General features: G+C 41.3%; 2 protein-coding genes across 4 annotated transcripts; one reads left to right on the top strand and one right to left on the bottom strand.

Moving 5' to 3' along the window:
- Nucleotides 1-140290: 140290 nt before the first annotated feature.
- LOC117497573 (cadherin-6-like) lies at nucleotides 140291-191923 on the top strand. 3 transcript variants are annotated; one of them, XM_034149546.1, is made up of 12 exons: nucleotides 140291-140633; nucleotides 158670-159049; nucleotides 167028-167322; nucleotides 169995-170114; nucleotides 172996-173163; nucleotides 176037-176224; nucleotides 180670-180923; nucleotides 184893-185029; nucleotides 186685-186806; nucleotides 187290-187410; nucleotides 187618-187869; nucleotides 188794-191923. In XM_034149546.1, exons 2-12 carry the CDS (start codon nucleotides 158813-158815, stop codon nucleotides 189294-189296), a joined length of 2397 nt encoding a protein of 798 aa, XP_034005437.1. In that variant the 5' UTR covers nucleotides 140291-140633; nucleotides 158670-158812; the 3' UTR covers nucleotides 189297-191923. The 3 variants fall into 3 exon arrangements, with proteins under 3 accessions (XP_034005437.1, XP_034005441.1, XP_034005450.1); XM_034149550.1 differs by lacking the exon at nucleotides 140291-140633 and adding an exon at nucleotides 145820-145868; XM_034149559.1 differs by lacking the exons at nucleotides 140291-140633; nucleotides 158670-159049; nucleotides 167028-167322 and adding an exon at nucleotides 168818-168862.
- A 1108-nt stretch (nucleotides 191924-193031) lies between these two features.
- On the bottom strand, nucleotides 193032-273750 carry drosha (drosha ribonuclease III). Its single transcript, XM_034148106.1, has 32 exons — nucleotides 273596-273750; nucleotides 271961-272798; nucleotides 271810-271878; nucleotides 270822-271134; nucleotides 267153-267315; nucleotides 265526-265686; nucleotides 264031-264111; nucleotides 262206-262292; nucleotides 261857-261943; nucleotides 260490-260561; nucleotides 260084-260165; nucleotides 258973-259041; nucleotides 257668-257837; nucleotides 255948-256072; nucleotides 252746-252845; nucleotides 248555-248662; nucleotides 244563-244670; nucleotides 238920-239058; nucleotides 238754-238814; nucleotides 238407-238466; nucleotides 235450-235549; nucleotides 233446-233548; nucleotides 227363-227433; nucleotides 220316-220360; nucleotides 216690-216847; nucleotides 210761-210866; nucleotides 209117-209258; nucleotides 206890-206972; nucleotides 204111-204214; nucleotides 201091-201183; nucleotides 200134-200180; nucleotides 193032-193662 (listed from the first exon to the last, which is right to left on the bottom strand). The coding sequence occupies exons 2-32, from the start codon at nucleotides 272794-272796 to the stop codon at nucleotides 193520-193522; spliced, it is 4086 nt and encodes a 1361-aa protein (XP_034003997.1). The 5' UTR covers nucleotides 272797-272798; nucleotides 273596-273750; the 3' UTR covers nucleotides 193032-193519.
- Nucleotides 273751-288358: the final 14608 nt, after the last annotated feature.

Genomic DNA, 288358 nt, shown 5'->3' with positions numbered 1-288358 from the left:
AAATACTTAAGTGTGTCGTTTCCTTAAATGGGAAACCATCTGTTCCAGGCAGCCTGAAGCCTCCCCGATCTAATTGTCCCGTCTGTGGTGTTTGATATGCATAATTAGACTTTTAATAATCTTTGCTATGCAGGTGATGTTTGCCGTGGTATCTCAGAGATGTGTGTGTTCCCATTGGTTGTAAAAGGTGTTATGAGTCTCCCATTGCCTGTACCCTACTCAATCATCGATGCAGCATATAGACCATTTGCCGTAAATTCAAATTAGCCATGACCAATGAGCGTTTTGTGTGCTTTCTTGTTGAATCAAATGATAAAAAACTGTACAGGTGATTAGTCTCTTTGAAAGCCTTGGCAGAAGAACGTTTTATCCAATAAAAACAGTTGATTTAATCTTTAAATGTGCTACTTAAGTGGAAACCATAACTTTTTATAGTATGGAGGTTTGTTAAATGTGCAGGAATCAATATTTTTATATTAGCCATGGTTAAAAAGACTATGTGTAATATGGAAGGGGTTGGCCTCCACTATATGGGGTTCATGAATACAAGCAACCCCTTAGATATTGCAGATAGTCTTTTGAACTATTGCTTATATAATAATCAATAGATTTATATTAGCAATGGTGTAATGTCTAATATGAATATTTGTAATATGAAAGGGGTCCCTCCAAGTAATGAACCCCATGGAATGATCACCAAACTCTGCAGTTTCCTAAGTCTCTACGGAGCTTTTAGCATCTTTTATTCATTTTTGTGTTTTTATTGCGTTTTTATTGTTTTGAATAACTCTCATCAAGCTCATTTACCGCAGCAGAGAAAAAAGAGCTTGTAAACCCATCGGACTTGGCTACCCAGCTATGAATGTTTGATGAAGAAAATAGGCGACAGTCAAGTACTAAACAACTCAATATAAGTCTCGTAAAAGGACAATGTCTTGTAAAACATACTTCTTTAGTGTGACTTTGTTCAAATAAAGATAACAACTTGATAAAAATGTCTTAAATGTATTATTTAGCAGTTAGTCAAAATGATCTATCACAATGTTAAAAAATGTATAACCATATTTTATAAAGCATACATACAAAAAGTGCATATTTTGTTTGACTTTACTTTAAGATGATACACATAGCATATTTAAAAAGGTGGAACATTTCAAATGTGGAACTTCCTGTATGAAAGATGCAATGTTATGTCCCAGTTACCAATGGATGTGTGCCGTATTTACAAATGCAAGGGTTTCCAGCAATGATGTAGGCATTCATATCAACATCTACTCATTGTAAAATGTTGACAGCTATTGAAAGCTACAGCTTGTCCTTTGGGGCAGCTGTCTATAAAAAAAAAGTGCAAGGCAGAGGCTATAAATGCATTACAAGCACCAAACTGCCGAATTTCAAAACTCCTTGTCGGACTAGGCGGTATTCTGCACATGTCCAACATTATTTAAGATGATTTAAGCACAGTGAGGCATTAAAGGAATGCAGTGTGATGGCTTGGCTTCATGTTTCTGTACACTCTCGTTGAGTTTTATCGGCTGAGAGGCCCGAGCACAATAGTAGTGTTGTGGCATCGCTGCTGCTGATGCCCCCTGAATGCCCACAGTGGCAGTGGAGGTTTAAAGAGTGCACTCAAAGGACCCGCTGATCAAAGGAGCGTTTCATCTGTGAATTCTGCTGCGGCGTCGACTGCCAGAGACGTGTTATAACAGAGATCTGATGCTCAGAGAGTGACAGCAAAGTCTCTGATGACCCCTCTGCACAACGCAAGAGAGAACAAACAGGGAAATAAATCGAAGTAACAAATACAGTACAGAGTACAGTGCATCCATCACAAGGAGAATCAAAATTATATTACAGTGAAAAACGAGGCACGTGTTAAAGTGTGTAGTGATCTATACAGGACCATAAGCCTTTACAGTAAATACTCTTAGTTTTGTATCGTGTATTGTGGATTCTACTTATTGCTAACTAATCAAAGTGTTAATTAGGTTTTAATATTTAAATTACCATAATGTCACAGTGAGTGCTGTACATGTTAACCTGCAGGAACCCTGTATATTTTATAAGTTGTATACACTCTTTATACTGTATACATACATCAGTCGATACACTAATACAATATATACTTGTATCCTTAATCCTCATCCCTTTATTTACTAGTACATAGATATATTTAAGCTCTTCAAATGATGAACTTTTGTTACAAATATACTTCAAATAATTGTTTTTAATTTAATTGTAATTGTATTTATAAGTGTATTTATTTAGCACATGTCAAATGAAAGGCATGAACGCATGTGCTTAAAATATAACATACAATAGAAAAAAGATAGGCATATATCAAACATCATGATTAATAGTGGACAACACCATATTTATAAACATTTTCTTTTTAAATATAGTCCTCAACTGAATGGGACCTGTTTATCTCAATAGACCTACATTTCTTTCCAGTTGTGTCTCATCACTTAAGAAAAAGGGTGATAATTGCAGTGCTATAATTGAGAAGTGTGAAGCAATGGCAACTTACGAATAGGGAACTATTGAATTATTTATGAGCAAGACATCACTTTAGAACAGGAAACATATTGGGAGAGGCTTTCATTTAGTTTATTCTGCCACCAATGTTAGTTGTAGATGTGTCCTAAGGGAGAATGTTTTTGCTTGTGTACAAATCCACTGCATCGATAATGTAGATTTAAAATCCTAAAGCCCAACTACATTCCTGTGGCAGTAAAGAGCAGCAGAGGAACTCAGGACACATCACCAACAAGTCATCCATCATTGACCCCGAGCTGGAGAGTTAATAGTTCAGCCACAGTTAACCTTATTGGCTTCAATTGTTCCCAGGTGCAATCAACCTCAGTCAGATTCCCCTGAGGGCGACGGCCAACACATTTCGGGGTCACGCTACGCCTACTTCACTTCCTGTCCTGGCGCATTACGGAGACACAAAGTCAATTGCAGAGTTAGAGAAAGGTTCAAATATGTCTCCAGTAGAAGTTTTTCTCATCAGCTATGTAAACACATTTGGGTTGAGAGAGCATTTCACGTCATCAATCACAATAAGTACATACCATTCTCGAGTTGTAACATAGAACTGAAGCTTGGCAAGTTTAACCACCACTTCTGGTAAGCTCTACTTGTTTTATTTTATGCATACAGTTATTTTTAAAAGACAAACTGTCAGGTATTTTGAAACAAAGTGCGTTGGAATATATGTCAAAACATAGTCACTTTAATTAAAAGCCAAAGTCAAAGAACATGGAAAAACACAAATTGCAGTTTGATTAATCCGATTTTGAAGTTTGCTTTCAGTTATTTATGGCTCTTGTGTCGATGGAGTTATTTTTGTTATTTCCACGTTCAAACCTGTTTCTTATCAAATCACCTCAAATTGCATTTCTCAGCTTTTCAATTCCCCAACCTTTCCATCACTCTAATTTTATCTGTCAGTTTTTGTTACTCCCTCCCCTCATGGCGGCCAGGAGTGGATAATGCTATGATGTATAATGAATAAAGTTTGCAAGTTTCCGTGAATGCATCTCAGATTTTGGCAGCTCTCTGACAAACTTCATATATCAGCAGCATTCTGACGTCGTCCTTTCTATAACCTATAACCTCAACCCTGAAACTATGACGTGTGTGTACAGGCTGTGGGCAGTGGAGTGTGGCAAGTGACAGTACTGGTTTTTTTGTTGGTTAACTGCCCATGAAACAGCATTGTTAATCTTTGCTGCTTTCATGGGTTTGTTTTTTACTCCAGATCAGTGGACACTGAAAAACAAATTACATTTATTCAGCTCATGTCCAAGCTTATGAACAACAAATGCTCCCTTCTAAATATGCACCTACATTTTATTACCAAAACATTAATATGGATTTAAGGGTCAGAATTTGACCCTTAAATGCATTTCATTGCAGCCCATTAAAACGGTAGGCAGCAATGTCTTCTTCTGTTTAGGAAGAGCAATGCACTTTTCGATAGTATAGAGATATAATATACCTTTTTGATGCTTCTACCTCTCTCTCTTGTCCACTTCTACTTCAGTTAGTTATTTCCACCACCGCAGAAGGAGGATATCTGCTGTTTCTGTGTAGGTAGAGAGACCTGTAGTGCAGCGGGGAAAAAAAAGCCAATGTTTTTCCAGGAGAGAACAGAAGAGAGAGAAAATGGTTACCCGTCTGTAAATGATAGGAAAAATGATTTTAAAGATGATACTCTGCGTCACATGTGAACACACATCTCAGAACATGGTGTTTGCAGGATTTGATATAATAATTTGCACCTCAGACGTCACATCTTGTTATCTGACAAATGCTTATTGTCTATTGATAGGGACATCATGCTTGTTGTTTCTGAGCATGGAACACATAAGCAGTTGTCTCTGTGTAAACACAAGTGATCATGCTCATGTCACTAGTGTTCATATGAACGCCGTACATCGTTTTTATTCCAGCTCACAAACATTTCCGGAATCAATTCTGTTCTGCCAATAAAGTCTCTTGAGAAAAGCGTTCATTTCCCTCCTCTCATCCAGCTTCGACTATTGCAGGGCCTCATTTGGGTTTCTTTTAAACACTTTATGAACGTTTAAAAGTAAAGCTACACCACCGAGGGCTTGCCATAGAACACACATTACTCCCATGCTCCCTAACCATTGGCTCCCAATTAAATAGATAATCAAATAAAAAAATGATTGTCTTTACCTGCAAAGTATAGGTAGCCTCCTGGAGGAAAATAAATATTAAATACAAATAAATACTTTTTCAGGGGGATTTAAAAACCTGCAAAAACGTATTTTAAAAGGTATGGAATATGAATCAAGATAGATTGTCTATACTTTAGATTAAAATGACACATGATCAAATTAAAACAAGCATTATATTCCTCGATGACTGACATGTAGAATCATGCATGGCCCCTTATTATTTATCAAAGTAAACAATTAGTAAACAATAACCTGATTAAAGATTCAATCAAATCAAATTGCAGACAAATTGGCTTATACTTAACTCCACAGGCATCAGTCCAGGCGGCAGAACAGACCTGCAGGGCTGGACCGCTGGTGGAAAGAAAATCTGTCACAATGACGGATACCGGCTTAGTCTCCACATTGATGTGATAGATGTGTTTGCAGTGCCAAAATAAGGACCCATTCAGGACTCTACTGCAAACACTAACAGGCCTGGCTCAATGCTGCATCACTTATTGATGACATGTCCACCGACAACAGCCAGGTCCTCTTACTGAGCTCTGTTCCATTACTGTAAACTCTACTAACTTGAGGTGACCGAAGTTTCATTTGTCATTTCATATATATGTATCCTTTGCTTGTATACATTTCACTGTGGTTCACACACTAGCAGTGTTACACTATGGATGGGAATGTAATGCTATGTGTGTTGGTCAAGTGAAGACTTTAGTAATATGCCTGTACCGTAACAACAGCAGGTCAAAGTGTTTACTAATTCATCAATATATCTTATCATCTACTTGATGCATTAGCTCACAATTTAATGGAGACATTTATTGTCCTCTGGGGATGATCCCTTCTGATCCCTTTATTTGAGGTTGACAGTGGTACATCAACACAAATAAAACACTTTCTTGTAGCCTTTGTAGTTGGATATCTATTTGTCCTTTAAATGATCATACCAGGCCAGCAGTGCTGAACTCAATACATGCTGGGAAATGGTGGAAATGTTCTATATATCCAGTTGTCACACAACTCAATTGCCTTGGAATGTGTATGTCTGCAGTGTCTAAAAATGGATCCTCGAACATTCAGTGACTGTCAGTTCAATCCATGATGATTTGTCTCCATATGTAGAGCCCGAGCACTTTGGTCCGCTTATTGGATGATTCATATTCCTCTGGATGACAAGGGTAAACAGAATGAACTTGTCTGTGATGGCAGTTCACAGCCTTAGGACAGTCAGACACGGATAACGGCGCTGACAAAATACCCTTAATCCTCATCCCCTAAGATTAGGGAAACAATGTTTACAACAGGAAAGGGCAAAACATATATATTATGACTGCTGACCTGACCGAGCCAACGTGAAAATTGCTTTTAAAGTTCATATATGCATCCACATATATTATTGACCTCAGATTATAGGTCTGCTTTCATTTGTTTGTTAAATCCAACTATGGCAGAAGAAGAAAAAAGGTCAAATTAATGTATACATTTAGTATATTCAGCTGACATTTCTATATTAAGTCCAGTGGATTTCACTCAAGGGCACAGTTGAAAATAACTCGACGTAGAGCAAGGCCATTATGCCATTAAGCTGTGTTTGAAATATTGCTTTTTTTTGCACCCATAATGAGTATGTATTTCTAAGGCCCGGTACAAAAGGTTTTTCATGAGACAAAAATTAGCAGTTACCGATACCTCATGATACAGTTCAAGCCTTAAAGCGGATTTAGTCTTAGTTTAAAGGTCCCATTTCATGCTGTTCTGGTTATTACCCGTCCCCTTGTGTGTTATGTAGCTTTTTCTGCATGTAAACGGTCTGCAGAGTCACAAACCCTCAAAGTACACCCTGTAGCGAGTAAAACTCTAACACAGAAAAGACCCGTCTATGCTGCCCCAGAACGCCTCGTTGGAGATTTCTCTTTTTCAATTTGTTTCTTCCTGGTACCAAGTGACGTAACGACGATCCAAATGGACCAATCCGTGGAGCTCCTCACACACACACACACTCACTGAGCCGTATCTTTTCTCAGCCGCGATACTCCACGGAGTTTCGCCGGCACACTCAACCTTATATTTTCTCAGCCGCAGCTGCGTGTATCTCCACTCACAGTTCGCCACACACTCACGTGTGTGTGCTCAGGCTGAGTTCAGGCTGAGTTTCGCCGTGTCTCGCAGACCCCACGCAGCAACCAGGAAACGACACCAGTAATCCAGCTCACACTGTCGGCTCCTCGAGTCTCAAAGGGCGCAGCAGCAAGCCCCGCAACGTCCCGGCAACACGGCACCCAGACCCCACGCAGCGTTCTCATATGTTTGTCATTACTGGTGTCATTGTCTGCTTGCTATCTAACGCCATTGTAACGTATAAACACACATCAGAGCACAGTGGGCTCATGGGGGCAGGAGCTCCAACAAGGCGTGTAGGACATTGAACAATTTAAATATATTCTAGTAGACCTCAACAATGGAATTATGATCAGTAGAAATGGCCATGACATGGGACCTTTAAAGGGGACCTACCTATTGGTTTTTGTTTTCCTTTTCTGTAGTGTTTTATATAGGTTTTTGTGCTCTGCAAAATATTGAACGTCATAGGGGCGGGACACTCTTAGCGGTTGACCAATCACAACAGAGCGGGCCAGCTAACCAATCAGAACAGACTGGGCTCTGGTTTTATACAGAGGGTGAAAAGAGGTGCTGCAGCACAGGCCGTTTGTAAACAATAAAGCACTTTTTAAACATTAAATCATGTATAAATGTCACAGTCGAGGCACATAATACAATTATTTAAACAAAACATTTGCATAAGTTCCTTTCTCCTTGTATAAGAGTGAATATATCCAGCCTACCAGCCTTACCACCTTGTTTTAATCTTTAATAATACTCTTTAATCACATTTAATGAATTACACTCAAAAATATTTAACCTCTCTTTATAAATAACATTAATCAGCATGGTTGTAGTCAATATTGGGCCATTTTTTTACTTTTCTTTCTGCATTTTAGTGTATTTTAGGAGCGAGTGCACAACAACTGAATGGTAAACAGCATATTATTGTTGTTTCGGGAAAACAACAAGCATAGGGCCTCATAGAAAGTAAGGGCACATAAAAGAACATTGGCACCCAAGAAGAGCGTACTTCATTGTAATGCTAAATAGGTAGCAGGAGAAATTCTGCCTGCACTTATCTGTCAGGCCAAAGTTATCACACCCGGTTACTTCAGCTTAGAGCCATTCATAGCGTGCATCTTCAAGTGCCACTGATCTAGACCCGCACCAAAGGTTACTCAGATCCGCAAAACCTACTTGTAAAATGCAAATGCTGAATATGAAATTAAAGGCAAGACTGTGGCGGATAGATAAGGCGCCACTCGTCAGATTCTGCACGTTCGACTGAAATGCTGTATTATATCATTAAGGCTTTTGTGTGAAACGCTGGGGTTGAAAAACTCTTCTTTGAATGCACAAAGCTCCAAACACAATAAGCCATTTGATACAGTTGTTCCAGCGGATTTTACCTACAGGAACAACAACATGCTTGTCTGCTTGGTCAAGGACAAACACCATGTTATTCTTCATAAACAATTGGTTGTTTTTCTGAATATGAAAAGTGCAGAACCACAGTTGTCTATATACCATTGAGTTTAGGGAGAACAAGATGAGACCCGGGGATGTGAGGGATTATTGAGGAGAAGATGTAATTGAAAATAGGAAGATCATGTTTCCCCATAGATCTATTTCAGGAAAATCTGGACTACATGTATTTAAATAATGCATTTCTAATCTTCCCGACAAAAAATGCTATTTGGTTTATTTTGAGGTCAACAGTTCACCCATATCCATTTGTGTATGTGAAGCTGCATGCGGGAGATTACTGTGAATGTGTGTTGTGTTTGCTGTCATTTGTTATCTTTTAATCCTAGATCAAATCAGTTCATCTCAATAGATTTCTGGTGAGATCAACACTAATGCCTCTATCCCTTTATATGTTGTCTAGCAAGACACATACAAAACAAAATAGCAAAACATCTTAATAATAGATGAGCCTATTTGGGGCAGTGTCCAGTCCAACCACAGCCGTTTGTCTCCTAATATTTCAAACAACCCAGTGCAGCGCTTGCACATGTTGACTGTCACCAATGATGTCATCCTTTAAAACTCACACTCCCTCCTCTGCACAGCAGGTAAACTTCATATTCCTGGAAGGAAAAGTTTCTGAGTGTACAGACACATTTAGTGGAGGCTCAGAATAGAAACAAAGGACTTCCAGGTGTTTATAGACTTGCTTCTTAGAGGTTGATTGAATGCTTAGAAGATAAGCTCTGCGACATTAGATATCCCAGTAGGCAGAGGATGGGAGGTTAATCTCATTCACTACGATGATGTATCCGAAGTGACTCTTTTTTGCCGGTGGTATCTTTTCTGAACACTCCTTGGGTTCCAAGGGCAAGGAAAGTGTCCATCGGAGCTGGTGCATTGATTGCTTCAAGATTTGATTAAACTCTCGGCTATACTCCAAATGTAAGACAATAGCATTGAGATAATCTCACCTTGTCTCCTCAGGTCAGACGTAATGCGGTTTAACGGTTTGGCTGTGCACTCTTCTAACGTAATACCTCACATAGGACATTTCTAGTTTGCTGTAGGCTTTGTTGAAGTGTCGAAAATGATGTTTAACACACGGAAAAAACACCTTAAGAAGGCTTGTGTGTCCCATCTTTGCTTTTAATCACTTCCAAAAGCGTGAAGCCAAAGGTGTTGCTAGTTTAATTAACATCCAAAATAGCCACTTTGATAATTAAGATCTAATATTTACAAAGGGATGTCAAGGTAAACACTCAACGCTGCAGGGTTGGAGGGGTCATCCCTTCCCAAAGGGCAGCTCCTGTGACTCTTAAATAGGACACCAGTCCATCCACTGCAGCCCATGGCTAACATCTTTATTAGGCCTCATTAGCAGCCTTCCTATACAAATTTATTCACTGCAGATTACAAAACCAGGCTCTGGGGTGGGAAACCACAGCCCGGTAAATCATTAATTGATGATCCTGCAATTCCAGTCCTGCTACAGTTTTTCTCCAAGCTGAATGAGAGCAGACTCAAACTAACAATCTCACACATTTATTTTGCCTGAAACATTCTCTACACCATAAGATGTTTTCACTAATATAAGACTGAAGATTAAAAAAGGCACAGTATTTGCTTGCAAGGTTCTTTCAATGACCTCGTCTCAGGCCATTCCCCCCTAAAGTGCAACATATTTAGTTTGCTATGTAGTCTCAAAGTAGGAAGTGTCCGCTAAGGAAAGGAGGACTATTGGATAATATTAAGGGCCTTACATGACTTTGGATTAGACTGTCAGGAACTGTGTTACAGTAAGTAGGGTAGGGGGCCTGAAAGACACTGAACTAATACATCCTCTTCGAATACGAAAGTAATTTCCTTGACATGATGGGTTCTCCAAAAAGGCGTGGGTTTTCTAAGTCTGGGGAAAGAGATGATATTCAGACACAGGCAAATCAGAAATCCTGCTGAGGTGAGATGGTTGTTCTCTGCTGAATCTTTTTTTCTTTTTGACTCCCCATATTTAGAATGTTCAGCCCATTCTGTGTGCTCAGCTCACTCCATTAATGTATCTGATGCTCCACTGAATCCTCCTGTAATGACGACAGTCAACCTGGAATCACACTCATATTAAAGTCTGCAATTGGTGCATATCAGCCAGCTACGAATGCTAATTGACTTGATTGTTATTCATTTTGACATTACGTTCCAATTAAAGATAGCAAAACATTGATTTCATTTTCTTTTCATTTTATGGTTGGAGATTAAGAGGGCATTGATCACACCTGAATGGCTCAGTGTGTGTATAGCTAATTAAAGACTGAGATTGCAATTAAGATAATGAGTCCGTCTAAGTTTTCAGATGGAGCACACAAACAATTTTTTAACCATGTCACTCAGGAACATTAGACCATTTAACCACTTAGAATAGTGTGTAATTTACAGTCTTAGGACATACTGTGGGATGAGCGTGATAACAAATTCATGGTGAACCCATTTCCAATGTTATCAAGCCATGTAATGACTGTTTTCAGTTGGTTACTCTACCTCTCTACTGACCATCGTAAACATGTATTGTGTTTTATCTGTTTGATCCTGTAAAGCACTTTGAATTGCATCACTGTATGAATTGTGCTATACAAATAAATTGCCTTGCCTTGCCTTGCCTTGCCTTGCCTTGCCTTGCCTTGCCTTGCCTTGCCTCGCCTCGCCTCGCCTCGCCTCGCCTCGCCTCGCCTCGCCTCTAATGCTTCAGAAAATACAAATACCAAGGGGGAGAAGGTGCACAACCAACCATCAAGATAATTTGTTATAAAACAAATATTCCTACCAGTTGTCTAACTTTGCTTACGTAAGCTATGCAATTTAAAATAACTCATGGCTGACTTCTTGCTTTCAAAATGGACACAAACAACCCTATTAATAGAGGGTGATCTGAACCCATTTGTAAGTGTAGCAGTTCCAATCCAACCTATATCTATAACGCTGATAACCCCAGCGTGTAATGGTCTTAAATGCACTGTGAAAGCAGCATCATGCTTCTTAAAGCTGCAGGCTGGTTGACGTACAGTATATGATTGTAAAACCATGCGGTTGTTTCTGTGTTGGTTAGTGATTTGTATTTGCGATAATTGAAGAGAGCAAACCAGAGTCATCTAATAAAGATGGACATTTTATTTCAGTGGAGATCTTATTAAAACAAGGCAGTATTTTCTGACAAACGTTAACAATCAGCAAATGGTTATATGTCTCCTAAACATCAATGAAGAGTACATTTACTTTGACCTTGTTTATTAAGGGCTGTGAGTCCTGGAAAAGCTGGTCGTATTTTCTTTGAAGTGTTTTAAATTCCTAAGGATTAACTCTGAGTATGCAAAACTAATTGTTAAGGTGACACCTACTATTCACACTGATACACCTGAAATGTAAGCCTTGGTAATTTCCAGTGAACATGTTATTTGTTGAGAATATTGTTAATATTGAGAACAGTACCTGAAGGTCATGCAGGAAACTCTGCTATAACTAGGTTTTATATGTCCAAAGCCAAAGTGCTTTCTACACATTGTTACTACAGTGTGTTTAAAGATAGGACAATATGATGGTGAATAAACTGATCAGAGTATGAGCATGGTTAAGCGACTAAACCCATTTATAAACAAACATATATTGCACGTCTGTAATGAGACTTGAACTCTGGTAACCTGCGTTTAAGTTGGACCCGATGCACATCCATTGACCTTCACACTGCTTCTTTAAGCCTAGCTAGTTCTACTGTATCATGATTATCTTAAATTACACAGATCGAATCAGCTTGTGTCTTCTTGCTCCCTGGCTGCCTAATTTACCGACTTGTAATGGCAACTTGCCAAGTCCGATAAACACGGTATCTGTGACTCTGTGTCCCTTTGGTGCGGTCACCTGGTTGCTTGTAATTAGGCAATGTGAACTTTTATCAACCGAAAACTGATGCAGCAAAGGAAGTGTGTTTGTTCTCATGAAAGAGAGAATCATTGGTGTGATTGCACCATTACAGCCTGGTCAGATAGGATACGTCGATATGTTTTGATGCACTGCGAACAGTGTTACTTTAGACTCCAGAGATCCGTTTGGAGTGTTTTTTTTACATTTCCTATGTCGACACAACAGCAATTTACTGAGTTCTAAAAAGAGGGCCGTTGAACACCTCCTGCAATCTTAAGGATAACACTGTAAGCTAGAGAAATATAGACTTTAAAGTTGCAAAGTTGTTAAAAATAAAGACATATCCAACATGTCTAGCACTCAGCTAGACTGATCATGATTTCAACCAATGAAATAGTTCCTTGTGCATTCACTACAATAATATCAAAGGATACAGGGACACCCCAACTGTTCTTCTACATACTGTACTTGTCAAAGTCTGCATCTGCTCTGAGGATATAATTGTTCTAAGACTTCTTGTCTTGAAATAGCTCATTAAAAACAATGCTCCTATGCATGTGTGTAATTACATATTTTGCTACGGATTTCCTCCAGATGCAAAGGCTGACCTGATTTTCTTAATGACTAAAACCTCGAGTCCATGCTGGTCCCAGAGACATTTCTGCACAGTAACGTCACGGCGGAGTTGAAAGGGATCTGGCCTAATTAAATGAAATATCCCGATGCAATGGGGCATCCTGAGGAGAGTGCGGTGGGGTGCTCGTTTGATTAGAGTGGCAGTCTATTTATTATTGGATAGAGCAAGGTCTACCTTTGTAAGTGTCACCACTGATGCACTGTTTCCCTACCTAATGCAGTTATTATAACTCAATATCCATTATTCATACATTTTCCTTTTTCATTTCCTCACATTAACAGGAAGTGTACTTATATTAAAGATCCAGGCTGGAGAATGTTTCCGTAAGTTTCCTTCATCTGTTTTACTGAAATTGAGTTAGCCTAGTTGTTGTCCATAGTTACGTAAGATAGTTTATAGCAAAAAAGATTAGTAGCATCACTAAATAGAGGAGACGGAGATCTGTAATGTTGTTTACTATATACTGAATAATGCCATTAGGGAAGATTCATGCCTCACTGATACAGCATAGCACATAACTGTGACCAACATGCTGTAATTATGGGTTTGTTGCATATTTAGCCTTATTCCTAAAGACATTAGATTTGTTTAATACATCTTGAGCAAAGAAATCCTGTTTTCTACCCCCTGGCTTATATTCATGAAGATGCACCTGTTAAGTGTTATTTATAACCCATTCAATAACATCATAGTGATTACTAAAATAAGTCTCATTTGGATTAATGTGGGTGGCTACAAAGAAACAGAGGCATGGCAGTAAAAAATGTATCTGCCGTTGGATTTTGGTTAATAATTTATTTGTCTCTCCTTTTCACATATTAACAGGGAGAAATGAGCGAATTTCACAATTGGTGTCCTGTGGCCATATACCGAACTTAGAAGAAGTTGTTGCATTTTTATAGTCTGTATTTGACTCATTCGAAAAAAGTTGACAAAGCAGCATTTTCCATCATCGCCTTCGGAGGAATCTAATTGATCAGCCACTGTCAGAGGTGTAAGAGTAATTGGGGTGATTTCATGGTGGGAAGACTGGTTGCAAACTGATTACACTTTTACTATTACTGGATTTATTAAAAATACATTATCCCACTCATCATTAACAATGTCTGCTGTCCAAAATTATGTTCTCACACTTGTGGTTTTATATGGATTTGAGCTCCACAAGAGAAGAGAGCCTCTTTGGAAGACATAAAAGTCGGAAGTAAAAATAATACAGTATGTGCTCTTAATTGTATGAATACAATAATTCCCCATAGGCACACATCATTACATTTCCTTATATCTGGTAAGAAAGGCCCCCATGGTATTTTCTCTTCTTCTTATTTGATACTTTTCCTTTTTTCAGAAGCTTACAAAATGCCTCATCAAAAAAGAGTGAAAATAATTATCACAACTCTAAAAAAAGAAGAGGTAATTAGCACCACTGAATAAATCAGAGATAGGAAAATTGCAATTATACTTGTTCTTATTAAGTTACATTATTTTCTGGACCACCGTGAAATAATTTCTCTTGTATTGCAATCCCTGGTAAGACTCATTAATAACAATGGTGTATTATTATAAGTTGTAAAGAGGCACGGATACAATAAAAGTTAATCCATTTGCCACGTGGCTAACACAAAACCCTTTGCTTCCCAAGGAATAACTAATTCACCCGGGTGCAAATACACACTCCGAATAAGTTACCATTTTAAGTATTATGCACCGTTTTTTCAGTGGTCAAAAATGACATTATTAATAGTTTTATAAAAAATATATGTTAGGAAAACGTTGAAATAAATTGAACTCACCACAATATATGTTTGTGTGTTTTGCTTAACCTCATATATTTGTCTGCACTGTATGCATTGAGTTGTACGTCTATTTACATCGCTTCATTTTCACATGCCTCCAACTGCCAGCCCTGCCAATGGATATGGATGGTCCTTATTCAACTAATTACTCAAAAGCAAATGTGTTTTTTATTGCTTTAGTAATAATACAAGTTGTAGCTTAAAACAAATTCCCTGTTAATGTCAGCTTGTATGAACCATGTACAACAAAAATAGACGTACAAATCTGTCCTTAAGTGAGGTCAGAAGGATAATGATTTAATAGTGTGCAGCCACTCAAACCTCTCTCTGAAAATTGATTTAGCCAGTTCCTCAGAAGCCATTTGAGCAATTTGGGAGAGCTGGTCATGTTGTGTAGATTAATTTAGTGTTCTCAAGCTGTGCGGACCACATGCCAGGTCATTGCCCATGTCTCCTTCTGAAAGCTGCACTTTCCATTACAGACCAAGGCTAAAACTTCAGTTAGAAGGACTTGATGTTAGATAAAGTGAATTCTGATTAATATGAAGTGTTTCAGCCCAAAAAAAACATTTTTGATAATTAACATTAGAGTACATGAAAAAGGGTCCATTGCACAGTGTTTCATGCAAATTACTCAAGCAGTAAAAGGCAGCGTATAGTTATGTTCTCAAAATGGTGTTATCAAAGATGTTTTAAATTGAATACGTTTTACTTCTGTGGAGTTTTTGGGCTCAGATATATATAGAATATCAAAAAAGAGTGTTACATTATGCAGTAGGGGTTGGGATATAATTAAATAATCTGATAGCAATCAGTCTTCAGTTAGTAACATGTATGTTACTTAGATAATTACTTTACCATTGACCATTTGTATACTATATTAATAAAATAAAAACCGTTACTCCTGCAAGTAAGCATGCAGTGATAAGGGGCTATATTTTCATTTTTTTGTCATTTGTATGTAAAAACATTAGTAACAGTCATTCATGCAATACTGCTGTAGTGAAATGTCAGTTGTACATGTATGCTAATAGAAAAGTTTGTTTTACTTTATCACATTGAGCTTGTCTGTGTATCCCATCACTAACACACATACTGCATATGTACACAGACAGCCAATTACACTTGCATTCATCCCTGTAAACACACTTTAGAGTCCCTACAAGAAGACGCCAACTCAACACAGAAAGACATCAGTAAATAGCCATTTTCTTTTGCCGTGTCACATTTAACTGTGCCATGTTTTTCCCCATTGAATTCCTCCAATTAATAAGTCAAAAGTAGCCACTTCGACAAACTGCGGCACATTTCCAACTGTCACAACCACACCATTAAACATAAACATAAAAGCCCCTTTATGTTCAAATCAAAACCCTTTTAACGCATCCTAGTATAAAAACACTATGACTATTATCCATGTCTTTTTTCACTGACATGTGTAAACACAACCTATAATCACCTGTGTTGAGCATATGCACGTTGTTTCTTGTGAAGTCCTTAGAGATATGCAGATTTAGTTTGGAGCTATACTACTGTACATCCGTAAATTTGAGGGTGACTTTGATCTATAATGTGGTGTCATTTCTTGCAGGGACTGCTGATGAGATATTCCGCTTCATTTGGCTGAGGTCTGGAAATTATTTTTCGTCTAAAGGGAAAAGGCACATAGCTAATAAACCCTGGGACTAAGTCATCAGTGAAAGTCTCCGCTGAGCATGATAATGCAATGTAGCCACTAAAGTGTCACTGGGAAATGTTGCTGTGAGTAGAACAGTGCATTGCACTGCAGGGATATGGGACATCCAAAAGTATGATTGTATTACTGCTAGAGGGCCATTAAGAATTGCATGTGGATATTCCTCTAGTTATTTGGTTACAGCAGTAGAGACCGTAACAAAGTAACATTTGGTAGTGTTTCATTATTTCAGAAACAGCGAGATGAGTGAATGATAATTCATCTTGTCAATGTGCTGCTTGAGACGGTTATTGTGAATTCAAGACAGGGTCTATGTCATCTTAATGTCAACCTTTTAAGAGAGTTTGGACCCCTCAGATATGTCTATATTCCTATCCTAAGATAAGACGTTCTCATGAATGGTATCAGGAAAAGTGTTTTTGTAATATCAAAAGTCCTAATTGTCCTAACATGGGATAAGATTGTTTTTTCTAATGAGGCCCCTACTCAGCAAGTACTCATTAGCCATTTATGAAAAATATTTGTATTATGTTTTTTCTTTAAGATATTCAAGAAAAAACTAAAATACCCAACTTTTCATACACTTCACAGTAACACTGAAAACCTTCAAATGGATGTAACCAACCCATAGCTTGAAGCATTATATGACCAAATGAATGAAACCTTTAGTTTAGACCAATAAAAGTAATTTATTGAGAGCAATATAAGAGGACATGAAAAGAAAGGATAAGGACATGTACCTTTTACAGAAAATAATGTGTCCACATCATTATTATAATGACCGAGATGTCTCATTTGGCAAATATATGTTATTATTCTGCATCTACACATTGTGCATAAAGGGGAGGATGAAATGAGCGAGGACAAAATACACCCACGCAAAACAAAGATGCACAATGTGTGTGTTGAGAGGAACTGAATGAGAGGTCCACATGTTGAAAACCTTCTATAACACAGTGGCAGCTAAAGTTGTGGCAGCTGCGGCTGTCACTCTATGGATGGATTAATGTCTAGTAATCATACTTAATTATTATACCCACCTGCTTGTGGACCGTATGAGACTGTGGGACCTTGTAAAACGCAGAGCTGAGAGCCAAGCAAGCCTCTCTGGGGAACTGGTTGAATGTCACCAGGCGAGTCTGCCCAGCCAAGGAACATTCAAGGCTGTCAGGTTGGCCCACGGCTTTTGGAGACCATCGAAAAACCTAAAGGTCACCGGTTCAATGCCAGCAGCTGCCAATATGCTCACTGGCAGCTCCCAAGTGTCCTTCAGTGTGTTACTTTTCAAGAAGATTGTTGTTTTATTTCTCGAGAAGGAACATCTGCTCAGTGGAAAGGAATAGATTTAGAAAGTTGCAAAAATCAGCAAAACTCCAATATTGTTTGTGTCTTCTTGCAGTATGTGTCATTGTTGTTCTTATTCCTAATGTTTGTCATTCTCTACTTACTTTAGTTTACAGAAACACAATCTAAAGCTGCTGTAAGAATATAAAACCCCACATGGTTTGATCTTGGAATAAGTATATGTGAGTGTTTCCTGTGGAACGGGGACAATGACTCTAATTATATGGTATACTAGGAAACCATTTGCAGATACATAATTGCATCGATATAACTGTACTTAATGTACACGACAGGGCAAACCTTTTTAACAGGGCTTTGATTGCTATTAAACATATGTAAAAGGCTCTTTCTTTATAATAGATGTGACCACACTGGCCTGTTATTCAAGAGCAATTTAAGTACGGCTTTCTGACTGAGGACAATAGCAAAATGCTAGGGGCTTAGCCACCAACTGTTGGACTAATGGCCAATCCACTCTTGTGCTTTAGTCACTCCATTATGCTCTATCTGCTCTTACTGGGGAGCATGTTACCAACTGTGAACACAATAATGTTCAATCAGTCATGTTCTAATCACATTTGCTCTTAACAACAATTGTTTTACACTTTGAGAAATCTGAGGGAATCATTGTAGGTTATACCGTAAATAAGTCAAGTAAGATCTGAATGCAGGACTTCCACTTGTAACTACAATAAAAGTACATATAATAAAATTAAAATAAATCATGATTTGAAATGTAGACTGTAGTTCTGACCTAGGTAAAGTTTGTACCATGCTCCATTTCAAACGTATATTTATACTGTATATATTCAGGATGAGTCAGACGTAGTAATCCAATTACTGCAGTTACTGTGCAGAGATAATTAGCTTCACAGCACGGCGAATCACTCCAGACTTGGGATTTGCAGATGCAATTGTGCATCCGTTTCCAGTGATCAAAGGTATATGCGTTTTTCGTCTGCTTTCTTATGAATGTACGCCGTATCTCACCATAAGTTGTTTTGTTTATCTGTTACAGTAACTTAATTGCTGCCTGTGGAAACAGATGTCTCCACACCTTTCATTATGAGGGGGCAGGCTGCGAGATCCAACAATCCGGCTCCACAGGCTACCGCAACAGCACGAGCATTTCAATACACAGAAGACGGGGAACGCGGTTTGATTAGATTAGAAACAAAACAGTGGGAAATAAAGTGAAAGATAAATAGAATCCGTATTTAGTTGTACAGCTTGGTCAACAATTGAACATGTTTCGACTAGGGAGCTTTGAAAGAATAGTTTTTTAGTGTGCTCCTTTTAATAAATGAAAGCAACATAAGTCTCTGGGAAGATTCCATCTAAAAAGGAGTTTTCTTATCATATGTAAAAGGCTTCAAAAGAAGTGTCTGGTTCAATGCTGGACAAGGCTGTTTGGTGTTGCACCGAGTTCATGTGTGTGGACAGAATATGTTCTTCAGTGATACTGAAGCAGGAGGACTTGTTCTAACAGCATTCAGAGCGGGGTAATGAAGCGTGTCCAAGGTTATGTCTTTGCACATAACTTCAGTACTTTGTAGCAAGCTACAGCACCTTTGCTGCATGACATCAAAATAAACACAACCGTTTATTTGGAAGGAAATTAAATAATGAAAAAGAAACCCTTTCCTCCTTGTTTACTTCCAGTGTGATTTAGGTTTTAATGAAGATCCGCTTTACTCGGGGAGAGCCTAATGCAAAAGGGATCACAGCAATTCAGCATTTCCCAGTTCGCCATTACATTTCCTTTAGTTGAAAGACTACAGTCGTAAATGACTCGCAAACTTTACTTGGAGGATAATTTAATCCATCACTAAGGCTGATAATGAACTAAGCCAGCACTTTATGCTGTTTCTCTATTAATTTCACGTAATTACTGTTTGATCCAAGCTGTCGATTCATTAAAACAATGTTACAAATAGGTCAAAAAACAGCCCAACACATAAATGGTGTCATATTGTGTTTGTAGCTGCACACAAACAAAGTCGCATCATTTTATGGTCGGTCAGAACACAGCGACAAACTAACTAAAGTGTGAAAGCACATTAACACGGGCGGCTGGCTGTCTAATTTACCTCAAGTCATTAAGGAAGTTTCATCTTATTCCATTCCCACTGGACGGCCCACTGCTAAGCCCTGTGTTACCCATTTAACTGCTGCTGTTTATCCTTCAGCGTGACACTTTGTCTCTCTGGCTTCTTAATCCTGGGGAAGAGCCATCCACTTACCTTTTGTAATGGGAAAGATTTGCAACTTATTAACATTTACAACTGCTCATTGGATGGATTAATACCCTTTTATCTATGACTTAGTCTTACAGTACTTAGAACTACAGATTTGATGACTGAGGAACCCGTTATTTTATATCAATTGGTTACCAACTGCAAAATTGTCAAAAAATGAAATTTAAATAATATGCATAAGCCAACACTTTGTTTTGTACACTACTGGCAACCCAAATGTTGTTCCTTTTTGTCTTTTAAAGATGAAATGTTAGTGACCCCGTTACAGATTATAATCACTCAGTTATTAAAGGGACGCTTTTATGCACATTTTCATGATTCATAATTGCATGTTGTGTGCCTCTACTGTGACATGTTTCTATGCTTCAATGATTACACAGTGCTTAATTTGTTCTCATACTGCCTGTGCTGCAGCACGTCTTTTCACCCTCTGTCTGAAACCAGAGCCCAGTCTGCTCTGATTGGTTAGCTGGTCGGCTCTGTTGTGATTGGTCAACCGCTTATGGCGCATTTCCATTGCAGCGCGTAGCTCGCTTTAAGCGTGCCGTGTCGTGCCGTCCCCTTTTTTGGTTGTGCTTCCACTAGGCCTCGTTCCGGCGCGGCACGGCGCGGGGCCACTTTTTCCCCTCTTTTCTGGCCCTAGAAAATTGTGGTTCTATCGGGGCCAACAAACAGGGCTGAGTCGGGCTGAGTATGCTAAACTAGAGAGAGGAGCGCTGGCAAGAGGGCTAGAACTACAACAAGATGGACATATTTGACCGTGATTTAATTGTAATACACGTTTCAAAATGATGCCGAAGTAACAACATACTGATACCGGTTAGTAAAAACCATGAATTAATGCTTTGTCAAGTCTGCAGACAGACGGCAGGCGAAAAACCTTTTAAAATTCGTGTTTTTCTAGATGGAGATTGGCTAAGCTAACGCAGTATATGCCCCGACCGTCCACACTCACAACAACGGCCTATACAGACATAAATTAAGCAGCGACTGTATTCACCATGACACAGGCAGTCTGTGGTGTGTACTTGTTTAACTTTTGTCGAGTTTCTGAACATATATAAGGAGCTGTGAGCTCTGAGTGCTCACAGCTAACGGCTGTGTTGTGTTTCTGGATTTCTCATTGAAGATGACGTCACGGCTCCGCCTACACTGCGTTACTACCCAGTTCCTAAACTGTAATGGAAGCGCAGCATGAAGTGAGTCGGCCCTGTTAAGGCCCAACGCGGCCAAGCCGTACCGAGCCGTACCGAGTGTGGCCAAGGCCGACCGTGTAGTGGAAATGCGCCATTAGAGATATCACTCCCCTAAGCCTACAGCTTACAATGTTCTGGAGCACTAGCTAATATAAACATGAGTGTTAAAAAGCATAATGGGGGCCTTTGAAGAACATATGAAGCATTTTACTATAGTGGTACCGAACACTTGAAAAACTGTACCTGTCACCAGTGTAGGTAGATGATATATACAACTTTTGCTCACATACAGTAAAGTATAAGTGCTCATAGCTGTGTGTCCCGCTCTGTATCTATTATTTACACACAACAGACAGGCAGATCTTTATTGTGAAGGGACACATTTTGATGCTGCAGGCTTTTCAACTCGGTACACTGTAAATAAAGGAATGCCTAGTGGTGGTTATTCTTATCCCCTGGTGAATGAACTTTTCCTGCACTTATATAAAACAATATATACATTTTGTAAAACCTTTGTCATTCTTTCTGCACTGTAATACCCTGACTTTTACAGTACTTATTTTGCATATTACACTTTTTGGATCATCGTTGTCGATTCCTGATTAGGTACGTTTCCCTCTTTTGCATAATGCTGTGAGCACACTTCCCCCCTCCTTTGCTGGTTTACTGTCAAAACAAGTCATCTGGGTTACCCCTTTATCAGCTCCCCACTCAGCACTGCTACAGATAAATCCGTCTTACTCTTTCACCATGTGCTTATCACTAACTGTGCCATGATGTGGTCACAGCAAATACAGCAAAAAGAAGATGAATCTGCTTGTCTGCGGAAGTCACTGCAGCAGATATGCCTGCATTTTAAATGTACCTCTGAAGTAAGCTTATTTAAGCCTGCTAGCAATTAAAGTTGCCAAAGTGGATAGTTGCCATTTTCCCTCTTAACAGATTTTTGAGTTTACATCTTAATGATATGGGGCATCAAGGAAAAAAAAGGACTGCTTTTTCTGGAAGTTTCCAATCTGTTTTCGCTAGGAATTTTCTTCCATTTTGAAAAGTGAAATATATATTTAAAGAGCTCATTGTGTATGCTTCAATGTTTTATTAGCATGCATGCATACCCATACTTCGTATTGCATGTACTCTTTTCACAGTTAAGCAATGTTGTGATCCTTGGGCCTTTGTAATGTTTGTATTAACTCTTACAGACAAAATAACAAGATTTAAATGCCTTCATGAGCAATAATGGTAATTTGTTGAAGCAAATGCTCGTCATATCAAAGCTAAACATCAGTTTGTGACCATATAGCTGCATTTCCATCAGCTTCAGATGTACTATGCTTTTGATGCTGATAAGGAAATATCACCGGCTTTTATGAAGTGTGGACGTATTTAGCTGAGAAGCATTACATGTAAACAAGGCAAGCAGGGACTCCTACTATGACATGTCTCCATGCTTTAATGTTCCTAAAAGCTCTTTATTTTTGCTGCAGCACCTCTTTTCACCCTATGTCTGAAACCAGAGACCTGATTGGTTAGCTGGCTGACTCTGTTGTGATTGGTGAACCACTTAGAGATGTCCTGCTTATCACGTATGTGTTGAAGCACTAGCCAATGGATCAAGGCGTTTCAGGCAAGGGGGGAGTGCGTGAAAGAGAAACTCCCCGTGGTGGGAACTTTGGAATTGTAGCCTTTGCAGACCATTGACATGCACACAAACCTATTTAACACACTATAGAAAATAGGAAAGCCGAAAAAGCACAATAGGGCTACTTTAAAGTCATCTACCAAGTTACACAAGTCTTACCTTGAGTCCATTTTATAATAAATGTATTTCCTTGTACAATGTAATGCTTTACAAAATAGAGCTGTATCTGATAGATTGGTAATGTTTAAACATGCTCTGACCTCCTCAGATGGAGCAGGATCTGGAAACATTAGTCTTGACCTACTTACCATTTATCTAACCTTCCCAGAGAAACTTTGCTTCCTTCTTACATATATTTATATCTGGGAGACATTTGGATTGAAATTGCCCTTTTTGCTCTGAATGCGTGAAAACTGCATCTCACATGCTTCAGAGACTTTATGTGTCATTTGTGTGAGCTATCTAACCTTGTGACAATCACGTTGCCACCCATGTGTATAATAGCTGTTTGGACATCATTTCAGAAAATGGATGTTAACGTACCCAAACATCATACCCTATCTGTATTCCTGATACAAGGTGAGACTGTATATCAGTGTGTGACACATCGGTAGGGGAGAGAACATGGAATAATCATTCAGTTTAACAACCCTATATGCAGTATAGTTTTATAAAACATTGTACCAAACATCCTTATTAAATCTGGCAAACATAACAGATAAAACCCCTTTAACAGTTGTTCTACTTCTATATTATTATTGACTATGTATACAGCGCGAAGCCAGAAAGTATAGCTTATAAAGAAAATAGCCCTCCCATGACTCCCCAAATTGTAATATTTTTGGTCAAAGACCTCGAAAATAATGGCATAGTTACTAAAAACTTCATAAAATGTTTCAGAATGTATAGGGATACAAATAATAACAAAGACACATTCAATTTTCATGGTCAGAGAAGGAATTTTAAAAAGTCAATTACAGTGCCGACATGTTTTTATTAATACAATACCAGAAAATGAAAATAATAAATAAATGTTAAAGATTACATATACAGATCACAATATAATTTACTATAACATAATTTCTTAAAAACATTTAAAAAAATAAAGCAAAACTCTTGAAAGTATTTTTTATTTTATTCCAGGGAATACACATTTTTGTTCAACTGAATTAATTTGAATCAGTGATTAACATTAGTGTAGTCTGTTAATATTTTCCTAAACTTTCTTTTGATTTGCTGATGTGAAATAACGCTTGGCTTCACTGCTCTGCGGACAGTGCCCAATAACCTGCATTGGGGTGTGTGTCCTGAACAGAGCGCTACAATATGTTTGGAGGATTTAAGGGCATGAGGCATAAACGTGTGTTATAAATGTAGCCGGTGTCTTGGCCTTCCTTCTCCTCCTCGTCCCCCCGGCGACCAAGGCCAGGTCCCTGCTGATGGAGAGAGGGGGGTCAACTCTGGCAGCAGGAACAAAGTGGACTTGACAAGTGTGAAAGATTTACTGCTGGGCATTTAGAGTGATCATCTTTTCCCCTTTGTCAGCAGGTAGAGAAATTCATCCGCCCTTACTGTGTCCTTGGTTCAGGTCTGATGGCACAGGGGGAAATCCTTTTCTCATACCCTCTGCTGTGATGCGGAGGCCGGTCGGGTACATTGCCCTGTTAATGACTGTTATTGCTCAAAGTGGGATGATTATGATTACCTCAAAGCCTGAGTTCTGACTTCCTGTCTGCCTGAACTGCTTTTTACTGATTTATATATTATCCCGGGTCCATAGGGATGGTTCGACTTTAATCTGCGGATGGTTATCAATCTAAAAACTATTTCTACCCTCTTGAAGGGAATTACCATGCTTTTGTTGTGAATTTATCTCTCAACCCTTTTCTTCTTTTCCTTCATTTCCTCAACTCCCCTCTGTATTATATGGCTTCATTTTCCTGAAGAGCAGCAAATGTTACAGTTCAGTAGGATTTTGAGGCCTCTTAAATCCTAGAGACTGAGCTTGATAGATTTCGGTAAACTATGAAATTAAATGTGGAACCTCCTGTGTGAATTGGATTTAAATATCCCTATTACTCGGGCAAATGAATAAAAAAAAAAGTAAGATTAACTTTTAAATGATGGTGAGAATCCTCCAGTGCTACTGCTTCATAATTAGGTCATTAGTGCAAGTATGATGCTTCATAATCCTTCCCAGTGGAAAGCATGATACCACAGATACTGTAGATATCACCCTCTTATCAACACACCAGAGATGTTGCTTTTCTTCTGGATCTCTCCTGGACATTTCGAACAAACAATAATAAGCCATAAAGCCGCTTCAGTTACGTGCCAAGTGCCTTGATGTGATGGGTTTAGATGAGGCACGTTCAGGTGAGTGTTGTCTTCATTGTGGAGGTGCTTGGCTGATCCCCAGAGCCCAGAGGCTTTATTTTTCACCCAATTACCACTTTAATTCCCCCTCATCTTCTTGAAACTACTTTTTCTGATTCCCATTTTGATTCTGGAAAGTGTATATATTTAAAATATCAACGCATTATTTATTTTTTGTGCAAAGTATTTCCCTTTTCTCTAATATTAATATTACCCCACTTAGAAGAAGAGGGAATATATTGATAAACTTCATTATTTTCCCTTCTTTCAATGACTAGTTTCAAGAGTTTGGTAGAAATATGCTTCATCAAAATCATCTGCCAAATATCTCTTTTTCATGCCTTTCTCAAAACAGTTTTTCACTGATGTGTTTTCAGACGGTTTTCTTCCTTAAAAAAGTGGTTTGAATTGAAACAGTGCTTATGGTAGACTCAATCTGTTAGTATACAAAAAATGGTTGTATCTGCTGTGCCGAGGTTGAAACGTGTTACGGTACACTAGTTGGCGTTCGGGGATTATAAAGTTGGCCAACTGTCACTGTTTGCAGAGGTAGTCTGTTTCCTAATTGTAAATGTTTTGTCAGTATATTTGAAATGTCTATGTTAGCTACAATGGATCGCTATCTTAAGGCAGATATGCAATACTATCGTAAGGAATCATGCAATCACATAGTTAAAATAAGCCAATTAGACTTACATCTTAAACACCATCAACACCCGGGTGTGCATCACTTTTTAGTTTCACCGTTTCCGTTGGGTTTTGAGCTTCTTGAAGGGCTTCCTGCAGCGCTTTAATATGCAGCACTTTATTGAAATGCTGCATTGTTTCGTTAAGTTGGTTAGGCTTTTTCTTCATTTGCACATGTTTTGGCACATTTGTAATTTCAGTGCGTTTCTCCGACTGGAAATGTTGTGGGCGGTTGTAATGCGTTTGCACCTGTGGGCTACCGTACAAACAGTATCTGATCCTGAACTTGATACCATATCTTTAACGTATAATTCAAATTAGTGGAGGGAATAATACTCCATCAAGAAAAACAATGGAGGGAGAATAATATGTAAACGATATGTTTCCTCACAAATTGAAAACCCCTCCGGCGTCAATAAAGAGCAATAGTTAAATGGTAGCAAAGGCTACATTTCATTTGCTATTTCGAACATTTCATATCTTGAAATCAATTGATAACAATGATTATTTTGTATAGCGAAGTTGATTAAGTTGTACGCCATGCACACTTAACACAAAGGCACCAATCAAGTCTGACATTTTACACGCATTACTCCATTTCTGGAATGTCACAGCTATAAAATATAAGACATATATGTGTTATTGTGATTGCACTGCTGAATGTTCTTCCTGGCTTCAGTTGCTGTGCTGGTACAAAGGTTAATAGTCAAACTGTGTTGGTCCCCTGGGAAAACAGCTGTGTAACAAAACTTCTCCAATTAAGCTGCTCTGTGGCGACTGGTTGTGCTGGTTATGAGAGTATAACTGCAAGAAGGAGATAATGGAAGGACCTTTTACCTGATACTATGTCAGATTGTGGAAAGGTAAAGGTAAAAATCTATAATATAATCATAATACAGCTTCTTTAACTCTAGAATTTTCCCAATTACGTACAGTACTTGAAACAGAAATATGGATATTTTAATACTCAAAATTCTTTGGAGACGTAGTGGAACATTTTATTTGCTTAGATAGCTGAAGATGAGAGAGCTTCTCTAATGACCCTTTCCAGCTCTTGGGTTTAACGAAGAGAGTATTACAGACAAGTTTTGGTTCATGTAGTTGTTAAAATAAACATCTCCGCTTCAAGGGAAATATTTGGAAGTCAATGAAAGAAGTAAACTTCTCGAAAAACGAATTACGATAAATTGTTGTGCATGTAGGCTCATTGTTAGTACTCAGAAAACATTAGTTGAGATGTGTGCTGTCTACAGTTGATTTGACAAGTCCAAATTGAAGATGCTATAGTATGAATAGAGCCATGAAATGCTGTATTTCCACAGACAACCACTACTTCAAACTGCATTTGAAATATGGGTTTAAAACAGGGGGAAAGAAATATCATTATAAATATGGGGAAACGCTATAAACCATCATCAAAAGGAATTTTGATGAGCCTGGGATTTCTAATAAAAATCTATTTCAGATTCAAAAATAAGGGTGCTCTTTGTGAGCTGCTGGGGAGCTATTCAGCAGTCCACTTTGAATTCCTATACTGGAGCATTGTCTTTGAAAACATGCTTCATGTTTCAAACAGACGGGCCATGAAATGAAAGAGTAAGCATCGGATAAAAGAGTCTCAGTGTTGATGATGGTTAGAAAGCCAAGACAGCAGGAAGCAGCCAGCTATGTCTCATTTGGGCCTCGTTCAAACCAAATAGACAATGGGCCATTAAATTTTGGCATGTTTACAGCTTCATGTCGCGTATGACTGATGTACAGTATAATGTTTCAAGGCACATGACAACTGCAGCACTGTAATATGGCAAGAACACGCAGATTCAGCAGGACACAACAACTATGACAAGTGGATAAGGACTTTGGCAAATGGCTCCATAAGTCTCTCATGTCACTTACATGTATGCTCTCCCATGTGATCCATCATGGCAATGATTGGAATCGGTATGAAGCCCAGGTCAGTCCGGCAGCTGGCCCCTTTAAGGGAGAGCAGGGAGAGGAAGACTTGGCATGGCTGGCCTGTTTAAAGGTGATGTAAACAGGCCCTGATGGATGAAGGACTCACGTCTATCCATCATCCTTCCATCCTGAAGGGCCTTAATCTTCTGCAAACACAATCCTGCCACCGCGCCCCTCATCTCTCCCGCCTTGTCTCTCAAGACCCTGTTATCCCTTCGTTCGGGGACCTTGTTCTTGCAGTAACGCTCACTGGACAGGACGAAATTACACTGTCTAGAGGTTGAAAGCCCCAGAAAACGTGCACGAAAACCCTCCAGAGCTATGCATCACTCACTGCATGCACTAATTGTTGGCATGTCATTAATTGTTAGCAGACCATACTGTTATTCTGTACGAGGCAGTTTTCCTGATCATCCAGCCTGATGTTTTGTATGCAAATATTTACTTGTTTTTCTTGCTTCAGATAACTACAGTCTGAGTAGGAATTGGACCAAAGATAAATAGGACAGTGAAGAACATAGGAACTGACTTGCCAGTGATTTTAAAATAGTAAATGTGCACAGCCCACTTTATTTAAACACGTTTTTTTTATGGTAGTGTATATCCCTTTGACTTTCAATTGATTTGAGGCATGTTTGGCTTTCTGTCAGTTGTCCTTGTCCTTTCTGTCGACGCTGGTGCAGCCAAGCTGCTGTCTCAGCTAAATGATGTAAGACTGCAGGGCCTGATGGGAAGTTTTATAAATCGTTGCCAGGCTGGCCACTTGACAACATCACATTTTGGTTGCCAGATTGATAGAATGGTGGCCTTTTTTGATAATTTACGATACGGCTGGTAATGGTTCTGTGTGGTTACATCCCATATTTCAGTTAAGACAAAGTGACTATCCTTCATTGTTTGAGCAACGTCCTTTATTTCGAATTCAGGGTAATCTCTACTCTTCATCAGAATAATGTAAAGTATATAAATGACCCCAATGTTTGTATTTGTTTGTGGTAAATAGTGTGAAAAGTTTGTTTCATATGTATATGATATAGAGTCGTAAGGTGTTTTTTGTATTTTCATTATGTACACAAGATATAGGGTTTCCAAGTCCATTTACCTTTATGCTCAACGTGTTTCAGTTTGAATGCTGACATAGGACAGAACATTTGAACATCACATCTTGCACCGGATATTCAAAACACACAATCATCACATACATTCAGCATTCACAGTTTAAACCATGTGTGTTGTACAGGGTTGCCAGTCAGTGATGTACCTGAAACTTGGTGGCCAGTCTTTTGAGTGTATAATTATATATTTGTTGGAGTTGCATTCAGCCATCACTCACCGTGTGTATCCCTGCCATGGACCCCAGGCTGTAACCATCAATTGAGTGGGAAGCTTAGTGCAGAAGCAACCCATTATTGTGAGAATAACACACATCAAATTAAATGGATGCCTCAAATACTTCTGAGCATCTTTGTGTGTTTGGTAGGTCAATAACAGAGTAATCGCCTTCTTCACAGTCTTCATGTTGCACGCTGGCATTATGCTGACATTTCTGAGAAGGAAACAAAAGGCAGATACAACGCTGGTTCGGTTAAATAACATTTTGAACACAGCTTTTAAGACTCTAAAACCCCTTTTATGCATGCATTGAAACCCTGAAATTATCTAGACATGCAAGGAGGAACTGTTTGTGAGATGGCAAATGTATCGGTTGAACCGGACAATAATATATCCTGCCGAAGTAATCTGTGTAATTTACGATTCATGAGTAACATAGTGACCTCGCTTGTCTCTGATTTAAAATAAACTGGTGAATATATGTTTTGTCAATTAAGCAGCCAATAATTATTGGTACAACTTAAATCCCTAATCTACTTCAATTTAAATTGTGATTATTGTCTATACATCAATGTGCATACACATTCACCATGACTTGACTTTGCTTGAGCCCAAATGCTACACTATGTTGGCCAATATGTTCTGTGTTGGCACATCCAGCATAACATACTCACTTGAAGAAGAGACTGCCTGTGGAGCTTCAGTGTGAGAGCTTTATTTGGCAGAAGATATGTTCAGTGAGAAGGAGATTGTTAGCACTTTCCAGAAATATTTATTGAGACGTCCACATTTTAGGGCTGAGATTCAGTGGATATGCTTAGAAACTGTGATTCACATTGACTGATTGACTCTTTTTTTTGCTACTCTGCTTGACTTCAGTGTGTGTGAGATAAAAGAAACCGCATACAATCTGTCATTCTCTAGTAGGGATATTAACTGTGGAAATGCGAGAGAAAATGAAATATGATAAGTATGGAGAGAAAACAATCAATATGAAGAGAGTTTTTCTTCATTTTGTCTGGAAACCCTTGTACTGGTGAGGGTTATCGATGGAAGAGTTCTCTTATGTCTTAACCACAGTGGGAAACTTTACTGTGTGTTTCTTGAGAAGCTACACAAGCCAACACTTCAACGGGCAAACTTCCAGCTTTGCTGCAGGCAACAAAAATGTACAAATGCAGGAACACAATACAAGCGGCAGCAGTCATGTGAAGTTAACATGTGGAGAATTATTCCAACTCTTCTTCATCACAGGGCGAGTGTCCTCTCAGACTAATCAGAACAAATCTTCAGCTGCTGCACACTGCGGCCAGAAAGAGAGGGCTGTTTGGGGCCTCAGTGCCTGAGAGCCACCTGGTCCTCTCCATCCTTTAACCCATCCTACATGCCCCAGCAAACAGTCAGATCCCTCACTGTGGACAGCCATTAATCATCCATTAATCTTCATTTCTATTTAGTCCCACATGATTTACTGATATCCGGGCTAAAACACACTCTGTGCTCTTTCATATTTGTCTGTTCTCCTCATGTGGTCTCTTGCCAGCGCGATTTATATCGTAATTATCGAGGCGATCCCTCATGGGTTTGTTGTCCTTTGAGGGAGAAATGATAGGTACGAAACCGTCTCGCAGCCCTTTGATAGATGTGTTGTTTTATCTTGCTGTTAGCTGTACAGCCAAGCGAAGTGTAAAATCACAGAAAATGTTGCTGCGCAGAAGCTTCCCCGAGGCTCCGAGTCAGCAACAGGTCCCGGGTATCCATGCAAAGCAAATACTAATAATAAACATAGAGCTCGGTGTGGCACACAGCTTGTGTTTTACTTGTCAGTAAAATATGTTTTTTTGTAGCCTTTAGAACATTTAATGACACCGTAAAGTGTTAGTGAAGTGTCTTCAAAGTGTGACACAAATATACCCCCACACACAGATGGAGAAGATAATCGTGAAGAAGACAGCTCAATCATCTTGAATAAAAACTGTTAGTCTTAAACAGAGGGTGAATAATTACTTACTTGAGTAAAGTTATACTGCAGTGTATACATACTCTGGTACAAACACAAATCCTGTATTAATTCCTACTTGTGCAAAAGTATTTGCATCAAAATAAACTCAAAGTACCAACATCAAAAGTCTTATTAAACGTAATGGTTCATAACATCCTTTTAGTTTTTCAGCTGGTAAAGGTGGAGCCCACTTAACTTACTTTCTATCCTTCCTGGTATCAATGAATCAATCAAATTATATGTACACAGCCCAATAGTACACATGCAAATAACATACAAGTAATACACATTTGCACTTAAGTAAAAGACTTGAGTAGCAGTATATCCAACACTGATCTTAAAGAAATCCTCCTATGTTCCCTGTCTCAGAGGACTTTGTTGGAGTCTTGACTTTTCATAGTCTGAGCAGAGAGGAGGATTTAACTCTCTCTGTTGGCGCGGCTGACATCTCCACAACGGAGGTCATCATAACTCACTCACAAAGTAAATACTGCTGCGTTGTCAAAACAGGAGCCATCTTGTCTAGCATTCACCTGTCCTGTAGAGACTCTCACTTCTCCACTTGGACTGGGCAGTGGCAATCCTTCTGTCCCAGCACTCGGCCTCTCCAGATGGCAGCAACATTACCTGGGAAGGTCAGATGCCCATCACTCTAGATGATAGAATTACTCATGTAATCCAAGACTATGCCTGTGCAAATGTGTCACATGTCTCTCCCTGTGCAGTACAAGAGATGAAAATGATCTTGCTCACATAGCCCTATTTGTTAAACAAATATACACTTCATGCGTAGGGCTTTAATATGTCATGTTTATTTTTACAGCTTGAGATTCAGCCTGTTACATCTAATGTATTTTATGTAGGTAGGTAATTCAGATAGATGTCATGTAATTTCGTTTTTATATCAGCATAGGTGTGACAATCTGACTGTCATTGCCAAATAAAGAGAAGAAGTGGGCGTTTAAGTGCTTGAAAGGGGCCTTTTGAGGTAAAACCATGTTGAATAATAACGCATTCAAAACTACGCAGAGAATCATTTATGAAAATACCATAGAAACAATCAATAATAGACCCCTAAAAGTAGTTCCCCGGACATGTTTCCCTAACAAGTGCCTTCTTGCAGTTGTGCAAATAATGACTGTAATATGTCAGTCGCAAAGGCAGGGTTAGCATGACAGATTTACACTGCTCTGAAATGTCTGAAGGAGAAAGGCATAGTGGATTGTTGGCTGTGCACAGCATGTAACACGAGGGTCTCAGAAAACACGAGTTGTTTTTAGATGTGCCAAATGGGTTGTTTTGAAAGGCACTAAGAAACTAGACTTTTTTGACATTTTAGGCATGAAGTTTTCTTGCAAACTTTGGCAACAAAATCAGAATGAAGCCAGAAATATAAACTCTTACTCTGATAACTATTTGGTACAACTGGCAACTTTTGATAAAGTACTAGCAGAAATTATAAGGAACCACTTACAGTAAACTCTAAAACGCTTTCAATTCAGAGACTACATACAAAGTGCAAATAAACAACATTTGTACCTCTTCCATGATGAATTGAAAATCCAACTCAATGCTAAAGCGTTGTAAAAGAGTTGTAGGTGCCATCTTTTTCATTTCCCTCACCTTCCCCTCCTGAGTGGATATTTCAGATTTATTCCTCACTCGCCTGAGGGATAGCAGAGGAACTCGGCAAAAGCTGCACCTACTCGTGGCACAGCTGTACCCAAGAGTTAATAAATAACAGGCACACGTAATGTGGAATTGTAATGGAATATGAAATAGCAATAATAACATGGCACTGCACTTTGAAATACCCAGTAGTTTCCCCCAAAACATATTTGGACTTTTCACTGGTATTGAACATCTTATTGCATGGCTTACCTCAGCTGGAATGTGCATACAGTGAAGTATAGAATACGCTTTAAATGCACAAGGAGCCAGAAAACACTCACAGACTCACTAGGTGAAAACAAAATCAGCGTGGATGTCATGCCAATAAGCTTTCACATTGTCTTCAATCTTTATTAAATGTAATGTCTAACTTTCCCCTTTCAGCCCTAGTTATATGTCACTTAAACAACAGTTATATCCACAGTGATTTGATTTAAGCAGGAATGACATTTCTGCCTCCAGAGCAGTTTTACCTTTGGAAGACGTCTATAGAAGTGAAAATCCTATCTACTCGGCTTTAAGCCTCCCTGAAATCAGTCCCACCTTCACTCTGCTACAGTAGTGGAGCATGTGGGTTCACAGTGTTGCTCGAGGACACTTTTACACCAAATGACACATTGGATGTTGCAACCCATGACCCTGCAGTCACAGCCTTCTCTTTCTGTGCAGCCCTGCTATTCAATGTCCCCGGCACAAGGCCACACAAATCATAATGCACTATTTCCTGATGGGATGAAAGTAGTTATTGACACAGGAAGTTAGAGAATAAAGGAGTATTCTCGAGAGTATGAAGGAGTGTGAAGAATGACTCACAGTTTGCTTGTTCTACTCTGTTGGCAACAACAATCTGTCAGACAGCTCACTGAGATTCACTCAGTGTCTTATTTGAATATACACCAGGCCGAGGAAGAACACCTTATCAAGGAGATGAGAGCAGCTGTGATACATTTGCTGTATCCAGCTGCATTGAGCTGATAAGCACCCAAATTATATTCTCTCTACATGCCTGCTCTAATTAAAAAAAAAGTCTTGCAGGTTCGGCAAGTCAACATTTGCTGTGTTTAATCTTTGTTTAAAATGATGCAAAAAGTGCACACAGTTTTGCGATCAGAGTGATAAATAAATACATAATATTGCATGCCCTCCTTTTTCCTGACCACCTGCTGCTTCAACACAGTCTCTGACATCATCAGTATTCAGCCCGCCTCTTCCCCTCCTGTCGCTTCTCACAAAGGAGCCCTCGGGGCATTAGTGGTGAACCCCTACCCACATGGGACCTGTTGGTCCCCCTGACACCTGTCTCCCTCAGGTTGACCCCAGTCACGCTATGGATCACGCTACAATGCCTCCAGGTCTGAATCTGCCGCCATAGTCAGACATTGACAGGCAGCTACCACGGGCCGACATGCAGTGGGCTTTTGAAAACAAAGGAAAGAGAATGAATTAAAAGTATCACCAGTAAGATCATATTTATTCCAACAAGTCTGGTCACTTTCACGGTCTGGTTAAGTATTGATTCTCGAGCCCTTCAGCTGAGAGATACACTTAATGGAATTAAAAAGTTTCCCGGGATTGACTTGGAAAAGGCCAGGGTTGTAACCATGGAAAAGAGTAATACAAGACTGCGAGGAGAAATCAATAGCTATCACCACCAATAGTATATGCTGTGAAATCTTTGTGAGTGGAAGCATGTTATGTCGTTTTCTGTAATATTCCACTATCGAGACCTTAAAGAAGGTCACCAGAAAAACTCAAGAATTCATTCCCTATCTATGTTTTCAGTAAGACAAGATACTGAACCAGTAGAGATGGGAAAACTCAATAGATTACAGACATTTTACTACATAAATCCATCTGCAAAGAGACGGAATATTGGCTCAGTGGTCCATGTTTGTTGAATGTGGGATTCGTGTTTCTGGGAACATGTTGGAGGGAACACAATAGCCGTATCGTATGGATCCAGTTCGCTCAATACTGATAACGTTCCTACTCATTACTCATTCATGTTGGCTTCTGTCAACACTGTTTACATATTGCTTACATTATTTTATTAAAACATGTTTTTTCGATCTTATACTTCCACTCTGTGCTGCATCCACATACATAAATTGAAGAGTTTTTAGTTATAAAAGAAAGTTGGATTTGGTTATGTCAATCGACTTTAATTAACATTTGCATCATAAGGCTTTTATCTTTCACCACCCTTTACCTTACGTTACCTGCAGCACACTGCGCTGTCGACAGCCACACGTACTGACTCTGCAAAGTTACTCCAGCTGGAACTTTCCTGCTGATGAAGCAAACCGTTCACTTGTTCCACGATAGTGAGCCATGAAAGTGACTCTGTGTTTTACATCCTAACTGCACACAGTCATTTACCCTGCAGCAGCTGTGCAGACCACACAGCAACTGAGAGTTACAAGCCTTCTCTCATTTTGACAGCAAAATTATAAAAATTCAGGTAATAGTTATTGAAGTTTCACCTTAGTGGATAAGTCATTTGGCACTGGTGAAAAAATAAATCTCTTATAAGAGCAAAATGGCATAAAACTTGAATGGTAATAACGATTAATCAAGATAATTGACATGATTATGGACGCTATAGTTGACCTTATTAGTTAAAGGATTGTATGGATTTGAACTGCAGTTGATTAAATAGCATTAGATTACAGGAAGTCAAGGTTAATTTACCCCCAATTTGTAATCTGATCCAGGGCCTTGTTGTTCCAGATGTGTGGATCAGAATCACCTCTTTATATTCATCCATAGAGATTATCTATATCTCCTGAGCGGCACCTCATGCTATAACAAATCTGCAATGGATAATAAAGCAATGTTACAACGACTTAATGTGTTGGAGACAAGAATAGGTTTTCATTCTGCCGCTCTGTGCTTTTTTGTGTCTTGTCTTTGTATTCCATTTTCCTTTTCTTAATCATATTACCTGTTTTTGCCGATACACTCCTAACTAGTTGCACGACTTAGATAAATTACACTTTCAACAGCAGCAATTCAAGGCTAATCAGTAGTCGAGATATTTATGAGCGATATTGACGTGAATGCAAAGGTGGGAAGTAGTGGAGTACAAATACTTTGTTACTGTATTTTTCTGGTATCAGTACTTTACTCCACTACTTATTTTTCTGACGACTTTTTACTTTGACTTCTTACATTTTTAACACAAATACCTGTACTTTCTACTTCTTACATGTTGAACACAAATACCTGTACTTTCTACTTCTTACATTTCCCAAACAGGCTGGTTCCTTTAGTTTGAATGTGTGTTTGGTGGCGTGATCATTATTATTTAGAGTCATTGCGTGCCTATTGATTTGAACACGATCCGTGTATCCATCATTTCCTGGTCTTCTCTAAAGAAGAGGGACCAATGAAAACTTTGTAATTTTTCCGTTGTTCAGCATGGAAACATTCATTAGCTAACAATGACATTATTGTTCTATTAATATAAAGGGAGGTCAGTTACTCTTTAAAACAGCTGGTAGTTATGGGTACTTTTTACTTAAGTACATTTTGAAGCCCATACTTCTTTACTTTTACTTAGTTTAGTCAGTACTTCTACTTTTACCAGAGTATTTTTAAACATGAGTATATGTACTTCTACTTGAGTAAAGGATGTGTGTACTTGTGCCATCCCTGCGTGTATGTGGCGCTTCAGCCTGCGCACAGTTCCAGTAATTAGCAGGAAATTAAGTTCTGTTTTGACTTCACCGTCTCCCTATCTGCTGCAATGTCACCAAGTTCCAGATAATGATGTGCTCTGCATTTTTGCAAAGGGAAACATTACCCTGGTCATTTATCAACGTCCTCTCCTCTGTGTTCGGTCTGTCATGTCACGCTCGGCTCCGCAGCCGGGGATGTGAGGCGTTCGAGGACTCTGGTGTAAGGCCAGAGCGCCGCTTGTCTCGTGGCGCTGAGTCTCCCGGTGAGAAATGACACTCTATTTGTTTCCCATCATGCTACCTGGGCAGTCATGTATGATTAACGTACCCCCGTGAAGTGACCCGTGACGTGTTTTTCTCCCATTTAGACTGGGCCTGCTTGGGCAGTCACATCACAGGTGGCCCCCTGACTCATTGAGTGTATGGTAAACTCAGAGTGTTTAACCTCACACTTTCTTCTCCTGCTGCCCTCACATCTGGCAGAGTGTGTAGGTCTTTCAACATGTAACATCATTTGGAAAAACGCCTCCAAAACTGTTGGCAAGGCTTATAAGTGTACAGGATTTGCTTTATTTGCAATTCAGCCCACTGGAGAAAACCTTTCTGACACCATTAGTCGGTGAACACCCTGATGTACTTTCATACTTGCAAGTGCAGCAGCTGAGAAATACAGCGTCATGCAGAAACGAGCCAGGTGACTTCTTTACACCGACTGGAGGAGTGATAAGGAGAAAAGGAAATTTAAACCCCCGTGTGTTGTAAAGGAAAATGGAACGATGCTTCATGTAATGTGGCTGCATGCATACACAGTACGGCGACTCTGCTTTTGATAGATAAAACACATGAAAGGGAGATGTTAAAGATGGCCAGTGTAAATTAAGAGTATGGACGCCGAGGCAGGGGAGAAATGAGCTGGGTCTCTCTCAGATGTGTGAAATGTGTTCTGGTTGGCCTTTAGGGAGGAAATTGGAAAGACTAGACAGTTTGGGGAGGCACAGCGGGAAAGAGGAGATCTGTCTTCCACAGAGACCTTGTCTGTGAAAAGAAGATATGGAAGGGACATGCTTATAGATCCATGGACTAAACATTGCACGCGTATGAACACACACAAACACGCACACCCACACCCAAACTTCCCAAAATACAACTCTCCTCACTTGAAAGAACTTCAGAGCTGAAAGAGGGTGAGAAGAAATCTTGATAGAGTGAACAGCATGAAGTTTCAAATGTGTGCTTGGGGAGAAGAGAAAATAACTGTCTGTCACATGCTAAACTAAACACCTTTTTTTATATGTGCAGTGCTAAAATAAATCCATCAAAAAGGTTTGTCAAGTGAACTTTTTAGAAGTTTTCTCTTTGAAATTGTGGATGTCGGAACTTGTGATGCCTAGTTTTGACATTATAACTGTTATCTTTGTGCTAACAATCATCCACTTCACCAATACACAGCTCTGGAGTGCCTTAATATTCCAACACTGTTAATTTTGTGTTTTTGTGTTGCATTGAAAAGAAGGGCTCATTTTCTGAATATATTTTAGACTGGAGCGCAGAATTAGTCTATTTCATTTGTGTAAGTGTTGTATCAGTGTATTTGAAATGACTAGGTTAGCAACGTCAGCAAGCTAGCTTACAGCAAAACTGCAATAATATTGGAAGGAATCATTTGATCACATTGTAAAAATAAGCCAATAAAAGTTATATTTTAGGTTTCAGGTGACAGTGATTGCTGGCCAAATGTATAATCCCTAAATGCTGCACACATGTTGATAAAGATATTTTGCAATTTGTAGTAGGGCTGCTCGATTATGGCAAAAATCATAATCACGATTGTTTTGGTCAATAATTGATATCACGATTATTAAATACGATTATTCATTGACTTTGAAAACATCAATTTATTGAACTTTAAAACAAATACAAATAATAATTTGAACTGTATAATTTGAACTGTTGATTACCCTGAACGTATAATTCAACTGAAAAACCAATACAAAAATAAATCTAGATTTAAATAAATAATATCAAAATAATAAATACCAATAAACAAGATTAACAAATATTTTGGAGCGCACTTCCACAAGCTACTAAACATATATAAATATGATAAATACAAATAAATTAGATCAAATATGTTACAGTGCACTGTCACAACCTAGCAAAGCAAAATAATAGGTTTTTTCGATTATGTTGTTTTCGTAATTGTGGCAGGCCAAAATCGTAATTGCGATTAAAATCCGATTAATTGCACAGCCCTAATTTGTAGGTGTTTTGGCAATGTTTTGTTTATTTAGCTACATTGTTTTTTTTTAAGTGCAGCACATTTCTCCTAATGAAAGTGTTATAGTGCATTTGCCCCTGTCAGCCACCATAAGGCAAGCCCTGAAAACAAACCTGTGTGCATGACCTCTATCAGCAGTCTGTGAGTAACTGCTGGGCAAAGGAAAAAACAAGAAGAAAAGTTAGCGAAGCTCAAAGGGTTCAAAGGGCTTAGATTAGAGTTACGTAAGAAGATTGGAAAGAGAAAACAAACAGTAGGTAGCGCCGGAGTACATTTTCTGAACTAGAAACTGTACCTCCTTGAAGAGGGAGGGAGGAATATACTGTGCGAGAAATGAGAGACTAAGCTGAACCTAATTTAAATTGTCCTTTATTTTAGAGGTACAATGGAAAAAGACCACAGAGGATTCACTCATCAAACAACCCAGGAAACGTCTCGATGGGTAGGGGGAGAAAAAAGGAATAATAATTGTGTATACTCTGAAGGTCTAAGATTTGTCATTATAGAATGGGAGAACAGAGGGAGAAATAATAAGCAAGGGATTTCTAACGTTATTTAAAGAAGTTCTAATCATTAGTCGCTGCGCAGCGCGGTCAGAGAAGCCACCAAGGCCTCCTACTGCGGAGAGAACATGATCAAAGAGGATGACGGTTAAATAAGTTTACTGGGGAGTGAGACAAGGAAGCTTACAGCTCAATTTATCTCAAAAAGAAGAAATGTTATTTGTAAAAAGGCATACAGAAATACAATGTATTAAATAACATGGATTTTGAGGCTGCACACAAAACAAACATGGTTCGATTTAATTTCACAGAAGCAATATGGCCCGAAACAGCTAAACTGCTGAAAATCTATCCAGATCTCACCATGTGGTGTGAGGTGAAAATCAACTGTCGGTCAGCTGCTACGCTCCAGATGTCCTTGTGTTTGCCAAGAAGCATCTCACCTCCTTTTTCTCACACAGTCTGTGCCCCTTTTGCACCACATCTCTTGTGATTTATTGCGGTTAATGAACACTTACTTCAAAACCAATTTCAACACATCCTTAAATACTCATATTGCACTAAATGTCCTGTAAACAAAGAACGCTGCTTTGAAAAGCCTGGCTGTTATTGCAGTCTGTATTTGCACCCACTCAGTATTGAAATTAAAGTCTGAATAACGTGCTTTCTCTCCTTACATGTATGGTGTTCCCATTTGGAATAAGCTTAACACTGCCTGATTGTCATTGCGAGTAGAAATGATCGTATAAGCCATGGGTGATATAACTTTATCTGCCAGCTCCTGGCTGTTAATATAAAACAATACTAGACACAACATTTGTATGAGCACTTTAAATATGATATTGATTCTGCAATATATCCAAGTGCTTCCTTTTTATTGGTTCTCGTGCGGTAGGTTTTGAAAAATGCCACAGACCTCTTATCACACAGATTAGAATGGATTGCTTTTAATATTACCTCCAATAACGAGTTTCTGTTCCAAATGGCCATTTCCTTTCATTGCATGAAAAGTCAACTTCCATTTGAGAAGGCATTTAATATGGCTTATGTGGCACACACTGGGCATAAAGTTTCAAATTGAACTTCGGGGGACATTTAAAGATATTTGTGGGTGTCCTCTCCGAAATGGGAATTTCTGGATCATTACATGCACTTTTTTTTCTCTTCCTGTACATCAATAGGCAGAATGTTACATTTCCCTCTCTGCCATTAGTCAAAGTGGTCTAATTTAAAGTAGGGACACTATTGGGTTTTGTATGACAAACGACCCATGTTAGAGCGACCCACAGTGGGTAATGGAGGGAAAGGGTTCAGTTACAAGCAGTTAGAATACAAATATCCTGTTTTTAGTTCAGCGTTGACACTGGATATGAGAACTAATACTCTTTTTGTACAGTCAATTATTTGCAAATACCGTAATATGCAAATCTAAAAACGTAACCCTTTTTACAGCAGTCATTTTGTGATTCATCTTTTTCTTTTACATCATTATAAATAAATGTATATTATTAAGGAAACATGTGGGTCATACAAAGATTTATAGTTGCTAGGAAAGGGGATGCAAAGTCACATGCTTTGTTGACCTAACCAACACATATGCCCTACATTCTGAGAGGCTTTGTGGTGCTAATAATGTGATGAATATTATTTGTATTCCAACAACGCTTCTGCAAATAAATCATCATTGTCCACATGGGCACAAAAGGTATTGTTTAAACATACCAAATGTAAGCTAAGTCCATTTCAAAACTAATGTAAAAAACGTTTTTTGGGCGATTGTCCTAGCATGTATATGTTGGGTTTGTTTTTTTAGAGGTGAATCTAATAACTAAGGATGAATACAATTTGCGGTAAAGAACTACACGAATGCCCTGTATTCAATAATTCCCAGTCCAGTAATTGTCACCTGATGACAGCCATCAGAACCATTTCCAAACACCTGCTCTGTAAATACCAATTCAATATAATAACACCTACCAGCCAAATTATGATGTGCTTGGCTCGTGTTAATCTTCCGTTGCCAACACTTGGTGTTCATAGATCCCGGTCCAAGGCGAGTATGTTTTCGCCCAGATATCAACATTCCTACTGTGTTGAACTCTCAGTCTGCTTCGTAAGTTGTTTTCTTTCACCGATGTGTTTCTCAAAGAGAGTATTTTTGTAGCCAAGTCTCCTTCTGAGCCTAATCTGTACGGTGGTAAAGGTGAGTCACCACAGTGGGGGTTGGCTGCTACACCGAGGTAAATTAACTCCAGGGAGTTTTCTGTTGGCCTCGGAAACGCAAACAATATTTGTGTCATGATCTCCCATGATCCCCTGAAAGAAAACTCAAATAAAACAACAGCACCGCATTTATTAAGCTATTTTCCTCCAGCACACTGCCAAACAACTCAGTAGTTGCAAATAATAATTAATCCGAAGTTACAAAGCGCTGTTATGGTATAAATGCCCTTCAGATATCCTTGGTGTTAAGGTAAAGTTCGGATTGGTGCCCTCTTGCACGACATATTTTCATAACTTCCAAAGCAAAATGCTATTTCACTGGGAAGGCTGGTTTTCTTTCAAGCACAGAATTAATACATGTCATAATAGCTGTTGCGAAACATCAATAAACTGTCAAGCAATAAAGAAAAGGCAGGCTTTAACTGAGAATGAAAAGAATTGGCAGAGACCAATAGAAGCAACAAAAATGTCATCTGTCTGGGAAGATTTGGAGTGCTCCCATGAAGTGGCTCGCAATTATATTGCACATGTCACCACAGACGATAAACAACACTCTTTCAATGTGTAATGAATTAGCCACAGACATTGATTGGAACGAGTGTTTCATAAATGTAATTGCCTCTCTGATTCTGATCATTGATCTGGATCTGAACGATTGTCTATGAAATGTAAAAAAAAAAATCAAATGGAAGTACCAGTGTCTGAAAATGTATTTCATTACGCTTGATTTCCATATCAGTGTAAAATATCACAGCGCTGATTGATTTTGATAGTTCAACGCATTCAAAGGAGAGGAAGTTATACCTGCAGGGAGGTTTGTATTGGAACAAGCAAAGCACACTGTCTGATTTATTTTTCGGTTAATTTACACAATGGAATGGAATGAAACTGTAATTTCATAGCTTTCAATGTGACTTAAAAAGTCATTAGAGAAAGAGAATGAGGGTTGGGAGGGGTAGTCGACCTCTGTGACATGTCCTACATTTCCTATACTCTGTCTGGAGGCAGCCAGTCGACAAATACATCACCAAGCAGTCTGAGAAGACATTAGCTCACAATGATATTTGTAATGTGAACTTTTGGAAGACGTATTTCTCATTAAGTGAGCGAGGGAGGACGGATATGATAAACAGTGGCTCCTGAGGATAATTTGACCCCAGAAAAGCAATGCCATTTATTTTCCTCAGCTTAATGATATAAATACGGTTGTATTTCATACAACCACTGCCGTTCAGTGGGGCATCTGTGTGGATACTATTCTGAAGCAGAATTAGGGGCACATGGGGAAAGAGTCCATAGCCAAACAACTTCAAATGTTAGCTTTACATCGAGAGGCAGGACTTCCAATCTAAACTTCTTAGCAAGATAAATACAAGCTGTCATTTATTGAGCTGCTTTTGGCAGAAAGTAGGAGCACAATAGACTCCATTGTAAGGTTTATAATGGATGTCATTTTTAATTTAAATCAGTATTAAAATTGATGTTTTGGAGAATGGAACATTTCAAAGATATCCAGCAATATGAATTCACAGAGGAGTGATGTAGAAATACATTACATACATGTTTTGATCCGTTTCTTATTTCTATGCCATTAGAAGGTCAAATCTCGACAACTTTGGATTTAGAGGAAGCTTAGCACTTTTTGTGTGCTCAGCTCATTTATGTTAGCTCCCACAACCCATGATAGTATCCACCCCTCATTGGTTCAATTCCAAGCCCTGCCTTTACCCTGTTTAAATGTATATTTAAAAATGAATTTCACCTATACATTACCTCTAAGCTTCTTGAGCCTCCTAAGTACAATCCAAATCCTGCATGGAAATCTCATTTCCTCTTAAGTTTTCTGTTAGATTGACAGCGATGGCATCACAGGTTTTTGATAGCTAAACTTAAGTTTCAAAGCCAGGATGGGGTCCAGTTGGAATCCAAAGTTAAGCATACCATCACTGCAGGTAAACACACGGAAGGATGGTGATTATTATGATAATTGGGGGTTCACTGAACTCATAATGGATTCTTTAGAAACCTCATCACGATGTTCTTTGAAGAACAGCACAGCCTGAGGGCTTTCTCTGCAGTAGGAAGACCTCATAAAGGATTTGTTGTTTCTTTGTTACATGTGAGAGTGCACCTTTACACTGACTCAGCTGTTTCAGAAAGCCCAATTACTCAAGATGCACCAGATTAACTTTGGAGTTCTGTCATCTATCAAACCCGATTTTGACACAAGCCATCTTTGCCGACGAGCAAAGCGACTTAGCACATGTATCTCCCATGTGACAACCACTTGGATATGTGCCCAAAAAGCTAATCATTTCGCAAACACAACATCTTCAAATAAAGAGGAAAAGCCTTTCATTTGTTTCCTGCCCAGAGACTGTTATTAATCAAGCACAATGTGAATTTGATTCTTTGTATATGTGTTTGTATAATCCTAACGAGTTATGCAAATAAAATAAAGTTTGAATTCATTTTAATGAGTGCGTAACAAAAGGGCCACAGCTAATTAGCTAAATTCCTTCTCTTTGAAAAATGGGTAACACTGACCCCCCGTTGAATATAAAACAAAGCCGAGTACATTAGAATATTCATTATAAATCATCTTTATGTAACACTGTGAGGTTTGTGTGACCATTTGTCCCGTGGGAAGAGGAGGCAGATTTGAAGGTGGAAATATAAAGTTTAAGCTTCAAAGCACAATAAGGTATATTGTATTAATGCATGCTGCTGCCTGCAGGGACCAGAGGAAGCGTAGAGGCATTGTGTGCTTATAGTTTCTCCATCGCTGCCTCTCTTTCTGTCCCCTGTAATTTCCATTTTGAAGTGTATTTGCTGCTGTAAAAACGTTCCCTATGCAACAGACAAAAATCGACAAACATAAAGGAATACATTTAGTTAGGCCAGGAATTTGTATCACTATAAAGTGCTCTTGTTTTTGAGCACAATTAAACTGCAGAATGTAGACACCTTAAGAAGATGTATGGCACTACCGGAGTTTCAAACCATTAAGGAATACAACAGGAAAGTGCTTCTAATAATGAATGCAAGGACACGAACAAGAGGAAACCATTAACACTGTGACGAAGAATCTTATAAGAAAGGTGAGACCAGTGTCATGTTGTTAATAGCCACAATTATCCATCAACGAGCAAATGAGCCATCAACATTTACTGCTCGCTCTCAATCTCACAAATCAGCCCTGATTGCTGAGCGGCTGTGGAGCGAGCTCCCTGCCACGTCTACATCGCCTATAATGCCAGGTACCATTTATTTAATGCCCCTGTCTGCCATTTGCACATTAACCATCACGGTTGCATCACATCTCAACTAGCCTACAACCTCCGGCACTTTCAGTGTCCATTTTAGAAATGGCTTTGGCAACATTAATGTCAACACATACAGCAACCAGACGAAGAATAATTGAGAAAATAAGATTGTTTTGGTGTGGACTGCATATTGTTTCATGGAAGTGTTACAACTGATAATTGAAAAAGCAATGTACACATAGAGTTGGATAAAATTACAATAAATGCATTGTTGGTTGGTAATTACCAGCTATTGTAACATTCAACTCACGTTAGGTTACAATACCACCCACCTAACAAGCTTACACTACCAATATATGACATTAAATAAACTCTAAATTTAAACTGTTTATTCGAAAATGTATATATATATATATATGTATTTCAGCTAATTTATTAACTTAAACTCCTTTCTGGAGTGGTTAATACTCCAAAAAAGCAAAAATACATTTTGGATTATCCAGCCCTATTTTCTTTCAAACATCAGCACTATCAACAAAGCTGTGTCAACATTGTACATTTAAAAAATAATTTGACATAAAGTGATGCAAAAGGTTACATTTCAGTGAGACAAATAAAAAAATATTATTCGACTGATAAATTGAGCTATACACAGGGGTGCACATAACTGGTACGCAGGTACGCATGCGCGGCAACAATCTGAAATGCGTACCGTCACTTGTGTCACAAAGCGCATTTGCGTACCGACGTAAATGTGAAGCTTTTCCAGAAGGCGGTTAGTTCACCGGACGACAGAGTCGGTCTCCGTGTGCACAGACAGGGCTGCTGTTAACGTCGGTCTGTACAGCAGCCCTGCGCTAAAACAGCTGATCACAACGTTCACACGCGCCGCGGTCACAAAGCTCTGTACTCTACTGACGCCACCCCCCCGTTGACAATCGCGAAGCGGTGTACTCCACTGACGCCACCCCCCCCCCCGTTAACAATCGTGAAGCGCTGTACTCCACTGACGCCCCCCCGCCCCCCCCCCGTTAACAATGGTCAGAAGTTGGAGTACCAAACACTGACTCCAGGTACTCATCTGAGGACCTCACTGAGAAAGTCGTGTGCACCCCTGGCTATACATTATGATATGATGTGGCTAATGTGCGGCCAGTTCAAAATAGAAAGCTCTAAAGATGGACAAAATGGTGTCCACTTATTACCACAATTATTATATTAATATAGTTGTCAGTATAATATAATACATCCATTGTTGGTTTTACTTTAGAGCTAGAAAATCACTTAATAGCCCTCACAGCCCATTGCAGCTGAAGTGCCTTGGACCTCAAATATGGCAAACACGGAGGGAATTAAATAACCTGAAGCCCTCATACAGTTTCTGTGTTACAGACTCATTTTGACATGTTGGTCCTCTGGCATACCCCCAAGCAAACCAGCTTACACGTGTACGGTTTATTCAAAAAGCTACTGGAAAATCCCTTATTATTACCTAACATTGCATCTCAATAAAGTTGGCTACTGCTAATTAATCAAAGAAAAACAACAAATGCCCGATATGTTCTCTTCAATTAAGACCTTCCGATCTCATTACCCCTCACCCCTCATGTTCTTGATATGGAGATCGTTCTCACCTTATTAGTATGCACAGACATTTGCTACCTGCTGTGTTGTTGAATATATTCCCGAACCGTCCAACAGATTATATAAAAAAAACCTGTATTAATGTATAAAATTATACATTCATGACACAGAGTCCATTCTCTTACATACGATTATAACTCATCCAACAGGGATTTTTTTTCTGTAAAATGTTAATAGAGATATCATACATTAAAAATCTGAACAATTCTGCAGCATACTGTAGATGTTAATGCATTCAACATGCAATAACTAATGGGCTTTACAAGAGAGAGATGATTGGCTTTTGACATGTAGTATTTGGTGAGCTTTGTTTACCCTTTCAATACGCCAAGGAGCTTTCTGATCCCAATACTTCCCACGCCATCTGTCTGTCCTCTGATTCTTTGGAAAAGCAGAGATGTTCTCCACAGTGGAGCAGTGGAGCAGTTCAAGTCCCTGTAGTCGGAGATTTCCATTTGCATTTCATATCAAAGTATGATCCCTCGCTTGTTTATGAGCTAGTGTTTTACATCAAAACAACAGCATGGTCTTCTGGGTATACTGTATTGAATGTACAGCTTTTAAATTCATAATGATGATTCGAGAAACCGTACATGCTTTTCTATAATATTTAACTGATAGAATCGCCAGAGTAATTGCATACTGGGCAGCTTCCAGGTTATTTGTTTTATTAAAGTTGTGCCTAATTAATGGAATACATTTTTTGTTTTAAAACTGATCTCAGGAGCAAAACAAATGCATATTGTTTTTGCTCACCATATTTATATTCTGTAGTAAATTACATTTCCATATGACATTTTAGCAATTATTATTATATTTGTCTTTATCAATGACAAAGCGTGTGACAAACAAGGTCCACACATAGTCATTTTCCGAGTTAAAACCATAACATCAATAATGCTACTTATAATGAATTCAAAATTAACATTATTTACACATTGGAAGTTTGAAACATCAGTTAACATGATGATAATTGGAATGTTATATAATAAAGTAATACTATATGATCAGATAACATAATGTCAAATTAAATAGACCTTTATTTATCCCTGTGTGAAGTGTAGGACAAACTAAATACAGGCAATACAAGGTTGTTTTATAAAAATAAATACAAATAGGTATGCCGTTTATAATGACTACATTTAATGTTGTCGCCTTTTTGGAATCCGTACCCTATTTAATGTAACATTTGGAAACTAATCTATACTTATGTCTACCCATTACGTCTAAATATGTCTTTACATAATGTTTCACTCCCCTTAATCAAAGGGCTTTTGTTACTTAACCACATAATGAGGATGTGATTTTTGGTCTAATGTTATATCAAAAGATGTATGCAGATGTGGGCTACAAAAACCAGGTACCTCATTGGCTGGAGATGATGTCGCCTATGAACACAATACAGGCTGAAATTACATTTATAATGAAGACATAACTGGGGAAAAAAATTATTATAAAAATGTAATTGGAGTCAGGGTTGCTATGGTACTTCCACTTACTTGATAAACATGTTTTGCAGCATTACATATTTTCTCATCCCCTTTTCATTTTCTGTAGAGCAGTGCCATACATCTGTGTTATACAACTGATGAATAGAGCACATTAAAGTCTTGTCTCTAGCTCTTAGACAGACAGGCAAAATGGCGGCATTACATATCACTTTCACAATGGCTCAAATTGCGTTGTGCAAAAGTAAAAAGCTTTTGAACAGGATGACGGTAAGACATAGTGTGCATAATGCTCTTGGCCTATCTTGTGGATTTGACTCTCTGTGCAATCACATAATCGCTCAATGTCCCAAAGCCTGTCTGCACATCCCATCCCCATAATACTCCATATTGTTTTTCAGACCATTTGTACACGTTACCTTAAAATCTCTTCACAAAACCTGCTCTGAAGACTTTCAGTAAAATGTAGCTGTTATGTTTCTAAGTAACGATTTTACTTTAGTGTGCACCACAATCACTCCATTGCACAGACCTTCTCTGGCTTCCAGCGTTTCACAGACTCACCTTAAAGGCACCGCATGCCTCTACTCCTGACTAAATCTCAGAACTCATCTCTCACAGCTGCCCCTCTCGCTCTCTATTTCTGAGACATTCCCGGAGCACGGCTTTTTGCCTCCACGCTTCCTCCCACAGTCAGAGCCACAAGCAATATTGATAGTCTTTGGTTTGTGAAGTCTTGCATTTTTGCCGAAGGAATTCTGATTGAATTGTTTACGTGCCGATGTCTTGCATTTTCAGCAGTATTTGTTATGTGTTATTGATGAAGTGCTATAGAGAAGCCCTATAGAGTTGTGAGGTATTGAGAACATGCTAAATAAATGCATTGCAATATATATAGATGCATGTTTGATCATTGAAATGCCCATATGTCTGAAATTAGTTATTCCATATTCAGCTAAAAATGATACACTTCTGAACCTGGTCAGTGGCAGCCTTAAGAATATATGTTCCTAGTGAAGTTGTAAATATGTTTTATAAATAAATACAAAAGTCACAAATATAGATAAGATTATAGATTTCATATGACAATTTTGACAAAAGTAATATCACAAATATCTCATTTGAGTTGTAGATCAGAGAGGCCCTCCTAACATGCCTCGATTGGACTCATGTGTTTACTTCCTGAACATAATGACATCACTATATAGCACTTGCACGTCTATTGGGTAGCTCTCCAACACATTGTACGCCATATCCTAAGGGGCGCAACATATATAAGCTGTTGACCAATCACAACAGCGCCAGCCAGCTAACCAATCAGAGCAGATTGGACTCTGGTTTCAGACAGAGGGTGAAAAGAGGTGCTGCAGCACAGGCAGTATGAGAAAGATAAAGAGCTTTTTGAACATTAAAGCATGGAGACATGTCAAAGGAGAGACACAAAATACAAATATGAACCTGAAATGAGCAGAATAGGGCCCCTTTAAGTCCACAAACCTTGATCAATTAGGACATAGTAACTGATGGTAAAAATCACTTTAACTTGTTGTTTAAGGCCTTCTGTTATAATCATGACTTGCTGTGAGATTTAAATGGTCACCTCAATGTGCGTACGACAATGTTGAAACAGCGTTTGCTAATTATTGTTGTGGTCTGATCTATTGCAGTACTGTAAGACTACAAGCCTTTGGTGGAGTTGCACCAATATTCCTTGAATTTTGTAAAGAGAAAAGATAAGGAAGCTCAATGCTGTCCTCACTCTGTCATATCTGATGGATCTGTGGCTGTGTGGAAAGTTTTGCCCTAGTTTTGAAGTGAGAAGGTCCGGGGGTGAGGAGGAAAGGTTTGCCTCAGGCGCCTGCAGCTGTGTGATGGGCTGTTACTGGGAGTTTTCCCCAACCCACTGGGACACAAACAACTCTCTGGTCAGTCTCATCTCTGACCTAACTGAATTGGAAAAGCTGCTCACAACCTTTTTTTCTGTGTCGTGTATACTATATATCTGAAATATCTCATTCCAGGAAACATTCATGCTCAATTGCTTTGTTCCTTGTTTTTATGTCCAGCAGACTTACAATTAATATTTGTTGCTCTCCAGCATGACTCACGGATGATATTTATTGGAAGATCGATGCTTGTTTTCTTCAGTATTGTTCCAATTTCCTTTTGAGTCACGGAGGTACTCAAACTGATACAGGCAGGCATTCAACCTGTTACCCTGGCCCATTATTTAAAAAATAAAACAGCAGACCTTGTGTTTTGAATGAGTACTGTTTCCAAAGCTCTGTTAAATGATAACACCTATTCATGGCGGGGTGATTACCTTGACACATACTGTATTTGGTAATGGTGTTGTGCCAGATGGATTTTTATTCACAATTGGTCTTAGAAAGTTTGGATCTCTCTAGCAGTTTCCTTTTCTTTCTTTGTACGCGGTAATACAAGGAATCTTTGCTGCCTCTTTACTGCCTGGCTTTGACTCTCAATGCACCAACACATATTACATTTGCTTTCTGTGAAACCATTCCTCGGAACGATAATCGTATTTGCTTGAGTTTTATTTATGTTTCCACTCACAACAGAGATTATAGGTTAGCCCAGCCGTGAAACTTTTGGAGGGTTTTAGGAGCATTTCCTGTTTTGAATCACCACATTGTCGTAAACACTTGTTAAGGAGAAATGTACCAATCACACATCTCCATTATTGATGCAAATACAATGTTGTGCATTTCTAAGTGTTCCCATGTGGACAATTTATTATTTGAAACTGAACATCCACTTAACCTGGAGTATCCAGTGTTTAAGGCTACATTTAAGTGCTCTACTTGAGAACTCTCTAAAGCAGGTAGTAGGTGTTTCATTTAAATGCAAAACAACAACGGTTAATATGTATAACCTTAAATAACTGTACACTTACCAGTACATATCCAGTATTCCTCTACTATTCAATGTTATGTTTTCCTCCATAAAATCCACCAGAGACACATTTCTTAGGGACTCATTAATAATGCATTATCACTCAGCAGACGATGGGGAAATGTAATGTACCTTGACCATTGTTAAAGCCCATTTAATTGTTAAATATTTAAGATGCATGTCCTGCTAACATAAGGTTGTGTCACTGTACTGCCATTCATCTTGTTTAAAGCTTATTGCCCTTGTGAGGCACTGCTGGTTGGACAGTGCTGTTGCAGTGACTGTAACATCTGCCAGCGTATTTGATGGCACATCAAAGGATGCAGTAAACATTGACAGAAACATCTATCTTCCCCGGCAACCTGTGTTTATAGATTTATCCCAGTTTAGATGCTAGCTGTCATAAAGATCACAGTGCAGTGACCATTGTGTCAGGTGAGCATGCAGAAGAAGAACTGTGGTACATTTTCTATTCTGATTGTCCACTCCAGGAAAATAGGGCCCATTAGTTGAAATTAACTCCCACTCTGATTATGATGACAACGCAGCAATAGATTATCAATATAAATACTTGAAACACAATTAGCAGAAGCCTTTTCAATTGTTACTCAATAAGTTGACCTCTATGTCAACTGTGCAGTAATTATAACTGATTCATCTAACCTTTAGACGGTCCTACAGTGATATCCATCTACTCCAACTTAGTCTGAGCAGCTCTGTCATTTTAATTCAACTTAAACTAAAGAATGATAGCACAGTTTGAAAAAGAATTATATATTTATACAATTAGCTGCTTAGCATACTGACTGGGGCCCATTAGACTTTTTGGGGTTAATGTCTATAGGTTTTAGTGCATGTAAATGGTCTGCAAAAGCTAAAATCCCAAAGTTCCCTAAGGAATTTATCTCTGACACCCCCCCCCCCCTGCCTGAAACGCCTTGGTTAGACTCCTTTGTGTACTTTTTTAACACATTGTACGTGAGAACCTTTCAGAATGGAGTTATTGCATAAATACTAGTCTTACATTAATTTTGAGATAACAAGCCATTCAGCTTTTATGTAGTCTTTATGTTCTTACTTTGTGATAACATTGTCCTCATATATCTTTCTGTGGCCTACTCCTTTGTAAAGTGCTTTTTATAACATGCACCAGTTATGTCACTTCACTCTTTGCTTGAACTGAAGCTACATTTCAAATGATTGTGCAATCCTAATGCTTTCAGCCTTGTATCATTTCACTATCTTCCCTTCTTTTGATGGATGGCGTGGATTCATGGCACATGTGGAACTACAGTCCCGAATCTCAAAAAGCCAAAGATCAAGGATATAGAGAATTTTTTTAATAACAAACTACAATATGTATTAGGAGATTAAATCCACTCAGTCTAAAGGTTTTAAAGTCAAACTGAGAGCCCACCCACATGCTGGTGCACAGTATGTGTCAGTGTGCACACACAAGGCTTAAACACCCTAATGGACCAGCCACCCCGAGGCTGTATGTGGGTCTGCATATGTGTAGTCCGTTTGTGTGTGAATTTACAGTATGTGTGTGTGTCAGTTAGCAGGAACTAAATGGATTTTGCCTCCATTGGCCCACATCTGTGACTTTAACAAAGCATGTTGTCTTTTCCTAAGGGGTATTACATACCACAATGACATCAGGGATAGACACCAGAGAGTGCTCGGTGTTTATTGAGTGAACTGACTTGGTTACCAATATCAGGCCGAGGTGAATTTTCTATTAAATATACAGTGTCTTGGTTGGCAATGATAACTCTTCCTAAAAAAAACAGCACTTAAAAGTCAGAATTGTCTTCAAAGAATAAATAATAGTATCCCTGCCACTCTTAAAAACACATTGTTTCAATCAGCAACACTTTCCCTCGGAGGCATGCAGTCGCATTTAGGATCAATTCCTCACACACACACACTCACATATTGATACAATAAACATGCACACACACACATAAATGCATAAACACACAGAATACTCCATGTAAGGGGTTTCTGCCTCAGTTGATTCAGGTCAAAGGGTTATCTGGCACTTCTGGGAAACTGCATTATTTTACATTCTAATATTGTCATAACTGTTTTCAAAGTCTACTGACTGGAAAAACAGAAGACTCAGTGAATATGTGCCTTAAGATCTATGATTGAAGATACACCCCTTTAGCAATACTAACCCTAAGGTTATTTCAGTGAACCCTTCACATAAGTACATATGTCTTACATAAGAATGGTACATCTATTGTTAAACCCATCACTGCAAATGTTTGTCTTCTCTAATTGTTGTCCATCTCTGACGTCTTTCTGCATCTTTGTCAGTCAGATGCTTAGTCATTCAGTTCATATAACTGAACGTTATTTTAACAATCTTCACAAGACTGGGCCAAATTAAATAAGCACACACTGAAACTTACATGTAGGTGGACCAATTGTATCACAACACGTTGATGTCCTTTTATTGTTGTATACAATTGTTTACAATCAGCCATCAATGAGACCAAATGGAACACTTAAAGTGAGATGCGGTGCCTGGTGTATTGTTTTCTCTGTGTACTGATAATGTAGGTCTTCACATTCCCTTATGTATCGTTCTCCTAAAGTATTTCTTCAGGGTTTTGCTCAGCTGTCACATTGTATTAAGTAGCCATTATGCCCTTTGATACCTTCATTTGTCCAGTCTCTGTTTGCTCATGTTATTAAAGCAAGCAACCATTGTTAATATAAACCAATTATTACTTTGATTTATTTTTTAAATGTATTTCGAAAAAGTATTTGTCTGTGATGCTGCTTTTTTCGCTTATATTCTTTTTTCATTAATAACATAACATTTAACATGTGTATTCTTTGTTTTAAGCAAAAGTGGACAACATGGACCCTCTATAGATAAGTGAAATCCAATGAACAACCAGATTCCCTTAAATTAATGCTATACAGACAGTTTATTCATATAATCCTGCTTTATGATTTCACAATTGCACTTTTAAGTTTAATAAATCATATTTAACTGGAAAAAAAATGATGTGCTCAGCTCAACTGCTTTTGCCTTATTATCAGATAACAGACAAAAGAGGAGAGGAACATTTTAGTTTTTGTTCAATTGATTAATAACACTTGCAGCCCAATTTGTATTGCAACCAAAAAGGCTTTCGGAGAGCACAGAGACTCACCAAGGTTGTATGAATAACTCAAAAGTGATGTGCAGATAAGCTCCAAAGTGTAATGGGTTCCTCCTTGGCCCATGCTTCAACCTTTGACCGAGTTTTATGAACATTTGGATATATTTTGTAAGCCTTCCCGACAAGCAGACCAACAAATCAACAACCCTAACCAACAACATAACCTCCTTGAACATATCAACCTTGCCTGAAAAAGTTCATTTATACAAGCAGACTCAATGTTTTGGTCTCCTTTTCAGAGGTAAACAGTGATACAGTTTAAAAAATGTGAAGGTAAAAAGGTAACTCATGTTCATTTGCAAGCTGCCATGTGACGCAACTATGTCATTAGTTGTGGAGTCTTATTATTTTTGTAAGCCTAGTGTATCTACTTGCTTCTAAGAACCCAGTATGTTTACCTGAAAAGCAGGAAAAAGAAGGCACGCCATATAAAATAGACCCTATTTATCCAATTATATATGTTAGTAGTAGCATTATGCTGTTAGGTAACATGTGTGAACTAATTCATAATGGTTTACAATGATCAGAAAAGCCTTGATCCTGAAAAGCACTGCCTTTCCTTTCTCTGTCCCAATGTCTCTTTTTGTGCTGTGATTATTCCCCTTCTACCATCTTCATAATGTAATCTAGGGCAAACAATAGGAGGCAGATGTACGACATTGCAACCTTGATCTCTTACCCCGGATCGCACCTCCAACACCCGATTGTATAACATGTGCGAGTCCTTTAGCCCTTCTGGTGGGTTTGGCTCTTGAAACGGGGGCTTTGAGCGGGGAAGGAGATGGAGCAGAGCACACCAGAGGGTTGGCCTGTCAGAACACCAACCCCATCCATGAATCAGACAGGGTGGTGGGAAAGGGGTGAATGAGAGAAAGGAGAAGTGGGAGGTAATTGATGGTGTAAAATCGAACGATGGGGTGAGCATAAAACGGGGCTGCCGCGGATCACAGGTGGAGGAAATGAAGTCGTAACACTGCCAGATACACCCATTTCCATGCATCCTCGTTGAAAAACTCAGTCTGATGCGCTACATTGCTGTTGTCCACCAAAAACCTTGTCAAACTTTATATTTACATTTCAGCAAATGTCATGCTTCTCTTGGGAATGAGATCAAATGTGTTTTATTCAGTATCATACACCCATTCAAAATCCATTGGATGAACTCAAAAACCCATGATTGTCAGGCTGATATCAAGGCAAATGTTTCTTAGATATTTTTCAGTGCCAAACAGCAAAATGCAATACGTTTTGAGCCAATTCTGTGCACTCTAGACTCACCAGTGTCTCTTAGGATGTTATGATTCTGGCAGGAAGTTCTAATTTATTTGTTCTAAAACAATATTACTTTGGCAATTTTCAATTACGATGACTGACATCATTGTTGCTGAGATGAATGTAAGCAACAAGCACGAGGGCAAAAATGACCCTCCTGTGGTTACCTCGGTGTTGTGTGTTTCTATCAGACTCTACAAAATCAGATCTAAGAGGGAGTCGCATGCAATGATGCCACTGTATTGATTTTAATTGTCCCATTACTGAGCCTGGAGGTCTTATAAAAACAGATAAGCTAAAGACCTCCAACTAATTACATACGGAGCGGCATCATGCATTTATTTTGCCGTTGATTGAAGTTGCTTCGATTTATGTTAAATAACAGTGTGATTCAAATGCAAAATATATTGGCTTTGACTGAGAGCCAATATATATTTGAGTGAGAGGGTAAGGGAGGGAGCTTCAGAGAGTGAGGAAGATATGGGTACGTATACATTGAGGCAGATTCATTTGACAATATTTGTACGTTTTGAAACCAGTCGCACAGTGTTAGTTTAAAAAATGTGACTCTGTGACCATTCTATTTAATGTTTTATAACAGAAAGACTTGGTCAAATGTCCTCCGTCAAGAAAACTGTGGTTACTAAAGGTGCCGTTTAATCAAAAAACACAAATATTTGTTGTAATAAGCGGCTGGATATTTGTGTTTTGGCCCTCTTTCCAGATCGAAAATAGCCCTGTGTCGATTGGGGCATGTTGCTAACACTGAATATCATTCAGGAAGAACCATATGTCATTTCAATTATCTATAAAACCATCACAGAGCAACCCTGTATTCATTTTTTTATTTTTGTGACAGGATTTCTGTGCGAACACAACCTCTAAATGTCATTTTTTTACACAATAACAGCATTTATCAGTTATGGCCAGCTGAGTGTGGACATAGCCTCAGAAAAGATGCAGGGATGATAGGAGAAAATATGGAGGAAGAAAGGCTGTTTGAGAGAGGGGAAGAAATAGGAAGTAGCAGAGTGGAAAGGTGAGGGGTGTAAAGCTTGAATGCTTCAGCACCATTGCCACCACAAACAGTGCTGACCCGGAAAGCCTCTGTGTGGAGGAAATCAGCTTTAAGAAACCCTTTTAGAGACCTCCTCAGGGGATTAATACTGTTTGGGGTCTCTCTCTCACTCTCTCGCTCTGTTTGTGTGTGTGTGTGTGTGTGTGTGTCCTTAGTATGTGTTGAGAAGCCAATGTGAAAGCGATAAAGAGCATACAGTGGATTGGTGTGTATGTGTGTGGGAGAGAGGGGAACAGGAAGGGTGTCAGGGAGCGAGAGGAAAGGCTGATTGGCATTTGAGTATTATGTAGAGGCAGAGATGCAAGGGAGGCGGAAATCATTTCATTGGTTGAATTAAACCTCAATGGGCAGGGTGCGTGATCCACAGTTTGTCCAAGTTAACTAAAAATCAACAGCAAAAAGGGAGCTCTTGTCTAAACATAAATAAAAAATGTCATGGCGGAAACATGTTTTTCATTCCCTTTGTGATTTCCCCCCCCCCCCCTCGGCGCTGGACCATTGGAGCAGTCAGAGGTTATAATTGCAATCTACCAGTTGAGAATTTCCAATTTATGACTTTGAGTTGAATGCAGCCTTAGCCAGAAAAACGGTTCTGCTTGGCTGGGAGAAATATTGATTTGATGGATAATTAGTTCTCGTTTATTATAGCTTGGATCTTCTTTTTTTTTGTACGTTTGGACACGATTTATTTCAGTTTTGATAACATTGTACTCACCAAAGTAATTGCTGGGAGCAGTGAAGATGCTATAAAGACATTAAACAGAGCAGGAAACATGAGCAATCAGACCATTACACAGCTCAACAATAGTAAGACAAGAGAAAATAGACGTTAACAGCTAAACCATTACCCAAACTGTCCATTCAGAACATCCCTTGCAATTTCCTTACTTCCTGTTTCCAATTTGAACCCTTTTTTCTCTAAAATAAGGTGTTTTTGCAAACATGTCACTCTGCAAACTACTGTTTTGACATCCAAATAATTAAGAAATTAGCTAAACTTGATTGTCTGAACAATCTGGTTTCTTGCCCCTTTGGACTTTGTGCAGCATTGTGTTCCCAAACCTCAGTAATTAATTTTGATGCGGGGGATGTTATCATATCTGATGAAAAACGTTGGCCAAAGCTATGAAAATAAGATCCAAGTTGTAATAAACCATAATTAATTATTGTTCTAATAAAATCTGTGAGCGAAGGAGACAGCGAGATAAAGGGAGAAAACTCCTTTGGCTTTCTTTCACAGTTCTTCTTATCAGCGCTTTCCCTAATCACGGGACACGAAATGGACATGGTCTAGTGAAGAGCTAATTATCACTGACAACAAACGTCACATCAAACAGGTATTGTGGGAGATGCAAGAAGGCCTGCCACACTCGGCGGATCTAAACCAACTCTTTTCACCACTCTGGAAGCTAGATTACTTTTGACAGAAAACATACAAATAAAACATTACCAGGGCTTACAGGGAGAGCTCGCAGAGATACCCACCGAGTAAATTATTCATACATTGACTTACTGATGGAATGAAAGCTTCTGTCTTCCCTCTAATCCCAGGAAAAGCTTTTGGTAATAGTGCAGCGCACAAGAGTTTCCTCTCACAGGGCTCTATTCATCAAACTTTCCAATGTATGAAATCAGTGTTTGACAGGCTTCTGAAATCCTGTGGCTCCTGCGTTATTATAGCGTTTAGCTTCAAACAGGCTCTCAATCTAATGACTTCACTGCGATGGTGATTGCTTTGATTTTAATGGGGATGTTCTAGGGGCGCTGCTGCTTCCAATCCAGCTGTCTCCCACCAGTTAGACAAGGGTTGCTCACGGTGAGCTTTTATTCCCGCTCTGGAACCCATCACAGGGTAGCATGGTCGCCCTGTTGAGTTTAGTAATGGGGGAGAGGAGGAAGGAGGGGTGCCTTATGTCACAGAGGGGTGCCTTGTATTTCTCAGTGAAGTCATGGGTAATTGAGAGATGAAATATAGAACCCAACGTTGTGGGGAAAGTCTCCATTGGACAATGTCCTTGGTCTGTGGAGACCAGGTTATGGTACAGTAAAGTACCATTTAACTTGTCCATCCTTGAAAGACTAAGCCATGACCCCTCTGGGGAAAAAATAAAGACCTGGAAGGACTTACCTGGTGCATATCCGTCTCTGCACACAACTGAAGGATGATATCTGTGGTCAGGTCCACTCTTAAACAATAACTAGACTTCCCAATTATTCTCAACAGTTTCATATCATTGTTCTTTTGTAGTTGACGGTTGTTGGGACCTTACTCCTTCCATCTGTCCACTTTTTATTATATTTTTCTTTTTATTTCGATGTGACTTAAACTCGGAAAATAAAGAAATTATGTTAGCCATATTGTGGTTCCAAACAGAGACAATTAAAAAAGCTGCATGTATTGCAAATCAGAGACTAGATCCTTCGCACAATGCAGCCAACAAAAGGTGTCCTTCAAAATGTAGAATGAACCTCCATTGACTTTTTTGTCATTGTCTCTTTACAGGAACTTTGAATGATGAGATCTGAATAAATTATACTAAACAAAGAACGGTTATAACTCAAAAATTAGAACTTCTGCAGATTGTGTTCTTCAATTTAAATTGTATTTTGTGACTGAAGGGAGGCAGCTGTACATGTATATACCTGAACAGTAACTGTGGGAGTTTGAATTTGTACTTGGTAAGGACATAAAGCTTGAATTCACTGTAATTTGCCAAAATCCAAGTAAGGGTAAAAAAAGACCTAATGCATGACTAATTTGAGACATAGTTATATGACTTTGTCAGTGCGTACACTAAAAATGGATTCAGGGTGCCGTTGAGTCTGCCCCTGAAATTAGCTCTAGCTGCAGGTAACAGCTGCCACTGTGACTCATTCTCTGCTCAGTGTGACTTACCACACTAAAGACTACTGATGGATGATAGAAATGATGGATACTCAGAGACACATATGAATGATGGTGGTCTCTGTCAATTGATGTCTACCATTTTTGTCTCATGACCCCCAAAAAAGCAAAAGGCACGGCTAACCAACACATCTTTTTCATGTTTGACACTAAATGGTGATTTGTATTTTCCCTTTATAGACATGACTTCACTTGACTAATTATTAAAATAAATCCCTAGAGGCTGCAGGTATTCATTATACTATAAGAGCAGGACATTCATCACAAAGATTTTAAAGTTGATAAGAAATTCATGTTGGAATTGTATTTTTAAGATGCTATCAGTCATCATGTCACACTCCGCAAAAATTATGTATTCATTGTTTTACATTCCCCTGCTAGAATCAACATGTTTTTTGACTTCCCGTAAGTTAAATCAGTATGTATTAATGGGCTAAACTTTAAAATACATTTATATACAGCTAGATAGATGGATTTATGTAAAGAGATGAAAGATAAAAGTAGCCAAGAAGACATCATTTTTTTTGGAGCCTTTACTCCGATAAAACTCAGGATACCGATGGCTATCAATTCAATGAAAAGCGTGCACACACTCACAAACACACCACTCTTTTTGATGATATGTTCCCTTGTGCACTTTTTCTGTTGAATCACTCCTGATTTCTGGCTTTGTGAATATTTCTCCTCTGAACCTCTCAGTACATTTTCGACGGGGGCCTTTTTCTATCTGAACCGATTCCAAAAGAGGGAACAGTAAAGCAATGCATCCATTATTGAGCAACATCACAACCTGTGAAGCCTCCACGAGACATTGTATGGCCTGTGTCAGTCTCTTTAGTAAGCAGACAAACCCAAAGCATGTTGATTCTGGAGGACGCTTGCGGCGTGTATTGTTATGCTAAACAAATGATGCTAAAATGTGCATTTAGAATCACTTATTTAAAGAATTAAGTGCGGGGGAATCTGATTTTAACAGGCCTTCTTGAACTCCCCGACAGCTTCGCCTGAGGTTACACGTCATTTATGAGGTTCAGGCAGGTCATGAAAAATGCTATTTGATGCGAACTCTACACGGTTTCTGACGTTACAAAGGCCAGTCCACAGTGCTCGGTTGCTCCCTCTGCATCAATCTTCTATGATAGGGGATGGTTTCATGATAAATGACAAGGACACACATGGCTTGGAGGAAGGTGTGTTATAATTTCCATCATTTTAATAAGTGCTTCAGTAGCTTGTGAAACTGCCACACTGTCTTTTACTGTGTCATGGGCCTGCAGTGATCTAAGCGGTCAGCAACCTATTAGGGTGCTTAGTGAAAGAACCGAGTAGCCCATTGTTCCCGAAGAAATATTCTGTGACAGCAACACTGTGTTTGCATCCCGTTGTAATGTGTGCGTCTCCTTCCTTAGAAGATTAATTGGAAATATAATCACCACAATGCTTTCAAGGTTAATACAACACATGTCCAATTAAGTGTGAGGAAATACACAGCTGTACTGTATTTCACAAAGCGTTTGCTGGCAGAAGCCATACTATTTTCCATGCTTCCTAATGATAAGCTTTCTCTCCTCCAGTTATTTGTAATTAAGTTTCTTCTCAGCATTCAGTTAGGAAGATGTCAATGAGGAGAACAGAGGAGGGGGAGGGTGAGCTGGGGGCTGAAGCTGGCCTATTCCTGAATAAATGTAGAGGGTGAACAGGCTTAGTGAATTTCAAAGTCACCCAGGCGACTTAATAGCTTTCCTAAATGACTCAGCACATTATTTCCAGTTGTAGAGTAGTCCATTACACGGTGCGTTACCACACCCATACAGGGATCGGACTCCCCTCCTTCCTGTCCTTCTGGCTCAGGCCTGGCATGTGTTCAACAAACCACTTGAGCCTGAATGCAAAATGAAGACCCTTGGCTATAACTTTAAGGACAGTTCAGTCTTTTTAGTGCTTACCCAGGAGCCTGGAGCCTGTCAGTGACACCCGTGAACCTTCGCACCGCGAGCTCTGATGGCAAAGGTGATAGCTAAAAGTGTATTGCATTGGCCACGGGCATGCATGCGGATGGAATGAGACAGAAAGAGGGAGATAAATAGAGGAGGAGGGAGCAAGAGAGAGCAATTAGTGGTGCTCTACAGCATAATCCCTGGGAGACAAGGCCCATCAATCATGTTACTAATCCTTTGTTTCTCAATACAGATAACCATGCTGCAGGGACTTAACATTTTCTTAATAAGTCATCCCACTATAGTACACCTGAAATGCCAGATTGGCCCAGAATTATCCTTATCCTTTATGTATGACATTGAGTGGATAAGAGGGCGCTGAGACCTATCGAAGGAGTTTGGTATTCTAGTTTTTTGTATTAGTAGAGCTAGCAGAGGTGGCTTATAGGTTAGAGACAGAGGAAGGTGATTGTCAAATGTGAGGTGGGCTCTGACATCAAAGTTAAATGTTTAATAGTATGAGGGTTTCCTGATCTTGCACCTTAATCAGCAAGACAATTTGTGCCTTAAAAAAGGTTAACATTGGTTATTGGTTATGTTTAGTTTATCAATTGTACTTGGTTTTGGGAAAGACTGTAGTTTTTCTGTTAAAGTAAGACTAAGAACAAGACTGTAAAGCTGCATTCACATGATACATGATTTGCTCATTGTACGTTGAAAACATCCAGTAGGTTATGTGTTTATGGTAACTTCCTCTGCTAGCTTGTGCCGCTTAGCTGTCATCTGATTGGTTGTGAAAGGTCAGCAGTGAATAAGGTCAAGGTTAAAAACATTAAACTTAAGGTGCAGTGCCACGCGACAACTTAAAGGTCCCATGTCATGGTTTTCCGGTTATTACCCGTCCCCTTGTGTGTTATGAAGCTTTTTCTGCATGTAAACGGTCTGCAAAGTCACTAACCCTCAAAGTACACACTGTAGCGAGTAAAACTCTAACACAGAAAAGACCTGTCTATGCTGCCCCAGAACGCCTCGTTGGAGATTTTTCTTTTTCCATTGTTTTCTTCCTGGGTATGGTCACGTGCCAATACCCAAATGGACCAATCCGTGGAGCTCCTCACACACACACTCTTTTTTAGCGGCAAAAATGTGACGCGCTGGGGGCTAGTGGAGCCTCGCAGCGCGGCAAAACTGTGGCGAGCTCACACTGTAGGTGCGCCACGTCTGGGGGTGCGCGGGGGGGGGTGCGGGTGCTAGTGGAGCCCCGCAGATGCAAACATGCTGATGATAAGGGAAATATTATAATCGTCCATAAAGATCCCGGAAGTTGAAAAAAGACGGTGGCCGATGGTGTTCTGTGTCACAGTCAGTCTGAGCTTAACATTAAGACTCTACAACAAGATGGTAATGGTGTTTTTTGCCAGAAAAACAGTTGTATGAATAGTGGATTGTGGAATGACTGGTCTGAACTCAGCAATCCTCTCCTATAAGGCATCAAAATGCACTGCAAACACCCTGGGTGAAGGTAAAACATTATCATCTGTTTTCAAATAGATCATCAAACAAGTTTAGGTTAGATAGAAGATCTAATTGCAAGGTGTAGCTTTAAGGCATATACTCTGGTATTATACAGTAAAGAAGAATTTGCTCAAATATTCAGCCTACAGGCATTGCTTCGAGAATAAACCATCTTTCTGAGCAGCATAAAGAGAGTGCCAGGAGGCAAATAACATATCTTGTGGTTCCTGGACTCACTGCTAATGTTGAATGTTTTCTTTTGGAATAACATTTAATTGAGAAGTCCATGAAGGTGACCTTTGTAAAATCAAGTCAGCTCCAAATTGAATAAATTCACCGCTGACCTTGAAGGCATCTCTTTGTCTGGTTAACTGTGCTTTCCTCTGTATGATAGCTCTTGCGCAAGATAGACCTATCCATCATGTTCTCTTGTTCACCTTTGTCTCGGAGACAACATTTCGCACCTTGTTTTTCTACTCCCCATTTCTGTTTCATGTCTTTCTATCATCCCTCCTCTCTATCATTTCAGCGGTCTCCCGGAGAAGTCAGCCATGGTTATGTCTGTGTGGATGTGGCTCTGTGCTGTCATGGATGCTTCAAGGTCAAGAGTGCTTAGCTGGATATTAAAGAGACAGATGGGTGTAGAGACCGAGTGGGATGGCAACGCAATGCAATTATAACCCGTGCCCACTGTCCGCCGCACACACAGCGCGAGGGAGAGAGTGAAAACAGCAGAGAAAGTGGGTGAGAAATAGATAGAACAGAGATCACTGCTATCTCTGAAAACCCCATGGAGACAATCTAATATCAGCATGAGCGTAAGTCCACAACAGTTAGAGCATACACGCACTAGTGTACAAACAAACGCTCGTGCACACACATGGCACAGAGATTGTCTGATAGGAATTGTAATGGCTCATTAAAGCACCAAAGTGATCCTGTGGATGGTTCCAGGAGGAGGAAAGCAGAGTGAATGATTGATACAGTGATACAGACTGTGCTCCCTGCACCAGCCCATTAGGGGTGATTTAGAGGGACTGTGGAGTGCAACTGGAATAGAAAAGAGGCTCCTGTCTTTACATGTTTGATTCCAACCTACTCTGTGACTGATTGAGAGAGCACAACAAAATGACTATGTTGTTCACCATCATAAGATGATGTTCATAATGGAATTTAGGAGAGCGTGATTGCGCAGGTAACAGCCGGGGACATAATAGGTGGTGCAATTTGGGGAACGTGCAGCTCTCGGTATGTCTGCTTAATTGTATTTGAGTTATGAGTTGCGCGGGGTCATCATCAGTGTTGGTGACAAACCGGGATGGAGTGAAATAGTCAAATGGCCTGGAAGAAAGAGTTGTCTGAAGGAACAGTGCATGATCAAGGCCGGGTGTAATTCGCCCAGATTGGATGTTATTCAGACCCACTGATGGTGGTGCGCCTGGTTTCATTATGTTCACATGAGATGTTTCAGTTACAATAGGCATCCACTTATTGTTGTTGTATCCTTCTTTTACATGCAGTACTAATATGATTTCAGCCCTCAAAAGCAAATTAGCCCTAATATACTTGTGGAGAGTTAATAACGTTGGTCAGTAAAGTAAGTAAAGGATTACTCTGCCAGGTGTCTGGTACTTTAAGACGCTCACAATCCACTCGCCATTCCGACTTGGATTTCAGGTGCTCAACATTAGATTACAGTGCTATTTCTACTACAGCACCATAAATCCCTTGTGTCCTTGCCAAAAATACAAATGACAGAGCAAATGTATTATGACGGTATTTTTAGTTTTTTGTTTGATACCTTTTTTCTACTTTAAAAAAGTAATAATGCTCAAACAAATGCTAAAAACTAGAACTGCTACTAATATAATTAAATAGATAAATTGCAAGAAAGTACAATAAAGTGAGTGATAGTGACATAAAAAATAATTAGCTGTTATAAATTCCATTTTTAATCAATTTTGTATTCAAATATTAATTATGAAAGCCCAAAAGCTGTCATAATGAATACTGATTCTTAAAATATGTTTGTGCCCCCATAAGTATTTGTCACTATGACATGTAGCATAAGGTTTTCCAGGATTGTCAAATTGCCAATTATGTGTTAACCTCAGTTAGAGGCTCTTTAATGTTGGTTTGATTCATTTGTCACCAGCATTTATAGCAAGTAAAAACAACAGAGGGATTCTCAAAGCAGCTGGTGCCTTCAGGTCGTGTGTGATGATAGATGTTAGAGGGTGGCTTTGAAGTGGAAACGTTCCTTGTAATGCGGCGATTTCTTACTGATGTCATCCCCGATTTGGTCAGTGATGGCTGATTTGAAATGTCTACAGGCACATGAAAGAGAGAAAGAGAGAAATGTTGTAATACCTGTGTATTATGACCATGTGCACATCAATGTATTGGTACTCTGACACACACAGAAATATGCAGATATCCAAGCATGAATAGATGCACAATGATGCTTAAATGCATTCCGCTCATTACCCTGAGATATCGTTCATATGTAGCTCAATGACCCTGAATACAAAGTAATGCACTGCTGACAGTATTATTTGTACTTTATTGTTAATTAAATGTTCACTTTAATTGCCTCTTAACATACTTTTAATTCACGGTTGGCCAATTGAATCTTCAGTCTTCATGGAGGCTTGATTGTAGCAGTGTTACTCATTAAAACGGGAGTCAATCCCATTAGAGATCACAAGGCTGGGATCAGGAATTGTAACGCATGATCACACAATGACCCCTTTGTCATTATTTACTCATGATGATAGAGACGTCCGCGGCATGGACTCCCACATGAGTCCACATGATTGTGGAAAAGAGCAGAAACAGCAGTGCTGTGAAATGGAGCCAAGCACATGCTGCGGCAATTGAGACAGGAAATGGGGGTCGGCGTGGGGTCATGGCATCCAAACTCAGCAATCTGAGGATTTTGTATTTTTCACAATCCCTTACTCACCCACCCGCTCCTGCTGTCACACACACACACACACACACACTCATGCACACACATCCAAACCCACCATGCCTCCTGGTCCTTTATCCCCTGGAGGTGAGAGTGTGATATCAACCAATCTGTTCCAACCACCCCCGTAACCCCAGCAGTCTCACCAACACCACCCCCGATCCTCGCAGCTCCTTCCTGTTCCTACCCAGCGTGCGACAGTGGAGCGACAGTCACACCCACACGCTGCATTGAGCTGGACCAGCACTCTCAGAGAGGGTCACAGAGAAGGGTTAAGTGATCCGAGGAGAGCGGAGCAGCCGACTTGAAGTCCTACTAGGACTCCAGTTTGGCCGATATGTGTATCTGAAAGAACTTCGATGCCATTAATTATCAGTGAGTACATTTAAAGCAGCGGTAGGTGACTTTTATGTATTTGCTTGGAGGTAATAAAAATGGCAGGGGCCGCAGATGAGCGGGATGATATGTCAGAAACAGCGGTGGGCCATTTCTCTGCTCTTCTCATTTTAAAGGGAAATGTGTAGAAACTCATCTGACCAATGAAGCGACATTTTGAGGAGAAACTGTGAATACTTAGCCAGCAGGAGGCCAGCAGGGTTGAGAGGCATGTCAGTCCTCGTGTAGCTTTGAGTTTCCAGAGATGGCTTCTCTTCCTTCACCGACTTGCAGCAGTTTTTCTGAACATTTGAGGATTTTTCGCAAATAAATATAAAAAATAGGGAGCGTTTTTCTGCAAAATATATTGTTGTTAAAAGACTTTCTAAGACTAAACTTTTCAATTAAGTAAATTCCTAAAAAGTAAACATTTTTGGATTAGCATTAAAACAAAAATATTAGCTAAACAGATTTGATTCAATTCAATGTATAAATAACATATATAGTGTTCCATAGTTTTTGTTCCATGTTGCTTGACATTATGTATTATATTATATTATTATTTAGCAACAGGCTAGATAATATCCTATTTCGTACAGCCCGATGTGCCATATGTATGAGGAAGCCAATGTATTAGTTTAACAGCAGTTTGAACATATCCTCTGTGAGAGGCCATGAGAGGAGGAACACAGAGGGGAGGCAGCTATGAAGGCGATGAAGCAAAGCTCAATTTGGACATCAAACACAGGGGGAGCGATGTGAAGGCGGTGGCACGTGGGCCGAGATGTCAGGAAGGAGCGGTGTCCTGACTCCATTTCCAGCCCTCCCATGGGAATCCCACGCATGTTGCAACAATGTGGCAACAGACATCATCCCATTACCCCCGAGGCTCTTTACCCTCAATCTGCTCTCATCTCCCAAACTGACAACTTGACTGTATTGAACTTGTTCAAAGGGTCTCAGGGTTCCTGGAAAGTCTGGACGCATTAGAAATTAATCATTTCTGTGTCTTTGTGACCCATCTAGAAGTGTATGGGCACAATTGTCTCCAAATTGTATTGAGTTATTTAACACACTGTGGAATATAGTATAGTGAATTATCAAACTTAGCTAAATTATTTTTCTTAGCCAGTGATAAAATACCTTAAACAGTCTAAAATGAATATCTGTAAAGAGGTGTGATCTTTAGTTGAAAGTGTTACATCATTAGTTGACCTGTTAATTACCCAGACTATGAATAAGTATTGTTCACATGTTAGTAGCAGGAGCTAAATATGTGGTGTTATGTTTCTGTCTCTTTGGATAATTGTTCTCATATTCCCATCCCTCCCATTCAATAACTAAGAGAAAACAAAGGGAGAAATTAGCACCATCATGAGAGGTGATAATTGTACGTTGCACTTTTGTAATTGTAATGACTCTGTTCTGAATGGAGCATAGTGCGAGTAGTGTGTAAACGGAGTAGCCATTATCACTAGCTGCATGATGAATGGAGATGGCTCCGGATACCAAGCTTTTTAATGATTGGTAAGTCATGGTTTCCGGATTGGAATGAATATGGAAAAGATCTTTATCCCCCTCAAGGTCACCACTGATCTCCTGTCCCCGGGGTGCTTACCAGGACGTTTTTACAAGGTGCAAATGATACCTGCTGCCATGCTCTATTTTGCCCAGCAAGCATGATGGACTGTGACACAATCCATATTGTTTATTATCATTTTTTAAGGTGTAATTAGGACTGTATTAATCAAAGGACTCCTACATTCAACATATACACCTATGCACTTACAGAATGTACTGATATTTTAAAGTACATTCTGAAAATGAAATGATTTGTTTGAGGTTTCTGTTGGACTACAGCTACATAAAACAATAATTACATCTGATAATAAAAGGCTTTACTGCAGAGTTTCTCAACCTTGTTTACAACCGTGACATTCTTATGTGGCTGCCAGAGATTTAAACACATATTTTATTAAACAAATATAAGTGACATTCCAGATAACTTTACATAAATCATAGACATAATGCTTTATTCATTTGTTTAGCATAGGGACGACGCAAATTCATTTGCATCAATATAATGTAAATGGGTCAGATTTAGCCACAGGCACATCTTTATCTTCAGTCCCTGGGCAGCTTGGTGTTGTACATAAAAAAGTAACAAAGCACAACAAATAGCAACATTTAAAGCAAATAAAAAACATTAAAGTAGACCAAAAAAAAGACAAAAACAACATGGATTCAAATACATTTGGAGAACGTAAAATAATTATAGCAATAACACAACAGAAATAAATTACAAATACAAATAAAATTAGCATTTCAGTCAAAATACTTTTCAGCTCCTACAAAACTCTTGGAATCCTAAAGTGTGCCATGATCACATGACAGATTGACAATTGAGGTCATGAGAATTATAAGACCTGAAAATGGGTTCACAGGCCAGAAAAGGTTGAGAAATGCTGCAGAAAAGTGTCCAAGGTGGCGTATTATCCTCAAAAATGAAATGTTGGTGGGGCATCCCAATATGCTCTAAAACGCTTTTCAGTTGATAGCAAGAGAGAATCCCTTTTCTTTGGTGGTACAGGTGTATCATTTCAAATAACGATTGAATATTGACACTTTAAAATACAAGCAGTCACTCACTTTCACTATCAGGTTTCAACTGCCTGAATCAGTTGAATCGAGTGGCGATATGAATATGCAGACGTTCCCTCGAAACACACATTCATTTGTCAAATGAGCCAAACTGTCAGTGATTGATTTTAGCAGGAGGCACTCCAGTAATGAGATCTGTGTTTGATGCCACTGACCAGTCTTTCCGGTGACTGATACAGTGATTGAGTGATGTCACCTGCACCTTGATGAACATGTCACCGCGGCAACTGACAGGCACTGCCGCCACCTCATGCTGTCGCCGTCCGCGAGTCACTCACCTGATTTACCGCCGTGATCGCTCCGCTTGTCCTCATCATTTTTTAAAAGCTCCTGAAGTGTCATTTCCTGTGCTATGCTTGACTTGAATGTGAGGAAATGAAGCCTGAGAGAGGTGAATTATTACTCACGGTGACTTTTAGACTAATTGAGACCATTACGACATGCAGCACAGTAAAGAGAGAAGGTGGTGGTGAACACAGAGGCCCTGTGCACACACACAACCCCCCAAAAAATGCTGCCCTAATTTGTCAGTTAACCTTAAATGTCAAGGTGAGCCTGCTGGTGAAATGCAAAGGTTGAATGTAAATTAGTCGCATAAAAAAAACATGCTTTCCTGACCCCAATCTGTGTAGGTCATGGTCCATGTTTGGATTTGCTTCTTCAATGGGTTATCTTTAATTATCACTGACCCTAAGGCTGAATTGCTTGGATAGTTCACTCTGTTAACAGTCCTCCGTGCAAGGATAGTCGACTTATCAAATGTTATAGTTCAGTTGCAGCGGGTTGACCTGCATCATTCTAGTTTACTGTAGGAGGGGCGTGAACATGAAGCAACACATAACTATGATATATGGCGGCAAAGACCCTCGCTGAAACGGGAGCCGTGTAGAGCTGCCAACGGATAATACATGCAAGGCTGTAAAAGAAGATTTCATCCCTTTAAGTGTGAGTGAAAAAGGAGAGAACAGAATGAGGCAGAGAGCAAAATGGAACCTAAAATCCCTTGAGAATAATATGGAGATATGCCTAACATAAGATCCTTGTGGTAATGCAATTTAAGTTGGAAGGAAAAAATGTCAGGGTAATCTCATCAGTCCATCAGAGAGAGGGATGTCAGACGTAGCCTGTGGCGAGCCTCCAGCAGGGCGGCTTCTATCCTCCACTCTACACCGCTCTGTCTCCCCTCTCCCCTGCCTTTCTTCCTTTCTCTCCACCTCAGAACCGTGCCATCGCTCCATTGTGCCACCATCCTCTGTCAATACTTGTATCCATGCAAAGCCTCGTAACATAACCCAAATCCTCAGGATGAAAACTGAACGACAGAAAGAAAAGGGCATGTAAACAAGAATTTGCATAAGGAAAATAGCCCTGCCGTGTCAACAACTGACAGATTATGCCTCGGGTACCATATGCATAATTCCATGGGGTCAGTTCAGTATGGATAATATGAAGGGTGAAATGACATGCAAGGAAAACATCTTGTCTGTCAGATGTTCCTTAAGGGTCCGGCCATATGGAGGTCTGTAAGTCATTGGCCCCTGTAGGCTCCAGGGTAATAGAGGAAGGGACAAAGACGTCCCTAAAGTGGGCTTGAGGTAGTGGGTGGGTGTAGGGCGCCTTCACACAGGAGGAGGCGTCTTTTTCTCTGGGAGCCTTGGGCAGCACTCGCTCCGAGGTCACCATCCTGTTGAGGAAGCAGCACAACAGGGACAAAAACACAGCAGGAGCGACAACATGATGTGGGAATCATTCTTACTTAAACAAATGGTGGATAGAGACCGAACACAGCGAGAGATGGCTGCCAAAAGTGTGCAGCCTGTGATATTTGGGAAAAAATAATAGGCTCAGCTGCTTGTTGTTTTCTCCCAAAAAAGTTATTCTACCAAATACAAAATCTTTGACTGTTATTCGGTTACACTGGCTTATTGGAAAAAGGTGGCAATCCATAATTGCTGTCAGCGTTCTGAGATGCGATGCCGGAGGACATTGGAGGGTGTGGAAAAGTGGCTGTGCAGCATATCAGAGAAGGAGATAAGGCCAGATTGTGGTGTATTGATTATAGATAGACATCTACTCTCCAACACAAGCTGCTGGTCTGCTCTCAAGCGCTGGAAAAGCCCTGATAGGTTTGGATGTGCATGTCCCCGGCCGGTTGATCAGATCTGTTATTAGAATGTCTCGTTGGAGCAGTTATAGTAGTTTCATACAGAGACACAGATTCATTTAAGGTTTACACAGGCCGTGCTCAGTGTGTCACCTAAATGATCATCAGACTGCCGTGCTGTTTACACACTGTGTACAATGATTGGAGAGTGTGCCTAATAGAGCCGTCTAAAAATAAAAAGCAGTTGTCAACGATCATGGTTTTAAGTGTGTAAAGCACATTTCCAATATGTTATACAGGCAAACCTATGTTAACACCAAGATCCATAGCACATCCCACGAGTTTGTTCTTACATTTATCTTTTGAAAAGTGTCAGAAAGACATAAAAATGCCTGCTATTGATGTCAAGATGCAGGCATCATCGTCACAACATCAATTAGTAAAGAGCTTAGGTGCCACCTTCTGTCCTATAAATAAAGCATGCAACTTGTTTAAAAAGTAGGAAAAGACACACAAAGTTAGCTTTAAGTGTGTGTGCTAAGATGGAGCTATATAAATAGAAGAAAAGTTAGTTTGTGTCAAAACAATGAAAATAAAAAGTAGTCATGGACACTGAACCGTTGGCAACGGCTTTGAATTAAACTGCACTTTTCTAACATAGCCTCTTTGTTGCAGTAGCCATATGTGTGTGTGTGGCCTGGTAGTGTATGCTCTATGATAAAATAACAAATTGACTTGCAGATTTTCTCGTATAGCTACACATTAGCAGCATTTACACTATGCAGTCTTCTCTGAAACCCTGCCAAAGCATGTAGTTAAAAGTGTAAGAGAGTAATATTCACATAAAAAAATGTATTCAGTTTTTGGCTGCTATCTAAATGATAATAATGACCTTGTCCTTCAATGGGTTCAGTCCAACATTCTGTACTATCAGGGTCACTCCATTTTCAATGAGAGCAGTTTTTCATAAAAACACATTGGTGTTGTCATGGCTCAGTTATGGATTTTGGTTTCACGCGGTTTGTAACCTTGTGATACTTTCTAAAAGAACAATTCAGATGCAAATATGGGCTTCCCCCCCCCCCCCCCCCCCCCCTCAATGTAGCAGGGAATCTTAGCCTGTCTTCATTTATTCCTGACTTCCTTTTTCGACATGACACATACACACATCAAGGTGTTCCCTCCTCACAGTAATTATTAAAACAAGGGAAATAAGGTGACTCTTTTTCAGAGCCACACAGTCTGTTTGGGAAGGGGTTCATGGGGACTTAGGGTTACATCTACAATAGCACATTGGCAAATACAAAAAATACTTGGTACGCTTGTTAAATTGATTAAAAATCTACTATAATGAACTGAAGCAGGGCTTTCAATTAATCTAACATAATTGTCATGTTCCTATTACACAAGGACAGACATTAAGGAAAGAGAAACAACAGACGTGTAAGTGTATTTCTTTATATTCTTTACTTGGTCACAGTATATGCCCTTTCAAACAGACATGTGTTTATTACATTGCACTGTGAACACAGGCTGCATCTGTAACATAAACTCAACAACAGCAAGAAAAAAGAACCCATTGATTAGGAACTACTCTCCTTTCACATTATCTCCCTCTGCTTTCCCACTTACAACCCAAACTACACACAAACTGTACTGGATGTACAGACAAGCTTGTACAGCATCACATACACAATACTACATATTGAAATGAGAACAGAGTGGCTATGTTTCTCTCTCTATGGGTGAGAAATGGAGAGGACACTGTGGTTTTGTTGTTCTGTTGCCCTGTTTTCTTCTCCTCATTTATTCAAAGCTGTAAGGCAGCAGCCTGGTGCCATCAATCTCAATCGGCCTGCACTTCCTGCACTGCTCTGATTGGATGTAATGATCTCCGGATGTCACTCCACACACTGATATGTTTCTCTCTGTGACCCATCTGCTTCCCTATTCTGCCATGAGCAGCCGGGTGTTTACCATGGGCAGACAGGCGGGATCCACCCACGCTCCATTCACTCCTCACTGCCTTACAATCCTGCGTTATCACAAGCCCTCCTCTCCACCTCTTTCCTGTTTAGCTTATCGCTTTGCAACATATGGACATCACTTGCGCATGTGAAAAAAACATATCAGCAACTTTTAATTGGCAGTTTTGTTTGTGAGATGTAGCACCTTTCCTTTCTGTCAACTAATGTAGCCTGATGATACTTAAAAAGAAAATGCCAGCCCATGTTGATTCCTGCTTTGTGTCTGAAAAGCACACACAATTTGCCATGTGAAAACATTATATAGATGTCTCTGGCAATTATTTTACAATTTTCTGAGATTTCAATGAAGATATTGGACGAGTCAACCCTTTGTTATTCATGTTCCCATTAGTTCGGATACTGCAAAACTTTTTAATTAAGGCCCCCTTTTCTCTGACTACGAGCACTCAAAAACTCAAATTTCATTTCCAAGTTTACTGCAAAAAAAGCCCAGCCGTCTGTTGTCTTCCAGCCACGGCAGACCCTGTGTAATCTGTCTAAGTGGCTTTTGGTGTGGATCAGATAGCAGTCATGTTTCTGAGATTAGAAGAGGAGAAATGGCACAGTGACAAGGCCAAATCTGTGTAAAACCGAACCCCCAAGAACACACATTAGCACTGCGAAAACAGCACAGACGAGACCTAGCACGGAGAACAGCGAGGCATTAGTGGAACAACAGCATGAGGATCACGATAAGGATGCCACCAAGTCAGATGATACCAATCTGTTTGGTCTGACTTTCTACTTGACATGGAGGAGTGGACAGTGGGCTGTATCACTGACAAAGGGAGACCCTCAGTCAGACACCTGGGGCAGTGATCAGATAGCGTGCTTTTATTGTCCAGCTTAAAATGCAGCTGTAAGCATCACCGGTGCCAGGAACATTTGGGTTCAGATTTATCAAGCTTCTCAGATTCCCTTTCTAGAAATCGTTAAGGGGGCTGAAAACACTCCAGACTGGAGAAGGACCTGAGAGGATGACGTTGCCTACGATTATTTTCAGAAAGGAGACTCCGGGGAGGGTGTGACGTCGCTGTTTTTTCCACACCTATGGGTCGAGCTATATATGTGTAAGCAAATGGCCTAGATACCTAATTTCATTGGGTTATATATGGAGTTTATAATGTTAAATGGAATTGCTTAAATCATACAGTGACATATATGACATTAACATAGTCGCCAAAAAGCCGCCAACCAGGCTTAAAAAATGAATGGACACACAGGATTCATGAGATTATCCTTCTCAGCCGTATCCAATCACATCAATTTACAATGCCTGTAAAAACAAGCATCTCTTTTACATGACCTTAAGAAATAAATCTGCATGATTTTTAAAATGTTGTCAGTTTAAACTTTAAATCACCGCCGTCGAAGCGCTACATGTTGCCTTTAATTTTCTGCAGAAACTCAAGGTCAGTTACAAAAATGATTTCATTGCTGTCAAAATTCATTTTTTTTAATAAGCTGATTTTTATCCGAGCGTTCCCAACATATTTCTTGTTTTAGCAGAATGTGCCAACATTTGTCAGCCTGACGGCGCTCTCCTGGCAACTCCTAACAGGTCTGCACAGCTCTGGAGATCTCTCAAATATTGGCAGAGAGATGACTCATTTCATGTGTTATAAGAGTTCATAAAGTGTGTAGTTAGCCTAAAAAGACGACATGTCTTGAGAATTTATGGACTGTTGTTTTTTTCTATTCTGAGATGCCTGATGAAAACAGAACAGTTAAGGTCACAACGTGCCTAACATCACTAAGGAAACAATAAACTCTGACAAGACGTTATATGCATTTCATTAAGTATAATTAGCTCAGAGAAATAAGATAGAAAGTGAAAGTTAGTGAAAGTTTTTTCCTGCTTGCTACTGCAGAAAAGTCTGAGAAAGCTTTGAATTTAGTGTGGTGCTCCATGATGTCCTGCTTGGGGGAAAATAAAGATTTCATCATCTAGTTCTAGTCCATAGCATGTGTCTCTAGTGCTTATTTCAAAGGTTATTTTCTATCGCTGAGGCACGGTGAGGCTAGCAAAAGCTTCATTACCAACATTAGCCACATGATGTATTGTGCTGTTATGTCCAGAACATTAATAAAACATGGGGAAGGGGGTTGCTGCTGCGTTAAAAGAGAAGCTTCCTATGTTTCCCTGGCCTTAAGCGGAGTATCTCAAGGTGTAATAGTGGAAGAAAACACAAATATGTTTTTGAGCTAGCTACTACAATAGCGCATAGACCCGGTGTGTGTTTAGGAGTGTGTGCATGTTTGCTTCTGATGATCAAAGTGTTGGGAAGTCGGTGCTCAGCAGGTAGAGAATGTATTTTGTGAGCTAGAAGGAAGTGTGATCCACTTCATATTCAAACCCTGAAAATGTAGAATATCATTCCACCATATGGACATCACTGCGAGGGAATTCTTAACTAAAGAAAACGAAGAAGAAAAGCAGAGAAGACGCAAGCATGAAAAACACACACAAACCAAAGCAAACAACCCAGAGGCTTCTATCTGAACCACATTCCTTTTATGGTCTTATTAATATGAACAAACCTTGTCCTGTGTGTGTATGAATACAAAATATTGTTCCAGGGTATGTATTCAAAGCCTTTGGTCCCTGGACACTCCTCCCTTGTGATGTCGTGGCTTGACAGTGGACATGGGCAAACACAATGGATGACATAGAGAGAATACGTTACAGGGGATGACATGACCGTCATGGAGCTGACACGCAACTGTTTCATAATTCATCAAATCTCACCCGCGAAATAAAACAGAAGTCCCTGTCAAGAGCATTTAATCCAAGCTCCGCCATGAGTGAAGATGTCAACAATCTGTCAGCTCTATTTGACGACCAACTTGTCATGGCTTCTGCCAAACACCTACACAGTTAAGTGACAGAGAACAAAAGGGGGGGGGGGGAAGGAGGCGGGGCCAGGAGATAAAAGATCCGACGTGACAGCAGTGTCAACAACGATACACACATTGTGTTTTTTTCAACTTTTAGGGTCATAGCTTCAGATGGTTGGATTCACACCGTTTTCTCCAAATTAAATTCAGCTATCGGGTTTAGTCCGGTGAAATATGAACCACCTCCGAAAGAGCACTGAACACTCTGTCCACAGAAAGATGGACTCAGCAGTGTTAGGTAGTTTTCCTCTCCGGTCAGTTTGCTCCTCTGCTCCCTTTGCTATCCTTTGGCATAAAGGGATCACAGACCGGCTGGGTTGGTAAACATTTGCCTTCTGTCTGCAGTTTACTGACATCGTGTCACATGATTTGCTGGCATTAAACCCCCCTTTTTATTTTTTCAATGTTTACCCCATTTGCTGCAAAGTCGCCCTGCGCACCTCTCTCGTGCTCTGCAATTATTTTAATGAGGTATGAAAATAGCTGCGTTTCTCATTCGTTATTATGTCAGCTCCTCAAACACCTTAATCTTGAACTTATTTGTGATCACTACAAAACAAATTGAGTTGTGAAAGTGTAATCATCAATCATCACCGTTGTTGGCAAAGAGAAAGCGAAAAAAAAAACAATTAGGGTGGCGTTTTACAGCAGGACTTACTGATTTCTCAATTTGGACTGCAGTGGTAGCAACCTTGAGCTTACAGAACTGACTGAGGAAGAGTCTACTGTTGCTAAGGATACAAACATAACATCTACACTCTCACCATCTGCATATCTCTCCAATTTCATCAATCTATCAAAGCTTAAATAGAACATCTTTTGACAGACAGGATAATGTGTATTTCTGACTTGGAGTAAACTGATTAATTACACGACCTTAGTGATTCTTCGTCAACCATGTACACTTGTCTATAGATAGTGGAGCGTTTTTGACATGTCAAATCAGGGGTCGGGAACCTTATGTCTCGTCTGTGTACGGCGAAGATAAGAGCGTGTGTGCACTAGTAAAGACATAACTGCTTTAAGAGCAGGGGAATGATTTTTTTTTCAAACCTGAGATTGAGTGGTGTTACCCTTTAACCTCAACTGTCCATGTAGCCTACTGTTTCTATGCCAACAGCACAGAAGAGTCTTGTAGCTCTGACGTGTGTGTGTGTGTGTGTGTGTGTGTGTGTGTGTGTGTGTGTGTGTGTGTGTGTGTGTGTGTGTGTGTGTGTGTGTGTGTGTGTGTGTGTGTGTGTGTGTGTGTGTGTGTGTGTGTGTGTGTGTGTGTGTGTGTGTGTGTGTGTGTGTGTGTGTGTGTGTGTGTGTGTGTGTGTGTGTGTGTGTGTGTGTGTGTGTGTGTGTGTGTGTGTGTGTGTGTGTGTGTGTGTGTGTGTGTGTGTGTGTGTGTGTGTGTTTTTTGCAATTTTCTGCCCAGCAATTTCCTTTTTGCTGAAGGTTTTGCAAAACAGTAAAAATACAGTTACCTAAAATGTCCCACAAGTTGAGGGATTGATATAAAGATGATCATTTTGGGGCGAAGTATTGAAATAATTGAAAGTAAAGGACCCAAATCATAAAAAAAAAAGCCGCATACTAGGGCTGTGCAATTAATCGTATTTTAATCGCAATTACAATTTTGGCCTGCCACAATTACGAAAACAACATAATCGAAAAAAACGATTATTTTGCTTTGCTAGGTTGTGACAGTGCACTGCAACATATTTGTATTTATCATATTTATATATGTTTAGTAGCTTGTTGAAGTGCGCTCCAAAATATTTGTTGATCTTGTTTATTGGTATTTATTATTTTGATATTATTTATTTAAATGTATCATTTATTTTATTTATTTTTGTATTGGTTTTTCAGTTGAATTATACGTTCAGGGAAATCAACAGTTAAAAAGATACTGTTCAAATTATTATTTGTATTTAAAAGTTCAATAAATGGATGTTTTCAAAGTCATGAATAATCGTATTTACTAATCGTGATATCAATTATTGACCAAAATAATCGTGATTATGATTTTTACCATAATCGCACAGCCCTACCGCATACCAAAAATCTCCTTAAACCCTAACCCTAAACTTATGCTCATAAACTATGTACCACCCCTTAATAGTACCGGCCAATATATGGCAATATGTGTACTAGTAATAATCCTGTACTGTCATTAGCAGTTTAACTTTTTAAACTAGCTTTCACCTTATTTTGAAGGGGAACACAGAATAATAATTCACCGTGGAACACAATTTAGGCCGTATTTTTTTTTATAAGGAATTGAGATCAGAGCTCGGAGTTATATTTCCTCACTGCTTTATAGCTTTTTCTAACTTAATGGTCACCAAGAACAAGTGTGTCACTTAACAAATAGGTTGCTTTGCTCAATATGCAATTAACCTATATCGCCTGATGGAAGTTTTCAGTCCAGCGTGGAGAGATTTCATAGAGTGAATATCTAAAAATGGCAGTATACTGTGCAGAAATCAATCCTTTTTCCCTCCATTGATTCCATTAAAAGCCTTTTTGGAGATTGATTACACTGAAAGCCTCCCTCCGCTTTGGATTACAGTTGCACAGTTCCAATCTCATTTTTTACAGTCCAAAGATATGGGCATTTATTCTATTACAGTGCTAGGTGCAAAGCTGGGAGCCTGAACATCAGAGACCACCCCTTCTGAGAATAATACTTTGTTCCGATAGTAGAACATCCGTTTGAGTATTGCTTATTGCCTTGCTTTCTCAGATAAGCGTTATCACTGTTGTCATTCCCTTTCTAGATCAGTTTTCTTCCATCAAGATCAAAAAACATGTTTCACAACATCAGAAAACAACTCCGCAAAGGAAAGTGATTCCACCTGTTTTCCACTTCCTATCGTGACTCTGTTTGCCAGCACTGACTATAATACACACAAATATTCTTACTTCAGTGTGCATTGTGGAAAACTGCATAGTTTGTCGGTAATCTAAGTGCAATGCGCAGTTGCTCAGAGGTCTAAAAACCCAAGGAAAACAAAACAAGTCTCATATGGATTTATTTGTATGCGGTAGCTCTCAATACTGCAGCCTTATCTCTGTAATGGAATATTTATCAGTAAAGAGTACAGCGAAAACAATGCTGCCCATGGCAACTGAATGCATAAAACATTTAGTCGTTTCCTTGCGTTTGTATATCGACCAGATAAATGATCAGGAGTATTAAAGGGTCGCACTGGGGGAATCCTTACTCAGCACTTTGTGAAAAGGAGCCTTCTTGAGGGTGAAACCAGGGCCAGTGTCCTTGCTGGCCCGCTGTATGATTCATTTATCTGCCACACATTTCTGCTGAGCATACCACTATCTGCTCATGGGATGTTTATGAATATATCCACAAAATGATATGAAAGCAATAACACTTCACAAGATCTGGGATATTTCACAGAAAAATCGATCAAACATGCGTCTTGAAATTGCATTTCTCTCACTACTGAGTTGTTTAATATAGTGTACATTTCACAAGAGTGCAGCTATGTGTAAAGGAAGAAAGACAGCTGAGTTTTGCATATGGCTGCCAGTGACCTTTCTCTGGTCCACTGCGCTGCTTAGTGCAGTATTTTGGCAGACTTAGCTGTTGTTGCTGAAAAGATAAGCGCTCATCCTGAAACTGTCCCAGTGAGGTCTGGCTTCTCAGTACCATGCTTGCATTTTAAAAGGTTACTTTAGGATGCCAACTTGAGCCTCCACATTGCCCAAGGCTACATCACCATCACTCCAGCCCCTCCTCATTGCCCTCCTCATCTGGCATCCACCAACAGGATGTGGATCAGGAGAATGTGGGGGTAGGAGGTGGGCACAAAGTCGATGAGTTTTACCCCGACTGCCAAGTTTAACCAGAGGACAGAAAAAACTGTAAAAGGGGCCTACAATCACTGGCCCAAACGTAAAACATATTTTCCATTTACTGTAAGTGTCAAAACTATGTCTTGTGATTTTTATATGTGCTGTTGAGCCTTTGAGTTCATTCATGTCATGCACAAGTGCCTCCTCAAGGTTGAAAGACATACTTAACAGCAAGGGCGTTCTGAAGAAGTCGATTTAGTCCCTGAATTTAAGGTGAAGAATGTTTCATTTCACTTTGCAGTTTGGCGTAGCACCCAATACTGATTTTTTATCTTAATGTCGCTATATCTTGGGCCAAACTTTGATAAACCAATGAACATAAGTGTCAGAAACAATAGTAAAAGAGAAATGTGTTTAAGTCCAACACCATAAAACAGTAGGAAACGTCATTTTGATGTGAACACCACCCACAAGGCAAGGTGCTTTTACTCTTATATTGTTGTTAGAGCTTATTTTCCTTAATTGGAATTCCCTAGTCCATCTTGTCACTTACTATATCTACACTGAGTTCAGTTGGACTCAGTGAAGGTGTGAATGCACTGTAGTGGATTTAACACAACACATAGATATTTTGCAGTACATAAGGGCAGGTGCACATCTTATCTATCGGTGTGTAGCATCACATGACACAATTATAATGTAAGTAAAAGGGGGACAAAATCCACATAGTCTTCCGTCTGCCCTTTGGAGCTCACATGAAGCTAATATAAGGCTTCAGCAGTCTCAGTTAGTTACATCGAGTGGGTATTTTACAACCTTCCAGCCTTTTATTTCTTTTTGCTTCCACGGACAGTGTTTGCTTGCTGAGCCATGGCAGAAGAACAAGCTTAAGCTAAACTTTGGGATTTTTTTCAGCAAAAGACAAGGACTGTGGAAATAGTTCCTCATGACTTACATTGAAACCGATTTAGGAAGGGATTTATTCGCAGCCGGTAGACAAGAAGAACATTACCAAAAAGCTACCAAATACCCTTCTTTGTACGTAAGGACAAGAGTGTTGAATACAGATCGAGGTAACGTGAACCTAGCATTTTTCCTTATTGCAAGTACTGTATATAAACTGTCAAGGAGATCACCCCATCATCATGTGTTATTTTCATGAATGCATTCTTTACAAACTTAGGTCATGAACATAAACATGCAACATTGCATTGTGGGAAATGTTGGAGCCAGCCTTCATTTTGTATACTTCAAATCAGCATAACTCTGCACTCGCTGCTTTTCAACAGTTATTTGTCTTGTATGGGAGTGCAGTACTAAATTATTTGTTCATCCCTTAAATGGTTATGGATTTTGGTTTAACTTGAATGGTTTATAATCAGTGGTAATTGAGTTTTGCCCGCAAAGTAAAAATGTACACAGAAATGCGATCCCTGTCACACATGTGTACACACACATGCGCACCTTCCCCACAGAGCCATGACTAAGCCTGCTAGATTACCCCATCCCTGTTGACTGTCGGGAGAATCCAGCTCTGCCCTGTGTGGTTGGCTGGCCAGTGTGCTGCCTGTGTCCTGGGGGGGGCTCAAGTCACCGGGGTTTAGCTGCTGCCACTGTCCACAGCCATCTGAACTCTTTTCCATTCTGACCGCAGGCAACACACAGTCTGCTGCTTCATTAGGGCTCTCCACCACCTCTAGCTAGGGGGGAATTTAAGGCAGGTCCAGTCTGGATTACCATATGGCTCCTCTTGCGTATTCTGTCATGAAATATGAATCCAATACAAAGACTACTGCTGCTAACGCGCTCAGAAGTGTCACATGGTGCAGTAGGACACTGCAACAACTCTGGCGGGCATCCATGTTGCAAAGATTTCATCACGCTTGGAAGTCAAGAGTTTTTGTGTTGTGAGTTGCCTGGTTCACGGTAGGGTACACATTGTTTACCTTAGCTCAGTCCAAGTTATTTTCACCTGTTTCAACACACAACAAGTTGTAGCTAGACACATGGTGTTGGGAAATCTGCTCTGCTGGAGACATCATGTAGTGGATTTTTTAGAAAAACTAGCATCCAGGAGAAAAACTGATTATTCCCGTCTCCTTCTACACTCACCCTCAATTTCTGGAGTTGTGGTTTTACATGACACGCAGCAAACATTTAACTTTTAAAGGCACAATCGGTGTATCAGGTATAAGAAACCAGTTTTATCCTGCAATGCCCAGAGGTGGCTTAAGTGACAGAGGCCAGATGGTAGAATCAACAAGCCTGGGAGGTGAACACAGACTGACAACACAGCTAATGTTCCCCATGATGGAGTGTGTACAGCAGAATTTCTCTATACAGCACAAACCATGTTGTATTGTCTTTAGTTAAAACATTACAGGATGTGCTTGAGCAACTTATCAAATGTGTTTCTTTTGCTGACTTTCTGAATGTAACCTGCCATCTCCATCAACAAAATAGCATGCTGAATATAGTTTTCCATTATTTTAAGGTCACTCCATTAGTAACACCATAATAGAAAGTTTTGAAAATATATTATAACTTGAAACAACCCATCTGGCTGTACGTTTCACCCAACTGGCAGCATTAGTCTGCGTCATGGAGAACTGGAACTTGATGAACTTTTTCAGTCCCATTTGCCATTGTCAGGCAGGTGTTGGCCCCACGAAGGAAAAACAATATCAAAAACTCCCAGCCTAAGCTGTGGGATAACCTTTGGGGGGTTGAATGTCACCATCTGTTGAGGACCTGCTTAGTTGAAGTCATTACAGCACGTGAAGCTCCAGCTCTCACCCAGGGGGGCCACGGTTTATTGCACAGAAACTCAGGTGGGCCCTGATCTGATTTCACAGACTCAGTCGGCTATTGGTGGGAGCATTTTGGTTGACTTTATCCATTTATAATTGTTTTTGCACACAAATAAACCCTTCTAAAATATTCAGGTGAAGTACAGTATACACTAAAACTAAAATTATTTGAATTACTTCCACTTCTGATCGATGCAAAGCCGCTGTACCTGGAACTTCCTATGCTTATTTGTGTCTGTTTTGCAAATACGCAGTTTGTGTATACAGTTTATTGAACACTCTCCTTTTAGAGATGCCCCCAGACAACTCAGGCCCACTGCTTTGAGATAAAACACAATTATTTCCATCAGTCCTCCATGGTAAACAGAGTTTTCTGCTGCTGATGTACACACTGCAGGACGCTCCATCTTTTATCCCTGCCTCAGGTTTCTGTCACACCTCAGCAGGGAAGGAGACTGAGGTGCGCCGATTCACCATAGCCAAACTTATCTCCGAGCAGGTAATTCCAGCGAGAGGAAGGTATTATGTTTCTCACAACCAACTCAGAGCCATAGAATCGTGGTTGATGCGCCTCTCAGGTGGCCATCATATTGCCTGAATGGATTTCCAGCACTGATGTGGAATGATTCCTTTGAGAAAGGTACCCATTCAAATGAAGATAAAGTCATTAAACTGCAGCAGCTGTCCTTGGATCTTTGCTTTTTCCTCGATTGCCTGAAATACGTGCCGCATATGTTTCAAGGATAAGATACTCTCGAGAACGATGTTCATTCTCAGTGCAGAGGTGTTTTTCTCTATTACTACTTGAGAACTGTCAGTTGTCAGTTTTACACTTCCTGTCATTGTCAACCAGCATAAATCAGTTTGATGTTTGCAGGTGAATCTTCACAGGCTTCGAATATGGGCATTTTAAGGACACGCATACATTTGCACCAATACATACATAAGGACACATTTAAAAAAGTCATTTCTGGAGCCTCCCTGCATTGCAGAACTTATCCGGCCTCCCATTCAGCGGATGTATTTACAACCACCTTGTCTCGTCTCAGGGATGTCTGCCTGCTGGCCGGGCTTTCTAGTGATTTGTTACAACCTGGCACATTTCCTGTCTCCTCTGAAAAACCGACTCTGCCTCGTACCTGGCGGTGTCTGCTTCATTTCCCACGTGCAGAATGGGGCTAATGTTGTCCCACAGGCCTGCAACATGCTAGTCTCTGAAGATGTAGCATGCTCATCTGGCATGGAGGGTGAAAATATCAAAAGAAAATGCTAAGTACCAAAGCATTTGTTTTAGTAAACCTTTGTAACATACTGACTGCCATTGCAAAACCAATTACAACTCCTGTTACTGGTTTATTTGAATTCCTTGGACAGGTTATTTGCAATGTTGTCGATGGAAAAGTTCATGATTAATATGTGTTTGGTTTTGAATGTGTGTAACCAGACCATATCTCCTGAAAAAATCACAAATTGTGTAATTCCATGTGGAAGAGGCTTCATTTTTGGCCCGACATGAACAGTAAAATAAACGCAATTTGACAGTATACTGAATCCGGATCTTGGCAAACACATCTTGCTCCCTTTACTCTGCCTATGAAGTTCATCCCATTTGTATCTAGCATTTTAGAGTATGAATTTGTATTTTCACCTCACTGCTTTATGAAGTTATCTTCATTGCAGAACCCTACCGCCGAGGGACACAAGAGATATTCAGGTTAAAATTCAGGACAAGAGGTTGCGGTGTTGCTACAGGGTGAGAAAATTCAATATAAAACAGCACATCCTGTTTTTAAGACAGCAATGGTAAACTAAGTCTTCCTCTTAGCCCAATCCATGCTTTAAGAAACATTAATATGACTTTATTCACTTTTGGAGTCTTTACATTACTTTGAATGAAAGGAAACCATAGTACTACAGCATAAAACCACATTTTACTACCAAAACCCTGTGCTCTGAATCAAAACACTTCAAAATCCATAGAGAAATCAATTGAAAATCCATTTGATTTGTTCTATATAATTACATAACCCATAACTTTTAAAAGAGACCCATCTGAGCGCAATTATCTTAAACAACGCATTGTTGGAGACATGTTTTTGTTATATACCATTGCACTTAAATCAACTCTGCTGGTTTCCAAAGCCTTTCCGGGCTGATGTAACCTTGTTATCGACACAGCACTATGGCAACACACTTAAGCATTCAACCCACTGAAATGTTGGATCTAATCTCAAAAACTTGAACTAGAGTGAGTCTTTATTGATTGTGAGCCGGGAGAGCAACAATGGGCGCTTTACCCTCTAATGGGATTTTGTTCTTTGTTTGAACACAAAAGTACACCTCTGACATGACTTTTTTCATTTGCAATCAAACAAACCGTGTCCGCCCGCATCATGGGAAGTTAGCCCTCTAATGTTACCGAAGCCTGAAGCGCTCCTTGATTGTTACCATGCCGCCAAAATTAAATCTTTTCTAATTTCACCCAGCACTTGTCGAGATTGTTGTCTATGATTTTTCAGATTGCTTTCTTTGATTGTTCTGTCTCTGAGCAGCTCAGATTGCCTTCAGTAATAATGTGTCACTTTCAATGTTTCATTTTATTGAAGCCTGATGAAATGCGCTGTGAAAGACAGTAGCTGGATTACATTAAAAAGGCCGTTGGCTGTATCAAGTTGATTATTCATTTTTTCCCCCAGCATTGTACGCCATGTCCCAGAGAAGCTTCAGAGATTTGTATGCTTGATTGTATCCTTGATGACAAGAAAAGGAGTCTCTGAGGCATTGAGGAGTATTATCACTGCATTGATCTGCTTTTACTCACGCCAAATGGTGTGTTAGGTTGAATTGTTAATCAATAGAAAATTCCTTGTCCTTTTGTTAGGCGGGAGTAATCACAGTTGATCATCACAGTATATCTATTAGTCTCTATCAGGGCGTCTGGATGCGCTTTTTCTTTGATTTTTTGTTTTAAATTGAGTGCTTCAAAGGATGCTCTTCAATATCTCTTTTAAATATGCGGATAGGAAGTATCACAATATGCACTGATGAAGGACCCTGCTACTTATACTGCTCACAGCTGATTTCTTTCTTACAGCTTTACATGGTGAACAAGTTTTAGAAGGCTAACATGAAGTATTTAAAGTTCAGCTTGAAGTAAAAATATGTAGCACATACACAGTTGACAGTACTTTATTTTGGGAAATATTGCTGAAAAATGTGTTGGTCGACAAGCAAACCTGATTTAACATATGAAACCAAACTGATTTGTTGCCTAGCAAATCAAAATCACTGTAGAATTTGTGTTTAGTTCTGGCTGCGATTTACTTTATTCTTTACTCACTAATCTTCTACTTCCTGATCTAACACAAGGGAGGTGTGGGTGGAGGCCAACACACCTCTAAAGCTGTATATATCTTTCTCCATTGTGCCATTATCATTAGGCCCCGCTCATATTTGGATTCACTCTGACGTATGACACTTGACGATGTCAAATTGACGATTCATTGCTACTTTAAATGGCTCGACTTAGTTTGAAGATGATTCTGTTTCATTATCATGTCTAATGTACACACTTTTTTCTACCAGTCATGATAATATTTTACTCATGGCATAAGAGCAACAAAGAAGACGATTGGTCACGTTGAAAACAAGCAATAATTATAAATTATCTACGACACTTCCTTAAACCATAAATTATTGTATTAATTTGTTCTTTAACGTCAGATAATATTGGGGGTTGCTTCCTGGTTTCTTGTTCCTTCCTAAATGATGCTACTGTGATACTTAATATCAGTATTTACTTTGGTGATAAACATTTTATCATTTAAAACTAGTAATCAAAGAAAAACACAGTAATGACTTTTTTAACAAACCACAGTTTACAGTAAATGAACTCATTAAAAAATATGAAACAATCTTGATTTAGGTAATTGGAATATGTAAAACAAAATCCAACATCAATCATAAAATCTGATCCAAGCACAGTTTGATGTCAGTGTGTTAAATAGACAGGTTTTAATCATGATTTGGGTCCAGCTGGTACAGATTAAATGGATTAGTGGGTGTGTTCCCTGCGAAATGGACAATAAATAAGCACAATGAGGACATCGGTAAAAAATACTTAACATAATTATTGTTGTGAAAATACGGCTCACGTTGAATATAAGCAGGATAATTGTTTAATCATGATACAATCTGTAATTATTTTTGTTGGATTTTTTGGTGCATGTTTTTTGGAGATTTCCACTGAATTGAAGATACATTTTCGTCCGGATGACTATGAAAGAATTCTGTGGAAATCCTTGAACTTAACTTGGGATATATTTTTAATGGTCCCAGACTTCAGTCTCTCTGATGTCAGCTGGAAGCTCCTCGCAAAAAGCCTGGATTCTTCTTCCACTGAATTTCTTGGATGGGTCGATCTCAGTGGCGCACTGTAATGTATTTTCTTTTTTTCCCCGTTCTTTTATCTACTATTTCAAAAAAAGCTTTAGATCTGAATCTACAAGGGGGGAGCCTCTGAATGTTATCATTATGAGCATAATTTCAACTGGAATACTATTTTTCAAGGAAGCTGCACAATAAGTGAAACTGACAATTTCAAGATGAGATAGAAAACAGATGGGGACAGAGACTAAATGAATAGTTCCCAACTTGAGACGGGACTAGAGTTTGTGAAGATAGTCAAGCTGTCTGCTTCAAATTATATTTCCTTGGAGTCCTTGTTCTTTCTCAGTGTCTTCATCAGCTACTGAATGGAAAATAGACTCACTTCTTCATTTGTTTCATGTGGGTTCGTGTGGATCGAGCGATGTAAAAAACACAAACGCTTTTAATTTATATTTCACTGTGGCCCAGAGGAGGCATTGTTTTTCTACAAAGTAATGCTTTAGGGGAAAATACATGTCTTATATAACTACATGTATAAACACACAGTATGTTTAGCATTTTGATGTGAGCCCCTTTATAAACACAAAGCCTTTCATTCCCAAATCATAGCCACAATTTGTAAAACTAGAACATGCAAGGCTGTTTTTAAACAAACAAAAATAAAAATGGCTCTGTTTATTTGACCTTTATTTAATCACAGGGGTCTCTTGAGATCGAAATCTCATTTTAGAAAGAGTGGTGACCAAAATAGCAACATAATTACATTACAAGCACTCAAAAAAAGTGCCAACGTAAAAGGCATTTGAACGCATTAAAACCCATTCCCTAACATGGAACTAAAACAAATAACTGTAAATAACATAAAGTTTGAAGCTATTATTGACTTATAGTATACGTTTCATTATCTGCTTGATCCATTTTGTCTTTGGCAATGTATGGAGCACGGTACCTTGTTGGAAGTCCAGCATGTGGCTCGGTCTTTGTAGTGGAGCGCAGTTCTGTGCACTGGCTGTACAACACGGGGAGGAAGTGATAACTCCCGACTGAGTGTGACTGTACGACTTTCTTTTATGTCTCCACAGAAAGTATGCTATAAAGAAACTTCAGTAGCATCAGAGCACCTTTAAAGTTCCAGAAAACACGAGGAGACCCCTTGATTTTGTTTATCTCCCCCTCCTGTCTATCTTCAGTTGGAGTGAGCAAACACCTGGTCTCTTCAAGTCCTGAGAAATGGAATATGAGGACAGCGGTTCTGATCTGGAACCAGGCTAATGTCATATAACAACCTAGTGTATAGGAGCATAAGTTAAGAGCTGTGGTTTGATTGTTAACTTTTCACTAAAGCAGTTTTATTCTCTTTCAGATTTCTGTACATACTATGATATTGCCTTAGATTTATCTGGTACATTTACTCAAGTATTGTACTTAAAGGGGACCTATCATGCAAAATGCACTTTTGTACGTCTTTTATACATGAATATGTGTCCCCGGTGTTCCAGGGAACTCACCAAGTGTCAGAAAACACAACCCTCTCTATTTTCCTCCATACCCAAATCTCTAAAAAAGGGGCTGCAACGGATCTGATAAAAACTGATCCAGATTTGAACACTGTCCTGACGTCAGGACGGTGGCGCTACGGCTATTGGGCCAACTCCACCAATCAGGAGGAGACAGACACGGCCATTGCCGTTCGAAAGCGCTGGAGACGCTGTAGTACATATGCCAGGCCAGTAGATGGTGCTGTTCTGCCCTTATCTGCCCTTACAAAAACAGAGCTAAAGAATGTCAAATTGAGCAAAATGAGGCATGGCTAAAATGCATGATCTGTTTGGTATTTTGAAAAAAAAAAAGTATAAATATGCCTTATATAGGTATGGTCCTACATTATATTATTCAAATATAGCATGATAGGTCCACTTTAAGTAAACATTTGAGGTACTATTATACAACAACGTTCCTTGAGTGTTTTCTTTTAGTGCCACTTTATACTTCTACTCCACTATAATTCAAAGGGAAATATTGTAGTTTTGATCATACAACATTTATGTTCCAGCTTTTGAGAAATAAAAAAAAAGAATGGCAGCAATTTAAAAAAACATTTCATAGGTCCTGCTTTTCAAATGAACAGATTTTCAGATTTTCATTTTAAATATTGTATTTATTTTTCCTGCAATAATTACGTTTACTCCTAACATTTAAAGTACATTTTCCTCATCATGCTTAAATGTTTTTACTTAAGGACCATTCTCTATTGAATATTTGTACAGTGAAGTATTAGTACTTTTACTTAAGTAAAGGAACATAATACCTCTTCCACTGCTGGACTTCTGAAGTAATTTGGTCGACTACATGCTCTCTAAATCGATATTCTACCTGGGCGACGTCACCGGCAAGTAGTCTTATACTGAATAAATTAATATTTGCTTTGATAATTTGTGTACAGTTACAATCTCATACCGATGCAACCCTACTGCAAAAACTTGTTTATAGACCAGCTATACGAAATGTGTAGTCATGGCGGAGATAAATAGGTTTTTGGTGATGATGGTGACCCGGGAGTAAAGCAATATTGAATATGTAAATGGGTCTTTGTATTGACTGCTCGTTTCTCCAATGGCCCTCTTTATGGGCACTATTACCACGCATGGCTGACAGTGACGGCCAATCAATGAGCGCTAACTGCATCAATTTAGGCTGTTGTGCTAAATGCTCTAAATCGACAGAATTGGAATAATATATGGGGTTGAGATAGCAGCTGTTATTTGTTGAGACAAGGTAATTGGATAGTTATGCCTTTAGTGTTTATTACATGTATAACTCTCATATGAATGATTTGTTCATGTTGGAGGTCAAAGCAAAGGTTTCTGGTACCCCGCTGCGGAAGAAATGAAATAATGAGTGCAAAACAATAAGTATTGAAGGTGATACATACATATTTCCTTTCACCTTTTAGTCTGCAATAAAAAAATATATATATATCTGCTTGACATACTATTAGTCGCATGCTGGAAATACGAACATCCATCAAATGCCAAACATCAGAGTATGAAGTGACAAGGGTTTTATAACCACAGCAAAACACTAATTACTGGCACGTAGAGAGTGTGTGTGTGTGTGTGTGTGTGTACTGTGTAACCAAAGGAACGTTAAACACAACATGTTCATTAAGTAAATCATTCATTACCTCTCGCCCAACAAATTAGAGGCTCCGGTCTGTCAAAATGTCAAATAGTATTACGGGGTAATGATATTCCTTATATCTCTTGACTTTGTGCAATACATCGGCTAATATGGAGTGTCACCCCCCTTTTCAGATGCTGTATATCTAATTTTGGAACAAAGCTGTTCCTATACAAACACAGTCCCCTTACAAACAGCATGTGTGATCATACAGGGTCTTATTCACTCTGCAGCAGCCGCCTCTAGTCGCATATGGCAGCGTACAGATGGACAATCTGTTTGGGGCTTCAAAGTTAGGAGGCAAAGTTCATTAACACGCCACGAGCTTTGAGCCTGCGATTAGAAAATAATTTCATCATCCTTCTAATTATATGCAAACACTTCCAAAGTTTCTCCCGGCGTGCCAATCACTGGGACTTTGAATAAACAACTGCCTCATTGAGGTTACGTTCACATCGGAATCAACTTCATTTGCGGCATGAAATAAACGTGCATTAGTTTGAAGGCATGTCAGCGTCTATCAGGAAAACACCAGGGCATTAGAGCAAATATGTGCCAGGAATGAAAGAAGTTGCACTTTCATCAGAGATGGAGAAAGTACTTATTGAAGTAAAAGTACTTATCATGCAGAACAGCGCATTTCAGAATCATATATTAAATAAAAGTATTATAATGATTGATGCATTAATGTGTTCATCACTTTAATATTGCATTTGGTTTAAAGGTGGCCTTTATTTGAATTAATGACTACACTGCTGGGTTGCTTAACTTATAATAAAACATCATGACTTATTAGTTGATTTATATTTTTGAATGTTTAATCCAATCTGCAAAGTAACCAAAGCTGTCAGGTTAGTCTAGTGGAGTGAAACGTAACATTTTTGCTTCTAAATGGGAGGGTTATAGAATTAAAGTAGCATCAAATGGAAATACTCAAGTACTCCAAAATTGTACTTGAGTAACTTCCCACCACTGCACTTTATGCAAAACTGTACAATCATTGATTAAACACTTTGTTCTGCTTAATGCATGTACAACGGAATATGACATGATTTATGAAGAGGGAGTTCCAGATGTAATAATGAACACATTTTCATCCAATTAAGTTCCTTTTTATTTCTTTAACGCAGCGAGACAAGTTTACTTTCTCTTCCCCTCCTTCCCCACCTGCATCTTTGATGTGGGCTGAAAAAGACACATATCTCAGAGCGCGGGGGACAGAGATTCAGAAAATAGCTGGCTCTCCTGGGCCGCATTAGTCTGAAGGTCATCGAAGGGGAAAATGACCCTGGTTCCTCCCTCTCGTCTCCCCTGCTGGCCCTCTCCTCGTCTCTCCCCCCTGTAATTGAGTATGGTGCGTGGTCAGGGAGCCTGTGCTCATTGGCGCTCTGAACATGGTAGTTAGTTACACACGTTTTCACCATAATTACCAGGCAGACTCTCCTTGTCTCCAGATCTTTTCAAGGTTGCATCAATTTCACAGCTATCCACACCATCCGCCCCCGCTCTGTCTCCCTGTGCACTGGCCCGCTGTCATTAGAGGCTTTCAGACCATCTTCCTCATGTAAACTTCCTCCTCCTCCTCCTCCTTGCATATCAACACTAAAATGTCAATTATTAGTTGATCATCCAATCTTTTCCCCGCCACTGTCACCTCGACAACCTCCGTGACATAACAGTGCTCCAACACCAATGCATTCTGCTCACATTGCCCACTCTTAGACTCCATGTCTCGGATCAGCTGCATTGCTTATAAAACTGGATTGTCTGCTTCCTCCGACTCTTTCGCCCCGCCACGTTTCCCTCTCATTTGCTTGACGCCCTTGTCAGACCATGCCCAGCAAGGAGTCAGTCAGTACTTACTAGGTTCACAGCCGCTGTCAGGTCCTCCAGCAGGCCCGTCAGCCATGCCAGGGACAGTGTATACTTCAGTAGGCTTTAAAAGCGTGAGCACCACTCAAATCAAGGCACAGCACAGCAGAACATCTGTTTCGCCATTTTATTCCATTTGCTGCAGCGTATATTGGCAAAGCGCCGATAAAGCCACCTGTTTACCAGCGTCACGTCATAACCCAATCCCCCAGACCACAGTCTCAATTTTGGAATCTTACAGAAGATGTCCACTGAGTGCTGCTGAAATGATCGCTCCGCTAAGTGGTTGTGATTTGTTTATGTTGCCTATTAAACTAATAAGTCCTCATATCGTTGTCGAGGCCTGACATTGGAAAATGGAGGAGGATGATACTTGCTGTGACTACATGGCACAATGATGGCATAGATTAGCAAGAGTGCCGCTTCACAGATCCTTGTCCTGTGAGAAAGGGGGTGGGGGGTGCTTTATTGTGCTTCTGTTTGATTGAGTCGCAATGTGTCAGGACTATCAGCCCATGCCATCTGCACGTGTCCCGCATCCTCAGTGCTGAATTGATTGAGATTTATTGTAAAGCATGATTAAAGCACTAGCGGCGTAGTCGATACGAGGACGAGTGAAGCTGTAAACACGCATCAGCTTCCTGTTCTCTGACAGAGGCGGTTGACAGAGCCAAACAGATCAAGCAGCTCAGAGTAACAAGTCTTTAGAAGGGTCTGCCAGAGCGGGGTTTACCCAAATAAAAGTAGGTGAGAGTAAGGGCAGGAAAACACATGGTTTAGCAGGAGATGTGTGCCCCCCCCCCCAACCCCCTGGGCTGTCGGTGCCCTGGGATTGGCAGCACTCGGCCCCTAATGCATCTCAAAGCTGTCCTTGAGTGGATACAGTATCCAGCACGCCAATACCAGAATGATTAATTGCTCCGGTGGTCTCATCACTTTTAGTCCAGAAAAGGGCCTGAACCCCTGAGGAACAAACAAACCTACTTAACCATTTAGTGCTTTCTCCGCCTCCGGTTACTACTCAATCCACCCACCTGGATACACTCTGACAACCGTGGACACAAGGGAAGCATGAATCTTACAACACTGCACTCTTAATCTTTCTGCATCTTTGGGCAGATACTTCTTATGAAGGTTATCCTGCTTTTGGCAGGTTAAAACATCAAACTGCATTCCTCTCCAGCTGCAAGCATTAAAAATGTAATAACTCTCTTTGCCACTCTTTTTTGACTTTATTAAGTTCAACATGCCTCCCCGTAATGCATATGCAAGCAGCTGACTGTGTCTCTCTCCTGTGAGCAGTAACTCACAGTCCACGCTCGTAAAAGTAAACTTGAAGTTGCTGTGCTCCGGAAGACATGAGTGTGCAGAAATGGCAGGGCGGCGGGGAAGTCATCCCTCTGAGGCCAGCCTCCGAGAACAAACCAAAAACTGAGTTCTGTCTGGGCTGATAAGGAGGTCAGAATGGCCGAGTGACACAGACTGAGATTGCCGCACTTCTCACGGTCAGCAACCTTTTCTCCTCTAATGCAGCCACCTGAGGTGACCTAGATTTCCGAACGTCTCCAATTGGCCCTTAAGGAGTCCATAGCAGATGGCCGTCATACACCAAAGAGTGTAGATAACAGCCATTTATCAAAACATTAGAGGACTGCCACGGAATAAGGCCATCGGACATGCATCACCCTTTCCACAAATTCTCACCGCTGTTTCCAAAATGTTGCTCATAAATAATTCAGATGCCTCTCTGGCCACGGGCGATTTCAGACTATGTGGCATATATTTTTTTGAAAAACACTGTTTATAGCCGCTGAAGTCACCCAACCTCTGTATTGGATTCCCACACTGACCGCATTTTTTTCTCTGTCTCTTTTCTACTTAGTGCTCGGCCAGCCCTTGTGTGGACTTGTTGAACCTATTGGTGCTTGACTTTTTCTCATCACCCATTAAATGAGGCTGATCCAGAACCAGAATAGCAACGATGTGTTCTGGAATCACCGTCTTCATAATCGAGGCTGATGGGTTCTATATCTAGAATTATGTTAACTAGAACTGATGTGTCTTGGAATCACGGTCTTATAATTAGTTCCGGAACAAAAATCCCTTAAATGGAAACTTGATCTTAGATCCTATTAGTGAAGCTGTTGCTTTCTAGAACTCTGTGTTAAGGGTCAGTGGAGGTCTGAAGCATGCTAGTATCAGACTGTTTTAGAATTCGATGGCCAGAGATCACAGTGTGTATTGATTCTGCTCGCACAAGGGAGGGAAATAATTTTCTAAAGTTATTGAAGTTATTATGAACAACTTTTAACGTATACCACCTTTGACGCCGCGAGACTGATTAGTAGTGTGCCGAGGTCTTGCTGTCCACCAATATCACTGATTATAATTTCCACTGTTTCTTATTTCGCTTCCATTTGAGCCATGGGTCACACCGTTAGGTCTCACTAGCCCCTAGACACTTAATTTGAGGTAATCAACAACGTGGCATGAACTCTTCTGATTACCAATGACTTCATGAGCCGCCGAGGAAACCTGCGATGACAGTTCAGCCTGCTATGATGGAGAGCAGTTTCTTGAGGTTTCATTGGATATTTGTCATGTGGTAATTCCTAAATAGGAAGCATTAGTGATCTAGGTCAGAACACAGTGGTAGGAGTAGGGCTGTCATTGACCAGAGTTCATTTAGACATATTTCTTAATTAGCCTCACTGTCTGCTCCCCTCAAAGTAATTAACTTGATCAGAAAAGACCTTGCCTGAAGTCGGAGTAGAGTCAGAGAAAAATGTCATAGCAATGACTAACTACATAAAAAATGCTGGAATCATATGTTTATCCCAAGCTATTGGCAATTAGTATGCATAGAGAGCCGAATAATTTTAAATCCTCATAGATTACTCTCAGGAAAGTGATCTGGGGAATGTGCTATCATAATTTATTTGGCTCAAGGTGTTTTTCAGTTTTTGTTCAACTTACAGAACCATGTTGAACAGGTTTGTACTTTAACAACAAACAAATTAAAATTGAACATGGCATCTATGGCCTGTGCTTGTTTGTTTTTTTGCCATGTGTTTTGTATATGAGAAAGAAAGAGAGCGTGCAGGCAGATTCCATGGAGACTGAAAGATAAAGCATCACATGATGGCCACTGTAATTGCATCTGAGACAACGAAGCACATTAAAAGTCCCCTCCCTTTTTTTGCGTGTTTTTATTGCCTCATCCTCCCGGGTTGATGGAATGATTACCCTATTAGTTCTAAGAAAGAGGAAGCTGGGAGAAACCTTTGAGACAACAGCCAATCCCAGAGGGCAGATTCTCCCCTGTGATAAGAATGTGCTCTGACACAGTGATGGAGACCTATAGTCATATCAGTGGGGAGAGGATTTAAAGCAGCGACGGCCCCTCTTTTCTGTGGTGTCCATCATCTCTGTCTGTGGTCCTGAAGGTATAGAGCTGAGATGGAAGATACTGGCACAGCTGCATATTATTATCACCCAGACAAGATATTATTCTCGCATATTAACAATAAACATTCATTGCCCAGCTGTTGTCCCTCCTACCCGCTTGCATTTATCACAAGAACAAAAGGCATGCCTTCTCTTTTCTGCATAGACCTGTGCAGCACATTCTTCCCCTTTCCATTCCTCCTCATCGTTGTGTATAGATCTGTAGAGCTTAAAGTCCATCCTTTCCAATTGGCTAATGATCTATTTTGAGCAGTTGGAAAATATCTGTCTCAGTTAGTTCTGGTGTTGAAAAGTTTGAGAGATGGTGCTGAGCGGAGTGCAAAATCAATAAACCTATCAGAGAATGGTGACATGATATATGCTGGCTGGGCAGCCACTCCACAACAGCAGGATGACTTTGCACAGCCATGAAAAGACGAATATACGCTACTTAAAATATCATAAACTGTGCACAGTAAAAACAAAACTTTATCGGTAGTTGCCTTTGCTTGTCATTTATCACAGAAAGTAAGATTCAGTGTTGTTGTGGCCTTTAAATCTGAGGCAAGGGGACTAGGGAAGTTCCCTTTACAAAGAAAAAAGACACAAGTTGAAGCCTCAGCTGTGTGCACAAGACACAATGAAGTCCCCTTTGTGTAAGGCATTTTAATATTTTTGCTGGAGTCAGCAATACTCTGTTATTCTCAGGTCCATTCTGACTCAGCTCTATTAGATGCATTTTGCTGTGCCCCGCTACCTGAATACATAGAAAATGTCATTGCCATAATCCTTGATGAATATACTTGCATTATACTTGCAATTACAGCACTAATCTGAAAACATGTGCTCTATGGCAACTTGGTGTTTTCATTCTTTTCCAATCCAGGATTTAGGGGTGTTATGGGAGCCATAGCATTGTCTGAGCATGCATGGTTAAATGAAGAAATAGATTTTGTTAATGAAAAACGCAACAGATGGTGGCTGTAAACCCAGTCCCTGCAGAGCATGAACATTTCCTGCAGAATGACGGAGAGCGGATTAAGGTCATTTTTGCCTGGTTTTTCAATTTATAAATTCATGCTCTGAGGGAACTGGAAAAAAAAAAAGGATACTGGCATCTTGCCTCGACACTCTTTGGGAAATCCAAATGTCAATGAGCATATATTGGAAATGTGCAAATATTACAACAAAAAACACAGTTTAGGAACAAAACGCTAAGGCGGCCATCATAGCAGACAATCAGACATCGAGGCAGACAAGGGCCACCCAGAGAGCCCCCTGCCCACAAGAAAGACTGCCGTTTATCAGCATGAAAACAAGACTCGTGGTGATCAGAGGTACGTATTGTTTTAAAATATGAAAAAAAAGTAAGTGCCATTCATTCAGCTCACATTCAATTCATTTTCAATTTCATGCTCGTGCTTATTGCCAAATTATGATTCAGGCTCCATCCTTTTTTCAGTTTTTTTTGCACCATAATCATGAAAAAAGTCCCTATTCGTGTGAGCTGTGTCTTTTATTCTGCGTCCTTGTGCTGTGTGCAGTCTCGGGCCAATGTCGTTTCAATGTCATCATTTGAATAGAACAATCTTCCGGAAGACAATGGCCAATTTTCAGTGTACAAATTGCATTTCATTTTTTCTCCGATAGCTAACTGAATAGAAAACTAAGTTGGGTCTCTTTCTTCCTCTGTCTCGCCTTCTCTCCATGTCTCTGTCCTCAGTAATAGGCCTGTCTTTTTAAGCCCCTCTTTCTTTATCCATGAAAACACAATGACCCTGCTCATGTTCACCATATAGGTTAGCATGACAGCGCACTGATGGAGGTAAACATGTAGAATGAAGAAGGAGGGGCTACGGCATGGCAGCGCTCCATTAGCAGAATAACAATTCAATGCGATCTTGTTCAGCTCAAAGTACCCACATGGCAACTCCCCGGCGAATACACAAGCCATTTCCCGTGACAGATGCCTGGGACGCAGAGCATTAAGTGTCACATATCTGCATATGCTTTTTTCGGCAGAGCTCTTAGCGCCACACACACATAGGAGCATATGTCTGCTGAAGGTCAGTGATTTGAAAACAAGACACCTCGGCTGTTTCTCGCTATCGCTACTGTGGCGGCTGCTCTGAGCCACTTCACTACTCCCTTAATCCTGCAATGACGGAATATAGCTAATGACCAGCAGATGGATGTGACAGAATGAGGATGATATACAGAAACAGTAACAATTGAAGAAATATGAGTTTAAATGAAAACAGCCTGACTGACAGAAGAAACCCTGCTGATATCACAGGGGGGCGATCATTTATTCACTGCTTAGGGTATGCTTGTTTATCATTTTCAAAAGTGGGCAGGGTTCGGGGGCGGAGGCGAGCAATTATTTAACCCGTTCCATCTGGGCTTTAACCCCAATATCCTTGTCGGTGTGAAACTCTCTGCCAGCCTTGACATCGTCATTATCATCCATCATCATCTTCCTCTCTCGCGCCACGCATCTGGTGTATACAGAACAAGTTGGCAATCTGGTGTTAAACACATAAACACTCTGCCAGAGGAAAGTTATGGCCCCGGCGTGATTTAGATAACACGGGAGATAAATGACGCTCAGATTGTGATGACAATTGGGAAAGCCAGAGGTCTGAAGCGTCACACTGCCTGCTGGGAATAGCAGAACAAGATGTGACACAAGGGAGGTGTTGAGGACTCTGGTGGAGATGTTGCAATAAAAGGGTTAAGAGATTAGGAGAGGAAGAAGTGTTGTGAAAAGTGATAAAGGGAAAGATGTACCCCCATTGGGATTCAGGACAGGCATACGGATCACATCAGAGGAAGAGAAGTAGAACAATGAGCCGCTGCATCCTTTTATTAGAGCCAAGAATGTCTAGAAATGTAAGACCACCATATTTTTAGAACCCCATCAACCTGGCCTTAATATAGCTCGATAAAATAGGCCTCCATGTTTCGAGCTCGACTTATCCCGCCATCTGAGGACTAGCTGCTTTCGTGTACACTCTCCCTCAGGGGGAGGACATTCAGGCAGAGAAAATGTATGGGCTACATCACTGAATCTTATTTAGATTGATAGAAACTGCTCAACCTGTCAGCCTCTCAACATGTGCATGTTTGTGAGCAAAATGATCGAGATTACCTTGGGAGCCCGGTGCAAGGCAATATGAGTGAGCAAAAAGGCAGACCCATTTGCTTGTGCACGGCTGTTTGTATTTCTTTATGCGCATCTGGAGGAGTAATAAGCGAGCGAATACATTTGTGAACAGTTTTCCATTTCGAGAAAGCAGAAGAAACGGTACTGAGTAAAATAGAAACCAAAGGCGAACACACACACCCTCACCCCCCGCTGCCTTTCTCCCTAGGGTGTTCGTTAATCACCCTTTTAGATCTGTCAGCCCGTGGGGTGGGCCCATTACCCTTCAACGGGGGCGCTTTTGTTGCCCAAGACACTGCCTCCATTCAGATCCTCTGTGGACGTATCACCTTCAGTGTTTCTCGCGCAGGCCCCACCTTATTAGAGGAACACAAGAGATAATGAATAAATAAACAAAGTGAAGTGGATTCTGGGACGTGAGGAGCATAGTGACAGCTCGCGGTGTTCATTAAGACAAGGTGCCGGGTATCATGCTGCTTAAGACCCTGGGTGGCAGCTAGGTCTTCGCCGGCACCGCCGAGATCTCCTCCTCCATATCCCCCGACACCGTATCCCCCTCCTCCGTATCCCCCTCCTCCGTATCCCCCTCCGTATCCCCCTCCTCCGTATCCCCCCACAACTTGCTGCCTCCTGTTGAAATGTTATGGCGAGAAATCCTTAGCTTACCCCCCCCCCCAGATGGGCAGAGCTCTTGTCAAAGGAAAGTGAGGCACCACATGAATCCAGGTTCAAAGATAACTAGCCTTGAGCTGTCAGGGTTGCCGTAGTTAATTCCATTAAAATTAAAAGATGTGTCTAAATAGTTCATAAGATAGATTCTTAGGACTAGCATGACAGGTGTCTTAAAAGATCTACTTCAACACAACTTTGAAAAATGCTATGTTTCATTTAACATTCAGGGGGGTAAACTGCAGCCTAAAACATTACACCTTATTTCCCACCATGAGTCATTCTAGGTGAGTTATTATATATGCTCTTTAACCATCCGTGTGATGGCTGATTGTTATCACCTGGAATTAGGGCAGGTGTTCATGGGTTGCCGGTTTCTAAATTAGAGTAAACAGTGAAGTAACCTATTAACCTAATTGACCAATTCAGTAAATGGCCGATAAATAATATGTAACTGCCAATTAGGCTGTATCATGTAGGGTGTTTGTGGCAGAAACCATCTGTTGGATCCAAAGGTGTTTGACCTTGGTTTACAAAGGTTGCATTTTCGAAGACATCATGTGGAGCCAATCTAAAGACCCACACTGCTTTGTGTCGCATCGTTACCTGCTCTGCAGACCCAAGTTGCTTAAGATTCCTAAAAACGTAATCAGTGCTGTGCAAATGCATGATGTTCCTGTTGTTTTTCTAATTGTCTTAACCAACTCTGTGTCTGACATTCTGATGAGACAATTTGGACATTGGGCCAATGGACATGAAATGGGTTGAAAACAGTGTGTTTTGGAAACAGAACTGCCTTTGAATTAGAAGTGATAAATGTAAGTCTTTATGAAGTGTGACAACTCCCTGGAATTACCTCCAACACGTTCCTGCCTCTGAAAAAAAGAATGTATTATTATGTTATTACCATAGTTTGATTGTAGTTGATGGAATTTTAACTTACCTTTCACATAAGTTTATGCATACACAGTATTATATGATTTTAGTGCTTTGATTTAGAACTTAATTAAAACATTTAGTCTAAACTCGAGCCTTTTTGTTATGACTAGCAACTGCAGGTGCTCAGTCTTTGTCCAAAAAAGATTTATAATCCATCACTTTGTTTACGCTGTTTCAGGAGGCAGTTATAATGACTGTATGAGTCTCATTCTGCACATTTCTTTGCATTAGTTCAGCTGGCAAAGTAGAAGTTTGCGACATGAGGAGACTGCAGTCTTAATCCCGAGTGAGTCGTTTAAACACCAGACTGGTTGCAGTTTATCATGAATTATGTGCTTGTTTACACACAGTTTTAGATGAACTCCAGTCAACAGTAACAACTGCTCTCAGCGTTGATTTGCTGGAGACACTAAACAATTAGAAAAAATCCTGCCAATCATGAACATTTGCTCAATCAGAAGGAAGATTAGATGAGCTATTGTTGTTGGCCTGTCGAGTCCTCTGCCTTTTCGAACATAAAGTGCTTTTCAAGGTAAAAAAGGAATCACTTATTATCCTGTTAACTGAAACACACTCATGTTTGGATACAAAGCAAACTGTAAATGAGAGCAAACGGTATACAAGTTTTCCATCTAACAGAGGGCACTTATGTTGTATTTAAAAACCTAACACCAGCAATGTGTTGTTTACAAACTCGCTAAGGAGTAGAAATCCCAGCACAAGTCATGAAGCGATCTGACGGTGTTAAAAGCACCTTAATGTTGTCAATATAAATATGAGGAAATGTGCGACGACGCATCACAAAGCCAGCAAGCGAACATGCGGGGTGAGGGAAGTGAAGGGGAACGGGTGAGCAGAGGGAGGTCACACTTAGTGAAAAGATAAATAAAGTAAAGGAAAACTCACATGCGCTGGCAGAACAAACAGCTGGAGCCGTAAACTCTGTAGATTAATTAAAAACAGCTCTGCCTTTTTGTAGATATAAATTCAGGAGAGGCACAGGTTATGAGTGATGACTTCCCTCTAACATGCCCTCAAATTAAGATTTAAACTTGCTCTTGTATAAAAAATATAATATTTTTTGGATAATGCAATACAGCATTTGCTTTTTTACTAAACCACATCACATCACCCTTCCTTTGTCCAAGCACTCAACCATTTTGTACAAAACCACACACTACTCGCGATCATACTTAATATCTTGAGTGGAGGTACATTATTTTTATTGTAACTTAAGGTTCAAAGGAAGAACAACAAACATGCTTTTACTTGGTAATAGTCATCTCTATCGTAAAAAGCTCTTAGGGTTGAAAATGCACGGACCTCGCCAGTAATACGTTTGAATTACTCGTGATTGGTTGCATGTCTAATGGAGAGAGACAACACCTTGCCAGGTAAAATCACAGAACCCTAAGAGAGATTTCCACTCACGTTGCCTAGGGGTCACCTGTCCGGTCCTTTGACAACAGCATTTGATCAAAAGAGAAAAACACACATAAAAATTGTAATGTACGGGCTGGAGGGTACACAGGAGTAATGTGTGATTTGATGCGAACAGACAAGACATCATATACTGCGCGTGTTCTATCAAATAATCCTCCGTGCAGCACATGTAGACTTAGAATAATATTATGCTAATTTCTCAAACACTGCGATGTGGTACTTTGAAATTAAGAGTCAGAGTCAATGCTGGACTTGTTCTGTATACATACATGTCATGCATCGGGGGGGATGAGAGACGAGGTTTTCAGAGACGATGCTAAGTGGTCTAATGAGGAGCTGTGCACATTCTTCTGCAGAACCACTTTATTTCAGTCCTGTCAGTACATTTCACATTATTATACCACCTGGAATGGAGGATGTTCTCGGATAGTGAAGCGCAAATCAAGTTTCGTACTTTTTAAAAGGTGCGATATGCGCGATGATGGAGTCGGAGACATAGTGGAGAGGCTGCAGTGGCCCTTGTCAAAGCACTCTTCTTTTATAACCGTATTACACCGCTACCTATCATTCTTTGGCACTAGTAATTATTGGAAGAGTTGAGGAAAAGGAGAAGAGAATAATAGCAAGGATAAAATGCTGAAACTTACTTTTATCTGTACTTTGGGGGAAAGAAGCGTTGAAGAATGTGTTACTTTACATTAAACTTCATCCATTGTCCTTCACATAAAATATGAAAGGCAAGGAAGTTCTTTATGACACATGTAAGTCACGCGCAATGCCAGAAAGGATATTTTATCCACCACTGCTTTTAATTTTTCTAGTATTCTTTCATTTGACATTGAAATAAATAAAATCCTTCAAGGCGAATAGTGAATACAAGGGCTCTGGCCTTAAAAACCCTGAACTCAAGAGTTCACTTTTGGAAGTCGTCTGTTGCTACGTACCACGATTTACAGTCGCTCAAAACACACACTTAATTGCATCTCTGACACATATGGTATCTCAAATACTATTGATTGCTGCTCAGAATTGTAGAAAGAACCTTGATTCCAACATTGCAGACTTCTCCAGAGTGCTCGAAAATTACTGTGGGGAGTGCTCTCTGAGACTTGTGATCGACCTCAAAACATCTGCCAACTGCTTTCTGCAACGCATCAGTCTGATAGTTGAAGTCTCTAAAAGATAGAACAGAAATGACGCACTCACTCACCCCGATGCCAAACTCAAACGTCTGTCGTTGCTGTCCTCATAACAGCTCAGGAAAGTTAACCGGATCTTCATTTGTAGCAAAGATTCTGAAAACAAAAGTAGCAGCAGTTTAAACACGCGGCTGTACATTGCTTGATCTATTTATCACATGACCATTTGTTTTACTTTGCGAGACCGAATAACTTGTTTAGGATTCGTAATTATTAATAGAACTGCTTAGAAGATGTACAATATGTTGGAGTGCTAGCCAATAGAAGCGCAAGTGTTACGTAGTGATGTCACGGACGTAGTAAGTAGTCTAATAGAGGCATTTCAGCTTGTTGTAAACCTTTAACCCCGTGGGCAAATCTTCCCACGTTTTTTATTTGTAAGTAATGTGTGGTTCAAGTCATTCTAACATATGATCTCCGGGAACTCTCACTTCATATATCAGCTGTGAATTTAATGGAATGAAGCATTAAATGTATGTGTATTTTTTCTTTTACGCCGATCTGTGCATGTTATGGTTTAATGTAAAACATGTATTACAGTTAGCGCTTTGAAATAACGGGAGGAAACACTCAAAGAATTAAATTAAATTAAATTCCAAAACATGGATCAAATGTAACCCAAAATGTAATTGAATTTAATCACACTGAAAGATGTTTTTTAAAAGTACTTTAAAATATAAAACTGAGTCTGCAGCCATGATCTCGTCAGGCAGGTACAAAGTCTGGGAGAACAGACGGAAAATGCTCTATTGCTTTTGTAAGTAAACCCAGACCTTGGAGCAACAAGCAACAGCACATCCGAATAAGTGGCATTTTGGGGTGATTGCACTTTCTTGACCTACGATCAGTATCTCCGTCTTATAAGTATTTAGCTGGAGGAGATGTGGTGACATTCACCTGAAGATGCCAAAAAGGCAGTTTAACAGGTTGACAGTGTTCTGATAGGTGTCTGCAGGCTCGGAGCTTAGAAGGAATACCGTCTTCTTAAAAATGGAAACTGATATTATCTCTGCATGTAAAGTGGCCAAGAGGCAGTATGTAAATAGGAAAGGAGAATTGGACTTACCACCCCACAGTGAATACTTCATGCAGCTGATCCGACATAGCAAAAGAAGAAGCATTAACTATAGTCTTTTAAGTACAATAAACCATTTCAGAGCATTGCCACCCATGTTTCAAGGTGGTCTAATGGGATATTATGGTCAATCATAGTGAATGCTGCGCTTGAATTCAAGAAAATAACACTGGATTTATTGTCAGCTGAGATCAATAAGTAATTGAAAACTTCAAGAAGAGCAGTTTCAGTGCTGTGCTTATTTAAAAAAACAAAAACAGATTGATTATACCAGATTATATGGTATCAGTCGATGCTTCAAAAAGCTCTTTATTGTTCTCATACTGCCTGTGCTGCAGCACCTCTTTTCACCCTCTGTCTGAAACCAGAGCCCAGTCTACTCTGATTGGTTAGCTAGCCGGCTCTGTGGAGATTGATCAACCACTTAGAGGTGTGTCAGAAATGTTCCCCCCCTTAGCATAAGAAATACAATGTGTTAGCCAGTACACACCTGAGTGTTACATAGTGATGTCATAATGTTACAGAAGTAAACAAATGAGTCTTTGGGATTTTAGTCTTCGCAGGCCATTTGCATGCACGTTATAAACTTTTATAACACTTCAGGAAAGGGACAGTCCCAAAAAGCATGTAACGGCCTCTTTAAGATAACAGGATTCAAGAGACATGAGTGAGGATTTTCAAGTTCAGTTTAAAATGTGCACTATGTTCAAAATGTCCTTGACAAATCATAAAGGAAGAATATCAAAATGCCAGGTTGGAGGTTTCATTTTTATAACCTAAGCTAAATACACAGATATTTGTAATATCATTGAACTACGTGTCAAGGGGAATAATGGCCTAAACAAAAAATGGTGGCATTTATATTTAGTGGAATAGTTCAATTCAAAGAGTGAGCATAGACGGGTCACTGCCTTGCCAAGAAACATGCTGGTTTCTGAAATAAATTGAGCATGTGACCTCAGCATTTTGGGCGATTCTCTTCCCGCTTATTTTGGAGGGAATCCGTTTCTCCTGAAGTCACCTCGGCTCAGCACTGCAAGACAAGACCAATTAAAACTTGTCACTTTGCCCACTCGCCCCGTGTTACCCCTCACCCTGCTGTGTGACTGGTGGAGTCACTAATTCAAATACAATCTGAAAGTGGCACAAGGAGAGGGAGAGATAATGACAATATGTTTGCAGTGGGGAGCACATGGATTTGTGCGCTAACATAATTATGTGCATGCTTTTTGTTTAGGTAGAGGTTGCCTGCTGTTACTGTCCAGATGTCCATCATAAGCTGCCAAACTCGGCAAATCTCATTCCGAATCAAAACAATTGCAAAAGTAGAATTAATGCGCGCAAAGGCAAATTCAAACACCAGATGTACATTTGTTTCATTCATGTGTGGAACATTTTGTGTTCATTTGTTTGTACAGAAATTCAATCTGGCCGCATAAAGCTGTAATGGTGAATATTGCCTTTAGCTATGTGAAGATGTTTTTAAAAAATCATCTACAATTTCATTTATAATACAGAATACCAAAAGGACCAGACTCCAACTTGTTATTGATATGTTACTTTGTTTCTGAGACAGTTTACTCTGGACACTTTAGGGACGTTGTGGGGTGGAAAGGTCAAGATAAGGACCCCCAAACTTAATCTTCATTTAGTCAAACCTACAGGGTATTATTCAGGTTAAATGAGACACTCTCTTCAACTGAACCCTTTTTGTGATTTAGACTGATGAGACGGTAGTGTATTCTGTTTAAAAAAAGTCCTGCTTTGTGCGGCTCTAAGTGACAAAGGAAAGGTTTGGCTGGGGTGTATCAGGGTCAAAGTCATCTACATGTGTCACAGAACTGTGACATTTAGAATCCACTCAACTGCGACCACAAAGGAAACAGAGAACAGCGCAAAAACACACGCCGCCTGCCTCTTGGGGGTTTCTGCTTCCTGTGCCATGTCTCCTGCTCACCTTGGACACTGGGTCAGTGTCAGCTGTCAGTGTCAGGTTGAGAGCAGGAATGCTAATGGACCCATACCACAGAGCGTCCGTCCCCCCCCCCCCCGCCCTCCCTCTTTCCTCCTCTCTGCTCTTTTTCTCTCTGAGTTTTTGTCTGAGGGAGGCCAAGCTATTAACTTTCCTTTAGTGGTGGAGCTCTGCATCTGACTACGGTAGCCCGCAGTCTCTGTCTCTACAAAAGATAGGCAGGCTCCCTTTGAGAACCGGAGACTCGCCTCCACCCTGTCTGTCAGAGGCACAGCTCCTCCATGTGCAGTCCCTCCCTCATGCCTCTCCCTCTTCCTCGTGCTTGCATAAAACGCTCGCAGATACTGCCAACATCTCCACTTCTGAACCTCTGAAGAGTGCAGAACTGTCGGTGAGTTTGAATGTAAAAGCACCCGCGGTCACTGCAGTGCCTCTTTATTGCACCACAAAAAAGTGTTAACTGAACTGTTCTGTCTTACGATCTGATATAGTGCCAGTTTCGTTCATCTGGAAGGAATATCTGCTATATGCTGTGGGATCTGCTATATGCCTCATACAGGATTCCAGTTTATTAAAATCTTATTTTTAGAGTTTTGGCAATCTTTTGTATCAGATATGATAAGAGTGTACTCACTAAGCAATTTGCTGAGATATGATAACATTGTAAAATGGTTATAACAAACACACAGGTTTTGCATGATTACCTAGCACTTATCCAGATATAAAATACAGAAAGAATGCATCTCAAGTGTTAGTACTAATACAAACAGTATAATGGTATGGTGGCCCGACAGGTTCAAACTCGCCCCAAGGGCTCAAAACATTTCCATTAAATAGTTTTGTATTTGCAGAGTTTCGTTAATGCAGAGCTTTTAGTAAACTCTAGAAGTCTGGAAGTAAGGATTACTAATCTGCACAGAAAAAAACAATGGTTTTATCTGAAATAAAAGCACCGTGGCTTGGTTCGCTGTAATGCAACGTATTCATGATTTGAATCAATTGGATTAAAACCCCCAAAAAGAATGGACTTTTTTTAAAGCAGACAAAATGTCAAACTATCCTCAGTTTTTTGATGCATGATGATATTTCCAGTGTATGACATTTTGAGTTTCGATAAAGGGGTCAAAAAGCAGGTCAAACTGTTGCTACAACATGTGGATGAACTTCAGAACATAATTATTGAAACTGACATTTCATGAAGATTTCAAGAGCCGTCTTTCATTAAGAGCTGAAATGAAGGGATCTGTTTACAGCCAATCACTTTGAGGAATCTCATTGAACTATAATCTGACAACAACGACAACAACAACAACAGCAAGCTTTTTTCTTTCCACCGGCGCAATTAATCAAAAAGCAATTACATTAGCATGCTCGGGAGATGGATTAAACGATTTTGACAATTTCTGCGGCTGCCTTGGCTTGCCCGAGCCTCGTCCTGCTGTCTGCCGAGCGCTAAACTCGCGAAGACGAGAACATTGGGATAATTAGTCCAGAAGATGAGCAGAGGCTGTTCATGTCGGTGGCACATCTCCAAAAGCAGCCCCCCACGTTCTGTTCCAGCCACCATGTATTAAAGCAAACGTCTGTTTAATCACAGTGCACCACATACCATCCATGCTTTATTAGGGTATAAATGTGCTGTATGAAGGCCCGGTGCCTAATTAGGGAAGACTTCAGTTCACTCACTATCACATACTGTTCTCCCACCTTACATTCGCTCTCCCTCTGTCTCTCTTTCTATCTCTCCACTGCTCTCACAGCAGTTCTCTCCACAGTAGGAAGCATTGCTCAATCCCCCCAGTCTTAAGAAGTCCACTCGCCTCCAACTTAGATGTTGAGGGGATTGCACCGGAGGCAAATCTCGCCACAGCCATTTCAGCAATTTTGCTGTCGGGCGCGATGCAGGTGGCCTCGCTGAGAGTGCCGGGGGGAGAAACAGTCATGCAGAGCGGAGCCCTCAATCTCAGCAGATGGACTATTGGTGGTGGGAGTGTAGTATCGCGGCTCAAAGAACCAACTTGAGAGGCACAGCTTCTAGAGTGAGTTTCAAAAGGGTCAGGAGGTATCAGGCCGTGTGGGGCTTTGGAGTAAATGATGGGGAGAGAGACTTGGGAACTGAGGAGAACCGACTTTCCAGGCCAAACTAATAAGAGCGCCAACATACAGCACATGAGTGCATTGGTTAATAGCCTCAGCAGTTGAAGATAATAGGTGCAGTCTGCGGGCCAGAGAACCTGAGACTCAGTCAAGGTCCCAGTGGTGGAATTAAGGTGAAGGACAACGTCAGAGATATGGGGGGCTGCTGGGAAATTGCCATGCCGGTCTTACCAGTCATTTATTTATATAAGCCTCTTGGTTCATGGAAAAGGTCAGTAATTACCGTTAGCAATTACCACTGAGCAAGTACAGACACCTCGGTACAGCCTGGCTGGAGGTGCCAGATGTGATGGCGAGGTGAGGACGGGGTCCCTGAAACACACCCGAGGGCGCAGTTCCAGTTCCCCCATGCAGCATCAGTAGTTCGAAGCACATCTTCCCAAACAGCTCTAACTCGACTGCAACACCGAGCAACCTTAGTTGGCAGGCAGGCGTATTCTGGAGCCACTCATTTTTGTATCTAACACGAAAAAATGTCCTTCAGATTGGTGTTATTATCATCTACTGGAGATAACAACTCCCTCTGTCTGAGGAGAGGAAGACCACGTCACACAGAGCGAGGGAAGAGGAGAAATGGAGAGGAAGAGGGGTGAAAACAAAGCTCAGCGAGAGAGGGAGAATTATAGGCATTGGGAATAATAGGTCTGGCCAAGTGAATGCATCACTCTCTGTATCCGAGGTAAAATGGGGCCTTATTTGCACATAGGGGCTCCCCATTAGCAGCGAGTTAGCAGCAGGATTTCAGGTACAGTTGTGGCAGGAGCTCGGGGGGGGGGGGGCTGCTGGAGACAACTGGACACCTCTGTGTCCATGTCCTCGGCTCAAGGGGCTGGGATGCAGGAGACACCACGCTGTTCGCTGAAAGCACAGACACCCACACCCCGCCTTGTCGGTAATGAGACAAGACCACCGCCACTGAGAGAGGCGATAATTACACACACACACACACACACACACACACACACACACACACACACACACACACACACACACACACACACACACACACACACACACACACACACACACACACACACACACACACACACACACACACACACACACACACACTCCACCATTTATTTTCAGCGAAAAACCTCACTGATACAACACTGCTGTACTTTAGTGACAGTGTAAAGGTGATGTAAAGGTGGTTTAAGGGAGTTAACAATGACAAAGTACTGAAGCCTATAGTTAACTGTTATATGAATATGAATGTACCTATTTTTATTTTATTAATGTGTGTTTGTGTCTTTATTTGTAATGTTACCCATCTTATATTCACCTTTTCTATGCACTGTCCCTTTGCTGTAGCACTGTACATGTCTTTGTTGTGGGACTAATTAAGGATTTCTAATTCTGATTGGCGGTATTAGCAGATTAGGCTAACGGTAGCTAGCAGCAGACGGGTGGCAAGTGATGTAAATGTTTCCCTGTAGTGTCACTGTTTGGATGCGTAAAAACACATCTGTGAGCACCCAGTGATAATGTGGAGGTCAGACCCCCACACATGTTTCACTCTCCCCTCCGAGAGTTGTTGTTCAGGTGGTCAGATAACAGTTAGTGCTTCCCTCTGCAATGCAGCGCTGTGCCGTGTAATTATCTTTTACCAGGATAATCAGTGGTGCTAAAAGGTGATGGATGGTGAGGGAATGCATTGCAATAAACCGAGCCGGCAGTTCTCTGATAAGCTGAACCACTCAGCGAGGCACTTTACATTTGTGATATATCTGACTCATTTCAAATCAAATCACAGAGCAATTAGATGTCTCAGTGGATGTTCTAATTGTAAAACATCTGTGTGAGGAAAAAATAAATAGTAAATAACTTTTATTGAGACGGATAATTAAGATTCTCCCAATTAACAAAACACTAAGTATTCCGGTTTTTAAGACAACAACTATGTAAATGCATTTTTTGTCTGAGCAGAAATTAAACTGTTCCAGCAGCATTTGTTCTGGTCCTAAACACATCAATAACGGGCTCAAAACATATTGCTACAGCAAGGTACAATTTCATCATTTTTGCCGAATCTGATTTGAATGAAAAATGGTATGCATTTGCATAGCTGACGCTCATATTCCGAGTGTCTTGCAGTGAGTGAGCAGGTGGGGGTTCCTGTTCAAGGACACTGACAGGATACCAGGCGAGCATACTGTGTGCACGAATGATAAAAACCTGCGACCTTTCAGTGTGAGGACAGTTTTCTGAGTTGGACAGTTTTAAAAGTCACGATGAACAATAGGGAAGATGAGTTTATACCTTATTCAACCTTTTGAGTGTTAAAAAACCCCATTGAAGACTGAAAGTATTCAAAACTTTGCGTTTGCTCGAGTAAAATGACAAAACTAATAAAAAGAAATGTTAGGACATTGCTGTATTGTGCAGTTGAAGCTGCAGTGAGAATTCAACCTTGAGTCTTTCCACAGGAGCAAAGTTTATCTCTTCAATTCTTCAAGAAAAGGGCATGCAGTCATGTCAGATTTCTTCAGTGATTTCTGTACTGTGCCTATTTGAGATGTTATGAATACAGTTATTATGCAAACGACACGTTTTTCATTATCCAACACTGCAGGCAAGCACTTGTTTTATTTTGTATTGCAATTAAAAGTCCTGAATTCAAGAAACTGTTTAAAAAAAGTAGGACTTATTCCGCAGAGAAAGGGTTCATGCAGAGTTATGTTTTTATTTTGTATTAGATTGTTGATATTGAGGCATCACTGTGCAAGTCACATTGTATACTATCTAGTTAAATAACTAACTTTCTATACAGTATAGTTCTTTAGTCCAGTTTTTGGGAATTAGGGGTTTCTGGCCTTCTTCCATGGGTCTTAAGATACATCCAAGGGGTTGTGAGATGATTAATGTGGCAGAAGTTGTACATTTTGCTGCACTCATTTGTATTCATTTGACTCTAATTGGTTCTTTTTTGTGAAATACTGGATGATGTCACATCTTTGTTTGGAACGTCTAAGAACTCAGACATCTGATATGTGACAAGAGGCCCTGACAAATAGATCACAAGGCAAAAATGAAAAATCTTTGCAACATATTCATTCAAGACACATGTGAAGTCTATGTGGCAGAAATTGCATCTGCATGTTTTTGCACTTTTTGTTATTGACTTTTGCTAACTTGTATTTATGTGGATGGACACAGTCACGGTGGAGAAGTTCATGTTTTTGCTTTTTGCCGCCTCATATTGTGCCTGAAGATCTGTTCTGTTTTACCTGATTGTATTTAAAAAAGCTGAATCAGTAATTATGTAATGTGCATACGTTATATTTGGACAGATTGATAACCCAATTTGACTCCTTACCAGTTCAATTTGGATTAAAACTGAGATTTGGTAAGACTACACGTAACAAAATGCTTTATTTTTAGTGAACTATACAGACTTCTGAATGCTGTTATTTTCTCGAATAACAGTTAGGGCTACCAGATACATAAAGTGAAATAGAACATATGGAGAGTTGCATCAAAGTGCAGCGTAACTGTGCCCTCCTAAAGTTGCTGAATATGGAAATACTTGAGCAAAGTGGAGCTACTTAAATATTAATCTAAGTACAGTACTTGAGTAAATGCACAGTGTTAAGCTCCTCAGCTGCTTCTGCCTTGTAGACCCATATGGTCCCCTCAGGTGATCATTTCTGCAACAGTTGCTAAAGTTAATTGTTAATATGTTTCCCTGCGGTGCATGGGCAAACTCCACAGGGGTTTTCGGGGGCTATTTTTACAGATCGTATGCTTCTTAGAAGTTATTCAACCAGGCACTTGAAGTGGAAAAAGGAGCATGCAGTGAGAGGAAACCAGTGAACCTATAATGTGCTGAAACATTATTTAAAGCTAAAATAGCTTTCCCCAGTGTCACTTTCTTTCAATAATGCAATGCTCTGATACTGCCTCTGTTCACCCTCTGTCTGAAACCAGAGCCCAGTCTGCTCTGATTGGTTAGCTGGACGCCTCTGTTGTGATATGTCAACCGCTTAGAGATGTCCCGCCCCTTAGCCTATTACATATGTTGGATAGTAGTCTTTGTAGACCATTTACACACTATATAACACACTACAGGAGACCGAAAACCCATAAGCAAAAAAAGGGGCCATTCAGGAGTTTTAATGGATTTTTTAACAATTCCATCCTGAAGTGGCACTTCTTTAGCACAGTGACTCTGAGTGCTGTGAACAACAAGTCAACATGTCCCATAGAGCTGAGAGCACGGGGCCCGTGGCTGACATATGGACAGTCAACAAGCGTGTTGGCTGAGAGGAGTTGGCCGCGGATGAACTTTCGCACTCATTTTTGTGATACAAAACTCCTGGCAAGAGCAAAGAGGATAAGAAGTTGATAACAGCCTTACAAATCTGCCCTGTTCCCTACCATTTATTTATTTAAACAAGTACACGATCTGTACAATTTCACAGAAGCAAAAGTGATTAATAATGAAGGTTTGAGAAGTCTTGTTTATAATATGTTTCTAAGCAGTTAAGATGAAGGTCAATGGGAAATGAGGGATGTCTTTTCCTCCCAATGCATACATGGTGCTGTGGTTTAATAAAAACTATTGCCCTTATGTTTGCAAAAACAAATGTACCAAAGTTAACGCATTAATCCATATTAAATAATTACATTTTACAATAAGCCCCTCACTGATGTTTAAAACAGACCATTTCCAGTATGTTTTCACTAAACATACTCCTAATTAAAGGTTTTATTGCAAATTAAATCTGACTAAATTGATGTTGGCCATGCTAGTGATTATTAATAATAATATGTATTCACTATGGTAATGGCTCAGATCTGAAAACGTGGCAACATTGTTAAAGCAGTCATTTATGTTACCCAATTCACATTGTTACCCAAACTGTTTGTATTAACAAATATTTATATGTTACAGACCAATATACTGTTTTAATGTTCCAGTAGTAGCTGAGCAAATACACCATTTTTTGAACCCATTATAAGCTTTTAGCATTATTTTGGGATGACATAAAGTGGATATTCTGGCGAGGTTTATTGTGTTTCCTTACATTCTAATAACTGATCAAATGAGGCTACAAACTCTGAAAATCACACCCGAGTTGTAATAAACTTCAATAACTCTTTAAGCATATAGTGCAACAGAATTAGTATTGTCTCAAATTCCTTTATATAAAGGTAAAATAAAGGTGTTTTTCTCATTCTGGACGTGGAATAAATGCAGCTTTTACCTACAGAAGAACAGTGGCAAATGGTACTTGTAAGAAAAAGGAAAGCTATGACCTTCGCAAAACACACACTAACCTAATAGCCTTCATATAGAGCGCTAACTAAATGAAATTCTGCTTTTACCTAAATTGAATCAGTGTTATTTTGAGAAAGGCTTTATGGATCTGCTTTGGAAAATGCGTTACAATGAAGGTTCAGCAGATAAGGGTTTGCAGCAAGACACTCAATGTGTCAGTGAGCCTAAAGATAGATATGAACATTGCCTGGAGAAAAATGTGGATGTACTTGCAGTAAAATCACGTATTTTGCTTTGCTTTACTGCTTACATGCATCAGTTTCTGACCATTTTACCTAACTGGGCCGAGTAGTTTTGTTGCCTTTCCGTTTTTGTCTCAATGTACAAGGTTAATATAGGGTCATAAACAGATGTTCCTTCATAACACATGGTCTATTTAAGGGGCCCTAAATTATTCTTTTTGGGGTTTTTCCCTTTCCTTTAGTGTGTTACATAAGTTTGTCTGCATGGGAATGGTCTGCAAAGGCTAAAATCCCAAAGCCCCCCCGCCACACACACTAACACACACACACTGCCTGAAACGCCTTGATTAGACTTCTTTGTTTACTTCTGTAATTTAGTGACATCACTTTGTAAAACATATTGTGAATGATGGGCTAAGGAGCGGGACATCTCTAAGCGGTTGACCAATCACACAAGAGCTATAGCCAGATAACCAATCAGAGCAGACTGGGCTCTGTTTTCAGACAGAGGGTGAAAAGAGGTTCTGCAGCACATGGCAGTATGAGAAAAATAAAGAGCTTTTTGAACATTAAAGCATTTAAAATGGCACAGTGGGGAACACAATACAAATATGAACCTGATATGAGCATATTATGTCTCCTTTAAGTCATAATTGATAGCAAATGTATATACACGAGATGTATAGCTGCCAAATGAGGATGATTCTCCACATATGTTTTGCCGTCTAATGTTCCATAACTTAGCAGAAAAGAATGTAACGGTAAAAAGAGAAAAAACCTAAAGCAGTTGGAAACTTTTCAGCTGAGGCTCACCGCATATTTAATGGAGCCTCTCGAAATCCATCAGGACAGAAAAGCGCTGGACCAAGGTGTGTGCAGCGTGTTCACCAAACCCATCGCAAACAACAGAAAAAATACCTGTCATATGTGCTGAACCAAAAACGTTCCACACATTGGAGTTCATCATTTTCTAAGGACAGTCAATTAATCTGGAAATGTTACCGGGAGAAAGGTTGCGTCTATTGTAGAGGTGGATGATGAATTCAGCAAAGAAGTGTTCCATTACAAAGTGCAAACCTAAAGGACTCCACTATGTAACTGAGCTTCTTTCACAACCCGAAATCCATCAGAACACAGATACTATTCAAGACAGAAAGAAAGGAAATCCTTGCAAAGTATCGAGTTATATGTGCTGTACCAAGAAACACAATGTTTGAGCAATCATTCCCTTTCAGATGGTTAATCTGGTAGCATCGCAACAACTTGGGAAATAGAAAGAACACAAGGGTTTGTGGAAAAAAAATGTCTGCCGCACAAAGCTTGGCTCCATTTCTGATGAAACTGCCTGTCTTTGTTGTGCCATGCCATGTGTTCAGCATCCCATTCTGTTGCGCGCGAGGCCTACAGCAAATTTGTGTTTATGGGTGCTGTGCGGTAGTTGATTCTGCCAAAAACTAAAGAGAGAAGGAAAAGACAGACATTAAAGGGAGAGAAAGAGACAGAGCGGGAGAGAAAGAGGGACAAAGAGAGATGGAGGAGGGCAGTTACCTCAGATGCAGTTTGCCCACATCTCATTAGTGCCTGCTTTCCGCCCAGCTGATGTTCATCACCTCCTGAATTATACATCCGCCACTAATTTGGGAAGGATTTAATATTGTATCTGCTTTATCTCTATCAGAAAACTGCAGGCATTTCATAATTTATTTGTTAGAGCCCTCTAGTTATACCTTCTAAGCTTTATAGGCAGGGGAATGAATCTTAAATTTGCCTAATTTGGGGTGTTATGACCCACATGTATTTCCATGCAGCTTGAGAGGCTTATCAAAAAAGGAGAAAAACAGTTTTTCACTTTCAGAACAAAATAATAGACGGAAAATATGAAGTTTTATCCAATTGCTTAATTGTCAATATTCTAAAATCAGAATGAATTACTGAGAGTTACAGTATTGACAGGTAACTGCTACATGCTAGTATGAGGCATGATTGATGCTTGTGTGCGTTACATCCCTCAATAAGTCATGCATATTTAATACAGTAAATGATCTTTCACCTCCAATCTCACCTGATAGATTGCCCATGTACAGTGTGACACATTACACGGCCATATTTTTAGTCATGTTAACACACCACACAGACAGAGGCGTCACAGGCTGATTATGTTACAGTGATAAAAAATAATGCCAGCCATCCATCAGAGGCTCAGAGGGAAAGTGTATCGCAGTGAGGCAAGCATGTATTCAAACTCCGAACTCTCAGGGGAGGTAAATTACAGCAAAGAGCTCAGGCAGGTCCATCAAGCTTAGCCGAAGTTAAGGGGACTAGAATCGGATCGGTTCCAATCAGCACCTGGCAGGATGACAGGTTACCAAAACGCTGTCCAGCTAACAAGCTGCTTTTGTTTAGAAGGCCCGTTTGCTTGTAATTGGGCAGTATGAGCGAAAACCAGCCAAATAAAAAAAAAGAATGTGCAGGCTTTAAATGATTCTTGTAAAGGATTAAAGGATAATTTATGTGGAATTTCATGTTTCCGACATAGAAACATAATGTGTCATGTTATCTTGTTGTTCAGCCTTCAGGTCAGAATAATTAATGATATAAACAAGGGGATTTCATTATCTTCTGTTTATGCTACAGTTCACCATTCTTTACTATTGCCCCATGACTTAGGCCAACTCCTAATTTACTTTTCTGGATTTTTCCCCAAAAATGTCATTTTAAATGCTAGTTTTTTTAGAGTAATGGATTCAAATGCTACTTCAGTTGATCATTTTTTGGGTATGTTTAAGTGTTCCACAAATTAAGGGGAGAAAAGGACAGTATGAATCAGATTTACTTTCACTTTAGATGAATTCCAGCTGCCTTAAGTACAAGGATGCTTCTAAAAATAAAATGGAAGTGTGAAATGAACTGCTCGTACCCTCTGCAATTTGCAAGCGTCTCTCGTATCAACATGAAAGTGGCAACTCTATTCAACAGATAATTGAGACTAAAGATTCAAGGCAGCATTTCAAACGCTGCTCTTCTGATGGAATATAATTCAGTTGCATCCTTATTTAAGTACAATTGCCGATGAAACCTCCCTCTAAACTTTTTATTACAACTTTGAAAAGAAGTATAGAATTGTATCAAGATTGTATCATGAACATTGTAGACTTGAGCAAACAACAACAATATATCTAACAAAACTAGACTGCACAGAAACTCCCCAATTCACACACACAAGGAATCGACACGGTGGGAATCATCCCAGTTAATCTGGTGCAGAATCACCGGGGGAATAGCGGTCCCTCAGCTCATCAGAGTCCAAGGCAAAGTTGAGGAAGACACCTCTAGCAAACACCACCATAACACATCCAATATCCCTGACATGTTTAGCTGTCTGCCCATGTGTCCCCTGCCAGAGGAGAAAAACCTGGAGATTAGATCATATTAGATAACGGGGCAGATGACCCGCTAGCTGGGATCATGGGGCGTGTTTTGAGCAATTCTTTCCGAGGGCTAACAGTGACACGGATACATTGTTTGTAAAAGCTCCTTCCTACACCAGATAGATCTAAAATATGTTTTCCAACTGGGCAAAAAAAGCATTTGCTGACAATAGATCCCCGAACCAATTCCCAGGTCACTCGCTGGTTAATTATCTTTCCTTTATGACTTTCAAAAACAGCTGAGCCCTCCGTTTAAAAACCCATAGACAATATTCCCGAAGACTATACGCACAGCCAAAAAAACATAAAGCCAGCCAGCAGCACACCCACAAGGGCTAGCGGTATTTTCAAAACAAATGTGACTGTTTAAATAGGGTCCCTTTAATGATCTTCTCCATACCCCATTCAATTTTGATTTCTGATTACAAAGGAGGATAATTACATAAGCATCATCTAACCACCCACAGCATATAATTAACAGCATCTCACAAGTTCTGTACACAGAGAAAGAGTTCAATGTGTGTGGGTGTGTGAGGGGGGTCTCTGATGTCTGCATGGTACAGGGCCACGCGAGTGCTGCGGGAAGCGTGTGCCAGGAATACACGGAATACTTTGGAAACCTCGCTCTTTGGTATTCTGATAAACTGATCACCTCCCTCCTCCCTCCTCCGCACGGCTCACTTCTTTTGCAACCCCCTCTTCAGAAAAATCATAAAAGAGCGAGCTGTGTTTGTGAATTCCTACCATGGAGAGACTCGAGGAGGAGCACTGAATTATGGGCACACAGGTGCAGAATCAAAGAAATATTTCTGAAACTTCCAGCAGAGCAGCTGAACTCTCCAGGCCCCGTGAACGGAATTTGATTTATTTAATTTCACTATTTCTCTTTTTGCTGCACCTGACTCCTGGACAATGACGAGGGCCGTGTGCTGCAGCTGGAGGACAGGGACTGTTTCCATATTGGTGACAATAACTCATATGCCATTCAATTACAAGGCATTATCTCCATTTTCTACAAACTATTGTGCATTGAAAATCCATCTTGTGTGTATTGTATTCACACGAGACAATGTGTGCACATGTGGAGCCTGGTTAAAAAACAATGATTCTTTTTAATGGAATAGTGTGTCATTATGTTGAGTGTTTAACCCACGTGCACATGGCCTCCATATGGCGAAGTTTCCACCAACGCCTCTCTGTGGTCCACCGCTCAGTTCTGCGGATTTCAAAAATACTTTAATCATCCCAACTATAATTGACAAGCTTGTTTTAACTGCGTCTGCACACAGCCACGGGAATGCGATTTGACATCTGTTGCGGAAGCCATTGGTGTTGCATTACTTATGGCGGTGGCGGCAATAGATTATTTTATTTCAAAGCAGTACAGTAATTCAACTATACTCATTTCTGCCTTCCCTGCCTCCTCCCTCCCTCCCTCTCCCTCTCTCTTTCTCTCTCTTCCCACCCACAGTGTATTCTGGTACTTTGATAAAACTGTGAAATTAGAGGTCATTTTGGTGAGCTCCAAAAATAGAAGGCAATCCAAGTTTTTCCAGCCAACGGGTCTCTGTGGAGTCTGGTGAAATCAGAAATGTTAGAATGTAATACTAAAACAATGTTAAGAGAGGACCCATGGCTCCCTGCCAGTAACAGAAAGTGTGATCCTCGGAGAGACACACCTCTTTGAATAACAATGTTTCATTAGATCCACATGGCCACACACTCATGTCTTTTGAGTTTATCGAAGTTCAGTTTAACTTTTGTAAATGCCCCTGTCACAATTATACTCATGCTTTCAATTTGTTATTGATTTATTGCGTATTTAACAGGGCCAGTTCACATTAATAAACGTTGCTGTAAGTGCGCCAGAGAAGGCCAAGAGGATATTTGTCATCTGTAGTCCCTGCACAGATGTTGCAAAGTCACTCTAAGAACAAATTATGATTAAAAGAATATATAAATAAATAAACAAGTTAATAAATCCTTAGAAACATGAAACAAAGAGACTCAGAATACAGGGAAAGGTTAAAGGGACCCTAATATGCAAATGTTCATAGTTAGTATTTGTATTGTGTGCCACTACTGTGACATGTTTACGAGCTTTTATGTAAAAACAATAAAGATGCCTGTTCACCCCAAGGCCCCAGGAAGTGCGCCGGACGACCAATATTCGTTGTGTCCAAACGGCGGTACTGCAATTTCCGTATCAGTCCGTGACGTCACCCGGCCCAAAACAACTTTTTCCCATTGACTAACATTTTTTTTACCTAAATAAACTAATATTTTATAGCCCTTATTAGAATAATTCGGTCCTTAAAGTTGTAAAATGCACTAAAAGCCGAATCTAGATTTATTTTCTCTCCATTCATTCTACTGAGCCGAGAGTGGGAGCTCGGGGGGGCGGGGCTTAAGGGGCGCATGCTCTGTGACTGCACATACGGGTCATGTTGTCTTCCTGTGCCAATGAGCAGCTCTCATAGGAAAGAACGAGACCCCGCCTCACACGCTGTATCCAGTTCTTATTATACATCCATGGTTCACCCTCTGTCCGAAACCAGAGCCCAGTCTGCTCTGATTGGTTAGCTGGACAGCTCTGTTGTGATTGGTCAACCGCTTGGAGATGTCACTTCATTTATCTTGTACAATATGGACTGTCTATCCATCTATCCATCTATATATCTCTATCTATCCATCTATCCATCCATCCATCCATCCATCCATCCATCCATCCATCCATCCATTCATCCATCCATTCATCCATATATCTATCCATATATATATCTCTCTATCTATCTCTCTATCTATGTGACAATGCTTGTGACTGGTAGAGGACGGGGGTGAAGGGGGCAGCAGTAATTTCCTCCTCTTCAGTGAGATAGTGGACAGAGGATGTGATGGGGGTGTAATGGAGGCTGGGTGTCACAACAACATTGGCAGGACCGAGATGCAGGGAGAGAAAGCACCGGAGAGAAACCTGAGGCCAAAGGGCTGTTAGAACTAGGAGGAGCTGTTGAGGATGAAGAGGGAGAACAATGGGTGGTTTCCCGATGAACTGGCCTCACATGTCGGATGAAACTAGAGCAACACTTTCCGGAAATAACACAAAGCCTCTATTTCTTCTCATGCTGGTTACAAAACCTCCATTAGCAATAGATCAGAAAACAATAAACACAACAAGTGCTAATGTAGCCTGAGATCAGCATTGTTGAACATGCTTCTCAATTACATGATTTACTCTTTGTGTCGGATCATTTTAAGTTATTTTCTCAGACTATAAAAGGTGAGAATAAAGAGCGGTAGTCTGCAGGCTTCGGTTATTTTTATCTCAGGTGCTGAGTGCTCATCGCTGTGATGTTTCTGCGCTGCACAGATCAGCTGTCAGTCACACAATGCCCACGGTACTGTGACACCTCCTTTTCTGGATTTCTTTAGCTGTTAAACTTGGATTTTTGCGAGAGGCACTCCTTTTATTTTTTGCAAAGGCTAAAGTTATGCTCATGCTCCTTGTTATAATCCATTTTGTAATCCTTGCTTTTGCTGCTCATGAAAACTTGAAACATTAAAAAAACACAACCGCTGTAGTGCTAGAGTTCTTCCTGATGTGTAAAGCTAGAAAATTCCGATTTCATCCGTGATATTACACGACTTTTTAAGTATTAGTTTTATATCCATGCATGGTAAATGCAGTTTGGTTAGAGTTGGATCAAAACACATTCAGGCTCCTTTGTGAAGAATGTCTATGATTTTATTCCATGGGATTATGATGCTTGGTTAAAGGCATTTGAATCACAGTTCACCTGTCATATTTATTTATGTGATTTAAAAAAAGAAAGTCTGGTGTTGTGTGCATAAGCTGCTATTTCTTTCTGCTGGAGAAACAACCCAGTGCTCGGGATTAGGAAAATAAAGGAAATCATATCCCTTCGAGGAGCAAACAAAAAAGGCAACAACCTAACTAACCAATAAGGTAGATGCAGGTTGTTGTGAGTCTTTTTTGGCAGAAATATAGAAAATGATGTTGACAGGAGGACATCTTTGACTTTTGGAGATGCCAACTCCAACAAAGCCTGCACATATCATAATATTTGATTAAGAATTACTTGTTGTTCCGACCCCAGTCTACTTGGCATACATTGAATGCCTTTGCCTTAGAAGCCCCATGATGCTTTGGGGATTTCCGTTTCCTGTAGTGTGTTATATATATGTAAAGGCTATATATATGAGTTTAATTCACAGAAAACAGGCTGATCAGCAGTACTGTAGATAATAAGCTGTATACAAATCTTTACTAGTAGAGTAAACTATACGGATACATCACTAGAGCAGACAAGAGACAGACGTTGGATTGTGCTGTTGAGAAAACTGGAGTGTGGGCAATTAGATGAGAACCTTTTTCAACCGATCCTAATGGTGGATTGTAGAGAACATAGTATAACTGTAAAAAAAAAAGAGCCCTGAAGGAGCCTTGGAAATAGCAGAGTATAGAAGAAGACATGACTGGAGATGGTTGAGAGGCTTGTTGAGAGGAAAGAGCTGAAGACAACGTTTAGAGGCATTCACTCTGGCACTCACTCTGGCACTCAGAAGCACAGGAGACAGGAGTGGTACAAACTTGGTGCACGGAGAACAATAAAATACAAGGCCAAAGATCAGTCAATTCCAGGGGTATTCATGCAAATAAAAACTGCTGCCGCTTATTAATTTCCAAGGCCTTGTTTTGCCCTATATTCTTAAATGTCGCAGTCAATCTGGAGCCTGAGAGAAATGTTAAACTTGTATCAGAATAAATGTACAGTCTCAGGTAGTCTGAGGTAAAATATAAGTAACAGAAGACTCTCCGGTAAACACAGAGGGGACATTGAGACGCCACTGTGGGTTCATTATCTATAAATCAATATTTTGTGTCGCCATGAGCAAAAGGAGGCATATTTTAATCATGCAGCTGTTAGACATTCAATAGGGATAATACCCTATGAATACAATGTTGACAGACAGCATGTAAAGTGGAACAGATCCACTTGAGTGTTGGGTTTTTGGCGGGATAATGTGAATCAAGTGACATGGCGCCATTTCCCTACAACCTGTCAGCGATTCATTTTCAAAACCAAACCAATGGTTACCTGTCACTTCCTCTATTACCTCGTCTGCATTGTTAAAATATATTCTAATCTCCCGGCGATGTGGCTCACTTATTGTCGAGGTGAACATTCCCAGGCGAGGATGACAGCGATCCTGTCGCTGCTCAGCGCTGACCCTGCTCCAATTTCCTCCTCATCTCATTTCTACACGGCTGCAATCAACCAGAGAGAGAGAGGAAGAAGGGAGTCATCCTCCGAATGGAAATGGCCCCACTGTAGTTTCATTGGGGATGGGGGCATCAATAAAGCTCTGCACTATACAGCAAAGGATACTAATGATCCCATGACGCTTTGAAAGGGGTGCTGGAGCGTTAACCTCTCTCTAGAAGACCCCTCTATGTAGGTCAGAATGAATGGGTTCTGCCTCGACACCCCTCTACCTGAGAATGACAGATTCTGTCCTCCTTTTTTCCCCGGCTCTATCACCAAATGACAAAGGAGGTCCATTTGTGACACATCTACTGCAGTTGCCGGCACATTGCAAAAGATTTGCATCACAATTCTTTGTTTTGTTTTGCAAATGAGTAAAGAATTCTTCAAATGAGGTAAAGCAAATGTTCTTTTTTCAGGACAATTTAGGTTGCTCGAAGAATTTTCTGGAACAATGGCAACATTACAATGAAGAGCATATCTCATTTTAAGTTCATTGTTCTCTGAAGAGCATTTTTAGGCATCACTCATCTTTGTATCCACAGTCTTTACATTTCTTTTTACATCCAGTTTGCAGTTGCAAATATGTGTTGAAGGAAATATAATGCTGCCAATGTTCCTTTTTATTATATGACAGTATTATTATCTTAATACTGGACATATCAGTAAACCTTTCACTTCTAGTCAAATGTATTGTATATGTAGTAGCAAAAAATATACAATATATTAAGCTCTTTTTTTGTAGAACCAGTTTTTGTAAGCAGATGTAACATGAGTCTTAATATTCAAAAGTGATCTCATAAAAGCAAACAAAATATATTTTTCATATTCATAAATCAAACACACCTGTTCTATAAATACGGTTAAAATATTAAAGAGTGGCTCTTCAACACGAGACAAAAAGACTTGCTGATGAATCTTCTGTTTGCCTACAATGTTCCATGAATTACACATACATCTTAAAATCAGTTTGTGCCGCATTAATGTAACGATAATAACGTCTCACATTGGAAGCATCAGTGTGATATTGATTCAGTCACACGTGTTCCCCTGCAACAGCGGAATAAAATACATCTGTGAGAATTAATGAGCTGATTGGATTATGATGCAGTGTAAACTCTCTTTCTGTTCCCTTATGAGTTAATAATGACACAATTTATTCATACAGACAAGTTGCCAGATTAATTTTCCACCAATTTTGAACAATTATCATTATTGGGGGGGGGGAATCTTATTCAAGATAAATGAGGTGAAGAAAAGTTTCTCTGGCTTCAGTGCTGATGAATACACAGACAGAGCATCCTTATTAAGCACCACTTCTAATTCAAGGAGCAATCTCATTCATCATTCATAAACATTTGTTTTGTTTAGTTATTTTTATTTGTTTTTCGAGCTTGGCTTTTTTTGTGCCCAAGGCTTGTTTTCAGACAGGAAAATATGACCATTGTAAAATTGGAGAGCTAGTTCCCTCCCCTAGGAATCTTTAAGGGTGTTTAAAAAGCATTACAATGAGCTTGAGATAATGTTTTTTGACGTGCAGTCAGAAATAATTCTCATCCCTCTTTGTGCTTCATACACATTTGAATAACACTGACGTAGTCACACATGCATCGCTATAGGACTAGGCACATTTTTAAAAGAAGATCTCTGTCGTTATGATATTGCTAATTAAGAATGGCTTCTGCAGCTTCATTAGTCGCCACGCCAACTATTGTGATACAGAGGAAGCTCATTATTTTCTCGTGTTTTATGCATTAGTACGCTTTATTTGAGCATTTATGGAGTAAAATCTTAAGCAGAACGTGACTACAAATGCTATAAATAAAAACGTAAAGCAGTCATGGAAGAAGTATTCATATTTTAAACATAGATAAAATAGAATTAGCAATGTTAACTTTTTAAAATACTCAGTTTCAAGTAAAAGCCTTGCATTCAAAATCCTTTTTAAGTAAAAGTACAAAAGTATTGCCATCAAAAGATATTTAAAGTACCAAAACGTTTTGTTAAATGTAAAAGCCTATTTCAATATCATTCATATTAAATTACTCTTGTCAATGTTTAATTATTAGTTGATGTATAGTGTTTATTAGCTCACATCTGGATCTGTAAAGCTGTCAGATACATGTTGTGGTGTAAAAAGTAACACATTGACATCTTAAGAAGTATAAAGCAGTATAAAATGGAAAAACTCAAGTAAATACTTCCACTGCATACACATAAGGGATATTTACAAGTCGAGTAAGAAGTGTTGATCTCAGTAGAAACTCTCTAATGAACTCAAAATGTCAAACTTGGATTCATCAGTCCACAATACCTGTTTCCACCCTGTTTCCACTGTTTACATGTCTTAGCCCAAGCCTCTTAACCCTGCTTTGACGTCTTGATAAAGGTCTCTGAGCCGCTCCCCCGACCCATCAGCCCTGCTTCTTAAGTCTCCTCGGCACAGTTGAATTCCTCGTGTTGACTCTCATTCAGCGGTGCCTTCGTGTCAGCTGCAGTCACAGCAACGCATGAACTTGTTGTTTGATTTTTGTTGTTGATCTGACTCTGCTGGGCCTTTTATGATCACAGTCCGTCTCAGTTTCTGGACTCCCTTTGATAGCGAAAACCACATCGCTCAAAGAAGCTCCAAGACTTTTGGCCGTTTCTCTTTGAGATAGTCTTTCATTCCTCTGAGTAATAACAGCTTGCCTTCGCTGTTGTGCGCTGTCATTTGCCCATAATGACTGCGGAGTGCCTCTGAGTGTTCTACTAGCGACGTCGATCACTGTATTTAAGCACCTATTAATTTGCAACCTCTTAGAACCTAATGGATCTCTAAAAGTCACATTTCTCAATTCACTTTTACTTATGTCTCTTTTATATTTTTAGAGTGTGTACAACAGGCACACTTTGAACAAAAAACCTAAGAAGAGATTTTTCAGTGACTGCACGTATTGCATATGTTATGTGGACTAGAAAACGATATAAATGCAATGATAAGGAAAGCTTGTATACATAAATATTTGTGTACAGAGGTATACTGTATCTTGTGCATCTTCCTCTCTGCTGTGTACAACCCAGTAGCTGTATCTGTGATTGTATCTCTGCGCTCTATGCAGGCAATCCTATACAGTGAGCACGCTGCGTCCAGAAGCAGTTCTGTGATGCAGCAAACTAGACCGGAGAGAGGCCTCCACTCCTACTCCTCTTTCTCCTCTAGCTGCAAGACATTTCCTATCAGTGGAGATTATTCCCAGCCAGGTATATAGCTTTCATCTAAATGTCAGTGGCAAAGGCGTGTCAGAGAGATACATGCTCAGATAGAAGGCACATTCAACAATGCGGGGGTAGAGAGCATGGGATTGTATACGTGTCAGTGCGAGGTATTGATGAATGCTAGTCTACGTGTGAAGGATTGCCTTTTTTCACCCCAAATCCAAAATGTATCGCTCCTTGGTTCTTCAGTTTAAGGCAAGTCCCGCAGCGAATCCATACCATTTCCCTAAGCATCTTTTTATTTACTGGAGTCACAAATTAATTTCCAGACGCCTAACTCTGATCTTTCAAGCTCTCAGTATGGAGAGTCGAGTTTCTAGGTCACTGTCCTACACCATCATAATATATGAAGAAAATAAGATTAAAATAACTGTCTTTGTGAAGTGAAAATGTCTCATTTGTGTTTTTCCTCTCCAACACTCCCACTCCCACTCTTGACAAATTAAAGCCACGTGCCGCCTGGGTGCCATCAGCGCGGAGATAAGTGAGCGCCCTCAAGTCTTCCTGTTTCCCCTGACCCAGACAATCCCTTAACCAATGATGCATATGATGCGGCCCTCGCTGGCAAGATTCCCTTTCACTCTGAACTCTAAGATGAGGTCGCGGCCCCGCTCTCTAAGGGGGTCACGGACACAGATGGGGCCCGGGCGTTTGATCTCAGCGCTGAGTCGCGGTCCCGGTGAGCCGCCTGAATCAGCCTCTTTTAAAGCGGGTCTGTGTTTATGTTAACTCACAATGATTGGTTTCACCGAGCGCCAAGGATAATTACCAAGGGTTTTCCTTTATTGAATGGTAATTACAAAAGACAAATAGACTCCGAGCAACTGACTTCCTGAGTAAAAACAGCTCTCTCCCAGTACAGCTGTGGGTGGCGGTGCCGCCAGGAGAAGGCGTGTTTATTGATAATGCTTTTCAACTTTAAAACACTGAAATAAATAGCCGAGAGGTGGCTGAAAATTAATGAATGAGGGAATAATAATACAGTTTGCTGTATTCCTTGACCAGCTTTCTTTATTTTTACTTAACACAAATTGCCCCCAGCTTAAGAGACGGCAATAAATCACCTTCAGCATTGCCTACTGCTACAATAATGCCATTGAGTCCGCTGTAGCAGGGTTGATTTCAAATGTATTTTTCCTCCTGACCTTCAGATTAATATTATAACGACCTTAGACAATCTGCCATTTCCAAGGCCAGCGCAGTCACAAGGTTTATGACCAGATATGGAGATAGCACATCATCACTGTAATAGACTTCTGTCCAGGTCTTGACTGAAGGTCACGCAGGCGGCCAGACAGATGAGTAATTAAAATCTCTTCTGCTCTTTAAGACACTCATTGAAGTCCACCCTTCATTGGGAACATCATTAGTCATGCTACAACTGACTCCGGCTTTATATCATGAAACTTCCTGGCACACATTTGCATTCACACACAATGTATAATCATTAGCAATATCCTAAGTAATTGAAGGTGGCACTTGGGAAATGGTTACCTGACACTGACGAGTGGAGGATGGAGGGCGCTGTCAGTTAGCTGCCAGTTAGCTGCCAGCCGTCTTACCGTCTTTGCTTCATCAGTCATAATCTGTCAAAGTGCGGTGAACGGGAGGTTACTACAACTCGGACCAAACTTGTTTCTCCACTTTGGAAGGCATTAGAACCAATTCAAAATGAAAACTGGTATTCGCAAAAAGAAAGTGCTGCAGAAAAGTCTAGATTCTCAGCAATTCCACTTTCAGCCATTTTGATCATTTTAAAACCTTTTAAATCTGTGAGAGGACTCAAATCAAGACAAGAGAAATGCCACTGAAAAGAAAAACCTTAAAACCACTGGAACATGTACAACAAGAGTAGAGTTTTCAAAGTAAAGCACACACATTAAATGAATACATAAAAAGGGGCAGAGATCTATCTAAAAATATCACCGTTTGCATAAATATGTACTGCTTCTTTATTTTTCTTTCATGATGATGTTCACTTTCATACATATTTAATGTAAATGGCTGAGTGTGCTATATGTAATATTACATGTCATGTACAAAATAGACTTCTGTACTTGACATGTGCATCCTATAATCCATGTATTCAACGCATACAAATTGCACTTGTTACAGCATACTGTGGTTCTTAATAATGTTTAAAGAAAGCAGGGTATTAAATTGATAGAATAATACAAGATTATACCCCTTTATGATATAGCAAGATCTGACAACATTTTTAGAAGATTTGGAAAAGACGCAGATGTAGTTATTCGGTTTTCTTCAGGCAATTTGTTCTGCAAGCCAGCAGCTCTCATTGTGACTAATTGTCGGGCTTTTCTATGATCTTGTCCTGCCCCCGTATGTGAATGTGAAAGCATGTGTAAATACAAAACAATATGCACACACAATCCTGATCAAATTCGGGCTGAAATGCTCATAAACAAATACTGACACACAAAACAGAAACAGTGAGACACACACAACCAGCTGCTTGTGTTCCAGCATTGTCCAGAGTTAGCAATTGAAACAGTTGTACCTTTATAACTGGTACATTTCTGCTTATATGTAGTGAATCTGATTTTGATATTGATAATTAGATAAGAGACAACGCGCATTCACCCAGACAGCTCCGGCCTGGCTGTGGTGAGTGATGGAGAATGGACAGATCACAGCAGCCTGCGGTGCTGATGAAGCCTGGCCCATCCGTGGCCTCGCCAATCTGTCATCCACTGTGTGCCCTGCGCACGCACGCACGCACGCACGCACGCACACACACACACACACACACACACACACACACACACACACACACACACACACACACACACACACACACACACACACACACACACACACACACAGAGCCTGCTTGCCAGCCCATGAATCAGTCATCTCCTGCTCTTCCGCGACCTCCTCTCATCGCCGCTCGTTGCCTGACTGACGGCAGCAGCAGGCCCCTCATCTCTGCAGGATCCTGTTTGGAATAGCCGCCCTTTGATTCATGCGTGACCCAGAGGGGCGATTCGGTCTTCAGGTCCGCTTCCCTGCCCAGCAGTGTCATCGCCCAGGTCTGACTAGTCGGCAGGCCAACTTTTTGGGGAGCATTTTCACTCGGTTTACTTGGGCACTTGAGGACAATGCCATTTAAATTCAGGTGGCATGAAATAACTGGCGCTGGAAAAAAATGCAGGTTTCTGGAGAACTGCAGGGCAGCTTGTTTGGAGAAAGAATGATATCCAGGCCAAATAAACAACCTCAAACATAAAGGTTTATGAAGAGGCTGATATTGGTTTCTGATGGCCAGCTGTTTGTCAAAGTCAGAAGCCAAACAGAAGATAACCTAAGGGCAGAGCTCATGTTTAGCTACTTCTTTAAGTGTTCATTACTGCTATTAACACCAGGCTAGGTAAGTCACAGCAACGTCCATAATGAGAGATGCAGCGGGGAGCAGCTCCAGGGAGTCAATTCAAAGTTATGTTGCACGACCACCCACCTCGACCCCACGCAGCCCACGCCAAATCTCCTGGCAGGAGACAGGTTACCAAAACTTTGTCCAATTAACAAGCTATATGAGTCCATGTGACAAGCACCGGTTGGCTTGTAATTGGGCAGTGTCGACCCAAATGAGCCAATTGCAAAAATGCACGTAAACAAGTAAACTTTGAGCTGACAGAAACAGAAAAACAAACACACGTACTTACAGTATCGAAAGCTTGTCAGATTAAATACATCACATTATACCGCACTGTGCATTTGCAGCCTTTCATAAAACTGATTCACAGCAATGCATAAAGAAGCAGGATGTCAGGAGAAGTGATTCAGACGGAATTGAGTGATTTTAAAATGCTATATGTCCTCCTAATGCACACAAATTGACTGTTATGATTGAGCAAATGTTTGTGCAAAGACATTAGCCTTGAATTTGAACATCCCCGTCCTCGTTTTAACGCAGAAATGATAGGAGCAGAGGTGAAATGAGCAGTTACGCAAGTGGAACAGTTGCTACACATTCTGTATTCTGTGTTATGTTGTCTGCCAGAAAAATCAGAAACGGAGGTAAGCAGCATCCGAACTCCATGCGATGAATAAAACATTCCCAAAGACAATCAAACCCTCGTTGACATATATAGTCAAATCACACGCCGGCTTCCCTGATGGCTGTCGGCTAGAAACTGCAGTCCTGTCTTTGTTGGGGGGGAGAGAGGGAAAAGGGAGAAAAGTCCATTATCTGTTCCCTCTCACTTAAACAACGTGGCTTCTCCTCGTCCTCCCCACCATCACCTATGGACTTTCTCCCATGGTTCAGCAGCAGGGAAGTCTGATAATTGGTTAGACTGCTGCACAGCCAGAGAAACACTGTCCTTTTCTTACCTCATTATAGGCACCCATACAGCTCCATTGAAATTTCAATAAGCTTTTTGATTCAAGCCGCTTTAACTTTGCAGATATTCTATTGACTGAATACATTCCAGGAACACGGTCTGTATTTATATTTAATTTGCCCGGCTCCTATGACACTGAGCCGAGACATTCATCTGAGAGGAAAGATCAAGCATGTTGAGAATGTTTTGTTCCTAAAACAACACACACCTTACGTGAAAGTAATTGCTATATAGTTAGATCGTCATATTATGTATTTATAAAAAAACGACACTTTGATTGTGTTAACTGTGTTGAACTGACTATTTGATCAACCCACACATTGGTTTTGCCAACATGTTTTGATCATAGTGACTTAATCAGGTCTTGTACCGTACAATATTTTGTATGTAATACGGTAGCTAAATGCTATGTTTGTTTTAAAGAGACCCTATTGTGCTTTTGGGGGGTTTCCCTCTCCTGGAGTGTGTTTTAGTGCATGTAAATGGTCAGCAAAGGCTTGAATCTCAAATTACCCTCCAGAGAGATTTATCTCCCCCCCTCGCCCGAAATGCCTCAATTGGACTACTTTGTTTACTTCTATTACATATATATATCACTATACAACACTCACGCTTCTATTGGCTAGCGCTCCGTCACATTGTACGTGATAGGCTAAGAAGCAAGACATCTCCAACAGAGCCAGCTGGCAAACCAATCAGAGCAGACTGGGCTCTGGTTTCAGACAGAGGGTGAAAAGAGGTGCTGCAGCACTGGCAGTATGAGAAAAATAAATAGCTTTTAGAGCATTTAAGAATGGAAACATGTCACAGTAAAGGCACAACATACACGTTAATCCACCTAAACATGAAACATAATAGGACCCCTACGTATAAGGTTACAATTATTTGTGTACTGTTTTGAGTAAGACCTGTATATTCATTCAATCCACCAAAGAAAATCTCATGCTTATATTGTTTAATTTGATCATGTTCTAAATATCTCTGTTTCACATGGTGAACATTTTTATATTTTGGATGTAATTTCTCCTTGCAAGAAAGTGCAGCTAATAAGCATCTCTTGATAGAGTTTGCTCATGCACTGGCCTTTCTGTTACCTCCATCTAAACAGCACCTGTCCGTTTTTACACTAAGGACCTGATTCAGCGTTGCTTCCCCTGTTTTCTGACTAGATCTGCAAAATGTGATGCTTCACACTGATTACATTTACAGCGTTATACTATATGTATGCGTTGTGAAAACTGACCTCATGGGGAAAATATTTCCGAGAAATCTGCCAAGTGTGTTGGTACTGATAAAGCAGAATTATCCTGACTTATCGTCGCACACTCTCATTATGATCCAGGCCAACACACATATTTGCCTCGGTCTCGGTGATTATATGGGCAGGATGAGCCCGCAGCGTGCCCCTGTTTTTGTCCTGCCATTTGCAAGGCCTTCTGGGATATGACTAATGGAGTGTTGTGCTTAAAGGATTGTGGTGTCTGGAGCGAGTGTTCCCTGGGTCGTGGTGAAGTTAATTACCTGGGATTGAACAGTTACTTTGTCCCTCTCTGGGGACCCAGTCAGCAGACAGGAGAGGAAAGCGATGCGTCTTGAACCGGCTGCATATACAGGTCACTGTGGAAAAAACAAACCCTTTTTGTTTTTTTATCCGCTGCTGCTTTAACCCTCTTGTGCAGCATTTGAAATCTGCATATTGCTTTAGAGTCAAACTCATTTCATCAGCGCCATAAGACACCAATATCTCCCCATGTGGAGATACTGTGAAGCTAATGGCTACCTCTCTGGCTTCTCTATTTACGCTGTGAAGAAGAGAAGAGACTTGTTTGAACTATTTCCAAATTCATTACTTTCAAGGCAGTTTACCACATACTGTGCACTGTTTTCAAATATCTATGATGTCCTCATAAAATATTGAAAAGCTTTTTTTATTATTTGGGATTTTTTTTAAATGTCTTTCTCTGTTGAAGGGAAGAAAAACCAAAAATGGTGTTGGGGTGTCACCTGGATAAAGCCTTGAATTTCTTCTCTGCTTCCTCAGATAGCAAAGTAACATCAGAGAGAGAAGTCTTAAACACAAAACCTTTGCATTACAAGCACCCCTCAAAAAGAGACAAGTAACCTGCAAGAAAATAAAAGCCTATCTGAAAAAAAAAGATTTAAAATGGCTGAATGCAGAGGGTGAAGAAATGAAAAATAAAATAAGATGAAATCCCTATGAGCGTTGGAGCGTTTATCAGGGGATATATATCCCCAACTAGTTGGCAAGTGTGCAATGAAGCCTGCCACAGTGTCACGCCGCACTGTGGCTTTTAATAGGAACACGGCTTAAGAGGCCCTTACATCTTTCGTTTCACTTGAAGTTGTCACTCAGTAATCCCTCGGTAAAGTGTAATGCCGCTGGATTAGCGCCGCAACCCCAGATTTCCAAATTATCATCTGAAAAAACCCACTGAATGATGTCGCTAATAGGAACCAAATTATGCAAAAGGAGAAGCCCCCCCTCTTCCGCTACCCTCTTTCAATTCGTCATGTCACTTTTTCTCTCTCCCTCTGTAACTTTTATAACAGGCAGATTAGCATGCCGCTATGTTCATGTCCACTAGCTGCTCGACACTCAGAAAAGGGAGAAAAAAAGCGTCCAGATGAATATACAGCATCACAGGAGGATTTATTAATAGGGGGCAGTCTCAGTCCATCTGTGGTTGAGCTCAGTCCTAATCCTTCCTTCCAACTGAATGAGACTGTACAAATTCCCCATGATGGCCCACGTCAACAGCTGCTGGAGTGGGTGGGGAGGATGAGAAGCAAAGGGAAAGGAGAGAAATAGCATCCAAGGCCTCCTCCCACTGTCCACACTCCCTGGAGTCATCTTAACCAAAGCCCAAACCCAGGCTGACCATGTTTGTTGTGATCACTGAGCCCGGAGACTTCCACTTTCAGGATAAAGATGATTTCCACCGGCCCTCTTCCAAACCCACACACCAAGTCTGACTTAGATTCTTTTTTTGGCAAACTCTCACTGTTTGCCTTTTCTCTTCCTCTTTTTCACTCATACAGCACTTTCATGTACTGTCTCGGTCTCTCTCCAAGCTAAAGGACTTTATCCCAGTGTGCACTTCAGCGCTTCTCATCCATGCTAAACCTCGTGCACTCTGAGATCATGTGCTGTTTTTGTCCGTACTTTGTCAAGTCAGTATGAAAACCCTGCAAAGGCAGAGTATTGTGACTACACCGTGACTTTAGCCGCTCCCCCCGCCCAGCCAGAGATCAATGCTGATAAAGAAAAGAGACAGAGAGAGCAGACATGTTTTTGCCGTTCCACTTCTCTCTTCAGACACAGCCAGGGGACATAGGAGGAGGGATGATGGTAGCTTCAACCTGCCCTCGCAGCCCAATTGGGCTGCCTGCCATGAGCCCCATGATTTATGATGCCGTCAAAATGTACACTGTTTTTTCGGTTGCTTCACCAAGGGTCACTGTGTTGTCTTAGATGCCTCTATCGCCCGGTGTGCTGCGATGCCCTCACATCTAAAAAAAGAACAGCTAATCTCTTGCAGTCAGTGTCCATTTATCGGCAATGCACGGAAATGATGTTAAAATGCAAATCCCGCATTTTTAATATTCGTTCTCGATGCTGTGATAGAATCCACATATTTCTTTGTTGCTAGAAAGCAGCAATATCTTAGATGATGTATGCCTACAAAGTCTTCAGATGTTAGCACCAATTACCAGAGAAACCTGCAGAGCTGCATATCTACACAGAAGGGACTATTAGTCTTTGAAAATCACCTTAAATGGTGAACTGCTGAATTTCTACCTCTACATTTGCATGAAGCCGTGCTATTCAAACCTCTGCAGGGGTGGTGAAAAAAAGAAACTCCCACACATCTTGCTACATGTTGGAAGAAGTGGAATTATCGCCATTTAACGGGACACTTTGGTGGAAGAGTAAATGCGACATGACAAACTGTTTAGATGTGCGGCTAATTCATTTAGACCCCCTCCCCTCCACATGCTCATCCGCACCTCCCACCCCCGCCGGAGTCAGAGCACCACCAGTTCATCTGAGAGGGATTTCTCTCCGTCAGAGGACACGGCTCGGCTTGGCTGATTAGCTACGCTCACTGAGCATGCCCGGACGATAGGCCCGTCGTTAAGAGGTGGAATGGATTCAGCCCCGGGAGAGAAGGGTGGGGTAGGAGGTCGAGGGGAGTGGGGTTATCTGCGTTTTTGCCTACGCAGAGTGCAAAAGCTGAGGTTGCATGCCAACAAACACAGGGTGTCACAGTGTCATGCTAATATAAAGTCCCCTTGGCGATTTCTCTGCATGTTTCATACGCTCCCTGCGTGCCATATTCCTTCACTATTGTTAAGGTGCCCTGAAGTATGGTTTCCACAGTTTCCGTAAACCCTCATATTCGGGTTCGAATGCCATTTCAAATCCTTTTCAGATGCTTCGCTGTGATTTATTGAATGGCATAACTGAACTGTCTCAAAAGTGCCAGCCCCCTTTAAAACTGGAGCTCCTGGGGTTTTTGAGCGGCAGAGAGACTTCTAAAGAGTCGCAGAGTCGAGACATTTTTATGCTATTCCATTAGTTTTTCAATAAACACGACAATTGAGACCACATGATTTGCCTCAGAATATGACTCAACTGCAATAAGAGTCACATCTTTGTGATATTTCTTTGTTAGGAATATGAATGTTTGCCAGTTAAGCGTTCATGATCTGGGATAAATGAGTCTCTTGGCCCTCTAGGCTGCTGAGAATCCTTTAAAATATTCCCAGTGACTAATCTGCTGATCAGCATGAGGTGTGGCTGCCATTCTGTCAGCAGAGAATGATGTTGATTATTGCACAATGTCAGAGAATCTGCACTGCGTTAGGGGGGAATCCAGACAAAGTTATTGCTCTGCTCTCCTCTGCATAACACCAATCTGCACTCGGAGGAGAATAAGCGTAATATTTCTGAATGGGAGCTGAACAGAGGTGGAAGGACAGATCATAATCCCCGCCTTGTGTTTTCTTGCCATTAAAAAGGGAAGAATGGCAACACTTTTCACTAATAACTTCGAGCTGAATATCGGGAAGGAAAGGTCATCTCATTATTGGGTATTACCAGAGGAAGGTATATCCTCATGTTCAGTATGTACACACAGAGGCCAAACACTAGTGCAAAGACCTTATCCGTTTTCCAAATTAGTAGTATGTGCTTAGAAGAAACGCCACTAAGTCTGTCTCGCTGTTAGCATGAGGATCCACAGTTTAATTGGCTTCAGGGCATGCTTAGGTGCCCATGCCAGTGTCCTACTTAAACATGTTAACCACTCTATATATGGAGGCACTGTACTGTAAATTAGATTTAACAACAACTCCTTGGTCATTATAAAAAGGTCGATCAGTTGGAAGTTGCTGAACAAAGTACCATAATTTAAACTTTGCAGAGGCTTTCATTATATATTTCCGTTTTATAATCTTATGTGCAACCAAGAAATACATGGACATTCATTTGCATGAGTTACTAAAGCGACAAAGGGGAAGCTTTATACTTATTTTTGACTTATTATATTTGACTTACTTATTATATACTTATTTTTGACTTATTATCTCCAACAAGGAGTTCATTGTTGGATTTCTGACGTCTGTATGTTGTATCTGTCTGTCAACAGGATTTGTGCTGCATTCACAAGGTGTCCAAATCATCAGTAGAAGAAGGTAACTACATGGAAAATGTATGTGGAATCTGAGAAATGGGAAACATCCGAGGAGCACGTTAATGCACCGTTCTACTTTTGGCATGTGTTTCCGAGAATATGACACTTTGACTAACTTACAGCTGTCTGATAGCCACACGTTATGAAGAAAGCCAAGTTGGCAGTTACAGGATAAGAGTGGCACAAGTCTTAACATTGCATTGTAAACAGTGTTATGCATGTTAGGATTGCTAACATTAGCCAACATACCAGACCAAGAGACGCTGTTGTGACAAAACTCCTGAAAGCATTGCCTTAACAGAGGGAGCGTTTCATTGCTGATTAAATGAACTTTTTATTTGCAAGGGAAAGAATGTGTTATAGTTCATTTGAAAAGTTATAGTCTGGCCTTAAGCAGTATTCAGAAAGTCAAAGCCCTTAAAACATGGTTTGACCACAGTTTATCTGGAGAAACCTTTAACACTGGCCATTTCCCTGAAACCAAACGCTATCTGCAGACTTCCTTTATAGCCACGGTACATATTGTCCACTCTCAGATTAAGTCTACCGCATAATTACAAGTGAAAGGCTGCATACTGTGTAAGAGCCTTTAATTGCACTCCACAGAGTGTTAGTTCCTCTCACCAACTTTCTTATTCCTTCACATGCATTAAAGCTAATGTCACATGTTCCACAGTCATTACAGGAGCACAGACACATCCAAAGTGTGAAAAGCCCTCTGGCACTTATACCAGGCCTTATTTTCAGCTCTGCATTGACTGAAAAGGGTGGCATGAATGTTTCAAATAGTCTTTTTGTGGTGTTTGAGAGAGAGAAAGAAATATTTTATAACTTCTTTTTTGATCTGCTTTAGTTTATCTTGCCCTTATCCACCATATGCTGCAACTCCCACCTTGTCAGTATAAGCACAACTACAGTATATATAGCATTCCCATCATTGTCTGATTACACAATGATTTTTTCAGAAGTACTTTTGGTTGGTTTTCTCAGAAAAGCAGCTTGGTCAGCACGCAAAGGAAATGTGCATTATATAGCCATGTCGAACAAATGTTAAGGTCAAAACGCTAAGCACTCTATCTGAAAAAACAACCTACTATGCAGTAGAAATCTTGTGACCATCAGCTGTTTTAAGTGTGAGTAACTGAAAACAGTGCACTGATTCAAGACTCCAAAGATAATTACCCTCTGTGCTGTTTATATGTGTCGTAAACAAGCTTGTGACAGCAATGCGTCGCTGTGTTAAGTGTTGCCTTATCTCAGTTGAAAAATGACAGATGAAATACGGTCGACTTAAGGCAGAGTTCCAGTTTATGAAGGAGACTCAGCATTATTTTACGACTTGAGTGAATATTTATGCCATGGAATCCTCTGAGTTTAAAGTTCCCCACATTTTTATTTCTCCTGGGAGTTGTGAAAGTATGTTGATAAAAACGTATCTTTCCCTCGCAGAACAACAGTATGTGATATTCTCCATTTTTTTTTAAAACACCATGATATCTGTGATGCAGGGTGTTTGGGCGCCTGACTCTGCTGTGCTCCCTTGTTCACTTTCCTGTAGCGTATTGATCTTTTCCTTGGATTGTTTATAGGACTCTGTGTGTCTAAAAGGAGACCTATTGATTTCCTGTTTGGGGGTTCTGCCACAGAAGTGATCTAAGTCTCACCCGTAAAATTAAACACATAATAAAATAACTCAGCTTAATCATTAATAATGAGTCTCCACGGTGGAAAGATACACTTTTAATTGTAATCTTTAATCGTTGCTGTGTTTTTTGTTCTAGTTTTATGATATCTTTAATGAGCTGTTACTGTACTGAACCTCCAGAATGACTCTTATATGAAACAGCATGTGATGTGTTTTTATTGTTAGTTTTGTTAAGCAATAATGGCTGTAAATGCCGATGCTAACTACCCACGTCTTCTTCTTTGAATCCAAACAACTGCATTTGTTATTCACACATAAATCCTATCACTTAAACACAACAACAACAACAACCAATGTTTAAAGATGGCAGATGGAGTAGTCAACTAGCACATTACACATTATGGCTTTGGCCTTTTTATGTTTTGGCCGCCTGTTTAAATTAACTTTTTTAGGATAATTTGCAACTTAATTCCACGTTTACTGTGTTTACACTCATGGCAACCTTCATCTGTAGAGGAATAAACTGCAGACATAAACCTAACAACCACAGCCAAGCCACTATCTGTAATGAGTTCAAACAAGAAAGAGATAATAACAGATGCCGGAGGATGAGCTGGGGTTGGGGTGACGGCCTCGTGAACTGGGTATGAGGCTGGATTTTACTACGCCGTGTAAACATATCTCATTGTGTCCTCCATTTTTATTGTGGTTTTGACACAGATTCTGGCAAGGTGAGACAGATTGATAAAATATGGACGTCTATAAACACCAAAGCCGGGAGTATTGGCAACAAACGAGGTTGGATTTTCAGATCTGATACTTTAAACAATCCCTTTCTCTGACAAATCCTAAAGTATCTCGGCTGTCAGGAATAATAGGAGATCAAATTTGTACTGAGGTTGCCCTCTACATCCCCTGTCTAACTCCATGCCCCATAACTGTCACTTTCCAGTACAGTAACACATGGTGCTACATGAGAATGAATATCTAGACTTACTTTTTTAATATGAAGAAATCTCTCACTGATATTGTAGAGAGAAAAGGAAATCTGGATGATAATTTTTTTGATATACTACTATAATACATGTTGTAAAAGGTCCAACATGCACTAATTATACAGAACTGCATGTCTACATTTCGTTTTTTAACAAGTAGTGGATATGGCATGTTGGTGTTTGCAGAACGCTTGCGATGTTGTGAAATGTTTACAGAGGCAGGCTGTTAAATAAACTGCACAAAATACTGAGGCAATGTAAGCTCATTCAGCAGCGATGATGCAGTCAAGGGCAGCGGTTATTCGTCTCAGGCTGATCTCCTGATAGAACATGATGCCAAATGCAGACATCCCTTTGGCTCACTGCATTTTGCGCTATAGGCAAGAGTTTGATGTTTGGTTGAGAGGACAGGGCAGCAGCAAAGTGGATGCTTGGAGCGCTTCCAGGGATTAAACTCATGAATCTAACAGCAGCCAGTGGTCATCATGACACAAACACTGCATGGGTGGTACGGCATGCACAGCGTGGGGTCCTTGGCTTTGGGAAAAAAGGGAAACATTGAAACCATAAAACCATAAACGCCTGCAGTCTTTCCTTCCATCTTCATATTGCACATTTTATGTGAAGTACATTTTTATTAGATGTGACATATGTTTTGTGGCCCATGTCTCGCTAAAGCTGTGTTTTGACGATGAATAAAAGACACATTTTATTTTTAATTCCTTCTTTTTTTAAAGTATAGTTCATTAATATAACCATTTTAAAGTACTGTGGAGAGGAGCTAACATTTTTGGTGTCATCTTGTGATCACAACTTAATTATCCTGTTATCTCGATAAATCATACTTTGTTTACTTGTGATTATAATTGCATTATCTTATCACCACAAGGTAACACCGAACTGCAAACCTTAATTATGTGACTAAATATGGTTTCAGTCAATTACAACTGTTACGAAAAAGAAATCACATGTGGAACTCGTGGCTGAACTTCATGTTGTTTAAGACATGTGATATCTTGTTTTCCTCGTGAAGTATTGAAATCACATGAAATGTGCCTGAAGTCTTCACTTGAAGTGGTCTTTCCACAAGTGATACATGTGTGTTGTGTGGGATAAATGCATGCTTCTATAGGAACAACATCTATGCTTATAGCAACACTAGGGGTAAAATGTACTCTACAGATGATAAACTGTATGATTTGAATGTTTGCAAACCTCAGTTTAGCACAAAGCTAGTCCCACACTACATTTGCATATTGCAGCATAACTCGTTCTTCTTGAATTCAGATTCAAACAAAGCAAGTTCAACATCATCGAATCATTAGGCATGCAGATGTGTTCCTCAGGCACAGTAACGTTAACAGCAATAATTTATTACATGTACCCGTACGAATGAAATATACCAGATTACAGCGTGTAATCTGGTCAAGGCAGGGCACCGGATAAAGCATTTATAAGCTGCATTAGTTTGATTACTCTAAAACCCCAGCGTTTACAGGCTTGCTTCAGTAATCAGATTCCCTCTATACCTTCTCCAAACAGAATCTGACAACATTAACGGCTCCAAACATCAATGCACCATGTAGCACATATTAATGCACTTGCAAGGTATTGAAGGGTTCAATTGCAAATCACAGCACCCATCCTAAAATCAATGCCTGAGAAAGTGTCTTCAGCTACAGGGAAGTAACTAAGTTGAAATTCAATGTGATGTACTTAATTACTGTAAAATATAGGTGCAGACATATCATGGCTGTTTGCACTGCAGTAGTTTTAGATATGTCTACCTAATAAAGGGGCAATTGAGTATTTTATTTGGTCCTATAACAATAATATAATATAGAAAGTAGTTGCAGTAGTACAAGTCATATAGTGTCACAACAGGAGGAAGGAGAATATGTGGATTTCATGTAGTTCATAGACTTGAAATACAGATACATCAGTTTGAAACATATAATATTATGTGAGAATAACTAAAAAGTGTCTTGTGAATACATTATCATGAGGCATCAGTAGAAACATGGCCTAAAACACATGCTAATTTTCCCTGGCATGATGTTGCCGGTGCATTTATGGTTTTACTTCAAACACAGCCTCCCAAATTTAATTAGCCATTGTAATCATACATGATCCACGGCTTCCAGGGTTTTAACGGAAGCAGGGAGTCTAACTGCAGCCTCGTGAAATAGCCATGTATTGATTGATTCAAACCCACACTCAACCTCTGACATTGCAACTATTAATCAGGGATTATGCAAATGTCAAGAAAGCGGATGCACACAAACACTTGACTCGCATTATTAAACTTGAACATCACACGGCAGTTGAAACGCAGCCCCGGAACACTAATCCCATTCTTCTTCAATCTTCCTTTTGTTTCTGTCGGTCGTGTGATTTTTTTTTCTCCTCCTCTCCTTATTTTCCTCCCCTTCTCTCTTTTTTTTTTTTCTTCCTGCGCCGTGTTCTGCTGGGGACTGGTGAATGGCAGCCAATGGGAGGGTTGAGTCCCCTCAGCCTTTCAGCCTCCCTGACATCCACAGCGAGAAGTGATGCAGCGCGACTGAGACGCGCAGTTGAGGTGGAACAACGGGCAACAAAAGCTGCAGTGAACGGATACACTTGGCTCCGACGCGCGCATTCGCATCCCAGGGAAACAATTCCTTCTTAGAATAAACTTCATTATCAGGTGAGCGGGTCTTTGCTTACAACTTCTCTGGAAAATGTCGCTTTTGTGACTTCTTCTGTAGCGTTTTTGAGTCGGGTTATTATAGGCTGCGAATGACCTATACGCGAAACAGCTCCTTTTAAGATCTCCCCGTGTGTTTATTCTAATGAAATCGCCAGTGGAGCAAAATCCATAATAGTAATTATTGGAATAGCTGCGGGCTTTGAATTTTAAATGAGTTCTAATCGGAAGTTGTATTTACCGAACTTAAAGCGGTGGTCATTGAATTGCAATCAACTTTTTATATGTTGTTAAATGGCTCTGCGTAATTCTCCTGCATGTATACCGAGGCGGAACGTGCCCCTCCGGTACAGTGTGTTTGCCCCGCCGCGCAGAAGTGATGCGAGCATGCGGGCCTGGGCTCTAAACGCACCTTTGCCTTATTTTGTCACGCATGAAACTTCAGGCCCTTTTGAAAAAAAATACTCTTAAATCTATCGGTGGATGTTTTTGTTGCCCCCCCCCCTCCCTCTCCTCCCTCTCCTCCGATGATCTTGCTGCAGCCAGTAGCAAATCTACGGGATGCCAATCGATGCAGATGGGACAGCAGGCTCTGATAAAGGCGGATTCCTGTCTATCTGTGGTTGCCTGCAGTCGCTCTGTGATGCCTTTTATTCTGCTTTCTGATCGACTGAAAGGCCTTGATTCTTTTTTGTATGGATGTGAGGGGAACACTCCTGGAGTTTACTCAAGTTTTCTCAAAACAACATGTCCTTTAGCTTATTGACTACAAGATGATATCAGTGATGTGGCTGTGAATATTTAATGGACTTCGCTGAATAATGCAGGCAAGGCTATACAAGAATTAACTTGCCTTCTTTACTCAAAAGTTGCAGGTATTGACAGAGGAGGATAAAGAGGTGTGATGGATCGAACAGGACTTATGCAAGCCTGAAAATTGAATTTAGTGCTCGTGAAAAAGTTGTGTCCTTCCTGTTGCCTGCAGATTGCTCCATGGTTGTTATTGCGCTGGCTCAATGTAAGCCTGAGGTAATATGCCTGAAGGCGGCCAAGAAGTTGTTTGGGGGTGTTTTCAAGCTATCTGGGGAATATTCCGCAATAATCACTCCTCTGCTCACATACTTTTTGAATAACAAACAAGAGAGAGATTCATGCTGGCTGTGCAAAGGAAACTACATTTGTGAAGAGTATAGGTTAACTAGATTGCATTGTCTTATTTTCTTTTTCTATTGGAACAACTTCCTGCTTGTTTTTTTAGAAAGCAGAGAGCAGCCTGGTGAACAGAGATTGTCTGAACCAGAACAGGTTTTGTGGTCCAGGTTTTTCACATGCTGGTTTGAAGTTCAGAGATGAAAGGGACAGAGTAGAATCTGTGGCTGATCAAAGTCATACAGAAAACACGGCAGGTACTGAATATTTAAAGGCTCTGCAAATATAGTTCCTGTGTGTGTGTGTGTGGGGGGGGGGGGCAAACAGTAGCCTACAGCAGTGTACTGTATATGTGCTTATGGTCAGAGATGTGTGAGCACTTGGTATGAAAACATTCAAAGTGCGGAACGGACATGACAGGCAGGGGAATAGACACATAAGAGCCATCTGCATTTCTTAAACCCGAGATAACAAGAGACACTCCCTCATATTTCATCTTTCCCCAAAAATATCTCCCCCCCCGGGTCATGTGCAGCAGCTTAGGGGATACTCCAGAAAAGCTTCAATCTGCCGGCTCCTGTCTGGCCCTGTGACGTCACGGGATGGCGGGTTTACCCGAAGGCCAGACCACGATGACCGGTGACCCGAGTTGATTACATTATTTGTGCTCCAGATGGGCGACATCATTCTGATGTGTCCTGCTCATAATATTGAGCGTTTCTGGTCCTCTCTTCTGCAGCATCTGGAGCTAATAAAATCATATTCCAGTATACTGCTGGAGCAAACTCTGATCCCCTATGGGAATGCCTACATGCAGCACTTCTCCTCCTCTGTGTGTGTGCTTGGTTACTTGTGGACATTTGTTGAGCCCATACGCACCGCAAGTGTCTCCTAATATGTGTGTGTTGCGCTTACAAATGTTTGAAGTCTGTTGCAGAGAGCACCGCTGGGCATTGTAGTTCACTAGATGCACCTTGATTGTTTGAGTGCATTAGTCACGGTCTGTATGATGTGATAATAAATCATGACGTTGTTTGTACTGCGAGTGCTAAGGGATTCCTCATAAGATTTTTCCTGTGCCAAGTATTTATCTGGAGTTGCCAGCCAACAGGGCTTCTCTTCTTTCCTTTTTCTTTTCCTTTCTTTCTCTAGAACAATAGCTCTGCTGTATAGGACAGACTTTGCCTGGCCAGTTTGTGAAGAATGACAGTTTTGACTTTTTCCCTCACAGAGACATTGCGTCTATTTCTCGCTGTGTCTTGTGACCATCAGAGCAAATCTCTTGCAGGCACAAAGGCAACTTAATAACTGCTCCTTGTAATGAGACAGATTCCCTTCAGAGACGCCTATTTACAGAGCAGAGCAGTCACAACCGCAAATTCAAAGAAACCTGAAAGACGTATTTCTCACCCACCAAACCACAGAGGCAGAGACCGTGACGTCTGTTTTTACTTAAATAAACTCTTTGCAGGAGCCGGTGTCACCTTCTCCTGAAGGTCGACCTTAGTCTCAAATTGAATTTGCTACGACTAAAAAAGACGCTAGAATTAGGCGGGATACGGTTAAGCCACAGCGAGGATGTTTCTCGACAGGTTTCAGCTCAAGGGATTTGAGAGCTGGACGGAGGCCAGGAGAGTAGAACGTCGCTGTATGTCTGCCTAAATCCCAGAAAAGGCCTGTTTTTCTCACTGTGTGCTGAGAAGATAAATACACATGGATCAGACCATTTACACCTCACTTAACAATGGGTAATTATCTCTTCATGCTTTGTGCAGGAGAACACCAATTACACAGAGATATACTCATAAATCTATTTTGAAAGTGGTAGGACTGGGATATGGTGTGTGTGCGGTGGGAATGTATAGATGAAGCTGATAGTACAGTGCATTCTTAAAGAGTGGCTGATAAGAGAAGAGTCCGGCTTCATACAGTATGACACACTAGGATGGATGTGACTATGAAATCACTTAGATTCATGTCTTTGGGGTGGGAGACAGAGTAAATTGCTGCCAATGTTGAATAATGCAGTGTGCCAACAGCTTTTTTTTCTCCCTCTTCCCCCTCAAACTGTGGCTTGGCTCCACGGCTTTTCTAATTATGAAGTGGCTGAGAGATAGCTTCACAACTCCGATACTGTAGTGATGGTGAGGGGAAACTGGCCGAATAGCAATCTAACTGAATTACCAACAAAGCCTGACAGACTTGTGGAGTTTAGTGAACACATTTGCAAAAAGTAACATCCCTACCTATTCCGTCGCAGAAATGTAGACACACACATCGGATAACATACACATTTTGAATGAAGCACACGAAAACACACACAGGCACAAATGCAAGCAAACAAACACAGTACAAAGAGGCAAGGTGTACAGTTCTCCGCACGCTTCTCAGCACAATTTAACAAGATATATTAGTCACCCAGGAGGCAGCAGAAAGCCAGGCGTCCTCAGTGTACAGCAGACTGCAGTCTGACAGTGGGAGATAGTGATTTACAACAAAGCCCTGTAGACCATGGCACAATTTCAGAGTTTCTGAAATGACACTGGTAAAGCGGGGCCATGAAAGTATATACACTAGCTACGTCTCATTTCTTACACCATTTGCCCCGGGAAGGGGAGGGTGCAGAGGGAAGGGGCAGATGACAAATGCAGTGTTGTAGCTACCACACAATGAGGAGTTCAGCCTGGCAGTTGGATTCTGTTTTTGGTGTCATCTAAAATATGAGCAAAAACGAGAAGGAATCTACCTTCAAGGATGTTCCCTCTTTCTTAAATGCGAGGTAAAATCGATTTACTGACCCTGCGAGGGTACTGTTAAGGTTTGGATTGGATTTAGAATGAAATCTCTATATCCAATATGTGGGCGGTGGGAACAATAATCATATAATAGTGGAAATCACTGATCACTATCAAAATCTAATCAACTGGTCCTTGGCTGGAGGCTGATATCCCTGCACCAAATTTCATGGACATTTGTTCATGAGCTTTGCAGACACCCTGCTGATTTACAGATGAACTAACAGAGGTGACAATGCAACTTCCTTAACAGAGCTATACAATGTACCACCTATTCAACATGAGTAATGCACTTGACCAGAAATTAAACTTATTGTAAGAGACAACTTGCTAATCATGCCTTGAGAGTGGGGGAATCTCTAAAATAATGAAGTTTATATAACTATTGATCTACAACAACTTGAAAGATATGCATGTGATTAATACTTCTATGAAAAAAAAAATACTATCATAAAAAATGAGCTTTTTCTATTCTTTTTGATTGTGGTATTCTGTCCAAATGTCCTCCTCCCATCCTGAATATATTTACACTTTTTCCTTTAGAAGATACAAGTTATTCTTCTTCAACTTTTCTGGCAATATATATTTTTTGGAAAGGGATAAAATAGTGTCCTTTATGACTTGTGTGTGTTTCAGTCATGGTTTGAGGTAGCTAGTGCAGGAGGAAGAGTGTGAGTGAGTGCGGCAGACAGATCATGTCCGCAGGTCCTGCCTTTCCTCTCTAGTTGGATCCCTGTCTTTGCAAAGCCCACAGGCTTAACTCGGGCTGCAGTAAGTGGACTGAGGAACGCTAAACACTGTCTGGGGGAAGGCTGCTGAACATGACAGCCAGTTAATAAGTGTATGGAAGACGAGCAAGTGCATGAAGGATTGGAGGGGGTGGATGGACAGGGGCAACATTGTCTGTCTGACTTTTGAGACTTTGGTGAAAGCAAAGGGAATGAGAGGGGAAGATTGGTCAGGAAAGGAGGATAATATTGACTGTCGGATGACGAGAGGGTAATAGGGGATCAGAGAGTCCAGCCACAGGACAATGAGCATTAGCGCCTGACTGGAATACAATGAAGACAGTGGAGAAAGGGATGGGTTTTTGACAACAGAAGGGAGAGTCAAAAAAAAGAAAAGAATGTACTGTTTGTTCCAACTAGAGAGAGGTGTGGCGAAAGAAGGCGATAATGATGCTTACTTTACCCCCGCAGTGAGAGCTGTCAGCTCCAGGCGACACAGGCTGGTGGGACACGTCCGCGATGCCACTCGGTGTGTTAAACCCCCAGACATCACCGACAGTACAGTATGTGATAGATTGCAGGTGTGTAATTACATGTGTGTGTGTGTGTTTGTTTGCAAGTGTGAGAGCCGGGGCACGGCAGGGCTGTTTGTGGGCCTTGGAGCGTGCGTGTGCATATTGAGGCGCGTCTTTGTGTGACTTTTAGCGTGTCAATTTTTCTTGGCAGCGGTGAAAGCAGAGTGATGTGATTTCCCCCTCTAACAGCCTCCAGGAGTAATGATCCAGGTTATTGCAGATGACGTGTAACACCTCAACCCAGCGGGCATTGGCGCTGCAAAAACCTGTCCTTATAGGTTAGACTTCAGGGAGACGGTTGTCTTGGTGGCAGCGTTGTGCGCACAATTCCTCCGTCTCCCAAACCTGTCACCTTCAGACGGGCCCCTCCTTATGTGGATAATGGTCTCCTGTCTATGCCGTGAATGATATCTGGACTCCATTGTGTACCCGTTTCCTCAGCTGTGCTATTGTCCTGCAGAATGCCTTTGTGAGCTTTTCTTTTTCTTTCATTTGGTGCAGGTACAATGTGCAAGCTGTATTCTAAGGTGCTGTAAATGAACAGACAAACACATCCGCAAAAGGTCCTATTTGCTTTCAATCCCCAGAGGTAAAAAGAGAGGTTTCTGCCATTGTTCTGCTACTTTTCAAAACATTAGGATGGTTCCCTGTGAACGAGAGGAATAGAAAGACCTCCTGCACAAACTACCTGCCGAATCAAAGCGTGCGTAGCATTCTGGGACTGTATATTCCTCAGGGAAGGACACAATACAAGCTTTCTGCAGCAACACGGGACACAGTAATAACAGCGCGGTATTGTTTTGGGCTGGATATTACCCAGGGCATCTCTCAGACAGTAGGGGAAACCTGTCCTCTTTGAGAAAAGGTCATTCTTTGAGAACCCCAACAGCTGAACACTGTGCTTTGACATGAATAACTGACAAACGCATGTGTACGGGTCTCGCAGGCCTCCAATTACTGTTTCATGCCGCTGTCCATCAAAGACAAATGGGGCAGGACCTGCCATAGGACCTTCAAGTTTCCAAAACAGGCAGTCTCAGAGTCCACCCTGTGCAGGAGGAGCTGCAAGCACTCTGCAATAATTGAGTTTGATCTAATGAAGGTAATGCCAAACTTGGGTTATTGTTTGCCTGAGGACAATGCGAGACAGTTGAATTCATTGCTTGGAAAGATGCCGCGGGAATTTCTTTGAAATGTAAAAATTGCATTAAACATTCCATTTGTATTAATTATGTTGTGCCTCTTATTAACATTGGCATGCTTAGCAGCAGCAGCGGTGCTGCCGGTAGAACGGGGCTTAGAGCAGCACTCCAAGCAATAATATTAGAGGCAACCATCCATGCCTGAGGCACACTAACACTGCCTGTGATGTCACTGAAGAAGTGACTATAGCTTTATTCTGAAGCATTGTGTCTAGACCTTTGGTCCTACGAGACATCAGTCACTCAAGGTACTCACCACTGGATTCAATTAATCAAAGCTTTAATTCAATCTGATGGTCGGGCCTCCCAGCTCTAAGCCTTTGAGTGGGTTTTAAGAGAGATGGAGTCTACTGGTGTATGGCCCGGTGTGGATTTAATGACTCTCCAGAGGTCATAGGTTAGACTCGCAGAGGTAGTTGGAGTGGTAACTTGGGTCTAGAATGAAACACAAACACAAATATATAAGCTTGCACTTGTGAATTTGGGAAAATGTGCCAAGAAGTAGACCTGCACATTCAGCTACTCGCCTATCAGCTTCCACCAGAAACACAGGGAGAATCCTATATGTGTGTTCATGTGTGTGCACGGACACCCACAGAATACAATGTCAGAAGCCGATCTACAGTAGCAGGAGCAGACAGTTGTGAAATGCGGTGTGGATCCTCCTCAGTCTCATAAATAATGGACATTGGTGAAGCATCTGTCAACTTTTCTGTCAACCCTGTTCCAGATGGGAGTCAGACAGGCCAGGTCAGAGCAGCGTGTTACATACACATAACAAACCTCCATCCAGTGTGTCTTATGCACCCGCACCATGTTTACATCAGCACACTGACACCCGCACTCACCTCCGAGCCTCAGCCTATCTGCTGATTTATTAGGTCCTGCACCCATCCTCCTCGACCATTTCTTCTTGGACCTGCTCTCCACTCACACACAGAATGTAATCATCGCGAGCAAAAGTGCAAGCATGCTCTGAAGACCTCCCCGTGGTTCCATAAATAAAAGAGTAAAAAATACATTTCTATCTAAATACACAAATCTCTCAGAGCAAGCCCATCAGTAGCACCTCATCGCAGGGTGGTGGGGAAGTGATAAACACACACCTCCACTGCCTTCAGTGTTTGTTGACTTAAATATGGCACCGCTCGCTTCACACTAAACACTTGCTGTGAGTTCCTCTCCCAAAGTAGCCGCGGACATCTGGCTCAGAGAATTCTGGATGTGTTGACAACAGTCACACGGGCCAGGACAGGGACAGTGAGCAAGCAAACGAGCGAAACCTGGGGTGTGTGCACTGGAACACATTTCAACAGCGGCTGGGTCTCTGTCTTGCTTCCCTTCCCTTCTGGCAGCTCGGTGGTAGGATGGGTGGATGGGGTGCTGCCGGGTGGCGGTTACTGTACGGCTGCTTTATGGACTAAAGCACTGTCTTCCCGGCCTTGTCGTAATAGAGGATTCAGCTCATAAAGCAGCATCATGATTTGCAATAAGAAGAGTTAGGGGAGAGTAATGAAGGTGTAAATCAACTGAGCCATTCTTTTTTTCCCTTCTTCTTCTTTTAATCTGACATTGGCAGTATCTCTCCCGCACTCTCTTTTTTTTTTTTTTTTCTGTCTGCTCCCTCCTCCCCGGCTTCACCCCCCCCCCCCCCCCTTTTCTCTCTCCCTTTGCCGTAATGGAAAGCCTGGCACTCTGTAATAAAGCAGAGTGAGCAGCAGTATTAGTAAACAGTCTCTGCAATCATTCAGCCAAGTCCAAGTCCTTTATTTTAGTGTGTGTGTGTGCGAGCGAGGTGTTTTTTATACCCCCGTATGGTATTAGGGCTGTGGGCGCGGGGGCTAATGAATGAGGAGGAATGAGGAGTATTTAATTCTAGCCTGGGAGAGGGAGAGTGCTTGTTGGGTCTCCTCATAAGAACGCCTTTGTTTTCATTTTTTCACAGAGGTTCTGGACAAAAAGCCTTCTTTCAATGGCAGCGTTGGGAATGTAGATGCAAATGTGTTGCACACAAGCTTTGCAAAGAGGTATAGGACCACACAGCCACCAGCAGGTCACCGTGACTTGCCTCTCTCACTGGCCTTCCCTTAAATAAAGTCGTCATCAGATTGTTGAAATGGAGTCATGAGTTGGTTTGGAAAGCAGTCATCAAAAGAGAGGGTCCAATACTCCTGAGTTAAAATGCCCGGCTTGGAATCATGTTAAAATGTTCATTCCTCGCTCCAAATCGATCGTATGGGTCCCTGCTCTCCAATATCCATGGTCACCTTTGCTATAAAGTAGGGTATTACTTCTTTAATGCAGTGGGGTTTCATTCTGTGACCACTGAGGAGAGGAAGGAAAAGAAATGTATCTAGTGACCTCAAACACAAAGAAATGATGGCGGAGGATAATGAAAGAAGTGGCCTGAATTTTCAATACATATCAGTTCATGAGCGAGATTAGTTGCTTGAAGTCCGCCCATGACATTGGGTTGAATTATTTTCCCCGTCTGCCTTTTTAACTCCTGGTGTGGTCACGTTAATGCAGTATTGATTGTTTATCTGCAATGCTGTTGGGGGAGGAAAAGGGGGGAGACAACGGTTTAGGGATAGAGGGGAAGGTATCACCGGTGGAGATAGATAATGCAATATACCCTCTTTTGACTGCTGATTTTGAATCTGGGGGTAAAACGAGGTGCCTGAACATATCCTATCTGGCAATAGTCCAAGTGTGAAATGGGAAATAGAAACTGGGGTGAAAACGTCAGTGCAATGTGGCCGCTGCTCGATAAGGCTGTCTCCTGTCTCCGAATAATTCAATCTCCTGCTCCGACCATTCTGGTAACTTGCTGGTGCCAACGTCGCCGTCCACCCACTCTCTGCCCCTGGGCCCGGAGCCCATATGGCCGGCTACAGTGTCTCTCCGTGACCTATGGCCGGGGCCTGTTGTTCAGCCAACCCCCCCGAGGAGCTTGGTAATTACAAATAAGCTGGAAGTCACACCAGCCACGAGAAAAGGTGAGTGTGATTAAGGATGTGTGTACAGCAAAGTTCAAGGGGTGCTCCAGTGGCACGCCAGCATATTGAATCGTGCGTCTCGGCAGGGCTCGGGAATCAAATGCTAACTTGGATCAATCAGGCTTCTTTGTTCATTAGAGTTCCCAGGAGTGGCAATAAAAAAAAAAGCAACCCATCACAGCGCTCATTCCAATGATGAGGCCGCCGTCCCTCAGGGGTAACTAGCCGAGGTAAATAAACATGAGTCACAGTTAAGGTCAGAGGAGATCATGGCCGTCTGTTGTTCATCTCAGAGGACGCCTGAATCTGTTTTTTGACGTGATTGGATTGAGAATTGTGCCCTCTTTTAAGCAGCAATACTGCAGGATTCATTCAAAATGCACGGCAACAAATGAAAAGCCAGCAAACATCCCCTTTTCATTTCTTGAGGAGCATTGTTAACAAAATATGTATTTATACAAGGCATTCAAATTCAGTTGCCATCACAAATTGTGTGGCTTATTATTGAATCGTATTCATACAATGCGTATTACTTTCATTTGTTTTTATCCCAAGGGTGGGCTGATACCCTGGCAGAAGTCCTGCCTGTGACAAATGGCTTTCTTAACACCCGAATGCCTCAGTGGTTTTAGTTGGGTGCAGTTTGAGAGAATTTTGTCCAATTTAAGAACAGTCAAAAGCCATAGTATCAGTGAGTGTCTCCAGCTTATGAGTGTGTGTGAAGCCTCTGGTTTTAATAATGTAAAAACGGTTGCTCCAAAGTGTCGCTGTGTTGTTTTATGGTGGGCGTCCAGGAAAGGTCATTACTCTCAGTCGAGGTGGAGACACATTTCGTCTGTGCAGCCTTTTATTAGGGCCATATTTTAGGTGTGTGATGTCTTTGTTTTAGCTCCATGTATTATTTAGTGTTGTTTTGACAATTGTGTTTGTCGCTGTCTTGCTACTGACCCGCTGTTACAGTCGATATATGCTTGAATGGAAATGTGCCTCCACGTCGTTCCCTCTCAAGTAATTGTCACAACGGGGAGACTGAGACAAACGTGGGAACACAACTCCTTCACCGATTTTCAATTCACTGCGCCAAGTTTGACCTTTGTGTAGCCCAATCAATGCATCTGCTTCCAGAGACGCACTATCCATTAAAAACAACAGCTGTGACGTGATCTAATATCATGGTAAGGCAGTATTACAGAGGAACGTTTTTCATCAAGAATAATAGCTTTTAATGATTTAATTGAATGTGAATATTATTCCTGTGGATGGCCTTTTGCTCCAGTGTTCAAGGCTAAATGTAAAGAAGCTGACACTTGTGCTTCACTGCACATGGCACACACACAAACACTTGGGAGGCAAACATTGATTTGCATAGAGACGGAGGCTCCCATAACCACCAGTGTGTTACCACAAAGGCCTCAGTGGGGAAAGCAGGAAGCCGCCAGTCCCTCCACTGAGACTCCCCCCCATCCTCCCTTCCCTCCCACTCTCATTGTCAGTCCCTCAGAAGAAAGCTGTGTAAGACCACACGGCCGCTGGTGACAAAACATGTGCTCTGGTGAACACACAGGAAAGCAAACAACCGAGGATGTCTCATCTGCTAACGTGTCACCGGATGAATGCCATTAAGCTATTATTTCTTTGCTCTTTATGTGCGAGGACGTCTCGTGCCCATTTGTTCTGCTGTCGAGCGAGGATGACCACATCTGTTTTCTACCGGGGCACTAGGCGTTAATAATCTTCGCAAAAGGACATTTAGCGAAATCAAACCCCCATTTATTAGCCCCCAGCGCGGGATTGGAGATCTGGCGAGGGGAGATAATGACTTTAAGCTCCCATTTAGTCAATTAATTCTGAGGAGTGGAATCAGAAACTGCACGCTAAAAAGTGAGAGTCTGTTGTTTATGATGACACAGTTCAGAGCCATATTTCAGGGCTGAAAGTTATTATTTGGCACTAGAGTTGGAACAAAATGATGCTTCCCTAATATACTAAGAGAATCTGGAGTGACTTCACAGAAGAGGGACCCTTTAAAATAATCTGCTGAGGGGATCCTCTTCAACTGCCGCCTCGCTCGGTGGTAAACACAGACATAAACACTGGTGCGAGTTCATGGAATCCCATCTTTGTTTTTTGTCAAAGTGACAACAGGGAGAAAGAAAAAAGGGGGTGAGCTGAAAAACAGAGCTCTGTTTGGAGAGCTGGCAACCCACAATTTAGTCCAGACTGTGGAGACATAAAATCAAGTGCACTAGAGGAAGGGTTACTTCAGGAGCCCTCGGTGGGTTCTAAACTGGGCCACTCAGACAACGATTGTGAGAGCCTCGGACTGAGTGATGCAGGCTCTGCTGAATGATGGCAGGGTGGAAATAACTAGAAAACAGGGAAAATAGGGGGCTCTCATTGACTTGGCCCAGATTGTATGATTTATATGGGTTATTTGGTATGCATTTGGGCAGCCAGGCAAGGTAATGTGTTTGCAGTGAGCTCTGGAGCGGTGCAGCGGGATGAATGTTGTGGGCACACCCCCGCCTCTGACAGGGATAGTTGGAGCTAATTTGTTTGGATTCAGTCAAAGGCAAAGTCGCACATACCTGCATGTCATGTATGATCAGGAAATTGATGACCACAATTTGAGGGTTATGTACCAAAGCCTTATTTGTCCTTGTTTATTTTTCAATTGTTCCTAAGTAATGTGCAGATTAACATTTGAAAATGTCCTTTTTGTTTAGAATAAATTGAAATGTTGGCAACACATCGAGAAAGTTAATGCGCTATTTAGAAGCAGAAAGGGGGACTTACAGAACCGTTAACTAAATCTGGGTGCTATGCAGTGTTGTAGGTTGAATCCTAATTTGGACTAGAGGACTCTGGTGTTTTGCAGTACAGTGCTGACATTCAGTGAGGAATTCGCTTCAGCTTTGCATTCCAATTTGACTGGGGATTTTCAGCTGTTTATTTGCATGCATTTTATGATGATGATTTTGCCCTCCTCAATCCGTAGATGTTTTTTATCTTCCTTTGTGGTAATAGGCCCCATCTGTCTGAAATCTCCTTTTTAGTGATCAATTTCCGCGCCTTAATCTGTGAGGCGTGTGTTTGTGTATGTCACATTAGAGTGGGTGGAAGTTATTTTCAAGACAATGCGGCAGTATGTCTAGACGCTGTTTCTCAGCTGAACAAAACATCAATATATATTGACAGAATTCTGTTTGGTCGCATCTGTATCAATTTTGCTGCAAAGACAAGGGACACACACGGTTTGTTTGCCCACATTTGGAGAGCAAAAGTTCATCCAGCGACCCACTTTTTGGTTTATTAGCCATCAGGGAACTCTGTTGTGAACCACTAACCCACATGGGCAACCAGACAAATGGAGAGCCCCAGATTTGGGTCGAGCATACTGTTTTGCACTTGGGATTTAGCTGTACATTTCTACAGCGAGCGGCATAACATGAGTTGTGAATCACACCTTCTCTGAGGCTGAGCTCTCCTCACAAACTGAGGCGAGGTGGAGAAAGGGGGTGAGGTAGGGGAGGAAACGAGGAAGCCAACGAGAGTAGATATGGTGGAACAACCTGCTGCTGACACCTCCACACATTAGCAGCCTTTAAGGGTCTCCTCTGTGGATTGTAACATGACAACGTTACCTGTGGCACCAGTGCCCAACCTCCCCCCCCCCCATCTCCTTTCCCTATCTCGCCCCCACTCTTCTCCGTTGCTCGTCCCCCTGGCTGACATTCTCTTCTCTCACTTTTAATTGCACCCCCGGGGCTCTTTCTGGGTTGCTGTGGAAGTCTTTGGCTCAACGGGCGCGATAGGGTGCTTTGCCGTGTCGCTCATATCTCTCGTTAGGGAACAGAAAATGAAAACAGAAAGGGGGGGGGGGGGGGGGGGGGCTACTCCGAGAGGTCACTCCCAAGTCTAGATTAGGCTAAAATAGCACCCAGGCCTATTGTGTAACAGCACATGTGCACTGGAAAGGCCATTAGCTGGCCAGATCCAATATGTATTGACAAATGCATTTGTGTGACTCTCTGCACCCCTGTCTCTATCTTCGTGGCCCTGTGTTCGATAAAACCAATAGATACATTTAATAGCTAATTGTCCTGATTCAAAATGTTATCCCAAGCAATTCTTTGAGCGTAGAATCATGGGGCATTCGAATATTGGCAGCATACACATTAATCTTGCTTACCCAGGAACCAAGCACAATGCAGTATCATTGCTCGATGGGCGACTCCACGCAATCTGTGACAGGCAATTTAAAGCAATTTACTTTTTTCATTTTTTCATCAAGCACTTTTTTTGTAATGCAATTAAATGGCACATGATATGAAGCGAAGACGGGGCAAGCGAGAGAGCGAGACAAAGAGAGAGTGAGCGTGTGTGTAAAGAGGGAGAAAATAAAGGCAGCCTTGTGCTTGTTGTAAACACTGCCTCTTAACTGGGAGAATATAATTATGGTGTCATGTTCTATTACACACCTTCATTATGACGATGGTGCTCCCTGAGAAAGTGAACAGGGACTGACAAGACCTGTGGCTCCTTTTCAAAAATCCCCTCCAGCGACAGGGATACATGGAAGAATGGCTCTGCAACAGAAACACACTCACTTTTTCCATGTCACCTTCTTTACAAATCGTTTTACTCTTGTTTCTATTTCTTTAAAGGAACATTCAGGTTGATAGGTGTATGGTTGGTGGTTATTTTCCATTGGTTTAAGTAACATTGAACCACCACGACTGACTTTGCAAGGTTTATTCAAAGGAACAGAATGCCAATGCAGAAATGTCAATAATAATCAGTAATACAACTTTGCCATTAACTACAGTAATTACAAAGGTCAAAGTTGAACCAGGGCTTCAGTCTATGAACTGTCATGGATGCCTAACAGATTATGTTTCTTCTCCAATTCAATGTTGAGTGTCTGACTGCTCGTGTTTCATGACCTTCTGTCATCTAACCACTGCTTCTAAGTATTTATTGTTATTATTAATCTAGGTAATAAACGTTTTGCCATGGAGTACTACAAAATAGATCAAAGTCCTAAAAAATTGGAAATCCTCGCTCTGTCTTTCTTCCGACTTCACTCTCATACATCACAAATATAAAGAGGCAGGCATTTTGTCGTAGCCAATGGGCTACATGTGGCAGCATAGCATTCTTAACCCGATGTGACATTTTTTGACGTAGCAAAATAAAGCTTTAGCTGACATACTCGTGGTCCATGTCAAGAGCATTATCAGGGCAGGAGGCTGTACAATATGGCTTCCAGGGTATGACAAATGTGGTCAAGGGGCGAGCACTCCTTAGGGACGGCAAAGCCTTCCATACAGTGAAAGCATTAGCTTTCCACAGTGACATTATGAAGAAATCTATTGAAAAGGCCGGCTTCCCAACTGCTGGGGGACTCGAGGTAGAAAGCTTCATGAGTCCACCCAAGAGACCGACTGGTATTTCCAACTGCGCCGAAGCCTACAGCAAATCAATAGCTCAAAGTCCCACATGCTCTCACCAGCGTCAATTAAGTAAATTCATAAAGTCGAGTGCACTGGGAGTTGAGGGAGGAAAATAAAAAGGGAAAACTAGAGAGCGAGAGCAGGAAAAAAGCAACCAGTCATGTAGCAGATTTGGATAGGAAACAGAGCTTCTGCCATGAGAGTTGTGGCTTAGCGGAAGTGGAGAGTGGTGGTCTAAAAGAGACTATTTCTCCACGGGCATTATTAAGAAGCCTGACAGTCCATCTCACTTTCACCTGCCTCCATCAGCACACGCACTGTTGACCCCCCCCCCCCCCCCTTGCTGAGCCAGGCAGAGGACACATGCAAAGTGACTGGCTTTCAGCAAAAAGCCCAGTGATAATGCATATCAGCTCAGGCCTATGCAAGCAAAGTAGGCAGGGGCAGGGGGATGGGGATGGGAGGGTGGCAGCGGGAGGGGGGGGGGGCGTGCTTTAAACTGCAGCGCATGAGGGAAAAGAGAAAGATGGGACCTAACCCTCAGCTTCAACCGCTCACAATGTGCCTCATAAGGGGAAAGCAGGGCATGCCTTGGCTGCCTCTGGAAGACAGGTAGCGTAATGGATGGGCCAGTCTCCCAGCCCGACTGCTGACGCTGCTCTGACAGGACGTTTCTACCTCTCCTTCACTCCCTCTCTCCCCGTTTGCCCCTTAGTGTTGTCACGGTAACTACATCTGATTTCAAGAACTTTGCGTGTTGTGAATTTCTACCTGGCCGTCACATCTAGAGGGCATAAACAAACACTGCGATTGGAATTTGTTTAAAGAATAAACGAAGTGCATTGAGGCAGTTTGACGTGGACAGGTTTGGCCCAGAATCTACAAAGTCTTTCCAAGCAGACGTGCAATCATCCACTCTCGATACAAAAGCAGCATTGATGTTGTTGACTTAAAAGCAACTTGAACCACAACCAGTTGCGAAACTACAGAGGTAGTTAGGACTGTCAGTACTCGACTCAGAACTTGTACAATAGTAAACAATGTCTATCAGGTGTGTGAGGCCTGCAAACTGCCGCATTGTGAGGAGCGGTTTGCAAGCATCATTACATGATGTTGGACTTGCTGCACTTAGGGATGGTCTTAAAAGCAAACAGTCGTCATGAACCAGTGCCAGTTGAACAGACAGAGCCACATAGCTAAAGGCGGACAGATTTATCGAACTCTTTATTGTGTTTTGAACTGAACTCTCCCGCAAACAGCTTGACAAACGGGCGAAAAATGAACCTACTGTATTTTGTTTTTTGAGCCAACAAAGACACCCAGCCGACATCAATACCCCCGTACTAAAGTTACTATAAAACTTTCTCATTCGATGCTGGCAGACATCTGTTTGTAAAAAGCTGGGCGATTGTTCTGTGACATTGCTTGATGGTTCGTCTTTATTTCTGTGATTTTCAGATACTAAACTTAGCGCTAGTATCTAAGACAAAATGGTGGTATTGTGACAGGACTCCTGCTTCTACTCCCCTTCCTGCACCTTTCCTCTTTCTCCGCTCCACTTCCCTCACTCAGTCTGTCTGGCTCTGCATGCAGGTCAGGGTACTTAATTCATGTTCAGAGACATTGTTTCCTAATTCCCCGACATACTGTGCGAGGAAAGACTTGCCATACATTGGTGCTAGATTGCATCCTCCTGTCCCCCACACGCCCCCTCTCCCTCCACCCGCCTTCTGAGAGTGTGCGATACGGAGGAACGTTGCAGACGCTCCCCAGCGGGCCCACTGATAACCCTCCTACCAAGCCCCAGCCGAGGAACACTGGCGGCCTGGATATCTTCCAGCCGCGAGGAATAATGAGAACAAAAGCAGAATACATGGCCTTCTTTCTCTTTCTTCCTACCCCTCCTTCTCCTCCACCCCCGGTCCTGCTCTGTTCCTCTTGTTCCGTTTCCTTCACATATTAGCCAGCGCGTTCTGCATTGGCTCCAAAGGAAAAGGAGATGGGTGGGAGAAATGATTGAGGGACGGAAAGCGGACAGATTCCACTGCTCACATCAGAGCCCTACTCTGTGGTTTGCAAACAGTCATTTTGTTCGCTATCTTTACACTGATCTTAAGGTAATAAACTGGAGTTGACATTGCCCAGGGTCTCCATTGGCATTCAGCTGGGTTTGATAACAAAGTGTGCCGAGGCAGATTGTTTAAAAAGATAGAACAGGCCGCTCCACGAGCCTTGCGCTCTATTAGATGTTGATTCAGGGGCTTAATGCAGATAATGCTCTACACGTGCTGTACAGGATGTAAGCCAATACATTGATGTGTAATATTTCTAATCTGATATTTATCAGGTTAGGCAGCACTCAGCCTGCCCATCAATCACTTGACTGACAGTCAACATACAGTACGAGTGTGCACATGAATGTATATCAGGGCTTGTGTGGATGGGAATGTGAGGACGTGTGTGCGAGTGGCAGCAGAAAGTCAACCACTGAGATGCAGATTTCAGATCAGCTCTCCAGCTTTGCCTTTATCTGTCTCATGCCTCTTTTTCACCAGGAGCTGATTACCCACATTTATTTGTGTGTTTAACAATTGTAACAAAATGTATTTGTGTATTCATGTATTCTTTAAACAATGTATGCATTTATTTGTATTTGTTGATACATGTTTTACTCTAGGAAGGCTTTTTCGTGTAATAGTCAAATGTCATTCGTCCCCTTAGATCTACCATTCTTTGGAAATATGTACAATTGCAGAAACTAAGAAACCGTCTGAACTCAGATGGTGGAAACGGGAAAGAAAAGCAATTTTTTCTTACAGTGAAATACATTTTGCTTCATAAACTAGGTCAATTGATTTCATTTGATGATTCAATTGATTGCATTATTTCTTATTTAAAGTGTTGGTTCATGGATAACTTATTATATACCTGGCCCTAACAATTTCATAGATAAATCTCTATTGATTTCCCCTCCCCATCTTGACTTGGTCCTTACTGAATGTTTAAAGTACTGCATCTTCAGAAAGCCTGGAACACTGAGCTGCTTTTGAGTACAGGCTAGGAAAGTACAGTAACGAACCACTGCTTCCCCTTCTGCTATTGACACTCTGTTTTTCTCTATAAATGTTCCAGGTGCTGTTTTTCCGCCCCATGTGACTGAGAGGAGCCTTCTCTGCTTCAATAGATTACAGCATGTGGACTGATCCGATACTCTGACCAAGAAACACTGGACATAGACCACTGCGGGGAGAGAAGAAGGCTGCGGTGGTGTGGCCATGGATAGAAGGAGAGTTTGCGTATTGATGGTGCTGTGGGTTATGGCCCACCTCAGCTGTCCTGGTCACGGGCTCAGGGCCCTGCGGAGAACTACAGGGGGGCACAAGGGGGCCGCAGGACTGACGGGACAAGATGCCAATGGAGTGCCGCTGAGGCGATCCAAACGTGGATGGATGTGGAACCAGTTCTTTTTGTTGGAGGAGTACACCGGGTCTGACATGCAGTATGTCGGAAAGGTAATTAAAGATCTTTTTTTTTTCCTTTAACACAGAGGACCTCAATGCCACATCAGTTTTACGCTGAAGTATTATTACATCCAATAATCAAACAAAAGCACAGGGATAATAACATCCCACACCTTTGAGACATATTTAATTAGTCAGATTAATTAGCAAAACTGTGTTATTTTCCACAAGTGACCACAATAGTCTGTTGTCTAATGTCTACAGAATAGCGTATCAGATCAGACTTTGTTAATTATTTGATCAGATTACTTTCTAATTCAAAATAATATATTTTTTTTACTATGAACAAAATACTTCATATAACCGATCACATTCCTTTTTACTGAGAGTCAGTTGCCTGTTTATCAGAAGTTTCCCTGGGATCAGTTCTAAGTAGAAGAGCAATAAATAACAATGCATTAGATGAAAGAAATTTAAATTCTATTATGGGACCAATCCAAACCTGCTGTTTTCAGTTTGTTCAGGATGACTAAAGGAAGCACTGCGTATTCGATTTGAGCAGCGAACCATCTACTACAGTTGAAAGAAAAAGAAAGGATTGTCTCAAACAGATACTCAAACTGCATCATTAGAAACCCGAAGATACTCTCTGCGCGGTCTTTCGTTATGAGTGAGCTCTATGTAGTCCATCTCACAAATGGTTAGTTCTGTAACACGGTGCATCAAATCTGCAGTCTCCCCCCCCACAGTCTGAGTGCTCTCCTCAATGTTTGTTTATTCTTCTCGGATTGTTTTTCCACTGAGCAACTCTCTACACAACAAAACATGAACTTTTCACATGCCGGCATTTGAAAAGTAGCTTTTTTAGATCATTTAAAAAAATGTCTCATTACAGTATGTAGTCTTGTCGATACATATTTATGAAGTTCTGCTATTTTTCCGTCAATCCAAATGAATGCAAATTTCACCAAATACTGCTTTATTTGCATTTTACAGTCCTAGAACAAACTGAATTTGTGACACACCATTTTTAAAGTTGATTTTTTTGCAAAAAGTGGGACAACCTAACTACCTGTGGTGCCTTTTCTTAGTAGCATAATGGATTCATGGATAATGTGATCAACCTCTATTAAAGGAAAGGAATTTTTCCTAATGAGCTGCTTTAAAAATAAATAACATCCTATTACTGTTTCATTCTGTCTCTGCAAATACAAGAATCAACCCATCATCGGAGAGCAGACATGACATGATACGCCGATTGGCTAATGCTCATGAATGGGACTTCCTTCCATCCATCCTCAGGCTTTGTTTGCTGTCGCCTGTCCGATACATATTGTGCTTACTGTCATCTTTGCGGCTGCTTGCACGATGTCCATTCCACTCACATCATGCCGTCCGAGAGCGGCTGTCTTGCCCGACAGTAAAATATGACTTCCTCCGAAGGTATTATTTGTTCAACAATATGAAAACATAGTGTCGACCCAGATAACATTGGGGAATGTACAAGAAGACGGGCCAACTAATGCTTTACATGCAGCGGAGCGGAAGTCAAGATATCAGTCTCCTCTCCCAACCTACTGTAATTGAGGAGATTGTGAAGCGTGGGGGCAAGGTCAGGACGACTGAGAAAGGAAGAAAGGGGGTTTTGTGCGAGGAGTTGAATGGGGCTGGTGCTTTGCATTCCGATCGTGTGTCCACGGAGGATAGAGTCATCCAACCAAATGAGATTCTGCAACATACGTCCTCCCAAAGTGAGGGTTGACTTTCAGCCCCCGTCTTAAAGGATTACAGCACTCAATATGGTATGAGGCGGGCAAATACGAGAAAGAACAGAAAAGTTGAAAAGAACAAAAAAAAACAGAGTGAATGAAGATCAGAAGTAAGTACCGAGCATGATCAAACCACTTTGTCTTCAGAGCACGCTGATTGATGTGCCACTCGTCCTTTAAGCTTGTAAAAGGACTAATAGCGAAAGAAGAATGGATTATCTGAGTGTGGTATACACTTAGAGATCCAGAGGCTTTGGCCTAAGAGTCCGTCTCCTGAAGATGCCATTAAGGCATCAACCTTCGAGCACCACACTTAATCATGACTCTGAGCACTTGTTGTCCCCCCCCCCAAGTACATGCAGCTGGGAGCTTCTCCACAGTGTTAGCTCGCTAGCCAGTTGTCTCATAGGATTGTAGTTGGTGGATCTTATCTGATTGCAATTACTGTTTGTTAATTGCTTGATTAAGTACAAGTGATGAATAAGGCCCTAAACGGTATGAATAGCTTTTGAGTTGAACACGTGCCTCAACATAGAGAACAACCATCTGCATCCATATCCTCAGGTGGAGGCCATATCCGCATCAAGTGGGCCTGAAGAAAAAAACAACAATACCAGAAACACAAAAGGGAAGGCTTTTGTCATTGCAAGTGACATCATTGCAACCAGAGAACACAGCAGGGAACAAAACCACTTTTGTTAGTCGAGACAAAAATGAATTGGAAATAACACAATGGCAGGTTATTATAAACAAGGGAGCAGCTCTTGACACACAGTAAAAGATAGAATGATGAAACTACACTTGAATTACAACATCCCGTCTCCGGTTATTTGGTAAACTCAATCTCCCCCGGTTGCTTTTTTTCGAAGGCTTTATCGAGTTGTGAAGTGCTAACCAATGAAAGTTTAATCTTTCCTGAGCAAGCGTAACAATGGCAGTTGGAACAGGAAGGAATTAAGGGAAGCGATCGAGATGAAGGGGAACAGGAGACTCCGCCGGTGTCTTGTTGTGGAGCTGGTTGGCTGCTAATCTTGCTAATCTTGCTGTATTGCCCAACAATTTATTTTTTTCCTGCAGGAGGGGGAATCGTACACTGCCTCTCATTAGCAGGCGAGCTGCATACAGGCCTCCGAGGGTCCGCGCTGTCACTGGGGGAAGAGAATGTTTGTTTATTTCATTATTTCTTACTTTACCAAAGGGCACACATCCACTGAAAATGGTTAATGGCCTGTGGTTTAGGAGTGTTTGTGCTGTACTATCATATCTCATAAAGTATTTACAGCCCCTGATAGGCCCCAGTGGTTCTGGGTCTGCCGGGTAGACTCTTCAACACAGTCCCTAGCAAGTGAGCAATGTTCTCTGAATGTGAACAAACACACCAGCGTGCACGCGAACACACACACACACACACACGTCCGCCTCCAGTAATGGGCTGGAAATCAGAGGAAATAAAAAAGCGGCAGATGAACACAGACATAATATTCTTCCCAGTCCTGAATGACTCAGCGGTTGAAGCGACCTGGGGGAAAAGACTCGAGCGTCTTATGGCAGCCGAGTGGAAAGGTGCAGGGATTGTTTGTGTTTGTTTGTGGGGGGTGGGGTGATTGTTGGTCTCTGTTCCCCCCTACTACCAGCTGCTCACCTTGGCAAAGAGGCAAGGAGTTTGCAATATGGCGCTGGGCTGGCTGTACCCGCGCCATGGCAACCTCTGTGGTCTCCAGCCGCGGCTTGGAGCACACATTGGCAGTGTTTGTTGATTAGGCGATAAGTTCCTGCGTGTGTGCTGGGAGGGGGCGACTTCAATTATGCTCTTCTCCTGCGACGTGTGAGCAGCGGAGGAAAGGGTGTGATGAGGTCATGCAGCGACGAGGCCCGGCAAACATCTGTCTGACAACGTTGCAGGGGCGAGGCGATGTCGGCGCGAGATAGGTCGACATCACTACAACATCTTGCAATTGTTTTCATGCGATCACCTGCCCACTACTGTTTGAACACCCGTTGATTTTGACGGGGTGAGATTAATGTATTTCTTATCATCAAACAGTCAAGTTTTGTATCTACCTTATGGACCCCATAGATAGTTTACATGTAATTATACAATCTTGAAGGTCACCTATTATGCAAAATCCACTTTTTCATGTCTTTTATACAGAAACATGTGTCCCCTCTGTGTAAAGAGATTCTGAAAGTTTCAGGAAAAAATATTTGCTCACGTTTTGTCCTGATCCATTTATATAAAAACCTGTCTGAAAATGGGCAGATTTTGGCCACTTTATTATGTCATAACGATTTATTGGCTTGTGTAACCATTAGCCAATCACCAACCAAGGTAACCCCCCCCCCACCTGATCACCTGAATCTCCTCCGAGAGCACCTTTGTGTTCTTTTTAACCAAATATCTCTCAGAGGGGCGTGGGGAGTGGCTCCTTATTTTCATCTAAAGTAACAGACAGAGAATCAGCACTTTTGAAACAGTGCTGAAACAGAGGGGATTATGGGACGCTGCAATGCATGATATGTTTGGTAGTTCTAGCCAAACACTTCAGAGACATGTTTTGTATAAATCTGAGAACTATAATATATTGATGAAAAAGAGTACAATAGGGGACCTTTAAAAAACGACTCCAAAAAAGAAACAACAGTGAGGACACGACCTCAGCTACGGCCCTGTAGCAAAGTAAACAAACTGTTGAGAATTTATTTTAATTAAAAGATAACATGCCGGAAATTATGTATGGCACAAAAAACTAAAGATGTCAGAGGTCCACAAAAGAGGAAATATATGTTAAGGGACAATTCACCTTTACAGTAAGTCTCTGCAGCTCTGATGGCATATCGCAAGTTTACACATCAACAGACATTTGATAGGCTATTTTTGTGCACAGTCTGAGGCTACCATCTGGCTTCATAGAAGGCAGCCAGTTCTCGACAGGCCAGGACACAAGGCCTTAAAGGCTAACTGGCTAATTGCCCTTAGCAGCCCATTTTCAGTGCCATCTTTTAGGCCTAACTTGAGTGAAGCACAAATGGCGGCCAGATCGAGTCTGCACTAACATTTGCTGCACTTGAAGCTTATTAATTTCACAAACAAAGACGGCTTGTTTCTAAGTTCTCACGCACAGATGTCTGATGAGTACCACTTCACTACTCAGCCCACTTCAAACTGAAAGATGAATCACATAGGAATAGAAATAAATATCTATCTACTGTGAAAAAATGCCAACCATTTGAAATCACTGCTGAGAAGGCTAATTGAGTGGAGGGTTTTGAAATATATAGCATTTTATTGATGATATAATGGTTTCAGTAAATGAACATTATTTGCTTCACAGCTGATTCACTGCCAAGACATATGTTGTAGTCATATTTGCCTTTGAGCCTTACTTTCCTAGAACTCCACTCATTTCAAGGAATCTCTAACTCAAGTTTCATCTCTTGCAAAGTTGTTTGAAAGAAAGAAGAAGAATATATTTACATTACATTAGTTAGGAAAACATAATTTGATGAGATTAGTGATGTAATTCTAATGTAAATATGAAGGTACCACATCACTTTAAGAGTGGAAATGGGAAAACAGCTAGCTATTTGTCCCAAAATAAGACCATAGCAGCCCATTTAAACATCATTAACACACTGTGTCATATCTGTCCTCATTGTGTATGACTTCCTTTATGCTTTATGCTAAACTAAGCTTACTACTGGCTGTAGTCTACTTTCTATAACATATGAAAGTGGTGTAGTTTTCTCATCTAACAATCTGCAGGAAAGCTTTTCATTTTAGAAGATGAGGATATTGGGCCACTATTATAGACAGAATGACTTGATAAGATGGATTTTCTTTTTGTCGTTTCCTCTTTCTTTCTTTATAAAAAGACCAGAAGTCTCTGTGTTAATGGCTATAGCGTCATGCTCTCTGCCTTTTTTACGATTTGGTACCATAGGAGGGCAAAGGAGAAAAGGCTAGCTATTGATGTGCCAGAGCTTCTTGGTGACCATACTGAATGCACATGTGGCTTTCTTGTTCTCCCCCTGTGACAGTTTAATTGTATCTTCGATATAAATTGATCAGAGGGCCATTGTGGATGCACGTTGGGCTGCCACATTGATTTCCAGGAGAGGTTTTTTTTTTCTGCTCTTAATTTGAGTAGAAGGGTTGCAGTAAATGTTCCTCACCAGCAAGGTGGGCAACTGGGAGGGACAGGGTCATTGCAGCGGGCGTTGGAGTTCGATACTGCCTTGTAATATCCTTGAGGGGAGCGAGGAGGAACTCTTGAGACCACAAGACCTCTCTGTTTCCATAGAAATGACAGTCGACACAGCATATGTCACACTGTCTATCTCACATCTCTGAAAGAGAGGTCTCGACGGTTATTAACTGAATTGTCGTGCCGGCTGAGATAGGCAGCTTGATAGACAATCATAGGAAAGGACATTGCAGCTATAACAGCGGGAGAAAGATAATAATGTTGAAGTGGATTGTTTTCAGACAACTGAGTCTCTGTTGGAAGCACGTACTGTAAAGCAGAATGGTAAACAAATACAAATGCGCAGGATATTCTCTTGGCTTGGTTAGACGGAGGGAATAAAAACAAAAAAATGAGAGTTGTTGTGACCAAAATACAAGTGGGTTAATGAAACAGTGCGCCACTCCAGATCCTAATCCAAAAAGATACTGACATTCTGTAACACACCCGACCGGCTCGGTGAGACAGACAGAGAAAGGAATGAAAACAGTCATTTTTACCAGCATTCAAGCAGGCGAACAAAATAGTGTTAACGATGCTAATCCACAAAGCTGTTCGTCTCACGTGCCAGCTTTGCCCTGATATAACAGCATGAATTAGTAAAGCCTCCGAGCACCTGGGATGAAAAGCTTTTTAATATATGATGAGAAGGGAGACTTTGCAATGTGCTCCCTCGTGACCCAGCTGGAACGCACAATATCCCCCCTCAGTCTGTCCACCGGCACAGCCAGAAACGCTTGTAGACACATCAACAACTCGGAGGGAAATCAGCATTCGAACTGTCAAAATCAAACGCGGCGGCTCACTTGAGTTAACGAGGTGTCAACAGCACACATAGGAATCACGTACTTGTGCCCACTCGTCGGCGTAAACATTCGGATGGCCACGGTTTTTGACTTTGAAAACATGTAACCTCTTTTTGCCCTTTGCCTCCCCCAGCGATTATTACCGTGTCCTTGGTTATTAAAGAGGGGAATGGGAAGTGGGCAGGAAAGCAGTGGGAGGGGAAAACGACTGGACAAGCTTTTGATGAGTTCCCGGAGATAAATATGTTGGGGGGATTTGGTGGTGGAATTAAAATGTCAGCGCATGCTAAGCTGCTGTTCATGCAGAAAAAAAATTAAACAGGAGATGGAGAGGGAGAAAGCAAATAATAATGAGAAGCTCCACAGACAAGTGGACACTGGTGGTCCTCTGGCATGTTGGTCATGTTGCTGATCCATCAGGGATTGGCAGGCGGCGGACGTGAGCCCAGTCATGCTGGTACTTCACAGACTTCGACCCACTGGCATTCTGTTTTACAGCACTGTGAAAATGCCACAGTGGCCCTGCGGTAAGAAGCGTGATGACAACCTGAAAGTGCAATGCCAGTAAAATGCAACATAAATGCTCCGACTCTGTGTTTTCTGCTCGGCAGGATACGAATTTCACAGATGACGCGATGACAGTTTACTAAAGAGGATATGAATCTGTTAAACAACACCAAACACACTTATCAAAGCTGTCACTGCTTCTTTGTCAAGACCCAGATTGGTCAGATTGCTGCTATGTGCACAGTGTATCAGAAATATTTAAGCGGGGAACTGTGATTGATTCTGTTGACATCCTTGGTACTAAGTGCTTTATGCTTAGATGCTTGTTTTTGTATGCACTTCACTTCCCGGTGATCACCTGTCAATCAAACGGTGCAGCGGGTGCTCTGATGTTTGTCTTTTGTCTTGGACTTCTATGTAGATGAGGTTTCTGTTCACCGTGGCTATTTCTGCTCATAGCAATTTGAAGATATGTCTCTGGAGAGAAGCTAGCTGACATTTGGTGTTCATAAGAGCACATTAAGCAAATGTAAAAGCTTTCATGAAGTGAACTTTGAATCACTGTTGTGCTTTAACAATTAGCAATAGAGAGCTGCAAAGTGGAAATGTATTAGAATGAAAACGCCACAAACTGTTGCTTCAAATTGTTGTATGGTTCTGCAGGGATCATGATTTTCTTTTTCTCTTTTTTCCCTCCCCACAGCTTCACTCGGATTCAGATCGAGGAGATGGGAACACGAGGTACGTCCTCACAGGGGAGGGGGCCGGGTCTCTCTTCAGGATAGACGAGAAGTCTGGGGACATTCACGCCACCAAGAGGCTGGATCGGGAGGAGAAGGCCTACTACATCCTCCGGGCCAAGGCCGTCAACCGCTTCACCAACGAGGCGCTGGAGGGGGAGTCCGAGTTCATCATCAAGATCCACGACATCAACGACAACGAGCCGCGCTTCACCAAGGACCCGTACATGGCCAGGGTCCCTGAAATGTCTGACATCGGTAAGTTCTCGACGTATATATTCCTGATAATACCATTCATTGACTTCTTTAAAAGATTCAAGATTCAAAGATGCACAAAGCTACAGTGTAGAAATGGCAATGACATTCTTCTGACCTGAGCTCCTCCAACAATGCAACATATATAACAAAATACAAAAATACAAAATAAAAAGTAGTGCAAAAAGTCTATATACATGTCAATAGAATATGGGATGTAGAACAGAATATGAAATTAAATCATGTAAATTAAGACACAATTAAATACGGTTTATTTAACGATAAAGTAAGACAGTTTTTCCAAGTATAGAAAAATATTTATACCCTCAATCTGTTTTATACCTATTGCACATCTATTATGCGTATGTATTTGTCCAATGATGATGTGCCCATGTAATAATCTAACTGAATAAATAATTAAATATCACATATGTTAGCTGACACAGGCCACTGTATCCATACAGCCATCCCAACCCCAGAGATATGTATTCCATAAAGGGAAATTAAAGATTGAATTGATGAAACAAAAAATAAATGCAAAAACAGATTAGTTCATTAATAACAGTAATTAAAATAAATATTTTGCGTGCACAGCAGGCAAAGAGAGTCGCATTTAGTATGTGAAAACCAAATGTATGAATCAAAAGCACACAATAATTACACGAATGAAGGTGTTTATGCAGCTGGATTAAAAGGCTTATGATTCAGATTGGATAGAGACATTTCAAAATGGCAGACTTACTGGATCAATGGGACTTTATCAATCATAATAATGATGCAGGCTTAACATAGAGGGCCCGGCTAATTAAATGAGACTAGAAGCTGTTTTATGTGCCGAAAATAAACAAGGTAAAGTGTTTCTGTCACGGTTACAGCACTGGTGCAGATAATCTTTTAAATACAGTATTGTATCTTATTAAAACTGTATTTAATTTAATTACCAGCAGCTGTTTCCTCATGGTGAATAACTTCAGATTTCACTTCTGCAGGGTCTGATTCTTAGACAGCACCATTTTCTATTCACATTATCATTCCTTCTTGTCATTCGGCTCCAGATTAAACTTTAATTTACTGTGCACTTTGGCTCTAGCTCTTAGTCTAAAAGTACACAGTGGCCTCATGAATATAGATACACAATATAAAAAGGCTCCTAATCAATACTTGCATGAAAACATGGTTTGAACTCTCTGTTCTGTTCTGCTGCTGTGGAGCTTTGGAGGCTGAGGGACATCGGTCCTGCAGCCCAGACATGTGACAGAGTTGTCACTTGGTTCAGTAAGCCCAAGAGAGAGGCCAGCACTTATCTAAGGGCAGCACGGGTGCCCATGGCAACAACCGAGGTGTGATGTCACTGGTTGGCAGAGCATGTGTTCACGAGTGACTACGTCCAGACACTGCCCCTTTAAATGTGACATACACTTTGAGATTTATTATCGTCTCACGGCTCTGACATTCTCCTCTTTGGACTCTTGTGCTCGGACGACTTTGACGCGCCCCTCCTTTGACGCGCCCCTCCTTTGACATCTGAACGATTACACTTGAGGTAATTTACTCCCCCTGCACAAAAACTGCGATCGTTCCTGACTTGTTTGTCAGAACATTCTTTTCTCCGAAGCTTAAAGTCAGCGATGAGATGGCTGATGTGGATCAGTGATATTTTTCTAAAAGCCGCCGTGTCAGAAAAGCCTCTTTGAGTCTAATTCCCTAGTTAAAGGTATTAGTCATCAAGGTTCGGTGAACTTACTCAGGAATCCTCCGAACTGTCACTTACACCAAATCAGACAGCCGTGGTCTTTCTCTCTCTGCTTTTTGGTTTTACAGTTTCTTTCCCCAGAACATCCGTCACCCATACGAATGACATTGATTTTAAAAGGAGGGAAACTCTCCCTGTCACCCCTTACAGATCATAGCTGACATCAAATTAGTGAAGTTTCACAGGGCCGTTATCCCATTGTATTTCACAATTCTATATTTATACCACTTTGCCATTAAATATTTCTACTCAATTAATTTTCCTCTGCATGTAATGAGGCAACACTTGGCCCCGCAAGGCGCCATTTGGGAGGTAGCACTTGGCTAACCGTTTCCCTTTGTTCTACTGAAATAGGGCTTCAGCCTCCCTGGAAGAGAAAATGGATCACAGTCTTTCGCCTACGATCAGATATTTGGCTTCTTAGACATTACAGATCTGTGGATACACTAATAGGCTTCTTGGGGTTTGCAAAGAGCCGGTATCGGTGGCGCTGCTATGCTTAGAGAGATATACTTAGAAAAATACATTAGGACTTATCGATTACCCGTGAAAATCAATCGCGTGTAAGGGTATAAGTGGCAGAGGATAAAGATTGGTTGAGATAATGCAAAGGGACAGAAATGATCACATTCTGCGTGATTAGAAGAGGATCGGACACCTCATCAGAAGGTGCATCAGCTTGAGCAATTATCCAGCAGGCAATTTTCAGCAGTGTTGTAGAGTTGATAGAAGTCATTGTCATGAATCTTCTCCCCCCCTCCCCCCAATGATGAATTGGAAATGGGGGACCCTGATGTAAACAAGACGAAAGTCTTTCTCTGGTCTGCATCCCCTTAACAATTGTATGTTTTGAGCTGTACTGTACTGTACCCAATATACAAGCTGTTAATAAACTTTTCAATCAATCAATCAATCCCCCCAGGCACCTCTGTGATTCAGGTGACAGCCGCAGACGCCGACGACGCCACCTACGGGAACAGCGCCCGCGTGGTGTACAGCATCCTGGAGGGCCAGCCATACTTCTCTGTGGACCCAGAAACCGGTCAGTAGGAAAAACGACACGAAAATACTCGTATTCAGCTACTTTGTGTTTATTCCTCCAAGTTTGCTGCAGAAAAAGAAATAGCTTTTGCTCAAGGACTTTTGAGAAATGTGTATCCTGAAGAAAAAAGCATTTATGTCTTAGAATGAAGTACAACTAAAGCTTTGACATGCTTCAAAATGGATGTTCTTTGGAATCAACTTTAATTTGGAATCCGGTTAAAAGAATGCTATTTTATTTATATGTCTTAGAAACACTACAGACACAAATGACCCATTCATTTTTATGTCTGTGCATTATTGAGATATGTACAGCTCCGGAGCAATACCATTTGATTTCAGAAATATATCAAAACAACAAAATCAAGTCTTGTTTGTTGGTCCTTCGGAATCCAAAGGCTAAAAAAATGTATTGTGAGAATAAATCCTCGAAAGAAAAGTCAAAGATTATAATGTCTCCCCACCAACTTTAGCCTCAGTAGAACAGCATTCACTGCGGCCGTGAAGGTTGTTTGCTTTCTGAATAACGTGCACAACTCTTCAGTTTGTCTTCAGTGGAAAAGCTCTTATCCTCGCTCGAACAAGGCAACTGCCACTGCACTCTCCACCTACATATGTAACCCACACGTTTACACCCTTTCATCTGGAGGTGGCCATTCTGCTAAAACAGAACAAATCACTAACTGACACAGAAATAGAGGAGGCAAGCTGAGCTTTACCAAGAAAGAAAATTAAAACAATTTATCTGAAAATAACTCCTGGAAGGCTGTGAATTCCCCTTGAACTGAACCAAAAATACCAACACGTCTGCCTCCTCTCGCTGGCTGACAGGCGGGGGGGGGGGATTTATAGTGTGAGTGGCAAATCACCAACCCCAAAAATCTAGCCGCTTGCTAGTTTTAATCATTAATGTACGCTTTGGAACACATCCTGTCTTTTTTGCTTAAACAAAAGGGAAACGACAAAAAAGCCATTTGCAGATTAGCGCGGGGATTAACAGTAATATGGTTTATCCCACATGTGGTATGTAAGCTGACATCCCCTCTTACACAAAGACATGCCTGGACATCACATTATGAGCAGGATTTGTTTCTCTTCTCCTCCTCGGTGTGTGTGCATTGTAGTCATTAGGCAATAACAAAGGTAGAGTTATAGAGAGAGCGTGACGCTGCTTTAAAGCGGCTATACGCTTGCTTCCTTTCCTCAACGATCGCTTTTCTCTTAACAGCGTGTTGTCCGTGAGATAAATTGCACATCATTAGGAAGAAGAAGAAAAAAAGTTGAAGGGCCTTTTAAACAGCGTAGGCCAGTCTGATCTCAGTTTGAATGATGCACCACGTCTGTTTGATATGCAATGAATCATCCAGAAAGTGATGAAGTTTGCAAAGTAGTTTATTTAGGGTGAGATTTAATTATTTGTTTTACTTTATTCTCCCACTGAACCTCATCTGTCTGCCTCTCTCCCTCCACCTGCTTCTTTTTCATGCTGCTCCTAATTCCAACATGTAATAGAAGACATGATTTAAGACCGCCTCTGATGGGAGACGCAGGACACCTTTTGAATATGCTGCCAATTACTGCTTTACCCAGTTCTCTGTCCTGACTCCAAACTAGACATCTAACATGTCAGAGCGCAGGAGTAAGCAACTTCAAGACACTTAAAAGGCGGAATATTAACTGAGCTTTAATTCCAAAGAGGAGATAAATGATGCTGAATGCATTTGGAGGCGAATGTTACGCATGGAGATTTAAAGGAATAAGCTGTGGTTTTGGTAGATTGGCCCTTTGGTCCACTTACCAGTTAAATCACGAGAACACAGACTCCACAATGTGCTCCTGTGTGACCGCAGAGCTCACTTCCGCCGCGCCTCCTCGGCAAGAGAACTGACCTCTCTGTAATAAAATGTTCCTAGTGGTTTAATTATCTAGCCTGTAGATGCATAAATCAAAAAAATGAAATGTCATTTATTTAATATAGCTGATGCAGCCAGGCCTTTTTCCAGGCAAATACAGTGATCTTTGATACGCAGTCCACCTGTGGAGGAATATCATTATTTTTATGTCATAATAGTTGTTTGATTCGGAAAGGTTGTACAGAAAACCTGCCAGACTTGCATAGTTTAATGATGACTTTAAAGCTGTTTAGTTGCTCTGTTCATACTGCATATCATAGCTGCATTCACATAACATTATGAAAACATACCATGATATTTTAATAGGAGTCAGTTTGAAGTGATATTGACCCATGTGTTATGTTCCCGCTCACCCAAAATATATTTTTGCTGCTGCAGAGGACACTGTTGACCGCAGCTGAAGGGTCAGTGAGTTCACAGGTCCTCTTGTGCTGAGCACACCTCAGAAAATGCATTCAGTTATATAAAGTGACTAAAAGGGCAAATGAGGGGCTGGTGATGCATCAGATTCTTTTTAAACTTATAAGTATTAGTGTTTAAAAGTTTCGTCCTGCAATTTTAATCAAGATAAGCTTTTTGTCATTTATACCAATCAAATTAAACATTGAAAAATGCGTTAAGGGCTGCAACTAATGATTATTTTCATTATGCATTAAGTCTGTTGATTAACGTCTTGATTGCTTGACTACTAATTTTATAAATAAAATGTCTAAGAATTGTGAAAAATGCCTTTGAGCCTTAGTTAATATACCCAAAGTATATTCTGCTTCATTTCATGTATGTCAACGCAAAGCAGCAAAGTCTGTTGACTGTTTAAGCTTTTCTATATAATACAGTTTTTATTTGAACTGAAACAGAAAATCAAGGGTTGTGATTGAGGGCTGTATAAATGGACTTAACTTATTAGATAACCAAATGGTCATTCTTTTCAAATAAACTCTCACCATGAATCTGTGCATTTCTCCTCAGGCCTGATCAAGACCGCCCTGCCTGGCATGGACAGAGAAGTGAAGGAAAACTACCAGGTTGTGATCCAGGCTAAGGACATGGCGGGGCAGATGGGGGGGCTCTCCGGCACCACCACGGTCAGCATCACGCTCGCAGACGTGAACGACAACCCGCCACGCTTCACTAAGAGTGAGTACAGGCCTTCTGGAACCCCCCCCCCCCCCCCCCCCCCCCCCCCCCACACACACACACACACACACACACACACACACACACACACACATGCCCCTTTCACACCGGCGCTTTTTCCTGTTCACACCGCAGCGGCGCCGCGTCATAGCTCCGGAATGCGGTTCACTTCCAGCTCCAAAAAATTGTCGGTCCAGAGGCAAGAGCTTCGGAGTTATGACCTGGCGTCGCTTACGTCTCTCTTACGTCGAGGCGTGCAGGAAACTAAACCCACCTCCCCTGAACATGGGTCGACTGAAGAGTCTCGTCATGCCTGCCTACAAGCAGTAGCGCTGAGCAAAGTGACTAGAAAGGCAACCACACACTTATAAAAAAACAGCATCAATTCAGACTGACACACATTCACTTAAGGGGAACTGGGGATATGTATCAGCTGCTTGTGTGACAGTCAGACAGTGAATACTTTAGAGCCGTGTGAGCTAACCCGGAGCTAACGGGAGAATAAACTCCCGTGGAAGAGCAGCCAGCACTGCAGCGGTCGGTAAATGCCGCTGAAACACATTAATAAACAATGAACCACGGCACTCTGGAGAAAAGTATAAGGTTGGAGAAGTCGTTATTTAATTTAATCTGGCTTCGTATGATTAAAAGCAACACGATCATCGACCCGACGCAGTCCCCCCCCCCGTTGTTGTGAGCTCCGTTGGGGAGAAAATCAGCGATGTAAACGGTGACGTCATGACGCAGCAGCGGCAGCTGGGCGGTGTGAACAGAGCGGGAGCTGAAAAGGGAAACCGGAGCTGAACCAGAAAAGCTCTAGCTAGGAGCCAGAAAGGGAAAAGCGCTGGTGTGAAAGCCGCAACAGAGTGACCAATACTCAGCCCATGAAAACCACTTGTCACTGGGAGCCGGTGCCAGGCAGGCAGCCCCCATCTGGTGTCAGTTTCAAATGAATTTGGATTATTGCAGGGAGTTTTGTGCGACTAAGGCGGGCCTCTTAAAGGCAGCGAATAATTAAATATAGAGCCATATGACAGAGCGTGGGGTCCTACAAAGTGCATCAGATCAGCCCTGTAATCCCTATTAAATGAAGAGAGTACGTTCACTGGCCTTTATCTCCCCTACTCTTCCTCTCTTTGTCTATCTTGTGCTATTAAGTCTTTCTTCTGCTGCCTTTAACTCCATAAAACCAATGTTCTCATTTCAGTGCTTCACCTCTCCTTGGTGAATTACCCCCCCTCTTTTTGTAACCCTCTCACTCATCAATCATCAATTCTCCCTTTCTGCTCCCTTCCTACTCACTTTCAGTCTCGCACATTGTCTCCCTTTCTTCTCCCTCCTCCCACCCGTCTCACTTCCTCTTGTGCATCTGGCAAACGGGGAAGGCAGCCAGATCAGATTGACAGATTACTGGTGTCGTCGTGTTTCCCCTCAGTAACAGCAAGCGCACTGTACACTGTACAGTGGGCGACGCGAGGCAAACACGCGACCGCAGAACTCCCGCCGTCCCCGCATTTATCACTCCCTCCTTCCACCAGCTTGAGGGGAGGGTAGGGGGGAAGAGACAGACGCTGTCATCTCTGCCCCTGCGCCAATGAATGAACAGTGAGAGGAGGGAAGGAGGGAGATGGATACGACAGGGATGGAGGAGGTGACAGGAGGGGAAGATAGAAGAAGAAAGAAGAAGAGTGATGCAGGCGACAGAAAGACAGCCTGTGATGGAGGAAGGGGGGGGCAGACAGAGGGGAAGATTGAAAGAGGGAGAAAGAGGAAGAGATATTGTAATGGGACACCCAGAGGAGGTGGAGTGTCAGGAAGCGATATCATTGTTGTCTGCCGGAGTGATGCCTCTTCTTTTCCACCCAATGCTAAATACCTGTTAGCCTAGGGAAACCTGCTAGTAGTGCCTCGCTTTCAGTGTGTGTCTGTGTATATGTGTGTGTGCATGTGTGTGTGTGTGTGTGTGTGTAGAGGCAAGTGTCAGCGTCACAGAGACCTGCCGACTCAGGCGTTGCCAAAACACTGTCAGCGTGTTTTATTAGTGTGTCAGTGCTGTTTGTCTCCGCAGGCTGTGTGTATATCACGCCCGCCCCCCCCCCCCTGCAGTCCAGCTATTTATTTAAGCATACAAGATGCAGCTGGGGCCACCGCGGCCGACAGGCAGCCATCAATTCATCCGCCTCAAACCAGGAAATCATCTTACAAAATAAAAAAAAAGAAGAAGGATGCAATTAATTTGTGTTGAGCAAATTGGCCCAGAATTTATGTCACATCCTAAATTTCTGAGTCAATACCGCTTGTAGCAACTTATGTGAAAGGCCAAATGTCTGTTTTTGAAAATGAAATATGTTTCACCGCATATGAAATGGCTGCTCCACAGCTGATCTACAAATGTTGCAGCACTAAATCTCCCACACGGCTTCTCCTTTCACACACTCTCCCTCCCCGCCTGGCTCGTATATTGCTGCTCTCTGATTTGCTCTGACTCACTCCCTCCCGGACTCTTGTATTCTTGCTCTCTGACTTACCCACTTTCCCTCTTTCCTTTTTTCCACTAACAGGGTCATTAATAATAGGCAGGTTGTGTCGCTCCTTGGGTGTCAGGGGCAGTGGTGTTTCTTTTCCGGCCAGTGTATTGTCTTCATAAATTAATCTTGGGTGTATTTTTAGGGCTTCGATGCTTCTCTATTATGCTTTTAGTTGTGATGAATTTTTAAAGAATGGCAGGACCTCAGATGTCATGACCCTGCTCATGAACATTTTACATTTAGTTACACCACAGAGCTTTTACTAATTTTATCCAAACTTTAGTTTTCTCTGTACATCTGTTCCTGGAACCACCAAATCACTCAGATGTTTTTGTTCCTCCGCAGCCGTCTATGAGTTCAGGGTTCCTGAGTCCTCCGATATTGGTTCTGCTGTGGGAGTGATCCGGGCCATGGACAACGACATAGGCGAGAATGCGGAAATGGAGTACAGGATCATCGGGAGCGACGGCCCCGGCATGTTCGATGTCACCACCAACAGGAGCACACAGGAGGGGGTCATCTTGCTGAGAAAGGTCAGAGACTCGGTTGGTGTTCTGTGAGGGATTTGATGGGGTTAAAGGCAGGCACAGAGGTATAGAAGCTGCGCCCAGGTATTTATATAAAAGGTTGGTACACAAATTCACCATCAACTAGATGTTAATTAACATGCATATTAGCAGTATATTGGCTCTTTATTAGTCATTATAAAACACTTATTAATGCCTTATTCTACATGACCATATTCTACAAGTAATAGGCCATTAGTTGAGAGTTTTTCCTCAATAACCCTCTAATTAGTGCTTATTTATTGCAAGTAAGGAAGTTGTTGTACATGAGTTTTAGTCTTAATATGCTCTACTCAATATGGGCCTAATAAGGCAGTAATACCACAAGAATAGTAATTCTCCCATAATAACACTTAACAAATATGATCTATTCTTATGTAACAAGACATGAAACTATAAGTGTTAATTAAGTCTAAATAACTCAAAATGAGGTATTTCTATCTAAGAATATGTTCCCTATTTTAAAGTGAAGTCTTGTTCATAACCAATATGCTAGTAGTTTGACTCGAATTGACCTGAACAGGTTCCCTATTCTAAAGTTGCCTCCTCTTCACACTTTGTAAATGCATTATAGCACACAACTACTGAAATTAACCTCAACAGTACATGAACAAAGTAGGCACACGTTGACATATCTGTTTTATCAAACCACTGTAGATAGGTTCAGACACATACCAAAACATGTCAAGTTTCTCCAAGGCTGAGAACACATACAGCCTGTACTTCTTAATTAAATACAATAATAAATACATTTTTTAAATTATTTCCAATATCGTCCCAAGATAAGACAAAGAAATACAAAAAAAACAAAACAATCCTGTATTTCATACACATCACCACAATAAAACATTGTTTTTGAAAATAACTCCAGCAACTGTTTTTTTTGCAACATTTAAAAATTGTCCAGAGAATCCCACGAATGACCATGTTTTGTGTTACTGTGGATCCCTTAAGTGTTTGAAGGCAATTTAAATACTGGCGAACTGGGCCATAACAAATGTACACTTCTATATAGAAAGGGATAATGCCCCAGGACATTGTAAAAATGGGGCTCAATTTCATAAAACAGCATTCACACATGTTCTTATTTATTTCTATGTTTGTGGTTTGAGAACCCTTGACTTGATTCCACCAAACCTGCACTGTACCGTATGAGCATCACACTTCTCGTTTGGGCAAACAAGAGGAAACAACACAAGGTAGTGCACTCAATAAAGCAGAAAGTGATAGAAACTTTTTAATTTCCATACACTCTGACAGCCAGAGGATGGACAGCAGAGTTATTAGATTTCACCTAACACTTGCCTACACTCCCAGTACATGTGTTTTGAGTGAGATTCATTTTCCCTCCCAGCTGAGACCAAAGCAGAAATATTGATGCTCAGTATGGATCGTAGCATTCAGCAGTGTGCTGTGCTGTGTTTCTGATGTATTCAACAGAACCTGCCGTATCAAGCCTCTCTGCTGCTTTCGATTGATCGCTTCCATCATGCCATCATTAAGTGGAAGATGACATAATTGCCTTTTGTAGCTGTAGCAGTGCTGTAGTGGATGTGGTGAGCGGGCAGAGTGTGTGTGGGGAGTCTGCATGCCCTAATTCTGAACCTAATAATTAAATGGGCTTGTCAAGTGGGAGTGTGTCCCATCACCGCTTGCACCGGCCCTTCAAAGCAAAAGACCCTCCCATTGACGTGAGGTCCCCCCTTCTGCCATAACAAGAAACGCTGAAAATCACCGACTCATTTTATGTTTTTATTCATGACTTCAGAAAACGGCTTGTTCCATCTGGATTTTTCATGCTTTTAAAGGTTGTTTCCAGCGATCACGGACCCGCCATCCTTTCATATGTACAGGCAGCATGCGAGGAGCTCACTCTGATCTAGCTGCTCCCGCTCAGCGCCGGGCGCACATTCATTAAAATGCACCGCTCCCCAATTATTACCATGAATGGGGGGGATACCTTCAGTGGCTACAACTTCAAAAAAAAGTTCACAGAAGGAACATAAAAGGGAAAACATCTTACCAACCTGTGCGGAATAATACCAATCATTGTGTGCAGTCCATTAAATGATAGGATGTAAGAGCAGTGTACAGTAGATGCAGCATTATAGGGGATCACACGTGAAAAATAACAATGCTGCTTCCTTTTAAGCAAACAAATTGGTAAAATAAAAGTGCGTATACCAACAGAGGAGGTCTAGCATAAATCTACACTATATAACTATGTAAACTGTCTGCTTTTATCATACTCAATGTGAACTTATCATATAACATAAATGTAGAAAAAGTATTGCTCACCAGAACCTTAACCATTTTCCATTTTTCTTTGTATGTTCTTTTTAATCATACATCCTTATTATTCATTTCAAATTATAAAATGTGAGCAACTTAACAATAACACCCTTAAAAACTAAGTATTATCAGTATTTTTCCATCTGTCAGAAAAAAAAGCACACTAAAGTCTCAACATCAACTGACTCTTCAAACTGCAATACCTCCCTTGTTGATCGTACACTTATCTGATACACTGATGTCTTCATTTAACGACTAAAATGAAAAAAACAACAGATGTCACCGAGCAGACATGGAGAGACAACTGTGATTAATTGTTTCATAGAGTGTGGCAGGGATCAGGAAATGGAGTTCAAACGCACAAACATCCAAGACATTTGCATATTTTTGTTCAGAGAAAAATAACAAAGAACAATGGAAAATGTGTACCACTCAATACTTGCAATTAAAAGTCCAAGCAAACGATGGAAATGTAGTACGTACATTATTTGTCTAATGTTACTGTCAAGCTAACAAAAAACATTTCTTACCAGATTTCATGGCTATAAACTTTAATCATGTGTAATGCTGTACAATAACCCAACAATGTTATGGTTTGTTTAAAAAGCCACACCACTCACAATATATTCAGGATATGGCAGCAGTTTATCAAAGGCCTTTAAACGTCATTATTTAATTTAATCGACATTGCAATCGCGATATGACCCTCTGCGATTATCAGTACTATTATCTATGTTATCACCCCAAATGGAAGCGATTTAATTAACTAAAAAGTGTGCGTTTGCGAATCCGCGAATTCGAAAAATGTATAATTTGTGTACGCAGTTGAATTACTATGCACGCACATGCTGCAGAGCCGACCAATCAGGCTCAGTGAAGCATCTCCATCTGCCTTGTTTGGTCACATGACTATCCACTGAGGAACGGATGCTAATGCTAAATGAACACGCAACCCTTAGCTGTTAAGCTACAGTGAGGTTTTCTATTAAAAACGCAAACAACAGTTGCTACATCATCCGGCAACACGACGCAAATGTACCAGCACCTTAAACAACACAGAGAAAAATACAAAGAATGCACGGCGGCATTGAAAGTTACGAAAAATAAAGACACAGCTACAGGTTAGCTTGCTAGCTAAACAAAGTGCAAGTGTAATGTCTTCACGGTGATGTGTTGTTAGCATTGGAACTGAGTGAGGTGCGTCTGTAGCTATCAGAGCTAACTTTGTTAATCACTAGTACAGGGTCCAGTGTTTTGTACATTTACTTCACCTTTTCTTGTTTAAGATAACTATATGTAATCTTTCAATTTCACATTGTAATGATTAATGTTCTGTACACACACATACACACATTATTTGTCAAATAGTAAGTAATTAAAATAGTCATTTACAATTTATTTGTATGTTAGGCCTACAGTACATGTAATATGATACTAAGTTTGTATGTATGAATTTAGAAATACACATTTTAAAATTATAAGTAGTCTGCATTTTCCTTTCCCTAACTAAGCAAGTATACCATTTGTTCACTCGGATTAGGTTTTTCATTTAATGTTGTCAAACAGTAATTAATTAAAACAATAATTTACACTTAGTTAAAATACTAAGTTTGTATGACTTTTGAAATACACATTCTAAAAGGATCAGTAGTCAGCATTTTCCTTTCCATAACTAAGCAAGTACACCTATGATACCATTTGTTTTATTATATTGCAAATCGCAATATTGCCAACAATAATCACAATATGACTCTTTTACCAAATAATGCAGCCCTAGTGTGATCCCCTGTGTTTCCATCAACAGTCTTGTTTGTCCTTGAAGAAGACACTGAGCCCCTTTTCACAAGCTAATTAGACGATGCTCTGGAAAAGATTGCCAGTTTAATGAATAAAATCCCAATCTGACCTGAAATTAAATGTGGCAGTATGCTCTGAATGGATATTAGTTTTCAGAAAATCAACAGCTTAAAGTGCAGCTGCATACAAATGAGTGTTTAGAAGCAACTATTAGAGGCCAAAAAAACTCAAGAGTGCATTTGTCTTTTTAATCCATGAAAGAAGGGAAAACATGTCACAGTATGTGAAACATCTCACTCAAACATGTCCTTTCTGTTTTGCAGCCTCTGGACTTCGAGAGGAAGCGACAGTACAGTCTCCGTATTCAGGTGGAAAATTCCCACCTCAACCCTCGCTTCTTCTCCGTGGGCCCCTTCAGGGATGAGGCGACCATTAAGATCGTGGTGGAGGATGTGGACGAGCCGCCCATGTTTGAGCGGGCCAGCTACGTCATGGAGGTCAAAGAGGACGCGGCCAGGAACACCACCATCGGCTCCGTCAGCGCGTCTGACCCCGACGACAAAAACAGTCTCGTCAGGTACTGAAGCACACACACACACACACACACACACATCTTAAAGGAACAATATCAGTGTTTGGCATGTTACGATTGTACTTAAATCATCATTATCCAATGAAAAAGATGTGGCTAAAAGTCCAGATTGAAGCTACTAGGTGAATAAGAGAAAGGGATGTGATTGGTTGAAGTGAGCCCTCAATAGGTGGTTAATGACAGATGATTTGGATACAAAACTGGCACGTATGTTTTTTTAAAGTTCCTTCCCTTTTCCAGTTTGCATTACTGCTAAGATGTTTTTTTTATATCAAACTATCTGATTTGGCTTTAGGGTAAAAAGTAGATCTTCTCCCTTAGATTTCTTTCAACATAACGATTGCATAAAAAACGTAATGAGCCCTTGGTAGGGGATGCATTGTTAACCAGAAAAGGGACAGAATATCACCTGCACTACTTGCTTCATGCAGATCCCAAATTATGCAGGCCTTCTATTAAATGGGAGTAATGGCAGTGGGGTGTAAGGCTGCGTCTCCCACTCTGTCTCAAAGACTTTTTCATTTTTATGATGCACTAAGGGAGTTGGCTCTCAAGGTTGAAGTTCCACCACTTTATTGCAGGTGTCAAATATGATATCATTCTCTTTTATCGCCGATCATCAAGGAGGTAGCTACCCCGTGGCATTTAAAGGCGCGCAGTGGAGGAGGCTAGGCGGCCCGGGGGCCGCCTGGCATCAGGAAGTCACTGAGACGCTTATCTTTATTAGCTTGCCACAACACTTGCAGACACCAGCACATTGAGGCATGGACTTTTAACACAATTCCCTCAGTAAGCATAGGTGTCTGCATGCATGAGCATTGTGATGTGATCCAATTGAAGGTACGAAAAGATCATAATGGCCTATTTCTTAACATAAGCTATTCAGTCAGTGTCATCCCATCATAAAAACTCATTACTGATGTTCAAGTTCCTAAAACATGATCAATATTCAAGGTTTTGAAAACGTAAAATGGAAATTCACACAAACAGGAATGTTTTTTGAATATTATACATAAGTAGGAAAGATAAGCCAGAGTTTTAAAAAGCTGTCATCTCTTGAACATTTTGTAATAGCCCTGGAAGTCAATGAAGCGTCTAAGTGCTGCAATATTAGAATGTTTTCCTGTCTTTGGCTTACCAAGAGCACGCTTTTGGAAAAAAAACGTTTAAATAGTTTGGCGTGAAAGTTTAGAGAATTTAACATGAAAATGTATTTAAGTGTATTCTGTCTTTTAAGGTTTTGAAATATTAACTGACACCATGGTCATTCACAAAAAAGTATGGTGTTTTTTTTGCTGAAATTCAGGTTCAAGTACATTCATTGCCTTGAATACAGTTATTGGAGAATAGAAACTACTCTGGAGCTTTCAAATTTGATTCAACAGCATTCAACAAGGAAGATATTTAAAGTGCTTGAACATGATTTGTGAGATAGTTGGTTAATGGACCTTGGGGTGAGATTGTGTTTCCAGGTTTTCTGGTGGTCTTGGTTTCATGTAACCACTTTTCCATATCCTTTACATAAAGCTATTTTGAAATGTATCTTAAAGTACTTGCTTTACATAGAAATGTATTGATTTAAAAGTTGTTGAAACAACCATCTTACAACCTTAACAGCGTTCATCTAAATATAGCCCACTTCAAACTCCTGACCTGCAAATCCCCAAATCAATACTTCTGCCGGGTTCCTTCTGAAAACACTGTGGCGTGCCAGCCGCTCGTGTAGCTTGTGTAGGGAGGAAAGAGGATATATGTCCCAACCCGCTGATCACTAACATTTCTGTAACCCTCCATGTCCTTCTGCCTGGCCTCCCGTCCCGCTAGCTGCCTGCCTGCTGAGAGCAGCACTTTGGGTGCCCGGTCAGGACGAGGCGCGCTGTTATCTCTCCGTCATTAATCAGGGGACGGGGTGAGGCTCAGCCAGCTGAATTATTGGGAATATTAGAAAAGCAATTAGCAAAGCCCACGGCCGACGCACATTTAACGAGGTTAGAGTTACTGCCGGGGCCCATGAGGTGGTAGGAGAGGAGGAGAGGCAGGAGGAGACGAGGAGGGAGGGTTTAGACAAAGACAGTAAAAATGCTTGATGCAGGAGGAGAAGCTGGGGGGAGGGACTAGAGGAGGGTAGAGAGGGGGGGGGGGTGAAACTGCCGAAAAGGGAGTGCGGTGGTGCATTGAGAGCACCGGTTCATCGTCTCCCCTTGGGGGTCTCCTCCCTCTTACGCTGGCCCTCCTGATGCCTGCTACTCCATTAATCACACTGATGTATCACAGTAGTCTGGGAAGCAGAGAAAAACAACACGACTGGATAACCTGTTGGCTGTGTGTGTGTTAGTGTTAGTGTTAGTGTGTGTGTGTGTGTGTGTGTGGGTGTGTGTGTGGAGGGGGGTGGCTGCTAACATTTATCTGTCATCAGGACTGTTAGCCCCCTTGACAGTATACTTTATGTTAAAGAGTCAACTCACCTCAACCTTCCTTGTAGTTCTGTAGTGATTCTGTTAGTTTTTATTTGTATGTAAGCTCAAGACAATTCTTTTGAATACATTTGAATTCACAGAAATCAAGGGAAAGAACTCAAGCTATTAATTGTGCAAATTTCAGTCACTAAAAAATTACTTAAAGTCGGTTGTTACAAAATAATTATGCAAATCTCTCGGTAAATATAACTGAGTATACAGGTGGGGTAGAGAGACCACATTATCTGTATCTACACAACCAACAGCAGAAAAACAGAAGGGATGCCATATGTTGTATTATCTAATCTAATATCAGTTTTTTTTGCAACACACATACAAATACAGCTAAAAACCTTCTTAGCTTCATTTTGATGTACAGGTTGCAGTAGTTGAAAAAGTAAAATCCAGCTACCACACCAGGCTTTTGTCCTTTTTATATAAACAAAACAACTTGAACTACTTTCAAATGCAGGAAATAACCACACACAGCCAAGAACTACAGGTTTAAGCTCCATTTTGATGTGTAGGTGATTTAAAGACAGAATCCAGCTAGGAATGGATCAGCTGACGGCCCGCTGTGAGCCGACTCGATGGGGGGCCGTGAGCGACTAAAGGAAATAGCGATCCCTCCTTGATAATGTGTGCTAAATGAGACGACTAGTTAGTGAATGTCTTGCTGTTGCCAGCAGAATGGATATTTCTCCTCTTGTGGACATGTCATGGGGTGACATTTGTAAAGCTCAGAAGCAACTTATCCTTCTAGAAACCATATCCTGGTAAATCTGGATAAGACCTCTATACAATATTAATGAAAAAGTCCATTTAAGCCCTGTAGACAATAAGGCCGTTGGATTATCCGAGTTGTTTCTGTAAAAGGATACAGCTGGTGAGTTTGTGTGTATGTTGAGCAGCTCTCGTTTGTGTGCACTTGTGTGGCAGCAGATGTTTCAGAGGCGTTTATACCCAAAGTTGTGCACGCAAACCTGCAACTAACTGCGTGGTTAGATAACACAAAGAGGAAATGTGTGTTTTTTGTGATATGTTTTAAAGTGACCCTTTAACAGCCTGAGAATGTATAGAAGCGATTTATTACCTCCCGTAGTTTTTTTTTTTTTTTTCACAGGTGAAACCAATTTAGTTCCTTTTAACAAAGTTCCTTTGAGGACAAACGCTGCCTTGGATTTATGCTAAAACTAATCTTTTTCTTAATGCGTTCTTTTGTGGTATGAATTGCAAAGAAAGGCAATAATGTCAGAGTGCAGGCAAGTCCATCATGCTTAGTCAGACTTGTTTTGAGTACCTCCTGTGTGCTGAAAGTCCTCTTACCTCACCTGTCAGTTTAACAGAGACTCTTCCGTAGATGTGACCGTGTTCTCTCCGGTTCACACCTGAGAAACTCTAAAACGTGTCTGTAAGTTGTTGCCCAGGGAACACGGCTAACTTCCACACAGCCTGAGTGCATGGGTTTAAAAGGCGATCTCTGTGTGTTTTTGAGCAGGTACTCTATTGATCGACGCACGGACATGGACAGAATGTTCAACGTCCATGCAGGGAACGGGTCAGTGTTCATCCTCCGGGAGCTGGACAGAGAAGAGAACGCCTGGCACAACATCTCCGTCATCGCCACAGAGTTCAGTAAGTGTAAAAGCTTTCTCGTCACCTGCTTCCTGTCCATAACATTTTATTTTTGGAATTGATATTAGCCCATAAAAGCACTCAATAGACGTGAACTCTCATGGCCTGGGCCTTTTAGTTTAAGTCTATTCAAGACAGGCTTTTATCTTAATGTTCCCTGTTATAAAACATTATAAAATGACTTCTATTTTCTGACCCTGCTTCCTCCTCCTTCCTTCATGTGAACTTGATCAATTCAGTATAATGTCCACAACAACAAAGTAACATCGTACTCACCAATCTCCTGCTCTGAGTTTTTTCTTTCTTTTTAAACTAATTAATGATTACTAATTAAATCCACTTGCCTTTTCTTAGTGTTTTAATTAAACAGCACTTCCTGCCGCTGCACATTAAAGCCCTATATGGTTGGGAAGCCAACCCATTTCCTTCCCTCAATGGAGTAGTGAAGTGTATGTGTGACATGTATGGTCCTGGGGGCCTGTAAGCATTTCAAGACATCCTGAAATGTTTCAATCTCCCATATGTTTCCTATTCTATCTCTAACTGCACAGCGATGAGCACTTATGGTGCTTCTTCAGAAAAACTCACACATCACATCGCTTCCATTCAGCTCTGACCGCCTCCCAGCTGAGTGGTCTCTATATCCATCTCGCTATAAGGCCTCTATATGTAGACCTCACCTTAAACAGCTACAACTCAAATAGAAAACACATATATATTTTCCAGGAATACTTTTTTTTTATTCGCAGAACATAATTTACCTTCCATCCCCAAACTGCACCCGATGCACTCAAAATGTGTTTTATTTTCTTTCTCAGCTCTAGGATAAAAAGCCCCTATTTCTGTCAATATAAAGAGGAATTCTTAATTTTTCTGTACTTCATTTTGGATCCATCAAATCTTTACCTCGCGCCCTATATAAGTATGTTTCAGTTTCAGTTTTCCATTGATTATTTAAAAGAAAAAGCCAACATGGAAAGTGACTTGATAATGCGGGAGGACTTCTAATGAGTTCCGTTGAGTGTTTTTATTCGTAAAAAGATTGATATGAGAACGACACCCTGCATGTCACATTGGTAAGGACATTTTTACAATAATATTGAGCTTTTATTTTAATAATGTCCTTGCCACTTGAGTGTAACTATGCAAACGAAAAAGGCACATCAACTCATGGCAGAAGTTTGCTGGGTATGAGATGTTCTTTTTCAGGAGAATGATAAACTAAGTGATGTGGACATTCTCTATATTGTGCTGAATGTTTTATGTAAGCTATTATAGTATGGCTTATACAACTTCCTCAAGGCTTTTTACATACTCACTTTTATATGGACTGGCCTTCAACTATTCAGAATTTTAAAACTGGCTTTATCTGAGCATTTACATTTGTCCCTGTTCGGCTCAACACTAAATGAGCTATTCATGTTTTCAGAAGAATGGGTAGTACCTGTAGAAAATAATCAAGATATATATACACCTTTATTTCCTCATAATATAAAGTCATGGCATGTCAAACATTACTTGTAAAATATCACAATTACATTCTGTATTACTGTGTGCATGCAAACGGGAAAAAAATCTACACTTACACATCTACTATAAAGGTAAAGAAATAATGATTTGTGTACATTAACAATTCCCACCTGTGTGTTCCCTAGACAACCCTCGCCAGATCAGCCGTGTGCCCGTTTACATCCGAGTGCTGGACGTCAACGACAACGCTCCAACATTCGCCACCAACTACGAGACGTTTGTGTGTGAGAACGCTAAGGCTAATCAGGTACAAAGCAGTCGTCATAGTTTCATCATGACTTCCCCTCAAGGATTATGAGTCCTCTTCCAGTTCACCGTGTAATTAGCGCATCTCAGAGAGCATTTGTAAAAACTGTCACGTGTGAGTTAAGCTCGACGAAGATGGGTGGGATATCTGATACACGAGGAGCCTTTTTTTTTTGCATTAAGCTCACATCTCACGTTGATAAATGCACGTTTCCAAAGAAGGATTAAATAGTCCCATCTGCAGTGGTGAAAATAAGTTCAAAAGGATACGGCTGCATGATAAGCTATTTTCATGTTAAATGTAATACTCACTCTTATCACCCACTTTTGTTGGGTATTCAACATGCAGCGACAAAATCCATATAAACTTTGATACGTCAGTGTTTCCAGCTGTGATAATTGAGCAATGTAATACTTTGAAAGGGTTTATTCTGCACCCATACCTGACATTTAACGTATGAATCCCCTCTGTCTCTTATCTCAGAGGATACAAACCGTGAGCGCCACTGATCCTGACGATCCACTCGGAGGACACCGGTTCTTCTTCAGTCTCGCCCAGGAGGAGGCTGCTGGGAAGGCCAACTTCTCTGTCCGTGATAACAAAGGTAAGTCACTCTCAGCTGATGCTTCTGGTCTTCACATTCACTTCACTCCTCTGTATAATGCTTCCATAAGGCACTCATACCTAACCACATGATGTGATTTATAGTTTTTCATCCAAGAGCAATTTCAAGCACATTCACAGACCAAATTCAATTTTGAGTAGAGTTTATTGATGTCTGCATAGTAACCGGACATCCTGCTGTTTTCAGACAACACGGCCTGGATCCTAACGCGAAGGAACAGCTACAACAGTCTTCAGATGAGCATCTACAACGTGCCTGTGGTCATTTCCGACGGGGTGTTCCCCATGCAGAGCAGCACCAACACGCTGACAGTCAGAGTGTGCTCCTGCGACCGCGAGGGCAACATGAAGCTGTGCAACGCCGAGGCGCTCACAGCCAGGGCGGGCCTCAGCACGGGAGCCCTGGTGGCCATCTTGCTCTGCGTCATCATTCTGCTCAGTGAGTACACACGCTTGCAAACATTTGAGCTTAAATGTACCCTTGGTGGCTTCACTGAAAATAAGATTTGAGAGTTTCTTTTAACTACAGTCAACATGTTTCTACTCTTTTAGTTGAAATATTTACATAAAACTATTTCGACATTTTGTCGCTATGACTTTTCTGTCATTTTTAACGACATACCACGCCTGGTTTCGACGCACTATAACGTGCCTTATTCCCACATAAAATACCATGTTTTTATTTAGAATTTTTTTCGACGTGCTTAAGCAAAAGAAAACATGGTATTTGATGTGGGAATAAGGAACGTTACAGTGTGTCAAACCCAGGCGTGGTACAGTATGTCGTTAGAAAATGACAGAAAAGTCATATTAGCGTGTCGAAATATGGCTTCTTTTCAACCAGAGCCCTATAAAGAGAGAGTTGCGTCAACGGAAGTCCATTCACTGAGACTCAGATAGTTCTAGGAAGGTTTTGGCGGGCCATTTGAATGCGTTAATTGGAGTGAACGGAGATGACGTAACTCTCGCTGGCTCTGATTTCGACATACTATTATGAATTGTTTGGCAAACGTAACTATGTCCTTTCATAAAACGTTTAATAACATACTACACTATCATTTAAAACACATTCACACAGATATGTTTCTAGCACACAATTTATTGTGTTTTCTTAAACTGCATTATTTGTGAAAGTATGCAGCTTTGGCCCTGAGGAGGCAACATACATAATGTATCCTTGTGGTAGCCGAGCCTGTTTTTACAAAGTCAGACAAAGTCCCTGAACATCAGTGAACACTCATGCAACATCAACAATTCCCCCTGGACAGTCACTGGCCTTCAGAACAAGGAGGGGAGCAAAGCAACAACAGCAAAAGTCACCAAAGTCTGACGCTTGTTCTCTCTGTGTTTGTTGTCCCTGTAGTGATCGTGGTGCTGTTTGCTGCCCTGAGGAGACAGAGGAAGAAGGAGCCTCTGATCATCTCCAAAGAGGATGTCAGAGACAACGTTGTCAGCTACAACGATGAAGGGGGCGGAGAGGAGGACACTCAGGCCTTTGATATCGGCACACTGCGCAACCCAGAGGCCATTGAGGAGAGCAAGCAGCGGAGGGACATTGTCCCCGAGACCTTCTTCCCCCCGGTCCGACGGCCCGTGCTGCCCCCGATCCGGGACCACAACGGGGACGTGAGAGACTTCATCAACCAGAGGCTGCAGGACAACGACAGCGACCCCACGGCGCCGCCCTACGACTCCTTGGCCACCTACGCCTACGAGGGGACCGGCTCCGTGGCCGAGTCCCTCAGCTCCCTGGAGTCAGTGACCACCGAGGGAGACCAGGACTACAACTACCTGAGCGAGTGGGGCCCCCGCTTTAAGAAACTGGCAGACATGTACGGTGGCGACGACAGCGACAGGGATTCCTAACGAGAGCCTGGCACAAAGACAAGGAGAGAAAGATTTCAATGAAACACACATTTTAAACTTTCGGGCAGTTCTGGTGCATGTGTGGCGATAGAAATGGCAAAAAGGACCAAGAAACGAGCACCGTTTGTCCACGTGCCGTCTCAACGCCACCGCTCACCTTTCAGTTGTCCCCGGTGACCAGACGTAGGCTTTGTGTGTCCAGTCAGTGTTAGTTGCGTTTTGCCTGGGTGAAGTGAAAAGAGACTTTGTGTCAAGATTTTCTGTGTGTAATTGGACATGACGCCCAAATATATCTATACCAATATTTTCTTTTTCGTTTGTTTTTTCAAAGCTGCTTGTGACGGACACTTTCAACAAGCAGTTTTGTAAACCCTACAAATATGCCTATGTATTTTTCAGTGTTTCTGGGACAAAAACATGCTGCATATTGTGAGTTCTATCTTAGCTTGTGTATGTACGGTAATATGATACGATACGCTGTAAAGTTCTTTTTTTTTTTTAAAAGGGATTTCTGTTGTCCAAAAGATCCCTTCTTTAAGCGATGGCATCCACAGCTCAGCTTGAGCAGGAAGTGCCACACAATCGTCCTCTCTGAGAATCTAGATACAGATTGGAGGGATGAATTTTCAAATAGTGTTGTGGAACATTGCTGTTGACAAGTAGCTAATAAAGCATACCTGAAGCTGCGGTAAATGTGGCAACAACCATCATTTTTGATTATCATCTCCACACAGCTGTAAACAATATGCTGTAAGGTGAGCCAAATACCAAATATTACCTTGAGCTGAATGTCTTGATTTTTCCAGTTCACCCAACAGGCTGAAAAATAAATAAAAAACAGTGTTAAATTCTGAGATAAACTGATAACCAATCTAAGAAACACCAGGCTCAGTTGGAGGGAAATGCCGGTCTGATTCACTCTGTACAGCATGGTGTAAATCTAAAAGTCACATGCGCTGTTATGATGCAACATCCTGTGACCATTAAAACAATTCACTCAATGTTATTTTCGTATCTGTACGTGTGATGAAGAAACACGGCGAGATTTGACTTCATGTACCAAGCTGGAAGAATGATATTTCAATTAGAAATTCATACAAAAAATTAAATCATGTGTTTAAATGTAAACTCTGTCCATATGTAAAGCTTTTATACTTCATTTGAGAAAGTATAAACGGATGAAATTGATCAAAAGAAATGCCTTAAATTATAAAAGTAAAACTACGCAATGAGAAGTGGCCTAAAATGTTGATTACCTTTTTTTTTTTTGTGGGTGGTCGGATTCTAATAAGTCTTAAAAAAAAAAGACATCCAACCTACTGCATAAAGCAAGGGTTTTTCTGATACAGGGGTTGTGTGTAGAGGAGGCTCCGCCCACAGTCGAATGTATAAAAATGTAACATAGCAGTTTTTGGAGATGTGCCAAAAAGCAAAGAGCACCAGTATTTTCCGTTTCAAATGACTCCTAATCATGTTCACTGCCCTTCATTACATGTACTGTGTGTAGTGTTGAACATGGAGCTCACCCAGCTGATTTCCTGAGGGACGGACAGCCTGTCCTGTCGGGCCCTTACGAGGGGCCCCTGACCTTAGAGCTGGGCGGCTCTCAAACCCAGAGCGATGTCCTCTGGAGAAGGTCAAACCGTTATCCTGCAGCGAGAACACACAACCGTTTAGCATTTCATGTCAAAACAGAACCATTTTTTTAATCACTATTACTTCAAGAATAAAACAGTAATGAAATAAAGCAGGCTTGGAGGGTAAAATAATAAAAGCTAAAACAAGCTCTGCCCTCACTTTAGCAAAAGGCCTACATGGGAGGAGGCTGACATTTATCAGACATTGTAATAACAAAACATAATGGTGTAATTGTTCACAGTCTGTACTCCAAAAGAGGCTTTCCAGAGCAGCACATTTAACAATCTAATTGACAGTGGTTGGAAAATTCTTTACGCTCTGCTATTGTATACATGCACTCTTTTTTTCGCCCCCTTGTTTTTGTTTATTAGCTTGTTGCTGTGGCTCCCATTATAAGTGGCCATTTCAGACTGCGGCAGTGTTGCTGTGATAAGCATTTAATGGGGTTAGAAACCCTTCACTCTAAGGAAACAGCTTCTCTGCCTCGAGGTACAATGCCAGGTCTCAAATGGAAATCAACATGACAGCAGCACTCCACAAAAGCATTTTTTTCCCTTCACTATTTTCTGTCTCCATACAGGGTGTCAGCATATCGCCATTACAAAGACGTGCTTGTGTTTTCCTATGGAGAGTATAATTGCCTCCAAGCATTGGCGCCATGCTCAGCTAAGATAACGGAAAGTGTTGCACATTTGAACGTACCGCCATTTATGTTCTTTCTTCAAAGTTGAGATGGTGATGTCCTCTTTCTCCAGATGCGGTAGTTATCTGTGGTTGTTGATGTGTTAGACTCGGGCTCACCTCTACAACGGTATACTGTGTTGGTGACAATGTGATTGAGCAGTGGAGTTTTTGTCGATGTAGAAACAGTTTGAGAGGTCGTGGTAGTGTAAGGGCCCTTCATCATTGGCCATTCATCAATCTGCTTTGTAAAACGTGATATTTTGTACTGAATATTTATATGACACGATTAAATATCTTTAAAATCAGCTTCTCTGTTGTCTTTGTGAGCTATTCTTCTGAAAAACATACATTAAATGGACACTTTGAAAGGTTTATGTTCTTGTGGTGGAATAACTCTCCTTTTTTTTTATCTGAATGATGTTAGCGGCCACAGGCTAGCAAGCAAGAGATTTACCGTGCTCACAGGTACGTATATATATTACCTACAATAAATCTGAGTATAAGAGACTGACACGTCACATGGTAATTCTTATGAAGGCCGTTGTTAAAGAGCTGGATCCAGAGGCTACTGAGCTGAGGAAATTGTTAATTAAACAATCTATAATTAAGATCTGTCAGACAGCCAATCGGATTTGGAAAGAGGTTTAAAAAGGAAGGGGGAAAAAAAAAAATCAGATTTTGATTATTAGTGGATGAGTGACAGATGCAGGACAGATGGTTGTCGAGGAAACATTTTGCTTAGGTACTAGCCTTTGACCCAGCTCATCAGCCATTACTCTTCCTGCCTGTTGGCGTCAGCTGATAGAGCAGTTACAGTTGTCATGCAGAATGTTGATTATTCTCTCAGAGCTAAATACATGGGACTGGGGGGGAAGAGAGATCTTCAGTTTGCCATCAAGTTCCAGCTCTTCCGTGTTTCATTGTGTTCGACTCCGTGCTCCAGAAGCTTCCTTAAAAATGGGGTCAATGTACTGATTGAACACATAGGGTGTTTCTCAATGTCGAGGAAGGCTGCTCCAGAGCCACTATTTCAAGGATGCTACGTCATCGAGTCCCGCCCAAGGACTGTTCCAATGTCCAGGATGCTTGGAATTCTACCGATGCCGGCGTCCTTCGTTGCGGGAAATTTCGAGGCTGCACATGTGTATCCTCCGCGGTTTTAAAATCCCCACAAATCTTTGGCGGAAATCGCGCTCCATTTAAGGCGGGGCCTCGCATATGACGCACAACTGCCACCATTCTTCGTTTTCCGAGGCTAGGAAGGATTCTTGCCTCGCTTCTGAAGGACCCGACTGGGAGGGACATGTCCTACCAAGGAAGCGTCCTCGACATTGAGAAACACACATAGACTAAACCCTTTTTCTGTTGGGCCTCTAAGCAAGCGGATACAAAAAAAGAAGCAAACCGACTATCCACTGTTGATCTGAAACTTTATTTACAATATTTCATGGTTTATTTAGCATTACATACTTTATTTAAAAACGTGTCAGCTTTTTTTCTCCATTTGTTAGTAACATTGTGAGCCTCTCAACAAAGTAATCTCAATATTTAAAGGTGACAAACATGAACATAAGACAACATAAGGCCACCTTTCACAGTGCTACAGTACTAAACAGCATAAAACAGGAAAGGGTCTTGCTTCATTTCTAATGCCGTTTGCCTTCTGTTCCACTTTAAGAAAATCCTGGACGAGTTCCCCCTAAATCTCCAGGTGAAGAGTCGAAGGTACTCCTCACCTGAGTCCCATCGGTGTTGGTGGAGAACTTAGGAAACAGTCCATCATCATTACCAAACTATCGAGGCTGCCTTTTGCCAGCTCTTGCCTGGACGGCAGCCACATCTGCACTCAGAGCTCCTTAATGTGGACGCCGCTCCTGATTGGCTCTCAGAACAAGATGCTGTCACTTCCTGCTCTCCTCCGGCTCGTCGCTCTCCTTCTCCTTCTCCTTCTCCTGCCGCTCCCGCTCTCGTCTCATCTCTTTCAGCTCCTGTCTGTATTTCCGCTCGATGAAGCGCTTCTGATGAGCCATCTGTGGGAAGTTATCTGGAGCAGGAGAGGCAGAGCGGGGAACAGAGGAGTCGACCGAGGAGAACAGATAGAGAGGGGGAGAGAGAGGGGGGAGAGAGGGGTGAGAAGAGACAAGGTCAGTCCGACAGTTTAGGCTCAGATTGCACACACAATAGTTTTCATAAGCGAGTGTCATGTTGTCGCTGTGGCCAAATGAGACAAAAATGTTGCCGGCAGTATTGCGGTTAAATTGCCCTCATGTTGTGATTTCATTAATAATGATAATGTAACAAGAAATTAGACAAGCCTTGTTTGGTTTCAGCACAATGACGGGGAGATCTGATAACATAATTACAAGTGAACATTTCTAAATGAGATCTGTAATAAGATGGTGTAGGGTGGCAGCAGAGCAAATAATACACACACGCTGATGGGGTGCTAACCTATAGGCAGACACTAATAACTTATTCCTGCAGTTAGATCATAGATTATCGAGAAATGTTTTAATGGTTTCATGATTTGAAAACTAATATAAAACTCCTGATTGCCAGAATTCTATTAAAAAAATAACTTAATGTGATAACTAAAGTTTCCTTTAGGGTTTTCTGCCTATCTCATATGGCTGAAGTAAAAATATCCCAATCTGTGCCAATAAGGGGGGGGGGGGGGGGGGTCGGTATTGAGGGGGGGAATGAGACAGGATAGGACTGCTGTCGGTAAAGGAAACTGAGTCAAAGATGCACTTTCACTACCTCTCAACTCTCAACCCAGACATACTTGAGATATGAATCACATGTCTGCCTGCTGCCAAAAGATCACTTTCAAGAAAAAGTGATCGTTTGGTGTAAAAATGTTAGGAAATAGTGAAAATGAAGAATCCAAAAACCCAATCTGACTTATTAAAACTGCTTTTTTGGTCTAGCCAAGAGTCCAAAACTAAAATAAGTATTAAACTTATAATTCAAAACGAATTTAAATATATTATATTATAGTAAGAGGAAGCAGACTTTTTCTTTTGTATTTTAACTCTGAAAACGGCAGAGACAGGTTTTCCTTTATCCGAATTGTAAATCAATGGATCAACTAGCTGCAACTTACATCTTGGAGTTATTATGACTAATTATTATTGTTTGATTATTTCTTCAATTGATCTACTCTTTTATAATGCTGAGTAATATATCAAATAGTGAAACATCACAAGTTCTGAGAGTCCAAGAGAACATCTTTAAACATATAAACAACTTCCTCGAAGAAGTTAAGAAGTTTTTGTAATAGTTTTTTTTATCAGAAGAGTTATTTAGGAGAATTCTACTTCCCCTGGAGGAACATATAAACCTTCAGTGTTAGTAAAAGATTGACCCTAACAGAAAAGCTGTATTTCCCAGCTCTGACAGTCTGACCTGTTTGGGATTCTGTTATTCAGAGCCGAGGTCATTTCCCGTTTAGTGTTTATTACCGTGTCTCTCCAGCGCACACTTCAATTTAAAACAGCACGCCTGACAGAGACCCGGTGGTTTGTGTCAACTCGCTGAGTCACAAATTTGACTATGCACTTTTTCCGGTCACTGACCATGACCGTGCAGACCTAAACAAATTAAAATCCGTCTTTCAATACTTTCTCCTCCCACAGAAGTTTTAAAGTCGATCTGTGATGGAAAATGGAGAGGACCCACAAGGATTCTCATTCTGGCCTTTCTGTGACGGCTTTATGACACACTGTGTACTTCGGAGGAGTTTCAACAGCTGCATATTCTTTGTATCTTGCTCTGTACCTTGCTACGTTTAGTTTGAAGTAAGAGGGGAGGTAATAGAGTAGTTAGACACAACAAATGGAGCTCTTTGTATACACAAAATTAGAAAAAACATGAGTAACTGATCATTATTTGATGCAAATTCTGACAAATACCTATCCTTAAACAACAACATCCTTAAAGCTATGACTCAGCACTTTCAAATGCAATGTCCTGCAGTACAGAGCCAGAACAACAGAAAACGTGTCGCAGTCTAAATACTGTAGATAGCGTATATTACCCTCCGATAAATGGGCAAATTTAATTAGGACTATTGTCCAGACAGTGGACTCACGGCTGATAATATGGCGCCTCAGGGTTTGAGCCGACTATTACACGATCTGGTGTGGATATTGTTTTCCCGGAAACGGCTGCTGAAGCCCCATAACCGCGGCCCCCCCACGTTGGAGCCACACATTATCCATCTGGATTCTGATGAGTTGGTGTACCACTCCACTTGGTTATTTATAAACTGCCTCATCTAATGTCCAATTAAGAGCACATTTAGAACTTCTTTCTGGGTGTTTCCGGGGTTAAATGACTGAGATGTGAGAATTCATTAATCACTCACGTCATTAATCAAGGTAGAAATGCACTTTGCTAGCGTCATTTCACAACAATGGACATATGAGTAAAGCCTCACATTTCAAAGGCTGAAGGAACTTTGAAATGTGATTCACGTGGAGGGCTTTTATTATAAACTCATAAGGAAAATGGCTGGAAATAGCTGTTGTTAACAATGCCGTTTAAAAAAATGTGAACTACTATATACTATATTCAAATTGCTCCTGTGGGGATTGCCCACAGTATAAGATAGGATAGGACAGGATAAAAGCGTCTAACAAGTAACATGTAATGTAATATATTTGATCTGCTGCTTGCTATTATACATTTACAGTTTACATTATTTGATGTTCACCATTGTTTTGGGTGAAAATGATAAATAAAATAAACAATAAGTACAAATATAACAGACTTGTAACTCACAAAAATATAAAAAACGAACACAATACATTGTATTCCCTTTGTTGTTTGGACACAACACGCAATTTGAGGAAGGCACCTTGACTTAGTATCCACTAAAAAGCTCTGTATTTTTCACACTTTCATTCACCTTTTGGAATGAATGATATTTGGCCTCAGAGCAACACATTCTTCAGCTGGGTGGTAGAAGAATTGGCTGCAGACTAAAGGCCGTGTAGTATTTGAGTTGTTTGTCGTTCCTTTTAATCAGAATCCAAACATTTGATAGAAAATGAAATGCTGGAATTCACATAATGTTTGACTGAGAATGTATTCTCCCTCCTGCTACTCTAACTCCTTATTATGGCAACTGAAAGGAATAACGCAAGATAACGGCAGATCCTATTAAAAAAAGACGGATCGAATAAAAATTTTAAAAAAACTCAAGAAAGAATGCGCGAGAAAATAAAAAAATATTCCAAGGGAAATTTGTCTCACACACAGCCTGGATACACACAGACACACTATTTTAATATGCTTTTGAACACTTACAACACTTGGTAAGCCTTGGAGAGAAAACTACATATTGCAGTTAAAATATGGAAATCACCAGCGTTTTTCCCTCGGAGATGACTTGAGAATAACCCACTCCAGAGGCTCTGGACATTTACATCGTTTAACATGCGGCACAAGAGCAGGCGTCAAAGAATAAGTGTTGTTGGAGAATACACAAGGCTTTTCATTTCAGTCTGCGTTGGGCAAAGACCTACTGAGGATTCTTCTGGAGACCCTTTGAGGAGCACTCTGCATACCGATCTTTGGTTGAGGGCGTTCGCGCACTTAACCGGGCTCAGGTCTTTTGTTTATGGACAATGCGGTAATTCCTCTCAAGGACGGAGGTTGAGATTCAGGGTGTAGTTGCCGTTGGCCTCGGCAACAACGCGGCCTGTTGTGCCCGCCGACAGCAGCGGTGGCGCTCACACGGCAGCTGGATGATGAGGGATCAGCTCCCCACAAGAACATACAGTGTCCTTTCACTCGGGCATTCACTATTCAGCCTCGATGAAGGGATTTCCCCGCCATGCCAAAGGCCAAACAAAAGCCTCAAGCCATTGAAAATAGATCCTGCATACTGTACTCTACTTTGCCTCTATACTTCCAATGCTTTTCATCCGGAGATTAAGGGGTTTAGAGAAAGCTGAGGAGGGAAAAAGTAGTCCCCTTCCAGCTATGAGCCACATCGAGGCTCCTTCTCTTATTCAACAGATATTGCATTGTTTGCGAAACAAGCAGCTGCGAGGAAGCCAAGAGAAACAGGAAGAGGAGGGGGCTGTGTCTTGGAGAGAGACTTTAAAACAGACACAGTGCTATCTGTAAGGATGCATGATAAATGGTTAAGCCCTCTCCATGTATATTTGATGCAGCCTTAGACCTAAAGGTGTGTGGAGCCTCAGGGTTTGGGAGCTCTGCACAGTCTTCCTCTCGCTCAGAACCCCGGCTGCTCTCAGCTCAATTTGTTTGCACTCATCTTCCTCCCAGTCCAGGAGTTGGTTAACATTTAATTCTGCCTTGACGGATACAGGCAGGAGACTGTCAGAACCGTGGGCCATCATACAGTGTAATGTGGATCAGCCGAGCCACCAGCGGTTCGGATACACACCAAATATTGGGCCCCGGCTCTCTGTAATGAGCTCTGAGCTGTCTGACTGAACACAGCCATGTCTTTCACCGCCGGGTTTCTGTCTGCCAGAGAAAGCTCTGCAGCAGAAACCAAACAAAAAAGGGTTCAATCCAGCTCAAAGCGCTCCTGATACTCAAGGAGGCCTTAAATAAAACATGGAAATGAATCCTGAAGTGTTGCGGGGAGGTGATTTTCGATCCGAGTGTAACACAAGGTAGGGCTGTTGTACACGAGGAGTAATGGTTCAGCCGATGCTGCAGTGAGGGCCAACAAGACAATCAATGACGAATGACATGACACCAGGGCTAATGTCCTTGATTAGTCTTGCTATGGGAACAAATGAAGCGAGGCCCTTGACAATCACATGAGAGACAACGGGCTCCAATAGGAGGGGACGCCGTCTAACGAGGAGTCATCATACAAAAGGGGGTTTGAACCCTGCTACGTTGCTAATTATCTCTATAGAAATGTGTTAAGCAAAACCAAACTTCATCCATCTGTATAAAGTGTCTTCATATTGTACCTTACACATTATATTTAATGCTATTCCTTGCACTCTTAAATGTAAATAATATCCTACTTTTGACTTGTGTTAGCTGTCATTTGGCCCTACTAAACTTGTTTATATTTAGAAGGGAGCTTCTGCATTTTTGACTCGGTAATTAATTAAAAATACCAAATCATTTCCAGGCTCACCTCAGGGACTTAGTGAGAGTACTTTTAGCTGAGGGGTGACTTAAAAATTAGCAGCTTTAAATTAAGTAACAATACAAAGTCAAACAAAGAACTCAAAACATATTGCGCCTGAAGGAAAGAAGACTTGAAGAGATGATTTTAAATGAACTGACCTTTTACAAGGCATTGCTAATCTAGTCACATGAAACAGCAATTTATGAGGGGGGAAATGTTCATTTACTAGCAATGAGCATCTATCAATCATGGTGACAGAGGTGTACACTGGGGAGAGGAAATGGGAGGAAGACACAGGAGAGAGAGTGTGTGCACTGAACTACGCCCCCTGATAAGGAGGGAGGGAGAGGGGGAGCCGAATGCAGAGGGAGGCTGAGGGAACGGCTTTAAATAATACCAGCATAACGCTAATGTTTCATAAAAAGCTAAAGCTTGGGCGCACAAACTGTATCAATCACAAATGGCTGGAGGACTCATTTGGGAGCCAAATGAAATCACAGTGTCACCCCCCTGCCCCGAGCGAGCTGTGCAGGCCTGTTCCAACAAAGCCATTTGTGCTCAACTCTATCTAATTAGTTGAGTAAAGAACAAATTGTGCATTTGATTAATGTGCAGGTCACAGCGATAGCAAGCCAGACCAGGCCAAAAACTGCACTCAAACACATCCCGACTCTTTACCCACTAATGTATCGTCTGATGTTTTGCATTCCCATCCATATGCATTGAGAATAAGCGGAATGGGAGATGATAGAACCGGCTCGTGGATGACTTTCTGAGAGCCCTGTAATTGTATTTTTTTTACTTGGCAAAGAACGAGACATTGTAAATGCCTAAAAAAAAAAAACACACACTATTTTCCTTAAGTGGCGACTGATGACAAGATGAAAAACAGCCAAGGAGTGAAGCAGCACGTAGGGACGCATGAGCCGCACTCCTTCAAATGTGAAGAGGCGCTGAGCACAATAGAGTCGCTTAGAGTATAATGCTCCGCTCTCATGGTCTTTAAAGGACTCCAAAACACAACCAAAAAACAGGAACTTTGCGTGGCCCTCGACAGTAACTTCCTGCCGTCTCTTGGGATGATGGACATGGTGGAGGACGCTTAGCTTCCCCCGGTCTGGTTTTATTGGTTCTCTGTCTCTGGCTGGGCCCCATGGCTGTGCTCTGGGCTAGCACTTCAAACCGCCTAATGTCCTATATGTCGCCGCCAACCGGCTGGTCAGACCACAGCGCTCTGCCAGCCATCTTGCATACTCTACAGCCAAGGCTAATATACAACACTGTGGCAACGCGCGTGAAAGGCTTAAAGTGTGTGTGAGTGTGTGTGTGTGTGTGTGTGTGTGTGTGTGTGTGTGGAGTGCTTCATGTTGCCAAACAACTCACATTTTTCGAGCGCATCCATCGCAGCTCCCATTTCCGCCTGTTGGATGCTAGATTAGAAATATTTTTAAAAAAGGAGACAGAGAGAGGGAGAAAGAGAAAAGGTCTTTAGCATAATCAAAATGTCCCTTAAAAAACAAAAAAAAAAAACGGCCCAATATTGAGAGGATTATCAGAAGTGCTTTATATTTGTTTTGAAAGAGCCCTTCAGACTAACAATTGCAGGTAACAGTGCACACATTTGAGAAAGGTAAGCCTATTGGCGCTGGGCACTGTTTACGTCCCTGGTATATTTCATGTGTGCCTGATCATAGCCCGGCAGCGGAGGTGGCTGCGAGCTTAAGTCATGTAAATACAAAAACAGTAAGCTGTCAGAGATCCTATGGAAGGGACAAAGTTATCGCCAGCTTAGAGCAAGATAGAGCGCTTTCAAGTAGGGGGAATTTCCACATGTGTGAGTGTGGGTGAAAGATGTTTGATGGATTTACGTTTCATTTCTCGCAGGCTCAGCTGCAGCTTTATTGTCAACCCTCTAACCCTGAAAAGGCATTTGCACAGAGATTCACTTTCTTTACTTTACAAAAGCGGGAATGTGTGAGCGCACACAAAAGGTGTGCAGTCAGACACAAAATGACACACAAACACATAAATGTCCCGCTGAGAACACAATATCCCAGGTAGAGCAGAAAGCAGCCCCAGATGCAGTGTCGCCTGGTGACAGATTCTCGTTCTGCACAAAGTGATATTTCCATAACACAATTTACGTCAAATCAATAATGAATCGATTCATTTTCATTCTGCATAATGTCTCTCCCGATAGAATAGGCCAACAAGAGCTTAATTGCTATAATAAACACCATCAATAAAGCGCAGCCATTATTCTCGAGGCCATTAGCGGTGCATTGAGAAGTGCAGCTCCTTGTCCTGTTGTGTCTTATTATATTGTACCGTCTCACTCACCTTGGGCCTTTGCCACAGCCGATTCGCTCCCCTTTGAAATACACAGCCACGGTGTAGGTGCGGGCGTGAGAGGGCCCCACTGTCTGCAGGGTCCTGTGAATTCAAACAGAGAAATATGAGATGACAAGGAGGAGGGTAGAGTTGAGAAATAATAATAATACCCAGGAGAAAGGCACAAGGACACTGAGGGACTTTGTCCTTCGGAGAAATAACGAGAAAAAGAGAGGCGAGGGAAAGAAAGTTTTCAATTGGAACAAATATAATTCATCTCAAGCGGAGGAGGGGAGCAGAGCTTTGATCCCGTAGCGTGTTTTAAAAGTGCGTAGAAGCCATTTGAGGGGACTATAAACAACTTATAAAAGCCTTCCCCACACCCATCATCTTCAGATACCACGCTCTGTGCTGGTAAGAAAAAACTGACATGTTGGGAGAGGAGTTGAAATGAAAGAATGACAAGTCTTTGAGGGACCCACGAGTCTTTGGTGCGCTAGAAGGGTAAACAATGAAGAAGCTTAAGTGGGACTAAGAAAGCTACGAGAACAGAATATCACCGACTGATCCACAGATGCACCTCATTTAGGAGAGGGGGGGGGGGGGGGGGGGGGGAGAAAAATAAAGCTGTCAATGTTGTTACATTTCTGCAGGGACATAAGTACAAGACACCAGACAAAACTTGGGAGATGTTTGAAATGTTAACATTAGCATAAACATCTCAGGCCCAAGCTGTGAGTCACCTAAATTATTCACAGACAATTTACTTATTTCAGGAGAGCGATCCATATTTAATGCAATGTGGTCACTTATGACACTTTATCAATAATTCAGCCCCCTTTCTCACTTACAAATGAAGAAGCACAGAGGACGTGTGCAGCAAATAAGACTTTTATAGGCGACGTTTTAGCCGAGTCTCAACAGGGAGAACGTGTCACTTGGAATTATCGGCCTGCTAAAATAACAGAAAAAAGGAAACCGTGTGTGAGCTGAGGTTGTCTACTTCAAGGCTGCACACAGATGGAAGTGTGCGAGGGGAAGGAACGGCACCGTAGAGGGCCCGAACGAGCTTTAGCGCGCACTAAAAGCAGCTACTTACTGACTCAGGCCTTTCCCTGCACAATGTGAAAGACTGTGTGTGTGTGTGTGTGTGTGTGTGTGTGTGTGTGTGTGTGTGTGTGTGTGTGTGTGTGTGTGTGTGTGTGTGTGTGTGTGTGTGTGTGTGTGTGTGTGCTCCCTGGTGTGTCCTGGCAGCCGTGATGTACAGTAGAGTGATGGTGCCGGGGTTGAGGTGCGAATCTGTCATCGGCCAGACACATTCACCAGGGAACCTTTAGCAGGGGGCTCGGTGCATTAACTCCCCTCCTCCCCCCCCCTCTCTGTGTCCTTTCCTGCCCTCCCTCGGTCATTTAGTCTCTTTCGCTGTGACTCACACTCTTGTCTCACCCCCCTGTTTCTCTACTCTTCACACTTGTAAACAAATTCAAGCGGACCCTTAATGACGGTCTGTCTTGACTTGGCGCCAACGACCGCGTCAGGAAACCGAGGGGTCTATGATTCAGGATTATTGACCAGCCGGTCATCTCATGAGGTTGCCCAAGATCATCGGCTGTGTATTCATCCGACAGGACAGAGTCGGTAGATATTACCCTCTTGGCTGTAAAAAAAAAATACTTTAATTCTTGGGGGATAGCTTAAAGGGGCCTTCTTATGTTGTTGGGCTTTTTCCTTTTCCTATGGTGAGTTATGTAGGTTTTTGTGAATCCAAAAGTTTCCTCCAGCAATTCTACATCTGTTGGGCAGATAGACAGACCGATAAAAAGAGGATGGCTTAAAGGAGATTTCAAATAAATACTAGGAAGAGACAAAGAGGGAACTGAATGAATGCTGGATTGTGGAGTTCATTGTAAATAAAACTGCTCCGACTCAAACTGCCCTTGTGCGTACAAGCTGACCTCCTTTTTTCCTCTCTGAGAAAACACTGTTTGTCAGTTTCCATGGTGACAAACACGCTGCTTCATGGCAGCTCTCAAAAGCATTCTGTCAAATGACACTTGCTCCTTGACCTTTTGTCAAATAAGAGGTCCCTTTGGGGGTGTTTATATATCACAACAACAGAGACCTTTACACAGCTATTCACAATGTTCAGGGACGAAGAGCACGCGCCGGTAAATTATGTTTGTGCCATTTCATCTCTCCCAATGTGTATTTTGGACCGTGTGATGCCTGACTGAATACATCTCAAATGTGGACTGGGTCACAATGGAGAGAGGGACAATATTTATTTTTATTTTGCATGTGCACGAGTGTATGCACATGTTTAGGTTATTTCAGGGCATTGATATCAGCTTTTTCAGTTAGTTAGGAAAGCTGTAATACATTGTATAATAAATCATATTGTAGTGTACTCAACCTACGTGCCTTTTCTGTCGTGTTAACACATTAACAGTTTAACAGGGTCAGTTTGTTACTATGGAAACAAAGTGTTAACAGTAAATGTTTCAAACGGTTTTTAGTTTTGATAGAGGTTCTTCCTTATATCACACATAGAAGTGGGCGCTAAATGAATATATAGCTATTTCTATGTGTGTATCAGATGCTTGGGATAATTGAAAGATGTATGAGTGAAAATTACAAGTTGAGTGTTAGAATTAGCAGAGAAGCAGAAATAAGTTTGTAATAGCAATTTTCAAATAGAAGATAGAAATACATGTGAGATTATTATCAAGAAGTAATGGATACATACGGTAGATGAAAAAATAAGCTAAAATAAAGGAACAATTGTTCAAATCACTTAAAGTAATGGATAAACACTTACAATTGTTGGTTAGAGTATTGGATACACTGTTAGCTAAAAGTAAAGGCCAGGTGTTTTTTATTGAGCTGCAAAGTCACCCTTATATTGCATGGAACATATACAACCCTTAACCTAGGGCACACAAAATGTTACTCTTGGGGAGAAAATGATTGTTTAACTTTCTATAATTTAACACCAGAGCTAGCTTCAAACGGCTGCTGTGTTTTCTTACTTGTACAGAGGGATGTCGGGCTCCTTGCCCTCTGTCCTCAGGGTCAAACAGCACTGCTGCAGCTGGGACTTTGGGTCATTCCAGTCCTGGTTGAGAATAAATTCCTACAACACACAAACCATACAAAAACACATGTAATAAAACCACTCCTTTCAACGAATCAGAGAAATCATCCGCAGCTCTTTCCCGTGGCCGCTCATGCTTTTATTTCAGTCTTGCCATGACCCTCTTCCACCATTTTCCCCCTCTTCTTTAGCACTCACTTATTTGCTCGCTCCCTGACTGGCTCTCCATCTGTGTCTTTACGGTGAGTACAAATCACAGGCTACTTAAGACAAAAGCCAATCCCCGGCCAGATATAAAGAGCGTCTGGGAGTCTCCCAGGTGTGCAGCCCTGATACATTTCTCTTATCCAAGGGGGACTTCTAAAAGCCCTTCCATTAACAGGGAGGCAGCCTTGTCATAAAAAGGCAGACTTTGAATCCAGAACTGTCTGCTCCTATTAATTTTCTACAAAGAGTGCTTCTGTTGCTCGCACTCTCCTACTCTCGCTTTACTGCCGCCCCCCCCGCAACTCTTCCATCCCTACCGTTCTAGCGTTTGCGCTTTTACTTCCCTTTCTCTCCTTCCCACTTCCCCTCTCTCTGGGGGGCCTCTACACCCCTTTAGCCTAAAGCCGAGAAATTAGGCTTCTTTGAAAAGAGCAGCTATATGCTGCACTGTATTTCGTAAGGGAAAAAAGGCGAACATTAGGGAAGCAGCGTTGATGTCCCTGGTTTTGCCTTTCTATTCCTGTCCAAATTGGATGAAGCAGCACAGTTTGCAACACTGTGGTTTCCAGCGGGCTGTGTTAGGAGACTCGCTGGCTGTTTCACAACTTTCTCTTGGAAGTGGAAATGAGGTGCTCTCTTGCAGCGACCATGACGCAAAGCTCAGCTCCTCCAGAGCCGGGGATTGTCCCTGGAGAGGCTCACCAAGACAGCAATTAGCATGGCGTATCAGAGCGCTGCAGCAGCTTCACAAGGAGAGGTCCGCGCTGTGTGGGTGCTCAGACAGGAGCCTGTGTGTAGGCACATGCCCGTTTAGGTATGAGCAGTGTGTAATGTATTAAAGTACATTTACTCAAGTATTGTACTCGAGTATGATTTTAAGGTACTTTTACTTCACTTGAGTATTTTTATTTTATGCTACTTGTACTCCACTATAATTGTGAAGACAATATTGTACTTTTTACTCCACTACATGTATTTGAAAAAATGTGTTGGTAGTTACTTTACAGATTCAGATTATTAGTTAAAACAAAAAGTATATAAACAAATAAATAAACTATCATATGTAATTACACATAGCACATCACCAGGACGGAGCTTCCATCCATGGAGGATCTCTACAGGATTATAAAAGACCCCTACCACCCCAGCAACAAACTATCCTGTATGCTGCCACATGGCATCAGGACAAAAAACACCAGACTCAGTTTCATCCCACAGGCCATAAGACTATTAAACACCTGAGCTTGCACTATTTACATTTTAGGTTTTTTTATATCTATTATTTTCTTATGTCTTGTAAATTGCACTGTTGAGGAACCTGCGATCTAAGTGTTTCATACATTACATAATTACACCATGGTTTTGTATATGTTATGACAATAAACCTTGAATCTAATTAAAAGTATCCAGCAGCCGTATATAAAGTAATTAAAAGTAGATCAACCTTTTACAGTGTGATGAACACATTTATGCATGGACAAAATAAGTCCAGTAATTGAATATGATTCTAAAATGGGAAATGAAAGTACCAAAAGTAAAAGTGCCTAAGTTGTTTTGATGCCAATACTTTTGTACTTTTACTTAAGATATTAAATGCAGGACTTTTGTTTGTAACCGAGTATGTTTTTCTACTTTTACTTAAAGTGGACCTATCATGCTATATTTGAATAATATAGTGTAGGACCATAAGGCATATTTATACTTTTTTTTTTCCAAAATACCAAACAGATCATGCATTTTAGCCATGCCTCATTTTGCTCAATTTGACAATTTCTAGCTCTGTTTTTGCAAGGGCTGATTCTGTGAGAACAGCACCACCTACAGGCCTGGCATATGTACTACAGCGTCTCCAGCGCTTTCGAACGGCAATGGCCGTGGCTGTCTCCTCCTGATTGGTGGAGTTGGCCCAATGGCCGTAGCGCCACTGTCCTGACGTCAGGACAGTGTTCAAATCTGGATCAGTTTTTATCAGATCCGTTGCAGCCCCTTTTTTAGAGATTTGGGTATGGAGGAAAATAGAGAGGGTTGTGTTTTCTGACACTTGGTGAGTTCCCTGGAACACCGGGGACACATATTCATGTATAAAAGACGTACAAAAGTGCATTTTGCATGATAGGTCCCCTTTAAGTAGAATATCTGAGTAGTCCTTACACCACTAGATATGAGACAGTATGTGATAGTTTGGGTTTTCCCCCCACTTAGCTCTGTTAATGTTAGTCTCTTCTTTTTATATTCGGACAATCCAATGATTTCCAGAAGTGGACGCTGTCAACAGCCAAAAATGAAAGACGGACGACACTGCAAAGCTTCTATTTAAAAAGGAGACTAAAATAGTGATCAAGTCAGCGAGAGTCATTCTCCAGCCGAGCACCACTTCAGGCCGTGCGTCGATGCCGGGGCCATTAGCTCCCTCCTAATCATCTCCATGGTGCTCTCGCTGCAAGGTGCCCGGCGGAGCGGCTCATTGATCAGGTGCAAGTGGTGAACGACTATCAATAGGGGCTCACCTTCAGCCGGGGGAAAAAGCAGACGTTCATGAAGGTGTGCACATACTCCAGGTCTTTGTCGATGTAGAGAGCTGCGATGAAAGCTGCAGAACAGAACAAAATAAAGAGAGCAATTGTAAAAATGTATCAGAAGAAGACAGTCGATGATGTGTGGCTCTTTTCTGCCACTTAATTGAAACATTAACAGAGACACAATGTGAATGTAAAACAATTGGAAAAGATGGTTCCCTGTCTTTTTTCCATCAAACAGGAAATTGGTAAAGCCAGGGCCACACAGAGTTCAGGGAAACATCTATATAAGATACAACTATATGTCAAGCTGAATGAGAGTAACCAGCGGTCTCACTGAACGGAAAATATTTGAAATGTAAGCAGGAGGTGCTGGGTGTCATCTTCATCTCGTGGCCGACCCTTTGTTTTCCTCTTCTATTAGCTGCCAGTGCGCTCACTCATCTCCGTGACTAAGACGGTGGGACACGAGAGGAGAATAATAGGTAATATTTCAGGGGGCCTGCTGTCGCTGCGGGGCACAACTGTTCATATGAGCAGCAGCTGCACTCATTTCCAGCGCTGACCCTCGTCCCCTTCCTGTGTCATCAACTCTGCTCTGGCCTCAACTTTGAAAGATCATTTGAAAGGCAAATGAGGTGAAGCTCATGTATTAAAGTATGCCTATTGAATGCTGACCTGGAATGTTTTAGTGTGTTTTTCTCTCCATTGTTTTTGTCCATCTTGCTGCCAATGTGGGATGCACCACAGTCACCATGGCTGCTGGCTCTCTGTTGGTCTAATGAGGACCGCACATGGGCTCAATCCCATAACCATTTGTCTCACCATCCGCCTACACTTGTTCCTCTGTTCACGTGGAGCGGTCACTGCATGCTCTGATAATATTATTTTGGACAAGCGATCCACTAAGCTACACTTTCCTTAGAAATATGTGTGTCTGTAGCTTCATTTGTTTGATGCTTAAAGCCATATTCTTCAGCCATCTATTTTTATATTTGAGAACATGGGGATTGGGGGATAGGATGTTTTATTTTACGATTTTTAAAGAATATTTGACATGTTCACACAGAATTAATCTGTAATCTGTATCTGCATGACAATAATGTGACGAGCATAAAGTAGATTATTTAAAAAAAACATATATAACAATTAAAATATGACAATAATTGTACAATGCAGTGCATTAAAAATACAAATATAATTTCCAATGGCTAAGAATTTTCATATTTTTGAATGAATGTTTTAAAACATTTTATTATGAATTAAGGCATTTCTTTAGATAAATTATTTAAATTAAAAGAAACCCTGCTCTGTCCCTTTATCTCATGCAACCCATTAGCCAGACTCCACTATACTATAATGCTATTGTAACCAGTTATTTGAATAAAAAGTGACTTTCTACCTAATCTCACCATGTAGGAAAAAGCCTACTGGGACCACATACATTTTAAACATGTATGTAATAAAGAGTAGAAAGTCAAATATGCGAAACGGGCAGAATAATACTTCTTCTCATTAAAATGTATAACATATTAAAAGGGATTTGAAATATAAGTTCAGCCTACTCACTGCTCCTGCCCTGGAGCACACGTAGAATTTATTTTCCTTTTTAAATGCAGTTCTATAGAAATGTGTTAAAGGAGGGAGGCTGCAGCTCTACTGTTGATAAATATACATTAACTGTGTTTTCAGGTTGAATTGTGTTCAATGCTTTAGTCATGAGACTCTCTACCTTCCAGCCAAATGCCCACTTTGCTTTGTTATACCATGAAAGCAAGTCTACTAAATCAGAGTGGATAAAACAACCATTAGACCACCATGATCTTTTTCCATTCAGCTGCCAACATGTCTTTCACCATCCACTTCTTTAACAAGACATATTTGATTTTACATCTCCAAAAATGCTCCAAAAATCTATTAGAGGTAGCAGAACACCAGGAGTAAATTATGAATTGTGGCAGCTGGTGGAAAAAGAGAAAGACAAATCATCACTAACCGCTCCAGTCATACTAAGCACATAGGGAGCATCTTCAGCAGAGAAATGACTGTCTTTGACAACTTGCACAAAGGGAACAAAGAAATCAATAAATGGTACTTCATGCTGCCGTCTTAAACTGCACATGCTGGAGAGACATGCAAGGAAAAAGGTTGAGTAGGTGTTTAGACAGATCTATAAAGATGTTCTCTCTGCGAATGAATCAAAGGGTTGTGAACATACACTCCAACAGGTCAGCCAGAGTCTTCGTCCGCAGAGCGACGGGGCGTTTGGTCTTGTCGTTGGTGATGGCGAAATCCTGCATGCCCAGCTCCTCCGCCACTTTGGCCTGCGTGCGGTTGTTTACCAGCGAACTGCGGAGAAGCTACGGACAAACAAAACATCATTAACATTCGTAAAGTCTAAATGAGAAATACGATTGTAATTCCACAGAAACATCAAGCTGCAGACCATTAACATGCACAACAACCTATTTAACACCTTTGACATGTAAGTCTATTTATCGTCCAGCTCTTTAAATGCCCCTTATATATATATAAGCCTGTTTGCTATTGTAGTAAAGTGTTTTTATTGCATGTACAGCACTTTGGCTCCACCGAAAATCGTTTTAAAAATGTGCTATATAAATAAAACTTGATTTGATTTGATTTGAACACTACATATGTTTGCAGGGAAATATCCACCAAAAAAATGACAACGAGGAATAATTCATCAAAGACAGAAGCGCTAATGCAGAGTAAATGTTTCAGGGAAGTTGGACGTTGCTCTGATAAATATTACATTGGGACTTGGAGCTTAACGGATGACAACATGTAAGGTTGGGTAAGGAACACTCTAAAAGGAAATACACAAACATGTTAAATATAGCCCCAAGATGCCGAAAAGAGCAAAAAGAATATAATATGACTGTCTGAATCGGTCCTGCTGTGAAGTGCCCTCCTTCAATGTCCACACACACACACACACACACACACACACACACACACACACACACACACACACACACACACACACACACACACACACACACACACACACACACACACACACACACACACACACACACACACACACACACACACACACACACACACACACACACACACACACACACACACACACACCACTTTTCTCCCCGATTTGAAATCCATTTCAGATGTACCCCATCTTGACTCTTGGGCATTGGCATTGCAGGAGCTTTCAGTCGCTCGAAGGAAGCTTTTAAACAAATGACGGCAAAGGTTCTTATTCAGGTTTAGCGCAGTTCAATCCTTGTAGCCTGGAGTAGTGGGCCTTTCTAAAGAGAAGTGCTGATGTGAAAATGAAAAGAGGGAAGATGTAATGCCGCCTGTCAGAAAATGGACTTGCATGTTCAAAGTGTGATAATTCGCTTTGTACCGGGCAAGACGCGCATGTTCTCGCACACACACACACACGCAACTTCATTTTTATCCGACGCCTGACAGCTTGTGCGAAAACTCGGCAGACAAAGACGTGTTATTGAAAACCACTGAACAATTTTGTCTCATGACAATACCCATCACAAGGAGGAGCACAGTGAACATACAGGCAGTGTGGGGTGAGGGAGTGGAAGAGAGTTATTTTGTGGAAACAAGCAAAAAAAATGATGGGGGGTGAATACCTGCCTGGCACTGGGAGATTTAAAGATTGATGGGAAAGGAAAAAAAAACTCTCCCACACACAAACACACAAAAGCACAGCTGCAACTTCATTTCAGGTGAACCGATGTAAGAAGCAGCGTTTTTGTTCGACTTCACAAGATGGAGAATAGACAAAACACAGGTGCAACGATGCAGATACACAAAGGGATATGTGTGATTACATATTTCATTGATTTGATCTTACTGTTAAATGTCCTTCGTGGTGGTCAGGGAAGTGGATGAAGAGATACTCTGTGGCCACCAGCTGCATGATGGAGTCTCCAAGGAACTCCATCCTCTGGTTGTGCCCCCTGGATTAGAGAAAAATATAGAGGAAAGGATATATGAGAATACAAGGTTATAAAAGGATATTGGGGTGAGGTGGGAGGGTACGTCGAAGTGGGGCATTAGAGGCATCATGCTTTCTCGACAAATCTACCAGGCTTTTAGTCCTTTTACAGTGAAGTCGGCTGATGTACGTTTCATGGCCGGCCTCTGGGAACAGCTGCACTGACAAGCTGTGTGACAACTCGGAGGCTGCCTGGAGTAGCAAACCCTTCTGAAGAAAAACGTCGGGCTTTGATTGCAATTCAAATGGAAAAAAGAGAAAACTCGAGGGGAAAGGGAAAAAAAACATGCTTAAAAACCTCTGGTACACCTGCCTGTCAAGATCCTAAAACCCTGTAAAAAGCCTGCGAGCGTGCACACAGCTTCTACTTTCAACCTTCCAACAATTCCTGAAAATAAGAAGCTAATGGCAACACTGTGATACTGTACATCAGCTGTTCCGCCTTTCTCCCATCAGCGGAAAGGCAGGTCATTAATTAAACAGAATTATAGATTAGCATTGCAGATGTGGGCTGCTGCTGTGCCAGGCAGGAAGAGTTAGGTGGGGGGGGCGGGAGCGCAAGCAGGGAGGTATATACGGCAGCAGCAGCGCACATATCCATCTATAGATATGAGCTGCTTGCAGGAGGGGGAGAGTGTGAAGATGAGAGAGAGGCATGCAGAGGTAGAAGACAAGGTGGAAGACATCAAAGAGGATGAAAGGTCAAAGTTTATTGTCCGATTCCTTTTATCTGAGCCAACGAGATGAGAGCTGAAACAGCACTTAGGGCATCTTTAAAAAGGGCTGCAACTGTCACTTATTTCACTTATTATTGAATACATTGATTGCTTTTTAGGCTGAGTAAATGTTTAGTGTATAACAGATTTAAAACAGAAGCGAATCACAATATCCAGATTGCTTATTTTGTCCGTGTTCAATTCACGATGTAAAACAGAGACTCACATTAGCTTGAAACCAGAGGATGTTCTAATTCGTGGGGATTTATTAATTCATCAATTACTTATTTGAGCTCTAATAAATCTTGGAGTTTGTGAAGAAGCGGGGTGATTTTCTGAGGAGGACTGCTTGCTTCTATAAATCACTTCTCTCACCCACGTTGTTGTATAAGTGTGCAGAAGAGGAGGTCGAAATGAATACATTCCCATCACTTGAACCACAGCAGCAGCACTTTTGAAAATGTGCCAAAACGTTTCTGCTAACTAACATTCAAATCTAGGATATTGCTCAATTGCTTTTTCCTTTGGATTCATTTGTGGATTACCTTTTGTCAATTAATCGTTAAGTTAATTACATTTATTGAATTAGGGCAAAATGCCAATCTTAATTGGCATTGTTTTGTTGCCCAGAGCTGCAACAAAGAAATGTTTGTATTATTTATTGATCTGAAGAGTATCTTACAGAGTGCTTGGTCTGAAAATTACTGAAAATAGTGAAAAATGTCAATCCCAGTTCATTTAAATCCAAGATTATTTCTATAAATGTCTTGTTTTTCAGTAAAAAACCTTAAAATAACCATATCAAATGTGATGTATCAGGACATATCCATATTTAAGAGCCATTTTCTAACATTTGTTCATGAACAATTACTTTAATGATTAATCATATACAGGGTATATGCAGGAATCCTGAAGTCAAATGTAAGACCTTTTAAGACCTTTTTTAAGACCCTTTCCATACATTTTAAGACCTCATCGCCACTTCAAGTTTTAACTGGTTACATTGGCGACACACTTTACCTCACATTGACTATACACAGTATTGATTGTCCTTCCTCCTTATCTTCCAACCATTTGGACGCAAACTTGCATTTCCTCATAACTATGTTGTTTAACAACCGGCGTAAACGGACCTTGGCGCGCTATCAAGCAGTGAGCGCGCGATGTCCTGTTCAGATGACGTCAAATCCAACGGGATGCCATAAATAAACTACACAGAATCACACTACACACCTACGCAATGATTACATTCAGGCAGACTGTAGAATACAACCTATTTGGACAATTTATATACTTATTGAAAACAAGCTACAAAATGTAATATCTTGGAAAATGCCGTTTAATACTTTTTAATAGCCTTAATTTTCGCTAAATTGATTTATCAACTTTTAATACTTTTTAAGACCCCGCGGACACCCTAATATATCAAAATGGCTTAGAATTCATGTCATTTGATCAATTGATAAGTCCACTTATCGTCCAGCTCTGCAAACGCCACTTGAACATTCAAATGTAAATTACAAACAGGAAAGATTTCTGATAGATGCCAGAGATGTAAGACGGCGGCGCAGTTCATGCACACAGGATCAATGAGGACTTGAAAAGCTACTTTTTACTTCACTTCTTCTTTAAAGGTCCAGCTTCATTAGGAGGGAAGGGACTCTGCCTGACGCACACTCCCACATTAAAAATAATCACAGAGCTGCCTAATGACAAGGCTCTGCCACAACACATGAGAGCGTGGAGGAGGTTGGGATGAGAGAGGAGGAGGAGGGGGGGGGGGAATAGGAGTCCAGCGAGAGAGAACTCCGTGTTCATCCTTCTGTACTGTACATGTGGACTTTCTCTAGATCCATACCATCATGCATACTGTATGTGAGCTGGGACGCCAGAGAGCAGATGCTGAGGGGAAACAGATAGAGAAAGTGGAATGTGAGCTAATTCCATGTCCAATAGGAGGCAGAGGGAGAAAGGGAATAGAGGAGAATGCGTTTGTGTGTGAAGCGTCGCAAAGAGCCATTCCTTATTCACTTCAACAGCAGAGGCACAATGCTCCGGTAAGGTGGGGGAAATTGAAGCAAAGTGTGGAGTCGAGGTCTTTATTCGCCTTTGACTTTGATCTAAAATACCTTTAACAGCCCCTCTGAGGAGGCGGCGACACGCTGCCCGCTCCAAAAGAGGGGAGCACTCCATCTTTTAGGGCCATTTTTCCCTCTCAGTTCTACGGGAAATAATGTTCTTGTTTAAGCTTGTGCGAGGGTCAAACGTGTAATCCGTATCTACTACGAACAATGTGTTACTGAGCGAGGCACCAACATTCAGTGTGATTTTTATATTTCACTGCATAAAAAGGATCAATATATATTCAAAATGGTACTTGACTATAATGAAATCTCAGGGTCTCTTTTAGCAAGATTGCACTGAGCGGAGAAATAATGAAGTGTTTCGCTGCAGAGGACAAATATTGCCTTGGCTTTACAGTATGAACGATGTCAAATCTTTATAGACAAGCTATTTAATAGACTCTCTGACATTTAATGAAAACATAAATAAAAGGTCTGCACAGCGTAGCTCCCTTAAGTGCAATGTATTAGCAAAGCAGTGTGACATTTCAGATAAAGCTTTTTTTACAGGATAACTTGGTTTTTTTCATTATAATTATAATACATTTTCATTTGTATTGCCTTTGTGTGTGCACAACACTATGCTTTTTATTAATACATGATGTTAACGTCAAGTTTTTTGGGCAAATTGTGACTTGAATGTTTATTATGTCTTGTATAAATACTATAAGTGCAATATTGAAATTCAATGGCAGTCTTTTATATTTAAAGAGGACATCTGCTAATGTTCAGGTTTTTATTTATATTTTGTGCTACTGAGACACGTTTACATGCTTTATTGTTCTAAAAATAAAACTGGGAACACACTACGATGGAGGGAAAACCCCTGAGGCAGTGTGCTGACAATATTGTTGTCTCTTAATGTATTTGTCATGTTTTTTTTTGCATTTACTGATTACTTCTACTTTCAATTTTATGAATCTGAATCGGTTTAGTAAATTATAAATACGTGTATAAATGTTTTAAAAAACTACTCTCAAAGATGCCCAGCTAAATCCACTTTCATGTACAGAACTTGAAGAGAGATGGAACCTTTTTTCACCATCAGTGAAATTCTTGCAACAGCCAGCTCTTCCTGAGAGAGGAGATAGGAAGCCGAGCGCCTGGGGGCCGCAGCTCTCCATCTCTGTTGTCTGATAGTAGCCCCTGGCCTCCGCCGCCTCTAAACAGGGTCAACTCGCCTCCTTGCTTCTTGCGCTGCCTTCTTCTAGGTCACTTTGTCCTCTATTTCTGCATAAAGTGATAGGCTGAAGGCCATCCTGGGTCCTCTCTCCTCATCTGCTGCCGACCTTAGCGTGTGACCTTCATTTCCCATATCTGACCTCGCTCTTCTTTCCGTGACGGCAGCGCAACCCACTTTGGTTTAACCTTTGGTCCTTAAGGTGAGCTGTTGCTCAGTTGCAGCTTTCGAGTGAGTCGGCTATATTTAGGTCAACCTGCCTCTGGCCACTCACAAGATAATGAGCATAAATAACCCTCAACGTCTATGAATTATGACTTTTTGCTGCAGGAAAAGTAACAACACAATAATGATATTACAGTAAAATGTCCACCTTAAATTAAGCCACTTTTGGATGGGATGTTAGGAAGTACCATTGGTATCAACCTCGAGTTGGAAAGTCCTTTAAAGCTCAGTGTGAGACGAGCCTCTGGACCTGTAATCGACTTCACTGGCCATGAGTGGCGAGAGCTCTGACATTCAATTGATGGATTAGAACATACACAGCAGTGTACTGTATGTGTACATGTGTACATGATACACACGAACACACATGGAGCAATGTCCTTGTGGCAAGCCTAAGAAAGCAATTACAGAGAGCAGCCTGCCAATAGGAATCGGAGGTGCTGCCAAGGCTAATTTGTTGTAGCTGTCAAACTCATTATGGTGTTGTGTGGTAAAGCTCTGAAGTAAGTTAAGCTCTCATGGCAAACACTCTCTTATACTCAGAAACACCTTCAATAGAAGTGAAAAGTCTCATTAGTGATTTCTTTTTTCTTTTTATAAAAATAGCAATCTTTTCAAACCTGCTTTCTATCAATGAATGACTTTTTACAAACAGGCCGCCAACACGTCCAATCATTTTGAAGACGTGAACGTAGAAGTGTGTGGCTCTACTGACTATTGAACAAATGTCATAGCCGAAGGGTGAGAGGAAAAAACATTTCAGCGCTGAATCACCAAAGCATCACTTTGAAACGTCGCAATTAACAGAGAAAAACAACCAAAAAACCAAGCAGCATTACTGCAGTGTTGTATTTGTAATATATTTAAATCAAATCTGGATTCAAAACAAATCAAAGTTTTTGAATCCAGGAATTCAAACGGTGGACTGAAGCATGAAAGAGAGAAGAAATCTGTCAAATAAAATATGTGGCTGCAATGAATGAATAAAAGAGACATTTTAAACCATCTGCCCTGGACAACCCAGTGAATCAAAACCCCATTTCCCATGAGGCACTGAGGTTATGGCCTCACAGATAGAGGCAGACTACAGATATGGCGACTTCAGAGTCCCTCGGGCCTCTCTCTCTCGGCTGTGAGACCCCTTGGATTAGGGGCTAAAACTCAGTGAAAGAGCCATCTTTCACAACGGTCCTTTGAACGTGACATTCAGGACATCATTTGTTATACAGGCAGTTTTAGTGACTGCAAGAAAATGTAGAAGCTGCAGGGGGGTGAACATAACGATGATGTGGGAGGTGGAGGCTGCCACATTCACAACAGATAAAATGATTTAAAATGCTCTACGTATGCTGAAACTCCCAGCTTCTCAGATCATATTATATTATGATGCATCATGCCTCATCACCTCTAAAGGGAACTGCAGACAAAGTCTGGCTATTCTGCAGCATGCTTGCAAATTACATCTGGCCATCTAGTGCCTCGCTTTGCATTTTAATTGGCTGTAACTCCATTATAAACAAACAAACACTGGCCGTACTTACAGGGTGAGGTGGTTGAAGCCCACAGTCCTCAAGGTGAAGGCTCTGGCCAGTAGACGCACATGTGTGAACAAAATGCCAATACAGTCCTCGAAGTTCGTCAGTTTCTGAAGGACGGGAGACGTCTCGATCAGCTGCCTGTCTGTGAGAGGCTCCTGGACCTGGAGGAACAGGAAAAAAGGGGGTTTTTGGTTATAAAAATGTGGGCTAACAAAAATGTATTCTTTTTATATAAAGAATACATTTTTCTACTTCATTGTTTAGGGTCCTTAACTCAATTGAAGTTAATGTTAAGGCATAACATTACATTAAAAAAAAGGCAATTCTTGTGAAAAAACACTTCCTTTTCAACATCACAATACTCCTCTGGAAAGCCAATAAAGACACGTTTTCTTCATTGATTGAATTACCAGAAAACACGTTATATAGTGATGTTTGTCGTTAATCCAGATATGAAATGAACATTATTGTGGTACAGTATTGAGCTTTTTGCCCAGCAGTAATCTGCGTGTACATGTGTAAACAATTCAAAACGTCGTATCCAGACATTGAGTTTATAAAGGCAGGTGTAAAAAGATCAGTAAATATTCCTATATTTATTTAAATGCATTATTTTACAATATTCTGTCCTATTCTGGCTATTAAATCATACAGTATTTGGAAAAGTACATTTAAATAAATATAAACGACTGTATGTCATCTCTAACTTACAGAATGTATTGTTTCCGTTTATGCATTCCCATTACAGATTTTTTAACCAGACAAAATCGTATTTGCTCAATGAAGTCGTTCCGCATAAGAGCGTCAAATAAATGCCTTAAATGAAACGAACCTCTACAGTGTGTGCTGCTTGAGGGCCTGGTTTAGAGTGTGTGTTTTTACTCCGCCTCTAAACAAACTCTGATGATGTGCAGCAGATGGAATCTCTTAGTCATTAAGTTTTAAGTCAAACAGCTCGCCTTTCTCTCGCTCTCGGAAAATCTGGTGATTCAAACAGTCAATTAATATCTCTGGTGACTCAGTGCAAATGTAAGTCTTGTTTGATCTGAAGCAGGCTATATCAGAGACTGCCGGCCTCGTGACTTCGATACGTTTTGAAAGAATAGCTTTTGGATGTGAAATTGCTGTAGACTATTATTCAAATCAGCTTTAGGGCTTGGTGAGTTCAGAGGTAGAAATGCCTCAGCAAAACACGCCGCAGCTTTGACTACGGTATTTGCTCATGTCTGTGCTCATTAGGAAAATAAATGATAAGCTTGGAAAATATGTGCATGCGTGTTTGTTAAATAAAGACATATACTTTTGGGTGCATTAATTAGACTGCTAGAAACATCTAATTGGCCTCTGCGTGGAACAACTGTAGGCTTGACCAAGACATCTTTTCCCAACCAAACAGAAACACAGAGCCATATGAATGTGTGCGGACATCCAAAGGAAATTAAAGCACATTAAATAGACTTTGTAAGTGTGCTGTTGTATATAAAGCGCCCTAAAAAGAATAGTAATAAATAGAGCTCCATTCAAGGCTCTCCCGGGGAAGATGGCTACTTTCTTTATTATCTAGCCTCTCCTTTGTCTGTGTTTTCATAAAGGATTGTAAACAGCTTTCTCAGAGTCTCCAATGTCAAGCTAGTGCATAGAGCAGAGATGTTGCTTTAAACTCTGTATTTTAATTGGACTGCCTGTAATGTCATGGTTCCATCTTCCAATGTGTCCTACGAAACATTTCTTGCCTTTTTCCCCCTCTGTTAATTAACGAAAGGCGTTTAAATGTCATGCATCACATCTAAAAGGCATCTGACGAGTTCAGCTCTTACAGGCACAAGCTATCCTTCAGGGGGAAAGGCCGGCAGCGAGGCTTCAAACGAAGTGGAGAGAGGAGGAACAAAATCAACAGCAGTGGCGAAAAAAATAAAAATCTTTTGAAATGGCTTCAAAGCATCACTTTCAGACAGAAAGCAGAATCAGAGCCGAGGTCTTTTGAGGCCCAAACATCCTGACACTCGTGATTCCTCCCAATAAAACCAAAGAAAGAATTTGAAAGCCAGACTCAAAACCTAAATGACGTTTGGGTAAATTGTTCTGGAGGGCTGGGGTTGATGATGCGCTGGTGCGGATCGAGCGAACACGAAAGACATAAAGATTTGCCTGTCAACCACGTAGCATTCCACCGCGCTCTGAGAGGCACGGCGTGGCATGGCTAATGTATGCGTGTATGCCAAAGACGGTTGTACGCATAATTACCCACGCCATGGCGAGCTGCCATTGCCATCCACTCAAACCTCATTAAGACGGCTCTCTCTGTCACCTCTGTTTGATCATCCTGGTGGGCAGGGAGGAGGGACGACACCTTGTTAATTCTCAGCAACAACTTTTTGGGCATAATGTTCCAGCGTAAGCTCCTGGGGGCTCTCATCAGTTATAGAATAAATAATGAAATACATAAATAACGAAAGGGAAAGCTGTTTTTTTCCTTGTGTGAAACTGCTTTGATGAGATCATCTCAAGGCAAAAGGTCAGGATGCTATCAAGCTAGCAAGAGGTTACCCCACTGGCAGGGGACCACCCTCAGGAAACCTCACACACATGCACAGGGTGTGGTAATGAGGCCGGGGCTCAGAAGCGGCTAATGACTACTCATGCAGCACACTGTGGAGGTTCCCCCCGCACTACAGAGGGCTAGGGGGGCTGACCCCGGGCCTCCATCCTGACCACGGTGCCCGCTGCTTGGGCCCCTGCTGCGCATCTCACCAGGAACACAAGCTGCTGACTACAATGAGCTATTCTGAGCCTTGAAGAGCTGAACATAAAACATCCAAGCACTCTGGGTCCTCAGCATTTGGGGATAAAAAGAAAAGCGAGGTGATGAGGGAAAGACGAGGGGAAAATCAAACGTACGCAAATGTACCTAAACAGAAGGAAACAATGCTATTTTGGGGCCAAACATGGATATGCAAAAATATACATATGAAGACGCAGCAACACTCGTGCACACGCAGGGAGATGAAGAGAATGAACTGCTTAAGTGTCGGCATCCACACAAAGAAACACTTTCTCCACACAGACACATCAGAGAGGCTGACGGTCCCTGGAGGCCTCGTGTGATTCGGGACTGTAATCCTGTTATGGCATCTTTGATCTCTTCTTCCAAATCCTAATTTCAAACAAACACAGTTGACATGTTCAATGTTTCTGGGCAGATCAGGCAGAGCAACAAAAAAAACAGCAGAGCGAGGGAGAGAGGGAAGAGAATGAATCATGAGGATGGAGAACAGGAGAAATATGTGAGGAGGAATGGAGAGGAGGAGGAAGAGGGACAGTGTAAATGAAAAAGTACATTAGGGTCTATACCAAAAATGGAAAGCAGCGAGACACAGGAGCAGAACAATGAAGATGAGTGGAAGGCTGCTGGGGGCCTTGTGACAGGTATAAAGAACTTAGTCAGCTTCAGGCAGAATAGCTAACAGCTTGCCCACCTCTGTCAGCTACACACACACACAGGAAGAAAACCTACATACAGGCAGAAAACTTCAAATGGGAGAATATTTTTGTCTTAGGGGTGAGGCGAGTTTTAATGGGAGGCACATAGCCCAAAATAAACATCTTCAATAAAACATTTCACAACCAACCTGCAGGGGGTGTGCTGGGTAGTTGAGCCAGACCTCCTGTAGACCCTGTAAAGACAGAAACAGAGAAAGAGAGGGGGGTGAGCACTCAAACTAAATAAATGTTAGTGTCCCCGCTTTGTGTTAGGGTCAACCCATGCTCACAAAAACAACATCATTCTAACAAAACAAAAAATGTACTTCAAAAATAAACATTAAATACAAATATTTGTTTGCTTCACAATTCATTAAAAGGTCCCAGCCTTGAAAAAAAGAACCTTGTATGATAATAAGGTGGATTTGAAGTATTGCATTTTTTCTGTTGAATTTCATCAGCTTTGCGCATTTCTCTGTGATGCAATGGTGTGTCTAGAAAAAGTCCCATTGGCTTCTCCGGTGGACAGGAAACCTTTACACTGACACAAAGTTATAATGTGCATACCTGTAGATATACGGGAAAAAGCTGAGATGCTTGGTTAGTAAAAGCCCCTGAGACTTAACATGTTGGTCGTGACAACTCACTGTTCACTTATATAAGAGAAAGCACCTCAATTTCACAAATGAACTCTTGATAAAGTGTTTCACTTATTAAAAAGGCCCTATTAGGCTCATAATTGTGTTTTGTGCTTTTACTGTGACATGTTTTAACAACCAGAGCCCAGTCTGCTCTGATTGGTCAGCTGGCTGGCACTGTTATGATTGGTCAGCTGCTAATAGATAACAGCTAGCCAATCACATATAATGCTAGCCAAAATAAGCGCAAGTGTAATGTAGTGATGGCACTACACATTAGGGGGGGGGGGTGTAGGAGAGAGAAACTCCCTCTGGCATGAACTTTGGGATTTTAACAAAAAACCATATAACACACTACAGGAAAGGGTAAATCCAAAAAGGCAAAATGGCTCCTTTAACTATTTGGGGCCATGTTGGGGACACTCATTCCTTTAGTAGTTGTGCTTTCATATCCCATCAAAACCCCACTGGGGGCGGCGAGATTACAGCTGTTGAGTGAGATGGCATCTCATTTCGTGACCAAAAGGTCTTTATATCGACCCCCCATTTGACAGTGAGTGAGGGTGGTGATGTTGGATTTGAGTGGAAGGCGAGGGTGTTGCGGTTTGAGGGTTGGTGGGATTTGGCTTTGAGAGGTGTGTTGTCTCTGGAGACAAACATTGGCAGCGCTGGAGTCCCCTGCCTGCGGAGAGAAATATGTGCGAGATCAACATGTTTCCTTAAACGTGCTCTGAGGTTTCCACGCAAGATTGAATGGTAGAAGAGATTGAGGCTGAAAAATAGACGGCACAGAGAGAGAGAGAGAGAGAGAAGAAGCTGTGGCTCTCAAGTTGTTGCCAAGGACAACGCCAGTCAGAAGCAGCTTTCGGCCTGGGGTCTAACGTTAGGTGAGTCATAGCGGCGATAGAGTTGTGGCGAGGGCCTCTAAAGTACAGTATCACTCAGGTGTTTAAAAGGTTCAAGGAGATAAACCTTTAAAATGTGCAATAGCCCACAGGGAGGGTTGTGTGTGGTCAGCGGCATCGAATGGGCGCCTCATCTTCTCAACCCAGCCAGCTGGCAACCCATCGCCTTGAGCAGCCAATGAAAAATTCATGAAAGTGGTCAATACATTTGAGCAATGCTTCCTTTTGGTTTGCTTGTTTCTTGGCCTGGGACTGGAGTTGAAAAGCACTAAAGACATAGCAGGTATCAAGTCAACACGGAGCCTGCGTGTGAATACGACATGGGTTTTTGTCGTCTGGTATTGGCAGTTGCACAAATTGCCGTAATTACACTTGGAAGTGATGCATCTACGCAGGAGGAAGTGAAGTATAAACACGTTGCTGGGGCTTGTGATGAGAATCCATCCACAAGGTGCACGCGATCCGCCCACATGCTGTATATAGACCCGAACAGCTAATGTTTCAATTACAGCCATTCCAAAGACAAGGCAGACAATGATTAAGCCAGCATCCAGTGGGGATTTAAGAATAACAACAGGTTTTTCTTTTTTCTCCCTACTCTGTCTCTCTCCCAGCACGAGGAAGGTATAATTACTGGGGGCGCAAATCACCATGTGCAGCAGCTGAATCCCAGCCATTTGGAGGATGGAACTCTAGTGCTACTATCAGAAAAAAGAAAGAAAAAGAAACATATGCAAACATGTTTATTTGAATGTCAACAGCATACCCATAATGAGCATAATGAAAGGCAACTTCATGAAGCCTCCTATGATCTCCGTTCTTAGGTGGGCTGCAATCAGCGCTTCTGTATCTCACGGGGGATTTGAGACAAAGGCTTGCAGATACTCAGGGCTCACAAGCCAACCGTGAATAGTCACCACCAGGACATACCCTCTACCCACACACTCTATGCCCCTACACACCCCTGGGATTGTTGGCCATCCATGATTGGGACATAATGGTGCTCTTTGCTGACAAGGTCCAATGCTCCTTGACAAATTGGTCTCTAGCTACAGGCTGCCAATCAATCCATCAAACGTAGTAGTGCAGCAGGGAGATCAATAAGAGATAGCGTCGTTAATCAATACCAACATAAAAGCGGCCCTCAGTCCAAAACGGAGTCTTCTGCCAGTAAATGTTCAAGGTGATCTTCCAAATAGGAGAAAACTGGTGTTTGGCGAAGTCCATCATGTGTGGGTCGAGGCAAAAGGCTAAACTCCTACACTACCTGAAATATATATATGTGTTTTCTGCTGCAATTTATACAATACCAACGCTTCCTTCTCAGATTCTGATGAGTCTCATTATAGGCCATATGTGTTACAAAAATGTGACCAAAAAAACACTCTCTCGAACATAGCTCACCTGGCACTAACCAAATCTAACTGAATCCGACCTGTTGCCATTTTTCTACATGTAATCCCCCATGCTCTCTCCTTTCCAAGTCCATCTGTCGTGTCTCTATAATAAAGGCTAAAGGCCAAAAAATACACGGGCTGCTGTAGCCAGATCGAGATTATTTTCCACTATTACTAAACCAAGGACAGTGGAGAAAGCACACACGCTCTCATTCAGGCGTTGGACATATTGTCTGTAGCTGTCACACGACGAAGCATACAAATTGCACAGAAAGGGACATTGGGCCATTGAATAGGTAAAGAGTAGCCGAGTGAAAAGAGAAGTGGAGTGCATTGTTTGTGGTTCATGCAACAGAAAATAGAAACACTTACTCATTCTCAAATTGGCCGATGTCCAGTGCATGTTCTTTTGATGGGAACACACATTAATAATCTGTGTTTATGCAGAAAGAACTAGCTTGAATGCACCTGAATACATCAGAGACAGGAGTCTTTTGCTGCGAGCCAGTGAGCTGACCTTTAGTATAGAGGGAGTGGTGAGACAGCCTTTCACCTGTGTGAACATGTAAGCCTAGCACACTCTACTGGTGCACCAAGAGACCAAAAACAATACCAGAAAAGTTATATTTATCAAATGCTTGGTTTCTGGCCTTTTTCTGCAAAACCAGTCGATTCAGAACACCGTGGATTATATTTCTGTTTGAGTGTGTTGAAAGACAGCTGTTTTAAAACCCTTTAAGTATTGACTCAGAAGTAACAGAGGTAGGAAGTGTTGTGGAAATTCAACAATCAGTTACCTTCTGGTAAGAAATGAATAGATGTAGAAGATTGTAACTGAATTAATCTATTGGAGCTGGAAGGAGAACCTGCACTAACATGACGTACAAGAACACAAGTCATTTATACAGAGAAACAGGAAACTACGGGGGACAGGCAAGTAAGTAATTGACATTACAGCTTAACAAATGGGAAACAAAGGGACATAAGAAATGTTAAATATAACAGGTGGCATCCGTATGACAATTTGCCTGTCTATGGTCACAGTGGCACCCTTCTGTCAGTCGAATGCTAGAGAACAGAAAGACGCCAGACATGTGTAATAAAGTTGTGAACAAGCCTCGGGGTCACAGCCATAGTGAGCCAGAACTGAATGACACTTAAATGATACATTTCCACGATAGGAAGAAGGCTGTGATGCCATTCCACCAAAAGCGACCACCACAGTGCCATGGTGACCATCTCGGTTGTCACAGCAACCGTTGTTACATTTGGCGTTTGTGTGCTGGTGTTCGTAAAAATCCAACAGATTAGCCGTTGGGTAACTGGTAAAATCATCATTAGGATGATTGCTCCTCAGAAGAGGCCTCAGGACAGCACAGTGGCATCAACATGTACTCCCAGCAATATTGCACTGCTGTTGAGTCCAGGTTGGGAGCAATCAAGCAGCTCCCCCTGAAGAAGATGCTTCCTGCCACTCTGCAGATGCTTTAATAACCTCCACAGTAACATCATTAGCAAATTAGCATCTATTGTTTCCTCGGGGCTTCTGTGTGCAATGAAGCCGGATTCCATCCTCTGCGAGAGCCTTGTTGTTTGGGGAACAATGCCAGCGAAGGTGAAATGTTAAGAGAAAAACAAGGGGACGAAAATAACTGTTGCGCTCGCGCCATGAATGCCATACCAATTATGGAATAACAGAAAGGGGGAGAGGGGGGGGAAATGGTGGCCGTTGTTTGTCTGGATAGTTCTTGAGGTGGAAATGACATGCATGCTTTGTCTTGGGGAAGTCAATTTCGGAAATTCTACCTCCGGAGTTGAGGAGCTTTTGTGGTGACTTGTCATAAGAGGAGTGGAGCAAAACATCTGTGGGGGGAAAATGACTTCCTTGGAGTGCTAGAGAGCGGAAAGAATGGAATAGGAAAGACAGAGAAAAATAAGAGGGAGCCAAAGAGAGACACCAGCCAGCATCCTGGTGTTACAGAGAGAGAAAAGGAGAGTACCGGATTGATCAGCCATGTGCGAATGGAATACCGTACCGATAAATAGGAGCGGCAAAACCTTCCAGGGTGTGAAAAATGGAGAGACCTTCAATTATACACTTCCTCTCATTAGTTTTGGTAATGTGCGACGTGAAGTCCCATTCAGAAGCGGATTCAAGTTGTGCTGCAGACCAAAAAAAAGTATCTCACCCTCTGTGTGTCCGTCTCTGTGTTCTGCCCCTCTCCTCTACCCCCCCACCCCCAACCACCCGGCTGGCTTTCTGGTCTGTGTCCATCTGTCTCCTCTCAGCTTTGTGTGACAGAGAAGCCATCAGGAGGATTCAGCAGGGAGGTGACAAGCCAAACTATTTCAATCCTCAGTCTGCATGTCTAAAAAGTTGGAAATCACTCAACTTTGGTCTGCACAAATGGTCCTCGGAGTCTCAGTCACATGCAACATGCTCCCGCGGCCGTTGTTGAACTGTGGTTCTGCTATCCACTAGAGTTCAGCATATTGACTGTATTTAATGGCTTTGGAATTCATCATTGGTTGTTGTGGGTGTAAAGGTTTTATAGCGCAGCTTGGACTGTGCAAAACAGTCACACTGACATGAGGTTTCTTTTTAGCCGCAGCTGTTTCAATGTCCTCAAATGTTGGAACTTGATAAATACAAAACAACCAATGAAATAATGACTTTTGCTCATGCAGTTCATCGATTTTCTTGGACGAAAATGTCATACATTTGTTCAGACCGGACTTTAGAATCTAGCTTTTTTCTTCACTTGAAAGCTCTAACCTAATCTCGTCTGAATTTCTGAGCTTGGACGCATTACTCAATAATAATTCAAGATTCTGTGATGTGCAAATTATTATTTAAAAGATACAGAATGAGTTCAGCTAAGATATTGAAACAATTTAAGAATCTGATATAATACAACCTTTTCTCCAAAAACACCCCGTCTTTATCTGTTTAACACAAAATCTCCCATCTGGAGGTTGTATTGTAAGCGCAGTTAGCTTTCCTCTCATCTGTTGTCTCCCTGAGTGATGAAACAAATAAAATAACAGCAGGTATCTTTTGGTGCCATTGGATATTAACGTGATCAATGCTGCCAGTTTTATTCACATTTAGAAAAGACATGTTTGAGAAATGATCTTTCTCTTTGTCTGCATGGTAAGGTTTTTACCGTGTCCTATGCCTATACCAATAAATGCTACACTGCTCTTCATAAAAAGTGACAACTTGATAACATCTTCATGGTCATAGGAAGACAGTTAAACAAACCCAAGGGCGTTTCAGCTATACAACGGGAAACAATACTGTAAGGATTGGCACTCAAACACAATGACAAGCTGAAATTGGCCAAAAAGTTAAAAGAAATGCTATGATTTAAAACAAAACTATTGGTTGAATTATTTGTTTTTACGTATAAAGAACGTTTCAGGGATGGTTAATGTTATTCTTCCCCAGTTGTTTTATGGTGTGAAGTTTTCAAAGATATAGCCCTGAAGCCTCTGATCTGGTCCCTCAAAAATCGAACATATTTGATCAAACATATTCCAGCCATGTGTCCTGTTGTGTGTGGGAGTCGCCGGCTGAATCGAAGACAAACACCCACAATAGCCAATTAGAACAAAGCCTGCTGCTACATTCTGGATGTGCTGCAAGTCATTTAATTGACTCATAACAGTTCTTGCCAAGATAAATGCAAATACTGATCCATTCATCAATTATTCATGCCTGCTGATCACACACACACACACACACGCAAACAATAGCAGGTGTCCTGCTCAAGACTGGCAAATTGCAATGTTCCACACCTCCAGTTCATTTCACAAAATATACAAGCTGCGCTGTGGCTCATCCACATTTTCTTTCTTCTCAGTCCTATTGTTTTATCTTTGTGCATATCAGTACAATGCACACAATGCGCAGCTAGTCAAAAGTATTGCGGGGTAAAGCAAGATTATTTGAGATCTCAGGTTCTGAGGCTGGCAACGACTCTGTATCGTGCCATATGTGGTGCTTGCCAGAACACGCATTGTGTGGGTTAAAAACAAACAAAAGAGGCTGTATCGGTGAATACATAACAGTTCTGTCTTCCACAAAATCAAAGAAAATAAAATGTTGTGCAGTGTGTCCGCAACTCGTCTCTTTGAATGATGTAAAACCACGAGTGTATACAAAAGAAAGGCCCATGAAAATAGGCAACCGGTACATATAACTACAGAGATGAAAAGGAAACCAGAGCTGAGTAACACATTTTGTCAGTTACCTGTGTGTTGAAAAGTAGTCTTCCAAAGAGCTGCCGGGACTCCTCCAAGCCTCCTTCCAAATACACAGCACCTAAAAAAAAAATACATAGTTTGATTGTAAATTGTGTAAGATACTGTGTATAACATGCAAACCCACACACATTACAAATTAACAGCATTCAAATCCATTGGTGCTTTGCTGCTGTGAAAAATATCCTACAATTCTGAGGCAATTTCAGACTTCTCTGCTAATGGAAAACTTAAAATTAATTGAACTCGGCAATGAGTTATAATTGCTTTATTAAAAAGTAGGAGTGCATTTTTATTGCTTTTTGGTGGTGAAAATAACCTTGGGTTTCAGATCCACCTTGCCCTTGTCAGAGCACATGAGGAGGAGGAGGAGGAGGAGGAAGGGATGGTTGCATCAACACCGGGAAAGAACAGGACAAGGTCACATAAACATCAAAATTGCAGTAGGCTGAGCTTTGTCACAGGCTAAGGCTTGAATGGGCCTGACAAACACACACTAGCCCACACACAGACCTATGTTCTACATGGTCAAAGGCTTTCATGGAGGGTGCGGACAAAAGTATAACGTCTCTTTGTCCCTCGCCTACACACACGGACCCGACTTATCTGTGCAGACCCACATAAACAGACTGCAGTGAATCCGACTTGAATTGTGACCGAGGAAAAACACAATCTCAACACAACACACACATAAAAGACAAAGCAAGAAATGCGATGGAGGATTGGTCCCAAATTGCAGAGAGCTGCTGTCACAGCGAGCAAAGAACAAGACAAGTGTCCCAAATGTATCTCTCTTTGGGAATAATATGCAGCGACTCCAGCTCGTTCAGTTGCTATAGTCAGCTCCTTTACACAACTGCTTTGTGTGTTTTGTTGTTTTGCTCTTCTGCTGTTTCTACTGAAATCAGTGGAACTATCATGGTGCCTTTAAGCTGCATACAACTTCGAACCATCACACTTAGGGTGGCTCATTCAATTTAGAAGGCAATAACCACCTGGCAAATTGGGTATACGATTGTGCAGCGGTTTTTATTATGTGCATAAATGAGCCAGTGGAAATGGGGCGAGGTGCGGTTGCAAGTCTAAATGTGCAAACTGCTTTCATGGACGACATCAAAAACATATGAGGGATCCATCATCTGAGGAGGGAAACTGCTTTCAGATGGCTAACAGGCCATTTACACAAACACACACACACACAGCCCCCTTAGACAAACAGTGAAGATGCAGCCTACATCACCAAAACCATAAAGAAATACAAACAAACCACCTCACACAAAGACAAACACACACCCACTCATTCTGCCTTTCATGCCCTTTACTTATAAACAGAGGGGGAAATTACTGCCAGACGTCGGCCAAATGTTTGTGAAATTTGATTAAGCCCGACAACTTCGTCTTACCCTAGCAGCTACTTTGGCTAATAACAGGCTTTTATAAATGTGGATGCCCTTTACTAATATATAAATCTAGCTGGCAAAATAATGAAAGAATTTGGAAGGCGCCAGGTAATGTGCTTTTTAGACAGAAGAGTAATTTCATCCAATGCTTATAACCATCCCAAATCTGAAAGACAATATGTCAGTAAATCAATATCTATAACTCTAAATTCTTCTCGCTGTCCACACAGATGTTCATCAGTAGGCAGGGCTTCTGAAATCTTGGCATGTCGGGGTTTCACTGAGGCTGACCGCAGGAAGCCCAGGAGAGGGGAGCGGTTCTTCGCAGGATGTTTCCCACTAAGCATGAGCTCTGAGATTTGTGGTTTCACCATAATGTGGACTTCAGTTCTAGACGCCTCTACGTAGCAGATGTTTCCTCTGGAGACCAGCTGTGGGAGGAGAAGAACTCCCTCTAGGACGATGTTTTGAACGTCTTTTAACTATCACTCATAAAGCATTCATGTGTGTTAACACTGAAGCTAGCTTGGTGTGGGTGGGACCGCGAAGCAGATTTTTTTCATGTTCTGATGACACAGCAGATTCGGAGAGTTCCCCAAATGGGAGGCCTCAAAGTCGTTGAGACTCAAAGTTTTTCCTTCCTATTACATTTTTAAAACTTCTTCCAAGCGTTAGGAGAAGGTAGGGGGGTAAGCAGGGAGGAAGGGAAAAACCAGGAGAGCCTCAAGGGATTTAAAAAGGTATTAAAAATCTCAAAGCAACACCTTTGGTGTCAATCAAAGGGCCTGTGGATGAAGAAACCAAGATATGCGCTTAATTCTAGCGAGAACACTTTTGACGAGGCGGCTGTCCGTGCAAAAAAGTGTGCCTCAAAGCGATCCAATCAATCGCACAACTTGCTGCAATCCTTAAACGGAGATCTGTGCTTCACAGTAAACCCCGTCAGCCTGCAGAGTTGCAGCTGACGCCCTGAATACACACAGCCCACAAAGACGCCCAGCCAACTCAACGGGCAATGATATGCTAGCATCTCTCCGCTGCTCATCTCGCAGTAACATCATGCACGGGTCAAATCACTCTGCAGTCTCAGAGCTCCGGCACATTCAACCCCCTAAGTTGTGAAAACAGCGTACAATAAAGAAGGACTACATCCACAGAGGTAAACCTGCCTGGAACATGCTGCGGTGGTGGGACCAGTTGTTTGAGTGTTCCCTTTTGAAAAACTTCAGGAAATGTGATTCACAAGCCTTTTTTTTTTAAACTTAGAACTTCGAATGACATACTTAAATATCTCAAGAACTCAAATTTCAGCGCACCTAACCTCCAATTCTCCCAAAGCTCATTACCTCTTTTGCCATTTTGATAAATGGTCGCCGTTACACTGTTCTTTGCAATCTTTCCCTTGTAGATTTGTTGGAGGGGACTTTCCAAACTTTTTGTATTGGACAAAAAAATGAACTGGAAGTGATAAATCAAAACTTTTCTTCCAGTACTGTGTAGAGGATATCATTCAAGGCCATAGAAGGCCTGCCATTAATGAATCTCCACATCTGTCACAAGTGTAATGCAGACAGCCATACCGACTGTACAGTGTTATGTTTAGGAATAGAATTCCAATGTCTGTGGGCTTTCAGTGACCAATAAAAACCCAGAGTCAGGGGCATATGAAACACCAGCGGCTGACAGTCACATTAATAACCTAGAATGAATTATTCAAAAACGCTCAGGCTCTAATCCATCAAATAATATATTAAGCCGCTCCCTCTCGGCTCAATGGGGGCTGAAACAGCGGACGGACACAGAAAGCAACACATTCAAGTAAAAAAAAAGAAGAAACCAAAACATGAAAATATTTTTTACTACAGCACCGACAAAGGCAGGCTGAGAGCATTGTAACATCAAACATCTTACTTTTCAAAAATGACGCTTAGAGCGAGGGGGGAAGAAGGAGAAACAAAAAAAAGAGTGCGCACAAGAAACCAACTCCACCACTGCAGCAATTAACAAAGGCAGCAGTACTCGCTCAATGAATACACCGGCTGCATTGTGTATGAATCTGATATTCAGCAAGTGAGAGATAATCCTTTCTCTCCGTTCTTTTAATAGGAAGAGCTTAGAGAGGGCCCTCACAAAGGTTCACCATCTGTATCCCCCATGGCTACTGGCAGCGTATAATCCACAGATCAACTGTACAAGGAAATTAGGGCCATAAAAACAGAGTGAGGCCTCTTTTCTTCTTCTCTCAATTCTTTTCAGACTGTTCGGAAAGGGAAGGAAGGCTTATCAGTGAAGAAGACCTGTGAGGGAAACGACAGGGCAACAGGCGTGCAGAGTTTCTATGAATAAGCAGAGGGAGAAAAAAAAGCGGTTTCTAAAGACGAAAAGGTAAAGTGGGCAAAAGTACAGAGGGAGAGGGTGAGAGAGAACGGGGGAGGGGGTGGTACAGAACGGGAGGTGCGCAGGGCAAAAGAGCCCAAATGAGAATGGCCCACTCCGGCAGAAGTTAATGACAGGGGATCAGAAAAGCAAGATTTCCATTCAACACTTTGAATTATTCAGGGTTGCAGGGCACCCATTTGCATTGCAGATGCTTTCCATTCCTCTACCGCTCTCCCTCCATTCCGCCTCTCTCTGCAGCTCTCTGGCTTTCTTTCCCTCTCTGTGTCTCGAGCTAGAGAATGGCCCTGCCTCGGGGTTAGTAGATACATTCTCGGCTTCATGGAGGAAAAGCTTTGCCCATGCAAAGCAGGAGATTATCTGCCATTTCCAACAAAGCCCAGGTTCAATGGTCACTGTGGCGAGGAAACAAATAAAACAAAGGTCAGAACACATGCACAGTAAGCCGTTGGAGGGCCTTGGAAATATTATGAGCATGTCATATTCCATCAGAACTTTCAGTGTGCGAAAAAAGGCCCATTTGATTTCCACGCATTTGAACGCTAGAGGAAATAAACAGTATAAAATAGAAAGAAAAAGAAAAAAGTGATGGTACCTTCAGACAACAAGGCAGCGAAACGTCTGCAAGTGCATGTCTGTTGATGTGGCGCCTGCTGCTTTTAGGAAAGTGGTGGTTGATGTCTTTGTCAGATAGATAGGCGTGCGCGAGGATGACATGACAGCATTTGTGGGCCCCACGCATCATCTTACGGCACGTGTGAGCGATGCAAGTGTGTGTTGTGAGGAGAGAAAGGCTCTACTCCAGTAGCAGGGGCTGGGGGATGAGGAGGTTGGAGATGACAGAGAGACATGATGACTCATCATCTGCGTGGCACATATTTCACCTAATAACACCCAAACTCGAGATCACAGGGGGGAACAGAGAGTTAGAGGAACGCAAAGGGACATAAAGAGTAAGGCTGAGACAAGGGAGTGCGGAGACGGATAGACGGCTCAACGGCAAGGTCTTAAAGGAGGTGTTTGAGCTAAAAAAAAACTGAAATGAAGATGACAAAAGTCTAAGAGAAAGGAGAGGCAACATCAGACGGCATTCGCAAATTCAACCGACTTTGAAAGTGCGTATGTGTGCATGTTTTGCCCCTCAGCATGTGTGTCTGTAGTGTAACGGGGGGTGGGGTGATATTTTTGAGATAGTTATCTAAAACCCATCACTGCAGGGTGCTCTCTGACAGCGGTTTTCTCACAGGTTCCTTTATAACAGCTGTTTATTCATCACTTTTAGTAAGTTGAAATATGAAAAAGGCAAGGGAAAAAAGAAAATAGGGCCATCAGGTTTCCTGGCCCCGCTGCTTTGTTCGGGTGTGTGCGGCGATGAGGCGACAGCGTCAGCCACGGGACAGAATAGATTACGGCTCAGTCTCTGCCGATAATGAACCCGTAACAAGTTCGGGGGCCGCGGGGCCGACAGGGGGCCGTGGTGCCAGTCAGCACTTTCCCCACGCACTGCTGTTTTGGTGCAGGGGGAGGACGGTCTCTTTTTAAAAGCCACCCACTTTCCGTATCTATCATCAGGGGAGCGCAGACATGGCTGCACTGGTTCAATCAAGATGGTGATAAGATGAGGAAAGCTGCCGAGTCTGCAGCTCTCGAAGAGCGAGGCTTAGCTTAGCGCTGCCCATGGGGTCGCATGGAGAGAGGGATTCGGTCCCCTCGAAGAGTTTTTTGTATGTATGGTTTTAAGCACGGGGTCCTAATCACTGCACAAACTCCAGCGCTGAGCTGCCAGTGAGATAATAGCGAGCTTGTGTGTGTGTTGCTCCGGGGATTGCCTCGTCCAGCCAGAGGTCAAACCACACCTCCCGAGATCAATAAAGTGTGTAATGTTTCCAGGGCCTAATGGGAGATCCACTGCAGCTTTTTACGCAGCTTAACACACACAGACCTGAGCTAAACTATTAAAAGATTCCATTTTATTCAAGGCACATGAAGTTAGCAGGTGATTAAACCCATTAATGCAGGGAAGCATTAACGATGTAAATGCCTACACGTGCTGCTGCAAAGTCCAGCAAAGCCTCATTTGAGTTAAATTACAGTATTAAAACCCTACGTAATTTTCTGTTGTGTTTGTAGGAGCGGAGAGACACTATTTGTTTTCAGTATATGTAAATCTAGCCTTTTAGGAATAGATTTACATATTTAGTTCACTCAAATGCAATTCTCTTTTTTTGTTCCCCCGCACACCCATCATCCCTGCTTAGGTCCCGGGGGAATCTCACCGATAAGAGCCTCAAAGCAGTTGGCCATGGCGTGCCGCAGGTCCGACTCCCGGCACAGATCGGGTCCGTGAGCGTAGAGCATGAAGCGATCCAACTCCAGTTTCTGCAAAAGACAAACACATTCATATCAGTGCGCCGCCACCGACACCTCGATAATAGCCTCTTGAAAAAGTAATAGCATTTTTTGGTATTGCACATTTTCATAGGCTCTCTATGGAAAACAAGGGGGGGGGAAAAGGGGGCCAGAAAACTCGGGGGAAATGAAAAAGATTGCCTGCCCTTGCTGGAAAAGGTTCTACTTCATGGCACTGACAGATGTGCCCATGTGTTGTCCAGCTGTGGCATGGTGCACTAAGCCAGGACAGGAGCAAAATGTTCACACACACAAACAGAAATACACTGGCTAACACACACACGGACATGCTAGATAATCCCTAGATAAATTGTGAAATAGTACAGTGGTGACCTTCATTCTGTCTAAAGCGTAGGAAGCTCTTATACTGGTTTTATCACAATAAAATACATTAGAAGTATAAGTTTGGATAACAGAGAATTACTCCACCTTATTAATGTTAAAGGGGCGCCATTTTGTACTTTGTGACATGTTCAATGTTGAAAAAGGTCTTTATTTTTCTCATACTGCCTGTGCTGCAACACCCTTTTTCACCTTTAGTGATGTCACTATGTTGTGGAGGTAAACGAATGGGTCCAATGGAAGAGTTTCAGGCATTGGGGGGGGGAGACTTGGGATTATAGCCTTTGCAGACCATTGACATGCACAGAAACCTATATAACACACTACAGGAAAGGGAAAACCCCAAAAAGCATAGGGCCTCTTCAAAATAATTTACTATAGTACTTACAATAACGCTAAATAGTACATAATATGGTATTTTAACAATATTATTACCAGTACTATCATTGTACGATTATATATTTTAGTTTTTGTTGTCGCTAGATTTGCAACGAATAGTTGGCTAATCGATTACTCTAACTACAGAAAACATCTTCACAACAAAGAAAAATTATTATTTGTTGAAGCAATTCTTCATGCAAAATAGGCTAAAAAATAATTGCTATATGGAAATTTCCGGCTGTAAATAATGCTGTGTTGGTTGGGACTCTGGGTCAGTCAAACTTTCTGCAACTTTTTCTTTGAGCCGCTTCAACAGTCGCCCAACTTGATTTTCCTGGCAGTGCACCACAGAAGAATACCCGGCAAAAAACAGTCAGGGTGCTATTTAATTATGGCTGATAACTGTTGGTGGTATCCCACCCCCTGTGATTGCACACACAAATTAAATCGCAATTCATAAATACTCCAACTCAGAGGGAACCCGGTCTGACTTTTAAGCCTTCCAAGTGAAGTGGCGGATTGTGCCGTAGCTCGCTGAAGATATTTTTTTAAAGATAATTGTGAGTGTTCTTGAGCAGACGGCTTTAGAGGAGCCTGGTAAACAACTTGGCAACGTTGAACACTGTATCACACTCACTTTACCGCGAGCGGCAAATTGAAACAAGCCAAACTGCTACACAGCACTAATGCAGATTCGGGCGGCTGCATCTTTGTATTCAGCGGGGAGCAACATGAAAGATTGAAGTTTTTAATTGCTTTCTCCACATCACGGGACGATTATTGTTGTGTTCTTTACAAACGTGCCAGTGAGTGCGGCTTGGCTGTACTGCGCTGCCAGCGAGAGAGGGAAAGGGGCCCCGCGATAACAGGAACTGGAGAGTGTTTCAGGAAGACTTCTAGGGGCCCATAGGGACCCAAGCCGCACTAGTCTAGCACTCCAAAACAACAACCTTTTAACTCCAATTACAAACCTGAGGGGGCAGAGAAAAAAGGTAAGGTATGGCAGCAAGACAAAATTACCCTTTTCCCAAGTGCCCCCTTAAAAAGAGGCAAAGTCATAACGGCAAGACAAGAAAAAAAGAACACTGTCTCAGACATTTTCTCCTGTCAGTTCGCAGACCTTTCACAGGTACGGGTTACTGGTTTACCTTGGCTAGCATGGCTAAGTGCTGGTTCTGCACGATGGCTGTTCTGTAGGTGGCCAGGCCGCCCTCCTCCAGACCGGGAAACAAGTAGTACAAGTGGACACTGTGGATGGAGAAATTAAAAGAAAAGAGCAAAGTTCAAGTACAAGTCACTTGATGTCAGATTTAACGGTTTGGAGACATTTTAAGTTAGAGAGCAGGAGAGCTACAGCTTAAAGCAAGTTAGATTTGGGCGTTTTAAAACACTTTCTTGCTGCCATTCATCATAGTCAAGTGTACAGTAAGACAACTTTACAGACAATTTTCTGTGTAAAGTGGCCAAATCGAATTAACTGTATCCTTCAAAAAACAAAAATGAGAATAAAAACGGTTACTAGATTTATTTTTTTTTTTAATTGCCTCATCCTGGATATACCAATTTTGACAAGACCTCCTAATTAATTTTCCAGATATTGAAGCCTTTCCAGGTCTGTGTTGGATCCCAGAGATGTCCGCGGACGCTTCAGTGGTTCCACAGCTGGGTTCCGGGCGAGCAAGTTCCATTTTCATTACGGTCCAGCGTCTCCCTAACCGCGGCGTATCATTTGATTTCATTTGAATTAAAGCAGGCCATTTAATTCAGTCATTTCTAATCAATGCAAAGAGAGGAAAGCAGGTGGTGCTCTGTTTTCCAAATTCATGAGAGGTCTATTTGTCAGGCTATTGTGGTCTTAGTGTGAAAACAAAGCACTTGGAATTAGTAAAAAAACACTTGTGTGCAATGAAAAATAATTATAGCAGAGATTTTGGTTCGCTGGATAAAGTGTCACACAAAGAGTGTCTAACTGGGCTACATGGTACTCTTCATTTAGGAAAACATGGTGTATTTTAATCAGAAGATAATGTTGATTCAAAGAGAAAAAGGCCTTAAATATTGTTTTTAAAGCAGTGAACTATCGACCCCACTGAGCGTGCAGTACATCAAAGCTTCATTAAGTGGACATGAAAGCTGGATCTCTTTCTCTTAACTCTGAAACTTATTCATTCACAAGTTCAGCAGCAGTGGTTCTAAATCTTATGGGAGAAAAATGCGAACAAATTCAAGTGATGTTAACTAAAAAAAAACTGTGTTCTTAATGCAATTCCAAAGATGACTTCTGGTTTGCCCGTCAGGCTTTCATCTTTAATAATCATTACTAATTTAAAAATGCACCTGAACTTATGTACTCCAAATTAAATATGAACTTTTCCAGAAGAAGGAACACAAATATTGTCAGTGGACTTTCTTTTCTTTTCTTTTTTTTTAAACAGGCCGTAACCCCTTCTGTCCGACACTGTGTTAGGGCTATTTAAATGTGCAAAATATTCTGTTGGCTGGACAGCAGAGGCACAGATAGCCTCTGAGGGCCGTGCTCACTGGAGGTGCACAAGGCAGTTGGCTGGATCTGCTGTACCCATTTAACTGGACAAGAGGCTGATAAATAATTCAGAGGGCCAGAGCGTAGGCCAAGCATGTCTCGTCAGGCGCTAACAATCAAAGAAGGGAGGCATAGGAAGGCAAAAACATGGCTAGAGATAACAAGAGAAACAGAGGCTAACCACCTTTTTTGTAACACTGTTCCTGCTGAAAGGAGCGCGAGCAGTGTCCTGTGTAACTCAGTGATACTTACTATTACAGTTGAATTCATTCAGGCTGTGAAGTGTTGGCATATAAGGCTACAAATGAGTTTTTTATAGTAGAAGATATGCTGTCTGGCAAAAGGAAGTCAGATAAAATATATATATATATATGGTTAAGTAGTGGAGGAAGTTATGGTTTAATGGTGGGAATGTTTAGACAGTGGGTGTTTCTCAATGTCGAGGACGCTTCCTTGGTAGCACATGTACCTCCGAGTCAGGTCCTTCAGAAGCGAGGCAAGAATCCTTCCTAGCCTCGGAAAACGAAGAATGGTGGAACAGGCTAACAGGTGTGCGTCATATGCGAGGCCCCGCCTTAAATGGAGCACGATTTCCGCCAAAGATTTGGAAATTGGTCCGTGCGCAAAGCATTGTGGGGATTTTAAGACCGCGGAGGATACACATGTGCAGCCTCGAAATTTCCCGCAACGAAGGACGCCGGCCTCGGTAGAATTCCAAGTATCCTGGACATTGGAACAGTCCTTCGGCGGGACTCGATGACGTAGCATGCTTGAAATAGTGGCTCTGGAGCAGCCTTCCTCGACATTGAGAAACACCCAGTGTCTCAGAGAATCTATGGGTAGGATTGGTTGGCTTGTTTTGCTTTCTTTTATATGAAGGGACTGTTAGCTGTGTTCTGGAAACAGAACTTATTTATCCACTTGTGGTTGCTCTGTTCCTACAATTTGAGATTGATTTCAAATATGTTGGGACTCTCTTTATTACTTTATTAAATATAAGACAAACTTGTTTATGAATAATTTATTTCTTTCTTTTAAGGGAATGAATAAAAAATTAAGTTCAGAGCAAGAGATAAAAAAAGCCCTTTTCTTATGTTTTCATGTAGTAACATCCACCCTGATGAGGAGGTACAGTGGGTAGGTGGGCTCTGCCTCGCTAGGTTGTGTGAGATTAATAATAGCATCTCATAATTAGCACTGTGCTCGGGTAAGTGCCGGGCAGCAGCGTCCACACTCACCTGGGAGTCAATAATACAGTCAGCATTCCAGACAGCAATCCTAGACAGCTAATTGCAAGTTGTCATGGAGAATTGAAGCCCGTTAAAAAGAGGTAATGGGGGGAAAAAATTACATCCCTGCTTCCAATTACCAGTAGATCACTGTCTTGAATGAGTGGAAAGTATGGAGGAGAGCGTAGTTGTGACAGACACGGATAGATGTAGACAATAAGAAAGAGGGAGAGATGAAGTGAGGTGTGGGGGGGGGAGAAGAAAGGCCGATAGTGTTGTAGTCGGCTTCAATTAGCGCATGTGTCTATCAAAGATGCGGAGAGCGCTTTCTCACCTGGTGAGGAACTCGACTACGGCATCACCCAGGAACTCCAGTCTCTCGTTGTGATTGATCCTGGGGGTGAGGAGGAGACGGGAAGGGGGGAGGAAAGTTGAAAAAGTAGTGTGAAAGATGGTCAAACACGCATCAGAGAATAACAGTAGCTCACGTTCAATAATAAGTAGCCGTTGCTCTTAAAATTAGCTCATTTAATTTCCCCTGTGATGTCCATTCTCTCACAGTTCAAGTTAATTTTCTTGTCAGCAGGCCCGCTGGGTGTATTAATCACAATGATTGTCCCTTTGATTGCCCCTGTGGTCAGTGATACAGCGTGAACAGATATGTGGCTGCAGGAGGCCTACCTGGAGGGGGAGGGGTCATCCTGCCCCAGCCGAGACATGATGTTAATCAATGTGTTGATTCCTGGAAGAAAATCCCCGGAGAGAGGTGAGGGATAGAGTGGTCATTTGACAGTAAAAATAGAAACAAGGCAGGGAATAATTGGCATGAAAAGGAAGAGGGACCCACCTTTCTTCCTCATGTACATGTGGTGGACCTTCCTGTCTCCGTACTTCGGCTGGCGGATGCCACAGTTGGAGAGGGAGTTGCGGGCATGATCAGGATTCATACCGAAGTTCAGGTGGTGACTGGGGTGAGTCATGGCGAGCTGGAGGAGAGAGAAGAGAGTTGCAACGAGGGGTGAGGTGACACTTTTCAAAGAAGGTGAAAGGGCCAGAACAGGGTCGCGCTGGAAAAGTCCTTTCTGCTTACAAATGATCTCAATGGATTGAAATGGCCCGGAAGTAAGGCAAGGCAAGGCAAGTTTATTTATATAGCACCTTTCAACACAAGGCAATTCAAAGTGCTTTACAAAAATGGAAGACATTAAGAAAATGGCATTTAAAATCAGTCATTAAAAATAAAAGATAATAAAATAAACATTAAAAGAAAAAATACATGGATAAAAGTTACAGTGCAGTTTAAGATATGAATAGTTCAACTAAAAGCAGCAGCAAAAAGAAAAGTCTTCAGCCTGGATTTAAAAGTAGTAAGAGTTGCAGCGGACCTGCAGGTTTCTGGGAGTTTGTTCCAGATATTTGGAGCATAATAACTGAATGCTGCTTCTCCATGGTTAGTTCTGACTCTGGGGACAGAAAGCTGACCAGTCCCTGAAGACCTGAGAGTTCTGGATGGTTCATAATTTAGCAGTAGGTCAGACATGTATTTTGGGCCTAAACCATTCAAAGCTTTATAAACCAGCAACAATATTTTTGAAATCTATTCTTTGACACACAGGAAGCCAGTGTAAGGACTTCAGAACAGGAGTGATGTGATCCACTTTCTTAGTGTTAGTGAGGACTCGAGCAGCGGCGTTCTGAATTAGCTGCAGCTTTCTAATAGATTTTTTAGTGAGCCAAGTGGCAGCCATGATAAGATCTGTTAGAATCCTCTAAATTATAGGAAAGGAGCTTCAATGCTTCCTTTATTGTATCCTTTAGCATAGGATACTCTGGATCATCCTTCTCAAAATCTGTGCAGCTGCAACATTTAAAATCGCATAATTCAACATTTGACCGAGTACGTGATTGATAAGTGGGTTCGTATATGTATGCGAATGGCAAATCATCAATATAATAATCAATAACATTAGCTGTTGCATCAGGATGGCGTCACCCAGTTCAGTCTCTTTTCCTAAGTCCTGATAAATAGTCCTTCCTTAAGCCCATGGTGTTTTTCCACTGAGGTTGAGGAAAAGTGGTTCGGAAACGACTCATGGGCCCGATTTGTTTTTTAAAAAGTCAACCGCAACCAGATTCTTAATTTGCATGACAACCCTCAACAGAGCCTGATGCGTTCCATTTCCTCGTTTTGTCTAATGACTAATTACAAACGGTAACACAGATCAAAGCAAATCAGTCTAATAATGTCGGATCAGAGAGGGAGGTGTGCTTAGGTGAGACACAGGAAGAGAAAGTTCCCTCATGCCTCTTCGTCACAGTCAGGTTGTCTATATGAAAATGAATAACTTTAACTTTCAAACCTTTAAAGACAGGCAAAAGTGGGAATTGAAGGTAAAATAAGCCTGAAGGAAAGGTATTAGTCGACATTCAGCTTTGTTTGAAAAGGACGAAAAACTGCTGTGCCTAGAAAGACTGCCGCGGCTGAACATCTCAAATTCACTCGGGGAAGAAAAAGGCAAAAGATAGGGCTCAGTAGGATATGTCAAGCCTTTATCAATCTTACATTAGTAGAATGTTAATCTCAGCCAAAAAAACACGAAAGAAAACTCCCGACTACTCTCCCCCCTGGGCTTGCTTTTCAAAATGCTTGTCTCCTTTCAGCCAACTTCAAATCAATTTCAAGCTCCAATGAGATATATATGTAAAAGTTAACAGAGAGGTTTCAATATTTATAGTTGCTCAAGAGGCCTTCAGCTTTGTTGCCTTGAACACCGAGGCGACAGATTCAACAGCAATTGTATTTTTTCCTGTGGTTAAGAAGAAAGAAAGCGAGTTATTTGACATGACACAAAAAGAAATCTAGCAATTCTCAGCGCCGTGTTGACAGTTTGATCAAAATAAATAAAAACAACACCAACAACCATGTCTATTTCCACTTTCAACTCCCGTTGTGCGAATGTCAGACAGAAGTCGATGACCACCTACTACACAGCCTCAACTACAGATTTGGGTACTCGACAGGAATCCCATCAAAAATAACACACTCTGTAAACACCGCGGGTCCATCACAGTTACGGACAACATTCAACAACGGTATTGGCTCTTAAGTTGAATCTGTGGGGCGGATTGACGTCTGCAACTGTTCCTGTCAACATAATGACTGCGTAACGTATCGGAGGGATTTGGATTTAGTGATCACTGCCTCAGCTGCTGCTCAACTGCCTTTGGCTAAATGGGAGTAAACATCATCAGTCAGTTGGGAGCGGCAGACTTGAGTGGAAAGCGTGTTCCTGAACCCACATGCGGGGAAACTGATGGGCAAACTGCCTGTTTGGCAAACAGCACCCAAAAAGCTCTTTATCACCGGGCACTGCATTATTGGATATGCACAGGTAGATGAATACTCGGGGGTAAAGAAAAGAGACTGGAATCAAATATTGAAATATCAGATTTTTTTGTTGAAGGAATCGCATATGTTTTTTTGTAGTTGCATTGGCCTTACTGTAGTATTTTGAGTTCTTAGCGCATAATGCATTAGTTTGAATTCACTTTTCTTGATTCTTTGTTCATTGTGTAAGCAAGCGAGAAAAACAAAGTTGTGGGAAGTGTTATTGATATCAAATGGTCATCTTTGGGGTGAATGTTTCCTTTAACAGCTGGGTGTGCAGCCCTTATGTAACATTGCTATAAAAGGCCATCCCCTTGCATTGTTATGTAATATCTAACATTTGGAATATTCAAACATGCTCAGAAATATAAGCATGTTAAAGCCTGTAACATGCATGAAATAGATGGGCGTCCCAATCATATGGCTGGGTATGAATAACATTCTGAATAACGAAAAAGCATGAAAGACCCTTGCACTCTGTGAAGAGCCGCATCAACAAAAGCATGCGAGCCGGGGACGAGGACTTGTACGGATACATTATTGAGATCATCTGTGATGCCTCTCATCCTGTCAGCATGGGTAAAAAGTGAGGGACGGGGATGAAGCAACAGGGAGGAGGGTGATTACGAGGGTCTGGTGGATGTTGGGATGCGGGAGCATGTGGCGACCATGAACACATGTCTCTCCATCTCCAACCCACCTGCCCCTACCCCAGTTTTAAATGTTAAATGTTTAACAGCGAGGCTCTCAGAAGAGGAGCTTCAAAGGGCCGCGGCACCACTGGAGCCAGGCGGGTGGGGGCGAGGGTGGGGGCGAGGATGGGGGGGGGGGGAGGGTCTGAGTGCAGAGGCTCCCGCTCTCTGCCTGGCTTTTTTGGAAGTTGCCTCATGCAAAGATCACATTGCCATTCTGTACTGAAATAGCAGGTGTGTTGCTGCACAGAGAATCGAGTGATGTCCAATGGATTAACTGACTGAATGTATACGGTGATCATACACTTCTGACATGTGTTCTCCCTGCGTGTTTGATTCCCAGATATGATTTCATTAAATTACAGTGCGAGCTGGAAACAAGCATTGATTTCTGTGCAGACTCACAAAACTCTGCTTCCCGAATGATCTGCTGCTTTCATCTCTTCGAAGCAAAATATAGCTTGCCTTTAATGGGAGTACAGCTCATTAACCTTCAAAGCCAGAACAAAAAATCCCATTCTGAAATAGCTCTTCCACTGCCCCAAACCAAGAATGACAGCCTGTTCCTCTGCAGAAATATCCCTTTAAGTGTAACCCACAGTATGTGTCATTAACACTCAGTGTGTGTTAAATGTGTCAAAATAGAAATGTCAAAACATGTCTAACACTTTAGACTTGTACAAGGTATACTGTGTTCGACGATTAATACTCGTTGATAAATGTTAATTCCAGGGAGCTGCAGAAGTGCCTGTTGTTATTTTATTTAGATAATATTATTTTATGCAATCAAGCAATACAAATGGTGATTTTTCTAAAAAGGAAACCAATAAGTGGATCAGTCTTAAGGTCTCTTCTGAATATTTACTATTGCTTCTTTATAAAAGCTATAGTATTTCTTACACAATTTATTTCTTACTCCATCAAGGAATAGTCCATAGAATATGCGATTACTAACATATTTGTTAGCTGCAGCTATTCTCATAAATTGCCACTGGAAAACATTCCTCTGATTAAATATGATCATGTCATCAGAAAAGGGGAAATGTGATGTGATGGCAGATCTGAAATCAGTTTGACACAGAGAGGGCTTTTTGAAGAGGCACCGTTGCACTCATGCAGCCGTCCTGTCCAAACACATCTGGGCACAAAGTGTGTGTTCTGTGGGACATTAGTCGCTGTGTGTGTAGTATACGAGGAATGTACTGTAAGCCAAGCCATGATGGCTCCCCCCTTGGGTCATTTCAGTCCCAGAAGTGGACACACACACACACACACACACACACACACACACACACACACACACACACACACACACACACACACACACACACACACACACACACACACACACACACACACACACACACACACACACACACACACACACACACACACACACACACACACACACACACACACACACACACACACACACACACACACACACACACACACACACACACACACACACACACACACACACACACACACACCAGTGTCATGGTGTTCACACTTAAGTGGATAGAATTGCGATGGAGACAGACAGCCAGGTAACACACTGCAGAGAACTGTATGGGAGCTGTCATGATCAAACTGATTGTTTTTCTTTTGTTTGTTTGTCTCTTTTGAAAGATGAAAGAATTGAATGAGAGTAGAGGGAGGGACAGATCCATTAACTTCTCTCGAGAGAGACGGCAGATTTCAGGCTCAAATTGGCGTCTCTTCGATGAAAGCCACGCAGGCTGTCGGCCGCCGGGTGGCCTCGCAGCGGGTCAGCGTTCCCTTTTTAACACTCGTAATGATGGGTCGTCATTATACAAACGACAAAATCTCCGATCGATACGTGCGAACACGCGCAGACACACACGGAGCCTTGAGCGAATCTTAATGCATCCTTCCCCTTTTTAACTATGTATAGGCTACAACACATTGATTTCTAATGTATCAGATTATGACAGCTCTTCGATATTGTTGGAGGCGGCCGGGGGGCTTGCTACAGGAACACACAGCTTGAGGCTGCAGACCTGGCAGGGGAGAAGCTGGCATTACGGAGGAGGCTGTTGTCCTGACTACTGTCACCGCGGCTCACAGCGGGCCCGAGCGGCTCGTTGCAGAGATGTGACTCAGGCCGGTGTGTGGGTTACCTTAGTTGACTTCTGAGCCCCGGTTTCCACCTGAACTATCCCTGCAGAGGTGGACTGGGCAGGGTAATGAGGCAAACGCTGGATCTCTGCACAAAACCCTTTTTTTTTATATCATGCTATCTAACTGGCTGTACATTGCACCCTGTCTGAGAGAACCCCAGGGATTTGGCTACCTATATCCTGTTAGTGATCAACTATGGCAGCCTTTAAATAGTGCAGCTTGGGTCGCACTTTGTGAGTAAGGAGCTGTCGTGACTGTGCCTTACCTGAAGGAGGCAGCGCTCCTTGAAGACGTAGCCGATCAGCTCATCCAGGTGCATCAGACACTGGTGGTACCGGATGTGATGGGTGAGAACAGGCAGCATCATGGCGTGCTGTAGGGGACAGAGAGATCTATCAGAAAACTGCAAGTGAGAAGGTAGCAAAGGGGAGACAAAATTGGAAAGGGGAAAAAAAAAACAGGAAGAGATAGAGAATAGGAATCATGACTTATATGAGAGATGTGCTTGCGGAGCGTGTTTTGAGAGAAAGTGTGATGAAGAGATTGAAAGAAAGGGAGAGGGGTTGATGGAGGGAACAGGCGGGGAGAAATCAATCAGCCGGTCATTATTTATTAAGTGGTGCTCTGCAAGAGAGAGATGAAATAATCAAAAACCCAATCGCAGCGCTGTGAGAGGGAATGACAGAAAGGAGGGAAATTCACATTTGGACAGGACAGTGAAATCGAAGACCATTTCGACATGTTGACACTCTTACATTCGGACAAACACCGACAGCCCCCTCTGACCCTCATGTATTAAAGAGGGGAGGGGGAAAGTTTCAGTGCAACAAAGTGAAAGAAAAAGTGAAAATGGAGGGAGAGGAGGAGCGCGTATCGACGGGGGATTGTGAGAAGGAACAGCAACAGGCTAATTTGCTGACCACTGACTATTCTCACTGACAGTCAGAGAGCCAATCTACAGAATCATTAGTGGGGGGGGGGGGGGGCTTATCAAGTCGGGTGTAAGTGGTGGCTGAGGAAGTGTAGCAAAGGCTGGTGTACACACATTAACCCCGTGCCACCACATGAGAGAGGAGGGAGCCATGCATGTTTTAATTAGTGCTGCTGGGGGGGGGGGGGGGGGGGAGGGGGCCCGGGGCCTGGCGGCTCCGAGCAGCGTTGCCACGGAGCCCCCGGGCCGTCACCAGGGCCGCGGTGACACACTCCCCAGGCCTTGTTAAGCAGCCAATTAACAAAGCCAGGCCCTGGTCGTGTCTAGAGCTCTTGACCTGTTCTGATGATTCTGTGTGTGTGTGTGTGTGTGTGTGTGTGTGTGTGTGTGTGTGTGTGTGTGTGTGTTGTGTGTGTGTGTGTGTGTGTGTGTGTGTGTGTGTTGTGTGTGTGTGTGTGTGTGTGTGTGTGTGTGTGTGTGTGTGTGTGTGTGTGTGTGTGTGTGTGTGTTGTGTGTGTGCGTGTGTGTGTGTGTGTGTCAGAGAGGTGGCTGTTAGAGTTGATACTCTGCTAATTAAAAGGTGGGAAATGTCTAATTTACTGTCACGGATGATGTTTGGGCAGTTTGGACACCGGCCCAGCGGACCAGTGGTCTGACTTTGCTCTTCCCCTGGCTGAAATATATGCGAAATGAATTTTAAAAAGTGCACATTCACTGGATCATGATTTAATTAACTGGAATGTGATCAAATGGTCTGGACTTATATATAATCATATTCATTTGTTAATCACAGGATAGAAACATTTGAAAAAGGTTAGGCAATATGAAAAAATATATATATCGAGTTGTATACAAATATTTTAAATATATCATTTTCTAACACGGTATAGATATACAGTATATAAAACTTCACTAACTGCGATGTAAATTAAATAAAAAAATGTTTTAAAATAACCTATACTGCATCACATTCGAACTGTCATACAAGCAACTTGAGTAAAATACAAGTATTCAAACAAGGCTTTGAATACTCTTACTTCATTTTAAAGACTGTTATAGGAAACTATAAATGTTTTATATTCAACAATGCCAATTAAAATGTGCATTAAGGACTTTATCCACTTCCTACCTACCTGCTGCCATCGATACAAATGTAGAGAGTTGTATTTACCCATGTTGATTATGTGATATAAAAGTAGGCTGATTAGCGTAACGAGTGAGTGATGAATCAATGCACCGCACTGTGGCAGAAAGAGAGAGCTGCCCACACTTATTTTCTCTGATGTAGAAAGGAAAACAAGCTGCCTTCCCTTGAAATGTAAAATCGACTGATGGCCTTCAGATGTGATCAGGGACAAAGCAGAAAAACTGCAGTGAAAAAAGAAAAAAAATATTTAATTGTAACTTTTTTTCCTTATACATTGATGAATAAATAAATCCATTGTGCTGCCCGGTCCTTGACAGAGCCTTTCAAGTGAAACAACCTTGGTGTGTCCGAGTGAAGTCCGTAACGAGGGGGCTGGTTCTGTTCGAATAGAGATCCTGCTTTTGAGAATCGGGAAACTATGGGTCAGTTTAGCCGTTATATCTTGTCTGTGTCACACGTTGTGCAGAGTGCATCACCGCAGTTCGAACTGAAATTATTCATGAACCAATTAGTCGTAGCGGTACAGCTTGAAGCAAATATAATTGGGCGGCAATTATGGATCGGATCCTCCGTTGCTAGACCTTGCTGTAAGAGAGGTCTGGTTTGCGGGGATAGAACTTTCCGTCATTCCTCTCCAAATGTGAAATCAGCTGTAGGGTATCCTTGCTGCGCGTCGGGGTGGGGAATTATTTTAGAGGGAAAAAGATGATGGCAATTATTTTGCTGAGAAGCAGGCAGAAAATATTGGAAAAGACAGTAAATAAAAGAATAATGAACTAAAGCACACTTTTACTGACAAATTCATGAACAAATGCAGCTGTGTGTGTTCCAGTGGGCAAAGCATGGCACTAACACATTCAGGGTTATGGTTCAAGTCTCATTAGGGCCGCCTTTATAACGGTAAGCTGCACATGTTGTCCCACTTCCCTGGAGAGACCATATGGAGATGAAATCCCATCATGCTTTATGTCGCTGCTGTAAATAAGAGCATGAGGAGAGATAACGGTACATTCACACTCGACAGACCAGAGTGGTTGTGAAGTATAAATAAAATGTCACGTCAGACACATCACTTAATGAAGGGTATGGCTGCCGAGGCTCTGTGGGAGTCCACTCTCTTTACACAGATTTTGACACTTTAAATAGAGAAGTGACGCAATGCGCAGAAAGATCAGAAGACGAGTCCCTGACTGGCCATAAGCACTGGTGTGTGTCCGTCAGAGTGGAAGTTCTCCATGCATGTGCCAAGGATAATTGCGGTGTATTACAAAGTTATTACATGTTTAACAAGAACTTTGAGGATATTCAAACCTCAAAGTGTGTGCACCAAAAAAAAAACTTCACTAATTGTCCTTTGCTGCCCACAAAAACAAGGATGGAAGGAGGCAGAATGGTCCATTAAACACGACCACAGCACTTAGTGTTGACGTGCCCTGAAGTGGCTCCGTTGGTTTCAGAATTGATTTTAATATTTTATTGATAACTCCAAGGGCCGTTCATGGTCTGGCTGCTGTTTAGATTGCCGAGACTCTTTTCCTGCAGATACAGAGCCTGGTGTAAGATTCAGTGCTAATAGCCGTACCAGAGTGCAGATTGGTGTCAGTAGGTGAGCGGGCATTTGCAATGAGAGCACATTGGATCCATTTATAGTCATTTATTGCTCACAATTTTTAAAAATGATTGGTAATGAAACATACACTGTCCTACAACATCAATGTCTTGGAAACCACGATGGTAAAAAAAGATGGTATTAATCAACCAATTGTTTTTTAATTCCACTTATCATACACCATTCTATTAGCTAAATTAATATTATTGTTTATGTTTCTTTTTTAAACCCCTTTTTTTTTACACTGCTTGGATGTCTGTTATGAAAATGTAAAAAATTGTTAATGAAACTTTTTAAACACATTTTTTATTATTTTATCAACCATTTTTTGATTTCTGATCTTAATCCTTTCCTTACTTTAAAAATAAGTGTCTTTTTTCAATTTTTAAGCAAAAAAAACGACACTCCTTAGATTGTAGTTATGTATATATTATGTAAATGTTACGTACATCTGTATGTTTGTGTAAGTGTATGTATTTCTGTGTGTATCAGTGAGTACAAACATCTCAGTGTGAGTTAGATCTTGGAGTATGCAGTGCAGAACATGTCGGTGTTTTTTGTGCGTGTTACCTGACAGACGTCGGAGCGGATGCCGGTCTTCCAGAAGCCCTGACTGCTGAGCTCCACTGTCACCTCGCGGCGCATGGTGTTCTTCTGACGGATCTTCTGAAGAGCTTCCTGCCAAACAATCAGCAAGTCAATTATTGATCTGCTGCAGCCTTCGGGGACAGCTCCCATCCTCAAAACCCCTCCCTCACCTCCCTCTACTCCCCCAACAGAGAAGGCTGGCAGATGCAACATAGTGAAAGCTCCATAGCGTGACATAAATACTGTAGCGCTGTGGACAGGAGCAACAGGGCACTGACAGCTCTGCTGGCCCCGGCTAATTGAGGCACTGCTGTGGGTCAGCATGGCTGTAGGCAGTGGGGGTGGAGGAAAGCTAATATGGAGGCGTCAGGCCCAGTCGCCAAGAGCCAAGGCACCTGCCTGCCCATTAGGACCCTCACTCAAGAGCAGCAGCAGCAGCAGCAGGAGGAATCATTACAGACACACACATCATGTCAGACCTACAGCAAGTAACTGGAAACTCAGTTAGGGAGGGGGGCTCTGAGACAAGAGGGTCCTACAAATAACAGTCGAGATGGAAGATGTATTGACAGAGTGCACCTCCTAATGTGTGTGCACACTCACTCAGCTGAGATTTATCGACTGCGCCTGAGTTAGCCGTGATCTGCCTAAAATGGAACGCCAGGAATTTTTGACTCGCAGAGGAAATAAGAACAACAAAGGCATGAATAAATAATGCCATCCTACTTTGAACTGCGCATCAAAGTGAACAAGCTCGCCCACGCGCAACACAAGCACGCACAACCGCACACAGCACAATCTTTTTCCGTGGACAGCCAGCCACTGTATATGGAAAGCAGTCATCACAGCGAATGATATGTAAATGCTCTGTTATGCAAGGCTTTCTACAGGGTCATGGAATGGACAGAAGTACAACAGAAGTAAACAATTGTGCAGTGAGGGGAGGCGGAGAGACTAACTTTCTGCAGGGTCAGACAGACGGGGCACGGCTCGTTTGACTTTTATCATCACACCGTTCGGCGGAGAGAAGGAGTGTTTGTGTTTTGGATCAGGTTGAGGTCAAACACCAAAAGACACTGTCTGAGATGCACTGCCTGCACAAGGCTGGAGCCATCTGTTGCATGTGTGCTTCCCTGCTTTCTTGTGCATTTGCATTTTGCCAAAGACAGACCTTTGTTAACTAAGAAAAGATGGTGAATTTACTAACTCTACTAATTACTAAGCTACTGTAATTCCCTTTTCAAAAAGTCTCAGAAAACTAGTTTAGATTCTCAAAAAACGCTTTGGCTACCTGTATGTTTTAGAATCGGTTTTAAAGTTGTTCCACTTGTTTATGAAGCTATAAATGACTTTGCTTCTCCCTAGATCAGAGATTTGCTCTCATTTTATGTTGAGGCACTCCACTGCTTTCTATTTGAAATGTACCTTATGTGTCCCATAAAAGTGCCGATGAGAGTGCCTTCTGATTTTATGCCCCTATACTTTGGAGCTCACTGCCTCTGGATGGTAGAAAGGTACTGTAAGCTCTCTATAGTTCTTTTGTCTGTTTGTTTTAAAGAGTAAATAAAGACCTACCTTCCTTTTAACCAGGCTTTACATTTGGAGTGATGTATGTAGCCTTATGTTATTACAATCATAATGGTAAAAGCTGTGAAAACAATATAAACTTTATTACCATTTTGAGAAATTGGCAACCAGTTCCTTACTTTGTCATATTTCAATAATTAATCTGATAACTGCACATTTTCTTAAGTCTATAAGGTTACTAAAATATCATTTCAGTTTGGCAACCAAGAGCTAATTCCTTGAAGTTAATGTTGATCCCTGTAGTGTTAAGTTCTTGTGTGGCCCAGCTGAAGCCCAGAATTGATAGCAATGGAAAATGCGTGGAATGATTCGAAGATATCTTTTCAAAGATGCTCCTCCTCATACAGCTCAACTGAGCTTGGCCAAATCTGCAAGGCAGAATCTGAGAAAATCCCCAAATCCACATATGCCGAGCTGAGAGAGAAGACTCGAGGCTGAAGTCACTGCCAAAGAAGTGACGGCCGGGGCTGAATACTTATTCAAATGAGAGATTTGAGATAGTAAAAGTGCCGTTCATTTTCAATACAGTCACACAAATGTTTTACGACACGTGTTCTGCTTGTCCTTATATTGTAAAGACTGTCAACCAAGTAGAATCCAAGTACAAGTACAAAATATTCTAAAATGTGAATACAATCTGAAAAGGATTGTTTTTTGAAGACAATATCGGTCCGCATGTTTGAAACCCAGTCATGCGTTTGGCTGAGTTTCTTAGCACAAAATCCATCTGGGCAACACACACAATCTGCATGCCTCTTAACGCCACACCCCCTCCGCCCACACACACACACAACCCTCCACGCTCTCAGCATGGGGTTTTGAAATGGGTGCCCGCTCCCTGGTGTGAAGGCCAGTTCTAGCCAAAACGCACCCCCTCTCTGGAGCCGTGTGTTGTCCACACTGAGCGCACAGGCATCACAGAGCCGGTTGGAGCAGCACTGCCGTGTAGCGAACACCTATGACAGGGTGATTCTTAATGGTGGAAAACGCCTTTCAGAAAAAAAAAAGCAGACGTTAAGTCTATCGCTGAAAGACCATTTACAGAGGAAGCTTGAGTGTTCCCTAGGGGGTTAAATAAGTAGCGATGCCACACTTCCACTGCAGTGAGGACACACTGACATGGCTAATGCTTTGTGGTGGAGTCTGACGGGCTCGGTGTGTGTGTGTGTGTGCGCATGTGTTTGGGATGCGCTAATTGCTCCGGTGCAGGTTGACAGTAGGATTGTCAGGGCTTGTTAGCCACAGGGCTTTTGCCGAGGTACCTGGGAAACAAGCTGATTGAGCTCTGAGTTCTTCCTCATTATTGGTTCAGAGTGTATCAAAGCAAGAGGAGCACTTAGAGCTTTCGATAGTGATAAAGCAGTTGAGAAGTTACAGAGGTAACTACCAGAGAGATATGACGGCACAAAGAGCTTGTTCGCAGCTACTTGTGGGCCACACACACGCACACACACCCCTGCGCGCTGAGACTCCCTGTGGCTACATGGTCATTACCTCACCAAACCTGAACCTTTCTCATTCTCAGTCCCTGGGGGGGGTTTGACCTTAACACTCAACTCAAGAGAGCAGGTACAGCAGTTTTACTCGGAGCTGCACATTCGTCTAAATTATGCATTATTAAAAGTAAGAAAAAGACAAAAGTCAAGGGGGAATATTAATACCTAAAATAAAAACGGAAAAAGATTAGGGCCTCCAGCCAGTTCACGTTCAAATATAATTATTATTGGCTTCAATTCCTTTTGTACGGATGACGATTAGGGCCACGTATATTTCCTTTTTGTTTGTGTTTTTTCAGAATTCTGACTTCATCTCAGAACAGAAAAAAATCACTTTTGATCAGATCTAAAAAATATATATATAATTCTCATGATCCTCTTCCGTACAAACGTAATTATAGCCAATAATAATTATATTTAAACACGATAGAGATGGAAATGTAAGGACAAAAAACCAGCAATTAAGAATGAACTGTTTGTAAATAATAAAGGGGAGATTGTTTCTCGTATCTGCAAAGGCTTGACAATTTGACTGATAAATGTTACATGTTATAACTATCAGAAATACAGTTTCCAACATCAAATAACACATTTATTTGTATGTACATGGCATTAATGTGCAAATTAATATTTTCAAGGTAAAGCCCTGGATGCCATATTTAAATATTCCTCTGTTGTGCCATATCCTTTAATGTTTGAATGCAAGGCAGCGCTTTCTACAGAACAAAAACTACAAAACCAGAAGAATCATGTTGCCTTTGTAAGTCACTTTTGTTTAGTGAAACAGCATCCTTGTTTCTTCCAGGCAATAATTCCGACTAGCAGCGGCGAGTTCCAGATAAGCTGCATTTGAATCAGAGTGCACAGCGGGAATAAAAGCAATAGTTTTGCTCTTGTTTCTGCAGAGAGTGCAAATGCTCCAGCGTAACCTTTCATATCTGCGGGAAATGAGCTCCCAAAACATTTAAATTGAAAGCATATTGCACCGCATCCACATAACAAGAGCGGGCCACTTGACAATGGAAAAAATGTGAGCGAGACAAAAGAAAAAAGGGAAATAATATCTTTTTTTTTTTTTCTTTCAACCCACCTCTCTCTGCGTCAGCTTCTGCTTGTCGATCTGCTTGACCTTGGGGCTGTTGGCCAGCAGGTGGCGTAGTTTGACGTAGCTCTTCCACAGCTTCTGGTACCTGACAGAGAGCAGAGAGGGAGGCGTCAGGCTCACGGGAGTCCATCTCCCCCTCATTCTCACAACACATCAATATTTCATCTGCAGCTTGCCCGACATTAAACATAATTTAACAGTTGCCTGCGGCCGGTATTACAATTGCTGCTTTTTTTTTGTGTAGGAAGTAAACAGAGGAGAGTCTGTGTTTCAAATGTGCACGGTTTGAACTGCAAGGAGAGGTCCACACACAAAGACAGACTAATGAAATGCTCTTCACCTTATTTTATTTGTTCTCGTAAAAAGCTGTAAGTCATGAAACATACGAGTGGCCCCGGCGCGTCTCGTAACCTCCTAATTCTCATTTTCTATAAAAAAAACCATTGTCTTTGCCCTCATTTGCATCTGAAAGGACCCAGGGAGTTATCGGCAAGGTGACATGTAGCCATCATACTAACCACCTAACCCCCCCCCCACTCCCCTTCCCTCTCTTTTCAATCAGACCTCCTGATTGATGCACTGAGGGCCGAGTGTGACCGTTCTGCTCCCATTCAGGAGACTTTCTCCTCATTTACCCAGAGTTATTCAATTATGATTGGTGGGATGGAGGGGTGAGGTGCCAGGGGTTTGGGGGATAGGATGGTGCATTGACAGAGAGAAAGGCATAGAGGAGGAGAGAGAGGGAAGGGAGCAAGGAAAGGAGGGAAGTGAGGGGTGTACCGTGGAATAGAAGAATTATAGAGCTTTAATGGTGGGGACTTCATTAGAGACTGAGACGAGGGAATGAGACGGCTTTACCGCCCCGATTATCAGCTCACCACCACCTCCGCACCGAGGCAGCCGGAGCGGGCGAGAGACAGAGGGGAAGTGAGAGAGAGAGAGAGAGAGAGAGAGAGAGAGAGAGAGAGAGAGAGAGAGAGAGAGACAGAGAGAGACAGAGAGAGACAGAGAGAGACAGAGAGAGACAGAGAGAGACAGAGAGAGACAGAGAGAGACAGAGAGAGAGAGTCTCCCCAGCCTGGGAGGCCCCCTCGTCCCCAATCCGCTCCAATGACCTTTCCGCAGATCCGCTGTGTGCTCTCAGGGTAGCTGCGCCGCCGCTCTCTGCACATGCTCGCATTAGCATATGCTGCTTCTTCCTTTTCTGCCCCCCCACCTCCCTGATCCTCTGTTCTGTGTCCTATCTCGAGTCCTTTTCAGGAATGGTATCTGTAGCATGGCAGGCTTCATCTATCCGCTGGCTTTTAAGCGCTTTAACACAGGTATGTGTTACGTGAACACGCAGACATTTCTCTACTTAAACAAGCCCTGACTTTTGCAGACAGAACAAATCTAAATCGATATTTGGCATCTGATGGACAAGGAAGGTGAAGACAAAGAAATAACTGAAAACTAGGGATACATTTTTTTAAATAGTTTTGAAGTATTTATGGCCGTTTGGACGCTCATCACCTGCTTCTTGCGAGACTTTCTTGAGAAATATACAAACGATGTTCTGACTCTTGTAGTTCGCTACTCAAAAAGGTGACGAGCAGAATGAAGTGCGACAGTTTGGAATGGTCCCTTCCTTTTACGCACAGCAGAGAAAACCTGAAGATAATTTCGTTTTCCTCCTGAAGTGGACTCACGCAGTTGTTTTCTGCTCCTGAAGTGTGTACAATCATGAGGAAAATAGAGAACAACCATGTTGAAAATCACTTAAATATAACTTTAACAAGCTACTAGAGTTTAAGACGAAGAAAAGCGTTGCACAGCACTCAGGAAATTAACTACTTCACTGTCTGCAGAGTGCCGATGCGAGAACAAAATAAGTATGTTAATTATGTGCTCAACTTCATGGCTGAGAGAGGCGAGACCCTGCCACTCTGAAGGAATATGTGTTTTCATGTGAGAGAAAGTAGAACTTGTGTTATGGTGCGTGTTACAGGAATGTAGCGTGCCATTACTTTAACAGAAAGAGACTTATTCAATTAGGCTGACATATTAAACTGACATTGCCTTCCTTTCCTTTTCCCTCCCTCTATGTTTCTCTCTTCCCTCTTCTTGCTGGAGTTGTCTGTCCTGTTCTTTTCTTTACATTGCCTGACCTCAGACCTGTCATCAGCCTTGCCTCAGCTGTCATGATGGAGCTGGAGATGCTCGAGTAGCGGCCAGTGAGAAGGGGGGAGGAAGACAACACAGCTCCTTCAGTCTCCCGAGTTAATATATGCTTCTGCTGTGGCCCAGAGCTTCCTCTCTGTGGCATCGCCGCCGCCACCGCCGCCGCAATCAACACCGACTCCTGCCCTCGCTACACGCATCATTAGCAGTTGTAGGAAATCCTTTTCCACTGGTCGCTTACTACTCGTTTCTGCATCAGCTAATGATGTCCCAGGCCGTCCATAAATTTGTCGTCGTCTGCCGGCTTTGAGAAGTTTGACATGGCAGCAGGGTGCACAGGGATGAGTGAGCTCGGTGGACACGCAGCTCAAATGTAAGCGGCGGGGGAGAGCGGACATTAGTCGCAAACTAGTTCTGCCTAAATGGATTTCCTAACGACCAGCCTCTTGTTTGTGTCTTGATCAGCTCCTCTTCCTGATTGACACTGAACACCCGAGTTGAAAAAGAAAAGGCACAGGTTTAAATTTAGAATGAGAGCCCGCAGACCGAGTTGTGTTCAGACTTTTGATTGGGGCTTGACGCGTTGTTGCCGCATCGTCTCTGAACACCTCGGGGACCGCGGCTCAGATGATCTAATACACTGCTTTTGTTAATTATGCAGCAGCAAAGTACAATATTCCCTGCTGCAGCCCTGTGGCGTGTGGCATTACTATTCACCAGACGGTGGCTCCCACGGCGGAGCCACCCAGCGGATGCCCGGGACCCGTGACGGCGCATGTGAAAATGTCACGCCACTCGTTTTGCTCGTCCTTCTACTCCCTTTATTTCCATCTATCCATCTCCCCTCCTCTTCGACATGCGACACTCTTGACGTGCGTCACGAGATATTACCTTACAGTGTCCGAGGAGAACGACAGTGAATAAGAGGCAGAGGGAAGGAGAGAGATGATACACAGCAGGTGGGAGATCTGCATTCATCTAGGTGGTCGACACAGGCGCGTGCGAGCGTGTGTGTGTGTGTTCTTACTGAGGGTCCCCGGCGTAGCTGAGCTGAGCAGGCCGGATCCCAAAATGCACGATGACGGGGAAGGTGATGACGTCCGGGTTGAACTGCTCCCTGTCCAGTTGGTCGATGCGCACCGAGCTCGGTTTCTAGGGTGAAACAAATCAGAACCAACATATGAATATAGCTACAAGGCAGCCATCAGTTAATTATAAGAAGCTGATACAGGAAATAACAAATATTCAACGCCCCACGGGTCGTATGTCACAGGAAAGCAATGAGACGAGGCCTGGATTCTGCTCGTAGCTGTGGTAAAGTGACGTCAGGGGTGGCGAGCTAACTTCACATATCAGGGAAGAGATTGACAAGCAACATGTCCTCAGCCGGCTCCCAATTCACAGTTAGCCTGTCAGGCGTTTTGCGAGATCAGAGGACGGGGGTTGTAGCATAAGGCGTGATGAGCTGTGCGACAGATGGCTCGAGGCGCGGCTCACCTTGACATTAGCGCAGACTCGTCACGCGGCACGCATACAAACTTTGATTTGAGCAAGAGGTCGCCAGCCATCTTTGATTTGGCTTTTAGAAAGACATAATCAGGTTTGATTGGCTTTGATGGAAGGGCTTGATGATTGCCCGGGTTACAATGCACACACAAATACACAGTACATCCTCATTTATATATCAAGGCCAACGCATTGGTGATTCTTTAGTAATAATACACTAAAGCTGTTTGAAGGTCGATGACATTGGGCTCATTTGAAGAAATGATTACTTGTCACTTTGACATTAAAGTTGGGGAGAGTGTGAACATGTATAGAGTTGGGTCACCGAGCTCGGAAATTGCATTCTATTGATTGTAAAGCACCAACTGTGGTGTTGTTTATTTTGTTATTCTGAACTTTCAAGCCTCGAGGTTTATGATTATTATGAGATGGAAGAATGTTTGTACAAGAAAAGTCCTTTTAAGATAAAAACGTAGGCTTAAAAACATCTCTCTGACATTACTGACTGAATAGATAAATGTTTTTAAGAGGCTATTATGGTTTTCGGGGGTTGTCTTGTCCTGTAGTGTGTGGGTTTGTGTGCATGTAAATAGTCTGCCATGGCTGAACATCCAAAGTTCCTTCCAGAGGGACTTTCTCTAACCATAAAATGGACAATCAAAAAGGACTATTTAAACAATCTAGGGAAGATGGCCACTGATGACCAAAGTTATTTTTCCACCACACAAGGCAAGTCTCTATATGTGACCTTTTTAAACGACTTTGTTTGACTGGCAGACTAATCTTCAACATTAGTCTGGGGATTGAAGACTATTATCCCACCTCCCACCTATCTGGAAACCCGACAGCAACAATTCAGTCCTGCCAGGAAGAGCAGTTGACTCAATAACTCACCCACGCCAAAGGTTATACAATCATATCCACTGTTCATATGCAACGCTTTAGCTAGCAATGACATCTTCACCTTTTCCCCAGACACAATTACTGCACATCCTTTAAAAAATATGGGCCAGACAAGAAGGTTAACCAACTTCATCGTGACATAAAAGCTAGGGCCCGAATAATGTTGGTGACAGCAAACGCCCTTGGGGGGGATAATAGGTGGGGTTGCTCATGTCACAGGCGAACAGGAACAGCCTTAGTCCTGCAGTGTCGGGGTTGGGGGGGGGGGGGGGTGACGATTGCCCTTGAAAGAGCAGACAAGGCAACCTCCTGTCGTAACAGTGGGGCCGGGGCCTCACCATGCCGGGGTTGGTGACGATCATGCCCTTGCACTCCTCCGCATATTTCTGCCACGCCAGCTCCTCCCACTGCAGCATGTCTGCAATCTCCTCCTCGGGGACCAGAGGCTTGCTGCTGCGGAGCAGGTAGAGCAGCACCTGATGCATGGACAGCACCTCCTTCCCTCCATCTGAGATCATTTAGAAGCAGACAAGAGGAATGCATTCATGAAAAACAGAAGCAGAAACACCACCACAAGGTATGCAGATCACCAGAGATTCCAAGTTAATTAAAAAAAAAAAAGGGCAACAATCTTAGAGCTTGTGGAATTATACAAGCCTTGACTTTTGTTTCACAGGGTTCCACGCACTGCCTTCTTTCGCTGGCTCAAATTCAAGTCTGATGTTAGGAGAAAATCTTTGTTTTTATACAAGCATCTCACCCAGCCTTCACCTCTGCCAACTCTCGAGTTTGTGAGCCAAGATTACACACTGTGAGAAATGTCCCTGTGCATCGCAATTGCATAGTTCAGGAAATGCAAAGGTAAACAGAGGCTCTGATGCTAGGTCGGGAGTCATACATTACGTGAAGAAACATAATGTGACACGGGGATAGAATAGCAAAAACGCTATGGCAAAAAGAAATGAGCACAACTGCATGGGGACAGACAGCCAGGCGCAAGCATGCAATCTAGCGGGTCAAATGGAGTGAGTTTAATAGATACTCATGCAAAATTGATTGACCTGCATTTACGAGTGTTCACATGGACAGACACACAACATGCAGGCGGCCTCTCCCTCCTGCAAATGCATTAAGGAAAAACAAATGCAACTTTCAAACACAGCATCATCATGCTCTCACTGCAACTCCTCTCACGCTCTCTCCTTACAGATCAATTTAGAAACATTGCATCAGGACGGGAGGGGGGGGGCTTTTGTAAAAAGAGGCAGATAAGTGTTTCTAGCGGACTAAATCGGGGGGGGGGCTTGGAGAGAAATTGTTTTTTGATGGAAAGGAGGTAGGTTGCACGGGCTGTCATAACAAACACTGTTGAGATCTCATAGAGCACCAGCACCATCATGTGTATCGCAGATGAACACCATGCAGCTTCACAGCAGCGCCACACGGCAGGTCCAGACCACAGATCAGATATCATCAGCGGCACATGCAGAAGGGTTGGGGGGGGGGGGGGAAGCATTACTGGACACTCTTTTTGTTTTCTGAAGCACGTTTTGATTTGATCCGCCACTGGCCACCAGAGGGAGACAAACTTACAAAGCAAAGGTGAGTGGTACAGGTTTGTGGTAGGTTGTTGAGAGTCTCACCTGGTAGGAACCGGACAAAGCGGGGCATGAAATGGAACCGTTGGCATCCAGCAACCTCAAAGTCCGGACCTGGAAGAGAGAGCAGAGTCTTTTTTATAGTTTCTTTTTTTATTTAAATATTTAAGTTAATTGTCAAATTATAATCACCACATTGTTGCTAAAAGCATCATCATTATAAACCAGAATTCAACATCAATGCACTTTCTTAATCTCAAATGTTATGTGACTGTAAAATAAAAGGGCCTTTACTTGAAATATGATTATGGTTGATAGTCGAGGTCATATTCATATTATTATTGGAGCTGCAAATTGTATGTGATTAGTTTTAATCAACAATTGAAGCAATCTGCACTTACTTTGCTAATCTTCGTAAATGGAATAAGATAAGTGCTAGGACTGTTTTAGGTACTAAAGCTTTTATGTGCGCTGCTCCTCTAGCTTGGAACACCATGCAAAAAATATTGAAACTGAGCATTTTGATTCCCTTGCATCGTTTTAAAGCACGGCTGGATGAAATGTTATTGGATACCTGTAAATGTAAATAGGTTGCTAATGTATACCCCTGTAATTATGTTGTGATGTCCTTTTGTTTTCTGTTTGTTTTTATATGTGTAACTAATGTACCGCAGGTCTCCCTTGAAAAAGAGATCGTTGATCTCAATGGGATTTTTTTAACCTGGTTAAATAAAGGCTACAAACAAACAATACAAACAAACAAAGATAGTACTTTATTGATCCCAATTTGGGAAATGTTTGTGTTGCAGCAGCATCAAAGACCTGGCATTGTTAAGAATGTTAAGTATCTTGTCCAAGGACACTCCAACAAGCTAATGATCTTCCTATTGTGTCCTGTTGCCTTTTAGTCAATTGTTTGGCGTTAGTCCGTACAGTGTTAACCAGAAGTTTCTGAAAAGTTCCTTATTTTCTATTTTGAAAATAGTTCACCAAAGTTGCAAGTGTGTCTTATTCCCGAGAGGGGTAGGTCTTTCTGTTTCTTTCACTGTACCCTGACCCTTTATCTTATCATGGGAATGAACCAAAATGTGACCTCAGTATACCATCACACTCTTATTTTCCTGCAAACTTTCAAATCCCTTTTTGGGAATCTTACCTGTCAGGTTCCAGTCATACAGCTCGAGAACGTCCTGGAACAAGTAGGAGGCAAACAGCTCCAGGCCTCGGACACAGTAGTTCTGGCCACAGGGGAAGGAAGGCAGTGTTATGTGAGCCCGCAGTAGAAGCAGAATAAAAAAAAAAGCATACTGCCATAAAGAGTATTAACGTAGAGATGACTGATAAGTAAATCCAGTTCTTTAACTTTATCACATAAGCCAGCGTATCGATGTAATCAACCCTGGCAGGTTTAAAAGAATCTCTTCTCCCTCTTCTCGGAGGATTAGCACCTTGACTCAGGTGTGAGGGTTACGTGTGGCTCAGCTGTGCTCAGACTCAGCCGTTTGAGATGAAAACAAAAAGGGGTGAGAAAGAGCCGCGAGATAAAGCGGGGTTTTACTGACCTCCGGTGTCATCTCCTCTATGAAGTGAATGGTGTAATCTATGTTGAAGCGGATCACACGGCACAATGGGATCTGTGATGATGAAAGGGACAGAGGACGAGAAGAAGAAAGGACGGGCCCGCTCATTAACATGGCGTTAGACAGAGGTTACAGCTTTAAGGAAACTCATTAAAACCTCATCTCTGCCACGGAGCTCAGCTAAAATGACAGTCACCACCATAAGAATTAGTGTTTGGAAACCAGGCTGTAAACATGCACAAGTTCAGTCAATTTAAAAACCAAGAATCACATGCCTCCACACAGATCAGCGGGCACCTGACTCTTGAAAATTAAGCAACTGAAATCTCTCTAAATGGATAAGCCTGCTCCTCTGTGTTTAATCTCCCTAGCTACACATCCTTTGTTGTCAGTGGGGTCCATTTTAAGAGATTAACCTGGGAGCCACATTCATTCTCGCCCATCCCGGCGGCTAACTAGCGGGGGGCTAATATCAGCACGCTCCGAGGTCCCTAATCCCCACGCTGCCACGAAGCGTTTACCCCAGCTTTTAACAAGGGCTGCTTAAATTATCCAGTTCAAATCATGCCTAATCCTCAGGGCTCTTTACAAGCTAGACGGATATTGACCAAGTGCTTTATTATTCAAACATGCAGGGGGGGTACACACGCGCGCAGACAGTGACGGACACAGGCGCGCATGTTTATCTAAGGGAGAGGATATTCACACTTTGAACACACTTTCAAGAAATAGGGTCCCCTCTCGATTTCTCCCTTCCTTTAAAGTTCCTCCTTAGAATAAAAGTCAGGCGGAGAGCTCAAGTGTCTAACGGAAGAGAGGTTTCTTTTAAGTTACGACCTCTCTAATGTTTGAGAGGACTCTGAGACAAGGTCAGCATAGTGAGAGAGGAGCTCCGTGTCCGGGCCACAAAGAAGTCCACCCAGAGCCAAAAAGCCGATTTCAAGTTATTTTTGAAGTGGAGTGGAGCTAAAAGAGGAGGGGATTTCTCACTCAAATGCTGAGCTAACCTGCCTTAAACTGAGTTCACCCCATAATCTCAATATTGAGTTTCTTTTTAGTAGAATATATCAATTGTTTTGGATGTAACTGTCGATTGTTGCAGATTTTAGCCTTGTTTGGTGTATCTCCAATATAATGGAACTAGATTATAAAAAAAACAGTATTTGGACTCCATCTATTTCTATATATCCAGCTAGTTGCTCAAAGTGCCAAAAATATACTCGAAAAGCTCCAGAGCAATGTCTCTTTCCAGATATAATGGAATCATTCTAGTGTACAGTGATGAATCTTTTGTAGTGTAACATTATTTGCTTAATGCCTGCACCATGCACAAATTAAAGACAGCTTACGTTAGTGAGAGGTGTGTGAGAGTAAACGGAGAAGCCTTCGAACAGATACTCGTGGTCATCGTACTCGATCACTGTCGGCCTGTCAGTCTGAAACAGAAAACAGTGAGACCACTCAAACACAGAGCAGCTTATGTAGAGAAAACTGAATATATACACTGCTATGAAACTGATTGAAAATGTATATGTATACTCAATCATAATACTGCGATACAATAGCAGCTTAAGTATGCGGAAAAATACTGTGGGGAAATCATGATTGAAAGGAAGAAAATTCACATTTGATCATATAATGTTATTCAGATAAGAAACTTCTGGTCTCACTTTTAGGGTCTTGACAAAATAGACTTACCAGGAAGTTGGTGGGAGGAGACACGGTGATCCTGTAGTGGAACAGTTTCCCAGAGTTGTTGTTCATTGGACGACAATGTTTCACTTGCTGAAAAAGACACACCAGAAACTGATAGTTATTGTCTTTAACAGCACAATATAAGAACAAGAAAAGGGCCAGATACACATCTAATATATACGAATTATGTTTGGAGAAAAGAAACAGATTTTGTTTACATATCCCAGAATTTGTAACACCCCAAACGTACAAGCCGTATTTTGTAGAACTTCACTTACCCAGTTAATGTTAACAAAACATTAAAACATCACAAGAGACCAAATAATAATTGTGTTAACAGATCTAACTCATATTTTCCAGTAAATCCTGACAAGTACAAATAATTGACATGCTCTTAATGAACACAGTCACATTTCCAATACACTGCATGAACCCATAAAAACAAATTAATTGACTAACGATGCCCAGGTCAGCCAAGTCCGTAACAAGTAATTAGTCAGCTAATGGACGAACAAGGGGGCGAGCTCTGTTCTTTTTTACACCCCACCACGTACTTTAAGTTATTAAATGACCTTCAAGCTACGCCTGTTAAAGTTGCCGGTGAGAAGAAATCTACTATATTGAACATTAACAAGCATTTCTCTGAAGGTTACCTCCATGAAAAATACTGCTGGAAAAATACAGGATAATGCATTTATTATTAAGTAAAAAAATTAAAAAAGCCACCTTAAGGGAAGATACTACAGTTGATTAAGGAAACATTTGAACTGTTTTAACGCTCTACATCCACAGTAATAGAAAACAGTACACAACACTTGATTACTCATGTAAAATATTACGTTTTACATGTTTGTGAAGTTGAATGTGAATTGATGGAAACATTGTGGTTCAAATGACTTCCCATTTGTCGAAATATTGGAGAAGAAGTGTTTTTACAGAGAGAATTTTGTATATCTCTTTGCCTCACAAGTCAGAAAATATTCTCAAAAATCTATTTTCGCCATGTTTTTTGGAATAAAAATGTTCTATAAATCAGGCTATGAATGATATATGAACAAAACCCTCCATAGAAACCTTCGGAATATAGATAGAAATTGGACTGGAAGGTTTAGTGGATGAAAGTTCTGCTGGATTGGAGATTTCTAGCTTTAAGTATAAGGAATGAAAACTCATTTTAGAAAACAAGCTTTAAAAAAATATGTATTGCAAGATTCCTACATATAGCTTGACAATATAAGTGAATAGGGAAACACGTTTAACTAGTGGATGTCCCTTTAAATCTTCCCTAATAGGCAAAGTGTAGTCAAATACAATTCTTAATGTGTATTTTGTCATTTTATTTTCCTGTGTCTTAAAGGAGTCCAAAATAGAAAAGTGCATGTTTTAGCCTTAGTGTTTTGCTTCAAATGTAAAAAAAGGTGTTATATCACACCTATGATAAATACAGGGAACATAAAATAGCTTTGACATTTGCAGTTGTTTTTTCTTTGCTTGAACGTGTTAGATTGTTCATTTGAAGTTGGGTCTATGTGGGAGTTTTGGTTCATAAACCGAGCAAAGCGAGAAAGCAGAAATCTCAGCGGCTGGCAAATAAATCGATGAGTCATTGGTATAGATCAACACCCCTGTCAAGTTCTCACACTGATGTACATGTAATATCATCATTTGGTTCTTTGGGATGATGAAATCTCACTTACTGTCCCTTTAAATGCAATGGAAAATGGTCAATGTACAGAGAATACATTTAAAATGACTAGAATAATGTCCTTGGCCCTCTGTGGCACTACTTCAAGGTTATGAAAGGGGATTTATTCACGGCGTGTCATACCTCCTCCCCCGGGTAGATGCTGTGGCGGATCCCTGTACGTCTGGCCTTGGCACTGCACTTACACAGGGGACCATCATTCATCTGGACAGGGAGAAAATACGTAAATCAGACACAAGCGCTCCGGCTACTTGTCATGTATAACAGCAGGTCTGCAGGACACTGTACAGCTCTAAACGCTTCGCATTCATTGCTCCACTGGAGTTTAACGTTAGCCTGTGTCATTTATTGTGCAATTACCAACACCTAAACAACAGTTTGACAGTCATTCTTTAAAAAGGGAGAACTAAATATTCAATTGTCTTTTTTTTATATACGATTTTGTTGTAGAAAAGGACCTGAACTCAGGCATCATGTGGCTGTACAATTTGAAAAAAGTTGTGATTATTATGACTCAAGAAAAAAACATGATTATGGTTGGATTTTTAACAGGATCTAAACTAGGGCTGTGCAATTAATCATATTTTAATCTCGATTACGATTTTGGCTTGCAACGATTACGAAAACAATGTAATCGAAATAAAACGATTATTATTCTTATTAAAAAAAAAAAAAAATGTAATTTCTTTTTTTTGGTTTTTCTGTTGAATTATACTTAAAGTTCAGGGTAATCAACTGTTAAAAACATACTGTTCAAATTTTTTTTTTCAATATATGGATGTTTTCAAAGTAAATGGATAATCGTTTTTAATAATCGTGATATCAATTATTGACCAAAATAATCGTGATTATGATTTTTGCCATAATCGCACAGCCCTAATCTAAACCAAACAAAAGTGTTTTTATTTGAGTGTGTAAAATACCATTTGTAGGCTGGGGTTATCTCTGCAGCTCCACAATATTGTATTCAAACATATATTTTGCCTTTAACAAATATTGTGCTCCCTGGGGTTTTAATATAGTACTAATCAATATTGCTATTTCATTAATTGTGCGGCCCTTGTACTGTATCTAGGTTACAGATTGACTGGCAGCCAAATTGCTTTTACAAGGAAATAAGTGCATCTCTTCCATTATGTGATATATTTAAACGACGGCACACATGTTGCATTTGATGATAAAATCAAAGTTTTGTTTGCTTTTGGGAAAGAACGTTTTTTCTATTTCGTGAAGTGGATTGTTCAATTATTTGTGTTTTGTTGACTGTGGCAGAGCAGCTGCTTCAAGTAGAGGCAGTATTAGATGTTCCAAAGCCATGTTTATTCAGATTACTGTTATTATCTTCTGCCATTCACTGTGTGAAAACTCATGTATGTTTGATGTGAAGAACAAAGGCAGGGTTCAAAGATCTAAAGGCATATTCATTTTAATGATAACGCTACTTAGAATGTAAGGAAGATCCATTTTGTCAATAAAGTGAATCTAAGTAAAGAACAGCAATGATCCTGTCCTGTTCTCCACCTTTAATACTTTGTGAGACCTGTATTTGGATTACAGAAGAATGGAAATGAAAGTAGAATATGATTTGTAACGGTAAGCGCCAGAGGGTGGGACCGACCTGGCCGGGGTCGTTGTACCACAGCTCGTCGTGCAGCCGGTCAGGGTGAGCCTTTTTCCTCTTGATCTCAGCGATGACATCAAAAACATCTGAGTCAGAGCTGCCGGAGCAGGTGCTTCCCTCCCCATCTGACTCGCAGTCTGACTCACTGCTGCTGTCTTCTGCAAGCAAAGTGCAAAAGGGGCTTTAATCGCTGCAACGTCACAGGGCTGACAGCGGATACATAATACGGTGAGCCGCAGCGCGCTCACTGTCTAAGCTCCCCGGCTCAGCTGTGCCCTCAGAAAGTATGAAACAACATAAAGTCTCCGTAAAGCAATCTGTCAAAAATGTTTTTCAAATGGTGCACTCTGCTGACTCTTAGAGGAATAATTATCCACACAAAGCAAGTTCAATCATAATACGTGTGTAACTAGGGAAGACATTACACCATTACCATACAGTCATTTAGATGAGCCCCATATAAACACCTATAGTGAGAAATAATTACTTATATTCACATATGTAGCTCAGAGTAATTAACCAATCAATATTGTGATTCATTGGTTGAATATTCTACTTTGTTAGAATTACTCCTTACATCCAAATGCAGACTTTAAAGCTTGTATGAGATTCAGCAGCACATTTGCCAATGCTGACATCTGGAAATCATGTTTTCTCTCCTACTTTTCTTTTCTTTCCTTAAAAAATAAGATTTATAATCACTATTCATTGGAATAGTTTGTGCTCCCTAGCTAAGCAGTCTTCAATCCTTATCAGCATTTTGACTCGAGCACTCGATTGTGAAGTCAGCGCCCCGAGCATCGTGTTTAGCAAAGGAGATCTTCCCGAGCAACATTTCTATTATTGCAGCTCCGAGAGAGACGGATCAGGCTGACAGCCCCGCAGATAACATCATAAACGCTGAACTTAATCTCTGCCTCAGCCTAATGCACTGCCGAGGAGACGGCGCGCTTTTGTGCATATCAATTACAAAAGATTGCCAACAGATGTGTTAACTGTTTGCGCATTGTTGTTTTCCACTTACCCAGAACATACATGCTTACAGGAGAAGGACAGCTTTAGGAATAAATCGCTGACTGCTATTGCTTCATAACTTTCTTTGCATAGTGCAGAATTCGAGCTCAGCTTACCATTGATAACTTTTAAAGCATTATCAACAATGACCCCATCATTTTTACTTTCCAAAATAGGTCTGATATAATCCAGTCCTCATGTCACTCCTGCTAATCACATCTGTTTGTTGTTTTAGCGAGCTAGCTAGCCATTACTAGTTTTCATGGTGTTTTATTGTGTGCTCCTGTTCCTGGTATATTTGTATTCGTAACTTTAATAGGACCTCTTTTGGTTCCCTTTCATGTTTAACATGTTCTGGAATGACAATAAAATATCCTTATCTCCCTAACATTAACATTTATATAGCTTAATTAATGAAAGACTTGAAAATGCAATGCCCACTTATTTAGATCAAGCTAATATATAATTTGGTTATTGTCTAATTTCTTCTTTTTTTTTTAAGTCCAGCATTGTTAAAACAACCTGTGCTTTTTTTGTCTTAAATACATTGAAATTACATGAACACTTTGATTATAATGTACATTTATACTTATCACAAATTGTACCCAACTCGTTTTGCAGGTCTGCCCACCAGGGTCTTCGTCCAGCTTGGTCTTGGGGGGGTCCCACATGGGCCGGACAGCCTTCGCCCTCTCCTGCCTCTTCCCCAGCTCCTCCTCGAAGCGCTCGTACAGATCCCGCAGTTTACTGGTGCCCACCACAGTGGAATCCCCCTGAACACGTGCAAATAAAATAAATACATTTGTCCATTGTTTTTAAATGTTACATAAAAGCTACCTCAGTCTAGGGCTGCAGTCGAATAGTCCAAAAATCACCTACTATCGTCTATTCCTTGACCTCTGTGTGAAACGTCACAGGGTTAAGGAATAGTGGATAGGAGAATTCAAAAGGATTTAGGAGAAGAGACTGCGGTGCTTTAGAGAATCCGACTGCACTTTCACTATCCGACGTATTTATGATGCGCCAGCGGACGTCATGAATATGCGTCTGCTGCTGTGGGGAAACTACAGTTTTCTATACAGGGGAGTGAGCGGACTACATGGATGTTTAAAGGTCCCATGTCATGCTTTTCCGGTTATTACCCGTCCCCTTGTGTGTTATGTAGCTTTTTATGCATGTAAACGGTCTGCAGTCACAAACCCTCAAAGTACACCCTGTAGCGAGTAAAACTCTAACACAGAAAAGACCTGTCTATGCTGCCTCGTTGGAGATTTCTCTTTTTCCATTTCTTTCTTCCTGAGTATAGTGACGTAACCATACCCTGGTCCAAATGGACCAATCCCTGGAGCTCCTCACACACACACACACACACACACACACACACTCAACCTTTATATTTTCTCAGCCGCGGTACTCCGTGGAGTTTCGCCGGCACACAACGGCGGACGCATCTAGAGCAGAGGTTCTCAACTGGTGGGTCAATTTCGAGTGGGTCGCAGATGTGTGAGTGAAGAAAAAAATATATATATTTTTTTAAAACTTATTTTGAAGGCCCAATTTTCTAACGCTGTGCATGCAGTAGGTGTTGGACTGGAAGTACCGGAGACCATAAACAGTTTTGAAAACTTCTGTCACGTAGTGATCATCTTCTCAATAAAACATCTTTGCTGATGTTTTTTCGAGTCTTCTGGCCAATCAGAATCAAGATTGTTGCCTGAAGTCCCCACGGAGAATAACTTTGCGGTAGAACTATTCTTTATACATCCATGGGTACAACTTCAGATAAAAATGAACACATAATGAAATATGACCCCCGGTTTGATGATTGACAGGTCACAGAACAATGGGAGCTATCTACCCTTACCCACAATAAAGTAATTCACACAGACTATCTCCTCTTTACTCTTCTCTCTGTGACGCAGCGTCCACACGGCGGCGTGCGTTGAAGCTTGCCGGTGAGCTTGTCTGAAACTCGACCAACAACCAATCACATGAATCTCCCGCCCCGGACACAAAAGCACGCAGTTTGATTGGCTAGAGCTTGTACTGGCATATGATTTGATTGGCTGACGCTTCCGCCGAAGCTTCAAAAGTTGAACATTGCTCAACTTTTGAAGCGAAGCAACGCTCCCACAATGCAGTTCGGCAAAGCGTGACGTCACCCCATTCAAAGTGAATGGGCAGAAGCGTTGAAGCTTCAACGCACGCCGCCGTGTGGACGGGCCGTAAGGAGCAGCAAGTTCAGCTGTCAGAACAAAGTGAAAAACAAACAATGGCATCAAATATTAATATGTTGGGTAGCAATAGATTTATTTATTTTCTTCTCAGTGTACCAGAATGCATATATGTTAGTATTTCTAAAAGAATCCCCCCAGACCCCCTGGGGTTGGGTTTTCAGCATGTGTGCCTTTTTATGTTATACAGTTCAGCTTTGATTCCATCATCTCATTAAACCTTTTTTAAAAGCATACTTTAGTTCTGTGAAGGGATATATGCACTGTACTTCACTTTAATTAATATTGTATGCTGAAAAGTGTATATATTACAGCACAATTTTTTGTTGAATAGATTTGAGTGGTTCAAAATTTCGGGTCGCGATCTATTGACAAAGGAAAAAGTGGGCCCCGAGGCCCGACCAGTTGAGAACCACTGATCTAGAGACTTTGCACCGCGCTCTGATTGTGTTGTTGTATGCTTTATGAACGTGGACAACAGAGAAACATAAATTCTTCATGAACGAGGTTGTAATTGAAATAAAAAAGGAAAGTGAAACTTATGCTCGTCACCCTCACCCTCCGGTCCACATTAATACAAATGATCCCAATACGTATGATTGTATGAAAAGATCTTAAAATAAATACAAATGTATTTATTATAAACGTTAGTCCTTAACATCTATCACTGTGTATATCACCATCAAACATCTTTTAAAAGTTGAACAAACCCCACACAGCTCAGTAAAGACTGAAATGTTGACTTTATTTGATCATTTCAGTCAAAACTAACGTTCATATTTCTCTTTTTGATTATAATACTGATGAACGTTCAAAACAAAGCACTTTGGCAACTTACCACATACGTTTTAAAATGCTTAATAAGCACCGTAACTTTCATGATATCATTTCTCGATCATAATCGGTTGTTTCCGTGAACGGCTGAATATCCCCTCGCCTGAAATGCTGCGGCCGCAAGGCATTGTGGGGCAGCATTTTCTCATTTTCTTTCGTAAAGGAAGGTCCAGTGGTTCCTAAGCTAAAGGAGGTTATAAAGGAAGTTTGAAACCTCCTTTCCTTTCATCTAGAGAATTCAAACGGCTCTTATCATGGCTGCCACTGAAGTACTTCCAGGTCATTTCACTCCGTTAGGAAGGTTCCTAAGAGAAACTGACAATTCGACTGCAGCCCATGGCTTTCTTTATTTTGTGCACACCAAGAGTCTCTCTTTACTGGATTAAACTTGTCTATGGCACAGAGGTTATTAAGTCATTCCATCCTGTGTGTTTGTGAGTAATAATGATTGATTTTGCAGGCTAAGACATATGTTTTAAATATATACCCCACAGAAAAGATGTCTATTGATTTCTTAGACAATGATTTTACCAAATAAAGTTAAATTTCATCTGCTGCTGTGATCTGCCCTCACTTTGCTGAACCTTAAATCTGATTCAAAACCCTTTTGGAAAATCTACAGTAACTCCCACAGGCAGTGTCCTCTCTGTCAGCGCAGAAAAGACATTTACCTTCACTCTGGTTTTATTGAAAGACAGGTCAGGAGGACTCTTGGGCGGAAGGTGTAATTTGTGGCAAATAAAAAGAAACTGATGACAGCATGAAGCAAGCACCCAGAGACTCCTGCTAAAGGTCAGAGTCTTAGAGAAGAAAAAGGAGTCGGCACTATCCCAAAGACGTGAAGAAAAGCGCTTCAGAATGAAGGTGGTGATTTGCAAATGATGACTGAGCCGTCTTTTGTGCACTGGATATTAACTGAACGGCTGAAAAAGATACCGTGTCTGAGAGCAGCTAATTCAAATCTTCAACACCACCTTCAAAGACAAAATAGTAAAATTGCAGACTGAAGATTCGTGAGGATTACTTTTTCCAGTCATGTGGAAAAAGATCAGTTTTAATGGGAAACAAATGAAAGTTAGTTATTCTCCAGTTTAACCTGCAGGCAAGAACGTTTATATGGCTTTGCAAATTCCTGCCTAAGGGCATAAACACAATTAGGTACTAAGCACAGGGCATAGGATCATTAATTAAGACTTAAATGCCAACAGTACCACTTGGTCCATGGGGTCATTGGAGTAGTAGTTCTCAGCGTGTGTGCAGCGGATCCAGGCAGGTTTCAGCTGCGCGTCTTCTACTTTCTCGTCCTCTCCCTTCTCTTTCTCCTTCTCCTTCTCCTTCTCTCTCTCTCTGTCCCGCTCCTTCTCTCGCTCTCGCTCTCGCTCCCTGTCAGCGAACGTCTCCTCGGATTCTCGGCTCCTGACAGACGAGTAGCTGCGCTCTCTGCTCGGGCCGGACGAGCTCTCTGACCTTCTGTCCCTCTCGTCTTCCCAGCGACCGCGCTTACGGTCTCTGCTCGTGGAACGACTACAAAGCACAGGTGAATTAAAAGAAAAACAATTATTGCAATCAGCCAGGAGGAGGTTATGAACACTGGTTATCATGTGACCAAAGGACCAAGTTTAGGGGACTCTTGAGGCAGCTGTAATTGCTAAATGAATACCAAATACAGACTGTTGAGATCTTCAGCAAAAAACATGCAATGTGCAATTTTACTTGTGCTAAAATCACTTTATGTAAAAAATACATATTTTCACAAAAAATGTTAAGGTTGCAATACTAATAATATGCTTTTTGTCATGTCACTTAGTTTTACTTCAATAGCTGCTACTAATTTTGAAGCCATGGTTGTGTACTTATTTCTCTTTATTTTTATGTTATTACCAATGTCTACTTTTATTTTGTATTAGTGCATGCTTTCTTCTTTTTTGTACCTTCTATGCCACGTTTGCCGTGACACTGTTCATTCCCCCTTTTGGGATAATAAAGGAATGCTGATTCTGATGAATGTGAGACAAGGTGAAAGCAACAAAACCGATTTGATATGTGGAATTCAAATTACTACTAGTTTCTGGTTGATTTAATAGCTAAAGTTACACAAGGGGAAAGATATTTAAAAGATGTAGACTTTTACCCAGCAGTAAGCAGAGTTTTGGTGGAAATGTATAATTCACATCAGTTCTTAATGGACAGCGTGTGTACCTTCTAGGCCTCTTCCTGTGCCGGTCAGGCGACTGGGACCTCCGACTCTCTCTGTGACGGTACCTCTCCCTGTGAACAAACACACACATGGCTGTGAGATCAAATCATTTCATACATTGATCCCATAGGAGAGCTACTGCTATGCAAGTACCTGCTGCGATCCCTGCCCCTGTGTGCGGGCGAGGCGTGCCCTCTGTCGTACTCAGGCCTGTGCCGACCCCCCTCCGGCCTGCCGCGCCTGTCTGGACTCCTCACGCGCTCCTTCCTCTCTGCAGGGAATTCCATTTTATGCCTGTCACCATGGTAGCCGAAGCCCTTCTGCCTGTGCTCCTCCTGGCGATACCCTCTCTCTGGAGACCTCCTGTTGTCCATGGGCTTCTCATACTTGTACTGCTGCCCCTGCCTGAAGCTTTGCTCTGGTTTGAACGAGTTGGGGCTCTGATTGTAGCCGGGGCTAAATGCAGGAGGAGGGAAAGGGGGGTGAGGAGGATGGGGAGGGTAGTTCATGGAGTATGGAGGGTGGTAGCCCATAGATTGAGAAGCTATAGGAGGTGGCATGGATTGGTGAGCTAATGGTGGTGGGGGCACAGGAGGCATCATGTAAGGGTGGTAGGCATTCTGAGCAGACCCTGATGTGGGACCACCTGTGGAGCTGGGGAGGGGAGGAGGGGGAAAGTTAGGCGGGGGTTCAGGGAAGCCCTGCCGGAGAGGGGGCTTGGGGAAAGGTGGGCGCACCGGGCACTGGTTGAGAGAATTAGGGGGGTGGGACTGTGCTGGTGGAGGATACTGCATGAAGTCAGAGTGTTGAGGCATGTAGCCGCTGTTTCCATGGTAGCTTGAGCCAGGAGGGGCCTGAGGGTCGTAGTGGTACGGGGGAACAGGAGGCTGGGGTGGGGGGGGCCTCATGTTGGTGGGATGGTAGTTTTGAGCGGCGCCTTGTTGACCTGGGGGCCCCCTGGGACTCCCCCGATCCTGGTGGAAAGACATAACTGTGGAAACACAAAATAATCAAGTTACATACCGGAAATAAACTAACAACATAAATGCACCCAGATCAAATATTACTTAATACTTTAACTCTTAACTGCATGACACAGGGGGACATGTTTTTGTAGCCTGTGTACCAAATCCTTACTGAGACAACAATAGTTTGCAAACTGGTGTTGAAGTCAGTTTCCCCTTCAACAATTGTTTCCCATTGATGCCCCTTCAGTGGTTGGGGTTAGGGCTACATTTAGATTAACATTAGTTTATGATTTATGGTGTTGGAAATGAATTCATAGCTGATATTTAGGTAAATAAAACGTTATGGGAATACAGTCTTAGAAACAGCAACAGTGCATGAACCTTAATAACAGAAATGAGAGACATTATATTTAATATTTTCAAAAACATTATGGTGATATTGTTGATAAGCATAACAAAATGACGCAATTAATTAGTTCGTAGTTTACTGAAGCCATCACATTTTGCCATAAGCAGCAGCTGAACACCGTTGAATTAATTGTTTGCACTCATGCAGCTGTGTTAGCTGTGCAGCAACATTAGCTAGCTAGCGGTGGCTACAGATGCTATTTTCCAAAACACGCTGACTACTGACTAAATATTACCGTTAAAACTAAAGTGTTCCGTATGTATAACAGCAGCAGCCAATTGTAGGTTCAAGATATCGTTCTAATGTTGTGAGTTCAAGTCACACCTGGCTAACGTTACCCGAGAGGAACATGTCAGCCAATTAGCAAGGCTACTAGCACGCCATGACAAGGATACAAGTTTGATACATTACCTTCAAAAAGATAAGGAGCGCTAGCAACAGAAGCGTATCATTCCCTCTTTACTTCTCGTGAAAAAATCCAACAGTCACACTGGCGTAAATTGTCTTAAAAAGGGCTTTTAATATGAAGCTAATAACCTTATCTGTTGGGTACCTCAATTTCTAAGGGACCGTGTTTCTAGTAGGAATGCTTACAGAGAGGGACCGTGGGTAGACCAATTATATTCGGTGACTTCGTCATTGGCCAATGAAATACCTGCACCACTGCAGCGCCTAAACAAACCATTTTACAATGTTGTGCTAAAATAACACAATGTGTTTTTGTTCATTATTTAGACGTTCATACTGATATTTCATAAGATATTACTGCGTTATATATATTTGCTGTTTGTCAAATCTATTTTCTTTTCAAACGTTTACAGAAACAACAACAAATATACTGTCCCTGCATGGCAAACAACAGCTCCATTGCACGAATAGAAAGGTCTGTTTATTTTAAATGTATGGATTCTTAAAATATGAGTACTTTTTCGTTGATAATTTGAAAGAATTAAGAATAATGGTATATGCTTACTTTTTATTCTGGCAGCTGTGTGTAAAACCGTTACTGTGCACGTCTACCATTTGTCCACTAGATGGAAGCAAAGTGGTTTGGTAAATAAAAGGCAAGACAGTGAATTTGCACATTTGCAATATTACCATGGAAACAACTCTCACATCAATTTCGACTCTTAGTGAGGCAGAGGACGGACCATTCAACTAAAATATTATATTTACTTACCTAAGGCTAACCCTAAACTCTTACAGGATTACTTACTATTACAATTTGACCTCAATCTATCCTCCTCTGCATTATCCTGACCAGGGAAACTATACTGTAAGACCTCTGCTCAGCATTGATCTGACCCCGCCTCAGGAGCTGTCAGTCTGAATAGGTTGTACGGTAACGCTGATGTGCCCCCTGCTATGACGTTATGAATTGTTAGTAGATGAATCAGTGCGGAGGAGCAGGGTAAAGTGTTTTAGCCCACGCAGAGTGCTTGGAGACATTATTTTTCTGACCACTTAACACCTGGAGATTCAGTGGGAGAAAAGAAAAACACTTAGACTGCTAGAAACAACTTTTTACTTTTGGATTGAAGCTGCTTTAAGTGGATTTCGCTTCAATCCAATTAAAAAATATAATAAGCAATATTTCCAGATGAAATAACTTGATATATGTTATATATGTTGTTAAATTGTGGACTGAAATCATGCTCAATGTTACCAAAATGTTTTTAACCTACAGTACACAATTCTAAAATTTGAATCAATTTGAATTATGGCAACCTGAATTACGTGCAGGAATTTCAGACCCCAGTGCTAATAGAGATTCAATAACTGAATGTTAACATATTCAACGAATTAATTTATTCATAAAAAGTGACATGTCTACAACATTTTGGCCTTTTCAGATACTTAGAGAAATGGCATTGTAAAATTGCATTCAAAAAAAGCTCTTACTTTTAAAATAACCCTTTTAACAATCACTACACCTCATAAATTGCAGAACCACCAGGAAAATCACATTTAAAGGTGGATCTTCCCTTTAATCTGCCATTGTCCCATGTCAATTAATCTGACCCACCTGTATGCTCAGGTGGGTCAGATTATTTCTGACCCACATTTCCCTGTTTTCGACCACACCTTGGCCTATGAAAAGAAAAAGAATATACATAAACAATTCCTTCTGCTGTATGAAGCATTAAGAAAGGTTTGGCATATGAAGCTAGTGCATTAGCCCTTAAAATGGATAATGAAAAGCCAATGTGCTTGCAGAAATATATGTTATTCTTTTTGTATCTGCGTGTTTGATTGCACTTATTGTAAGTGGCTTTAGATAAAAGCCAAATTAAATGTAATGTCCTTTATCTTTTACATGTCTTTGCAACTCAAATGACTCACCACAGTCTGTTGTTTGTTTTCCAACCGGTGCTTCAGTCATTACCAATTACTAAAACAGAAATATATACACATATATCTTCCATACTTTAGAAGAAATTACACCTTTTACTTCAGGCTTCTCAGTGTCTTCCTCTGAGATGGTCAGCAGGACTTCATTATGATTCACTTCAGGTCGAGCAGCATTAATATTCTAGGACTTTGTGCTGGTTTTGCCCTCTCTCGCTCTAAAAAGGAAGACAAATTATGTAAAATAAGGGGATTTTTGTCTTTCTCAGGAGACATATGACAGCATCCTCAACTGTTAGGGAATAATTTGCTTAGGTATTCAACCTTCGACCCAGTTCATTGTTTTCTCTCTTTACTGTCTCTTTTCCTATGGCATAGTTCTAGGCCTTGGGTATTGCTGCTATCTCAATACAATAACAGCATTTTCACTTTGTGTTTTTCCACTGAAATGTATCCTTTTCAGAGAAAGTGAAGTGTATTTTCCATGCTCTATAGGTGCGAAGTCGACCAACTGTGACACTTAGAGCTTAACTAAAGTTAAAATCTTGTTTTTAATGCCCCAAGAGCAATAAAAACACTTGGTAAAAAAATCCTGAGTGAGGCTTTCATAATTCATGCATGAAAGGGTTCAGAAATGTCAAGCTCTAAGTGTCACAGTTGGTCCACTTGGCACCTATAGAGCATGGAAACTACACTTCACTTTCTCTGAAAAGGATACATTTCAGCGGAAAAACACAAAGTGAAAATGCTGTTACTTGTAGCTTGAATGACAAAGTGGAAAAGGGGAAAGTGTGCTAATGGGAAGGTTGATCCAGTGAATATTAAAATGTCACAGGATAATCGAAATTAGATGGAGGAGCTCTCAGTGAAAATCAGGAGGATGTTACTATCAGGGTTAATCTGACATGACATCTCTAATGAAGCAATATATCCTCACATTCAACATTATACATATGTATCACTTGACTTGACTGTAAGAGGTGTCTAAACACTTCATAATCCTATACTGTAAGTGCATTTTTCTATTTGCACTAGCTGAAGGACTCACAGCCCACATAGCACTATTCAAATGCAGATTTAGAGGGATACCAGTTTATTGGCTGTGGTGCAGAGGGTAAATCGGCGTCTACCAATCAGAGGGCAGTGGTTCTGTCCCATGCCCCTGCAGCCAACATGTCAAAGTGTCCATGGTCAAGATACCTAACCTTAAATTGCTCTCGTAGGCATGTCTATCCAAGTGTATGTAAGTCGCTTTATGGAGGAAAGCAACAGCTAAATAACATGTCATGTAGATAATGACTTTCATTGTGTCTTGAAAAAGTTCTGTAGATGCTGAGGAAATGAGAAACTGGAGCTATGTTATTGAAATAAATTAAATAACGTGTACATAAAGTATAGATTATACCTACTTTCAGGTGGTTTTAGAGACATTCATTCGATGTGGATAAAGCACAATAGGAAATGTAAGTGGATATATATGTGGAGTGTATTTGTTGCCATGTTTTAATAGCAAAAACACATTTATAATAATGTATATCAATGTTTATTTTGTATCCTGCCTCTCCTACTGTAAAGGTTTTTTTTGCGACATTTTTGTTGTTGGTTACTTACAAATTCAATAAAACTTTAAATAATATCATAAAAAATTGAGCAAAAGTAGTCCCTCAATTGATTTAATAATATAAATGACATTGAAAATGTGTAAATTGTCTCCTTTTCTCCTACACCTGGTAAGAATCTGACTACTTACCAAAGATGCCTGGGTTCAAATCAACCCAAAACTCTTTGCTGCATGTCTCCCACTTTCCTGTCTCTCGTAAAGAAAAAAGCAGAGAACATGTAGAAACAAAATAAGGGATCTGAAGAGTTTAGTCATCCGTTTTTACTCATCATTGAGAAGAATTGAGGTAAGGCCACGGGTCTGCAGAAAACGTGGCTGCGTCCTTGCATTTACCTTTTGGGCCCCCACCAACGTGTCTGTGTAATTATCTTTTCATCTGTGATAATGTGTTTCAGTTGCCGTGGCCCACGTTCCCTTGATGCTAATGTACAGAAAGACTCTCCGTAATGCACTCTCACTGAAACAAAGAAGCTCATTCATGTGTGGCGAAAAGCAAAAGTGGATTTCGCTTCAATCCAATTAAAAAATATAATAAGCAATATTTCCAGATGAAATAACTTGATATATGTTATATATGTTGTTCAGTTGTGGACTGAAATCATGCTCAATGTTACCAACATGTTTTTAACCTACACAAATCTAAAATTTGAATCAATTTCAATTGTGGCAACCTGAATTACGTGCAGGAATTTCAGACCCCAGTGCTAATAGAGATTCAATAACTGAATGTTAACATATTCAACAAATTAATGTATTCATAAAAAGTGACATGTCTACAACATTTTGGCCTTTTCAGATACTTACATTGTAAAATTGCATTCAAAAAAAGCTCTTACTTTTAAAATAACCCTGTTAACAATCACTACACCTCATAAATGGCATTAAAGAACCAGCAGGAAAATCCCATTTAAAGGTGGATCTTCCCTTTAATCTGCCATTGTCCCATGTCAATTAATCTGACCCACCTGTATGCTGAAGGTCTTTGGAGCAATATTCACATTTCCCTGTTTTCGATACACCTTGGTCCATGAAAAGAAAAAGAATATACATAAACAATTCCTTCTGCTGTATGAAGCATTTAGAAAAGTTTGGCATATGAAGCATTAGCCCTTAAAATGGATAATGAAAAGCCAATGTACTTGCAGAAATATATGTTATTCTTTTTGTATCTGCGTGTTTGATTGCACTTATTGTAAGTGGCTTTAGATAAAAGCCAAATGAAATGTAATGTCCTTTATCTTTTACATGTCTTTGCAACTCAAATGACTCACCACAGTCTGTTGTTTGTTTTCCATACTTCAGAAGAAATGACACCTTTTACTTCAGGCTTCTCAGTGTCTTCCTCTGAGATGGTCAGCAGGACTTCATTATGATTCACTTCAGGTCGAGCAGCATTCATATTCTAGGACTTTGTGCTGGTTTTGCCCTCTCTCGCTCTAAAAAGGAAGACAAATTATGTAAAATAAGGGGATTTTTGTCTTTCTCAGGAGATATGACAGCAGACATCCTCAACATGAGTTTTTAAATATTCACAAGGTCAAAACACAAAGCAATGGTCTATTTTGATGTCACATTTAAATCTATTTCACTGTTTGATAATGACAAGATATGCACTCCTTTCGAAATATATGTCTGATATGAAATATTATTTACACATTTCCAGGAGCTAAAAGGTTCTGCTTAAAGGAATGTTAAGCTCGAAGTGTCACAGTAAGATACTTGGTCTACTTCGCACCAATAATATACACTTCACTTTCTCTGAAAAGGATTAATTTCAGCGGAAAAACACAAAGGGAAAATGCTGTTATTTGTAGCTTGAATGACAAAGTGGAAGATGCCTGGGTTCAAATCCACCCAAAACTCTTTGCCGCATGTCTCCCACTTTCCTGTCTCTCGTAAAGAAAAAAGCAGAGAACATGTAGAAACAAAATAAGGGATCTGAAGAGTTTAGTCATCCGTTTTTACTCATCATTGAGAAGAATTGAGGTAAGGCCACGGGTCTGCAGAAAACGTGGCTGCGTCCTTGCATTTACCTTTTGGGCCCGCACCAACGTGTCTGAGTAATTATCTTTTCAGCGTACATCATGTCTGTGATAATGTGTTTCAGTTGCCGTGGTCCACGTTCCCTTGATGCTAATGTACATAAAGACTCTCCGTAATGCACTCTCACTGAAACAAAGAAGCTCATTCATGTGCGGCGAAAAGCAAAAAGCTTAATGTGTTTTTCAGGCAGTGCGTGAGGGCTTTTAACAGAAGATAGTGACTCCGCTCAGGTGAATCAACGCTTTTTCTCGAAGCAAGACAGTGATGTGTGAGCTTAATAAAAATAACTTAATCAGGGACATACTTCTCGTGCTGATTCTGCTTAATGTGTGGTAATTGTTTGGAGTTTCAAATGTGATCTACAGCAAAACTAGGCTTTTATTATTTGAAGCTTTACTCTCATATCCGAATCGCCTGCAGGGTAGAAAATGAAACTGAGGGTAAGAGGCTTGAGTAGTGGAAAGCAATGAATTATCTGGGATCAAAATGTGAAGGGGAGAGGAAATTGAGCCTGTGAGAGTGATTTTTGGTCTGCCAGGCCGATGGGGTAAACACACCAACTGGGCACAGCGGATGAGTTTGGACTGTTTACGATTTGGGGATCAAATAAAACAGATCCAGTTTTCAGTTTGTCGCACAAGTACAGATTTGTTTTAGAAAAGGCAGTTTTGAAGACTCATGCATTTTGTTTTTCATTCTCATGCTATTTTATATTTATGTAATGGTTGCCTAACAACCAATTGACTGGCTATATTTAAAAAATTACTTCACTTTTGACTTTTTCTAAAGATGTAAAAGCAGTTTTCAAGGAGACCTCCTTTCAAGAGAAAATTCATAATTCTGATGTCCACTGAACCCAGATGAAGTATATTCCTTGACGGGTGAAGATGATAATGTTCTTTTGTCAAAGAACATGCTCCTTATTAGTTGTCATGTATCATCTCACTCAGTGTGCCTGGGCTCACACGGACAGCTATAATTACCAGAAGCAACATGCAGGGATGGAAACATGCATTTCAGTGCCCGGACGAGGAAATGAATTTCACAGAAAATAAAGGGCTAGGGAGTTAACTCTGATGTTCCCAGCTTAAGTACTGACGTGCTTGTTGCTATGATTATGTATGATTACCTTACAAAGAGCATTGGGGTTAAGGCAGCCTGCAAACATGGACGGGGTTAGTTTTATTAATCAAGAGTTGGTTAAAAATAATAGTTTTGTTTGGCAGACATAAATAGTATCATGACATTCAGTTTTGGACGGCAAGCTGCTAAATTGGATCATACAGTGCCTTGCTAAAGTATTCACCCTCCTTGCAATTTTTCCTATTTTCTTGCAAAAAATAAATATATATACAGTATACAATATTTTTGGGGGGATTTTATGGCAAGACCCCAAACAAAGTCAGTCAAAATTCGTCAAGTGAAAAAAAGAGCATCTTTTAAAACATAACAAAAATTAAAAACTGAAAAGTGGTGTGTGCATATGTATTCACCCCCTTTGCTATTTAGCCCAAACAAAGACCTTCAGAGTCACCAAATTATTTAAATAAAGTTCACCTGTGTTAAATCAAGTGCCTCATTATCTCTGTATATATACAGTACACCTGTTGTAGAAGGCCTCAGTCTTCCATACCACAGCAAGTGGCATTTCTAAGCGAGAAAACGACACCATGAAGACTAAGGAGCTCTCCAAACAGGACAAAGTTGTGGGCAAGTATGAGAAAGGGTTGGGTTATAAAAAAATCTCACAAACTTTGCATCCCACGAAGCACCATTAAATCCATTATTTTAAAATGGAAAAAATATGCCACGACAACAAACCTGCCAAAAGAGGGCCGCCCACCAAAACTCTCACACCGTGCAAGGAGAGCATTGATCAGAGAGGCAACAAAGAGGCCGAGGATAACCCTGAAGGAGCTGGTAAGCTCCACAGCAGAGAGAGGAGAATCTGTACATAGGACCACAGTAAGCCGGACACTCCACAGAGCTGGGCTTTATGGAAGAGTCGCCAGAAAGAAGCCATTGCTTAAAGGTCCCATGTCATGCTTTTCTGGTTATTACCCGTCCCCTTGTGTGTTATGAAGGTTTTTATGCATGTAAACGGTCTGCAGAGTCACAAACCCTCGAAGTACACTCTGTAGCGAGTAAAACTCTAACACAGAAAAGACCTGTCTATGCTGCCCCTGAACGCCTCGTTGGAGATTTCTCTTTTTCTTCCTGGGTACAGTGACGTGACCATACCCAAATGGACTGATCCGTGGAGCTCCTCACAGACACACACTCTCTCAGCGGCGAAACTGTGACGCGCTGGGGGGGGTGACAGTGGAGCCTCGCAGCCGCGAAGGGGTGCTGCAGCCCCCTCAGCACCCCCCCTTCCCGCGTCCATTTGCGATGTCTCGCTGTCTCGCAGACCCCACGCAGCAAGCAGGAAATGAACCCAGCTCACACTGTCCGCTGCTCGCAGCAGCGAGCCGCGCAACGTCCCGCCAACACGGCACCCAGACTCCACGCAGCATTCTCATCTGTTTGTCATTACTGGTGTCATTTTCTGGTTGCTAACGCCATTGTAACACATAATCACTGATGTTCCGCTGTAACGGTGGTGGACTCATCAGAACAGAGTGGGCGAGCTGACCAATCAGAGCACAGGGGAAACATTTTAATGTTTTGGAGTGGCCTAGTCAAAGTCTGTGGTATGACCTAAAGATGGCTGTACACGAGCGGAACCCATCTAACCTAAAGGAGCTGCAGCAGTTTTGCCAAGAAGAATGGAAGCAAATCTCAGTGGAAAGATGTGCCAGGCTTATAGACACATACCACAAGAGACTTGCTGCAAGAGGTGGCTCTACAAAGTATTGACTTTGGGGGGGTGAATAGTTATGCACGCTCATGTTTTTTCTTTTTCTTTATTATTTCTTGTTTGTTTCACAATAAAAAATGTTTTTTGCATCTTTAAAGTTGTAGGCATGTTGTGTACATCAAATAATACAAATTCTCCAAAATTCAAAAAATTGAAGTTGTGTCTGTCAAAACAAAAAACATCTAAGAAAACATTTAGTTTAGGAAATGACAGGGAAATATGTTACAATTATTGTTCGTATGTCTCTATAAAAGGACATTCCGTTAGATATTTATTGTAACTTCAGCCGCTCCAACTCTTGTTTGTTGTGTTCAAAATACACTATTTTCTGCCTCCTAACTGCTCAGGTTTAAGGTATAAAGTGCTTTTTGCCGTTTGGTCTGTGCGGTCTGTGTTTAGGACTCAACTCAAGAAAGAAATGAGAATAAAGAATAAAGAAATCAAATGGTGTGAGTGTTCAAGCCTTCTGTAACCTGCTCCTTATCTCAGCTTGAGGCTATCAGCTCAAGGCTTTTAGCTTCACTGGCTTTTGACATGGGATAAGAATGTACGGGATATAAAAGGTGACATTTCAACTTTGATCTGTCTTTGATTTAGACTGCCCATCATAAGTCGTTTAGTTTACTCAACCTGAGTGTCTTGTGTTTGTGACCTGTGTGATTCCGCTGCCAAATATCTATCCATCCTTCAAAAAACATTCCCACAGCCACGCCATTTTCCTGTCAGAATCTGAAGTGCTGTCACGGGGTTCTTCAAGTGAGAATGCCCCTTTCAAGGACACCAGTCAAGTCTTTTTAAACTGTAGCTTCGCGAATGTTGTAATCATCATGGCTGCACGATGGGTGATGCTTTAGTCTCTCGTGTTTGGCCTCCACATGACGGAGCGTAGTCTCAGCTGTATACTCAGATTCTGCTGATCTGATAAATGTCTGCAAATTAACAAAAATCGGAGGGAACTCGGAAACATCCTGCTGCAAAACTGATTTTCAAACAGATATAACTTGAGTTTTGGAGCTTATTTATCCTCTCTAATGTTATCTCTCTAAACAGACATCTGCCAGTAATCGGATTTTGTCGTTGCATCTCTATTTGTAGCCAGTTTGTCGCCCAAGTAGTATTGACCAATCACGTTTGAGCAGGCTGCTGAGCATGCAGATAAACAATCCATGTGGAGCGCGAAGAAACGTCACATTGTGAGTGAAGAAAACCACAAAAGTTAACCCATGGTTTTGAAAGTAGAACTATGTGGGTCATTTGGGAATCCAATTTTCTGCAAATGCATTTTACCCTTACCCTTTTCACGTTAACAAATTAGTTTTTCTGACATCCATTATCTCTCTACTTTATTTTTCCAACTAGTTATTTGAGGTATTTGTATTTTAAAATCTGAAAATCTCATGGAATTTCTGAGACCCATCTGTTGCTCGATCTGAAAATGAAGTAGTCATTGCAAAAATCATAAATGGAGTTACCGTTTGAATAAGTTCTGACAACGCTGAGGACAAAATTCAGACAAATATGCAGCAAATAATTATATTTCAAACCTACCATATAATTTATATAATATAATATAATCAATGTCTTCTTTGTTAAAGTATGTTACAATTGCACAGAGCGGAGCGTATAGCAGAGAGAAAGAAAAATGTCTTTCTCATTATAACATAATAAGTGTCTTGTTTGAACAAGATTGCTTTGTTTGAAGACATTACATTCTACATTACAAACTTGTGTTACTATGACAACATCTTCCATTTTTCCTTACGCTATATGGTTAAGCTATATCAAGACAACTTTCTAATTAAGAAGCAGCACTGAGCATATTTTTTTCCAAAGTAAAGAAAGGGACTGAAGCACACTGATGTTTGCAGCATTTTACTGACCCTTCACTTCCCACTGTCCAATCCTCCATAGCAACCGTAACTAGGATTAGGATGAATGTGAACCTTTCAGTGGTGTGAATCTGTACAGTATATGTAAAGAGTGTATTGGCAGTATTTGGCAGTGAGAAAAGAATGTCTCCACCTTTAGGATAGGGTGATATGAAGACAGAATGTGTGCTGCTGCAGGTTTTGAAGGATCTTATGGTGTGTTTGTGGATGTATAATGTACTTGGAAATGTACGTATTTACGTCACTTGTGTATAGTCGCCACAGCATGAAAAGCCTATAGCTTGATTAGAAAGCAAGGAGGCATTGTTAGGTGAGCTATTTTTGTTCTTATGTCCCCGTTAGTCTCACAGTTTGCATTTCAATGTAATCAAGGTATGCATTGAGCTTATAATGTTAACAAAAGGATCATTTATGGGGACATTTTGGTGTTAAAGGATAATATGTTTGCCCCTGCTACTATAGCAAGTGAAGAAAACACAACTGGAATCAATTCAGCTTTTGTACAAACATAAGTATGTTTAGCAATTACTAATAGTTTATTTTTCATGTATAATTGTTACTTCTAAATCATTGTGGTCTAAGGAATTGGGATTTCTTCTTGGCTGATTTATGGAAATGAATTGCCTGACTAATGAATAATTAAAATAATTGTTACAGCCCTACGCTGACTGTGTTTAATTCTCCACTGACTTCCTTTTGTGGAGTGTTTTTACTCTCTGCCTGATTTAAAGGCGACCTGCATCATGTGTTCTTAAAGGTCAGGTGACTTGTCATAGGGATTTCTACCCAGCATGTGATCAGCTCTGTTAAATCACAGGAAATAACTCAAGCTGGCATATCTGGGCTGTATTAGAAACTGGGGGCGATGGAGTTTACTGTTGAACACCTGGGAGTTCAGTAGGCGCAGAGGCACTATTGAAACACGCTCTTGAGTCAGAAAATATAGCGAGTTTAGAGTTTGAGTGATAAGTTAGGATATTTGAGTTTCTGCTGCTTACATTTTCACCGATTCTATATTCCTCTGGCGAGTCCCGTCAACTTAATGAAAATAAAATCACTGGAAAACCTCTTGAGAAAAGATAATGTGATAGATGTCACTCACAGTACACAGTATATACTCTATGTATGATCCAGACGTACCTATTCACAAATAAATGGATCCCTAGGCTTCTATCTGCTCCAAATATGCGATTTCTGTAAAGAGAAAGCAGAAATATTATTAGAAACAACCTGTTGTCACACGTTTTGCATCACTCACTCCTAATGATATGGTTTTTTGTATCGTTTTGACAGCTCAGCAGCATGCTCTCTTACCTCCCCCACACCACAAGATCCTTTATATGATATCGTATGACACCAAGAGGTGCTATACAGTAGCTGTGAAACGTACTATATGTGTTGAATTCATAGGATTTGCCAGATGAGAAGTCTGAAATCCTTCTTTCATGTTATCAGAATAACCCTACACATCTATCCGTTTTTTGAGGAGAAAAGCAGAGCAACATGCATTATAACATATGATATAGTATCTATTATAGAACCATGTTAAAAAAGCTGCATTAAATACTCTTGATGAGCGATCACACCTGATGCCGATGTTCCAACAAATGTACATCCAGATCAGTCTCAGTGATGCGTGTGTTTCTGGACGTCTGAGAGTTTCCAGCAGAATGAGCAGTGAGGTTCCTGCAGTTTCCTTTCAGCTCGGACACTGTTTACTCTGAAGCAGAGCTGCAATGAGCCGTGACAACTCTCATAAATGATCTGCAATACAGACTGTGAGTGAGTTAAAGAGGCCCTATCATGCCTTTAGGGGTTTTCCCTTTCCTGTAGTGTTTTATAATGGTTTTTATGTAAATGTAAATGGTCTGCAAAGGCTAAAATCCTAAATATCCGCGCCAGCCATCTAACCAATCAGAGCAGACTGAGCTCTGGTTTCAGACAGAGGGTGAAAAGAGGTGCTGCAGCACAGAGAGTATGAGAAAAACAAAGAGCTTTTTGAACATTAAAGCATGGAGACATGTCATAGTTCAAATCATAGGCTGCATGAAATCTGTAAGCATTATGATTACATTAAATTCAAAGCTGCACCCGCCCCCTCTCCAGAGCCAGGGGGGTGAGGGTTCAAGTCTTTTTCTCGTTCCTCTCACTTTGGAATTGAATTCAACAAACGCACACAAGCATGAATGTATTGTTGGACGATGGCATTCAATTGAGGAATTTATCATTTATTTTAAAGAATAAACTCATGTTGAAGAGAAAAAATCTCAAGGTTCCACTGGAATGCCTGCTTCACTCAAAACATCATTATTAATAAGTAACATACTGCATTACAGAGTAACGAAATATATTTTTCCAAGAGCAAATCTATTCTCTGCCTGTTAAAAATAAAAAGATTGTTCATTTTGGTTCAATTCAGATGTGTTTTCCACTTCATGGCCCTAAAACCCATTGAATTACAGAAAAATAATAATAACAAGACCTCCAAATGTGCTTTTCATTCGATAAATTCCTTTTTTCAGGGTTCATACACTTTTTCACCAATGATTTTCAATGACTTCTCCATGACCTTTACCTAATTTTCCATGACCAAAGAAATTACTCTCTCAGCGGTACCACTGAAAATGGTTTATTTTAACATGGAACAGGAAAATAAGGTCTGAAACATGTTGTGCCTATCTAAAACAAATCAAATAGGCTTACTAGTTTCTACACGCTAACGCAACTAAAATCTCTCACCAGCAAAATACCTCGTCAGTTAAATGCCATTTTACGTTTCCTTATGCGATACAGTATTTATTATCATTATAGTATTACTATTTCGGCGATTAGATAAAATATAAATTATATTTGATGCAACTAGTTACATTTCCATGACTTTTCCAAAACTTTGGGAAAAATATTGTTTTCCATAACTTTTCCAGGGCCTGGAATTAGCATTTTGAATTTCCATGACTTTTCCAGGTTTTTAATGACCGCATATTATGAAATATTAAGGACTTACATGGTTTTCAATGGAAGGCAATGAGCTCCATCCTCACCCGCATCAACTGCAGCTGCTTTTTTGATATTTTCTATCCTTGGAACACAGCTGCTGAACCAGAGTTTGTTCAAGTCATTGAACCTTGATTTGAATAAAACACCAGAAAGAAAAAAATCCAATCAAGGAAAAACACACGCTGTTGCCAGGATCCCCGAAACAATCTCATTTTCATGCATGTGGTTGTAGGAGCAGTGACTGTGTTTCAATTGTCCACGAGTAAGAGCCATTGAAAGCCCTGCTTGAGGCCGCTGCCCTTTTGTTTCAAAGTGCACTCACAAATTATGAATCTTCAAGGAAATATCTGCCCCAGGCTTCAGTTAGTGTACGGCCCGACTCAATACATCTCTCCTTTCTTTCACAGCTTTCGAAAAACACTCAGTAGTGTAAGACGTAAACATTTGAATGAATACTGTGACGCTGTTTACTTTGTCCTTTTTCCGATGTTGCCCTTCTCTTCTCGCAGCTCCTCATCAGGCACCTGTTGTCGGGTCGGAAACAGGATTGCTTCTTGTTGATATGTGCTCATATGAAGGGAAAGAGAACAAATCTTCATAGAGCAAAAAGGGCTTGTGAGACTGATGCATACACCTGGCAGTAGACTGTGTCATTATTCTGATTGCTTGCACTCAGAGAAGACGAGATGATAATGTTGGATATTTAAATTCAGTCAAACTACATGTTTCCATGAGGGAACAACCTCCTCCTTCCTCGTTCAAAAGCACTAGCCATTTTCCCAGCAGCCTTCTCTGCTAATTCAATGTTATCTTGTATGGTGCCAAGTCTCTGAAATTGCAACAACAAAATAAGTGCACCCTGAACTCTGAGTATTTTTCAAACTTCTTCTCTCAAGGATAAGAAAGCTTTCACTGTCAACATAAAAAAAAAGTCGAAAAACTACAACAAAAAGTGACTTTTCTGAACCACACTCCACAGCCGTACACACTAAAAGGGACTCAAAGTGTGACTCAGAGGCTGTTGACCGATGTGATACTTCACAGGTGTAAAAGCTTCTCCTCTCACAGTGGGAAACTCAGCAGTAGCCAGACTGATCCCTAAATTAGCTCATATTTACCAATGGATGGTTAATTAACTTTAAAAACATGTGTGGCCTCAATGTGCCCTCACAGCAACACTTGAGGAAATTAGTGAAATGAGCACCGGGTCTCCAGATAATGGAGTATGAGAGGGCTTAAAAGGTCTAGGAAAGAGCCAGAACCCCAATGTAACACAAAAATACAAAATCATTACACTTTGAAATGCATGAGTAAGGCCATTTGTCAAAATGGTGAGCTGTGGGAGAGCACAAAGAGTGCTTCATACAACCTTGTCTCTCTATGAGAAGAGGTTTGTTGTCTTTTATATTGTAGGA

Source organism: Trematomus bernacchii, unplaced genomic scaffold (genome assembly GCF_902827165.1).
Source record: "Trematomus bernacchii unplaced genomic scaffold, fTreBer1.1, whole genome shotgun sequence".
NCBI lineage: Eukaryota > Metazoa > Chordata > Actinopteri > Perciformes > Nototheniidae > Trematomus > Trematomus bernacchii.
This window is presented reverse-complemented; position numbering and strand designations above follow the sequence as displayed.

Excerpts from the sequence above, each read along its gene's own strand:
- drosha (XM_034148106.1), bottom strand. The coding sequence starts at position 272,796 with ATGTCTTTCCACCAGGATCGGGGGAGTCCCAGGGGGCCCCCAGGTCAA. Across the intron at positions 267,316-270,821 it reads ATGACCCCATGGACCAAGTG|GGGGATTCCACTGTGGTGGG; the intron begins GTACTGTTGGCA and ends GCACGTGTTCAG. Across the intron at positions 238,467-238,753 it reads GATGACCCCTCCCCCTCCAG|GATCAATCACAACGAGAGAC; the intron begins GTAGGCCTCCTG and ends CCTCACCCCCAG.
- LOC117497573 (XM_034149546.1), top strand. The coding sequence starts at position 158,813 with ATGGATAGAAGGAGAGTTTGCGTATTGATGGTGCTGTGGGTTATGGCC. Across the intron at positions 173,164-176,036 it reads CCCGCCACGCTTCACTAAGA|CCGTCTATGAGTTCAGGGTT; the intron begins GTGAGTACAGGC and ends GTTCCTCCGCAG. Across the intron at positions 186,807-187,289 it reads AGAACGCTAAGGCTAATCAG|AGGATACAAACCGTGAGCGC; the intron begins GTACAAAGCAGT and ends CTCTTATCTCAG.